Below are 227,491 nucleotides of genomic sequence, written 5' to 3' on the forward strand. Positions count from 1 at the left end.
AGACAGGGTAGGAATGGAGTGACTTTAGAATGGGTGTTTAAACATGGCCTTTCTAAGGAGGTGATATGTGAGCCAAGACCTTAATGACAAGAACAAACTTAGCCTAGAAAGATGGGCTGAGAAGATGAACTATAGCTCTCAGCATTCTGTGCTGGCAAATTGCTATCAGTTACCCAACCTTATTTTTCGCTCTTCCCCACATGTACCTGTTGCTCTAGCCAAGAGCATGCCAAGAGTGACAACCTTAACCTCCCACTCCAGGAAGTGACATAGACCTCATAAACCCCAAATCAATTTTCACAAACCCCAAATATGTATATTTCATCACAAATCCTATTGTTCTTTAAATAATTACATAAAAGGGGAGAGGTCTTTTCTGAGGGTCGCATTGAGCTGTGAGCTGCTTCAGGGGCATCTTCAGGAGGCAGCAACATGGCAGAAGACATCAAGGCCAAAGGCAAGAACTTCCAGACTGCCCCACTGACAGCCGCTTTCCCAACCAGGACCAGACCAGGAACTGCTGGCAGAACCCCTAGCACTTCCACCATGTTGAGAAGGCAATGCCTGCTATAGGGAGTGATGTCTCCATGTGCTAATGGCGTGTGTATAAGCTCCTCTGCGCCATACCCTGGGTGTTGGCCTCAGACGACCACCAGGCAGAAGGCACGTTTCCTGGGAAGATCTGAACTGGCTGCCCCCCACCTGTCCTCTGTCCTCATCCTTCTCCCTGGGAAGTGAAGGGGTATCTAGGTATATCCCACCCTGTGACCCTGAATCATGGCTTAACTAATAATAAATACATTTTGGAAAAGTGAAAACATAAATAAATAAATACAGGGGGAGAGGCAAATTTCATGGCATTGCTTGGCACCTAGGATAACCATTCACCCATTCCATGCACCTTCATCCTGCGGGGAAGAGAGCAGAGGGTGGTAGAGGAGCACTTTGCCAATGGTATAAAACATGAATGTGAGCTTTTGGACATCAGTGTCCAGCCAACTAGGACACTAATCTAGAAACTCCTGACAGATTATCATTTAGTACATTAACCTAATACATTTGAGATTTGATTAAACCCCGTAGGACAATTCTTATGCTTATTTCCAGAAGGACATCTGGCAGCAGAAACTTGAAACTGTGTTAGAGCTGGGAAAGAGTGTGCCTGAACATGCCACCCAGATCCAGAAACAGCAGTCACTGAGTTTCAGGAGCCTTCTAACAGTAAGTGTCCTCTCGTGGCGTGCTTCTGTTGCTTCTAAGCCTGTAGATTCTCTTATTCAAGAACACTCAAACATTTCCAATCTGCTCAAGCAAACATGGCCCATCATTCAAAGTCATCTCTTCCCTAATGCCTTTGCCATGACTGTGGCATCTCTGAGGCCCTGCCATGCTCAGCATATTACTCTCCGAGTCTGTGGTTTACTAGATCTGTGTTTTTGTAATACTCCTGCCCAAGAGATTTTGATGATTAGCCTGGTCCAAAAACTTACTTTCCATTCAAAGGAGACTCAAGAGGAAAGGAAAAGGGAGTGAAGAAGTAGGAAAGAGACAGGGTTGGTCCCTTGTTTGCTGCAGTTCTTTGGTGACAACAGGGAGGCCTTCTCTATTTGGATGAAAGTGGTCTTTCTAGGTCAAGTTCCTAATGTAGAAGGGTCTCAAACTTCAGGGGGCAGAAGAATCACCCAGGTAGCTTGTTACAAATGCGGATTTTTAGGGATTGGCCCCAGAGGTCCTTTTTCAGTAAGTCTGGTAAGGCCCAGAAAAGCTCCTTCAGGTCATTGGGATGTTGCTTATCTGTGGACAATTTGAAAAACACTTGCATAAAGGAAAGTAGGGGACCATCACCCACCTTTGCCTTCTTTTGGGGGTAACAGGGTAGGTACTCTATTTTAAGGTAGGATAGTACCATTCTCTTTCCTCTAACAAACATTTACTTAGACTGGGCACCATACTAGGCATAGGGAGTAGAGCCATACCAATATTTGGGACATACTTACATTAAAAAGTTATCCATTATTTATCCAAAATTCACACTTACTGGGCCTTTTGTGTTTTATCTGGCAGTGCTAGGTGGCAGGGGGTGGGAGGAGTTATTGTAGGTTGGGTCCTCTGGCAAGCAGACTTGGAGATGGAGTTTAGTGTGTAGGATATTCCTTAGAAAGTGCCCTTGAGATCAACACAGGTGGAAGGGAAGAGAAGGAAGCTGGACTAGACTGAGAAAGAGGGTGAACTGAGATGTAAACCCAACAGCAGCAACAAACCCTGTAGTCTGCTGTAGACCCAAATGTGTCAGAGTCGTCCCATAGGGAGCTGAAATATTGCTGGGACTTTATACTCCTGCTTCCACCCATCATCTATAAGCTGCTCCTGGAAGGATGTGACCTTAGGCAAGGTAGCTCACTGTAGCCGAAGCTGACACAGTTCTGTGCTGACAACACTTCCCGCAGCCTGGAAAGTCCTTTCCTGAAGGGGGAGCTGGGGATTCACCATCCCTGTGTCCACAACAAGAGCCTGAGATCTAGCAATGAGCCAAAAGTTCCAGCCATTCAAATATGGACACGAAAAATTAATATGATCTTACTTGGCACTTGAGAGATTGCAATACCTGAATATAGTGGTTACATTTGTTTGACAGGAAGCCTCTGGCCTACACAACATTGCCATTGGCTTCTTTGAGCTGGTTTACATTGTGATATTTTTGTAGATACCAACTTTCAAACCCCTGTTGTCCAGCACACAGAATTCTGAGAAGTGAATGAGTAATTCATAGTGAAATCTCTCAAGGTTTAAGGAACAGAGCTGATGAAAAGCTGGGATCAGTGGCTAATCAGGATGATGAACCCCTTTCATTTCTATAACTCACATGAGTAGTAAAGCATGACCAGTTTACCCAACACTGTCTCAGGGTTACCCTGTCTCCCATTCTCTGCTCATTCATTCATTCATTCATTCATCCAAGTACTAAGACGTTGTCCATAGAAAGAAGGGCTCTTATTCCTCACATAGAATTTCTGAGAGCTTTCCATTAGTACAATTTGAGTGAAGATGGAAAGGCTATTCTTGTTACTTAATGTGTTTGAGGGTTGTTGGGTTTTTTGTTTTTGTTTTTTTTTCACTTTTTGTATCTTCCAATGCTTCATTTGCTTTTCCTTGAGACAGGCACCACAGCCTCACTTTCCTTTATATCAATAGTTTATTTTAAAAAAACAACACGGTTCCCATTGCAACTTCAAAGGTTAACAGCTCATCTAAGCCAGAGGAATCTTTAGAAAACTATTTATGATAGAACCACCAAGTCTTCCAAGAAAAAAAGAAAAGGTACTTAAAACATTTAAAAACTTAACACTGTGAGAGAATATAAACACACACACACCAATTTGCTGATGGTGTAATGTGGGATTTTATGCATTCTAGCGCCTTATTACAGTGTAGGAATGGGGCAGAATTCCCTTAGAGAGGTACATATCGTCACATCTTGCAAGGTGGGACTATACGTGGGACTAGAGAAGAGGAGGGGGCTCCAGAAACAGTGAGAATAATATTTTTCTGCTGTGAACTTTCAAGGGAGCCTCTTGGGTCACAGAACTTGAATTCCTTATCTTTGTCAGATGAAAGAATTCGTAGGTTTGATTACCATATCTCTGATTTTATAGAGGAGGAATACAGGTTTAGGGAAAAGTGATACTTGAGAGAACAAAGGCCAGAAGAATATATATGAAGCAGAGAAGGAGGCTGGGTGGCCATGAAAATGTACCATTCAGGTTTCCTACTGTGAAAGCAAAATTGCCTGGCTGGCCTCCAACTCCTGCCCTTCTAGATCCACTGTCGCCTTCGTGTTGATGTCCTCTTCCCAGGGCCGCTTTCTCCAGTGATAGAGCATGGCAGAGACATTAAGGCAAGCTCATTTCATCAAGAGGAGTGTGACTTTGGCCTAAGAACTTCACACCAACTTATCTCAGATTTTTCCTCCCCAATCCACTTTCCTCTCCAGTTTTTAAAATTAAGTAGTCTTGTCTTTTTATAATTGAACATAAAAGTTCTTTACATATTTTAGACACAAGTCCTTGGTCTTATATATGTATTGTGTTTATTTTATTCCATTACATGGCTTGAATATTCCTTTTCTAAAATTTGTTTGTTTTTTTGTTTGTTTTATTTAAGAGTGGGGGAAAGGAGGGAGAGAGGGAGAGAAACATTGATATGAGAGAGAAACATCAATTGGTTGCTTCTTGTATGCACTTGACCAGGAATGTGGCCAGCGACCCAAGCATGGGCCCTGATCAGGAATTGAACCCATGACCTTTCACTTTGCTGGATGACGTCCAACCAACTGAGCCACACCAGCCAGGGCTATTCATTTTTGTAATGATGTATTTGAAAGAGGAGAAGTTTATAATTTTGATAAAGTTCGATTTATGTTTTGTGCTTTTGGTGCCCAATCTAGGATTTCTTTGCCTACCTGAGGGTCACAAATATTTTCTACTATATTTTTTCTACAAATTTTGTATCCTTTTAAAAAAAATTCTCACCTGAGGACATGTTTATTGATTTTTAGAGAGAGAAGAAGGAAGGAAGAGAGAGAGAGACATCAATCGTATGTCTCCTGTACATGCCCCAACCAAGGATCCAACCCTCAGCCTTTTGGTGTGTGGGATTAACTTCTAACCAAGTAAGCCACCCGGCCAGGGCAAATTTTATATCTTTAAATACAACAGGTCCTCAAATAAAGTCATTTCATTTTACATTGTTTCATTCTAATGTTGATGAGATGCCATGGAAACTTAACTCTTGTTTATACCAATTAGCCTACGGTAAGATTGGTTTCTTTATATGTCATTTTGCTTAAAGGACCCAGTGTGTGCTCTCTCTTGGCCACACCCATGTCTTTCCTCCCACTTCTTTCCTCAGGTCTCTTTCCTTTCTTTCTTCTGAGGTTTAAGGGTCCCGATGAGACTTGCAACCAGGGGAACAGCAGGCAGCAGCAGCTCGTCCAGGGCTAACCCCCTGAACCTGTGTCCAAGGGGCCTCCTTTTGCCTCTGTAACTTGTTTCCTGAGTCCACACAGCCAAGATGGCTCACTTGTTCTGCCTCTGTGACTTTCTTTCTAAAGGGACAAGGCAGCCTCACCTAGGCTTAACTCATCCTTATGTTTCTTTCCAAAGGGCCAAGACAGCTCCGCCTGTGTTCACTCCTGTCGCTTTAATAAATGTACTCCCAAAATCACCTGATCTCATATCATGAAATCTTTCCTGCATGATGACAAGAACCCACAAATTTCAGGACATACTGGGGCAGACCTGTCTCAGTCTGGTGACAGTAGGAACATTGGTTTATAGTAGTTTGGTCAGAAGTACTGGGGCAACCTGGGACTTGCAAGTGGCATCTGAAGTAGGGACTGAGACCTTAACTTGTGGTATCTCATGCTGACTCCAGGTAGATAGTGTCAGAACTGAAATGAACTGTAGGACACCCAGCTGGTGTTGGGAATTGGTCGGCATGGGAATAAGCCCACACTTGGAATGTCAGAAGTATTGTGAGTGTGAGAGTAAAGGAGAAACAAGGAGCTTTTCCTAGACAAGCCTATAGGTCACTGTGGGGAGAACTGACATCTTAACAATATTGAATATTGTATATCTCTCCATTTTCAATTATAGGTTTGAATATAAGTTTATTTCGTTGTTTCATATGTGTTCTTCAGGAGTGCCAGTGATCTGTATCCTTAATTTTCTTTGTCTTCCACTGCAGCCACTTTTTCTCTGAATCTCTTTACTTCTTTATTCCAGTTTTATTTATTTTTTGTTTATTTTCCTGCCTTTCCTCAATTACTCTTTAAAAATTTCATTGAAGTCTGTTCTCTGTTGGGTGTTTATAATTTAGATGTAATTCCTAAGATAATTTTGCTTTTTCCTTCCTGAGTACTATCATTGGTTGATCAATTTATCAATTATAGCTAGCTAGCTAGCTACCTACCTACCTGTCTATTGCTTTGTCCACTTCTGTTCTTGAATTTTGAATTTCCAACTTAGGGTGTTTTTTCATATTTCCAAATGCTTGTTTTAAGATATAACCCCATTTGGAATTTTGTGTTTCATGGTTGCTTGTGGTTGTTTTTTGATAAGAATTTTCTCCAGTAAAGATGCTCTGATTCTCTTTTTTTTTCTCTTTTAAAGTAGCTTTGTGTGGCTTTATGATGTTTCTTTTCATTTTGTGGGGTGAGAATAATTTACCATTTCTGGTTCAAGATCACCCTCTTCTGTCAGTAGAGTGAAGTACAGTTCCTTTAAAGGATGGTTTCACTTGTGTTTTAAGAGGTGGATAACTTTTTAATGTTTTTATTATTTACCTATTCCAGTTTCATAATTGGTGTTATATTCTTTTATTTCCTTGAAGATTTTAAACAGAACTTTATTTTAAAGTTCTTTTTAGATTGTTTTTGTATTTCTGTCACCTCAGGATAAAAATCTCTCTTTTGTGACTAAGTATGGTTTTTAACTTCTGGAAAGTTCGTATTGTGTGGGAATTCTCCCCACACTTCTTTTACTTGTGTAGCAGTTTCTTTCTCTCTCTCTCTCTCTTTTTTAGGGAGAGTGGGAGGGAGCGAGAAAGAGAGGGAGAGAAACATCAATGTGCAAGAGATACATAAGTCAATTGTGTCTTGCACACCCCCAACTGTGGACCTGGCCCACAAGCATGTGCTCTGACTAGGAATCGAACTGGTAGCATTGCTGAATACAGCAATCTTGGACGTAGGTCCTTACCTTTCATGACTTGGAATACTTCTTTCCAGCCCCTTCTTGCCTGTAAGGTCTCTTTTAAGAAATCAGCTGACAGTCTTATGGAAACTCCTTTGCAGGTAACTCTCTCCTTTTCTCTTGCTGCTTTTAAGATTCTCTCCTTCTGTTCAATCTTGGGTAATGTAATTATGAAGTGCCTTGGCGAGTTCCTCCTTGGGTCCACCTTCTTTGGGACTCTCTGGGCTTCCTGGACTTCCTGGAAGTCTATTTCCTTTGCCAGATTGGGGAAGTTCTCCTTCATTATTATTTCAAATAAGTTTTCAATTTCTTGCTCTTCCTCTTCTCCTTCTGGTACCCCTATAATTCGGATGTTGGAACATTTAAAGATGTCCTGGAGGTTCCTAAGCCTCTCCTCATTTTTTTGAATTCTTGTTTCTTCATTCTTTTCTGGTTGGATGTTTTTTTCTTCCTTCTGGTCCACACCATTGATTTGACTCCCAGTTTCCTTCCCATCACTGTTGGTTCCCTGTACATTTTCCTTTGTTTCTCTTAGCATAGCCTTCATTTTTTCATCTAATTTGCGACCAAATTCAACCAATTGTGTGAGCTTCCTGATTACCAGTGTTTTGAACTATGCATCTGATAGGTTGGCTCTGTCTTTGTTGCTTAGTTGTATTTTTTCTGGAGCTTTGATCTGTTCTTTCATTTGGGCCTTTTTTTTTTTTTTTGGTCTCAGTGTGCCTGTTACATAGTAAGGGGCGGAGCCTTAGGTGTTCACTAGTGAGGGGCAACCCTTGGAGCTGCGCTGTGAGGCTGTATGTGGGGGAGGGGTCCGAGAGGGAACAATGGCGTTTGCTCTGTTCTCTGCCAGTTTTCAGTCACTTCCCCCCCAGTAACCACAAACAAATTGGGCCTTTCTGGTGCTGATTCTGGGGTGGGTGGGTTTGTATACATTCTAGGCTCTTGTGGGTCTCTCCAACGAACTCTACTGTGAGGCTGGGAGTTTCTCCCGCTGCCACATCAACCTGCACAGATGTTTTCAATCAGAGGTTTGAGGCTTCATGTCCCTGCACTGGAACTCTGGTTTGTGTGGACTGTCTGACTCCCCAGTTGTTTCTCCTGATTTATCTGCACACGAATGTGGGACCGCCCGTTCCACCAGCTGCCGCCTCACCAGGGTCGCCAACTACCGCCTCGCCATCCAGCTGCAGCCTTGCCCGCCCCGCTCCACAATCCGCTGCCTCAATGGGTCCATCAGCCACCGCCTTGCCACAAGTCCTCTCTGCCCTGCTGCGGGTCTTCCACCCCTCCTACCAGTCTGGATGAATGTTTCTTCTTTAACTTCTTGGTTGTTGGACTTCCATACAGTTCAATTTTCTGTCAGTTCTGGTTGTTTTTTGTTTTTAAATTGTTGTTGTCCTTCTTTTGGCTGTGCGAGGAGGCACAGTGTGTCTACCTACGCCTCCATCTTGGCCGGAAGCACCCAAAGGTAGGTTTTAAACGGAATGTTATGACTTGATCGAAGTTTTAAGGAGCTCTGTGAACCAATTTCTTGTCTTGTTTCCAGTCCTTTCTATCGTGGTGTTTGATTATGGCTGGAGACTGGAGCTAGGGGCTGGGAGGATTTACCTTTAGCTGGACCTGAGGGGGGATGTGCGAGAAAAAGCTGTCAAAGAACAAGTGCCGTTAACATCCACCAGGTGCTGAAACACAGACATTGATTCATTTTATAAAATGCTTCTTTGACATTTACTGTGACAGGATTTATTGACACCTGTCACGTAATTAGTGGGTGCTTTAAGAATTGTGCGTTAATCATAGATAAGAGCCTTAAAAGGTGCCAGCAGGGAGCTCAGAGGTGGGGTGAACTGGCAAGTATAGATCTGGCAGCAGCAAGAACAATAAGTAGTGGGGTCGGTGGGGAGGCTCACGGGTGAGGCTGGAGGGGGTGACATATGAAGGGGGACTGAATGAAAAAAACATAATTATCTTCTGGAGGGCAGGCCCCTTGTATGTAGTACAGACTTCCTCAGCTAGGTAAGTGTTCTAGGAACCCACCTATATCAGTGCAGCTGGTATTGTTGTGAGAGGCTGTGTTTGGCTTCAGGGAGGGGTTTGTTTGTTTGTTTGTTTGTTTTTGAAGACTCTTACAATGTGTTTGCCCATTTCATGATGGGTGATTTATGAGCACACCTGCCTACACTGTGCTGAGTGTTCGGCATTTTCTGACCAAAACCAGAATGGCCTCTATGCCCCACCCTCACTGTTCACCTGATCTTGCTGGGAGGAACTTTTTTTTGTTTCCCCAGATGAAAAAAGTCCTCAAAGGGAAATGTTTTGCCAGTGTGGAAGAGGTGAAACAAAAAACTGGCAGAAGCACTAAAAGGCATTAATCGACAAGTTCAAAAACTGTTTTGAGCAGAGAGTACTTTAGTTTAAACGTGTAAGAATAAATACACAATTTTTTATAAATTATGTGTTTTGGGGGGATCCCCCTTCATAATACACAATTAGTTCCTGGGAAAAGACTGCCTGAGGTTGAAGGAACCAGAGAGGTTTGGCTTGATTGTATGTGGTGTTTTGAAGACATAGTGTAGGGAATAGTTAGGGAATGGCCTGTGATGCTGAAGAGAGAGAGGAGTAAGAAGGATGGAGTGTGGACTCAGGTAATTAGAGAGAAACTAACCACTGGGGTCCAGATTTCCCTCCCTCCCTCCCTCCTGCCCTTTCTTCCTTCTTTATATCCTATCTTCCTTCTTTTTTTCCTTCCTGCTACCTTTTCTTTCTCTCCTTTCTATTTTAAATATATAGGGGATGAGAGAACAACAAGATATTTAAGTCGTGGATGTCTTATTAGGGTTGTCATGGAACAGACATACTAAAATATTATTCGCCGTTTATCTGACATTCAGAATTAACTGGGTGTCATGTATTTTTATTTGCTAAATCTGGCCATCCTGCTCCTGTGGCTCTGGTTTTCCCACTCCAGCCTCAGCCAGAAAATCTCCTGTAAGACAGCTGCCACCAGAAGGCGGCTGGGTGCTGTGCTCGCTCAAGTTGAAGGCAGTCTCTGGGCTTCTGGGTTGCTCTGAGTCTGTCCTCCTTCCTCTCCAGCCCTCCCCATACCCATCCCTAACTAAACCACAACTTTCCACTGCTCAGTTCTAATCTTGCTTTGTTAAAATAGCTGAACTTGAAAGAAGCATTTAAAACCCTTTCTAAATGTGAAAAGAATATGTAACATATGCTTCCTGCCTTTCTAATTACTTACAGTCATAAATTAATTTTCTTCCTTTCAAAACCTGAATTTGGCTTAAAAGACTCACAGCTCCTGTCACTCACCCCTTTGACCTAAGGATCCCCTCCTCAAGTTCCCTCTGGCCCTCTCTCTGCACTGGCTCTTTGCTCCCTCTCTCCTATCCCTTCCTTCCTCAGCTTGTCACCATGGTTACACCTTTTTCTATGGTATTTTCCTCTATAGCCTTCCTCTGAGGTAGTTTTTCCAGTCAATCCTAACTCTTCTCAGTTATCTCTGCCATTATCTTCCTTCAATGGAGGGAAAAGAGAGAGAAAAAAGAGTGCAACCCAGCAGCTCAGAAGTCAAAATGTTTTTTCTATCTGTAACCAGAGGACTTTCTCCAGCTACTACCACCTCTTTTTGCTCTTCTTTAGGAAAGCTATTCCTGACTCCATGCCTCCTACTCTGGTGTCAGCCTAAATCCACATTCAACAGTTAACAAGGCGCCCTTTGGCCTTGTGGCTATAATAACACGGAGCAATTGCTTTCTTCTTTAAATGCCTCAGACTCAGGGATTGAAAAGGGTACCTTTGGAATTGTAAAAAGAGCTGAACCAAGAACAGCAGCCCTGTCACATGGGGGGGACATCAACTTAGAAAACACAACCTAATGAGTTCGAGCCACAGTGAGAGGCTTAGAGGACAGTGTGGGGGTGCAAAAGATAATTTTGCTAGGAGTGAGGTCAAAGTTTCTTTCTGAGTATTTCTTTTCCTAAAAATAACCAGCTTAAAATAATCAATACCCCAAAGAGGCATATTTTGGGGTAGCAAACTCTTTTCCCTTCAACAGACTAGAGCCATGTAATGAGATGTTAAAGCCAAAGGTCCCCAGAAGAAGAAAGTTTCCAAGGGAGATGGAGTGGAAAGGACTCCATCAATTTTAAAGCAGCAAAAATAATTCCTCAGAAAATAATTCCAGAAAGCTTTAGGTACAATAACATGGAACCAAAGAGCAGAAACAGCAGAGTTTTGATAAATATTTGGTTTGTGGTTTGCTTGGTTTTTGGTAACTCAGGATATTGTGAGTTATGTAATTTTTCGTGCTCCTCATGAGCTACAGGATAACCTACTCAAATTATGCAAATACTCATTCGAAGGAAGGGGCAAAATTATGTCTCCTCTGTAATTCTATTGAAACTATAATTCATACAGTCCATTATCAAAGGAGACGTGCATCAAATGAATACAGTCAAGCAAGAATTTTTAAATGTCATGGATTGTAACCCACAGAAACACCTCTTAGAGCCCCATGTCCTCACCCCCCTGCTTCCCTTACGCAGCTGCTTCTGGGCCTCTCTTCAAAAACACGGATTCGGACAACTTTCATCAGCCTGATTCTCTGAGTGTCTTTGTATTACTTGCCTCCCAATTTTGCTTCATGAGAGTACCCCAAACAGGACTCTGCTGGGAGAACAGTGGAAAAGGAAGAAACTGAGCAGATAAAAGCAGAACCTTCTTTAGCTTATCGGGCCGGAAATACACTGGCAGCAACAATTTTGCCTGGTTACACTTACTTTATTTTATAACAAAGTGTGATGACTTTGAGCATCTGAGCATTTGCCCAGACCCACTGGGACAGTCATTTCAACTAGCAATAACTCTGAGTGGTACTCGTTACTCTAACCTACACACATTGCTCAATAAGTCTTGCTGTTTTCAAGGGCAGTAAAATTCAACTAAAGCCAGTTTAACCAAAGAAGAAAGGCAGGCACTTGTGTTGGTGTGAAGCAGACCCTCTCTTTGTGTATACCACCCTTGCCGTGCTAGCCATCCCCGAGTGAGAACGCTGATCTTCCAGAGGAGGGGATGGAGGGCATGAGATCTATTGGGAAGATGAGAGCGAAGTGTTCCTATTACCCCTCCTTTGCTGTGGGGGTGGCAGACATAGGTGACACAGGCAACCCAATGGTAAATCTGCTGGGGCATGCAGGGAAGGACGAACGATTGTTTCAGGCTCTATTTAATCAGTTGTTTGTATCTTGGTTGAGTCATTAGGAGTCTGTGTTCTAGTGTTCAGCTTGGCATGATTCAAGTTGCTATTCTGATTGCTCCTTTTAGGATGATCAGGCCTTGAAGGATTACTCCAGTCTCTCAGGAGTCAGGCCAGTGGTCCGATTTCAGGGAAGAACACAACCTCCAAGAGGGATCGTTTTGGGGTACTGCTTTCCCACTGAGAAAGTCTATTTAGAATGCCAAAGCAGGATGCTGCTACTGAATATTTTCCTAAGATTCACACGCTTCCTCTGGCCCTTGCTGCTTTCCTCATCTGGTGGAAGCAGGACTTTGGCAAAGCTTATTCAGCAAAACTTTAATCATCATTACAGTTCCTGAACTTCGGTAGCCTTTTGACTCTATTCTTGTAATGTCCAGAGTAGCCTCGCTGGCCACTCTCTGGGAAGGACATCTCTTTCCCCAAACCTCCTTTTCCACTTTAGCCGCACCTTTTCTAGGGACGACCATTTGGAATCCTGGTCTCCTGCAACAAGGCTGTCCACAGCTGCTATCACTGGGGCCCCCTGCAGTGGCAGCATGGTTCTGCTGCCCTCTGCTGGCCACAGTGGGCTTCTTCAGCCTGTTATCCATTGGGTTATGTAGCCTCCCCAAAAGGTTACAATTCTCATCCCCCAGCTATTATTCCTCAGCAGCCCATAGAGGTACAAAGCCCTCTTTTATTAAGGGCAGGGGTGGGTGAGGGGGTGAGGGGGAGTGAGGCCATGATGCAGCTTCCAGGTAGAGTTTATCTAACATGTTCCAGTGAATGATTCTGGCGCCCATCACAATAAATAATGGGTTATTTCTGGGAAGGGCCCTGAAATATGTCCAGAAAATGTCTGAGCTCATCAATTATGTCCTGAATCTCATTTGATTTGTTGTCAGATAATGATATCTCTTGACCTTGCCTCCACATATTGTGATAGTCCTATTTGGAGCCTCTAAACACAAAGCCACTAGCTATAGCATACTAATAATTATCCTTATGACTCGTCAGCTATAGCATCCTTGAGGTGGTAGCTGAGCATTGCAGAAATCTCAAATATCAGCATCTGGTTGATCCTTTAAACTGAAAGCGAAGGAGAGATTTGGAAAGATGCTGATGGAGGTGAAATCAGATATCTTACAGATAAAAGAGACTAGGTTTATACATCTCAACATGCTGGGTTATTAGGGACCACTAATATATGGCTAACTTTATTTTATAACCTAGGCATCCTCAGAGTCAAGCTGGCCTCTCTGGCCCTTCAAAGTGCAACAGTGCAAGCTGGCAGTGCAGTGTCTGAGATATACTTTTGGGAAGGTCCACCTACTACGTAACCTTTCTTCTTTGCTGTGGAAGAGCCATTTAGCAGATGCATGTGTTTAGAAGTTGTCTGCACTTTGCCTGCCAACAGTGTAAATACTGTAAACATGAACACCTGGCTCTTATCACTGATGACTACAGGGCATATTGGCCTCAGGTTGGGAGGACAAGTCAGTGAAATCCTCATCAAACCAACAGTGACATCTCCAAGATGACTGGGGTAGAGCAGGAGCTTAGTCCCTTTTCATCTCTGTTTTGGGTAAAATTTTCCTTTAAAAAGTTATCCAAGTTAAAAAATCAAGTAAAGGAATTCTAATAAAAATAGTAGTAGCCAGTGTATGCTTTGTCCTGACTCTTCTCCCTTCTGACATAGTTACTTACTAATGTCCCATATAGTGGCTTGTCCATCAATGCAGACGTCAGTGTCTGAAAATTATGATGATTTTGGAACAGTGCTTCCAGTAGCATGAATAAGAAATAAGTCTTTGTCCTTTTGAACCAGTACTACTTGAGCACTACCAAGGGGTTACCGAATAACCCAGCCTATCTTGACTGATGCAATCAATGTAAATATAGTGGTCAATTTCTAGGGCTCTGATTTCAGACAGACCTGGGTTTGAATCCTGGCTCTGCTATCGATTAGCAACATGCTGTGGGTAGACTCTGAATCTCTCAGAACTTCTGTTCCTTGTCTAGAATATAGTGGCAATAATAGTATCATTGCAAGGATTGAAGAACTAAATACGCGTAAAATATTCAGCACATATCCCGCACATAGTAAGTGCTCAATAAATAGTAGCTGTTATTATTGCTTTTGATTATTAACAGTGTTTTTGGCTTATTAAACATAAGTATGCAGGCCGTGTAAAGACAGGCCATGTGTGTGAGCTAGCAGAGTTATTACAGTAGATGGAATACTATCTTGTAGAAGGTACAGAAAGGGTTTAAGTTCTTTAAGCTTTGTGGTGAAAATAAGTGCACATATGACTATTTTGTGATAGTGGAGGTGAAGGGGTTTTTATATTTGGTCTTTAAAATAGTATCTCCGCTGTTCACACTCCATTCAGAGAATAAGCCCTCTTTACTGAACTGTGGTGGATTCTGTGCTAAAAATATTTTATTCCCATTTGGTGTATGAAATGTCATATCCACTAACCACCAACATACCAAATGCTGCTGGCATATCCTCAACCCAGCAAACCCAAGTCAACAGAAAATTGTGATCATCCTCAGCTTGTTCAGACTTCACATCTCAACAGATTCTTCTGAAGGATTAGCTTAGGCTTAATTGTTATCTTAGAACTATTTTAGGATTATAAAAATAAAGAACTCATATACTCCAACCTACCCATTTTTTAAAGTATATTTTATTGATTATGCTACTACAGCTGTCCCATATTTTTTCTCCCCTTTATGTCCCTCCACCCTAAACAGCCCCTCCCACCAGCCTTCCCTCCCTGCTTAGTTCATGTGCATGGGTCGTGCATATAACTTCTTTGGCTTGTACATTTCCTATACTTTTCTTAAACTCCACCTGTCTATTTTGTACCTACCATTTATGCTCCTTATTCCCTGTACCTTTCCCCCCATTCTCCACCCCCACTCCGCTAATAACCCTCCATGTGATCTCCATTTCTGTTTGTGTTGTAGTTATTTACTTAGTTTGTTATTGGTTTTGTTTTAGGTTCAGTTGTTGACAGTTGTGAGTTTGTTGTCATCTACTGTTCATATTTTTGATCTTCTATTTCTTAGATAAGTCCCTTTAACATTTCATATAATAAGGGCTTGGTGATGATGAACTCCTTTAACTTGACCTTATCTGGGAAGCACTTTATCTCCCCTTCCATTCTAAAGGAAAGCTTTGCTGGATAGAGCAATCTTGGATGTAGGTCCTTGCCTTTCATGACTTGGAATACTTCTTTCCAGCCCCTTCTTGCCTGCAAGGTTTCTTTTGAGAAATCAGCTGACAAGTCTTATAGGAACTCCTTTGTAGGTAACTGTCTCCTTTTCTCTTGCTGCTTCTAAGATTCTCTCTTTCTGCTTAATCTTGGGTAATGTAATTATGATGTGCCTTGGTGTGTGCTTCCTTGGGTTCAACTTCTTTGGGAATCTCTAAGCTTCCTGGACTTCCAGGAAGTCTATTTCCTTTGCCAGATTAGGGAAATTCTCCTTCATTATTTGTTCAAATAAGTTTTCAATTTCTTGCTCTTCCTCTTCTCCTTCTGGCACTCCTATGATTTGGATGTTGGAGTGTTTAAAGTTATCCTAAAGGTTCCTAAGCCTCTCCTCATTTTTTTTTTTTTTTTTTGAATTCTTGTTTCTTCATTCTGTTCTGGTTGAGTGTTTATTTCTTCCTTCTGGTCCAAATCTTTGATCTGAGTCACAGTTTCCTTCCCATCACCGTTGGTTCCCTGTATATTTTCCTTTATTTCACTTGGCATAGCCTTTACTTTTTCCTCTATTTTGCGCCCACATTCAACCATTTTTGTGACCATCCTGATTACCAGTATTTTGAACTATGCGTCTGATAGGTTGGCTATCTCTTCATTGCTTAGTTCTGTTTTTGGAGTTTTAATCTGTTCTTTCATTTGGGCCATATTTCTTTGTTTTGGTGCACCTGTTGTGTTGTAAGAAGTGGAGAATTAGGTATTCTCCAAGGTGGGACAACCCACTTGGCTGAGTTGTGGTGCTGTATGTGGGGGAGGAGTTAGAAGGGGAACAATGCCACTTGCTAGACTCTCAGCCAGCTTTCAGTCACTTCCTCCACTACCCAAAAGCAAATGGAGCCCTTTTGGTGCTGATCCCCAGGTGGGTGGGTTTGTGTACCTTCTAGGACCCCATGGGTCTCTCTAAGGAACTCTCCTTTGAGGCTGGGAGTTTCTCTCACCACCTCAACCCCAACACGTTTTTACAGCAGAGATTTTGAAGCTTTCTTTTCCCACACTGGAACCCTAGGTTGTGCTGTCTGTCTTGCTCCCCAGCTGTTCTTCCCAGTTTATCCGCATGCAAACTGTTTCTCCAGCTGCTGCCTTGCTTCCAGTCCTCTCCCCGCCAGCTGCCCATCTCCACCCCTCCTACCAGTCTGAACAAATGTTTCTTCTTTAACTCCTTGGTTGTCGGACTTACATACAGTTTGATTTTCTGGCAGTTCTGGTTATTTTTTGTTTTTAAATGTGTTGTCCTTCTTTTGGTTGTGCAAGGAGGCAAAATATATCTACCTATACCTCCATCTTGGCTGGAAGTGCCAACCTACCCATTTTTAAAGAAAGGAAATTGTGGCCCAGGGGGTGAAAGTGCCTTTTCCAGGTCACAAAACTATAAAGGTGGTTGTACTGGGCCACGATCTAAAAACTTCCAAGGTAATTTTTTTCCTATTATAAAAGAGTTACACAATTTTCATAACTGAGAGGGCCTTTAAGGTGGCTAGTTCCAATATCTCACAGAGAAAACTAAGGCCAAAAAACCTCAACTATCTTGGCCAGGATAATACTTAATGCTTGCATATTTCAGAGCTTTGGGCCAACTTTTGTTACCATAGGTTTGGTGCTCTTGACATTCTGCTAGTCACCCCAGTGTGGTTATTTAGAGTAGGAGCCCCCGAATCCCTGTCAGTGGACTGGTGATCGGTTATCAACACTAGAATCACATAAGGGATGTTTAAAAATAAAACTATCCCGCCCGCCCTCCCAGCTGGTGTGGCTCAGTGAATTGAGTGCCAGCCTGCAAACCAAAGGGTCACTGGTTTGATTCCCAGTTGGGGCACATGCCTGGGTTGCCGGCCAGGTCCCCAGTAGGGGGCACAAGAGATGCTGTTTCCACCCAGTGATGTTTCCCTTTCTTTCTCCTTCCCTTCCTCTCTCTCTAAAAATGAATAAATAAAATCTTTAAAAAAATAAAAAATAAAACTTCCCATGTCCCATTCTTTGAAGATTCAGTTTCAGTAGGTCTGAGGTGGGGGTCTCAGGAATCTGTGTAGTTTGCTCTCTAGCTGATTCTGGGGGACACCGAATTGGGGAACCATTATTAACAGAAGGCAGTGTTTCACATTCCATTCTTTTCTGCTGAGATTTGCCTATAATAATTTTCAGCTAATGACACTTTCCAGCTAGACACTTGCTGGAAAGCTAAGTAAGGAAAAGTCCTGGGTCACTAAGGAGCTTCTAAGATTTTTATCTGCAAAGCCAACCTGAAGGTGATTAGAGCAAGGAGAGAGCTGCCCTTGCCAGATGGAGATTGATCCATAAGGGAAGCACATCCCGGAGAAGAGAAAGTGATCTAGGTACCCCTGGTCTCACCTCCCACACATGGGTTACCACTAACTCAGAATTTGCAGCTTAACTTCACTTGGGAGAACATCATTTTGAAAAAAGTCTATCAATTTAAATATTTTAAAACAGGATATTAGAGAGAACATCATTAAAAAATGTATATAGAAATTGTGACAGTGAATCATCATAAATAATAGACAAAGATGGAAATTATATTTTGTCAAGTTTTACAAAATAAGAGCTGGAAGGGCTTTTTAAAACCTTTTAGTGAAGGGATTCTAGACATATCTGAGGGTGTGGCCTCTCCCTTGGTAACTCTGACTCTCTTAGTAGAGGTTCTCAATAGAGACCACAGCGCTTGCTGATGACTGGTATTGTTTTTCTGTCCAGCAGCCTTTTCCTTTTTTAAAATAGCACTCCAATTTTACTTTAGGGAATCACCCTTACTTACTGTCATTCCAAGTGGTCTCATCTGTGGGTTTCAGGGGTAGGCACATGACCCACACTTGGTGGATCAGAGCCTTCTATCCTTTACCAAAACAATTGCCTCAGGGTCAGGCACTGGGCCATGAGCACCAGCCCTGAACTTTTGCTAGAACTACTGGGAAGGAGGCACTCTGTTTCTAAACTGGCAAAATGTAATGTTGGAGCTGCTGGTGGGTATCTCTGCACTGCGAAAGGAGAGGTTGACTTACAAAGAAGTCAATGTAGAGGAAAATAGAGCTAAGAATCAGAGAAAGATTAAGAAAATATCACCTGAGTATCTGGCCCAGGTATTTCTGAAGTTTGGTGCATTCTTGTGTCTACACTAATGTAGTTGAATTTCAGCAACTTACACCAAAAATGTCTTCTCACTTAATGTGACTGCTGACAGTATGGGTGAAATAGCTTCATTTTATCATTCAGGGGTAATTGGCTTTTAGTGATACAAAAGCCAGACAGAACTTGGAACACTCTTCACACAATGTTCCCTCCCTGATATAAACATTGACCACATTTTAATAAGAACAAGTTTTAGGAAAGCATAGGTAATTCCTAGGGGCCAAAGTCCCTTAATGTTCCTCAGTAAGAATGTATGACTCCTTCTATCTTCCATGCTGGAGCTGGGGAGGCTGCTGGGATGATTTACTCACTTTACTCTGGCCATCTATCTGCCCCTCTCTTAGTGGGCTCAGCTGCTTCTGATGGCAGGGTCACCAGGGTTTTTGTCGCACCTCTTCTAGAAGTCTACAGACAATCTCAGCTCTCACAGAGAAGGATGTGATGGTGCATAGGAGTCCTCTGCCTAACCTGATTAATGATTATATTTCCTATATAACAATACACCACTTTTGCAATATTCCCCAACTTAGCAGAATGGAATGGTGAGATACAGGCTCCCAGGTCAGACTTGCTGGTTGTGTATATGTTGGCAAGTTACTAACCTCATCAGTAAAATGTGGGTGTTAAGAGTAACCTCCTCCTAGGGGAGTTAGAAGGCTTAAATCAAATCTATGAGCCTACTCTATGAGGATCATTATTCACATCTTACAGATGAAATTGATTAACTTGCCCAAGGTCATGGATCTAGTAGGTAGCCACATTGAGATGCACATCCAGGTCTTCCTGAGTCTAAAACACATGCTGTTAAGTACTATGTCCACAGCCCCAAAGAGAGAAATATTGTAGGCGCCAACACAATAGACCTAAAAAGCAGGAAAACATGGATCATGTTTCACTTCTTCAGTTCCCTATAGAGCTTACTTTGCTGTATGTATGTATGTATGTATGTATTTATTTATTTATTTATCGCATGCTGCAAATAAGAAACTTAGAAATAAGCCCTACTGTGTGTGAATCCTTTAAGGGTAGGGACTACTTCTTGCTCATTTTTGTTTTCATCTTTGTATCATCTACCATACTGCTTTGAACATAGCTGGTGTTCAATAAGCACCTTCAATGAAATTGAGCTTGTGGTGTCCATAGGTGTAAATACCAATTAATAGCCTTAGGCTACTGGGGACACTCCAGGCCCCTAAGTGGGGTGTTTACAGAGTTCTGAATTATTAATACATACTTGGTTTTTAAGCACTTCATAACATGGTGCCACTGCTGGACACTATCTGAATCTTGACTTTGCTTCCTAACTAACTATATAACTGTACACAAGTTACTTAGATTTTCTAAGATTCAGCTTTCTCATTTGTAAAACAATACTGTTATAAAATTACAGAGGATAGAATGATAATATAGATCAAGTACTTAGTATAGTGCCTAGCTCACAGTAAGTGCTTAATAAATGCCCATTATTATAATGAGATTGAAATATTAAAGGATATTTCCATATAAAGTTTTGAGGGGGTTTTTTAGAGTTTTAAAATATGTGTGGGTGTACAGGACCAATAGACGGAAGTATAAAGAACAGCTAGCTGTCCTGGGATCTGGCGCTGTTAAGAGGACTGGTTGCTGGGACACAGTTTTGCTGGGAATTATTGTTAAAAGCTTTAGCTAAGGAAGATGCTCCTCTGGGGCTTCTCTGAGTGGTGTTGACCATGGATATAAATCCCTCTCTAGGAATAAAAATTTCAAAGGGCATAGACTTTCAGAAAGTGTTAGTATCAAGTTTCTTGCCCTTTAGGTCTCCATGGATTAATTAAGTTAGTTCCCATTCTTTAGTTCTGTGGACCAGGTTTTAGGTAGATTTACAGTCTGTTTTATTTTATTTTATTTTTTATTGATCTTTCGAGAGAGAAAGGGTGGGAGAGGGAGGGAAAGGGGGGGAGAGAGAGAGAGAGATTGATTTGTTGCTCCACTTATTGATGTTTTCATTGGTTGATTCTTGTATGTACCTGACCTGGGATGGAACCTGCAACTTTGGTGTATTGGTATGATGCTCTAATCAACTGAGCTACCTGGCTATAGCCTACAGTTTTAATGAGGATTTACTCAGGAAATAGATTTTGTCTCTTTTGTCTTCCAGCACATCCCAATTACCCTTGGGAAGCAGGTGGGCATGGGCAAGGTTATTTTTAGGGGGTAACCAGTGGCCAGGATTCTTTGTGGGGCAGGGAATTCACAGTAGGGGATGTGGCTGCTTCTCAGATATGCAAACAGGAAGACTAAAGGTGCTTAAAGCTATTTCATTTCCTCCAACTTTATGGATTTTCTACAAAGTAGGACTGTTCTAGAGGAAGGAGTGGTGTGGAGTGGGGTAGAAGAAAGAATGCCAGGTGCCCAAGACACAATCCTGCCCTGGTGGGAAAGATGTATATAAAAACAGTGAACCATAATGCAAGGCAGAATGAATGATGAGCCTTGCTCATGGTAAAAGCAATGGGCTAAGAAAGCCAGAGAAAGGAGAAATCCATCTAACTGATTAGAGGAGAAGGACTAACATTTTTAATAGTAGAAGACTGTGGAAAGAGCATTGTAGTTGGCTAGAGCAGCCTGGGCCCAGAAGCATGTACTTTGATAAATAGGGCTCATCAAGTTGTATGGGTAACTGCAGTGGGAGGAGAAGCTGGGCTAGACTTTGAATTTCACTTTCAGGATTTTCTAGGGCTGTTGTAGGTCTTCCTGGTCTTGCGCTATCCCTGGATGCCCCATGCCCTTCATATCAATCATATTAAAATACGCATACATCCCACTTTAAGATGGATGTATGACTGTAAGAACTGAGATGAATGAGTTGAGCTCTTATTGAGCAGTTCAGTGTACCCGTAGATGTGGTCCTAGGACCAGTGTCAGTCTAGGGAAAGTTTAGAATCAGTTTGGGATGAGAATTATACAGAAGTTGAGAGAAAACATTTAGAAACTTTTATAGTAGTTTGACATAGCCACAGTAACCAAGCATTCAATCGTTTTTCTAGGAATGCATTTTTATTCTAACTTCTGAAAATATTGGCCCACAACACACACAGAAATACATTAGAGATTGTTAAATCTCTATGGTCCGAACCTTTTTAAACATTGGAAAATTTTTTAAAGTTGAGAAGCACTGATCTAGTTGAAATAATATTATTTTTTCAAGAAATTTGAAGTTGGAGATGACAGAGGAAAGAATTGATGAACTTGAGGATAGATTAATAAAAGTTATGCAGTCTGAATAGCAGAGGGGAAAGAGATTGAAATATCTGATACTTACCATCATATCTACATTATAGTATAGCGTGCCTAAACATTCTGACTTAGTTAAAGATAATTTTGTGGCAAACACACAAATCCACTCAAATTAACATAAAATAAAATAAAATGTATGTGTGAGGGTGCGGAGGGTTTTTATTAGAAGACTACAGAAGCACCTCAAGGAATTCAACGGCAGGCAGTGCCACTGGATCTAATGAGGGGTGGAGCAGGAAATGGAATCAAGGCTGCTTCTCCTCCTTTTTCTCTCTCCCACCTTTCTTTCTCTCTCTCCCTCCACAATGGATGCTGTGTTGTGCTACCCAGATCCTCATTCAGGAATAAAGGGCTTATTGTCCAGCTGTGGCCAGAAGATGGGCCTCTGCTGTCTGCTCTCTTTGGGGATTGCCTTGGCTAAAACACCAGCCTCATCTAAGGCCATACTTTCTCCTGAGGACAGCCTACATCCAATGACTCATCAACATGGAAGTATAAAGGCCTGGTCCCTTGCTCCAACTCGGGACAACTGGGAAGAGACATCTCAGCTCTAGAACTTCCTACAGGGTTTCTTTGATGGGAACTGCATCACAGTTCAGCTTCTTTTGGCCAAATTCTTCTTTCTCCTCCCTTCCAGATGTTGTCGTCAAGGGCACTACCTAATAAAGGTTTGTATATTAACTTCTCAGAGTCTGGTTCTCAGGTGACCCACCCTGGGACACTGTACCTCCCAATCTTCCTCCACTCTCCCCCACTTCCTCTCCCCTTTTCCCTTCTTCCCCCTCCTTTTTCTTACTCCTTTTATCCCCTTCCCTCTCTCACTTTTCTTCCCTCCCTCAGACTTCTGAGCTTCTACTTCATTCTCTTCTCACTTTTGAGACCAACTTTCTCTGCTTTTCTAGTACATGGACCATCACGGCTGCTTCAGAATGGTATCTTCAGCTCCTCAGTCACCGTCACTGTGGCTTATGCTGTTGGTATCCCACCCACATGTCCTCTGCTAGCTGATGTACCCATCATGCAGCTAGCATGGATGCTAGTAAATAATAGTTCACATGTGCACCCTTCTGCAGAGCATTGCCCTTAGCCAACTGGAACCTTCTCTGCTAGAGATGCCTGAGAGGTTATGTCTCACACTTTCTGGATGTTGAATATCAGATGGAGGGGGATGCTATAAGAGTCCATCCTCCTTGCTTCAAGACAGGATACACTCTGTGGTACAATTCATGCTCTAGAGTTCCCCATGGGGTCAGACTGAAGCGGGACTTCTAACCAGCATCTTTGTGTAGCATCTTCCCCTGCCCTTTGCTCCTCTCACTACCTTTCAGGTGTAGAGACAACATTCCCTCAGTAAATCTTGTTTCCAGAGAACCTAATTTAAGATCATCACCTTACAATTCTGGTGCCTGTGGCTAATGATACAGCCTCTGCTATTCTAATGCTAAACATCCAGGAGGGAGAACTGAATTGGTGTGGGCTGAGCCCAGCCCAGCTTCTGAGTTGAACACCTGCATCAGGGTTCACTCCAGATCCAGTCATCTGTGGCTGGAGAGGAGGAAGAGTGATACAGTACACAAGTAGATGCGGGATGCAGGGAGAGAGGGCAACTCGCAGAAAAGACTGGTCAATTTCTCCAAAAAGTGGACCCTACCATCTGTCCTTCTCTTTAGTCTTTTTAAAATTACTTTCTCAACCAGTCTCCTCACTCCTCACCTCTCTCCCATCCACAGTCCCAGGTCTGAAGTGAAGAGGGAGGTTTTGAAGGGTAGCACCATGTTAGGACCAAGGACTGGACCAAGTGTTAGCCTACCCCACTTGCTTCACATCTCTGAGTCTCAGATTTAAGGTAAATTAGAGAGTAGGCTTGCTAACTTGAAGAGTCAGTGCTCCTATGAAAACAAACAGGGCAGAGTCTAAGTCTTTAATCTCTGCATCCCTGAGCTCAGCATAGTGCCTGGCACAGAGTAAGAATGCTGATAACATATTGAAACCAGGAAAGAGCCTTTAAAAATAAAATGACAGTGAATTTCATTAAGATAATAAAGGTAGAGTGCAACCCTAAAGCATGCAGTATTAAGGGTGTGGAGCCCATTAGCACCTGTTAAGTGCTAATTTGTGCCAATTCTGTGCTTAGCATTTCAAGTGCTATTCCCATTACTCTGTAGTGTGACAAAGCACCCCGAAACTTAGCTGTTTAAAACAACCATTTTATTACATGTGTAAGATTCTATGGGTCAGGAATTTAGGCAGAGGATTATGGGGTTGGCTTGTCTCTGCTCCATAATGTCCAGGGCCTTGGGAAGATTTGATGGCTGGTGGTGACTTGACAGCTGGGAGCTGGAATACGTGGAGACATTACTCACATGACTGGTGGTTCGCGCTGGCTCTTGGCTGGGATCTCAGCTGAGTTGTTGACCAAAGGCTGGGCTTCCTCACAGAATGATTGCTTCAGGCTGCTAGGACTTCTTAAGTGGCAGTTCAGGTTCACAAGGCAAAAGCTTTATTGTTTTATAACCTAGACTCCCAAGTCCAATCGCATCATTTTGTTCCTCCACATTCTGTTGGTTGCAAGCCCGTCCAGATTTAAGAACAGGGGAATTAGGCACCACCTCTTGATGGGATGGAAGCAAGATTCTCATAACACATGTGGGATGGGAGGTATTGTTGCACCATATTTGGTAAGTTCAATTGGCCATGTGTACGTTATCTCACTTAATTCTTCCACTGTCTTTGGTGTAGGCATTATTGCCCCTTTACATATGAAGAAACTGAGGCTCAGAAAAGTTAAGTAACTTGTCTGTAGACAAAGCCAGTACATGGCAGGGCTGGATTTAAACCCTGTCTCTACAAAGCAGTTGTTCTCCAACAGCATACATGTTGCTTCTAGGAAATGGGAACTGAAAATAACACATTCAAAGGCCAGTTTTCCCTATGTGCAGGACCGAGACTGGGTAAGCCTTCTTCTCCACCAAAATCCCGGTGTCAGCGTCAGTATCTGCACCATTCTGTAAAGGCATCTGGTTCTTGTGCATAACTCCCCGAGGTGTTGCTTCCAGGAGACTGTATAACTGTTTTGTGTACAGTCGATGCCTCAAGTTTGCCAGATATGTGCTGGCAGAGTTGCTGTCCTCCATCCCCTCACCTTCCCACAGGCATTTGGTCAAAGCCTCTGGGGAATAATGGGCTGGAGGAAGCTCTGATCCCTTCCGTAAAGGCAGCACACAGGACCAAGTACCAGGAATAGCGTCTCTATCATGATCCCCTTTTGAAATCGTATCTTCCCTTAAGTTCAAACAAGGACCACTTCTTCCAGGAAGACATCTCTGATGCTGTCATGATACCTATAATTGGAATGTTCAGATGATACCTGGCACCTAACTGCTTACTGTGTTATGTCCTAACCCCCCAAAGAATCTTCTAAGGCCTCAGAGAGCAAGGACCATGCCTTACTCTTCCTCAATTCTACCCCCACCACAGGAACGACATCTTGTTCTTATTAAGCATTCAATAAATACTGACCGATTAGATCAAAGAGCCTCATAAAGTTTATTATTATAACAGGAGGACACACGTGTACCCTTGGAAGCATTTTTGAGAGCCTCTAGAGTACACAGGCATTGTGCTAGGGTCTAGTGACCTTTGTGATCCAGGAGCGGGGATTTGGAAAATCAAGTACGAGCCTCCTGGGCACTCTGCAGCATGTCAGTAACGTATCAAAGTGGGTCTCTGGAAGCGAAGCATCCTCGGTCAGATTAAGAGGCCTTCATTTCAGGTGTATTTGAGGTAAATGCTATATATAAGGTTACAATCTCTATCATCTGTCAGATGATTCTATAGTCAGACATTTAGAAAGTCCCTGAATAGGGTTTTTTAAAATTCAAAATCTTGACTTCAGCCTCTCCTATAAGCTGTTTGAATGATTGCTGTATCTGGAGCTATTGGACAGGAAAGGGTGGGTCTTACTGGTCTTTATTTCAGATTGGTCTTCTTGTGATAAGTAAATTTCTCTGCCTTCCTTTCGTCACCGCTTTACCTCAAAGTGTTCCTTAAAGCCACAAACTTTGGAAACACCTTCGAATGTTCAAAATCAGCTAATAAACCTGTTTATAAATCACAGATAATCAATATCAGTGTTTCACCATCACTCATTATTCACAGCATACACCCTTGATTCAGATATAACCCTATTGTATAAAACTATTTCCTCAACACACTATGGCCAAGAAAAAACTCCTATAAATAATTACCTTTGGGATATGAAAGAAAATGTAAACATTTTATTTGGCAGTTGTTTCTGGACACATGAATAAATAAATGGAAAAGTACATATTAATATTTCTTTTTTAGAGTAACAGATACCATTAACTGCTTATTTACACATCTTCACTGCAAAGAACAGTTACACAATTCAATGTTCTCTTATAAAAGGTAACTTCCCACACCACTGGACTGGACAGTTAAGGATGGAGATACTGGTAGTGCTGGGTTCTAGCAGTCTCAATGTTTGGAAGGCATTCATTTGCGGGTGTGATAAGAAGTCATCATGCATTGAGTTCATCCGGACCATGTACTATAGAAAGTTTCTGGTGGCAGCCACAGAATTTGTGTGTCATGCGCTTAAGTCAACTATGACATGTTTGTAAATCTGTGTATTTCCCTTAAAACTGGAAGCAAAAAGAAAATTACGTTTATTAATGGACACGTGTGTGAATGATCTTGGTGCCTGAACATTTAATTCCTGAAATTTCACAAATTTGGCTTTCTCTGCATCCCAGTTATATACTTGAGTAAAAGAATAATCACTTCCAAGAATTGCATATTGATAGTTATTTATCTGAAGAGGCTGGAACACCATAGATCCTCGTGACGGCATCCTCTGAATGTCCTGAAATGAGGAGCCTCCCCATTTCATTACTTTGGAATCACCAATGAATCTTGTCAAGCAAATGTACACTTCACCTTTCACCGAGAAGTGCTTTACAGCATATACATCCTCCATGTTAGGGATGTCAGTTTGGTTAATGAATAATTGTGTTGCTTTGTTCCATTGATAAATTACAGGACGCTGGGAACTACTAGACAGGATTAAATGAGGCATTCTGAGTGCCTGAGGTGGTCTGGCTATTTCTAGATATTCCACATCAGTGTCCCTGTACCACGCATGTAAGGATTGATGAGAGTAGAATCCATTTCCATTCCACTTGTAAATGGTAGTGAAACCAGCTTTTGAACTGTCAGCAACAACAAAGTACCAGTTGTTTTCAATCTTGAATGTTTCAATGTCATTGGGTTTTCGGATTTTGAGAATTTCGATATCCTGGATTTTTATGAATTTATTTGCAAAACTGTCTCGCTTATAGATGTGAGAGCCGCCAAACAGCTGGGCCACAATAACATAGAGCTGAGTTTCAATGACTATGGGCTTGCACACTACAGTGGACGTGCCTGGAAAAAGACAAATGAGAGATTAGTTGGATGGTCATCCTCTTTTGGAGCATACAAACATTGTCCTGTCACATCCAACCCGCACTAGATTTTCGGGACACATGGCTATAGCCTGAGTTTTCTTCTCTCGTTTCACGCAGAAAGAAAGCATTGCTTTCCCTAACACATCATAAGTTAATCTTTGTAATTGTAGTGGAAACGGCCATTTATTGACACCTGTTATGTGCTTTGCCAAATCATCTCATTAAAATTTCCCAACAAGCAAAAATTCCTTCTGTACATGAGCAGACTGAAGTTTGGAGAGAGATTCAGTGCTGCTAGGAGAAGGCAGAGTGGGATTCAAACCCAGCCCTACCAGCACTGCTATGGGATGGGCAGTTAGGCTTTCCAGGGCTTCCATCTTGGGCTGGGACCCCACAAGGTTCTAGAAGTTTTGAGTGGTGGTCTGGGAAGCCCACAGCTCTGCCTGTAATTGGTTTGCTCTAAGTGTGAACTGTTTCTTGCTTTAGAATAACCTGACTTTCCCCTGAGAAAAGAAAGTGATGCCACTTGTCATTTTTCTGAATCTTCAGGTCACTGGTGACAGGACAGAAGAAAGGGGTACAGAGATGATGCATGTGAATGTTACTTTGGGAGATCTCAGAGTACAGCATGAGGTCTGTCAGTGGCCTACCTCAGGATCCTTCTGGTAAGAATTTAATATTTGTTAATAGATTCTGATCTCCTAGAAGGGAGCTTGCCTCTAGAAAATCCAAAGAGAGACAGGGCAAATCTAGGCCCTAGGCCTTAGGGGGCTTAGGGACCTCTGAGGCAGTAAGTTCTGCATCAACTCTCTCTCCGAATTGGCTCCATTCATATGCAAATATTATTCTATTTGTGAACCTTTTCAGGACTCAACTGATTGTGTGACCTTTGGAAAATTACTTAAGTTTTCCAGGATTCAGTGTTCTGTACAAAGAACATTGAAACTCAATCAGGGATGGCCGCTAGATTTCAACTAGGTAAGCCATACTGATTGCCTCATTGATAGGCAATCAATATGGCTACCTCTGCGTGTCTGCACTCTGTAAGAAAGAGCACCATGGTAGATTAGCAGTGTCTAGGGGTGAGGAAAGGGATGGTGACACTATATGTGACATCTGTTTGTCATTTTATACTAGATGATGCATTCTGAAGTCTGCAAATATATGATTCATTTCTCTTTCAAGTGTTCATCTAAAGCTTCATAGTGCTCATCTAATTGATGGACTGTAACAGGTAAGAAGAACCTGGTTTAGACTACACAAAGCACTGCTCTAATCCATTGGAAAACCAAGAGGACTTAGGGAGAAAGGGAAGCAGAGTCTCCTTCCTTGAGAAAGAAGGAGGGTTCTAGAAGGGTCTCAGTTTGGAGGGGAGTCCTTCATCTGGCCACCTCAGTCTCAAGCAAGCCCCAGACCTGTATTGATCCTTTGAGCAATGGGGCTGGATGACCATCAACAAAATCTGATTATGACCCTCTCAGTCTTGTCTATGAACTTTTCGGAGCAAATTTAAAGGTATTAGAAGCTAAAGCCAATGTAAACATTTCAGAGAGTGCCCCATCTTCTAATTTATGACTAAAAATTTCAAGTTGTTGAAATGAGGAAAACCCCAAGAAATCACCTGAGTAAACAAGAAATCACCTGAGTAAAAGTTTTCATAGAAAAAAATTGATTTCCATGGTCAAATTAAATACAAAAAATACTAGAAAGAGGTTTGTTTTTTTCACTGCAGGACTTCTCAGAGCCTCTAATGTGTATTTTTATGAATCTCCAAGAGGGAGATATGGTTCACAGATTTACCGGACTACAAAACCTTTTTATCATAAGTATATATTAACATTTTGCAGAAGTAATGTTTGTGCAACAAAGTTTGAGACTCACTGATCTAAAATAACCTCCTTATTTTAAAGTTAGGAAAAAGACGGATCCAGTGAGAGTGAGTAGCTTACCAAATCAGTTTGTGGCAGAACCTGGATTTGAACTCATGAGTCCTAATCTAACACTTTTTCTTTGAGGAAAAATCATCCACTTTTTATTGCATATTTACTAAACTAGGTCCTATGCTAAATTTCTTGAACATGTGATTGCATTATCTTTAACAACCCTGTGACTTAGGTATTATCATTCCAATTTTATAAGTAAGGAAATTAAGGTTTAGGAAACAATTCTGAGTCACTTCGTAAATAATAGAGTTGGGATTCAAATGTCTCTAAGCTGCCCAATATCACTCATCTTTTTCTTTTCCCCTTGGCCCACACAGCGTAACTTTTCACTCAAAATACGATTAGGTTTGTCATACCTGTAATGTTGTCATAATTCCGGAAGGTCTTTTCTACGTGGTCCCATTCAAGGAAAATGCATTTTCCAGTAAAAGGCTGAGCGATGACTACATACTCATCGTTCATATAAGAAAAAGTATCTATGGACAGTGATTGATAAGGCAGGTCTTGAGACTTTGCAAATTCTGCAAAAATAAGAAGTAATTATGAGTAACTGTGAGCTAATGCCTAGTGCCTTGGCGAGATCTTAAACACCCATAACAAATGCATTTATTTTAGAAAAGTAGTAAAATGGCAATTTTACTTTGCTTTTAAACACATGAAGTTTTAATGGTTCATAATATTTTAAAAATTAAATTGCTTAGTTGGTTTTTCAAGATATAAAAATATCAGTTCCTGCACATGCAAAAAATGAAGGCCTTCTTTTAATTTTATAAAGTGGAATGAATTGGAATATTTTACCTGTAATGATACAATCAAAGTCTTTGGAGGAGAGACTATTGATTTTGCGCTTCTTGTACTCGGGGGGACCTTCGCAGTAGATGTCTTCGACCGTTGCATTGGTATGGCCTAGCCACTCCACCAGCCACTTCAGTTTACAGTCACAATTAAATGAGTTCCCTCTCAGGTCCCTGAAAGACAAACTTCAGCTGCTTTTGCACTGTGAGGGTCTTACCTTCACAAGTATGATTTCTGTTTCAACAATTAACATGTGCAGAATGACCCATAATCATTATGTGCAAAGTGCCCCATAATCTATCTACCTTGAACCTGAGTGATTCATTCTGGGCTCAGAGAGTTACCACAGTGCACCCTTACAGGCCTCCCCAGTCAAAGGAACCTCATAACTTACTCCCTCTTGGGTTCAAAGGTAGCTGGGTCTAGAGCTGTGCTGTCCATAGAAATATAATGTGAACCACATATGTAATTTAAAATTTTCTACAAGCACATTAAAAAAGTAAAAAGAGACTGGTAAAATTAATTTTAATTGTATATTTTATTTAGCCCAAGACATACAAAATATTATCATTTTAATGTGTAGTCATTATAAAAATTATTAATAAAACATTTTACATTTTTTATATGAAGTCTTTAAAGTCAAATGTAGATATTATAATTATAGCATATCTCATTTTGGATGCTAAGTTTTTATCAGAAATACCTGATGTGTTCTTAGATTTAATAATATTTCCAAATAAAAGAAATAGATTCATATACCCAAGTTGTTGCAAACAGACTTAAACGTTTTCCAATAACTGAACTGAGAATCAGTTTTTAAATTTAAACTTAGTTTTTTACTTAATTTCTTAAAAATTAGATAAAATTTACAAGTCAGTTTACACTAGGAACACATTTCCAGTGCTCAGTGACCACATATGTGGTATGGCCACCATATTGGACAGCACAGGTCTAGAGGAGAGCATGTAGTGATTATTGTGTTATATTTAATTAAATCAAGTGAGCTATTTGCTTTTCTTCTTCCTCACAGACATAATTAATCCTGACCTTGTTTCATGGCCTATAAATTCAGTTTCAAGGAAATGACTTTGACACAGCAGAGTTAACGCAGACGTGCAATAGCTCACGTTCATAATAGACTCTACAGCTAGATAGTTTAAATTTCCACATATAATCCCAACTCACCAGGTTCTGTTTATTTGCATTGCTTTTGTTCATAAATTCCATCTCCTTCCTAAAACCCTTCTTCATCACACAGAATTCCTAAGACAGCTATTGCCTACTTTTCCCACGGCACATATATAATTTTTATATGTTAAAGCTTTAAAATTTTTTTAGGAGACACGGTCAAGAAAACCAAGAAATCCACTAAAAGGCAAGTTGGCATAGATCCTTGTACTTCTTAGATAGTTCTCGATTTGAGCATATCAAAGTAGGCCCAAGAGGCCAAACCCATTATGGGATTCCATGGAGAGACAAAATTTCAAGTGGGTTTATTTTATTTTTTGTTAGTGTGAGGTGCAGGCTGACACAGGGTAAGTCAAAGGATCCCCAAGTAAACTGTATCTATGAGCCAGCCAGGGAGTGTCATCTAACTTCTAAGACAGTCCCAGTACTGACCTCATCTCCCAAGAATATTCTGACCCAGAATAATAAATCAACTTTTCCGGGCTATTGTAAACTAGAGCAGATAACTGTGGTCTGTTGGAGACTTTCTTGGAAGTGTCCTGATCCTGGCATTCAGGAATTGGGGTAAGAGGCGTGGAGGAGGGGCTGGGGCAATACTACAAGGAACAAAGAAAGTTTTTCATTAGCTTACTGATTTGAAGTTAAATACTGGGTTTAGGAGAAAATACTTGACTTAGTTTTTTTGTTATTGGAGAAAAGTTGTTTTGAATAGTCTACAGCAAAGTACCTGTAAATAAGAAATCTTTTGTTTTCATATATCCTTTCATTTGTTCCTTAAATACCTTATGGCATTTAAATACCTTTCTGATGTTCTCAAAAGCACTTAATGAAGCTAAATTGCTTTTGAGAGGGTTAGGCATATATTACTTGCTTTGCTTACAGCAGAATATACAAATTCCTTACAAAGATCTTTCACTCTGAGGCTTAAAGTCAAAGTTTGAAAGCTCTTTTGTTTGAAAAGGGGTCAAAAATAATTAAGTTCATTCCTTTCCTGGGGCTTAAGCCAAATTCCTGGGGATTAAGCCTAGAGTTGTTGTTCAGTGGAACAGAGAGAAAAGACAAACTTTCCTCCCTTCCCCCACTTCCTGCTCCATTTCTCTGTTGACTGACCAACCCATGGGTGTAACCTTTCATCTTTACTCTGTCAGTTTCCCAGAGGCCTTTATGTTGTTTCTTTGTAGTCCCATTTCCTCCACCTCATGGGAGAAAAAGGCATCCCCAGATTTCTATCTGGGCCTCCTCTTCCCACCCCCTCAAAGTCCCTTATCATCACCCCCTCCCATACAGACACACACTTTGTCAAAGGACTGCCTGGGCAATATATTTTCAGAATTTCCAGTGGTAAATACCATAGAAGATAAACATCAGCCCCACTAAATGTAAAATTCAAGACAACTTAAATTCTAAAATTCTAATTTAATTTTAAAGCCAATTAAAAAATTTAATTATCAATAACAAGCTTTTTGCTAACTATAGCAAATTAATTAAATAATCAACCAGTGGTTGTGTAGATCTTCTTACACATTTGTTAAAGAATCCAGGCCTTTGAAAATATCTTTTGGGAGCGTCTGGAGATTGTTGTTTGCAAGGCTCCTGGGGGAGAAAAAGACAGTGATGTGAACTGTAGTCATAATCTAAATAAACAATTTATAATAAAGCTTAGTTATGAGTCCCTTTCGTTTTTCCCAAACTACACTAAATTACTTGCAGTACTCTTCTTCTGCTAAGATACTAATCAGATTCCAGCAATTGTATTTTCAGTTCCTGGCCTCCTTGCTTCAACACAACACTCAGGAGTACTTCACGTACATGGTTAAAACAACCTACCCACCCCCCAAAAAATACCAGCAACAAAGTGATGCGTGGAAATTGATCTTTCTGTTTAGAACAGATGAGTTGTTCACACTTGCAGATGTTCAGCCTAAGAGATGTCTCCCGGAGGGTGACCAAATGGGTGACAGTGTCCGTCTCCAAATGCCCTCTCCCCTCACACCCACACTGACCTTCTCTTCCCTCCTCCCTCACTTGCGCCAAAGAACAGCTAAACCTCCAACTGATGGTGCAATAGCTCCAGAGTTTGGGGTGTAGGGGGGCCTCTCCAATCTATCCCTTCACCAGCACATCCTTTCTTTTTTCCAAAGTACACACCCCCTTTTTCTACATCCCCCCCTTTTAGTTCCATTCATTCCATCTCAGAAAACAGCTTTCTCACAAAATCTATCCATCCTCTTTAATCATCTTCTGTCCCTTTCTTCCAGTTCTTGCCCTATTACCACAGGAATTGTTTCCTTTTTCCCCTATTTGTTCTTCCATGAATCACTAGAATGATTCTAATTAAGGTCAAAGAGTAGGAAATAGTCCTGACAGTATCAAGGAAAGGGAAGTATGTCCATACTGCAGAAATGTGGACGTAACAAAGAGTGGGTGCTGTCTGATGAGGAAGGGTTCTAGGTGCTGGTAATTTTCTATTTTTTAGCCAGTATTGTACATATTCATATTTTATATTCCTTTAGGAATGTTTTTTTCACAATAAAAAATTTAAAATCTAGAACAAAAAAAGCCTGTGTGTTGGCCTCCAAAACCCTTGAAAATTTAAATTCCTTTTAAAACAGTCTCAAAAATCTTCTATTTCTTCTACCTCCTCTAATTAATATGAGCTTTCTCAAGTACAAACATTCAAGACTTTTAAAACCTATTTTTTAGTTAATTATGTTGTTTTTCTGAGTTTGGGAAATTACTAGATTGGAAAACTTTTCTCAATGAACCCTGGCACATAAGAATGGAAAGTGAATCAGAATGATCCCGTCTCAGTGACAATCTATTTTGTGAAGGAGGACACGGATTTGGGGTCATTTTGAGCTTTGAATTCTGAGGCCACTATTTACTGGTTGTGGGATTTTAGTCATGCATCTTCTCTGAGACTTATTTTTTTTCTTTTTTAAGTGGAGGAATACTACTTCATGTCATAAGGTTGTCAGAAAAAGTAAATGAGATGACTCAGGATAGTCTTTGGTTGTTGGACTACTCTCAAAGGCAGCTGGGTGGAAGAAGAGGGGAAAAGTAGAAAAAGGGCTTCTGCTTGTCCATTGCTGAAGAAATAGTATTGAGAAAATGAGCTGCTCTGACTGTCTATCTACGTGATAATAATAAAACGCTGCTAAGGAAGACTATTCAAGAGGATGTCGCCATAGTTCATCTTACTACCTGGTGGTTGAATGAAGAGATTTCCTGGTGTCTTGGACCAGTCCAGAGTCACTCCCCAGTTATGTGTCTCAATTTCTTATCTGGCATAATGTGTCTTAAAGTTCTCTCATGCTAACTTCCTCTCAGTGGACATCCCTCCCCAGATATGAGGGCACAAACTTGGGGGAGGCTGGGGCATAGGCCAGGGGGCATGGATTGATGAAACAGCAAATCCTGAATTACTGCTGCCACTAGGGTTGAATAGGAGGAGGCATCATGTTTGCAATGCTGCCCCAGGTGGTTCTTTTAAACAATGGGAGAACCTGGGAGTTCTACTTCCTGCCCAAAGGACTAGGGCTCTAGGCCTCACGTAACCCACGTGAAGGCTAACCACAGAAGCAGCTGGTGAGATGATCAGAGAGAGAGACTTGGAACTCCGGGGTTTCTGGAATAGAGAGATGGTAATTTTTCATGACAAGATGAAGGACTTATAATCAGTAGATTTGGGAGATGGGGCTAATGAAGGCAGGCTGGCCTGATGGGCTGTAAAATGAGGCATTATGCTTCTTGAGGACGTCTTGTGACATGGAGGCAGTGCCAGAGGGAAGAACGGTGGATAGATTTATTGCACTCAATCATACTTCTTCCCTGTTACATCACCAAAATTCAATTGAACACTGGCTCACAATGGACTATTCCTCAAGAAGATAGACTATATAGGTTTGGTGAGAGGTAGGCATGAGAAGGCTCCTGAACTCATAAAAGCAGCAGAAACCAGAGGAAGTAAGGCTCAGAAATGAGAGGGAGACTTCCAGATGCCCTGCGCATTGGAGTTTAGATAGTTCCCCTATGCCTCCTGGAGGCCTCAGTGACATTGGGTTACATTTGGAAAAGAAGAAAGTAGGCAGCAGGGAATTAGGCAGAGAATGTCTCAGAAAAGGAATACTGACAGAGCCTGGGAATTATTCTGAGAAAAAAAAAAGTAACAGGACCATGATATGAAGCAACCTTCTGGTTCAGGTTGATAAGTATGGGGTGAAGGGTACATAGAACACATAGAAGGGGATCATCAGAGCCTGCAAAGGTAAGAAAAGAAATATGAAATGACCCCACACATATGTTTGCTATTGCCAGTTAGGAGTTTTCACCAATTCCCAAGGGAAGAGAAATTGCAAATATTAGAGGCCCACTATACAACTGGGGAAAGATACGTAATCTAACATTGCCTATAGTAGCAAAAATTGGAAACAACCTACATGTCCATCAATAAGGGATTGTATAAATAAATGATAGTTCATACTTAACATAAAATATTGTAGGAGATTTTTAAAAATGGGGTGGACCTCTATGATGTGGCATGAAATGATGCCTAAGCAAAAAAAGAAGTTGGAGAATAATATATAGACTGTAATCCCACTGGGAGGGAGGATATGTCTATAGATGCATAAAGAAAGGTCTGGAAAGAAATTTTAAAAAGTACTGATGGAGCTTACATCTTGGGGTAGCTGGAATCTTTCACTTCTGCTATGTAGATGCCTGGATTGTGAGAGTTTTTATCGTCGTGCATGTATTATTATTTTAAATTCAGAAGAAACAAAATAAAAATGAATTTTTAAAAGGGCCCTTCTGTATATGCAATCATTCTGTCCGATGAGAATTCAGTCTAAATCAATCATTTGGCTGCATTCATAAAGTTCTAAAGTTCCAGGCTGGAATGCAAATGACTATCACGGTCAGCACTTGGGTGCCTGGTGGTCAGCTTCTTTCAGAGGATAGGCTTCAGGACGGAGCTGCCTTCTTTCCCACAAAATTCCCACATGGCTTCAGACCTTCACCCTCTGGGGAAGTTTAGGACTACAGTCAGGGCAGGCATGAAGCCATCCCTGTGGCTTCCTTGAGCCAACCCAATGTCAGCTTTCAGAAGAATCTGGATCCTCCAAAAACCATCATAGGCATCTGGGGGCTTAAGAGAGATTCTCTGCAGGGGAAAGCTGCTAGGGGTTCTGGGCCAGGGCTCCCAAGAAGAAAAAGAGGAAGATCCTGTGATGCCCCTGAAGCTTGCTAAATTTGGTACTTGGGGCGGGGTGGGGTGGGGGAGGTGAATAAAACGAGATCTGGTGCCTATTAGGTTATCAACAGGTAGAGATAGAGATAGCATTTCTGGGGTTAAGATGAATGTTATTTTTGGGGTCGATGTTAGGGTTATTTGATTATTCAGATTTCATTTCTACATTGAGTTTTGCCCCTGGAAAGCAAAATGGAAAATCAAAATTGTTAAAAATCAAATTTGTTACTTTTCCCCTCCCCCAGTCCCCCTTCTTCACAAAGTAACAACTTAATATTATTATTCCTTTTTCATCAATGGAAGCTCTAGTTGAAATATGTCCTGTATCTTTTGTAAAACTGGTAGTAGCTGCTATTTTTTGCATCATTTAGTACAGTGAAATAGTTGATTCTCAAGTAGACAAGGGGTTATATTTGAGCTTTGTTGCTCTAAGAAGCCTGTCTTTAGCCAACTTAATTTCACCTCTCTAGGTTTCTGCCTTGACATCTGTAAAGCTGAGTAAAGAATACCAGTTTCATTTATTGTGAAAATTAACACAGGGTGTAGCTACTAATATTTTTATACACATACCTTTGAAATGAATTCCAGGAAAATTTTGTATCTGCAGGTGAATTTTTAAGACTATGTCAAATAATCAAGACCACAAAATTAATATTTTTCTTTGTTGTCAAAACTAGTGATATTTAATACCTAAGCATTTTTAAATGCTCAGTTCAGGAGGCTGAAGTCACCTATCCTTTCAGTCTTTTTGAGTAGAAAGAACCCTATACCTTGTATTCTTTTAAAAAAGATTTTATTTATTTATTTTAAGGATTTTATTTTTTAGAGAGGGGAAGGGAGGGAGAAAAAGGGAGATAAAGATTGATGTAGGAGAGAAACATCAATCGGTTGCTTCTCTCATCGCCCACAACCCAGGCATGTGCCCTGACCGGTAATAGAACTGGTGATCACTCTGTTTGCAGGACGACGCCACACCAGTCAGGGCTATGCCTTATATTCCTAAATGTCCCACCTTTTACTGATATCTATCTGTATCTATTGATACATATGTGTGTATACATCAGTAATAATAGCTATCTCATATATTACTGATGCATTCAATATATAGACACATGTACAACAAACATACCATACATACATATATATGCATACATATATACACAAACATATGTAATAACTACTACTATTATTGCCTCAATAAAATTTGGTAAATATAAGAAACAAATTTTTTACATTGTTTTTATTGTATTTTTTCCATTACCGTTTATCCCCCATATACCATAAGAAAAAAATTTAAAGGAGAAAAACAATAGTTATCCTGGCAGAAGCAACCACCGTTAAGATTTCATCATATTTTCTTTTAATCATTAATACAAATCCCATCTCATGGGGACATTATGTGGAAAACAGGTTTCCAGAGAGCCCATCTACTGGTCTCAAAGTCTTTAGACCTTCTCTCTCCCTAGGCGTAGTCTGAATTGGGGTGGGAGAGCTCCTTCCTCTGCAAAAGATTTTTTTCTGGGCAAGGGCCAAATCGGTACTAGATATTAAAACTGAATATGAGTACTATCAGGAATAAGAGGAAGAGAAGTTAGAATAATGAGGGAGAGAGAGGCAAAGACGTAGAGGTAGCTACTAGAGTTGGTATCTGGGTTTGGGCTCTGGCTCTTTTCCTTTCTACAAAGTAAGTGATCACTTAGCTTGATCTCCAAGTTCTATTTTAGCTCTTAAATCACATGTTGGTACTTTTTGTTGTGAGAGGCATATGGCTTCATCTTGAATAATAATAAGTGATACTAGGAGAGGTAATACTTTAAGCCACATAGATAAGTGTCAGAGAGTTTGACCACAGGTTTTTATAGTGGGTGGAATGCACTGGAATATCTGAAGGGTGTGGGAGGGTAGGACTGATTGGGATAGGAATGAAGACAAGGCAGTAAAAGGTTTGAGAAACATTACATCAATATTAATTTTTTAAGGGTGATTCTGTACTGATACTGAAAGGATGTTTTTCTCACCACTGTCTCCCTAGTGTCTGGCACAAAGTAAGCTCTCAATAGATACTTTAAAATGAATGAATGAATGGAGCAGGCTGGAGTGGAGGGGAGGAAGGTCACCAATCTAGACAAAGAAAAGAGCAAAGGACACTTCTGTTAGGTCCCTTGTACAAAGGCACTGAGCTAGGGAGAAAGTAAAGAGCCCTATGAATTACCATGGCCACTGACCCTCATGGTACTTGAATCCACTGCTTACAAAGTGCCTTACCTCCTCTTAGCCTCCCTGTGGTAAACAATTCCAAAGCAATGGGGAAGCTGTTTAAACTGTGCCTTCAAGTAAGCACCTTGTTTTAGATTCTAATTCAGAGTCTACCTACAAAATGATTTTTAAAACACTGAGAAAACTTCCTAACTAAACATTTAGTGCATTCAGCCAGCTGAGAAGATTCAAGCATTCTCACTGGCAGTCTTTCTTTCCACAACCAACTTTGGTTGGTGTTTTCACGGTTTACCTGAGAAAACCTATGATTATGACTATGGAAACTACTGGAAAGTCTTCTCTCTAAGGCAGACCAGACTGGCTCAGACAACACGTTTGTTTCAGTTCCACTGGGCTCTGCTGCTAAGAAAGCATTGCCCACGGCCATCTGGAGTGTTCCCAGACTCCCCGCAGTGCAGATCCTCAGTTTGAGTTGGTGTCTCACTGAATTTGTGGTACTGCAAGTGCAGTTATTTTAATTCCATACAAAATGTTTAAAGGGCATAAATACACCGCGGCATTTGGAATACTGATTGAGGACCAATAGAGTTTAGGCAGTGATTTACTGCATACCAGGCTCTGCTCTAAGCACTTTGCAAGGATTAACTCATGTGCTCTAGTGACCATCTTAGGATATAGCTACTCCTAGGTACATTATTATCCCAGCCCCCATCTGTACAGATGATTATTATCACCCTAATATTACACAAAAGAAATCTGAGGCACAATGAGGCTAAGTGACATCTGATGTCCTACAACTGTTCAGGGGTAAAGCCAGGCCTGGACCCAGGCAATCTGTGGTAGAGTTCACCCTCTCAGTCACTACAGTGCACTGCCTCTTTATATGCACATTCACTGTGGAGGCTGAAATGAAAACATGCTGCCTGACTGGGAACACACAGGCGCCGTAGTCTGGGGCTTCTGTTTGTGGGTTTTGTACTCCCACAATGCTGAGCAACCAGTAGGTGCTTCACAGCATGTATAGACTGATGACAATTTTCCCCCAATATTTTTATACATGCATGCAAAAATCCTGCCTCCGTTGAGCCTTGGCCATGGTGACACTTACAGGATGCACAAGGGAATCCTTACTAAAAAGCTAATAGGTATTAACAGAAACCAATTAATATTGAGAGATTTGTCATCATTGGCCACCATTTTTTAATTTATTTTTTCCCTGACTTCAAAAGTAATACATGGTCATCAGAAAAAGTCAAACCATGCTGAAATACATAAACAAATCAAATATTTAAATTGATCATGTATAACATTAGGACAGTATTCAAAGTAAAGTAATTGAGGGAAGGTCTCAGGATTTGACCTGATTTGTAAAGATTTAAATATAAGGAACACAGACTTCTGGTCAAGATGGTGTCATAGACAGACATGGCTCACCTCTTTGCACGAACACATCAAAATTACAACTAAAATATAGAACCATCACTCAGAAATATCAGAAATTGAGTTGAATGGAAGTCTGACAACTACAGAATTAAAGAAACCACATACATCTAGAATGGCAGGAGGGGTGCAGATGGGGGATGGGCTTGTCGAACACACATGTGTGGTGGATAAAAATTTCAGAGGGATATCTCAGGAGCAAGGAGTCCCAGCCTCAGTGCAGGGTTCCAGTGCCAGGAAGATAAGTCCCCCCCAACTTCTGGCTGCAAAAATCAGCGAGCATTGAGTCAGTGGAAGAAACTGCTGAAGCCCCAAGCAGTTCCTCTTAAAGAACCCACGCATGAACTCACCTACTCAGACTCACTCCCTCTGAGCTCCAGGACCGGGGTAGTAGCTTGAAAGGCACCACTGTTATCCAGGAAGAAACTGAACTGTCTGGCATCAAGGTGAGCAGGGGTCATTGTCCTTTCACTAAACTCTACCCCCACAGAGCTGGCAAGCTGGTAACATATCTGAGACTTCATCAATCTGGCTAACACTGTTGGATCCACCTTAGAGATCCCCAGACTCTGCCCCACCCAACTTACGGACCCACCCAAGCTGCTTTTCTATATGAATGGCTGGTCTTGGCTCATGCTCCACAACTTCCTATATCCTCTCAAACAAGCAACAGCTGGCCTCAGTGAGCCCCAGGCCTGGCACTAGCAGCAGCCAGCCTAGATTCACAGCTTGGCTTTGCCTGGGAATCTCCCCAGCCCAGCACAAGTAACAGCCATCTCAGATTGCTCTATAGCGCATGCAGGGTGGCCCCAGGCAGCACACAGGTGGGGGCTGACCTTGGCCTGCACCACCTGAGAAATCACAGAGCCTACACACCCAGCGGACAAGTACAGACCACGTCAGAGCACCACCACCCTGCCCCTGCACAGATGATCCTTCACGGAGGGTGGAGGTTGGTGTTAAGTGGTAACAGCCAATCCTTGCAGCTGACTGTCAACAGCAACCAAAGCCCAACTATAAGAGGAGAGTGTACTCAGCCCACATAAAGGCACACCATAAGTACCCAGCTTGGGTGATAGGGAAGGCTGTGCCACTGGCCCTACAGAATACCTAATACATCAGGCCACACTACCAAGATGCAGAGTCAAAGCAGCTCTACCTAATACATAGAAACAAACACGAGGAAGCAGCCAAAATGAGCAGACAAAGAAGCATGGCCCAAATGAGAGAACAGGTCAAAACTCCAGAAAAAGAGCTAAATGAAGTGAAGATAAGCAACGTATCAGATGCAAAGTTTAAAACACTGGCTATAAGGATGCTCAGGGAACTTAGTGAGGACCTGAACAGCATAAAAAAGATCCAGTCAGAAATGAAGGATACACTAATTGAAATAAAGAACAATTTACAGGGAAACAATAATAGAATGGATGAATCTGAGAATGAAATCAATCACATGGAACATAAGGAAGCAAAAAAACAACCAATCAAAACAAGAAGAAAAAGAATTTAAAAAAATGAGGATAGTATAACATGTTCCTCTGGGACAACTTCAAGAGGTCCAACATTTGCATCATAGCAGTTCCAGAAGGAGAAGAGAAAGAGCAAGAAATTGGAAATCTATTTTTAAAAACAGTGAAAGAAAACTTTCCTAATTTGGTGAAGGAAATAGACATGCAAGTCCAGGAAACACAGCGAGCCCCAAACAAGATGGACCCAAAGAGGCCCACCCCAAGACACATCATAATTAAAATGCCAAAGGTTAAAGATAAAGAGAGAATCTTAAAAGCACCAAGAGAAAAGAAGCTAGTTACCTACAAGGGAGTTCCCATAAGACAGTCAGCTGATTTCTCAGAATAAACTTCGAAGGCTAGAAGGAATTGGCAAGAAATATTCGAAGTCATAAAAAGCAGGGACCTATTGCCAAGATCACTCTACCCAGCAAAGATATCATTTAGAATTGTAGGGTAGATAAAGAGCTTCACAGACAAGAAAAAACTAAAGGAGTTTGTCATCACCAAACTATTATTATGTGAAATGTTAAAGGGTCTTATTTAAGAAAAAGAAGATGGTGAAAAATATGAATAATAAGGAGAACCAAGATGGCGGCGTAGGTAGACACACTGCGCCTCCTCACACAACCAGAACTGGCAGAAAATCGAATGGCCAAGAAGTCCGACACCAAGGAAATAAAAAATAAACATTCATCTAGACCAGTAGGAGGGGCGGAGATGGGCAGCCGGGGCAGAGAGGACTCGTGTTGCCGTGGCGGTTCCGAGACTGGCGGAGTGTGGGACCAACAGGGCAGGCAGTCTGACCACTAGCAGACCCTGCGGCCCCACATTCGCGCTGATAAACCAAGAGGGCCGGAATCAGAGTGGCGGAGAATGGGACAGGCGGAGTGACGGGTAGCACCCCGTGGCCCCACATTTGCACACAGATAAACCGAACAAGCGGCGGGGAGCAAAGCAGACTGCGCAACCCAGACCTCCAGCTTGGGGAAATAAAGCCTCAAACCTCTGATTGAAAACGCCGTGCGGGTTGGGGCAGCAGCAGGAGAGACTCCCAGCCTCACAGGAGAGGTCGTTGGAGAGACCCACAGGGGCCTAGGGCATGCACAAGCCCACCCACTGGGGAACCAGCACCAGAGGGGCCCAGTTTGATTGTGGGTAGCGGAAAGACCGAAATCCGGTGGAGAGGGGAGCGGGCGCCATTGCTCCCTCTCAGCCCCTCCCCCTGTACAGCATCACAGTGCAGCAACCAGCGTTACCCCGCCCCGGGGAACACCTAAGGCTCCGCCCCTTAAAGTAACAGACGCGCCAAGACAAAAAAAAAAAAAAGGCCCAAATGACAGAACACTTCAAAGCTCCAGAAAAAATACAACTAAGCGAGGAAGAGATAGCCAACCTATCGGATGCACAGTTCAAAACACTGGTTATCAAGATGCTCACAGAATTGGTTGAATTTGTTCGAAAACCAGATGAAAAAATGAAGCCTATGCCAAGAGAAACAAAGGGGAATGTACAGGGAACCAATAGTGATGCGAAGGAAACTGTGACTCAAATCAATGGTGTGGACCAGAAGGAAGAAAGGAACATCCAACCAGAAAAGAATGAAGAAACAAGAATTTGGAAAAATGAGGAGAGGCTTAGGAACCTCCAGGACATCTTGAAACGTTCCAACATCCGAATCATAGGGGTGCCAGAAGGAGAAGAGGAAGAACAAAAAATTGAAAACTTATTTGAACAAATAATGAAGGAGAACTCCCCTCATCTGGTAAAGGAAATAGACTTCCAGGAAGTCCAGGAAGCTCAGAGAGTCCCAAAGAAGCTGGACCCAAGGAGGAACACACCAAGGCACATCATAATTACATTAGCCAAGATGAAACAGGAGAGAATCTTAGACGCAGCAAGAGAAAAGGAGACAGTTACCTAAAAAGGACTTCCCATAAGACTGTCAGCTGACTTCTCCAAAGAGACCTTACAGGCAAGAAGGGGCTGGAAAGAAGTATTCCAAGTCGTGAAAGGCAAGGGCCTACATCCAAGATTACTGTATCCAGCAAAGCTATCATTTAGAATGGAAGGGAAGATAAAGTGCTTCTCAGATAAGGTCAAGTTAAAGAAGTTCATCATCACCAAGCCCTTATTCTATGAAATGTTAAAGGGAGTTACCTAAGAAAAAGAAGATAAAAAATATGAACAGTAAAAATGACAGCAAACTCACAGTTATTAACGACCACACCTAAAACAAAAACAAGAGCAAACTAGGCAAATAACTAGAACAGGAACAGAACCATAGAGATGGAGATCACATGGAGGGTTGTCAATAGGGGCGTGGGAGAGGGAGAGGGGGGAAAGGTACAGAGAATAAGTAGGATAGATGATAGGTGGAAAATAGACAGGGGGAGGGTAAGAATAGTGTAGGAAATGTAGAAGCCAAAGAACTTATAAGTATGACCCATGGACATGAACTATAGGGGGGGAATGTGGGAGGGAGGGGGTGGGCAGGATGGAGTGGAGTGAGGGAGGGGAATGGGACAACTGTAATAGCATAATCAATAAATATATTAAAAAAAGAAAAAGAAAAAAGAGAAAAATATGAATAATAAAATGGCAAAAAACACATATCTATCAACAATTGAATCTAAAAAACTATCCAAACAAGAAGAATACAAACAGATCATAGATACAGGGAGCATTTTGATGGTACCCAGATGGGAGGGAAGTGTGGGAGAATGGGTGAAGTGGTGAGGGGATTAAGAAGTACAAATGGGTAGTTACCAAATAGCCATAGGGATATAAAATACACTATAGGAAATGGAGTAGCCGGAGAACTAATAGTCATGACCCACAGAAATAAGCAATGGTGGGGGCATTGCCTGAGGGAGTAGGGCATGCTGGGTGGAGGGGCAGCAAAGGGGGATAAATCAGGAAAACTGTAATAGTACAATCAATAAAATATAATTACAAAATAAAAAAATTTAAAAAATTAAATGCAAAAAATATATATAAGGAACTCTATTGATGGCTAGCTTGAGGGGCAGGGAGTCTTATAGTAAGTTTTTTTAAAAAGATTTTATCTATTTATTTTTAGAGAGGGGAAGGGAAGGAGAAAGAAAAGGAGAGGAATACTGATGTTAGAGAATAACACTGATCAGTTGTCTCTCACACGTCCCCCGACTGGGGATGGAACCTGCAACCCAGGAATGTGCCCTGACTGGGAATTGAACCGGCAATTATGCTCAACTGAGCCGTACTAGTCAGGGCCATATAGTAACTTTTAGGTCCTCTGTAAATGTCTCTTTAGAAGATAAGTCTACTGAGTTAGATGTATAAGAAGGTGAGATAAGTTCTTTTTTTTTTTTTTTTTTTAGTTCATTGATTTTTTGGGGACTAACAATTTATATAAATGCTCAGGTAGGTCCCTTGGAGCAGCTTTAATGGTATGACAGAGTGGGAACTAGTTGGATCAAAAAGTATATGTGTAACCCCAATTATTTGCATTTTGAAAACTAAGAGGGTAGGACTCCTGTCTTTGGGATCTTCCCTGTCTTATGTAGCCATGTTTGCTCTCCTCAAATCATGTCCCCTGAAAGGATCCCGCCAGCTCAATAAAAGCTTTTCTGGTCCTGCTACTACTGACAGAGTGAAGAGGGCTGGCTCAATAACGACCTTGGGAAACTTCCAGCTTTACTGCTTACTCAGGTGGGAGCACCTTAAATTCATGGTGCATCTTCATTTTCTTACTTGTCAACAGGGGTTAGTGCTAGTGCCCTGTCTCTTTCTTAAGGTCATCAGGAGACTATAATGAGGCCAAGAATATGAAAAAGCTTTGTAAATTCTTCCCGCAGCAGATGCAGATTAGAGGGCGAGGTGATCGTTCCTCACTGCTTGAATATTTGCCTTTGGGAAGAATTAGTCTGAAGTGGAGAAAAGTGCACTTTGAAAACTGGAACCTTAAAAAGGAAGCTAATGGCTCATATATCAGATTTATTTATTAAGTGGTAATTAATGGAAAATGACCTTGATGTACTGAGCAGTCAGAGGAACATTTGGGTTTCAAATCCTCCCTACCTATCTCTCCTTGAAAGGAAAAAAAAAAGAAGAAAAGAAAAAAGGAAGGAAGGAAGGAAAAGAGGAAGGAAGGAAAGAAGGAAAGGAAGAAATTTCTGAGCATGAACAATAAAGGAGAACATAATTCGGGGACAAAGTCACTTAGTGAGAAAGTATTTGTATAGTTCCTTTTGTTAGACTGAGCTCCTCCAGGTTGGAATTGGATATTATTCATCTTTGTGTGGCACATCCTAGAGACTATTTAGGATGAATCATATGGCATTGCCATTTTTATAGACAAAAACAGTCTAATATTGGCAATGCCATATGAGTCAACCCCTAAGTGTTAGATAAAGATGCAAGAGATCTAAGGGTCATATTCATTCAGTGAATTTTAACCTGTTCCCATAATACCCTTTCCCACTTCCCACACCTGGTCAGAGAGGTGGGACTTTCCTTTCACTGTCTGCTCGACTCTTAAGCTTCATGTCTCTCTCTTTTAAGGCTGCCTTTGGTGTTCTCTTGAACTTAAAAATTTCTAAATATTATGTACATGCTGTACTACTGTCCCTTTCTTCGAGTCTTCATACCTCTAAAGAAGGGGCCTCGTTATGACCCAAATTTAAATTTCCATTTCATTTGGTAGTATATAAGAGGCTCTAGTCAAACAAATGTAATTTCTTCATGAGGGTGGGTATAGATTTTTCTTTCTTTCCTCCCTTTCATTTCCTTCCTCTCTTATCCTCCCCCTCCTCTCCCCTTTGCCCTTCCTTTTTCTCTTCCGCCCTCTCTCCCTCCAACCCTCACTTCCTTCCGTCCTTCCTGCCAGATGAAGTAGATAGACTTGAGTGAACTAAGGGGCATGGCAAGGCTTATACCATGGGTTCCCAGAGAGGACACCTGGATCTTACATACTTCCTTTAACCCCCCAGGATGGTGAGCACTGGACAGAGGTTATGTTGAATGGGATTTATGCAAATCAAGCAGATCTCTAAGTGAGGGTCATGAACTTCCCTTTCTCCTTCCATCTATGTGTTTCTTTTATTTACTTTTGTCTGAAAGATTTGGTTTGGCAGTGTTTGGCTCTGTGACAAAATGGCATAACATTCACACTATCACAATCATTTTTGCATCACATTATGTCATTAACATGCAGAGCAACACTGCAAACTTTATTTTTATCGTAATGACAATACACAAAGGCCTTGAAAATTATAACGATTTTATAAAATAGATAAAGCCATCAGTCCCCTCTTGCTGACAGTCCAAACAGCAGCAGAGATAGGGCCTGGTAGAGGTAGCATGATAAGCACGTGGACACACGAGAATGCAGGCTCAAAGGGCGGGCATTGGCGTTTGCCTTGCTCCCTGCTGCACCTGGGGTCTAGAGCAGAGCCGGCAATGAGATATTGTGAGGGAACAGGTTAAAGTCGGAAGAATGACATTTAGATCTTGCATCTTTAACACTAATAAGACATGTCGTAGGCACTGAGAAATAGTTGTTGAATGGATGAACAGGCATTGCAGTTCAACTATGGAGTTGATGTTATCATAATTCCATAACTACTCAGTTCACTAGTCATATATCCCCTCCAAGCTTGTTTTCTCATTTCTAAAATAGATCATTGTGCCTGTCTGGCAGGGCTTTTGGAAAGATTAAATGAAAATTCATGGAAAGCATAATAGTAGTCATTTAATAAATGCTGGTGCCTTTTCTTCCTTTCTAGTTTTCTTAAAAATACATCTGTTTATGAGTTCATGTGTGTGTGTAGTGTGTGTGTGTGTGTGTGTTTAGGGGAACAGGGGAGGCTAGGAGAAACAAGCTATTTGGTTCATGTTGGTCAGGGTTTCTCAAACTCAGCTCAGCACTATGACATTTTGGGCTGGATAACTGTTTGTTGTGGGGGCTGTTCTGTGCGCTGCAGGATGTTTAGAAGTGTCACTGCCCTCCACCTACTAGATGCAGTTACACCCCCAGTCTTGACAACCAAACACATCTCTAGATACTGCTGATGTTCCCTAGGAAGCAACATTGCCTCCTGTTAAGAGCAACTGATTCTAATCACCACTGAATAATTAAATATTTCAATTTATAAATAAGTTGTCAGGTACTGTGTACACATTGGCTGTTGTTATAATATGTGTTTAAATGTACATAAAATCAGGGCCTATACAAAAAAAGAAAAACAGCAAACATCAAATTAAGCTATATAGTCAACCCATAATTATCCATGAAGTGAGTAATGATTTATTGCCCTGCATTAGATTGTTTTCCTAAGTATGGTTGGTTTAGATTCATCATATTAATAGCAATCAATTTCCTGGACACACACTGGCTAATAACAGGGGGAGATGGCAAGCGCGCATGGGGAGAAATCATTTGGGTTTCTTAAATTATCATGGATACCACAAAGTGCACACTTTAACCACAGGTCATTAGCAAACTTAAAAAGTAATAGCAACATTCATACTTACAGGTGAATTAAAGACTTTAGTCCCCGGAAAGTATGTCTTGAAATGGACTTGATGTTGTTGTTTTCTATGAACCTGCAATAGGTTATAATGATTTTGTTAGACAGCTATAGGAATCTGAGAGCACTTGGCCTGAATCATTACATTAAAAAAGTTGGGTTTTTTTTACTTACAAATACTCTAAATGTGGAAGACCAATAAAAGCATCATCACTGATCACATCAAAGGAGTTCGATGTGAATAACCTGCCCAGAAAAAGTACACAGTGAAAATGGTTAAACTGACAGATTGTCAATTTATGCTGCTTTTTCTCTCAGAGAAATGAGTGGGAGTTGTGTATGGAAAAATGTCTGGATGTCTGCCTTCTAAAGTGTTATTTATTCAGGTAATTTTTGTAGCTTTTTAAAATCCCCAATTATCTCCTCACCAAATGTTCGCCCAGGAAGGGGGGCTTTGTGCCCCACTCCCCACAATGATGGATGTCACATGCACTGGGCAACATTTGGAGATACAATTTGGGCAATATGAGAGCTGAATCAACATTTTGCACATTTTCATGAAAAAGACACTAACACAATCTTTCTCTTTGTGCAAAAAGCTTCTGGAACATTCCGACCAGCCCAAACAATGGTGCGTCTGGACTTTAAGCCTGGGAAACCTAAAAAAGTAGCTCCATGCCCCATTGTGCTGTAACATCTCATAGAATATAAGCCACTGACACAGGCTCAACGCACGTCAACTACCCTTCTTTAATAACACAACAGGCTGAAGCTGTGTAATAATGAGGCTTAGGAAGAGTCTTAGCTTCTTTATTATTAAATAATTGAGAACACTAACTTGGACAAATTTACTTGCACTTTCAAAATCTACAGGGATTTGGTTTTGAAATTACTGATGAAAGGGGACATTAACCAGCAGTCCCCACACCCTGTTGAACTCTTTGGAGAACTTGCCAGTGTTCTGAATGGGAGGTTTAAAAGAGGTGATCATAGGCTAAATAATATAAAGCAGGGTTTTTTGTTTTAGAGTAAGCATTAATTTATAGAACTTGTTAGATTAAGTGTTGATACAAGCTGAAAATAAAGTTTTAAATGTAGTGATGACTAATTTTTAATGGGTTCAAATGACATTCAGTCTACTCGTTAAGGTTCTTGTGCAGGGGAATCTCATACTCCATCTGTAACTGTTGTCCAAAATGTGACCATGATCATGGACTACATAATTTAACAATTGTTAGACATAATTTAACAATTCTCATCACAAGTGTACTGTTTAATTGCACTATGAAAAGTCCAATATTCTCTGTTATAACCTTTTTGATTTTTTCTTTTGAAGTTAGGGATTAAAAATAACTGCCACTAACTAGCTTAGTGACTTCATCTCTCTGAGCCTGTTAACTAAGGAGATTAAAGCTAGGAGATCTCACTTTCTGAACATTTGTGAGTAATTTATTTGATTTAATAACTGGGATTGCTTCAAAATAACCAGGGGAGGAGACAGCAGTGGATTAGAGATGAATTGAGCATGAGGTGATAATTTTTGAAGCTGAAAGATGGGTACATGGGAGTGAATTTTATTATCTCTACTTTTTTATATGCTTGAAATTTTCCATAAAAATGAGGGGGAAACACAGAGTAAACAAACAAAACTAGATGATATCTTACATTTCTTCTTAAGCTGTCAATCCCGGAGCAATGTGTTCTCTTTGATCCCTTCTCCCTCCAATGTCCTAGCCTTATACTCTAGTAATTCACTAGGCTCTGAAAAGTCAACACTGATGACTGACTAGTCATACATATTAGATGCCCACAGTTATTAAAAACAGATTCAGAGGTTTGTGATTTTAGTCACAACCTTGGCAGTTGCCTCTTCTTACTTCATGGTTCTGGAAAACAAGAAGATTGTGCACCCTTCCTCCAAGATAAGCTAACACCCAAAGACCCAAAGACTTCCTGAGGCTCCAGATTTTCATTTCATTCTGTATAGACAGCATCAGGGATGGAGAGAATGGAATAAGGCAGAAATAGATACAGAAAAATACTTCCCATGCTCACTGGTTTGCCAACTGTCCCGTGGGTGGACCAGCGACTTCATAATCATGCACTTCAAGTCACCAGAAGAAATAGCTTCTCTCACTAGTTCCCCTTATGTTGAATCAGATGCAAAACAGAGTGGGAAATGGATATTAGTGGGCAGAACTTGCCCACACATGTCAGGGAAATAAAACAGGATTTCCACTAGAGTTTTTATCTGTGTGATCATTGCTTATCCCTAACACCTGTAATACTGCCTGTCCTATAGTGGACACTGAATAAATATTTGTTAAACTAAGAGGAATTTACTTTACACTAAATTCTGGGCATTACTACATTACTAGACTGGAATGTTCCTTAGAGCAAGAACTTATCCTTATTTGCTTTTGTGTCCCTAGCCCCGAGCACAGTTCTTGGCTGAATAGTGTTTGTTGAACTAGATTTTAAGGATTAAAACTTCTGGTTAAAACTTCAATTACATACAAAAATATGGATGACATTCAGAATTGAAGTCAAAGGAAAAAAGCCAGAACACAATAAAGTATCTCCTATATAATTGCACTTATATAAGAAACAAAACCCAGCAAAACTGATTTATGCTGGCATAAGTCAAAACAGTGTTTACCCTAGGAGGCAAGTAATGACTAGAAGGAAACACAAGGGGAGTCTTTGGGAGTAGCGATAATGTTTGGTTTCTGGGTGCTAGTTACAAGGATGTTCACTTTATTTTAAAAAACCATGGTGGAGTGAATGAATAAGCAGAGGACTTGTTAGGGCAGAGAAAATACTCTGTATGATACCATAATGATGGATACATGTCATTCTACATTTGTCCAAGCCTATAGAACGTACAACACCAAGAATGAACCCCTATGTAGACTGTGGACTCGGGGTGATAATGTAGGTTCATCAACTCTAACAAATGTACCACTCTGCTGGGGGATGTCTGTGATGAGTGAGGCTATGCATGGGTCGGGGTAGGGGGCATATAGAAAATCTCTATGACTTCTCACTTTTTCCGTGAACCCAAAGCTACTCTAAAAATACGAAGTCTTAATTTTGAAAAGTTGAGATGTGCACTTAGGATATGTGCACTTTTCTTTATGTATATTACATTTCAACAAAAAGGTTTATGATGAAAGTGAAAAATTTCCCTTTGACTGGGATAGTAATGAATATCAGTCCTTCAATTCCAAATTCAGTTGTAGCTTTCTGTAGACAAGGATTCCATGGACAAGGATGTGTAAAATTATACATATATTCTAAATCATTGAGTGGGCTATCCATTTTATTATCCTACATAAAACTAAAAAGACTTTAAAACATCATGTTCTATAAAGTGGATGAAACTCTGATCCTTAATATTTTATGGATTCCTCTGAATATGTTTGATTTCAATATTAGGACTTCGTTTTGTGCCAGATATGTTAAAGAATTCCACAGGCCCTGTTCAGGGAAACTGTGCTCACCCGCCACCCCCCCCACCCCCATCTCCATACACAGCAGACTTGGGGCAGACCAGGTTGGCCATATTTTATACCACACAAACTCTGCCTCTTTCCTCAGATTAGGGCAAGAAGGACTCAGCTTCTTATACAGGATAGCTGATTCTGAGGTCAGTCAGCATGGCATAGCTCCAGTAGCCTGGCTGAACAAGGTGAGTTGGGCTGAAGACGAGTTCCTTCTTGGGGCTTTGGAATCAGCAGAGATGGAGCCAGGTGGCAGAGGACCTGAAGGGAGAAGGATGCCTTAGGGCTAACTTAAATCCATGTCAGGCAGAAGTATGTGCAAGACATACTTAAGAGAGAGCACTGTGTGGAGATGTGTGTGCAAAAGGAAAGCGTGTATGAAGGCTGGAGCAGGGAGTCCTCTAGATCTGTGTTAGATCCTAAGCCAGTACTTCTCAGTCTTGGTCACACTTGGAATGACCTGGGGTGGCTTTACAAATACTGATACCTGGTTCTCAACCTCAGGGATCTGGTTACATTGTATACCTGGGTATGGCCTGGGCATAGGGATATTTAAAAGCTCCTCAGGTGCCCTTAGATGCAACCACGGCTACATATGGTACAATAAGTGCCCCCCCCTTTACCTGTGGTGACCACAGGGCCTGTGCCCCTTGCAGCAAGTCTGGCTGGAGCAGTTGCTGTGGCGTGGACCTGCTGTGGGCTGTCCTGTCCTCGTAACTACACATAGCCAGAATCTGTGATACTACGACTCGGACTTCACGACTCTCCTCGTGATGACAGTACCATGAGGGACTAGTGGGGACCAATGTACCTGCTGCATGCACTTGTTACCCTGAGCTACACATCAGAGATCTGGACCCCAAAGACTTGCTAAGCAGCGATCCTGTGGATTTGTTCAGAGATGGCATAGAATTTGTCCTCTGCCCCTGATCCTGTGGGAAAATTTGAGGTATCTGCCATTTCCTATGTTCTTAGGGAATGAGAAGCTAAGCTTTTTTCCTAGAATTTTGCTGGAGGAGGACACAGGATATGCACTTATATCTCTCAGCCAACAGTCCCATGAATTCAGTAAGAAAAGGGACCGTGGGAGGAATGAGGAGGATTTTTTTTTCTGCAATAAAAAAAGTATATATGTTATCTTACCAAGAAGGAGATTTAGGAAAACTGTACGTATCAACTATCAATTCCAGGCAGGCAGTAGCTCATTCTTTAAATGATGATTGTTGACTTCCTTAAAGCCTACACTTCAAGGCTCCTGCTGGATTATCTGATTTGGCCTTTGGAACAACTCAGAGTGGTTAGAGAAGGTGTCACTATCTTTTTGACAGAAGGAAAGTGAGGCTCAGAAGGCTATGAAAGGCTTTCTTCAAGGTCATATAGCCCAAGACTTCTGGTCTGCTGCCCTTTTCACACACCAGGTGGCCTCTCAGTTTAGAACCCACATAACGTAACGACATAATGTCCACATTCTGGCAGACAACCGTAACACTGCTCAGCTCATAAGGACTTCAGAAATCTAATTGAATAATAATCCCTTTCTCTGATGAATTGGTTAGTTGATATAAGTAGTCTCAAAGTCACATTAAGATCATGTCAACTTGTATTTTTTTTTCAAGTAAAGAATTAGAAAAATTTGAATGCAGTTTGTGTATTCCACTTATAAATATTAGAAACTCATTGTAGAAATTCTGGAAAACACAGGAAAAGCTTAAAGAAGAAAATAAAGATCACCATAATCATACTACACAAAGATATTGACATGGGTATACATAATACATACATATTTATAAAATTGGGATAATTTTATATTTTTCTGTGTCCTTTTCATGCACCATTTTACCATGAACAATTTCTCATGATAATAAATTTTCAATAATATAATTTTAATAGATGAGTTTTGTTATATCATTTATTTTTGTTGATTCCAACTTTTATTATTATAAACAGTACCATAACCATCCTCTTATACAAATATTTTTCCATATCTCTAATTATTTCCTTAGGAAAGGCCTAGGCTATATTTCTAAAAATAGCATTTTTAGATTAGAGATGATTTTTTAAGTCTCTACTTAAAAAATTTGTACCAAATTACACATTCAAGTCTGAGGGTAAGAATGCCTATTTTACCACATCTTCACCAACATTATTAGTTTTGTTTCTTTGACCAGTTTTGTTTTCTAAGCACTTCTTTATTTTTAAGGGCATAACCTATTATTTTTTTATTTTATTTGATGCTAAGAGTTTTTAACTACTAATTACAATTTGTGTTTTCATTCATAATTTTTTAACACATATAAGTTTTACATCTTTAACAAAGTATATCAACTTCCACTGTGTATTTTTTCTTTGCTTTTATTCTTAAAATGTTCTTTCCTACCTAGAGATCAATGAAATATGACCCACACCTTCCCCCTTTTTAATTTTCTTTTAAAACTTTGACTCTTTAATTCATTTGGGACTTTTATGTATGATGGGAGGTGAGATGTTGCCTTGATTCTTTCTAAAATATTTACCCAAATTTATCTGAAGCCTTTTGTTGAATAATTAATGCCTTCCTCATTTGTTAATGTTGCTTCCTTTAAATGCTTGCCATTTTATTGAGTTTTTCCACAAATCAAATCTTAGATTTATTTATCATTCACAAATTGCTCCCTAATTTATTATTTTGTTTTTATTTTATTTTTATTTACGTAGGATATTAATTTAGTTTTGTGCTTGATTCATATAATTTTATTCTTTCTGATTTAAAATGAAAGTATTTAGAAATATGACTTCACCTCTGTGTAAAGCATCCCGTAAGTTTGGTTAGGTAATAATCTGAGAAGGGAATCCAGAAGCCTGGGTTTCAATTCTCATGTAGGTACGAATCCTCTGTGTGGCCTTGAGCATGTCATTTCCCCTCCCTAAATTGTCAAATGAAAGTTCTAGACTAGACAATTGTTTCGGTCACTTCTAACTTGAAAGATGTATGATTCTATGCTTCGTTCGTGGAACAGCAGTTATGGGCTCTCCATGGGGAGTGGGAGTGCGGAGACAGTTCTACAGATGGCTGCGTGGCAGCAGTTGCCCTGCTGAGAACATCTGTCTGTCTCAAACTAGACTGCTCATCTGGTCACATCACGGGCCTGTGGCTCTAATGACATTCACCTCTTCGGACTCTGCCTAGTCACTTGTGACACCTGTGACATCAGAATTGTCATTGGCTCATGGGTGGCCCGCCTTCCAACCCAAAGCAGATTCTCCTGGCTAAGAAGCAGAGAGAGTTTAGGGGGCTGTCCCATACGATACCCTTCCCCCAGCTCGGTGAGGACCATTCTGGATAAAGAAGAGAAGAGTGGGCATCAGGTTGTCACTTGAAGACTGCATTGATTAGATATAGAATAAAAAATCTAGTTTCTAAGCTTGTTGCTGCCACTTGTGCACATGATGCATTAAGTGGATGAATATACTTCATTAGCTGTTAAAATAAGTATTATAATGACAAAAAGACTTCCTGTAAGATTCTAAGAATTACATGAGATAATGTGCATGAGCCTGTCTCCAATGCTTCTGCTGAAGAATATCTAAGCCAAGACTGACATAAAGTGTCAGGGCTGGAAGAGCCCCTAGATACAGTGAAGGACTTTGGTTTTACTGCTGTGGAAACAGGTTCAGTGAGACTGTCACCTGTCCAAGAGAACTGTTATAGGCATCGCCAAGGAATTAGGCAGCCACAGCGGTGTGTATAAACATGAGCGTGTACACTTCCAGTACACACCTGTGTCTGTATGTTTATACGTGCATATATACGTAGATCAGAGCAAGACACACAGGTTGCAGCTGTTGGAATATTTGGGGGCACAGCTAGAGGGCTTGCCAATTTGTTCAGAGCTGCCTCTGCTTAAATGATTCAGACTCTGGCTGTTACTAATATTCTCCTTTTTTCCAAAAGAATGGGTCTGGTTGAATGATGATTAATAATAGGCTGATGACTCACTTTAGTTAAATGTGCACATTCTAAGCTCAGGTATTGTGTGAATAACTTGAATAATTTACATTTGAATATTTAAAAATATGCTCTCAAGATAGGAAAGCATTAAAATAGGAAGCATCACACAGAAGCCTATTATTTCACAGTTCTTTTTTACTCTAATTCTTGAAAAACATTTTCAGTGTAATTCAGCTGATCCTTAAGTCGACCACCACCTCTTCAACCTGGGTGACAGGGAATAAATAACCTTACTTTAGCTCCGCATAAATCTGCGGTGGGGGGAGCCACAGAGAGATATGCAGTTCAACTCCTCTTTTTAATAGTTGAAGGTAAGGCCTGCAGAAGTTAAGTGACTTACTCGAGGTCTCATCTTTTGTCAGCAGCAGGGCCAGGATGAGAATGTAGGTGTTAGATTTGCAAAGATTCCCTTAGGAATATTCTTGGCACGCACACCAGCAAAGATTTGAGCATGGCCCTACCCCTTTGGGTTTATAGTCTAGTCCCTCTCATCCCAGGACAAACCTTTCCTTTCTGGGAGTTGGCATAACTAGTAAACAGCCCATCTCCTAGTGTCGTTTACGAATTCAATCTGTATTGTCCTGGTCCTGGAACACTAAGAAGAAGGGACTTAACTTTTATGTAACATCTATTCTGTACTAAGCCTCATCTTTAGCAGCTTGCCATCTATGAACTATTTTTAATCCTCAAATGAACACTATAATGTAGGTTTTATATTCTCCACTTAAAAATATAAAGAACACTGAGGTGAGAGGGGTAAAAGTAATTTGAAGCTTGTAACTGGCAGAGCTACAGATCTGTGCTCAGGCATGCTCTTGCCACGGATGGCTGAAAACTGTCATGGGCGAGGCTGGGCTTACTTTTCCAGTCTCATCAGATCTGCCCAGTATCTGCTATAAATCTAGAGGAGCTTTGCCCAGTAGTTCCAGACTGTATTCCCTGGAATACAAGCCCTTTATGGGGTTGAAAGTTGTTTTTTTTTGCATAAACAAACAAGTAAATAGTAAATAAATAAATTTGGGGAAGTGGGTAAGTGAAGTTAATTGGGGTTTTTAATTACACAAATCTTTGTATTCTTAAGTATTAATAAAATGAAACTCTTCAAAAGGAAACTAAATACGTAGTTTCCCAAACTTACTGATAATGGGGTCTTTTTATCTTTGAGCTTTATACAGAATGAATATTCCATGGGACTCAGGGAATTGTTTGTTTAGCCATATGAAAAATAGCTGTGATGCAATCTGCTCCAAACAAAAGCAGTGAGATTGTAAATTTAAGCTCAGGGGTCTTTTATGTTGAATGGTCTGCCAGTGATAGTCTACTTCCTCCGAAAGATGGAGTGTCTGCTGGGAGGTCCCCAAAGATACAGTATGTGCCAAGCTGCTTGACCAGATGGTTACCAGCCTGGTGGTGCCTGGGTTCCAGATATCACACTTAATGAACCTACACTAACAGAATTGTCAGAGTTACTCCTTATAGGGAGATAGATGGTTTAAAATAGTCTTTAAGATGGGTTTCTTTCTACCTGCCTAAGCTCTGCTAGCAAGACTTTCTAGAACAGGTGATATATGAATAATTAAGCTAATAAATAAAATGATTACCAAAGGCATAGGTTCCCCAAGTATGGTCCACAGAACCAATATTGCATGGGATTTTAAGAAAAGTGAAACAACATAAAATAAGTCCAAAGTCTTTTCCATGCCAAGGTGCGTTGTGAATAGCCACGCAGGAATAGAATGTACAGTTTTCCGAATTTTTGTGAGCACAGAGTCCTTTTCTTTCAGGACGACTGTTTAATAGGACACAGGTTTAGAAAACATTGGCCTAAGGTGTAACTTTAAAGTAAATAAGTCCTTTCCTTTTGCTCTTTTCCTCTCTCTGACCAGAGCTTACACATGCAAATGAGAGTTTAATCCTGGTGCAACTACAAGGTCTTGCCAGCAACGTTCCCACTCTTTCAAAGGGCTTTTGAAACTCCCTTTCAGGAGTTGTCTCCAGGAATCGGGACAGTCTCCTGAATACCCTCGGTAATGGCAGAGGCTGACCCTTTAAAAAAAAAGTTGATTTGGGGGACAAAACTATACAGAGTCAAACCCAATGATTCATGTTCAAAAGGAAGTAAAAACGAAAGTGGTTAAATTGAGGCTGTGCCACTTACTAGGGGTGTGACATTGTCTAACTCTTCTATGACCCAGTACTTTACCTGCAAAATGGAGGTGATCATACCCCCTCATAGTGTTATTGCAATGGAGAAATAAAAAGTGAGTTATATAAAGTGCTTAGCATCAGGCAATATAAAAATGGCAAATGACCTCTTAACAAAACTTCACTTGGTTTTATTGCACAGCTTGTAAACTGACTGTGGACAATTCTCAAGGAAGGATCTAGAAAAATTTAGCATGGAAGCACAAGTGGGAAGAATCTGTGACGTCCTACAAGGAGTTCTCTGCAAGTCAGGAGTTCTTTGTACATATAAATTCTAGCTTGTTTTATTTTTTTAAAGTCTTGTTGCTTTTTAATAACATTTTACACAGGCAAACACCTGCCATCTTGCCAGGTAAATGGGCCCCAAAATTCCTTTTTAACCCTTGCCCTGTGGGAGGAACCCTGAGGCATTGTTTTGTCCTCACCCACCGTGGGAGGTCCTGGTAAAGTCCCAATGGACCTGCTTGGGAAACTGAATAGGAACTTCAAACAGCCAATTTCATACTATGAAGCTTTGTCAATTAACAATCTAATTTACTGGTTTGTTAGGATTAATACAATCAGTTGTGTCCATTTCCTTAACAAGGCCATTTTCTATATTATACTAAAATAACTCTGTTTGTAAAGAGAATATAATATAATAGAATTTTAAGCTAGGAAAAGACCTTAGTTAATTAAATGTGAAGCCCTCAGATGCCAACTTATGTTTTGTTTGGTCTTTATCTTATTTCAAAATCTGCTTCCAGACTGCTGCCTTCCCCTGAAAATTAGAAAATATGGCCCCCCGCCCAGTACCACGTTCTCGCCAGCAATGCACTGCTGGGGCCGAGGATGTCATTTTTAGACTCGATGTGTCTTCTCTGGCTTACTGCAGTCACTGCCATTCTCTATTGTATTACACCCAGCAGGAAACCCAGCTGTTTCCTGCATCTACCTGACCACCTCCACCCTCACTGGCATTTGATTTGGGACCCATAATTTAATCTAGCTCTGGTATTTTACACATGTAACATCTGAGGCCCAGGGATATTTTGTGACCAACCCAAGGTCACACAGCCCATTATTAGCTGAACTGGATTTCGAACCCATGTCTACTGACTTCTAGTTCAGGCCTTTTACCATCCTACTACAGAACCACTCACCTGAAGACTGGTCAGTGCTAATTATTTTAAACAAAATCTATATGTTTTACACAATGTGGTGCCAGATGTTTTTTTCATGAGGAAGAAGTGAGAGGGTTCTGTTTTCCCCTTTTGCACTACCCCCCAAAGGGTAAATAGTTCACATTTCCTGTGAGAGGTGTTTGAAGGAGAGACTTCGTAGCAGGTTCTATGGAGACATATGTGTGGTACAGCAAAATTTTAAAGTTGGGACTGTAGGCAAACCCAGCTTGTATGATCAGATGCTAATCTGATGTTATAGTTGTTTAAATTAAGGCGATTTTCAGATATTATAATAAAAGCTAATGTTTATCAAGTTATAGGAACTGTGCCAAGCACTTTACAGGGATTGTTCCATTTAATACTTACTGTAATCTTGTCAATAGGTACCATGGTTATATCCTGTATTGTAGACGCACATAATGAGGCTTGATCAAGCTTGCCCCAAATCACAGAACTAGAGCGGGGACGTGAACCCATGTTTATCTGACCACAAAAACTTTGTGTTCTTTGCTACTTGCCACATTGCCAGCCACTTGGGTTGGCCATTTTGATGTCACAGCTCTCATTATAAAGCCTCTGCAATCATTTTGTAGCCTGTATCAGCCCCCAAATCAACAATTGGCAAGCACTGCCATCATCACCAATCAACTGAGTACCATTCTGAACAAAAGAAGAAAGCTTATCAAGACTACCTTACAATACTTTCCAATACAGGGAAAACATAATTTACCTTTTCAGGGATCACTGCCAGCTTGGGGCTATCATATCAAGGTGGGAAGGGGAAGATGCCACTTATCTTTGTGTCCCTCACAAAACCCAGTGCTGTGCCAGCTACACAGTAGGACCCCACAATGTGTTTGCTAAAATGAGAGGCTTCTGATTTCATTTTGTTACTGCTTGCAGCTAGCAGCAGTAACAATGAATACAATGAATAAATGCTGATTTTAGCTAAGCAAATATAATTCAGTCAAAAAGGAAACTATCTTTGTGTTAATGGAATTTTTTTCATCTTCATGATGCTTACTTAACCACCATGCCCTTTGGCTGTCCTGTCAGACTGGAGAAGTGGGGAATTCTACCCTTCACAGGAGCAACTAGTCAGCCTCCACAATCAAACGAAGAACCTAAGAGGCTAAACACACAATACAATCATACAGATGAGGTACAAGTATTACAGACTTGTACACTGGAAACCTGTATGATTTTATTAAGCAATGTCACCCCAATAAATTTAATTAAAAAAGAATCTAAGAGCCTCAATATTATTTTTTACATGCCAAAGGCATATAGGAACTCAGAGCAGGACAAAAGACATTCAGGCAGTGGGTCTACAAACAGGCTTTGGGTGTTTTGCCTTTCGAGTTCTGCTACCCTGGAAATCTCTGTTGAAGAAGGTTATAACACCATAACGTTATAAGTAGATATCCCTTCGCATTTTCTTTTTTGTTCAGCTCACTTTCTAGACCTCCAAAGTATTAGTTCCTGTGAAATATAACAGCAAGACCAAACATAAGAGTGTGAACATAACCAAGACTATCTACTAATAGGAAAACAGTAGTTTTAGTATAAAATCTATGAAAACACAGCTTGAATTCAACAAATGTATGATAAGCAAGGTCTAGGCTTGCAACATCCAGGCTCCTGCCTAGGAGCTTAACTATTGATAATCCTTCATGAGAGACGTAGGCAGATATAGCACAAATAGTTCTAATAAATGACAGAAAGTACTAGATACATCAACAAAGTCCATAGAGCTTGAGAAAGCAGAGATAAGGGAAGGAGGTACCTCAGTCTGTTTGGAGCTTGGTGTGTGTGTGGTGTCAATATTATGAGAGATGACCTTGACCCTGGACAAATTGCCAAATTCTATTAATGTCCACTCAGGTATTCAGACTTTCTGTTTCTAGGGACCTATTCATTAAAGGCTTCCAAGCATGAGGGTGACATGGTGAGATCTGTATTTCAGGAAGGTAACACAAAGTGGGGTGAGTTAGATGGGAACCAGAAGTAGGGAGACCAGCGCAGAAGCTCCCCCCACAGTCTGTGACACAGTGAATGCAGCCATGGCCCTAAAGTAAAGAGGGTGGCAGATTCTCCTGCTATTTGAGGTGAGACTTGTCCAGTTGGAAGTGGACAGTGAGGGAGAAGGGGTAGGTGACTCCTAAGTTTTTTGCCTGAATAATTATAATGAAATACTTTCAGAGAAAGAATGAAATACTTTCAGAGAGAACATGTGTCATACAGGGCTGGTTTATACAGTCACAACAATTAATTAAAAGGTTAAAAATCAGAGTTATGGATCACTGGGCAAATGGTAGGCAAAACAGCCTAGATGACTAAAATTTTTACCACTTGGTGCATTGTGGGGGCATCAGCTGGGCACAAACTAAAACATGTTCATCCATAACCAGCTAATAATTCCTCTAGAATCCTCTTAGGTGATAGGTCTGGCTTGAGTAGTCATTGAAGATTGCTACATTTTTCTTACATTTGTAATATAAGGAGGAATAGAAAAAGAGGCCAATCACTGTAAAGGTGAGATAGGCCATGGATATTTTTTCCTGGACAAATCATATTTTGAAGGACTTAAGTATAAAGCCTTAGTAAGAATGGACTTACTCTTATCTGTTCATGTTATTAGAACTTTCATTTTTAGTTTTTGATGTCTTGTGGACTATGTACTTAAGTGCTGGCTGTGGATTAATAAAAGAAATAATAATCCCCGCCCCCCAAGGATCAGTTCTATTGCTTCAAACAAGATAAAATTCTCACTGGAATAAATAGAAATTTTTCTGGCCACACTGAATTTTTATACAGAGATTTTTTAAAGCATCATACCAACACCAACCCTGTAATTTACTTCTTGCAAATAGAACTCCCTTAAGGGTTGGAGGCATTGAGGTTATTAAAAATTTTATAAACAAATGACAATGTAGCCATGTTTTATACTGTTAAATTTGAATTTTACTTTTGTAATGAGTCAATATCATTGGGAACTTCAGTCTGTAGTTGAGAAGAACAGGGCTGTAATGTGTGAAAACACATTTATTTCTGTAAATTACATTCACTACAAGCATCACTCCCTGTCACGAAAAGCAGACTAGAGTGAGTAATTGTTCTCATTGGTTATGCTTCACAACTGGCCCTGTGGGACACATCAATGAAACTGCATTTTCTTGGGAAAGGTTTTGTTGCTGTTGTTTAAAACAATAAATTAGATATTAAAAAATATGTTTTATAAAACTAATCTGATGAATTTTTACTGGATAATTTTATTCTTTGTCTCCTATCTCTACCATGCGGGAGCTTTTGTTTTTCCTTGTTCTCCAACACACACTGCCAGCCATGCCTTCCCCAGTGTGTAACTTAGGGAGGAACCGTGTCTATTTCCCTCAGTACCCCAGGCTGACATTTCAAAAAGTACTTCTCATCAAGTCTCTACAGAAGTTCTGAAAAAGCATTTGGGGCCATAATGAAATTATCAGGTTATTAGGGTGGGTGATAGGAATAGAACATTTCTGTTCCCTGTTCAACAACAGGCAAGAAACCAACTGCCTTTGTATGCCAACCAAGCAGACTTGCTTCTGAAGTTTATCACTTCACAGGACATGACAGGTCAGTTTGGTAACCTGTGGTCACAAATGCCATTAGAATTCAAACCCAAAGCAACGGCTGGTGTGACCCAGGCCTGAGCCGATAGCAAAAATCATGCAAAGCAGATTAAGGCCCCTTGGTCATTGCTCTAATGGGGGTTGGTGGCTTATGTGGGGTTTTCGGAGCCCTGGATTGCTCTGTGCCACAGAAAAACACTTCTTGTCTGTGAACTATCCATTTCTACCATTGTTATGATTACAGCACAGTTCATATTTGGAAGCTTAGCATTTATTTCCCCTGTGAAAATGAGCTATTTAGACCCTTTCCTGAGGATGGGAGGAAGCAGAGAACATTGGGCAGAAAGAATGGGGAGCCAAATCTTTAGGAAACAGGGTCCTAGAAATTAGAGATGATATTTGACCCCTGACAATTTTGCATAAGATCAGCCCTGGCATAAATCTTCCATGTGGAAGTTAGCCAATGAGTTAAGTCAGGACATACAGAGCAAGAATTACTCTCCCTTTTGTTATTTCTGAAACCCGAACTGCTTTTAGAAATAAGGCTGGAATGTTCCATAGGAACTCGGAGTATGGGACACAGGGGCATGGCACACACTCTGTGTGGGCTATTTAAAAACCAGTTCCTTGGCTTCCCTCTGTGATTCTAAATACGTGTAATCACATTACCCTGCAGCAGCCGGGAACTATTTCTATAACATTGTCCAGCATTTGTGCTCGCTGGGGCCCGGTCCACCCAGCAGAAGAAAAGTGGAGATGTGCTCACCGATTAGGCCCATCGATTCAGGCTTTTGGTGTCACAGTTAAGGCCATCTAGTGTCAGAATGTGAGTAGTATGTGTCCACTGAGACCTCTTGAATTTTAAGAACTGATCTATTTATCCTGGGGGAAAGAGGTGACTTAGCTTAAGAAAAGGATGCTTCTTAAATGAGCCATTTATGTACCTAACAAATAAACAATATAAGCATCATTTATCATTTTATCAGGTACAACCAAATCTTATTGTAGGGAAGAATACCAGCATTGGAGACTGACACTTCACGTGCTAACGACTATGTATTTTGGATTTGTTTGATGTGCTAATACTTCCCCTAATCATGCTATTAGCCATCAGTCAAACACATAAGTCCCTTAGGAATATTCTTCTCAATTGTTAATCACTCAAAGACATTAGCTAGTAGAAAGACATTAGCCAACACTGTTACATAATGTCAAAACACCTGATCAGGTTTGTGATTTAATAAAAGTCAAACCAGTTTTGGGATTTCACATAGATAAAACAATAGGTTAAGTGATTTCTTTTTTAGCTAGCTTTATGTTAAAATTTTTAAACCTACCATTTATAAATGTGTAACCATTTGACCCTATGCCAAACATTTTATCTACTAAAATCTTATTTATCTCTGATAAAAATCCTTCAATGTGTCATCACCTCCATTTAACAGATGAGGAGACTGAGGTTCAGGGAAGTTTAATCATTTGCACAAGATTTCTAGTTTCTAGTGGGTGGTGCGGTGAAATTGACACACAGGTCTGTTCAATTTCAAATCCATATTGTTTGGCTCTGTGTATATATATATATATATATAACCTCAGACTGCCAAAATGGCCAATTAAGGCAAGAAAACAAAAACAAACAATTGCCCACCCCCCCAAAGAAAACCCAAAAAAACCTTGGATCCTGAATCATGCAGGTAAGATAACCAAAACTCAGTTGATCAACTTGGCTAATTCCCTTCTGGGAGGATGTTAGCTACAACCCCAGTCCTGCCTGCCACCCGAGCACAGGACACCCAAGCACAGGGAACCTCTTGACTTCCACATGGTCCTACTCTGAGAACTAGCACTCCAATAGCCAAAGATTACACGTCGGAAAAAAATTATACGTGTGACATTATGCCTGTAGGGAGCTCTGAGTCAAATATTATTTTTTGACTATTTTGAGACATAGACTGAGTATGTAGTTCCCTCATGGCTAACTCAAAACACACGGCAAAGACTAATCCTTTGCACTGTCCTATATTAATATTTTCCTTCCCTCCTTGTAAAGGGACTAGTTATAAATTAGGTAAGATTAGAAAACAATCTCTTTGGAATCAATCTTTTAAGGAATTACCTAGAAAGAACCAAGATTTTCCCCCCCACATGGTAAATCATACAGAGTAGCAGCCTGCCCCGGATCCCCGGGAGACAACATCTTGAGCACACATGTTATGCTGGGTTCTGTATTGACTAATTCAGAAACTCCAGGGCAAAATAACCAAAGTTCCCAAGTCAAAAATGAAAGTAAAATAGTGGAATGGAATTGGAGTCACTGTTGCAACGTTTCCACAACTTCATAAATACCCATGAATGTAGACAGCATTACAGGTTAGCAAATTTACCACGGCAAGAATCAACCTGCACCTTTGGGGTCAAGTTGCCAAAAAAACCATGGACCTCTCACTTTACTGATATTCTTTTTCTTCCAAGAAATACAATCACATTCGACAAAATTAATGTTAAGATTGTTTTACTAGAGGGCTTATCCAAATATATGCTATATTAAAAATAGTCATGATATAAATATTTCTCACAAGAGCTGCAGCGATGGTGTGAATAAAAAACTCCCTTCTGAGATTTCAGTAAAACCAGATCTCACAAAGGATCTGAAAGAAAACAAACAAACACACAGACACACAGAGAGACACACACACAAAACAAACCTTATGTTAATCCGGTTTAGCAAAACAGTCAGTATTTTGACACTATTTTATGAAGTACGATACTGTTCCTTCCCAGATGAAGTAGGAGAAATGAATCTGCTACAGGTTTCTCATAATAATGTTCAGGGGTGGGGGGCATCTAAACATGTTCCATAGCAGCTAATAAAAATCAAAATTACTAATGCAGCAAAATGTTAGCACTGTCAAATGGCCAAGGGTGCAAGAGGAATCTCTCTCCAAGCCCTTCTACCAGAAAATACAAAGCCCCAAATACACCGGCTGGAATTTTTAAATCGTAAATTAGATAGCAAATGCTTACGGGCCTTACAATGAGATAACATCAGGAGGAACGGTGCGTGGAATGGCTCTGGCATTCTCACATAAAGCATTATCTTTGGTACAAGTACACACGGCAGGACATTTTGGCTTCGCTGGTTTCTTCCCCTCAGTCAGCAAAAGCGCAGATAAGAGACATAGGAAATAAGCAATTCTTTTCAGGGGGATGCAGGCATTTCCCATCCTTTGGCTTCTCTCTGATTCCATGCAGTCGAAAAAATCTCCCCAAACATGAACAGGGCTTCTGGAATTCAGCTGGTGATTGTCTTGCTCTGAGACCAGGTCACATAGGAGTCCACCCTTTTCTTTTGCCTCTGTATCTCTGCTTTTCAAAACAGGGACCTGCAGCTGATTCGCGAGAGGCTCCTCGCTCCAGCAATGCACTGCTCGGGGAAGAGACCTGTGAGGTGCTGCGAGATGGGAGGGATCCAACTGCTGGAGGAGAGAGCCGACTTGCATCACCAGGAAAACACTGAGCACAGACCAGCCTTCGAAGGCAAAGTGAAGTGATGTAACAAAATAAACAGCTTTCTGCTTGCACCGGGAGGCCCTTTAATTGTTACCAAAAATAGGACTGCATTATGTCTTATTAGTGGGTGGGTGGGCGGGTGGGTGTCAGCCGTCATCTTGCATCCAATCTCGGCAATCTCAGAAACCTCTGGGAATTTGCTTTTCATGTGGCAAACAACCTAGTCAGAAAAACTGGTTTGGGAGCCAGCTCTGGCTGGGAAAATGAAGTTAAATGAAACTCTCTCCCTCTGCAGCATTTGGCATAAACCTTGGTCTTTCTTGCTGAGTTCACCTGACTGATGGCATCGTTGAAAGACAAAAAAGAACTCATAGAGAAGGTGACTTTCGGGGAATGAATGTGAGTAAATACTTTTCTGACACTTATCAACAATCATGAATTATTGGTTTTCATAGTCCCCCCCTCCCCCCCACCCCCACCCCAATGTACAAGCCATTCCCATGAGGGAGGAAAATAGAAACATAGATTGGCTCTCTGCATAATCCACCCTCCGTGCTTCTGGAACTCTCTCTTCTTTAACAGTAGCACCTAAAACCGGAAGGAACTCCCTGCCAGCAGGAGGCAGCCAACTTTGGCTTCTCAGGGCTTTGAAAAAGGCCAGGCTTAGCCCAGGAGGCTGAGATAGGGTGGGGAAAATGCTGGACCAAGAGTGGGAGACCTTGCTTTGAGGTCCCAGTTCTGCCATAAACTAGGTGATGTCTCTGTCTATTCCCCTGTGTGTCAAATGGGGAGGATACTATAGATGTTCTAGAAATATTACAAACAAAAAGTCAAAATGGTAGGGTAGCCCTGGCCAATGTGGCTCAGTTGGTTGGAGCGTTCGTTGTCTGGTGGACTGAAAGGTTGTGAGTTCAATTCTCAGTCAGGGCACATACCCTGGTTGCCAGGCTCATCCCTGGTTGGGGCACATGAGAGAGGCAACTGATGGTGTTCTCTCTCTCTCTCTCCCTCTATCTCTTTCCCTCTCTCTCTCTCTCCCTTCTTCTCTGTCAAAAAGCAATGAAAAAATTTCCTCAGGTGAGGATTAAAAAATAATTTTTAAAAATGGTAGGCTAGACTACTGCCGTATTTGATGGAAAAGAGTATGCACCTTTGGAAGTGGAAACTCTTTTAAAGAAGAATAAATAATAAATAAAGTGCTAGCATTGGGGCATAGCAGTATAGTCCAAGAGCTTGGGGAGACTCTTAGGGTGGAGAAAGAAGAGGAAAATAGACTCTTACTCCTGTTACCATGCTGGAGGTGGCCATCCTTCAAGCTGGCCCAGGAGATATTAATCCATGATCTTTTCTCTCTCAGCTTCTCAGACTGAAAATAGTTAAAGGATTTTTTGAGCAAATGTGTAATAAGGACATAAATTCGTCCTACTTGGGAGCTTGATGCATTGACAGTCTACCCGTTCCCTCCCGTAGCATGCCCCACACTTACTCATTTAAGTCTGTGAGGGGAGGGCAGTGGTAGTCTGTTCATTCTTGTGGTTGACTGTTATCCGTTTACCCAGAGAACTGGAGGCTCCATGAAGGTAGAGACCCTGCTGTGAAGCCAATGCCTGGACAGTGTCGAGCGTGCGGTGAGCAGCCCACATGCCCTCGCGGGCGGCAATAGAGTATAAAGGCTCTTCTGGTCTGGACGCGCTCATCCAGAGAAATTTCAGATCGCACCTCAGAGTTATATAGTAAATGGATCTGACAGCTCCCTGAAGAAGTAATAAGTGAGCTGCATTCCCAGGTAAGTGGGAATAAAAGAGAGGGTTGGGGAGAACATTCCAGGGTTGGAGCGAATAGCATATGCAAAGGCCTGGCCACAACCTGGCCGTGACCCTGGAGAACAATGGGAAACCTCTGGAGTGTTTGAGGAGAAGAGTGATATAATCTGGTTTGTGCTTCAAAAGGACCAGTAGATTATTATAATTAAGTCAGTTTTTGAGGGTTTGTAAATATAATTTTTACAGAAAAGAATAAAAAACTCAGTCTGAGAGAAGTAATAATTCTAGAATGGATTCTACTAATGCTTCACTGTCAAGGACTCTCTGAAGGGAGGGAATTATCACAGGGTTCTTAGAAACCGTGACCTACGGGAAAGCCCCACTTGAAACAGTAAAAGTGTCACTTAACAGTTGGCTGCAAGTCAGTATTTTCTGCTTCAAGTACACAGTGGAAACTTGCTCCATAAAATAATTCTGTGGTGAAAATTTTATAGAGGATCATTTTTATTCAGATGATCACCCACCCCCTGAGTTATCTGATTTGTAAATGATGTGTTTTGTGACTATAAAATGAAGACCCCGAGAACTTTCAGGACCTCAGGATTCTCAGATCCAGTCCCCACATGCTACAAATGGGGAGCGGCAGAGCCACCACTCTGCATGGGGTGACACTGGCAGACACTTGGTTAAAGTGATGGGTGTAGTCAAACAGGATAATTCCCTCCCTGTGTTGCACTGCTTGATCAGCCCTTGGCTTTGTGCTCTGTGGACACTCTCAAAGCAAGGGTGAGTGAGTGGTCTTTCAAACTATGCACTTCACAGCTGTATTTATCTGGTGGTTCAGTTGGTCAGTTTAAGTGGAAAAAAGACCATGGTGGGGGAAGGGGGTGGAGGGGACAGCAGGGAGGACTCAAAGGACAAATTACAATGGGCATTCTGAAAAAACAGTGACTTTTTCTTTTTCTATGGCATTTAAGCCCAGACTTGAATTCTCTATTCAATGAAAACACCCACTGAGATCAGGCAGAATGTTAACTGTGTAATGCAGAATGATGGTGGTCTGTTAAGGAGGAGAAACCACTTCCAAGCTCTAGAATTGGGCCTGAGGAGGGGACTACAGAGGGGAGGGTAAATTGTTATACTGAAGTCCTGAGGGGCCTGGGGATGGGGTTCTATTGCTGATGAAGCTTCCCTTCCTGACAAATCCTCCTCTGGAAGCCCTGGTAAGGCACAGAGAGGATATGGGAAGTGGGAGAGTGGAAGCTTAGGGGTTTCCACCCACTTGAAGGCCTTTAGATAAGGTTTGGCACCCCACCTGGGGTTTTCGGGAGAGGGGCATAGAAAGGATAAAAGCAGAGCTGGAAGGAGGCCCAGAAAGGCTGGAAGGCCTTGCCCAAGGCAGCTCACCACCCAGTCCCAGTTGTAGAGGAGTGGCTGAGCCTGTCCAGGGCTGGCTCTTCCCTTTGCCAGCCATGTGACCATGAGCTGGCTACTTAACCTTTCTAAGGCACTGTTTTCTCCTTTGTAAAATGAGGATAATCATAGTATGTGTCACATAAATTATTGATAAAATGAAATACAGTAATGTATCTAAAGTGCATAGTGAGCGTTCTGATACATGAGAACAATTTGTCGTGGTCCTCGTCATCATCATCATCATCACAACAGGACCGGAATTCTAAGCATGTGACTCCTGACACCTGGGAAGCAAAGCTCTCGAATAGAAACGGGTTTAGCCTAAGTCTATGCTTGCTCTAGGCAGCAGGCACTTCTGGGCAGGATGACAGACTGCGGCCTTGCCAAGAATCTATTCACATGTGAGTAGGGGAACAAGGGGAAAGAAAGAACTCACCACTTTGGGTGAGAGTAGCAACATCCAAACTCAGTCCAAGGACAGGTCCAGAGTTGGAGAAAAAGAAGGTGGTTGTGAATACCAGATGGAGATTTTGTTCAGCCCCTTGCCCTTGAACATGAATAAGTTAGAGAGGGTAAGAGAAATCCACTTCGGTTCATTTTGGGATCTGTGCAACAAAGGGAGTTTTCTCTAGTTTGATGGGCACCATGGCACTACATTTGGGTACCAGGAGGAATACACGGAGCTGTGGCATGGGAAATGCATCCCTATCCAGGCCCTGGGCTTGCACGTCACCAAAGTCACTGGATTTTCCACTGGAAGCAGATCCACCTTAGTGGCCCAGCAGCAGTGACAGCTCCACAGACGTCAGAGGAACAGGCAAATGATCCCAGCAGGCAGCTGGAACAGAAGAGAGGGAAAGTGAGGGGTGAAGGGTGCTGTGTGGGAGCACTCGTGCGAAGGTCCCCAGGCATCCTCAGAGACTGGAGGGGTCTTTGTGGAGGGGTTGGCGATTCTGGTAGAGCCAGTGAGACAGGGAGAGGGAGAGAGGAACAGTCTGTGCTGTGATTCTGATCCCAGTTTTCCCCTCAGGCTGATGTGGCCTAGGAAACACATACCCTGCAAGTAAACAAGTCATTATTATGTGACTTAAAAGATCCAGTGTGGCCCTGCCTCCTTTACAAACACTTTGACATGCAAGCTCAGTGTCAGTTTAAGCAGTTTTCTCAACAGAGCAGGGTTTTTGAAGCTGCGAGTCAGATGCATTAGTGAAATGCAAAATCAATCTAGTATGAGCAGATTGTATAAGCAGACTTTTAAAGAATGAAATAGTTTCGGATTTAAAATAGGACTGTGTTGCACCTATAAGAGTAATTATTGCCTTATGAAACCTTTGTTTCTGTTGTGTGTGTGTTTGTGCCAGGTTGTGATGTAAAATGTTTCTTACAGTCAATCAGTTTGTGACAAGAAGGAAGGAAGGAAGGAATAAGGAAGGAAGGAAGAGACGTTGGGAGGAAGGAAGGGAGTGAGGGAGGAGGGGAGGAAGGGAAAGGAAACACTGCATTAGAGGATGCTAAAGGTCTTCACCCATCCCAGGAGTCTGAAATGGCAGAGAAATGTTGATCTCAATTCCAGTAAATTTCACTTACTGGTTGAGGGCAGCAATTAGACATGTTGGACTATCCTTTCTGTTATTTACTGGCTGCGTGACCTCGGGGAGGTTGCTTTGCTTCTCTGTGCCTCATTTTATACACTGATAAAGCAGAAGTAATGCCATCTTTGCATTGTTGACATTAAGATTAGTGATAGTGCACATAAAAGCCATGTCACAAAGAAGGCATCCAACTACTACTGATAACTCTACCAAAATTAGATGGGAAGGGGGTAGTAGAAGGCAGTGAGCAGAGGGCCAGATCTTAAAGATTACGTGGAAGTAGTGTGTCGCTTAGCATGCTTTGGTAGAAAGTGACAGACATGGACTCTGTCATTTTAAACACAAAAGGGTCTTATTGCCTTGGTAGAATTCAAGGTAGAATTCAAGGAAGGACTGTCCAACCAGGCTTCAGAAATGGTGAGACATGTGGGAGCTTGGGGACCTAGGTGGCAGGAACTAGTGGGCATTTTCCTCAGGTGAATCCACTCCAGTCGGTTCTTATCCCCACGTCCCTCCCCAGAGGAGAGAGTGATGGGCTGAGCTGCGTCCAAGGCCTGCCTCTTTGCCATGGGAAGGCAGGTCAGCTTGGTGGCAAGTCCACTAAGAGTGCACAAAGTGAGAGACGGGTGGCTCCCAAAGGAGACTTTGTTGTACTAACAGAAGCAGAGAGGATGGATGCTGGACAGGCAAAGCCAAGGGACACTCATTATGGGATGTGTGCCAGGATCTGTTAGCTAATGCCATTTCCCTCTGCCCCAGCCTATCACCCCAAACCAACCTCATGATTTTTAAAGAGAAATGACCAGAGGACCATTTAGACCAATAGCAATGGATAAAGTCTCATAGGACAGCTAAACTCTTAGTCAGGGGGGTTTCAATTCTTATGGTTCAAGAGAATGGAACTTTGGCCAAGAGGAATATTGAGAAGGCAATAAATAATAAAGCTGACAGTTACTGAATGCATATTATATACCAGCTGCTGTTCTAAGCACTTTAAATGTATTAATGCATTTAATCCTCATAATAATCTCATGGGCTAGATATTATTATTATTATTATTATTATTATTATTATTATTTCTCTATTTATAGAAAAGGAAGCTTAGGCCTAAGAGATTAAGTAGCTGGCCCAGGGTCCTGTAGCCTGTGAGGAGTGGCACTGGGGTCTGGCCCAGGCTTCTTGACTCTGATGTCCATGGTATTAGCCAAAGGGCTGTGTGGGGGGCACTGGGCTCCTTTTGGAGGCCCACAGTGCTTTTTTACTGGCTAGCCACTGCTTCTGGACTATGATTCCCAGCATGCAAATGGGCTATTATCTTAACCCCTTCCTCACCAAAAGTTCCTCACTTTCTTGTATAAAAATGTATTTAGTGGCAAATGTGGCAAAACCTGGTCTCCCTAAAGAATACTTATGCAATTGAGGCAAGCTGTCTAGTCTCTGTGCCTCAGTTTCCTCATTTATAAAATGGAAGTCAGTAATAATGGGAGCCAAACTACATATGTTGCAATTAAATAGGGTGATGGTTCTAAAGCACCAACGACAGTGCCTGGCACATTATAAACTCATGTTCAGTGTTAGTTGTCACTGTCACCCTCATCTTCATCACTTGCATTGTTTTCCCTCCCCTGGAAATTTAGTGAGGGAGAAAAGCAAGGCTGAATCCAGTAGGATCCTTAGTTTACCAAGATTCCAAGCCCGTCACAGAGTAAAACCCATGTGAATGGGATAAAAGGCTGCAAATTGTACTCTTTTAAAAAGCCTCTTTGAGGGCACCAGGAATTTATTTATATTTCTGTTTATTTCTAATAGTAGTTTTTATTAAATCTGGGGTGACATTGGTTAATAAGATGATATAAATTTCAAGTGTACAATATTATAATATATTATCTGTATATTGCATGCTGTGCTTATCACCCAAAGTTTAGTGCTTTCCATCACCGTATTATCTATCTTTCTGTTTCCTTGATTGAATGATCATTAACTAGGAGAAATAACTCAAATCTCCTTGTGAAAGAGAAAAGATAGTTTAGAGATGTGGGCTGGTACTTTTTGTTACTCCTTAAAAAACAACTTTTGCTTAATTTCTGTTACCAAAGTTAAGTATGCTGAATTTACATTTTCATGACTGTCTTCAACGTTGAGTAGAAACTGAATTGGCCATGGATTGGAGACGATTGTTTACCACCCCAAAGGAAGAGACCCTTCCAGCTCATGTTATTGGCTCTGGTGTTCAAAGAAGGCTCTTGGGCTAGATGATTGATAAGGATCCTACACATAGAAACTGTCCCTGCCACGAATCCTATTAGATAGAAACTACTGGAAAGCAAGGAGAATGTTGAGCGGGTTCTTGCACGCCCATAAGTAAGTAGCTATTTGGGTGTCCTGATTTCTGAAAACGCTGGACTTAGTTGCCTCCTGCCTTATGTTGCACTATATGCCTGAAGCTGGGGAATGGATAAACATCAACTAGTGGCTATTCCTGGATGATCAAGAAACTTGCAAAGACAGAATGAATGATTATTAGTGAGGAGAGTTATTTCAGAAGTCCCTGGGGGCAGGGTAGGGAGGAGGGCAAGGACTCTTCATCATTTTGGTCTCAGAATCCCCATCAGGTGCCGTGGGTATCAGCTCAGAGAAGCACTGCCATCCTAGGCCGTGTTTGTGTGAGGGCATAACTGCTGTTACCCTGGCTACAACTGCTGGACCGAAGATGCTGACACCCTGAAACTCTTGGGACCTCCATACACAACGAAGAATTGTCCTGCCCCAAATGCTCTTAGCATTCCCACTGAGAAGGAATAAAAGAAGTTTTCATAGTGGGGAACATAAAAAACTCCTTTGTGCATTTTTTCTGAATAGTAATCAATAATCCATTAACTCAGGAAAGCTGAATGCTCTTCATACAGAATCCAAAACAAACTGACTTTGGCAAGAACTGTGGAGTGGCTGTGTGGCCCTGGAGAAGGTACTTCATTCCTTAGGCCTCAGTTTCTCCATCTTTGTACCACTGACATCCTATAACTTTTTAATTTCTCTTCTCGGAAAGGAGAAACAGCTTGTGAAAATCAAAGTGCAGAGAGACAGTTTTTCTCCTTTTGTGTGTGGTAGACACATATACTACGGTTAAGCAAAACGCATATGGCAAAGTTTAAATCAAAAGTATACAGAAGCAAATGACACCAAAATATTTTTGATAAAGTATGAGTATATTAAATGCTAAAAGTATTTTAGCATATTCTCTGGAAATATACTTGAATTTTTTACAGCCAACACCAAAAAAAGCAGGCAAGGCTATGATAGACCACTCTTCCTACTGGCTAGACTTGAATAGCAAAAAACAGAAGGCTGTTAGGGAATAAAACAAACATAATTCTAAGTCATGGGCACGGTAAACATAACTGAGCCAGAAGTGTAATTTGGGGTGGTTCTGATAGGTGTTGCCCTAGCATGGGACTTGCTAATTGGACTATAAAGTTGATAAAATGATTACTCTCCTTTTTTTCCTTCTACTTTATGCCAGAATCACTCCCAAGATAGTTATTAGCAGTCATTTTTTCTTAAAACAGACACTCCTTCTTCTGTTCAAGGAGACCTTTAACTGCTTTTTGTTTGTTTTGGTTTAAGATTCTGAAATTAAAAGGAAAAACATGCAACTAGGCTGTTCATGCTTTGGAAACTTGAACTTCATGATGTTGGAGATTTCAGGCTTTTGCTTTGGTCTTACCCCTGCAGAAAGGCTCTATTTTGTTTTGTCTGGCTTTATACCCTCATTCTGGTAGAACTGAGAGCTTTCCATTGCTGCCTGTGACTTGTGGCCTGTATTACACCCATTAGTTTCAGTTGGAATGATGACCCAAGAAGCTTGGAATTTGACCCCAGAAAATGGCAAAGGGATGACGGGACTGGTGATGACCACAGGATTAGTGACCACAGGATGGGCATCAATAGCAGGGAAGCATCAGGCTTCTGCACCCACCCCCCTCCTGGCCCCACATTTGGCACTGTCCCTACTGCTCCCAGCAGTGGAGTGAGAAAGATGGAGGAACCAATACTTGCTGGGCTTCCTATAGGTCAGGTGCACCACTGATCATTTTACCTGCCTTGCAGGTGAGATATTGTCATCCTCATGCTGTGTATAAGGAAACAGAAGCTCACAGAGATTAAATGACTTGTCCAAGACCGTTTAGTTTGGCTTCAAACTGACTTCTGTTTCCAAAATGTTTAAAATGTAATTCCTTACTTTTGATATATATGAAATTATGGACAGTTCTTGAGGCCTTATCGGTGTGAGGCAAGTACTGTGTAAAAAGTCTGTACAGTATCATTTGTTAATAAGAGGCACAGAAACGACTGAGGCCAACCTGGCCCTGGCTCCGGAGGCTCTCCAGGGATACCTGGGAGACTGCTTGGGCCATCCCAACCCAGTACAATGCAATCTAGTGATGGGGTTACAACTCAAGAACTGACTGCCATTTACCAGCTCAGTGACCTTGGGCAAGATTCTATACTCTCATCCTCAGTTTTCCTCATCTGTAGAATGGAGATAACTATTAGTACTCACCTCACATATGGCTATAAAGAAGAAATGAGATAAACTAAGAAAATGGTTAGCACATAGTAAGCTGCTATTCTGCTGTTTCCCACCATCCAAAGTCCCCTTATAGGAGAACCCCTCCAGAGGTTGTCGGAATGACTAAGGAAGGAAGGACAAGAGGAGACACCAGGCCTGAGGACGGGGGAGAACAGACTGGAAAGCCACCTTCATGACCCAGACTATGCTCCTCAACCCCAGGTGGGAAAGTTATAGGAAGGTGACTAGAAAATGTAAGGTAAATAAGAGTTATAAGTTAGTAAGGTTTATTTTGCAGAGAGGAGTCCTCTCAGGTGATACAAGTTGTATTGGAGAGGGACAAACATTTACAAATGGAGCTTTGTGTTAGCTTTACAAAGGAAGATTCATGTCCTGCTTCTAGACAGGAAGGAAAAGGACAGGGAGCTTTGCTTTCAGCTCAAAACAATCCTAAAAATAGTGTCATCTTTTCAGGTGACTTAACTGATCCCCTTCACTGGGCCTTGCTTAGGAATTGAGTGTTGTGCTAAGAACCTTTATATGTCTATTACATTATATCATTTACTTCTTTTGACTTTATCAGTTAGGTATTAGCCCATTTTTCAATAAGGAAACTGAGGCTAGATAAACAGATCCTAAACTAGACAATGGCAGAGGTAAAACTTGAGCCCAGGAAAATGAAAAATTAATTGATCATTCCTTAATAAGAACTTTTTTTTTTTCCAGGAGTAGAGGTGGGAGACACTATTGTTCCTTAAAAAGGGCCTTTAGGGAGAATCGAAAAAAGGAGCCTTGGTAGTTGTAAGTCCTCCAGCAGCTGGTAGTGCTGGCCACAGGAAGAGCTCAATAAATATGAATTGAATAAGCAAGGGAGGACATGAAGAAGGGAGTGAGGGACCATGTTTAGCTTCCCAGATGGTCTCTCCCAACTCATCAGGACCCTTCCAGGTTTTTTCCTACCAATCCCAGTCACAGGTCAGCTGCCTGTACCCTCTTTTCTTGCATCTTGCAGGTGCCAGCAATTTGGGATAGCTTGGCGGTTAGTTTCCCCCACTTTTTCTGGTCTCTGAAATTATAATTCTCATAGCACTGGCTACACCTGTGATTTAGTCTCCTTGACTCTTTAGATGCTGTTGCCCAGAAGACAAACCCACAGCACCTTTCATCTCAAGGGGCAGAAGATCACAAGTAGCAAATATAAGGTCGTTATAGAGGTTGTGGAACCTTCCTAAGCTCCTCCACAAAGGCGGGCCACAACCTGACCCCCTAAGACATGGTTTCCCCAGAGTCAGATGACAGCCTTGCCACTTGGTACATGGGTGATCTTGGGCAGCTATTGAACTTCCTGGACTACCTCTGTAAAATGCACCCATCTCTTCAGGCTGGGGTGAGCATTCACGAAGGTTGCGTATTTGAAAGTCCTAGCTCAGAGAAAGTGCTAAATAAATGCTGTGATGGGCTAAATTGTGCCCCCCACCCCCAATTCATATTGAAGTCCTGATTTCCAATATGACCTTATTTGGAGATAGGGTCTTTCAGGAGGCAATTAAGGTTAAAGGAGGTAATGAGGGTGGGGCCCTAATCCAATAGGACTAGTGTCCTTATAAGAAAAAGGAAGAGGTATTAGGGGTATACCCACGTAAAAAAGGCAATGTGAGGACACAGTGAGCAGGCAGCTATCCACAAGCCAAGGAGAGAAGTCTCACAGGAGAAACCAAACCTGCTGATACTTTGATCTCAGACTTCCAGCTTCCAGAATTTTAAGAGAGTCAATTTCTGTTGTTTAAGCCACCCAGACTGGGGTATTTTGCTATGGCAGCCCTAGCAGACTAATACAAATGTTAATTCCACTTCTTTTCTTATTGTTTGAACAAACTCACACATTCAAAGGAAACTCAGAATTTGAACTAGAAAAATTTTGCCCTACCTGAGCCCTACTAGAGACAGTGGGACTCAAAACTTGTAAAGAAGGCAGAGGGAGGTCAGCATGTCTCCTCAGCAGCACGGTGGAGCCCTCTTTATGGGCGTGCCCAAGGATTAAAAACGAGCTGGGCTGGGGGGGGGGGTGGTGAACCTTTGCTTGAATTTCTGCTTACTGTTGATCAAAGAAAGGCCCATTTTAAAGTTACCCCTGCACTTGTAGACTCATACCCAGTAGAAAAGTATATGAATTCTGATAGGTAGAATACAAAATTCTCAGGTGATGGTTCCATTGCCTATAGGACATTAGCCAATTTTATATCTACTCCAACCATCTTATTCCAACATTTTTCCTCCAATGCCCATATGATTCCAGTTCCTCTAATTCTCTTTGGAACCAGCTTCTCCATCCTTCACTAATGAGTTGATTAAATCTCTGACATGTGTTCGTACAAATATAGAATGAACACATGTCAGATATTTATGTTTTTGACTTTGTGAAGTGTATGCTTAGACAAGTATAAGGAATTCTAATAATTTTAGGATATAAAGATCACACCTTAAGATGATGTAATACCTTCTTGGATTGGGATTTGCTTTTTAAATTTCTAGATCTTCTCTGTATTAGTAGCTTTAAAGCACCATTGTTCAAGAGTCACAATATTTACTAGCCTTCAGAAGAATTTGATTCCTTCCATAGGCAGAGCAAACCTTAAGTAGATTGTAAAGTTTTTTTTATCCTTTATTTTCCCGTTCTTTCCTTCTCACCTTGCCATATACTAACAGGGTCCTTTAAGTTGGGTCCGTTATTCTATCTCCTAGTCTCAGGTGGTAAGAAATGATCCGGTAGGACACAGGGTGAGAATAACAGCAAGAGGTCCCACCAAGGCCATTTGCACTGAAACGGTGGATAGGTACTTTAACCCAGTGGCTTTTAGACTGTATTTCTAGGGCTTTGTGTCTACTTCCTCAAATTTTCCCTTTCCCCGCCTCACTTGCTGATAAGTACAGTTCAGCCAGAACAAGTCCACTTATACACTAAGATTCAGTTAAGATTTTATGTGAATGACCAATTAATTAGGAGATGCACTTAACCCAAAGAAATAAAGCTTTCATAATGGCAGAAGCAATTGTGGTGTAGTGGAAAGAACCCTTAGGCCAGGATACATGAGGAGTCCTTGCTCTGCCCTTCAGCAGCTGTGTGATCTTGTGCAGAGCACTTGGTTTTGTGGAGCCTTGAGATCCATACTTATAATTCTACCTTGCAGGTGAATTGGGGAACATTGAGAGAGACTATATAAAGTGACATATAACTGTGAAAGTTGTTGCTATGAACAACCTATCAGGTGTTGCCAACATGCAGTGAAGGAAATGCTGGGGCCTAGAGCTCTTTTATACTGAAGTGGCCAGCCAGTCACATGGCTCTTGATTTTATTTATTTTTTTAAGATTTTATTTATTTGAGGGGAAGGGAAGAAGAAAGAGAGGGATAGAAACATGTGCGAGAGAAACATTGACCAGTTGCCTCTCACACACCCCCAACTGGCCCGCAACCCAGGCATGTGCCCTCACAAGGGTTTGAACCTGTGACCTTCCAGTTCACAGACCGGAGCTCAATCCACTGAGCCACACAAGCCAGGGCACATGGCTCTTGATTTTGACCTTACTGTATTAGCACTTGCTTCCTCGTTACCTTAAATTCCTTTTGCTACCCATCTGGTTCTCTAGTTTCTAATTAAAATTTGGAAGTATCATGAAATTTCAGCAGAAACAGTTTTTACGAAATGTTATCTCCAGTGGAGCAGATTGTCATGCTCATCCGAGTCAGTTCTCAAACTAATTGAACTCTTAGCCCTGTAGTCTTCATATGGAAAAGCAGGGAAAGCAAAAATGGAGCTGTGATGAGTGGTGCCAATTGGACTGACTGCCCCACACTTCTGACTCATTTCACAACCATTGTCATGTCAGTAGAAGCATCCCCTCCACCCCTATATATTTTTGAAAGGAAGTGCTATTAATAAAGATAGGCCCAGAGAGGAGCATTGCATTAACATCGTGATCAGGCTTAAAGATAAAGCAGAGCTAGACATCCAGAGATGCCATGGTCACTGGATCAAGGGGAAGAACTAGCATTGGGAAAACGGAAAGGGATAGGTCTGCATACCTAAAGTGGGGCAGATATCACATAACAATAAATAGCTGTTACTCATTAAACACTTACTACATTTCTGACATGGTGGTTATAAATCAATCATCTTGTTTGGTCCTCACCATTGCTGTATTAGTCAGGGTAGGCTAACCGCCATCATAAGCAACCCCCAAATCTCAGTGACTTGATATGGTAAAGGCTGATTGCTTACTCATGCCCCCACGTTCCCCAGGACCTTGGAGTCCTCCAATGGACTCTGCATCCTGCCAACGGAGGAGGGGAGAGGGAGAGAGAGTGCACTTAGGTAGGATCCCATTGGGGGTTTCCTAAAGCCTAAGCCTGGATGTAGAATGCATCACTTCTGCCAATATTCCACTGGCCAGAACTCAGTCACATGGTCCTTCCTAACAGCAAGGGAGTCTGGGAAATGTCCATGAGGTATATGACCATGTGGAAAAGGAAACAGGGTTTGGTGAACACATTGTTTCTGTCCTAACAACTCATCATCACCTTTATTTTACAGATGAAACTGAGTTCTGGACAGGGGAAGTAACTCGCCTAGTAGCACATAGCAAGTGAGTGGTAGAACCGGGGTAATTTCTCAGGAACAAGACAGAGGAGTCACTGCCGTCACGGAACTTCTTGTCTGTACTGGAAAGTTCTTGCTGCATTCTTAGAATCTCTCCTGCTGGTGTCGGCTGGCTGTGTTAGAGGGATTTTGGAAGCAGCTTAAACATTTCCCCAAGAGAGCAGAGTGGTGGTAATCAGTGTGGGAAGAGAGCAATTGCTCCTTTGACACTGGCGGTTTGAAGGACGGATGTCTTTGTTTCATGTCTGTTTTCTCCATGTGAGATGCAGTCAGCTTCACTGATTATGTCCGATTGAGGGTGACCTTTCCATTTTTCTCTCTTGAAAATGTGTAATTTAATGTGAATCATCTATTGATGGGCTACCAGCAGGAAGAATTCTCAGGATAATGTGTGCGATTTTCCCCTTGAAATAAATTCACATTTATTGTGTGTCTATTATGTACAAGCCATGGAGCAAGGTGCTTCACATACATTATCTCATTTAGCCTCGTTTAAGCCGCCCAAGTGCCTTTGATGTAAGAGGCGTCATTAGCCAGCTTTTACAGACAGATAAAAGGGGAGAGAGGAAATGATAGCTCGGGGCGCAGGAAAATGCTAATTAACTTCCAAGGGACAAATACGCTTACTCTCTGGTTTCTATTGGATGGATTTCAATGAACATCTTTTACATTAATGCCTGCTTCACATTTGCCTAATTCTTTCAAGTTTTCAACTCACCGTCACCTCTTTCATATCTCATTTGATGCTCAGGTTAGTCTTGTGCTGATAACAGTCTAGAACTATTTGATGGCATCTTTTTTCGAACTTAAATCTCTTCAGAGGAACTTACTTTTATTACATAATTGAAGTTCAGGATGAAACCAATTGAAATCTTGCTTTTTAAAATGTAATCCACATCATCTGCAGGGTCTCCCTGGGACGGTGAAATCTCTTGCTTAGTACAAGCAGCATGCACCCGAGGAGGGACCCAAGAAAAACCAGAATTAACTATAAAAAACTGTGTATTTAGTCTTTCGTGTTTAAATGTCAGTCACCTTCAAAGTACTCTCCATATGATGCAATACACTCACTGGAACATTTTTCCTACTTCTCAAAACGATTTTTGCACTCGTCAATTTTGATGCATTTTAGTGTTTCTGCTGTTTTTTGTTTCACCTCTTCCACATCAGCAAAATGTTCCCCTTTGAGGACTTCTTTCATTTGGGGAAACTAAAAAAAATGCTGCTTGGGGTGAGATTGGGTGAATAGGAAGGGTGGGGCACAGAGGTCATACTGTTTTTGGTAAAAAACTATTGAACACTTAGCCATTTGGGCAGGTGCCCTCATAAATCACCCATCATGAAATTGGCAAATACATTGAAAGAGTCTTAAAAAAAATTCACTGAAGCCCAATGCAGCCTGGCACAACAACAGTAGCTGGTACACTGATACAGATGGGTTCCTAGAATGCTCACCTAGCGGGGAAAGCCTTTACTACATGGGACCCACCCTCCAGAAGATAATTTCGGGGTTTTTTGGCTCCTGCCAACACCCATACATCAGTACACTTATACCAGAGCTGATTGCTATGGTTACATTTGTCCCTCATATTCTCTAAAACTAGATTCTAGACATACCTTTACTACCCTGTCCTTGTCAGGAACTTCATGCCACTCAGTTTGCCCCAGTTAATGGGGCAAGAAGAAAAAAGAAAGAAAGAAAAGAGCAGGTTTGTGAGTTTGTGCAATTAGGTGCATTTATTCTCAAAAAACCCCCAGGAACCAGCCTAAGTGAAGCAGGGAGGGCTGACGGCAGATGAAGCATAAAGCAGGTGCTTACTTAATTGCTGCAGCTGGTGCCAAGGGTTTGGCGTTATTCTTCTCCTCATTTTCAATTATTGGCACCGGTGCTCATTTAGCTTTTTAGTCGAAGCCTCTGCGAAGAGTCTAGGAAACTGCTCTGCCCCTCTCACTTTCACAGAAAAGCAAACTGGCAGTATCCTACAAATATTGTCAGTAAACCCATAACTGAGGTGGGGTTTTTTTACTCAAAACAATTAATTGATTATAGAAAGAGAAATTGTCTTACGTGCAATCTGATCTTTTATTTGAATCTTCCAAAATTGCCGTGGGTTGAATTTTGAACTTGTTTCAAAAGACTTGGTTCAGCTGTTCAGACTCCCCTTGTGGTTTGGATTTCAGAGTTGTATGTCTGAGCCCACTGCTTCCTGAGGTGTTTTCTTTCAAAATGCAGGTTGTTAAAGTCTCCAGTTGACGTGGCACACTCATTTTGCTATTTGGCTTTCCTCCTTTAAGTGGACAAGGGAAAAGTTGCAAAAATGTAGAATGCAAGCCGTGGCCGTGTGGTTCAATTGGTTAGAGTGTTGTCCCAATAGGCCAAGGTTGCAGTTTTGATCTCCAGTCAGGGCACATGCTAGAATCAACTAATGAATGTATAAATTAAGTGGAACAACAAATCGATCTCTCTCTCTCTCTCTCTCTCTCTCTCTTTCTCCTTCTCTCCTTCTGTCCCTTCCTTCCTCCCTCCCTCTAAAATCAATACATAAACATTTTTTTTAAAAATGTAAGGCGCAAGTTATTTTCTGCACTGTCATTCTGCAAATGTTTATGAAGAGTAAACACCATGCCAAAACATCATGACAATGTGCCAAGAACAATACAAAGAACCATGAGGCATGCAAAGATAAGATATGCCTTTTTCTTTCAGCCAGTTTGGTCTGAAAGGAAAGTGAGAGAAGTGCAAGGAGTAATATATGCAGTTTTGAGACAAGAAACAGTAATACACTAAAGAAAAGCACGTGTGGACCACTCCCGTCTGACAGCAGATCTGACATAAAGGAAAAAGTTCCTCATTCCCCCCCTTCTTAAAGTAATGTGACTTAGAGGATGCTATTCAATTACTGTATTTAAGGTGAAATTTGAATTTCTAGGCATTTACCAAACCTTTATCTCCTTTGGACTCTAATCTGTGTGTGTGTGTGTATTTAGCACAGTTTTAAACTAAAAAAAATTGTTTTTTAAATTTCGGAACTTGATTTCAGGTTGCATTTAAGGAGAGAGGAAAGAGAGAGAAAGGTTGTAGTTCAGAGAGGTTGTGAGGAAACCTGGGTTCTTGTTTTCACCTTCGGCCACATGTGTTCCCGGGTCCCAGAGGGCTTAGTCTGGGTGACTCCCAAGGCTCCTTTCAGCCCTAATGGTCTGAATGGGCCATCTCCCATCTTGTGCTGAATGAATCCAACGGTTGTCACCTAGGAGCAAAGGGAACAGGAGGCTTAAGGGGATATCAGAGGTGCCAGAGGGGGAAAAAAAGAGCAGAATTTCAGTGATATATTCTCGGGCCCCTCTGTTTCTGAGCTTCCTGTTTAAAGAACACATCACCTGTAGAAAAAGCATTAAGTTCAGAGCCACTCACAGTTTATAGTGGGTCCGATTCCTTTTAATTCCCAGTGGGCATAGCACCGGCTCTGACAAATATAAAGCATGGCTTAGTGAAGAAAATATCTGATAGAGCTGCGAGCTGGCTAAAGTTTGTGCAGAGCTATATCCACAAATAAGCCTTGAAGGTAAATGAAGTGAATTTTAAGGAACAGACAGGAGGAAATAGAGGAAAGTGTGGAGTGAGAATGAAGAATGCCATGTCTCTCCATGGTTCTTTCCTGTCTAATTTCACAGCCGGCAACCTGGCCCAGGCCCTAATTAACCACATGTCCATAGATTGCTGCTGGTCCCCAATGAGCCCCTCCCTTCACACTCTGCTTTTCTGGTTCACACATCATTGTCCTTCCACAAACACTCCACCTACCACCTTACTTCCCTAGGCAGTGATTTATCACGAGTTCCTGTTACCTGTCACATCTCATCTCAGCTCTTTAGCCTAGGGTTTTGGGTCTTGCATCCAAGAAGCATGGTATTAGAAACAGGAGGTCTAGCTTTAACCTTGGACTTTGCAGCTTTAAAGCTGTTTGGCTTTGGGCAAGTTGTTAAACTTCCCTTGTCTTCATATTCCTTGTCTATAAACTGCGTAGGAACTGAGGTCTCCAGCTGTGAAGGATCTCCTGGAACTGCTAAGGAAACCCGACTGCCCTGGTCTCACATTTCTCAGGAGTGCTCAGATTCCAATATGCTGGCCCGTGCTTCCAATAGCATCTATACACTTGGCAGGCCTTGAGTCCCAAGTTCTAATTTTTAAAATGTCACCCCCCTAGCTTTCCAAGGCCACCGCTGATTCTCTGTAGCATTCCTCTGCTCTAGACAAGTCAGTGGCCTCAATGGCTCTGAACAAACCTAACTGCTTCCATTTTATCTGCTCTGGCTCTGAGCCATTGCCCCTGATGGAAAGCAGCTCCTGGTCCCCTATACCAGCCCAGGGCTGTCAACTGCCCGATTAAAGTCCTTCTTATCCAGAAGTCCTCACTGACTAACAATACCTAACAACAAGCATTCCTTCCATGGTGACAAGCTCAATAGTCGTGTCTTTGACCCCTGTGGCCTTTGGCAATCCATCTATTTTAAAATTCCAATCATTCCTCCAAGAGTACTTTTTTGGGTAAACAACTGTCAGTATACATATGTAACTACTGTAGGCTTTTTTTCATTCAGCAATGTATTGTAGATGTTTTCTTTCCTTGTCTCGTAGTCTTCACAAAGTCTTATTGAATGCCTTGGGACTGTACTGACTCTTCCCCTAATGTTGGACAATTTAACTATTTAGTATTTCAATATTATGAATCTCAGTGAATATAACTTTTTGAATCTTTTGCATCATTTCCCTAGGTGCCTCAGATGTGTTGTTATTGTAAGACAAACTTTCTCACAGCATCTCGTAGTCTGTCAATCCTTGCATGTATCTTTAGCTGACGTTCTTAGCACTTACCTACAACTGTTGCCCCAGCCTCCTTCTCCGCTGCTTTGGCCTCCACTTACTTTCCCTGTCCTCTCACACTGGGCGAATGGCCTTCCCTAGGGCATACACAGCTTTGTCCCAAAGATCCCTGCCTCTTTAACTCTTCCCTAATTCAGTGGTTCTCAAACTGCAGGTGCATTGGAATTGCTTGGAGGACTTGACAAAAACATAGATTGCTGGGCTCACCTCCAGAGTTTCTGATGCAATAGGTCCAGGATGGAGCTGGGAAATTGGCATTTCTAACAAGTTCCTGGTGGTGCTGATGCTGTTGGACCAGGGTTCACGCTTGGTGAACTCCTGCTCTCATTCTTTCCTCTGATCTCAGAGAAAACAGTTTAGCCTCTCTGATTTATACCCACCTCAATATCTATCCTCTGAACCCCTTTCCCATGTTCTCTGGGACTAAGCTCCTATTCCTCCTGCCTGTTTTCTTCTAACACTTCAGTACTATGCCATTGAAACTCCTTCCTCTGTCCTTTAAGCGTCCTCCCATAACAGCTAAATTAATAATAACCTTTCTTTTACCAGCATTACCCAGTTCTAACTACCAACCCAAATGTCTTTCCTCCTGCAAATTTTACTGAACTTGAACTTGTGATTTTCACTTGCTGCTTCTACTTCCTATGCATGTATTTCCTTTTTAATTCCCAGAAATTTTCAAAGCTGCTCTATTGAAACTATCTAGAAAGTTTAAAATTACTACTTTCTTCCCAAATTCCATAGCCTTTTTTCCTATGTAATAATAGCAGTCAATATTCATTGACTTTAACTATGTTCCAAGTATTGTGCTAAGCACTGCATATATAGTTTATGTATATATGAATATAATCTCACGTGAAGATCATCCTTATGTCACCCGTTTGTAGTATGTGTTATTTTACAGATTAAAAAAAAAAGAACAACTAGGCTCAGAGAAGTTAACTAATTTGCCCAATAGCTCAAATGAAGGAACCAAAATTGAACCTGGCTCTGATTCCACATCTCACGTGTTTAAACACAATTCCAGAACATACATGAAAATCCCTGAGCACCTATTGAAATACCAATTCCTGGTTCGAATGCCAGAAGTTCCAAACCAGGTGTGGCCAAGGCCTAGGAATCTGAATACTTAACAACCCCCCTGAGTGATTCTTATGTGGTTGTTCCCAGAGCCACACACATTTTGAGAAACAGTCCCTCTGTGTTGACATAATTGGCCACTTCCTTTCTTTAAACACTTCCCTCGGTTGCTATGATACATTTTTTCCCCTGGTTCTGTGGGCTTTCTCAGTCTGCTGTTCTCCCTTTTCTCCCTCTCCTGCTCGAGTCAATGCCCCAGACTCTGTCCTTGACCTTCTCCCTCTGCGGTCTGTCCCCATGAGCCCATCCACTTGCAGCACTCCAACTCGGGCAGATGGTTCCCAACCTTGCCCTTCTGGTGCCAGCTTCCTGGGGAGAGTCACAGAGCAGCATGAAGTGCTCTCAGAACAGTGATGAACTACAGCCCAGGCCCTGGACAAAACTGTGAAGCAGGTGACATTGATCCTGGTGCCCATCGCCCCACACCACCCTTGGTCTTTCCTCTTGCCCATAAGGTCCTTGTGCTTTGCGGCTTTCTAATCAAACTAGTTCAGGAAAAGAGCTGATCATTTTACACAGTTACACTAATGTGTTAATTCTCCCACTCATTTGCATTTTCAAAGCCTTTTATTTCTTTTTGTGGGTTCAACGGATGTTCCTATGTTGAAGACATTTCAGGCTTCACTTAGCAGATGGGGGAATTTAGAGGGAAACTGATGTCGAAAAGTAAAGAAGATGAGCTGGTTTGAAAGAGACCCTTGTCTTCCCCTTGAAATTTGTTGAAGCTTAGACTCAAAAGCAGCTATCACCAATAGGAGGGCAGGACTTGGCCGTACTTGTCTCCTGCACACCCTGGGCAGGGATAAGCAATAACTGCAGCTGCTGTGGATCCGTCCGCAGAAGCAAGAGGGTGAGGACAGACTGTGAGGTTGGCTGCTCACTGGCTTCCTGCCACCCCACACATGCAGAATGGCTAGCTTGTCTTCATCTTTTAAGTCTCAACTTAAATGTTCTTTCCCGAGCAGCCAGTCCTGACCACCCTGCTTACCTAGGCTTCTCTTGGTGTTGGCAGCTGTTTTCCTTCATTGCATTTTTTCAGAGGTTGTGATTCTTTATTTGTTTATTTACTTATCCTTTTTGTCCCCACTTGGGCAAGAAGGCTTAAAAGGATGAGACCACTCTGCATTGATCCCCATTATTCTTGTAGCATAATGCCTGCTTCTAGTAGATATTAAGCATTTGTAGCAGGAATAGCTATAGCTGCCCCTCTACCACCTGGCACTTAATAAATAGTCTTTGAGCTGAATTAACTGTCCCTAGTAGCAATCTCAGTGCTGAAAGACTTGAGGCAATTGCAGAGCAGCTGGTTCACCCGCTGAGATGGGGGTGAGTGGAAAGCATCAAAAAAAATTATGAAAGACTTTAAACTAGGCAAAAAGGATTATTAGGAGTCCTGTTTAGCACCCTATTGAGTTATTGAAAATTTCATTATCTTTGAGCTATTTTACAACTTTTTAAGTTATATAAAACTGATAACAATACAAATGATTGTTGTCAACAGAGATGAAAATGAATTTTGTCTGGTGCAGATACAGTTGATTATTGCCCTGTGGCTATTGGCCAGTTTTGAATCTATTTGTAAATTCATTTTAGAATTCCTGGTTGCCTATATGTGGGTATTCTTTGAATTCTCCTTTGAACTGGTGGTAACATCTTGCTGGTTTCCTCATGAATTAGTTAAATAAAATCTCTGATGTGTGTTAATTTTATATTTGTACAAGAATCATGATTTTAGCCCTTTAAAAATTATCTTTTTCAATTGGACTTTTAATCAGAATTAAGAACTTCTGTGCGTCAAAGGATACTATCAAGAAAGTGAAAAAACAACCTACAGAGTGGGAGAAAATATTTGCAAATTATACATCTAGAATCTACAAAGAACCAAAATACAACAACAGAAAAACAAAGAGCCCAATTCTAACGTAGGAGAAGCACTTGTACACAGTCCTCCAAAGAAGATATAAAAACGGTCAATAAGCACATGAAAAGATGCTCAATACATTAGTCATGAGAGAAATCCAGCCAAAACTACAATGAGATTCTGCTTTATATCTACTAGAATGGCTATAATAAATTTTTAAGAAAAACCAAAGAACAGAAAATAACAAATGTTGGTGAGGAGGTGGAGAAGATAGGAATGAAAAATGGTAGCTGCTGTGGAAAACAATTTAATTGTTTCTCAAAAGATTAAGCATAACAGTTTCATGTGACCTTCAATAGTACTAGGTAAATATCAAAAGAATTGAAAGCAAGGACTCCAACAGATACTGAACACCCATGTTCACAGCAGCATTATTCACAATAGCCAAAAGGTAGAAACAACCTAAGTATGTACCCACAGATGACGGGATAAACAAAATGTGGTCTATATGTACACTGAGTGTTGTTCAGCCATTGAAAGAATACAAATGGGGACACATCAGCATGTGGACTGTCCTCTGAGTCCTGGGGATGACTGAGAGTGTGGGTAGAGAAGCCCCACCCCTGCATAGCACCAGGAGCCTGAGAAGGCACAGACTCTGCGGAAGAGAGAAACCTGAATGTGGTGTCGCAGGAGCCATGGTAGACTAGTGACCTTACTCCTGATGTCTAGCGATTCATTGTCCAGTGATGGGGTCACTTCAGCTGCTCCTTAACTTTTGTGAGATGGCACTGTCCAGTAAGAGTAATACTTCTGGTCACAAACAGAACATTTTCAACAACATACTTTATTGTCAGAAAAATTCTCCCAGATAGTATACGATGCAGAAGGACATTGTCAAATAAAAAGCAAATACAGACCTAGGAGAGACTTTTATTCAAAAAGGTTATTGCAAGGGAGAAAGGGACTATTCCAACAGGGGAGACTGACTGTTGCAGGCAGGATAACCTGCGAGTGTCTCAAAGGTCAAGCAAATAAAGCTTTTATTTTATAGAGAGGTGTTGACAAGGCTAGAGAGACCCGAATGTGGGGTGTGATCATATAGTAGATCACAGAATAGTTTATGCTGAGGCCAGTGTATTCACAGGAGGGGCTGTAGGCTGGCTCTGGCTGAGGGTGGGCCAAGTTCAGGGGCTGGGAGGAAGGAAAGAAGCTGAGCCAAAGTTTGGTTAACAAGCATTTTATTCCAATTCAACAGTGGGGATGAGCAGTGCAGCTCATCATTTATGAGGCAAAGAATGGGAATTTGGAAGGTCTGTGTCTAGCTTTCTCAAAGGTTAAATAGGGGACAGCTGAGTCTGATCTAAGTCATGTGGGAAAGAGTGGCTGTTTGCAGTTAGCTGTTCTCCAGGACACAAAACAGGGGGATTACAAAAAAGTATGTTACTGGAAAAGTTCTATTTATGGATCCAAGTGTTACTTTGGATGCTGTTACTTTGATATAGGGAGAGTAAGGAAGGCGTGAACTCCCCATCTCCTGTTCCTCTAAACCTACTCAGTCATTTATGTTATCCATGTCTATTTATGTAACCCATTTCCTACCACCAGTTATCACCTTCAGTTCCAGGACAACTAATCCAAGAGTTTTCACTTTCAGAAAATATGTTAATTAAGGTATCATTTAGGAAAATTGCTTATTATTTACATCAAGCTGCCTGACCACATAATAATGATGACATGTATCCTGAGACATATGGCAGGCCCTCTTCACTGGACATTTCACTTACTACCCTGGCACGCTCTCCACATGGTCGACTGTGTTCATGAATTTTAAAATCATGTGATATGGCCAAACTTACTTGGTGCTTCCTTACATCTTATAAGAGAGAGAGGCTCTTGGAATCGTTGGTGAATATGGAAGGTCCGGGAGGCTATATCTCCCTTTCCTTTGGATGCAAAGTCAGTGCAGTATGTAGCACAGAGTCAAAACTATGGTTGAGGCATTTTGAACAAAGACCTGAAGTCCTCTGTCTCCCAAGTTTCCTGTTTTCCTTTTCTCAGAGCTAAGGGCCCCGCCCTGGTGCTTCCACAACCTTCTAGGACTATTCCTATTGCTGCCCACAGCACTGTACTGTAATGACCTATTTCTGTGACTGTGTCCCACCTAGGAATTGAGCCTTGATGTGGGGGGAGAGATTATATCTTTTCCATGATTGTAGGCCAAGGCCTAGCCAGCCCTTGAGGAAGGATCTAGAGGTACAACACCTATTAACATTCATTAATACAGTGTCTCCACTTGCACATTTCTGAGTGAAGAGTGAAATCCTCAAACCCAAGGATATTATATGACAAAAATAAGTGCATCAGTTTTCCAGTGATATTTAATGTTCCTGGTCTCTGCTTCTCATCTCATGTACCCGGTAAGTGTCGCCCTTTTGCTTAATCACAAAGCTCTTTATCCACGAATGACTCAGAGAGGGGTATTATAGACGTCCTGTCTTTGTTCTTGCCTCCTGGGAGTAGGCCTAACAATGACAATTAATTCATTTGGCTAATTGGTATATTGCTATCTTTCCACTCAGCTTCACAGTGTTCATCCAACCTCAGTATTCACACTCTGGCAGCCTCTTCCTGGCATTTACACAGGCAAGTAACTGACCTTAGATCAGCTTGCAAAAGGTAGTTATTAGACGGTGTCTTTATTCATGGACTGAACTCTACTACAGAGGTGGTGGAGCTGCCTTCTGCCAGATTCTGGCTTATAAATGTACAGGAGGTATAGGCCAGGGTGCTTTCAGTCCTTTGGGTGCTGACTAGAGTCTTTCTCAACACTTACAAAGACCCTGGTCTGCCTCCATCTCAGTGCCAACAGGAAATTTGTTTTTGACTGTGTAAGCATTTATATGGCATAATTTCCGAAGCCCCAGGAAATCCCACCTAAGCATTCCCCATCCTATTCTGTCACACCTGAAGTTACTCTAGTCACTAACATGTCCATTTACCAACTGGAGTTGAAATTTTAAAAATCTCTAGGAAAAGTTAAATTTTTTACTGTAAACTTTTTATTGAAATAAACATATACATAACATGCACATATCATAGGTATAAGTGGACCACTCGTGTAATGAATGCCAGGATCAAGAAATAGAATGTTACCATGTCCCTAAAAGCATCCCCCTCCCCCACAGGCACCACTGCCTCCAGTCTCCTCCCTATACCCACCAGGAGCACTATTCTGACTTGTAAAAAATAACTTTTCCTTTTGTTGTTTATATGAACGGGATCATGCTGTGTGTATTATTTTACATATATAATGCTTCTTTGGCTCACCACTGTATTGCTGATATTCATCCATGTTGCTCCATATAATTGTACTTCATTCATTTTTATTTCTGTATAGTATTCCATTGTGTGAATAAAGTACAATTCATTTAACAGTCCTAATACTGATGGACATTTGTGTTGCTTCCAGTTTTTGACTTATAAATATTGCTGTAATTTATAACTAGTGCTTTGTAGTACATGTCTTTTGATGAACATATGTACACTTTTCTGTTGAAAATACACTGAGGACTGGAATATATGAGACATAGACTATATACATTCAGCATCAGTAGGTACTACCAAACACCTTTTCCAAGGTGGTTGTACCAATTTACAGTTGTACCTGCAGCAGGTAAGAGTTATAGTCATGCTACATCTTCATCAGCACTAGATCTGTCTTTTCCATTTTGCTATTCTGGTGGGTGTGTAATAATGTGTATTGTGTTCTTAATTTGCATTTCTCTGATAACTAGTATACATGTACATTGGCCATTTTTATATCTTTTTTTCTTGAATTGCCTGTTTAAGTCTTTTGGTAATTTTTATTGAGTTTCTACCTTTTACTTAGTAATTTTTAAAGTTCTTTTTATATTCTGATAATGTGCTGAATGTACATAATACAATATTCTCTCCCATCCTATGACTTAAATTTCACTTTCTTAATAAAGCCTTTTAAATGAACAAGTCCTGAATATATTTTTTCCTTTATGCTTAGCTATTTGTGTTTCCTATCTAAAAAATTTTCCCACCCTAAAGAAAATGTCATGAAATATCATAAAAATGTTTTCTTTGAAATTAACTTTTGTGTATGGTATGAGGTAGGAATCAAGATTATTTTTTATCATATTATTCTATTGACCCAGAACTATGTATTGAAAAGTTTATACTTAAACCTGTGCCATTAACCATGGGATTATATATCTATGGATCCCATTAATCATGGGATTATATATGTATGGATCCATTTCTGGACCATATTCAAGAAGTAGTTAATTGATAAACTTGTTCTCAAGAAAGAATGCCTGTAATCAGATTCTTTCCTCAAGTAGCATTTATTATATATTTATTATGAACTAGGCATCATGCTAAACATTTTAGCTGCATCATTTCATTTTAAACCTCTTCAGCCCCCTGGTTAGGTAGATACTACTACTACTATCTCCATTTCATAGATAAGGAAATTAAGACTCAGATAATTAAATAACTTCCCCAATATCTCCTAGATAGTATCAAACCTGACTTAAATGCAGGTCTTGCTGATTTTGAAGTGTGTCTCTTTACATACTGTTTCCTAGAGCAGCTTTTTTTGGTGGGGGAAGCAATAAAAATGTGAAGAGGGGGGAGTGATGAAGAGGAATGGGGACCAACTTCTGTTACCTTCACCACACACACAGCCTTTGTGTACATTTAAATTTTCATATTAATTGAAATAACACATTTCACAGATTGGGAACCACAGGTTCATGCCATTTACTAGGCACTTGGCATATGATAGGCTAAATTGTTGTTATTATTCTATATATTCTTTTCTTTCTTACTAGTCGACTTTCAAGAGTAAGGGTGGCTTTTACATATTTGTAACCGTGATGACGAAGGACACTACATTGCCCAAAGTAGGCTTAATAAATATCAATATTTATGTTTTTCATAGTTATTGAGCTGTACTTGCTAACTTGAAGTTTCCTGATTCGGTAGGTTTTCTATCCTGTATTAATTGTTTTTAGTTCAGACCATGCGATATATACCTACCAATTATTTTCTATTTTCTCTCTTTCAATAACTGCTGCCTCAAAGGGAAAAATGCAAATCTGTAGCTGAATGGTCTGGTAGCAACAGATCTGAAACTCTTAAAATGTTAGAACCAGAAGCTACTTCCCACACAATCTATGAGTTAAAAAGAAAGAGAGACTGAAATTTACACAAAGAGAGAGCATGAGAGCCTGCAAGCAAACTGGGTCTTGTAGATAGAGAAGTACTTCTGGTTTTAGACCCTCACCAGGTCTGTGGCTTTAAGTTCTGTGCTTCTATTTCTCAAAAGCAAAATAGGGCTCATAACACAGCAGCACAGGCTTGTTGTACAAGTGTAATGATGCAACAGACAAAAATACACTAGGGCTGGGAGAAAAATGCTATTACACGTCAAATATTGTTAGGAAATAAATTGAATATATACAAGGTACAGGTAATAAGGTTGATTTTATTGGTGACAAGTAAAAGAAGTAAATATACATTTTTAGATATTTACTAAAAAGGAAACTGCTTGACAAAATAATTCATGTAGTATATTGTTAAATTGTGAGGCTTCCTAATGCTTTAAAGTTTGTGAATAAACGCTTTTCATTGGTGTATAATCAGATTGCATTTTGAAGTCATTGAATTTGCAGTAATTTAACTTACAGATTTTTAAGACCATAGTCACTGCATTGGGTAACGCAGGAGATAGCTATAATTTACTGTCAGGCAGAAAGGGGACTTGAACCAATGAGGTTATTGTTATCTACTGTGCAGTGTAAAAGATGTAAAATGATGAGTTCGCATTAGGTGCCAAGATTTTCTCTAAAGTCAGTGGTGTGCCAGTTCAACAAATATTTAATTAGTGCTTGTGGTTTCCAAGGAACCGTGTTGGGTACTGAGGAGAAAGCAAAGATGAATAGCAAGCATCAGCCTGAGGGAGACAAGAGATTATTAACCCAGAAGCATCGTAATGTAGAAAAAGTAAAATACAGTGATAACCTGGTGGAACGTAAAGTAACTTCTTTCCTGCGGTTCTTCCTTCTTTCCTGCGCACTCTCTCTCTCTCGCTCTTTATTTTTAAAGCTGTTTTGGCTCTCTTTTAACACGTGCCAGGTCGCTTGTCTGCAGAGAATCCGCAACCCTGTGAAATCTCCCCTATTTCCTAGTCTTCCTTTCCTTACATTTTTGATGAGCTCCTCTGCCAGCAGCACTGCATTTGGAATGGTATCTATTGTGTGGGTGGTAAAACGAAGGAAAGTTATTTTTGTTCTAATTATGAGAACGGTTTTATTGGGCGCGGGGGGTGGTTTTGGGGCGGGGGGCGGGGAAGAAAGAAAAGCAGATTAGAGAGTGAGCCGTTCAGCGGAGAGGCTCCGAGGAGACGTTACTAAGGTTACTAGAAAGAGGGCGGCAGGTGATACTCAGGGTTTTTTTCAAATGAGGGGTATGGACTTAGACCAGTGCCACACAATATCAGATAAGGGGCTCCCGCGAAGGGAAGGGAAAGAGGCCTAAAGAAAAAACTGAGGGCAGCGACTTCGAAGAAAGCAGGCAGCCGCTGCCTCCCCTTCCGGCCTTGTTCCTCCACCGCCTTTGTTTCCCGGGAATGTTCTGGCTGTAGCACAAAATCGGGGCTCTCGGGGACGGTGCCTTTTAAGTGTGACGCGCGGCCGAGCCCGACCGGAAGCAGCGCCCCGTCAGGACCCGTAGGGAGAGGTGGGGAGCGGGCGTTGGCGGCGCGGGCTGTGGCGGAGCTGCGCGGGCTCTGCGGACTGGGGCGGACTGCGGCGGCCTTGCAGCCTCTCGTTCAGGCCGTGGGTTGTCGCTGCAGCCGCCAAAAAAGCAGAAAAAGACGACTCTGCGGGCGAACTGGCCAAGCAGGGAGGCGGGGAAGGGGTGTTTGAGAAGGGCCGTGAGTGTATTTGGCATCGGGTAGAAGAACCTGGAACTTGTTATGGTTTTTTTTTTTTTTTTTTGATAGATTCTGGAGACAGTCAGCGTCTCCTTTCTCTAATTTCTCTCGGCCCTTGTCAGTTTATTCGTAACCTGATGTGAGTGAGAGAATGTTAGTGCAACCACTGAGTGGAGATGGGTGTGGGTATGGGATGGGTGAAGCCGCCAGAGGAAACGGGGAAGAGGTGGTGTGTGTGGTAACAAGATGATGATGGTACTAAGAGTTAACATTTACGGGGTTTTACTGTGCCAGACGCTGTTCTAAAACCCTTTATATGTGGTAATTCAACTTCCGGTCCTATGAGTCTGGTACTCTTCACTAGCCTCCTTTTGTAGAGGGGGAGACTGAGGCTCTCAGGTTGTAGAACCTGCCCAAAGAAAGATAAATGAAATGTGCAGGGTCAGGATTTGCATTCTGGAGGACTGATCCCAGAACATACCTTTAAGCAGCACCCAGCAGTTGTCTCCCATCAAGATGTGCAAGTGAGGTCGTAAGACAAGGAGTGAGAGGCTGGTATGGCTTGAACAAAAGTGATAGACAGGTGGAGCAGGGAATTGACAGTAATGGAGGGTGTGAGATCCAGGTGCATCTGTAAGGTGAAGACAGATGTAAACGAGGGTAGAGTTGGAGCTGTAGCCTTAGACCTTCACTTCCAACCTTGGCTGGTGGCTTCCTCTAGAATTCTGTGGGACAGGGAAGAGAGGTATACACCCACACACCCATCCTTGAAAGTAGAATATAATAGACTCATAGGATTTAGCAATTATTTACCACTTTATTTAGCAGATGAAATAATTTATTCAAGGTACCCAGAACTAGAAACATCTTTTGTCTTAGGCCTAGGGCAGTGAATTTTAGGGAGTTCTTTCCTCTTCTTTCCACTCTACTTATCACTGTGAATATTAAAGTTTCAAAAATTGGATATGTCATTTGGCCTGCACTGGTTTCTTATAGCCATGTGAATTGGGTATTTATGACATCAAATAGACAAATAACCTATCCATCCCCTATTAATGTGGGTCCCAAATTCAACATAATGCTGAAACCAGAAGCTACTTCCAACACAACTCAGTGACAGCTGAGATCTTTCAGTATTTCTGAGAATTTCAGTTAAAAAAAAGAAACAAAATAAGGTTGACTAGGCCAAAGGATAAGGTGATCTACCTAGAGAAAACCTTTAAAAGAAAATCTCCACATATGTTGAAAAAAGAGGTACATTCTCATCAATTAGTAATGTACTGTTCACAAATGCAGTAAGTCTAATGGAATATAATAATCAAAATGTTAGTGTATTCCAGAGAGGCAGTTTGGAGTAGTTAAAATCATGGGCTTAAGAATCAAGTAAATCAGCTTAGCCACCTATTTGCTCTACATACCATATTTTTTGGACTATAAGACGCACCCCCGCCCCCGCCGCCAAATTTGGGAGGAAATGAGGGTGCATTTTATAGTCTGAATGTAGCTTGCTTGGCTGGCTAGGGGGTGGGCGGCAGTGGAGTGGGGTTTTTGTTTTTGTTTTTGTTTTTTTTTCCCCCAGTATTTTCCTCTAAAACCTAGATGGTCCAGTGCATCTTGTAGTCTGAAAAATGTGGTAATTGATTTACTTAACTTCATTTGCCCTTGATTTCTTCATCTCTAAAATGGAGATAATAGTTTCAAAATTGCAGAATTAGAAGCAATGTTTGTAAGGGACCTAGCATAATGTCTGGAACAAAGTTGATGATAAATATACAGCAAGTGTTACTCAAAGTGAAGCATCGCCGAATTTTGTATGCAGTCACATGGCAGCCTCTAGACCTAGTTTTCAGTGGAAGAAGGTCAAAGACTAGCCCTGCATTGGCCTAATGGTAAAAAATGTTTACTCATTTTTTAATGAATGGTTAACTCTGAAGGTTAACTCTGTTATTTCAAAGTGAATGAAAGTTTTAGATGTGTGGATAGTCCAGGGACAGTGACATATCCACCACTATCCTTTAAAACTATTGTGACCTTTAAATACAACTTAACTTTTGAACTATTCTGTTTCCTGAACAATGGGCAACTTAAATGCTAAATAACTGACTTTATACTTTACAGATGCATGGTCATGGAGGCTATGACTCTGATTTTAGTGACGATGAACACTGTGGAGAATCTAGCAAAAGGAAAAAAAGGTAATTTTTTATTGACCTGTCCTTCAAATCCTTTCTAGATTGAGATGAGGTATAAATAATTAATATTGAAAGTTTTTGGATTGTGTTTGTGAAGACAATGATGTGAAGGGATTTGACTTCATTAAACTATAGGGAATTGACTTAAAAATTTGAGAACCATTATCTGAAAAATAAGAAACATTTATGCTATGGAGGGATTTACGGAAGCGGAAAGGGGAGAAGGACTTTTTACATGCAGATGTAGCTAAGATAGGGCATGGATGGTGGTCCCTTTGCTAGGATTTGACTTCAAAATGAGGTTAGTGTGGAGTATGAGATTGTGATACGGTACAATTCTTACGGTTTTGTGAATGAACAGGCTAAGTGATCAAGGGAAGGAGATCATGAAGTTTCTATTGGAAGGGACAAGATCTGTCAACAGATACAGTCTTATAGCTGGACCTTATAAAGAGGCTACTACATTTTGGTGGAGTTGCTGTCTTTAAGGGTGAGGTTGTCAGCTTTTAGTGCTTAGAGCCTCGCTTTTATCCATTAACTTAGGAGTGGTTGATTGATTGATTAATTAAACTTATAAGAATTGGTTTATTATTTTGCAATGAGAGCAATATATTAGGCATACTAATTGAGACTGAACATTTTTATTGGGTATTCAGTCTTCATGGATAACCAGTAGAATAGAAATAATTACAACAAATTACATTTTATGGTACTTTACATTTTCAGGATTTTTAATTCAAAAATACCGCTTTGTAAAATTTGAGCAAATCTATTTGGACAGTCTTCTCTGCCCTAGGGTTATATATATCTACATAACTAGGGCTAATCATCTATAGTCCGTGTTATCTAGAATCAGCCCTTCTTGTTCTACAAAAAGATAAGACAGTGAATGACCTCCAGAATTTGAACCCGGGAACCTAGGTGCTCAGACACCAGGGCTTGTACATTTGTCAGTTTCACCCTCTCCATTTCATAAGTATAAAAATAATATTAAGATATTAAGCAATTTAAGGAGATATAAACTGTCTCACTAAAGATCATTGATTCCTTTTTAAGACTTAAATGTTTAAAACATGTTCCAGTTGTGAAAATATAAAGAAATAGGAAACTGAGAAAAATAAACTCTTTTAATAGTTTTTCTTCTTAATAAACCAGGACAGTTGAAGATGATTTACTGCTCCAAAAGCCATTTCAGAAAGAAAAACACGGAAAGGTGGTCCATAAACAGGTTGCAGCAGAATTGCTGGATAGGTACGGTATTTCAATGTACTTTACTTTTTTTGGTTTAAGATGTTTTTGTAAACTTAGAGACTTCAGAGTTTGATTATATTAATTAGAATGTAGATATTTGAATTTGCTTAAAATAAAATTTGTCTTAACAGGGAAGAAGCAAGAAATAGAAGGTTTCATCTCATAGCTATGGATGCTGTATCCTTTTTATACTTCTAGGTTTTTAAGAACTAACAGACTTTTAGATTTTACTTTTTTACTTTATGAAATCTTGTAAAGTCAGATAGGTTGATATATTATTTTTAAAGATAAGTCTTTATTGAGATGGAATTTTGCCACTTATACTTTTGAGTACAGTTCTCTTTTACTAATATATAAAAATAGATTTAGAGACAAAAAATAGTAAAACAAATGTTCTATAAGTAGGATTACAAAGTCCATGAACTTGCCATATATTTTCCAACCTGTTTTTACCAAGCTCTCAACATTTCTCATTTTTATACTACTCTTATCTTCTGTCTCATTTTAACTCTTACTCTCTTCCCACCTGGTTCTTTGCTAGTTAAAATCTTTGTAAGACTTGTATTAAAGGTAGGTCTGTCTGTGGACTGTTCTGTCTGCTCTGGCTTCAACTCTCAGGCATGAGTTGGGCTCTCTATAAGCTATATACCTTGCTTCCCTGCTATGGCCGTGTCGCAGCTCAACTTTTTGGTAAGACTGTGGCTCATTACAGAGACTACTACCACTGGCCTTCCATGTTACTGAATATTGGAGAGTGAGAGAGAGGCCAAGCAAGACCTGAAGGATTTCTAGATATGTATTACCTACCGGTCAGGATTGGGAGAAGGAGACAATGTCAATTAGATACACTCCCTCCCACCTGTAGTAATCTGTTTCACTCTGTTATTGTTTCTAATACTTTAAGTTATAGATGTTTTCTTGTCAACAATTTATGTATTCCTCTTACCTCTTAACCCAGTTGCTTACATCTGCCCTTTGTTCCTTCAGCATTTCAACATCTACTCTGCCTTCTCTGATCATTTGAGGGTGTTGGGGCATCTAAAAGCCTGGTGAGGGTGAGAGTCTAGGACTGCTTCTCTGGTATGAGCAGAGGTGTGACGCAGTTTTTCCTGCAGTATTTGGCTGGAATAGAGTGGTTATTGTCTAAAAGTTATCTATCTTGTTAGACTACCTCTCTTGGACATTCAGTTAGAGAAGGCTTTTAGGACTTCTTTTTTTTTTTGCCTGTGCTTTTTGGTATTTCCAGGTTGCCAGCTTTCTTCACCTCCAAACCTGGGATTTAAAAGGCAAAAAGGAAACTGTACTTGAACAACAATACAAAAAAATATTTTGTAAAAATGTAGAATTATTATCTTTTACTAAAGAACTTAAACATTTGTCATTTTGAAGTATACTATATCTTTCTAGTCATGGTTTTTGCTTTAACGTCTCCTTTAATACACATATAATTTATACGCTATTGTTCATGAATTTTCATTTTAGATATACTTAAAATCCCCTAATAAATTTTATAACAATTGCCAAAAAAAAAAAAAAGAAGAAGAAGAAAGAAAGAAAAAGGCAAAGGGGCCCTGGCTGGTGCAGCTCAGTGGATTGATTGCCAGTCTGCAAGCCAAAGGGTCACTGGTTCCATTCCCAGTCAGGGCACATGCCTGGGTTTCGGCCCAGGTCCCCAGTAGGGGATAGGCGAGAGGCAACCACACATTGATGGTTCTCTCCCTCTCTTTCTCACTCTCATTTCCCCTCTCTCTAAAAAAAAAAAAAGACAAAAAGGGTAACTCACCACCACATTATACCATGGGTCCTGAGGTTAGTAGCTGATATGCCCTCTCTCTACCTTTCAGTTGTCTTATATTTTTTTAAATAAACTCATAATTTCCAAGGGATTTAGCTGTTCTTAGTGGGAGGAATAGGGAGCAATACATCTTTGTCTACTCCATCTTCCTGGAAGTAGTCTCATCTAACACCTTGTTTTAGAAATAAGTATTTTTGAAACCACAGCTATGCTCATTCATTTAGGTGTTATCTGTACCTACTTTCATACTAAAATGGCAGAACTGAGCAGATGTAACAGAGAACATATGGCCTGCATGTTTACTATTTACAGAAAAAGTTTGCTGACCCCAGCTCTAAAATATTTAAGTGACTTGCTGTGGTCAAATGACCAGTTAGTGTTAGGCCAAGAGGTAGAACCCATATGTTCAGATATTTGGCTCTCCTCTTTTGTCTTAAATGTTAACTGTTTTGTTTCCACTTTGGGAAGTATATTCTGATTTGATACTCTGTTAGAATATATTGTGATCAATTAAGTCACTCTCTTTACTATAATAGGATGTAGTCACAGTCACAGACAGTGTTACAGAGGAGGTCAGTTCTAGTATGTGCGTGTTCACTTGTAGAGAGTACCGTTAAGCTTTTCAAAAGAAAAAGTTTTACCCCCATGTATCTTGTTATACTTAACTGTAAATAAACATGAGTGTGGATCTTTGAATATTAAAAGAAGATTTACAAAAATAACATCTGATTTCTTATATTTACTTTTTTCAAAAGCCTATTGTTAGGATTTAATATTATAAAAGTTGCATCTTACAATTTTAGAGGCTTTATTATTACTGGCATAGTCAAATAATATTTTATAATAATGAAAGGTAAACTCTACTCCTTACCTTTAACTTTAGAAATTATAATTTTTCGTATTATGATGATTAAAATGAGTGGTGGTATGAGGCCATACGTAGCTCAGCAATAGAAGAGGAAACTTTCTCCCGAGATAGAGAGATGTTTTATCATGAGTAGTATATGCTTGGAAAATGTTAAAAACAATATGAACAGTATTCAGCAGAAAGTAAAAATCCCTGTACTCTATAATGTTCATTCTTAATAGTTTAATATTTACCTTTTTCTATCTTTGAATTTATAAGCATGTATAGTATATATTTACATATTAAAAAACTAAGTAGACTCGTAATACGCTTTTTATTCCTATTCACTAATGTATCTTGGGCATAGCATAACTATCGGACAAGTAAAATCCTTAATTTTTTGCATTTCAGTACCAAAGGCATACAAAGTTTGTAAATGACTATATTTTATATTATGGTGGCAAAAAAGAAGATTTCAGGCGATCGGGGTAAGTGCCATGAAGTTTATACAGAACCGGAGGCGGCTGTGGAGATCTTTTAAAGACCTACCTCTACAGTGTCTTCTGATTCTGTAATCTTCCTCTGCTTTCTGTTCTGATTTCCTTGTTATATCCTAAGGTGGAGAGACCATCCATGGCTTCCAGATAAGTAGCTTCTCATCAACCCCATTCCTCTGGCAGTAGGTAGCCCCTGTCAATAACAGTTATGTGAGGAACACACACGTCCCCAATTATTCAGCTTTGGGTGTTTTGTTTTGTTTTGTGAGGATCTTTGAACTTTTTAAACCTCAGTGTTTGGGATTGCCTTTTAAAAGGTAGGGCAGCCATGGCTGGTGTGGATCAGTTGGTTGCAGCATCATCCCATAAACTGAAAGGTCCCATGTTCGATTCCTGGTTAGGGCACATACCTGGGTTACAGATTCAGCCCCCAGTCAGGGTGCTTGAGAAAGGCAACTGATCAGTGCTTCTGTCCCACATCAGTGTTTCTCTCCCTCTCTCTCTTTCTCCCTTTTCCTCCCTCTAAAATCAATGAGCATGTCATCAGGTGGGGATAAAAAACATAAAAGTGTAGGGCAAATGAGAAACCTCACTCTAATATTTCCTACACATGAAATTGCTTCCTATATTTGAGGGTTTTCTCATCAGCGCCTCTTGGTTTTATGTGGGTTTTTCCCTCTGACTTAAGAGTTTTCTGAGTTGGGAGAGCCCTAAAAAGCTTTATACCATGTCATCTATCCCAGACTTCTCTCCCTCTCAGTTTGGCCTGTGTGTCCCAACAATCCCTTATTCTATGCCCAATCTGTTAAAGTATCTAGAAAAATCATATCCTTTAACTCTCTTCCTTACTCAGTCTTCCTTGGAAGCTATAGAAAAATGAGGTATAGAAAACACTCTATATTTTTTTAAATTAGATCTCAATAGGGTAGTGTTACTTTTTTTAGATTTTGAAACTTGCTGTCATACGTTTTTTCTTCCATTTAATATTTGCTCAGATTTCTCATCCTAATTTTGATTTTTTAGCACCAGGTGTATAACTGAAACCAGTTCCAGAAATGGATGGATTTCTTATCCATTTAAGTTGCTTCAGTGCCTTTTGAAAAAGTACTGAAATAGTTTTTACAAATGTATGTACATATATACATAGAAATAAAACTGTCTTTATCTTTGTGTATTATTTTTTACTCAGGTGTTCAAAAATATCACAGAACTGTTTGACCTCCTAAATTTGACTAATTCTGTATTTACATTAAATTAAAATCATTTTATTTTCCAGGGAAAATGACAAAACAGACATGGATGTTATACGAGAAAATCATAGATTCCTATGGAATGAGGAGGATGAAGTGGACATGAACTGGTAATTTTAGCCATCTGACGCGTAATGCATCAAATGCTTTCATCCTGTCTCTCCTACCCTGCACAGAACGGTTCTGAATTGAGAACATAAAACCATTCCTCAGATTACTGAATCTAGTTTGGTTCTTTTGGTAATATTTAGCAGTTTTAACCAACTTCTTATTGCTTGACTTTGTCTTTAAAAAACACTTTAAAAATATTATTTGTTGTCCTGTAATGTGCTTCTTTTTAAATTTTTTTAATATTTTGGGAAAAAGTAGTACCTGAAAATGGTTCTAAAAATCCAAACATTACAAATGGTAAAAAGCGAAGAGTAAGACTCTTTCCCATGTCTGACTGTAAGTCTTCCAGATCTTCTCCCTGAGAGAACAACTGTAATAGTTAATATTCAGATATTCTATGCACATATATGATGCGGATCCGGAATTCACACGGACTACAGGAATCCTGTGGAGAAAAGGGAGGGCATAGCTGCTCTCTTAAGAGAGAGAGAGGGCCCCGACCCCCCACCTGGACAGGTTTTTACTGTTTTTCTAGGTACATTACATCAAGGATGGTCTTCATTTACTATGCACAGGTTCACTTTAGGTGGTTACCTTTTACAGAAAACCAAGGAGAGGATGTTGCTAATTACATCAAAAAAAGAAGGATATTTGCAAATGTAAAGGGAAAAGTGGTTGAACTGGTTACACTCCATACTGGGGAGATTTTAGGTCAGATTTTAGGAAGTTACTTTAAATATATGCATTAAGCACTTGCTGCCTCAATTCAGGGTGGGGGAGTTTTAGCAAAAGCAAGCCTCATAGTGGCCTAGGTACAATGCAGGCCTGATTCCCCATGGGAGAACCTATCCTTGGGTGTGGGTCCTGTGTGCCCGACCTCACTCCCCACTGGCTTTTCTGAGTGGGGGCTGGGCTACATTTCCCACGCGGGAAACAGTTCCCCATACATATAAGTAATAGACCTCTTTTAAAACAGTAATAGTTATATCATGTGTTATTTATTTGACGTTGCTTCCAAGTAGCAAACTATGATTGAATTTCTAAATGAAGATTTGTATATTTTATGAATCTAGGGAGAAGAGACTTGCAAAGAAATACTATGATAAATTATTCAAAGAATACTGCATAGCAGATCTCAGTAGATACAAAGAAAATAAGGTATGCTTTCCAAATGTTTATTAAAGAAGGTTCTTTACGAGTGTAGTGTTTCTTTTTATTGTATTGTCATGCCCCACATTATTCTTTTAAGGATGCTATTCTAGTCTAAATTGCCCTGTTTCTATGAAGTATCATTTGGACCATTTTAACCTCTGCAGCTGTGGAATTTATAAAGGGCCCCTCAGTCAAGGGTGCTTCTTTGTGAGCTGAGTCAAAAAAGTCTAAAATTAAACACAAGCAGCTACTGGATCCTGATCATCTTGAGTCTAATCTAGAGCCTCTAGTGATTATAATGAATGATTTGACATGGCAGAATGATGTCTTTTTTCACAGATAAAATTGATGGGCTGTATTTTCCAAATTGATTACCATTTATAAAGAGGCAGATGCACATCTTTTGTTATGTAAATGTCTATTCTAGTAAAATTAACTCTAATCAGTGCTAATTAGTAACAGCGGATTTTCATTCCCACTTACATCTTACTTTAGTTAATATTAAAGGGATTTTTATTTGTATCTCAAATTCCACATTTGTAGCCAGAGAAGGTGACCCAAGAAAGAACATATGATCTCAGTTTGAAATGAGAGAGGAGGGAATGTTGCATAAATCTATGTTTGGATGATGTACATTTATATTATATTAAGAAAGACAACTTGTTTATTTATCATAAGGATTTTGTTTTTATTTAAATTGTTAAATCTCAAAACCATGGTTGGTTTAATTTTTCATTAGTGCCTTTAATAGGTGGGTTGCTTTACAGTACTCTATTAGATAGTATGAGTGTCCATTTTTATAACCCTGTTTACAAACCCACGTTCTTGGGGTATCCCAAAGACTTCCTCAGTTTCTTGTGAACTAGCTCTCATATCTGTACAAGTTATCACCATTTTGAATGCAAAAAGCACCACAGCAGTTGGAGTTAATTGAAGTTACTACACTGCAAGTTGAATGTGAAAAATAGGTCTTTCTAAGAGCACATGACAAAGTGAGCTTTTCAAACGTGCCTCATTTGTCGATTGCTTTTCAGTATTTATTGAGGACTAGGCTGAGTGTCATGGATCATGGATTAACATGGTGTCTGCTCTTAAAAAAAAAAAAAACAGTTAAGGGGAGAATGTGTACATAGTAAATAATTAAATATTTGTATTCTCCATTTGAAAGTACACAAGCTATTACTAGAAATCATACTTTAAAGAGGATTATCTTGAAACAAATTATATTTTCCTACTAGAACTTGAATAGTCAGATGCGAGGGTTAATGTAAGTAAGAAGTCAGATATGATTCTCAGGTTTTGAGTGTGAATACTAGAGAAATATAAAATAATGGAGGGAGGGGTATCTGTTTTAAAAAATGAAGACTTTATTATTTTTTTTTAGAGCAGTTTTAAGTTCACAGCAAAATTGAGGGGATATAAGAGATTTCTCATGTATCCCTTACCCCACACAAGGGGAAAGGTGATGACCCCACACAAGGGGAAAGGTTTTTTGGTATACAGTGTTTGAAGTGTTGGAGACAGGGTAGTGCCTTTGATATCCTTGCAAGAATGCATTTTCTCACAGTTTTATTTACCCAAAGGCAGTGTTTTATCGTTTTTTAATTAACCAGCTCCTACCTCAGTGCCTACAATATATAGTAGATACTTAGGGCATTTTTAGTGAATTCCAACCTTTGCCCCACACCTCTATTTCCTTGTTTTCTTTCATCATTGAGAATTTGTTTGGCTCTTGTTAAGATTAGATTCAGCAGTGGGGAACAGCAGCACTCCCAAAGAACATTGGCTTAAGTGAGCTAGAAGTTTATTTTTCTTTTACATAAAAGTCCAAGTAGATGACATGGAACCTTGTGTTGTCAGGAATTTAGAATCCTTCTCTCTTATTGCTTGCATATGTGAGCTCTTTGTGCTAGAAGGTAGAGTAAGAAGAAGAGGCTCAGCACCAAGCCCTGAGTAACTCCAATTTTTAATCCACCCTAGCAGCAGGAAAATTTATATCTTCAGGAAAGAATATAAAAACATACTGAGGCAAACTTCTATAATATGTCCTACCAGTAGTACCTATTGCAGTTGCTTGTGACATTTCTTATCTCCCTATAAGGTTAAAACCTTCATGGTGACAGACACTATTTTAATAATCACTCTTTGTCCTCAGCAGAGTGCCTAGCCCAATAAGGAGTTGCTTAACATTTATTTGTTGAACAGATTAATGAATGAAAGAAAAGTTTGGAAACTACTCTGTTACACATTTGTGTTTTAATGGATATCCCAACATAGGTTGGATGGAAAGCAATCCTCACATACATGTATAGGTTTAAAAATAAACAGTTATTTTGAATTTTTTATTTCTTTTTTTCTAGACTAGGAAGATACTATTTTCTTTTTTTTTCATTTATTGAATTTTTAGAGAAACATCGATTTGTTGTTCTACTTATTATGCATTCATTGGTTGATTCTTTTTTTTCTTCACCAGCAGATATGTTTTTCATTGAGTTTAGAGAGAGAGGAAGGGAGAGAGAAAGAGAGAAACATCGATGTGAGAGAGAAACGTTTATGGTTGCCTCCCACATGCACCCCAACCCAGGAATGAACCTGTAACTTAGGTATGTGCCCTGGCCGGAGATTGAACCCACAACCTTTTGGTGTTCGGGACAATGCTCCAACCAATTGAGCCATCTGGCCAAGGTTGATTCTTATATGTGCTCTGACCAGGGATCGAACCCGCAATCTTGGTGTTTTGGGATGATGCTCTAATCAAATCAGCTACCCAGACAGGGCTATCTTCTTTGGCTTTTAATCAGAATATTTTGAAATATTTTGTGCCCTCATTTACATTTAAAATGCAAGATTGTGTAATTCAAGTAACAGATTTAAAAAAATAAAAATGACAAAGTTAACTAGGCATCGAACACTTCATTTGAATTATCTATCTTAATACAGCAACCTATGAGATTAGGATTCTTATAATAAGGCAATAGATTGAGAGGTTAATTAAGTACCTTTCCCAAGGCCATAGAACCAGTTAACAAATGGTAGAGCTTGCTTTGGATCTATATAATTGTGGAGCTTAGCCATTTTTTTAAATTGAATTTATTGGGGTAACATTGGTTAATAAAATTTTATAGGTTTAGGAGTACAGTTCTATAGTACATCATCTGTATATTGTATTTTGTGTTCACCACCCCAAGTCAAGTCTCCTTCCATCACCATTTATTGGAGCTGAGCTTTTAACTATTATAAAAGTAAACTGAATAGAAAACCACACTACTAACTGGAATTGTGGTAAATTAGCATATGAATGTGAAAGATCTTAAAAGGCAGTGGAGAAAATCATTTTTAGCCAAAAAAAAAAGTTGTTTTTAGGAATCTGGAGGGAAGTTTTACAACTGTCTGCCTTAGGGCTCCAGACGCACCATTTCGCTTTCCCGTTTATGACTATGCTGTTGTCATGGGAAAAGAGCCACCCCTGCGTGAGTGAGTGAGGTTGTGTTTCAGTAAAACTTTATAAAAACAGGCAGCCGGCCTGTGGGCGGTAGCTTGCTAACTAGTGGTATACTATGTACCAGGTACTATTCTAAATACTTGGTATGTATTACCCCATTTAAACTTTTAACCCAAAGAGGTAGGAACTCGTATTATTGTAATTTACATGTGAGGAAACAGGAACAAGTAGATTAAATAATGTCTTCAGTATTACATAGCTGTTAAGTGGTAGAGCTAAGAAGTAAACCCAGTCTGCCTCCAAAGGCTGCGCCTTCCTGCACTGTAGAATACGGCCTCTTTAAACAAATGTTGGAGAGGATGCGGAGAAAAGGGAACCCTAGTGCACTGTTGGTGGGAATGCAGACTGGTGAGGCCACTGTGGAAAACAGTATGGAATTTCCTCAGAAAACTAAGAATGGAACTCCCCTTTGACCCAGCAATTCCGCTGCTGGGATTATACCCTAAGAACCCTGAAACACCAATCCAAAAGAACCTGTGCACCCCAATGTTCATAGCAGCACAATTTACAATAGCCAAGTACTGGAAGCAACCTAAGTGCCCATCAGCAAACGAGTGGATCCAAAAACTATGGTACATTTACACAATGGAATTCTACGCAGCAGAGAGAAAGAAGGAGCTTATACCCTTTGCAACAGCATGGATGGAACTGGAGAACATTATGTTAAGTGAAATAAGCCAGACAGTGAGGGACAAATACCATATGATCTCACCTTTAACTGGAACATAATAAATAGAAGAAAAAAGGAAACAAAATATAACCAGAGACATTGAAGTTAAGAACAATCTAACAATGGGCAGGGGGGAGTGGGGAGGGGAAAGTGAGGAGAGGGGATTACAGGAACTACTATAAAGGACACATGGACCAAATCAAGGGGGAGGGGGGAGGGAGGTGGGTTCAGCTGGGGTGGGGTGGAGGGATGGGGAGAAAAGGCATACAACTGTAATTGAATCACAATAAAAAATTAAAAAAAAAAAAAAAAAAGAATACGGCCTCTTCACTGTACCAGGACCTCTTTTTCTGTTTTTTGTCAGTGTTATAAAACAGGTTATACTTTTTTTTTTATTAATTGAGATGTCATGTGGCTTGGCACCTTAACTTTTAAAAGTATAGAAGATTGTTTCTTAACAGATAAGTTGGTAATTGTTCAAATATATTGTGTTTTTTTTTCTTCATTTTTTTTTAAATATATTTATTGATTATGCTATTACAGTTGTCCCATTTCCCCCCCCACTCCACTCCATCCTGCCCACCCCCCTCCCTCCCACATTCCCCCCTATAGTTCATGTCCATAGGTCATACTTATAAGTTCTTTGGCTTCTACATTTCCTACACTATTTTTACCCTCCCCCTGTCTATTTTCCACCTATCATCTATGCTACTTATTCTCTGTACCTTTACCCCCCTCTCCCCCTCCTACTCCCTTAATGACAACCCTCATGTTCTAGTTGTTTGCCTAGTTTGCTCTCGTTTTTGTTTTATGTGTGGCTGTTAATAACTGTGAGTTTGCTGTCATTTTTACTGTTCCTTTTTTTGATCTTCTTTTTCTTAGGTAACTCCCTTTAACATTTCATATAATAAGGGCTTGGTGATGATGAACTTCTTTAACTTGACCTTATCTGAGAAGCACTTTATCTTCCCTTCCATTCTAAGTGATAGCTTTGCTGGATACAGTAATCTTGGATGTAGGTCCTTGCGTTTAATCTTGGGTAATGTAAGGATGATGTGCCTTGGCGTGTTCCTCCTTGGGTCCAGCTTCTTTGGGACTCTCTGAGCTTCCTGGACTTCCCGGAAGACTATTTCCTTTGCCAGATTAGGGAAGTTCTCCTTCATTATTTGTTCAAATAAGTTTTCAGTTTTTTGTTCTTCCTCTTCTCCTTCTGGCACCCCTATAATTCGGATGTTGGAATGTTTCAAGGCGTCCGGGAGGTTCCTGAGCCTCTCCTCATTTTTCCAAGTTCTTGTTTCTTCATTCTTTTCTGGTTGGATGTTTGTTTCTTCCTTCTGGTCCACACCATTGATTTGAGTCCCAGTTTCCTTCTCATCACTATTGGTTCCCTGTACATTTTCCTTTGTTTCTCTTAGCATAGGCTTCATTTTTTCATCTGTTTTTCGAATAGATTCAACCAAGTCTGTGAGCATCTTGATAACCAGTGTTTTGAACTGTGCATCCGATAGGTTGGCTATCTCTTCGTCGCTTAGTTGTATTTTTTCAGGAGCTTTGAAGTGTTCTGTCATTTGGGCCATTTTTTTTGTTGTTTGTCTTGGCGCGTCTGTTACTTTAAGGGGCGGAGCCTTAGGTGTTCACCGGGGCAGGGTAATACTGGTGGCTGCGCTGTGATGCTGTACGTGGGGGAGGGGCCGAGTGGGAGCAATGGCGCCCGCCTCACTCTCCTCCCACTTTCAATCTTTCACTCCGATACCCACAATCAAACTGGGCCCCTCTGGTGCTGGTTCCAGAGTAAGTGGGCCTGTGCACACTCTAGGCCCCTGTGGGTCTCTCCAACAACCTCTCCTGTGAGGCTGGGAGTCTCTCCTGCTGCCACCCCAACCCCCAGGGGCGCTTTCAATCAGAGGTTTGAGGCTTTATTTCCCGGAGCTGGAGCCCTGGGTTGCGCAGGCTGCTGTTTGTCCGGTTTATCTGTGGGCGAATATGGTGCCGCAGGGTGCTACCCGCCACTCTGCCTGCCCCACTCTCCGCCACTGAGTCCAGCCCTCTGGGTTTATCTGTACAAATGTGGGGCCGCAGGGTCTGCTATTGCTCGGACTGCCTGCGCCATTTGTCCCACACTCCGCCAGTCTCGGTCCCGCCACAGCCACGCGAGTCCTCTCCACCCCGGTGCCCGTCTCCGCCCCTCCTACCAGTCTGGATGAATGTTTATTTTCTATTTCCTTGGTGTCGGTCCCCCTTGCTGTTCGATTCTCTGTCAGTTCTGGTTGTGCGAGGAGGCGCAGTGTGTCTACCTACGCCGCCATCTTGGTTCTCCCAAATATATTGTTAAGTCCCTGAAATCCTATAAGGAGAGAAAAAGCTATCATAATGGGAATTAGGTTTAATTTTAGGTTGATAAATTCTCATTATGTCAATTGTGGGTTCCATGTTTAGAGTTATATACAATTTAATGTTTAAATTTAGTCTGGCATAAATGTAATTTTTTTCTTGTCAGTTTGGATTTAGGTGGAGAGTAGAAAAAGAAGTAATTTCAGGAAAAGGTAATTTTTTAATTTTACTTTTTAATAGGAAAAGATTATTTTGTTGCATTATTGAATTGAAGTCATTGGGTAAGTTTATTCATAAGGTATACAATGAGTGATTACCTACAAAAATAAAATTAGAGAAGGTGTATTCAGGATATATTACTAGCTGAGGTCAAAATAATGTAATACTTTAGATTTTTACCTTTACAATTTTTGCTTTTAGAACCTTCAGTTGAGGATAAGTAGAAAATGTTTAAGGATTTTATAGCAAGTTAACTATCAGTGCGTGAATGCTTGAGTTTTTCTCTTTATCAGTTTTCTGGAATAACGATAAAGTATTACTGTCTTCCAGTCAAATCCACATTTTGAAAGTAGAAGTTAAATATCACTTAACCTAAAAGAATTTTGGGGGAGTCACTGAGATTGAGCCCAAATATTTAGTCTTACAGCAGAAGCCAGACACTTGTTGGGCAGTCAGTAAATGCTTTTTCTATGCATTGTTGTAATCTATTCATAAATTTTTTTCTGAATATTTAATATCTCTATACTGTATCATTCCATAAAATTCTCTATCGATAATTACATTTTTAATTATAATAACAAGTAATGTTAATGTTCTGAAAACTACAGAGGAGCATTTCAGAAATAATTTTTTTAATGATTTTATTTACTTTTTTAGAGAGAGTAAAAGGGAGAGAGAGAGAGACAGAAACATTAATGTGTGAGAGATACATAGTTGCCTCTCGCACACCCCCAACAGGGGACCTGGCCCACAACCCAGGCATGTGCCCTGACTGGGAATTGAACTGGTGACCTTTTGGTTCACAGGCCAGCACTGAATCCACTGAGCCACACCAGCCAGGGCAGGAAATAATTTTAAACTAATAACTTAAAAAAACTTTTAACTGAAAATAAAGGTTACATTTTAAAAGTCATTGAACATTTATAACATCACTGTGGTTCATATATACATCTTCCACAACTTGGATATCTATGTCAGTGTGAAATTGTTTATGCAACTAAACAGTAGGGATTTTTTTCTTTATATAATAAATATCAGCCCTGAAGCTACTCTAGAGGACAAGGAAAATAATAAATTTAAAGCTTATTAAACTTAAGATTACATTTTAGTTTGTTTTTGCCTAAACCAGTGAGATATATTGAAATGCCTATCACAATTTTAAAATTTTGTACTTGCATTGAATGGAATTTTCAGATGATAGTAAATAATGCTGCCTTTTAAAAAAATTGATGGACATTCTCTAAATTCGTGTAACTGAAGAAAGGATTAGTTGGGAAGGAGAGAATATGCTATTGCTGTGATTTATAAAGTTACAGTTTTGTTGCTGATTTAGCAATAGAGCCATTACTAAACATGTACAGATTTAATAAAGTATTCATTTGGAATAAGTAAAAAATGCCAGTTTAGAAAAGTTATCAGCCTTTTGGACTGATAATTTTCAAAATTTATTTTGATAATTTTTTGGTGAAAAGTTCAGGTTCCTGTTGAGGCAAATTATTGAGATACAAATTTTTTATTTGTACAAGTAAAAATTTGATTTTCTCCTATCAAAGTTAATAATTGTTGTGCTTCTTTTTTCCCCCTCTTGGATCATCAGTATTAATTTCTTTTTTGCGAAAGTATTTAATGTACAGTTGACATGATAATGTGGTATTGATTTTAATGTCAGTTGGTTCTAAAATTTAGAGCATCGGGTTTGATTACTTATTCTACTTATCTCAAAGTGCTAGCACTTAAAAATGTGCTTTAAATACCATGTTATGTTGATACTTAAATACCATTATGCTATACTTAAAAATATCAATTTTGATATTACTATTAAATACTGAAAAGGATTCACCTAGGTGTATGTGCATGTACTTTGGAAAATACATTTATTCTTTTAGGGGATTAGTGAATACACTCTTAGTGTTACCATTTTCCAAAGTGTAAGATTCCCTAACAGGGAGTCCTAAAACTCTGCATGTAAATATGAACAGTCGACTTATCTATTGAGCAAAAATTCTGTGACTGATTTTTTTTTAAACAGTTCATTCAGCTCTTTAATTTGATACTTGTATACATACTTGTTGAGCATTCATAATTATTGTGGTCAGTTGTTTACTACTGCTGACTTTATAGAACTAAAAATTTATGTGTGTTAAGAGTAAATTTCAGAAATACCAGATTATATAGATAAATGTTATCACCACCTATCATAGCTAATAATTCCTTCCTTATTTGCAGGCCAGTTTTTCTGTGGAAATAAATATTGTGATGAAAAAGACAACTTAAAGAGTTGGGAAGTTAATTTTGGTTATATTGAGCATGGAGAAAAGAGAAATGCACTTGTTAAATTAAGTAAGTTGACTCAAGGTTGGATATGGTATGATTAGTTTCTTCAAAGTTTATCTAATAATTTAGATTTAAAAAATATAGACTAATTTAAGATTCAATTAAAAAATTTTAATGTATCTTCCTGTAAGTGCTCTTTTTCTCAGAGCTTCCCAAAGTCATAAACAGTGCTTGAGACTGAATTTTTGTATTCTCAGCATTATGATGACAATTTGGTGAAGCAGTTCTAATGCCAAATGTAATTCCATTTGTAAAGTGCAGATCTCTTCTCGTTAACTTGAGCATGTCACCAGTGTAAAGTGAGAAGCATAGTATCAGGAAAGGCGTTGTCAAGTCTCACACTAGCTGATACCCATACTGTTGTGGTGTAGGGGTAATAAGTAAATACGTTCTCTTTGACTGTGTCAATAAAGAAAAAAATTTTAGGAGGCCATAATTGTTCTTGATATCAGTCTTAAAAGCTTAGGGTTATACACCAGAATATAGTAGTTTCTCTTAATAGGCATGTTTTACACTCTGTCATTCATTCATTTTTCCCCCTAAGCTGGTATGTCAGCATCTTCTGTCCATTATGTTAACAACCTTGTCTGGGTCTTAAATAAATGTGCCCTCAGAGTGTTCTGCCTGCTCCAGAAAGAAGTCAGGAATTTCCCCATATGCTGTTTAACACACACCAATACAGACTGGTTTCTGAGTTCCTCCTGGAAGCGCTCCTAAGGAAAAGCCAACTAGTGTGACCTGAGATTAAGGCAAAAGAAGAGGCCACAATTGTGGGAGTTTTTGAAAAGCTCTTCTGTTTGGAAACTCATAGAGCACTTCAGGGGAAAGGCCTATACCCATACTGTTGTTACTAGATGTCTTTGATGGGAGGCTCCCTATTGCTTTTAGAATAAATTGACAGCACATTTTTCTTAAGTAATGTTAGGATGTCCTCAAGCATTCTAATATTTATTATATGCATGCATTTTTTGAGGTGGCGAGAACTGGATTGTTTTCTTTAGGTTGTTTCTTATCATAAAAGATACGAGGAGAAATGGTAATTTATGATACTAAAGGTACATTAGCAGTGCAGTTATTCATATTCAGCCATGTAACTTTTTTTTTTTTAGGATTATGCCAAGAATGTTCCTTTAAATTAAATTTTCATCACAGGTAATATTATCTTTTAAAATGCTGCTGTTAATGTTTCATAGTCTTGGATGTAGTCACTTACCTGCACTGGATGTCTAAATGTAGATGTGAGTGGTTGATGGTTTAATTAGTTGATTATATAGAATATCTGGCATCACTTTATGACCATATAGATGAGGGAAGTGGAAATTTGCCAGGCCTTACTCTAGCCAAGCAGTTTTAAATGTGAAAGCCTGTGCAGGGTGGTAGATAGATCATAGAATTTTTAGTTTGGAGTCAATATTCAGATACTGTAATATTCTTAGAACCTGTATTATAAAGCAGATCTTCATGATGTAATTCTCATGTCTCATTTACACTGTTTTAATTGGAGTTTGTCAGTATGTGTCTGCATACTGAGTGGGGGAGGGGTATCAGTGTTCTGTCTTCTGCAGTATACGTAAGAGCAAGGGCTTTGAAATTAGACCCCTGTGTATTCCTCTCAGCCACTCCACTTACTAGTCATCTTTGTGGGCAAGCTGCTTAACCTTTGTGAGACTCAGTTCTATCATCTCTAAAATGAGGGTACTAGGGCTATTGTGGGGATTAAATGAAAGTGTATATAAAGTGCTTGACACAGAGCCTGGCATATAGCAAGTCAAACAAAGTGGAGTCCTTAGCACTGAAGATGTTCACACAAAGTCTGTGTGGCCTGTCAGATTGCGGAGGTCAGGTTTCATGTTCTGAATGACAGTTGGAAGTCTAAGAGTAAGATTCTGCAACTTTATAACATATATAAATTAGTCTACCAATTTAAAAATCAGCTATGTTATAAATGTACCCTAATATTTTAGCTATTAAAAATAGATATTAAATAATTAATAATATTTTAGTTTTAAAAATTAATAGAAATCTTTAGGTTACTTGAGTAGCCTAAACCATAATTTTCCCTCTGTATCAATGATACTGAATGATATCAAAGATGTTTATTTGATCTTGACTTTCAAGCTTCATTTCAAACTTGAAATGATTCTTAAGAGGTAAAAAATGGTTACTGTCTTAAATAGTAATATAATATTTGGCACAAGTACCTTAATTTTTGGAAAATCTGTAAGTTTTTTTAAAGTAACCCTCTCTGTTCTCTCATTGTCTTCCTTTCCTTGTCGGAGTTTCAGCATTATCATATTTTTCTATAAAGTATTTCTTTTCTTAACCAATTAAAATAAATTGCTTGCCATCCGTGGCACTGACAGCCTTGTCAACCTGGCCCAGAAGAAACAAAGCTGTCGCGGTAAAAGGATAGATAGTCTAAAGTAGACATAGGAGTTAACGACGACTCTTTCCACCCTCATTCTATACTACTTTCACTAAAGGCTGCGGCAAAAGTAGGTTCACAGTTGTGAGTTTGTGAAACACAGAGTCTGTTCTTGTATTGTTATTAATTAATCAGTGTATTATTTTCCATACAAACAACTGTAAACCTCCTTTGCCCCATCTAGTATATTCTTTTATTCTTAAGAGAAGAATTTTCTATTTACTGGTGGTGTAGAACCATCACAGTGGTTTCTTTTTGTGTTGTGTGTTTTTTTCAAAGTGTGGGCAGCTATGAATTATGTAGAGGGAAATGAGATTGTTTTGTGATTTTCTTTAAATGGCTAAGCAATAGAATATAAAAAGGAAATAAGTAAAAATATGATTTATGTTTTTTCAGGTTTGTATACAGAACTTATAAAAGATAATTTTTTGTCTTAGAGTTTTCAGACTTTACTATATCTTACAGAATTGTCTTAAGTAATATACTAACCTAAAATATTTACAGACTCATTTAAGTGTTTCTTATTATGTAAATTACATTATAAAAATGAGTACTTTGATTTTTTTTTTGCTCATTGGTTTTAATTTTTGGTCAGTTGAAAAAGTTAACCTTAATTTTATGTTGTTCAACTTAAAGGAGAAAAGAAGTCAAGTCCAAAAAAAGGAAGGATAAAATCAAAAAAGATTGTAAAGAGTCATCACATAAAAAGTTCAGATTATCTTCTGCAGAAGAGACCTCTAAGAAAAAGGATAAAGGTAAAGGGGAATTAGGATATAATATCTACTCACATTTTTGAACATGAGATGTAATCGTCCGTATGTTTCAAATGTAGAATTTAATTGGTGAATGCGTTTAGAATTCTGTTTTATAGTAGTTAAAGGAATCTGGTTGGAGAATTCAGATACGAATTTGTAGTAACTTACAGAAGTTTCACGAACAAGGTTGGTTTTGATTCATTTCTGGCAGAAGGCATAATATTCCAAACAGCTTTCTGATTGTTGGATTTGTCACTTAAAGACTTGTTACTTTGAGTGAGTTACTGAACTTCCTGAGTTTTACTTTCCTTGTGTAAGTAGGGGTGATGTGAACACTGGGCTTCTGTACTGCTTGAGCTTATTGTGGAGAATCAAATATGAATGTGAAAGGCACTTTGAACACTAAAACAGTATATAATCTATAAGTCAGTATAAAATTATAACACTATGATTTCAATTGTTCTGGTCTGTGATTTTCTCACTAGCTTATGAGCTTCTTGAAATGATAGAAATTGATATATTTGAAAATTGATATGTCATCAGAACCTAGCATGGTGCTGTGCACATATACGAGTAAATAATTATTAAATTCAAATTTGTTAGTCAGACACTTATTTCTTTCCTAGCAATCCTTAAGCTTTGTAAGCCTTCATTTCTTTGTGTGTAAAATGGTCGTGATAATAGTACAAAAACAAGCTTATACAATTGTTTAGAAGTTGAGATAATACATGCAAGCAGTTTGCTTTGTACTTGCCACAATTAACTATTATAAAGATTACTGCTAGTTGCTTTTTCAGTCCCTTATAGAGTCAGATTGGCTGTGACTTAGAGTGAATCAGACTTAAATTAGGTAGGTAATGATAGGTTGAATTAGATTCAGTCCAATGTTAACATAATAACCTTGACAGGAGAGGGCTCCCTTGCTCCACCTTTGAAGATCTTTAGCTAAATTACATTCTTACATCCATATTTTTTTCTTCTTGCATATCATAATATATTTAAACATATAGTATTGCCAAGTTTTAGACTTGGTAAAATTGATAGATGGTGAGAGGAAAATACTATTGTTTATTGAGAAATGGTATTTGAAGGAGAATGCCTTCTTGTCTCTTTCTTAATCATCAACTAATTCCAAAATAAATTTTAATTTCATTTGAGTTTTTAAAATTGTTTTTATTTACCCTCATGTACTAGTAAAATATTTTAAAATTTTGTTGCATTTATTATTGTATTACACAATATTGTTGCATTTATATCGTAGTATGATACCATGTTAATCACTGCACAGTCCAAATTAAAGATGAACTAATCCCTTTCTTGTTAAAATTTATTCAGTACCTTCAAAACAGATAATTAGGTAGCTGACTACTTGGGGTCAGGAATGGTTGGGCCTCTCAGATTATACATACATGTGATCTTCCTTATAAATATTTTTCCTTTAGTTTCCATATTTTAGTAGATGACATCTCTGTCAACCTAAAGAGTAGTATCAGGAATATGGACATTATCCTTGATGCTTTCTTTTTTCTCATTATGTATGTTAAACTTGTTGCCAAATTCGGTCAGTTTTACCCCAGGGTACATATTTCTCAAGTTCTCTCCACCCTGGTTCAGACCCCTGTGTTTTTTCATCTGGACTACTGCTATGTTCTCCCTGCTGGTTCCTTTACTGTCTTGACTTCCCACCTTCCCTCCTCCTAATCTGTTTGCCATAGAGCCAATGATATCCTGTTGTTCTTAGGATAATAACCAAAATCCTGGACAAAGCCCAAAGGCTTTATATGATCTGGCATATGAGGCCTTTTTCTGATCACTTTCTACTTCACTTTCACACTTTACCCAAATAGCCTTTCAGTTTCTGGACATTTCAAACTTCTTTTAATTTAGGGACTATACAGATTCTATTTCTTCTCTTCCTAAAACCCCCAGTCCCATCCTAACTCATCCTTCATGTTTAAGCTTAAGTGTCACTTCCTCAGGGATCCTTTCCTGACTCCACCCCTGACCATGGATCTATTAATAAATTAGGGCTCCCATTATAATTATATTATGGCCCTGGAACTTTTCCTTCATGACATATGTGACAATTACATGACAGCCCAAGGAGGGCAGGGGTACTGTCTGCTACGCTCACTGATATGTCCCCAGCACCCATTAGCACATGTTAGGCATAAATAATAAACAGTGAGAAAATGAAATACTTTAAAGATTGTTTCAGGCAACTTCAGAGATAGAAAACCAAAGTACAGTGGCATTGAAACATCTTATTTATTTATTCAGAGCAAATTTGATAGCAGAGTGTACAGGATATGGTGTTTTTTTTTCAACTAACATGGTATAAAGTAGAAAATAACAACCTTTTAGCAAACTTACAGGAAAACCATGTGAAACTCTTCAGTATCTTCTTACCTGGAACTAGATTGATCTTGATGAGCTACTTTCTTGCCAGACGACCTTGATTTAGCCCATACTTAAATTGTAATTAATAAATGCTTAATAGCTGTATTTGAACTGTCGACAAACCTTCTCAAAACAATGTACTTGCTTGGTTTTCTTCTATCTTTCTGCCCTTTCCTCAGGTTTTTTGACTAGAATTCCTCCTCAGTCTTACTTACCCTTAGATGTTGGAAAAAGCTAAACATCCTTGCTCAGACTGTTATGTAATTTCCCTTCTTTCCCACCCCCCCCACTTCCTGTGTGATCCCATCTATTCTCATAGCTCTGAGTTATCAGTGGATGGATGGATGGATAATTGAACAGCTAGATGGCTGAATGAATGAATGAATGAATGAATAGAAGAAGTTTAAGAAAGACAGATCAGTAGCTTGACCTTGAGGACCAGTCTGCTTCGGTAGATATGAACAAGGTACTTAGGTAAAATGTCTTGACAGAAACTCCAGGGTCTCAACCCTCCCACCACCACCCCATCCCCAAGCTGTTCCTTGGAAAGGCCTTTCCTGACACCCTTCAATCCACTCTACCAGGCAACATTAGGTTCCTGTTAGACATTTTAGAAGCACCCTGCACTTTTCCTTTGGAAGAAATCATTGGATAACCATTGTAGAATTGAATGTTTTAGTTTTATGACATAATTATATATGTGATTTTCAGTTACTGAGAACTAATTCTCACCTGTATATGATTCTTGAAAAAGTATTGTGGAAAATGAGTATGTATTTGTAAATGCCTCCAGATGTTGAACATCTATATAGATAAAGTACTGGTTCTATTGTAGTTAATCTATGGGTTGTTTTTTTTAAGTAACATTTTAATTTTTTTTACAAGTATTCACTATTTTTTAAGCTTTGTGCTAGGTATTCCATTTCATATGGCGGTATAAAACATTCCTCCAAAGAATCCAACAATTTAATTCGGGAGATAAGTCTAAGGAACATGAGAGACTGGAAGACTGTGAAGTGCTTTTCTGTAAGACTAAAGTAAACTAGACTGTTGGGAAGAATTCTGGTTACAGCTACAACTGTTGCACCACTGCAAGATGGTTCTTAACAAAACAATGCTGTTTCCTTTTCAGGACATTCATCCTCAAAGGAATCAGAAGATTCACTAAACAGTAAGTATCAAGTATCTCTTCTAGATTGAAGTTATTTGCAATTTGGGTTTCCCATGAATTGTGACCTGCTCTGATGTAAATTATTTTTTATTTTTGTACTATGTGAGAAAATCACAGAAAAAGACCAGTTATATATGATTTCTTCCCCAATTTAAAACATTTAAAAGTTTCTTATTTTTAGTATAGAAGAGCATAAGATTTTTCTCCAGGAATACAATGTATACACATTTAAATTTTACATTATGGAGTTTGAAGGAAGAGAAATTGAGGGATGGGGTTGTATTGGAAAAAGATTTGGGGAGGAGGGTTAAGATGTAAGAAATGTTGCTTATATCATACAGGACTGAGTTATCTCTGTCATTTGGTGATTTTGATTGATCAGATGAAGTGTGTGACTTGTGCATGGAAAGCAAATGTTTGCAACTGGTTGCTACTGGTTAGTTTTTTAATGATAAGGTTTTCACAAGATTGGGTCAAACCAGGTTAGATTTGATCAAATATTTGCTACAAATTTTATTATTTTTTCCCCACAGCTTTCCACAAAGTATTCACAATGACTTACAAAAATATATACAATAAGATTTTTAAAGACATCAAAAAATGGAAAATAATATAGAATAGCAAAATAAAGCTAGAGGTAAAATTAATACAAAAAAATGTTTACCAAGAAGTCCTGCATCACTGCAAAGGTAGATCAAAGGTTCGTTACTGTTTTCCCTAACAACCAGACCACAGTAGAAAACCACCAGTAGAATGATTAATCATACCCATATGATGATAAAGAGAACTTGAAGGATGTTTAGCTTTTTCCAGGCAGAGTTTTGAGAACAGAACCTCCTGTGGGCTTATAAAGGGGGGCATCCATTTGTGGTATAACAAACAGTACCCTTGCACCTCAACAGTAATACAGGGTTCAATTTCTTAAATACTTTGCAGTAGCCTTAGGGCCTAAAAATAAAGTATTAACCAATAGCATACCTAATTCATTTTATAATATCTGGACTTATTTAATAGAAATTCAGATATTTAAGACTTTTAGGCTTACTTGGAAATTTATAAACTTAAGAATTAATGTTTTTCTGATTTTAAAGTAATGTGTTTACTGTGGCAGACTCAGGAAAAAAATTAGTACTTCAAATCCCACCATTCAAATATGAACATTACTAGCATTTTATTATAATTCTTAAGGAGAATTTTTAAGTGTTTAGTAATCAAAATTTTGCACTGAGAAAAATAGTAAAATAGAAATTTAGTTTAAGAGATTTAGTGTTTACTACCCTGCCTGGTGTGGCTCAGTGGGTCCAGTGCCAACATGCGAACCAAAGGATTCCCAGTCAGGGCACATGCCTGGGTTGCGGGCCAGGTCCCCAGTTGGGGGCGCACGAGATACAACCACACATCGATGTTTCTCTCCCCCTCTTTCTCCCTCCCTTCCCCTCTCTCTAAAAATAAATAAATAAAATCTTTTAAAAAGAAGATTTAGTGTTTAAAAATGTAATGAAGTAGGGCATTATCATTGGAGGCATTTCTCTTGTTTAGGAATACACATATTCCTTACAAATTATTTTGTTCATACCATTTCTGTTTTCAGTGTATTTGAAGGGTTTAAAGAAGTGGTTCTTTCTCCCCACGTGAATCCTAATCTATCAGCAGTTCCTTCATCTAAACTGGGTGAAGTGTAGTGATAGTTTCTAGGACATAGCCAGGCATGAAACTGATAGACTTATGCTGTGTGAGGATGAAGTAGTAAATATGTGTACATTTTTAAAAACATACACAGGATGAAATGAAAAATTTTATTTTAGTTTATCCATTTCCAGCAGTACATTTCAATGAGAGGTGTGAAGACCTATTTAATGTAGAAAACAAATTGCCTGTTTGCAGTTTGTTTTTCATTATTAAACGTTCTTGACTTACTCATTTATTTTCATTCTTTTATTTAGTCTTTCTTCCCCCACAGTCCTCGCTTTAGTCCTTGTGATCCTCCCCATCTCCAAGAAATAGCCTTAAGGCTCTTCACCTTTCAGCTAGGTCAGACTTCTGTTAGTGGAGAGAATATTGTATCCAGTGTGAAGAACCTCCAGTGTAGTTTGGTTCTTGAAGAAACACATCATCCACTTCAAAGTGACCTGCTATCCACTTAGCAGTCAGAAAGCCACTTACCGAACTGAGTAGGAGACATGTACCTTGTTAGTGCAGTATGCCAAACCAAGATGTCCTCTCAGGTGCCCGGCAGTCCGTCTTAGACAGCCTTGGCAGTGATTTCAGAACTCAGATTTTGCTAATCCTGTTTTTCATTTACCTGTGGGTACTGTTCAGTTACCCTTTTACCCCCATTGGACATGGGGATTATTAAAACCAAAGCTATGAAGAAAAACCTAATTTCTGTGGGGGAAAGGAATTGTAACTTGCATTTGCTGAGTGTCTGCTTTGACAGCCACAACGGCAAGTGGTTTAGTTGTGTTATCTCATTTAATATTAATAATGGGCATTTAGTATCCCATTTTGCAGACTAGAGAATTGAGACCCAGAGTATTTACAGGCATACCTCAGAGATATTGCAGGTTCGGTTTCCAACCATCACAATAAAGCCAGTGTTGCTACAAAGTGATCATAATCTTTTTGTTTGTGGAGGGTCTTGCCTTCACTTTGTAAAAAAAAAAAAAAACCCCAACATCCGTGAAGCACAATAAAATGAGGTATGCATGTATATAAATTGCCTACGATCAAGTTGATTAATGGCAGAACTGGGATTAAACACAGGTTTGTAAGTCTACGACCTCTTACCTCTATTATTAATAACTGTTCATCAGTGAGTCAAATGTAAATCTATTCAGTACATTTTGGCATATACATTATACAAATCCACATTAAACGATATGCTCTATCTGTGTCTCAGTTCTGCCTGTAAAATGGGTGTAAAGAGACTTCACTTTGTTGGATTATTATCAGTCTAATGAGATAACATTTGAGTAAAGCGTGTGTCTGATACAAAGTAGGTCTTTGATAACCTGTAGCTATAATTGTTATAATAGAAAGGAAAATTACCAAACATTAAACAGATTCTGTATTTGTTCTCTAAAATTGGTCAGATCAAAAATTAAGTCTGTAAACGTCTGATCTGTTGATTTATTGTCACAGTTGGAGATTTGCCACTTCTTCAGTAGGCCAAGATATTCAGGTACCATATAATAACCAGGAAAATCAAAATGATAGACCTGCTTTTATTATTTAAAGCATGAGGAAAATTGTGTGCAGTTTGCATCACTTTCTAAAGGGAACATTGAAAACTTAAAGCACTAAAAACCAGAACCCACAGTATTGACACAACTTGAAGCTGTGTCATGAGAAGCAGGTTGAAGGAACTGTGGATGTTTAACTTGGAGAAAGATGCAGGAATGGGAGGAAAGAGAGAAGGAGGGAGACATGGAAATTAGATACTTGCAAAACCACTGCTATGTGGGAGACTTATTTTCAGTGTGTGGGGGGAAAGGGGGAACCTACCCCCACCCCCTGCACTCTTCTTAAATTCTGAATGGCTGGAGTAATGATAAAATTGACATAAGATTAGATTAACAAGAGAAAAATACATGCACATGAGAGGTCATTATATGATGTTCAAATCATAAAGTGAGGCTCAAAGAAAGGATCGAACCAGGTATCTTTTATCGTTCTTAGACAAAGAAACAATAAATCCATGAAGAAATTGACAGAACAAAAGGGGAAAAAGTTCTCATTAGAAAGGAATGTAAGCAAGGTTTGGATACTCATTAATGAGGCATCAAAACAAAATGTGGGCTTGGGTAGTGAATTAGAAAAGAGGCAACAAGGTTTGTTTACACAGATTCTTTGGCTCTGGGCCCTTTGATTCTAATAAAGGAATTCTTGGCCCCCAGGTGCAAGGAGGGAGGGTACCTTTCACCTGGGAGATTTAGTCCCTGCTTTTAGGAACAGGTCAGAGTGTTTTTTCACTGGCAGTTTCTTAAGTAATTTTAACTGAAAATAATCAATATGCCATTGTGAGATGTCTTGGGACCACCTGCCTTGTGTCCCCATAGGTGACTGGTTGGCAGAACTAGAGTCTATGGATAAAAATTGCTGAGGACAGAGTTTTGCCTTAATTTAAGGAAAAACTTGTCAGAACTAGCTGAAGAAAAGAATGGGGGAATGTGCTGGTTCAGGAAGTAGTTAGGTGTTCAAGCGTAGATTGGACAGCCACTTGTTATCAGAGATGTTACAATAAAAGATTCGTTCATTGGGTAAGGGTTGGATTAAAGACCTCCACAATCCCCTTCCAACACAGAGTCACAGACTTAAATTTTGATCCCTACTTGCCAACAGATTTGCATAGGTTTTACGCTGATACAAGAGGACCATTTCGTATTGTCCACCATGCTCACTGTTGTTTCTTTAGCAACACCCCTCCCACCTCTGGCAGGTTATAGCAGTTATCGTAGGAATGATTTGTAGTTATTGTCACTCTCAGGGGAATAGGAGACTCTAGCTTCATGGAGTCACTTGTAAGGGACCTTAAAGGTCATGTAGTCTGATATTGTAGATTTACTTCTTAAAGGATATTTCACCAGTTTTTCAGCAGGTGCTCTTTCAGGGACAGTTACTTAAACTGATGTTGATTTTTTTTAAGGAAAACTTGATTGTCTGGCATCAAAGAACTGGTGTAGGAAAGCTGGCATCTGGGAAGTACTCTTGAGCGGGACTATGAGAGCAGGTGGCTGTAAGGCCTTTTGAAATTTGCTGTCCACTTTCAAAGGCATTGTGAGATTTGTTCTCTTATATCATTAATAGGGTTACACCATAGTGATACCTTTATTAGGCCTACTTAGTTTTTCTGTGCTTTTTTTCCATAAAAAAGAAAGTGGAAGGCTTTTAATTCTTACTGCATAATTCAGTTTGGGATACTGGCGTCATTGAGTGGGAGTCTTGTTCCAAAGGCTTTATAATTCTATCATCCTTGTATGTAGATCATTAGAAATACAGCCCTCTCTTTCTGATCCATTTTTGTTAGAATTTGTGCCAGAATAGATTCAGTTAGGACCAAAGTTCAGATACGCATATTGATTCAAGGAGCAAAGTCCAACAGGTGAAAGGCTAGAACCACCGTGACAAATCAGTGCTGTTCTGTTTTTGTGTTGTGTTTAACTAAGGGACGTACTGTTCAGCATTCGGTACTGATTGGCCAAATTTGTGTCAGTTCTTTTTTAGACTAATGGTCATTATTGGAGAGGAATTATTTACTACTGTAATTACCTTGTGGCATATAATTTTACTGCCTCATAATAATATTTTAGTGCTTGATAATTTTTAGTTGACTAATATAAGGTGATTGATTTGAAACATATATTTTGTCATAATTCAAAAATGGGTTTATCTTAACTATTTTTAGTTACTTTAAAGGTAATGCATGTTTGTTTAAAATATAAAAAAAATTGAAAATGCTTAAAGTAGAAAGTGAAAGTATCCCAGGCCCACAGGTAATGTAGTCACTGTTATAGTTTGTGTGGTCCTTATAAACTTATAATACATATATACATAACACAAATATAATTCAGTGTATATCCATATGTAGATATTTGCATAATGTTTTAACCATAAATTAGATTACATTGTGCATGCCTTCTGTAACTTAAAAAATGTAACATTACAGACCTTTTTCCATGGTGATACATACAGATATGCTAAGGTCTCTTTAATGGATGTATTTATTCCACCAATCTTTAATCCCTAATTAGTGGGGATTTAGATTGTTTACTTCTGTTGTTATCATCATACAATGAGCATCTTTGTACGTGTATCTGTGGTACTTATCTTAAGGAAATAATTAAATTCCAAAACTGAACATTGCTGGTCAAAAAGTATGTACATTCTAAACTAATCTGTATTACTAGATTTTCCTTAAGAAAAAGTTTACAGAAATTTTACTCCTAACAGTGTATGAGAATATCTGTTTCTTCACTGTAACAGGCCTCTTCTAATTAATATAATCAACATTAATTTTAAAAAGTATCTGACTTTTCATAATTTAACTAGCTTAGTCCTACATAACTAGTTAACTTTTTGAGGTCTTGATCCTAAAGTTAAATATATACTCTCTACAAAACCTTAACTTGCGTGTCTTTTGTATGACCAATAAAAATAAGAAACTAAATCAAAGACAACCATGTATATTACAAGAGATAATTCCTTTATTAGAGTTAATATTGGAATCTCTACTTTGTGTAACTTAAGTTTTCCATGAGCTTTTAACTCCTTGGTCTTTTTACTGACACTCTTTGGTATACCTCAGCTTATTTATTTATTTTTAGAAAGAATTTATTGGTCTGGAAGAGTGAATTAAATTTCCAGAGAGCCATAAAACTTAAAGATAAACTGCAATTAAATCTGAAATTAATTTAATGCATTGGTAGGTAGTTCAAAATGTGTTTTAATTATAATACTCCCATCTTTAAAAAAGTCTCTTTTAAATGAACAGGAAACTCTGATGAGGAAGAAAGTACCTCAGAATCTGAACTTTGGAAGGGCCCCCTACCAGAAACCGATGAAAAATCACAGTAAGTTCTTACCTAAATAGGTAATACATACCCTTTTCATCAGTTAAGGAAGCTATGGCCACAGCCATTCTTGACAACAGTTAATGAAAAAACTTATCATCACGAAATTCTGTTTAATGCCAAGGACCACCTAGCCTGGTAAGATCAGAGATTATTCCCAGCCATTGTTTGTGGCTATAAAGAACCAACATCTTCAGCTTCGTCTTGGTGAGTAACTCTCCTCGTGTCTAATAGATGACCTGTGTTTTGCTTAGATTCCTTCAGAGAATGGTGGTTCACTAGCTTCCAGAGCAGTCCATGCACGATGTTCTGATAATCATAAATCTGTACAGGGGAGGGAGCTACTCGAAGACATACACAGGTGTAAAAGTTTACTTGCCAACACCCCTTTGCCCACACAGACAGATAACTCATTTCCTGTGTTTGTCTCTGCTCTGGATGGAGGAGCTGTCTGGATATGGGCTGGGATGTTACCAGTTTTTGTCATATGGTGGGGTGTTCACCACTTGAACTATATATGTTAAAAGAGGACAAAATAATACCTATTGTATAGAGTTTATTATTAAAGTTTAATGAAATAAAAAATGTAAGGCACATGGTACAATACCTACAAGTATGGTAACTGCTCACCAAAGTTTAGTCTCATTTTGTTAGTCCTTAGGCATATTTGGCTCATAATAGAAAGAGACCTGTTGAATTAGTCATAATTAAGTGATTTAAGCTGGTTATAAAATATCTTGCTAATTATGCTAATTGTGTGTTCTCAGGTGTGCTGTAAAGAGGTTTTTTTAACAAGATTATTTTTTTCCGTAGCCTTTGACCTTTTTGTTTTATTATTTTTAGCCAAAGAATTCTCATATGTGTGATCATTATATATCACATTATTAAAAAGTTACTGGTATAAATAAAATACTGCTATTTTAGTTAAATTATTGACTAAAATTTCAACCATATAACTTCCCCTTGAATAGCTTTACAGCTGAAAATGATGGAATAGGTCTTAGAGTCAATTTACCTTTTTAGTAATAAAGATACTAAATAAATTCTAAGAAGGCTTTTGTAATCCCAAACTGTGACTCTGTAAAAACTTGACATTGATCAAGTACTAAACATCTGAGTTCACACAGAGATTCAGCTAATTTTACTTAAGTTCTTACTATTTTTAAAATTCTACTGCATTTTTCCATCATGCTAGGGGAAAGGGACAATAGCATGGGGAATACCAAGTTACAGATAATTTTTAAATCAACTTTATCTGATTTTGTAAATTTTTTTTTCAATTTTGACATACTTGTGATGGCTTGATGCAGTTACAGTTGTTTAAAACCAAAATGTGAGAGTCCCACTATGAATCTCCAATCTAAAAGAGCATTTTCTAAAGACTGGTACACTGAATTTGACTATTCAGCTTCATTTCTCCATTCCCAGAAGGAGGAAAAGCAACTCTGCATACATTTAATCCTTATAGCAACTCTGTGAGGAAATGCAATGTTCTCCATTTTACAGAAAAGGAAACAGCCCAGAGAATTTAAGTAACTTGCCTACCTTCTAAGAGGTGACAGAGCTGGGACTTAAACACTGTTGGACTTGAAAACCTGTGCCATTTCCACAGTACTGCTCTGGCTCCTAGCGTTAATACTTTAGTACTTTATAATTTTCATGGTATTTTTAACACAGTAATATATTATTTAATATCTCCTTTCAGAGTTATAGTCTTTGTTTTAGACATAATCTACTGGTACATTTACTTTTTTACTCTTCTTCTAGCAAGAAAAACTTGAAGCCTAAGCATACTTTCTCTATTGGCTGGGAGTAACACTTGTATATTTCCTTTTAAAAGTTCCTTTTTTACTCATTTCTTGATCAGACTATAATTTAACATGAGAATGAACAGAGAAGTTATAAAGTGAACCAAAAAAGTAAAGAAATAACATTTTACGAAGTACTTCAAAGTAAAATCTTAGGTAATAAATGCATTTAGGGAGAGGTACCAACATACAAAACATTTTCATTTCAATCAATCTGGGTATAGTTTGGTTATCTAGAAGCTAAGAATTGTGTAATAGATGAGTCATGAAATATATTGATAGGTAGAAAAATCAGCAAATATTGAATTAAAATATTTCTATTGATCTCATGTGTCACCTAGTAATGTTTTTTCCTCTAATTGCTTATTTTAATCAATGTGCATACTTTTTTTTAAAATAGGGAAGAAGAATTTGATGAGTATTTTCAAGATTTGTTTCTGTGAGATGGAAGAGAGAAGCCTACATTCCTTAATGTAAAAATACACTTTGAAATGCTTCCAAAAAGTTTTATGTGCAAGTTGCAGTTTGAGTGATTTGTCTCTAGAAATAAAAATTCAGCTACTCTCAAGACGTCAAATGCTTTGGAAGTTCATCACTTGTGTTGGAGACACTTCTCCCCATCTTTTGTGTATCTCTTGAGTTGCTTATCTACACCTCTGTTTCATCTGTAGCTCCCAGAGGATGGAACTAGTACCCCGCACAGAGATTCCATTGTTCCTTGCATTTGTAGGGAACAAAAAGTTTCTTTTTCACTTATTCATATTTATATTCTCTTGCCTCAATTAGCTAAAATTATTAGGATTATTGGAGCCTCACAAAAATCATGAAGTATATTAAGTATATCTTTAGCTCTGAACACCTGCTTCCTATGACCACCTATTTCTAGCTGCCTTTTTTTTTTTTTTTTTTGGCTTACCTTTCTCTTGCCTCCTCCTTACCTTCTACCACTGAAGTGAGTTAGTCATAATCAAATTTAACTTTGTAGTGTGGGGGTAATTGATTAGAAAGTAAATTAATACCACGGGAAGCCAAATGAGGTACCAGTAGTCTAAAACAAATGTGTTCACCAAAGTTCACTCTCCAACAAGCTTATGCAGTAAGCTACCTTAACTGAATAATACAGTGTGCACAGAGCTTGTCTCAGATACAGTCATCAAACAATGGATATACTTGTATGAACAGATAGAGTATAAAATGTCACTTCTTAACTGGGGGTCGATGCCCACAAGAGTCATGAATGCACTTCAGGAAAACTAAGCGCCCCTAGAATCTGTGTAAACTTCTGTGTTGATGTGCGTTTTGTGGAGGGAAATCGTCCAGTTTTCATCAATTTTTAAAAGGATTTATTGATGTTTTAAAAAGTTAAGTCCCATTTTTTATAAGGAGCAAATTGGTGGGTAGAGGAGAAGATGAATGATGAGTAAGTGTGAGGACATACAGCAAATGATTGTAGCATTCCAGTTATTTTGTTGAATTCAGATACACTATTTTCAGTGGCATTTAAATGTGGAATGATTGGCATTAAACTGCAAAATAATTTATTGTCTTATTTTTAAATGGTTAGTAGCAGAGATTTTCTTTTTATTAAATAGTTGTCGTTCATAAATTCAGTAAATAGTTTTCAGGCTTCTTTTATATGTGAGGCACTGTGCTGGACATTGCTACAAAGGAACTATCTAGGAAACATTTCCCAACCCATTAGAAACAGTAAATCAGTGTTGATTTATTAATGTTAAACATTTTTTAAAAGTCCTCTCATTTCTTAAATTTGTCTTTTTTCATCTAACTACTTAATAATGAATAAAAAGGAATCTTGATTTCTGAGGAAAAAGTGTTTGAATGTTCAGCAGCAAAATTGATAATAAATAATGGAACATATGTAGCTAAATATGATAAAATACATTCGTAGTTTAATAGTCATCAGGGAATAAAATAACTGCAAAATTAAATGAGGAATAGGAAGAATATCTAAAGACACTTTTAGAATAGATATACACATATTTAGTATTGCAAGTTTTGTTAATGGACATCAAGTTCATGTATAAATTTAGATTATATAAGTACAATGTTTAATCCATTCATACAGAATGGCAGATAATAGGAGTCATTTTTAAGGAGTCTTTGAACAGGCCTCAAGAGGATGAGTTTAAAGATTGATTCTCTATGTGTTCAGAGGATATGAGGTTTTAACATGGCTTTAGACCTGGGACAAGGATCATGTTGCTGGCTTATTAGTGGAGAATCTGAAGTCCAGACAAAGCATGAGTAATTTGCTCTGAATACACAGCTAGGAAGTGACAGGGTTGGGAATTCTCAACTTTTCGCAGCAACACGCAACTTCCACACGAGCTGTCACAATTTCTCTTACCTGTCTGGTTTTCGTAACTCTACATGGCCAACTAACTTTCATGTGAAAGGAGATGGGACTGTCTCAAAAATTCTGAGAGCTTCCAGGAATCCCTTCTATTTCCAATTGTCAAGTTCACTATATTTTCATAAATGTTCTGCTTGGCTTTCTTTGTTCACAGAACTGGACACGTTGCAGAGAAGATACATTTCCTCATAAAATTACTTGCTCTCCTTCAAGAAAGGAGCAGAGCAAAACCCAGAGGTCCAACGAGTCTGGTTGATCAGAAATTTTTAGAAACCAGAATCCCATCAATAGATTTTTAAGAAAATTTTTGTTGTTATTCTATTACAGCTGTCCCAAGTTTGCCCCCTTTGCCTTCCTCCACCGATCCCACCCCCTGCTCCCACAGTCAATCCCCATACTGTTGTCCATGTCCGTGGGTCATTCATACATGTTCTTTGACTAATCCCTTTCCCTTCTTTCCACCTTTACCCGCTTCCCCACTCCTCTCTGGGTGCTGTCAGTCTGTTCCATGTTTCCATGCCTCTTGTTCTCTTTTGCTTGTTAGTTTATTATGTTCATTAGGTTTCTTTTTAAAGAATTTTTAATGAAAAAGTAATAGGACAAGGTGTAGTGGATGCTGTGATGTGTATTGCAATTTCCCCACTTCGGGACCAAGGCACTCATTTCCCAGCTGCTGGCCTGGTGCTGACAGACCACTCTCAGCCAAGTCCCTCTCAGGGAATCACCCATAATGGCTGAGAACCATCCTGCCTAAGAGAGAGGGGAAGGGTGGGAGAAAGAGGGAGAGAAACATCAGTCTGCCTCTCACACACGACCGAACCCGCAAGCCAAGCATGTGCCCTGACTGGGAATCAAACTGGCCACCCTTGGCTTTGTGGGATGTCACCCAACCAACTGAGCTGCACCAGTCAGAGCAGTATCCCATATTTTATAAAAACATCACATTGTATAGACAAAAGTGGGGAGAATTATATACTAAAATGTTAATGTCTTTATAGGTAATGAAAATACAAGTAACATCTATTTGTTTATCAGGAATTTTATTATTTTGTGTCTTTTTCAATACCATCTACTTGGTATCTTAGAAAACTGTATACTATAACTTTCTAATGAATAATTACTATTGACTTGTTCCCAAAATTAATGAGAACCCTCTAATTCTATGTTATGAACTCCATTACTGGATTTCTCTCTCATTTCTGGTTCTCTGATAAGACTATTCCTGAAACTTTATATTTACCCAATGAATTGATGCTAGAACCAGACAGGCCAACATTGTTTGTTCCAATTATAGAAACTAACATATAATAAATCAGTGTATTAGAAAGGAAAGACGAAAGAGAAAAAGAAAGAAAAAGATTTTTAGAGGAATGGAGAAAGTGAAATAGCATTCTACTCATTTACGCATTTGGTTGATTCTTGTTGGTGCCCTAACTGGAGATTGAGCCTGCAACCTTGGCACATAGGGATGACCCTCTAACCAATGAGCAACCCCACAATTCACTTTCCACTGAATGAGAAGGGTAAGTTGTGTTGAGCTGACTGATATTTTCGGGTCCAAAATTACATAAAGTAAAGGAAGATTTTTTTATGTAGTTCCTAAAATAATCCTGGAAGTGTAGTTTCAAAATTAGTTTAAGCAGAGAAATAAGGTGTACCAGATCCCCTTACCCAAGGCAATGACCTAAGTACATAACACTCATTTGGTTGTATATATTGAGTTTTTTTCTCCCCCCAAATAACCTCATATACAGGTACTCCTCATTTGTAAACCTGTGTGGTGAGATTAGAAATAACCATATTTACTAAGCACCTACCTTAATACCAGGCACTTCTCTAGGTGCCTGGATAGAGGTATGAACAAAACAGACTAAAATAGACAAAAACTTTCATTTCATGGACCATGCCCTAATTTTTTATGTCTTAATTTTTTAATTTTAATTATATTTTATTGAGTATGCTATTACAATTGTCCTGTTTTTTTTTCTCCCTTTGCCAATCCTCCACCCAGCACTCCCCTGCTCCCTCAGGCACTTTCCCCACCATTGTTCATGTCCATGGGTCACATGTATAAGTTCTTTGGCTCCTCCATTTCCTATACTGTACTTTACATCCCCATGGCTATTCTGTAACTGCCTATTTGTACTTCTTAATCCCCTCACCACTTGACCCTTTCCTCCACACCTGCCTCCTATCTGGCAGCCATCAAAATGCTCTCTGTATTCATGATTCTGTCTTTGTCCTTGTTTTTTCAGTTTGTTTTTTAGATTCAGTTGTTGATAGGTTAATATTTTTTGCTATTTTATTGTTCATGGTTTTGATCTTTTTCTTAAGTCCCTTTAACATTTCATATAATAAGGGTTTGGTGATGATAAACTCCTTTAGGGTTTTTTTTTTTTCTTTTTTTTCTTGGTCTGGGAAGCTCTTTACCTGCCCTCCAATTCTAAATGATATCTTTGCTGGGTAGAGCAATCTTGGTTGTAGGTTCCTGCTTTTCATGACTTTGAATATTTCTTTCCAGTCCCTTCTTGCCTGCAAAGTTTGTTTTGAAAAATCAGCTGACAGTCTTATGGGAACTCCCCTGTAGGTAACTAACTTATTTTCTCTTGCTGCTTTTAAGATTCTTTATCTTTAACCTTTGGCATTTTAACTATGCTGTGTCTTGGAGTGGGCCACTTTGCGTCCATCTTGTTTGGGACTCTCTGTGCTTCCTGGACTTGCATGTCTATTTCCTTCACCAAATTAGGAAAGTTTTCTTTCACTGTTTTTAAAAATAGATTTCCAATTTCTTGCTCTTTCTCTTCTCCTTCTGGAACTGCTGTGATGCAAATGTTGGACCTCTTGAAGTTGTCCCAGAGGAACATGTTATACTATCCTCATTTTTTTAAATTCTTTTTCTTCTTGTTTTGATTGGTTGTTTTTTGCTTCCTTATGTTCCACGTCATTGATTTCATTCTCAGATTCATCCACTCCACTGTTGTTTCCCTGTAAATTGTTCTTTATTTCCATTAGTGTATCCTTCGTTTCTGACTGGATCTTTCTTATGCTGTTGAGGTCCTTACTAAATTCTTTGAGCATCCTTATAACCAGAGTTCTGAACTCTGCATCTGATAGATTGCTTATCTCCATTTCATTTAGCTCTTTTTCTGGGGTTTTGATCTATTCTTTCATTTGGGTCATGTTTCTTTGCCTCCTCATTTTGTCAGCCTCCCTGTGTTTCTGTGTATTAAGTCGAGCTGCTTTGACTCTGTATCTTGATGACCTAATGTAGTAGGTGACCTGTAGGGTCCAGTGGCATAGCCTCCTGTATCACCCAAGCTGGGTACTCAAGGTGCACCTTTGTATGAGCTGAGTACACCCACCTCTTGTAGTTGAACCTTGGTTGCTGGTTCAACTATGGGAGGGATTGACCCAGGTCAGTCAGCTGCAAGGATTGGCTGTGACCACTTACCACCAATCTCCACTGTCCAGCTGGAGGATCAACTGTGCAAGAGCAGGGTGGTGGTGCTCTGGAGTGGTCTGTAGCTGTCCACTGGGTGCCCTGGCCCTGGGACTTCCCAAGTGGTGCAGGCCAAGGTCAGCCCCCACCTTATTTTGCCCAGGGACACCTTGCCTGAGCTATAAAGCAATCTGAGATGGTTGCTACTTGTGCTGGGCTTGGAGACTCCCAGGCAAAGCCAAGCTGTGAATCAAGGCTGGCTGCTACTAGTGCTGGTCCTGGAGCTCACTGAGGCCAGCTGTTGCTTATTTGAGAGGACTAGGAAGTATGAAGCAAGAGCCAAGACCAGCCATTTATATGAAAACAACAGCTTGGGTAGGCGTGTAAGATGGGTGGGCAGAGTCTCTGGGCATTTCCAACGGGGGTCAAACAGTGTTAGACAGGTTGATGGAGTCCTAGGTATGGCACCAGCTTGCCAGCTCTGTGGGGGGAGTGTTTAGAAAAGGGACGATGGCCTCTGCTCGCCTAGACACTTCAGTTTCTCCCTGTATGCTGCTGGTGCCTTTCATGCTGCTACCCTGGTGCTGGAGCTCAGAGGGAGTAAGTCTGAATAGGTGAGTCCATGTGAGGTTTCTTTAAGAGAAACTGGGGCTCCAGAAGTTTCTTCAACCGATTGAATCCTCCCTGGTTTTTGCAGCCAGAAGTTGTGGGTACTTACATTCTTGTCACTGGAACCCTGAGCTGGAGGGCCTAGTGTGGGGCTGGGACTCCTCAACCTGAGATATCCCTCCCGCATTTTTATCTACCATACATAAATATGGGACCTGCCTGTTCTGCATTTCTGCCCCTCCTATCAGTCTGGATGGATGTGGTTTCTTTAATTCAGTAGTTGTCAGACTTCCATTCTACTTGATTTCTGATGGTTCTGAGTGATGTGGTTCTGTATTTTAGCTGTAATTCTGATGTGGTTGTGGGAAGAGGTGAGCCATGTCTGCCTGTGCTGCCATCTTGAATGGAAGTCCTCAACCTTACATTCTTATGTTGAGAGTAGCAATCTTAAAATTCTAAGCACCTAACTTGTAAAAATATGGTGACTTATTTCTTGGCTGCTTAAAATTATTAGGTTGCCTCCAGAAGCGTTTAGTTGTCTTGAATTTCATTCGAAACAGTTTTGTTAGATTGCATTGTGACAGCCGTCCTGTCAATGTGCATTTAAAAAAATCAAAGTTGGTGAATTGTTGTGTAGCCATTTTAATATTGAAGACAGAAGAAAATGAGCAACAATTTTGGCACATTATGCTTTGTTATTTCAAGAAAGGTAAAAACAACTGAAAAACAAAAAAAGATTTGTGCAGTCTATGCAGAAGGTGCTGTGACTAATTGAACATGTCAAAAGTGGTTTGTGAAGTTTCAAGCTGAAGGTTTCTTGCAGGACAATGCTCAATGGTTGGGTAGACCAGTTGAAGTTGATAGCGATCAAATTGAGACATTAATTGAGAACAATCAACATTATATCACACACGAGATAGCCAATGTACTCAAAATATCCAAATCAATAAAGTTATTGGTGAAAATATATCTTTTATTTTATGGAAAAAAACTAAACAGACTTTTTGGCCAACCCAATGATATCTCCTGTATAACAAATGTTAGAGGTTCATAGATCAACAGTTTGATTCATTATAATTTAGCTATCTCTTGATTTAAAAAAATCTATGGTGTAATTATTATTATTTGGTCTGTTTTCTAATTCGGTCTGTGGTTATAAGTAAGAAAAGGAAGAAACCTTAGATTTTTCTGATGTCCACACATGTACCATGTAGTAGAAGTATTTGATTATCTTTAGTGCCTCTTGACAAATCAGTACAGAGAATCAATACATAGTTTGACTAGTCAACGTAACCTCCCTTGAAGTCCTTCCCAATGGCTTTTGATAGTATAGTTCTCATATAATCAAACCACATACTTCTTAATAATGTATAATATTTATTAGCTGGTTTAACTTGTGTTAGGATTTCCTAGGTAATGTCTTATAAATTGATAATTTTTTCAATAATAATAGTTCTGATCATGAAATATTTTTAATTACACATGAAATAAATGATTTCAGACTTGCATATAAGGATGGGCACAGGACAAGTCATAGTTTATAAGCTGCCTTGGTGTGGTCTTTACCATTCCATTAGCAAGGGTAAAAAGTAGAGGAAAGAGAGGATAAGCATTCAGATGTAATAACATTTGACATCCTTCTTCTTTGCAATATTTACATAAATTGTATATTCTATACTATATTTACTCTTAAAATAAGACATATTGGTGAGGTATTTTTCATTTAGGGAGGGGTTTGAATATATAAATCACAATTATTAACCTTATGGGCTGAATTGTGTTCCTGTTAAAGTGATGTTGAAATAGAAACACCCAGAACTTCAGTGTGACTGTATTTGGAGATAGTGTAAAGAGATAATTAAAGTAATATGAGGTCTGTGAGTGGGCCCTAATCCTATATGACTGTCCTTAGAAAAGATTAGGACACAGACACACAAGAGGGAAGATCATGTAAAGACACAGGGGGAGGCTGGCCATCTACGAACCAAGGAGAGAGAAGCCTCACAAGAAACCAAATCCTGCCAACATATTTGATCTTGGTCCTCTGATCCCCAGAATGGTGAGAAAATAAATCTCTGTTGTTTAAGCCACCCAGTCTGCGGTATTCTGTCACGGTAGCCCTCGCCAATGAATACAATTAATAAGTTTTTTAAAAACAAACAATTGGCGACTAGTTTCAGGATTATATATTTTTAATTGGAAACAAATTGGCACCCCAAAATGCACTTATTTTCATCTTATTTGACAGTACTGTTGAGCTTTATTTTACCCTCAGGGTTTTCAGGCTAGCAGTGTATTTTCTCTTAATAGTCACAACGTAAGTTTTCTGAAGCACCTCTTACTGTGTTACTTCATGGTTTGCTGAATGAAATTCACTGAAGTTCCTTTGAATGTTTTCTGTTTTTCTTCTAAAGTAGAAACAATATTTGAAATTTAGACCAGTTGGGGCATATTACAACATTAGACAAGTTTTGGACTTTTTGTTATCAGCACCACCTCCTGTATCTTCTGCAGCAAGTAAAAAGGAGAAAAGCAGTGTTATTGGGAGTCTATGGATATACAGTGTCTTTATTCTAACACTGTATTAATATTAGTATCAGCTTTATAGCCTAGTTAGTAGTTTTAACTTAGAGCATATACTAAGGGCTTGACCATTTCAAAACTTGAAGTCATATTCAGAATTGATCCATTTAAAAATAGAATCTAATAAATGATTAGCCAATTATGACATCTGTTTCTCAAGAGAACCACTGAACTACACAATCTGGGAATCTGAGTTGTTGCTTTGTACCAGCACACAGCTTGTTGCCTGGAGATACAAAATAATGTTCCTAGTTCACAGAGACTTCTCAATGTAATTGGAAAAAATTCAGAAGTAACCTTTTATGCACATAAAGTATAGAAGATCCATGTCCAATATACTGAATACTAAAAGGAAATGTCAGGAGCCACTTAAAGGACCTGATATCCTGTTCATCAAAGATTTGAGGTAAGGATTAAATTTAGTTACACTAAGAAATATCTTTGCTCTCACTTGCTCAATAAAATTACCACTTTTGTTTTATCTTTTTGAAGTGAAAATTAGATCTTACTGCTTTCCTGTTTAAATCCTTTAATGATTTCCCATTGGTCTGGGAGAACAGATCCTTAAAGGCCTTCAAGGCAACATACAATCTGGCAGAGCTGCCTGCACTACTGGACAAGTACCAGCTTCGCCTGGTACTTTGCCTGCGCTGCTTTCTAGCCTCCAGCTACACCACTCCTTAAGGCCACTTCAAGGCCTTTGTACATACTCTCTTCTTTCCCTCCCTCCCAACCCCTTCTCCTTTTTTTGCTTAGCCAAAGCCTACTGTGTTGAGAGTTTAGTGTTAGCATCCTTCTTCTGGAAAGTCTTCCCTGATGCCCCAGGTTCACACTTCATGCTGCTTCTGATAGATAATCAATTGTTCATTTACTGTTCTAATATCTAGCTCCCTCACCAGATGGTAAACTCTGAGATAAGGGCCCTATCTTTCCCCCAGGGCCTGTGTAACAAAGGGCCTTGTACAGAACAGATGCCCAGTAAGTACATAAGTGAATGGATATCAAGGAGTGAGAAACTCCTATTCTTACTCTCTTGAAGGACATCCTTAACCTCTTAAGCAAAATACTTTCTCCCTCTGTGAAGGCTTTCAAATACCACTAAACACAATAGAACCCTCTAAAAGGAATGTTATATCTTGTTTTGCAAGGTCTTTCCAGATAGAGTTGATTTCTCTGTTCAACAATAAGAATTTCTTTTTTTTTTTTTAAGGTTTTATTTATTTATTTTTAGAGAGAGGGGAAAGGAGAGAGAGAGGGAGAGAAACATCAATGTGTGTTTGCCTCTCACACATACCCAACTGGGGACCTGGCCTGCAACCCAGACGTGTGCCCTGACTGGGAATCAAATCAGCGACCCTTTGGTTCACAGGCCGACGCTCAATCCTCTGTGCCACACCAGCCAGGAACAATAAGAATTTCTTAACAAAACTTAATTGAGTGCTGAGCTCTCAACACAAAATGTCATCACATTAGCATTCTACTTTAAAGGTGACATTTTGAGACATCTGATGAAATAATAGCTGACCCTGAGCATCTTAACAGGCTTCCTGACGATGTTAAACCTAACAAAGTGACCTTAGGAGAACTCACCAGGAAAAACAGCACTCCATGGAGACATTTGAGGCACAGGCAAAGTCTTGGGAGTACCCATCAAGTCACCTCATTTAACTGGCCAGCTTTACTTGACAGGTAAGGCTTCAAGATCTGTGAAACCTCATTATATAGCGAAGAATATTAAACTCGGAGAGGTTCAGATTACTCAGTCTCACAGCGAATGCATAATGGAACAAAAATTGTTTTATCACGGGACCCTGATCCCACTGATTCTATGGTTTTCATGTTACTTCTACAAACTCAGTATTGTGCTGAGGTACCTTCTAAAGTGGATGAAGAAGCCTAGCCCCAACCCCTCCTACTAGACCAGGCAATTCCATCTGGAATTATGCAGAAGGTCTTGTTTTTAAGGGTTAGTGAAAAACAGTAACCAGCTTCTTAAAATTATCAGACTGTATGCAGTAAAGCAAGTTTAATGTTTGTATTTACTTTTTATGCTTTTGGCATGTGAGATTAAGCTCAGCTTGACTTCTGGCTGCTTACAAGAAGGAAAAACAGATTCCATCTAGCCTTTTTCAATTGTGTTTCCCTCTTCCTGCTTTTCTGCCTCCTCTTCAGTTACCTTCACCTTTGCATCCTATTCTTTGGCTAGGGATTTCCATTCCATCCTGTTATTTTGAAGGCCACTCAGCCTAGGTGTGACTTCTTTGTGCAACCATGAAAACTCCTACAGAGACTGGGGTCAAAAACTACTTAAATTATATGGTTGATATTCAGCACTTTTCATATGCAGAGGAGCTGTAAGAACATGGTGCCTGTGCTCAGAGCTGCTGGGTTGCACTTAATTCAGGGCGTTGGAAACTAAAGTGTACAGGAGCTGTCTTTCCTGCCTGCCTAAAGCAGTCTGTTCAATTTGCTGTCCCCCGAGTTCTTTCTCCTTTTATTCCACTCCTGAATAAGAGATTAGGATAATACCTCAAACTACTTTGGAGAAATAAGTTTGAAAGGAAAATTGTCATCTAGATGATTATGTATTTCACTAAAAAAATCAATTTGTTTACTTGTATACAAAAGTACATACAAAATCAGTAAGTCCTACTTGGAGTTTAGGTAGTTCATCTTTTTTGTTTCTGTTCATCATAGGCTAGGGGAAAAAATAAATCCTTTAAAGATAGTTTTCTAAGGTTCAGTTAACAAAATAGACTGATTTTATCGATAACTTTTAATAAGCAGAGTGTGTTTATGTCAGGGTTTTTACAACAGGCTGTTGCTACAGCACCGTTCTCTCCAGATTTCCTTGTTCCCAAAATTCACTTGCTACAAGAAGTGCTCCCTGCAAATGAGAAAGACTCAGTTCGTGAAAGCAACTTACTGATGGAGAATTTGCATTGTATTAGTGTACATGACATTTAAGGATAGGGTTTATAGTTAAGGTTTGTGGTATTGTCATACGATATGCTCTTTGATTTTAAAAAGATGTCATTCACAGATTACATTGAAATGGGAAAGGGAATTTCTCTTCCTACCAGTTCCAGACTCATTCTGGGAGGGCCAACCTCCTGTTTGCTTTTGCCACCACCTCTCAACAATAAAAAGGGGAGATGGGAAGATGTTTAACTCCTTTATATTATGCTTTAACCTCTAAAGCCTCCCAGGTCCTCCTTTTGTCCTGCCTATCAGCATCCAGCATGTATCTGTATGTGCAGTGTACACAAGCACTCACACGTATGCACACAGAGACTAGAACACAGCCTTGCTTGATTACAGTGTATCGCTATTTGAGGGTTAATTTATATAGTTTTTAAAAACCCAATATCAAGTTTATTGAACACCCACTAGCTGTGTCACATTGGCATGAGCCAGGCTTACTGAGAGGAATAAGATGTCATTTTTCTTTAAGATGCTCACAGTGTAGGGAAGACAGTCATGTTAACAGTGGGTTATTGCTATAATAGCAATAATATGAGGTACTATGGATCAGGGAGACGAGAGTACAGAAAAGTTTAACAAAGGAGGGAGGTTGCACATTGAAGAAGAGATTGTAGGAGCAAAACCACCCTGGAAAGCACTAGTGATTCATCCTTGTCCTGATTTATTGTCTCTTAAAAAGGAAATCACACAATCCCTGAATAATTATACATAAACTCTTTACAGCCTGTTCTGTGGTAAGGAATTCTTTCAAGAAAGCATTTTCTTTCCAATATCCCTTCTATTTGTTTTGTTCTGGGGCCTGATCAAAAAGACCTACTGTTTTTCTGACATTTGTGAGCTCTTGACAGCTATTTGCCTTTCTTCATTAACAGAAACCTTAACAGGGAACATTTTATTTTAGTCTTAACTTCTCAAGTTCCTCTTTCCTTCTTTCTAAACTAAAACTGATTGTTTGAAAGAAAAAGTCCAGGGTAATAAAAGATTATTGCTTATAAAACATATAGTCATGTAAGTGATAGCTATAATAAAACTCTGAGGCTGCCAGATGTCCTCATGCTCACTTTTACATGGGACTTGGGCAGTACCTGAGACTGTGACAGAAAAGGAAACATAAGTTTATTCACCTGACTTTGTACCTCCCAGGGTTTGGTTACAGCTGACAGGTCACATGCAGTCATCATCATTGCCCTTTGGAAGAAAACAAAAATGGTTAATATAGAAAGAAAAACAAAATAGGTTATTTTTGCCAAAAGAGGAATAGATGACTACTCACATGATAATCTCTTTTTTGGTTGGATCACTGGTTACATATTTGATGGCTTCTTCAGTTTCCATTTTTTCACAAGCATCAACAATTTTTTAAAACATGGTTCTCTTCCTACAAAATGATACAGCTGTGCTTTTTTTATATATAGCATATAAAACCAGAGATAAAAAGGTGTCTTTAACATGTGCTTCTCAGATCTCCTGAACACATCCAATGACTCTTGTGGGCATGGACCCCAAGTTAAGAAGTTACATTTTATACTATATCTGTGCATATCATATTTGCATGACTGTATCTGAGACAAGCTCTTTATCCACACTGTATTATTCAGTTAAATTAATCTATTGTATAAGCTCTGTTGGGCCAACTTTTGTGAACACAACGTGATGTAAAATTGAAGATATGCAAACAACCCTATAGCAATTGCATTTCTAGGGAGAGTTTAGAGGAAACTTTCATATATATATATATACAAGGACATACAATGTAGTATTGTGGGAAATTTAGAAAAATTCAAAATAAACTAAATGTCTGTGAATAGAATGACTAAATTAATTATAGTATGTACATACAGCTGAGTGTACAGTGAAAACAAATGAACCAGATCTCCATTTACCACCAAGGTAAATCTTTGTTTTTATTTTTTAGTTTTTAATCCTCACCCAAAGATATGTTTATTGATTTGAGGGAGAGAGAGAGAAATATCAATCAGTTGCCTCCTGAACAACCCCCCGCCCCCACCCGGACCAAGGATCAATTTCATACCTACATCTGCAATCTAGGTATGTGCCCTGACTGGGGATCAAACCCACAACTTTTTGGTGTATGGGACGACGCTCCAATCAACTGAGCCACCCAGCTAGGGCACCAAGGTAAATCTTTAAAGGAAAATGTTGCACGAGAAAAGCAGGTTAGGACTTCCAGTCAAGATGGAGGCTTAGGTAAACATGCCTCACCTCCCTGCACAAGTACAGCAAAAATTACAATTATATTACAAAACAAATATAACCCAGAATTGTCAGAAAATCAAAATGTATGGAAGTCTATGGAATACCCAAGGATTTAAAGAAGCCATGTTCATCCAGATGGGTAGGAGGGGCAGAGATGCAGAGATGTGGAGCCATGTAGAGAGGTGTGAGAAGGTGGAGAGGTGCAGAGAAGTGTGGAGATGAGTGACGTGGAGAGGCGCGGAGACACAGGACGGGCTCTCCCACATCCACATGTGGTATGTAAAAATCAGGAAGATTCCTTGGGAGTGAGGGATACAGCCCCAGACTAGGTCACTCAGCCCAGGGTTCCAGCACCAGGAAGATAAGTTCCCATAACTTCTGGTTGTAAAAACCAATGAGGGTTGTGGTGGCAGAAGAAACTGCAGGATTCTCAAGAGATTCCCCTTAAAGGGCTCACAACCAAATTAGGACTCACACAGACCCACCCACTCTGGGATTCAGCACTAGGGCAACAGGTGGTAGGGTACCAGTGGCAGACTGAAGTGACTGGCAACACAGCAAGTGCCAGGAGATAGTTTCCTCCCCCAGGCAAAACTCCACAGGTCAAGCAGTGGCAATGTCCCCTTTCTGAGCCCTCCCCCACACAGAGCCACAGAACGGTGACACAGGTTGCCCCACCCTGGTGATTATTACCTAAGGCTCTGCCCCATACAACTTACAGGTGCCTTTTCTACATAGGACATGCTACTAAGACAGGGAGTCAAAGCAGCTCTACCTAATACACAGAAACAAACACAGGGAGGCTGCCAAAATGAGGAGATAAAGAAATATGGCCCAAATGAAAGAACAGAGCAAAATTCCAGAAAAAGAACTGAACAAAACAGAGATAAGCAACCTACCAGAAGAAGAGTTCAAAACGCTGGTTATCAGGATGCTCAAGGAACATATTGGTTACTTCAATAGCATTAAAAACACCCTGGCAGAAATGAAGGTTATATTAAGTGAAATAAAGAAAAATCTACAGGGAACCAACAGTGGAGGGGATGAAGCCAAAAATCAAATCAACAATATGGAACATAAGGAAGAAAGAAGCATTCAATCAGAACAGCAAGAAGAAAAAAAAATTAAAAAAAATGAGGATAGGCTAGGAGCCTCTGGGGCATCTTCAAATGTACTAACATTCAAATCATAGGGGTACCAGAAGGAGAAGAGATAGAGCAAGAAATTGAAAACTTATTTGAAAAAATAATAAAAGAAATCTTCCCTAATTTGCTGAAGGAAATAGAAATACGATAGTCCAGGAGGCACAGAGAGTCCCAAACAAGTTGGACCCAGAGAAGACAGCACCAAGACACATCGTAATTAAAATGCCAAAGGTTAAAGATAAAAAGAGAAACTTTCTTTGTAAAGATTTCATTTATTTATGTTTAGACAGAGGGGAAGGGAGGGAGAAAGAGCAGGAGAGAAACATCAATGTGTGATTTCCTCTTGTGCACTCCTCACTGGGGACCTGACCCACAACCCAGGCCTGTGCCCTGACTGTGAATTGAGCTGGCAACCCTTTGGTTTGCAGCCTGGCACTCAATCCACTGAGCCACACCAGGCAGGGCAAGAGAGAATAAAAGCAGTAAGAAAAAAGCAGAAAGTTACCTACAAAGGAGTTCCCATAAGACTCTGAGCCATTTTCTCAAAAGAAACTTCACAGGCAAGAAGAGATTAGTGAGAAGTATTCAAAGTGATGAAAAGCAAGGACCTACAACCTAGATTACTTTATCCACAAAAGCTATCATTTAGAATTGAAGGGCAAATAAAAAGTAAAACTAAAGGAGTTCATCATCACCAAGCCATTATTATATGGAATGCTAAAGGGAATTATATTAAAAAAAGAAGATCAAAACTATGAACATTAAAATGTCAATAAATTCACAACTATCAACAACTGAATCTAAAAAACAAACTAAGCGAACAAGCAGAACAGGAACAGAATCATATATGGAGCTCATTTGAAGGGTTATTAGTTGGGAGGGAGAAAGGGGAGAATGGGGGGAAATGTGCAGGGATTAAGAATACAAATCGGTAGGTATAAAATAGGGCATGTTAAGAACAGTATAGGAAATGGAGTAACCAAAGAACTTGTATGTGTGACCCATAGACTGAACTAAGGGAGGATTACTGGAGGGAATGGGGGGTACTGGGCGTAGGGGGGACATTGGGGGGAAAATTGGGACAACTAAAAGCATAATCAATAAAATATTTAAAAAATAAAGAGAAGAAGCAAGTTGCAGAAAGGTATACAGTATGGTACCATTTATGGAACATTTTAAAGCACTTCACAATCACATATAAAAACAGATGAAAAGGATGGATGGTGATGTCTGCGAGGGTGAAGGGAATGGTCTTTCCTGGTGGGTTGGGGTGGGGTGGGATGCCTCACTTCCATCACTTATTTTCTCCTTGAAAAAGAAGAGACCTAAGACAGGTGTGGTAAATCTTAGCATTTGTTGAATCTGAGTTATGGATACTTGGATATCAATTATATCATTCTAAGTATCTGTCTTCATGGTTGAACTATTTAATAATTACATTTTTAAGAAGAATCAGAGAGGCACAATTTGATACTGCCCATCCACATCATAAATGTTTGGATCCTATAACTTTTCACATTGTTCTAATCCATTTTCAACAAGCAACTTTATTCACTGACAAGAAGTATCTGGTCCTTGGTAATTATTATTATAAATAAGCTAGCGCTCTGCTGTATATAACTCAGCATTCTGAGAGTTTGGTTAGTGTGCATTAGTGTGCACCATGATTGCTCATCTCCCTGACGCTGACAGGATCAAATGTCAGACTCCGGACCACGGTGGATTCACCAGGGCAAAAAGTCCCCTCATAAGGTTCGGTGGTATCGCTCTTTTGCCATGGTATTCAGCACCAGCCTTGCTGAATATTCTTCAACTCAAACTTCTCCAGATAATAAACTACTTCCTGATGTCTAGTAAGTTTACTATCTGGCATCTTGAAGGTATTCTATTGATAATCCAAAAAGAAAATGAATAAATGTGTGTGTGAATAAATGCCTTTCAAGTTCAATGTCATGGATCATTTATGGAAGGCAGAACCACACAGATATAAGGAGGTTATGTACTTACTTGAAGTATAAAGCCAGGTCAGTTGCTATTATTGCAACTTCAAACAAATGAACAACTGTTTCAAACTGGCATTCGTTTAGGTTCTGGAAGATGTTTAAACTCTGTAAGATGAAAATTCATAATAAACTGCAATCATTAATTTGCCTTGTATTCAACAAACAAACCAAAGTATACCTAACAAAAATAAAGATTATTCTATTACAGAGAGAAGAAAACTAGGTCTTCCACTGTTTAGCTTACAATTTTTGTATCTTGTATTAAGTAAACCTTTCTACTTTGAATAAGATAATTTATCTATAAAAGTTGATATTATTAGCACATGTTCATGTAGTTTATGAATTTATTCAAAAGTGTTTTCTTCCAGTACCACTTAAAAATAATAATAGATTAAAATTTGCTTGTGTTAATTAAAGAGATTTAATAAAGAATTATCTGGTAGATGTTCAATTTTCCGACACGTTGAATTATCCACTGGGTAGCTTCAGAGGGATCACAGAAACTGTTGCACAACTTTCAGAAACTGCAAATTACACTGGGAATCGTGTATTTAGGAAAAATAATGAAATCCTTCCAAGCTGTTCTTAAAAATGTTTTTTGCAATTATATTGTACACAGATTTAACCAGGCCTTTCTTCAAAGAGTTTCCCACTACTAATCTCTTCACACAATGGGCTTCATTTCTTTGTGTTCTAGAAAACCAGAGTATAAAGTTGGGAGTCGTTTTTAAAAGTTCTGATATTCCCAATAGACTGTGGGCATATAGGCCAAAGGACAGATGTACAGTGGTTTTACTAAAGGGAGTTGCCTCCATTTAGTAAAGTTCCACTGGAAATAAAGGAGTAAATAGTCTATCAACCTATGTAGGGCCACGGGCAGCCTAACACAGACAAGTACAGTGGACTAAACACCAGATAATGGTAACAGCTCAACATAGTGCTTACTACTTACCAGGCCCAGTTCGAAATGCTTTAGGAATACTCTTACTCTCACAACAAACCACAGCACAGAGAGGTTAAGTAACTCGCTCAGGTTAAACAGCAAGTATGCGGCAGAGCTGGAGTCTAAACCAGAGCAGTGTGGCACTCCCTCTCAGCAAGAAGCCCAGGTTCAGTTCCCAGATTGACCACTTGGTAGTTGTATAATCCTGGCCGCGTCATTTAACATCTGTGAGTATTTGCTTTCTCAAACGGGGTAATAACAGCTGCCCTACCTAACTGCCTAACTGCCTAGCACTTGGTCTATGATCAATGAGCATTTGTGGAATGTTGACTCAAGTGAGATAACTGAGAATGCATTTTAAAACCATAAATTGCTACAAAGGCTGTATCATTATTTTTGTTATATAAGGTTTTGAAGCTAGCTTCAGGTTAAAATAGAATTGCAAACCCAAGACCAGCTCTGGCTCTCTGTCCTTCCAGGAGATTGAAATATTCGAAAGCAAGAAATGGACAAAATTCAAGTTTTCTTATTATATGTTTTATAAACCTTCACTTAAGTCATCTTTTTTAATAACAACTTCCAGGACAAAAAATAAAAGGTATTTTACACAGCAGAGATAAGTAGAAGAAAGGGAAGCTGTGATATTTTTTGTTACAATGAGTTTGTAATAGCAATGACAGTCTTTTCGAATTGATACAATGAAAAAATATCTGTTGAATACTCCAAGAAGTAAAATAAAAGAAAGCTTGTCTAGACCAAAATCAATTTCTTACTTGAGACAGTTCACAGCAGCCCCTCAGGCACATCAACCCATTCTCTCTGAACCAGACCTTCCGGATACAGGGTATTTTCAACCTGTCTGGACTGGCCAGGAAGGAGGAAGAAGAAAGGAGGCATTTGTAACTTTAATCCCACTTTACCTGCACCATGGTGGCCTTTGTACTGGTGGTGACCCAATGGTTTGTTTATGTCAGTGAGTCACAGTCTTTATTTGTTCACTTTTTTTTGTTCTGATACGTGTTTTTATGTTCCAAAAAGTAATGTGCCATATACTTCGCAGGTCCAGGAACACTTAAAGTCATCCTTGATTGCTCTACTGGGTGAAAAGTGGGGGCGAGTGTGGAAATGCCTTAAACTTTTAGACAAATTAACATTAAAAGCACAGGAGTCATTTAATACTTATTGTACGCTGAATATTTGCTAAGAGAGTAGATCTCAGGAGTTCTCAGCACACACACACACACACACAAAGGCACATATGTGAGGAGATGGATATGTTAATTACCTGGACTGCAGTAATCATTTCACTGTTTATGATCCAAACATCATGTTGTACACTTTAAATATAAGCAGTTTTAAAAATAACATGAAAATAAACAAATACAAAGCTAGAAGAGCCAAATGAAGATAGAATAGGGAAGGGAGAAAAGCAAAACAGGCTGTTGAATTTAAACAAATAATCCTTTAAGCTAGAACTTCCGGTCTCTACCAAGTGTCAGATTGCACAGAACATCATCTAACTGTTGACCAAATCAGTATTTGTTTTTATGCACCAATTATTTTAGTGTATGTTGCTTTTATTTGTAAACTTAGACACCTGTTGCTATATGTTAAACACATGTGTGTGAGAGAAAGAAAGCAACATATAAAGAGAAATACAAAAATAAATATGACTAACCCTGCTGTACTCCATTTGTCATACCTTTTTCCCAATCCAAATGGATAATAAAGAGGCTGCATTAAAGCTTACAGATTATCAAAAGGTCTTTCACTTAACAGAGCAAGTCAATATTGGAGTTAAAAAAGATGAATAATGGCATTCTTTTAAAATTGGTATAATTAAGGAAAAGGGGTATACATTCAATGTTTCAGCACTGCCTTTTAAATAGCACAATATACCTAAATTTCACTCTTTTTTCTCATTTATTTTTACTTTTATCTAAAAACATGTACATGTATACTAATTGAAAAACCCTTTTTTTGGATTTTTTAATTAATTAATTTACTTATTTTATTGTTGTTCAATTACAGCTTTTGATTCTATTCACAGCTAAGTTTCTTTTCTTTTTTTAAATTTTTATTGTTATTCAATTACAGTTGTATGCCTTTTCAGTTTCTTAAAAGAAAAGCTTCTCAGTGGTTTCTTTTTAAGCAACGGATACAGATTCAAATAAAATAGCATTCTTCTGTTTTGTATTAGTTGCTGGAAATCTCAACCAAATTTGTGGCCCATCTCTAATAAATGTTTATACCTCACAGTACACATATTGGGAACAGTTTGGGCATTTACCATACTTCATCTTATTTTTCCATTAACCCTCTTTTCCTTCATTTTAATGTTAAATATATTGGGTTGGCTAAAAATTCCATCACATTTTTTCTGTATGATAGCTCTAGTAGTACTTAGCTGTCTTTAACTTCATTTGAAACAATTTTGTTAGATTGCATTGTGACAGCTGTCATATCAGTGTGCATTTAAAAAAACTTATCAAAATTGGTGAATTTTTGTGCAGCCATTTTAATATTGGAAATAAAGAAAAATATGCAACATTTTCAGTGTATTACACTTTATTATTTCAAGAAAGGTAAAAATGCAACTGAAATGCAAAAGATTTGTGCAGTGTATGGAGAAGGTGCTGTGACTGATCAAACGTGTCAAAAGTGGTTTGCGAAGTTTCTTGGTACTATTGACATTTTGGCCAAATAATTCTTTGCTGTGGGGCTGTCTTATGCATTGGAAGATGTTCAGCAGCACCCCTGGCCTCTACCCACTAGAAGCCAAGTGGCAGATAGCTGATATACTCAAAACATCCAAATCAATAAAGTTATTGGTGAAAATGAAAAACGTGTCTTTTATTTTATAGAAAAAAACATAATGGACTTTTTGGCCAACACAATATTTTCAGAAGCTCCACTAAATCATTTTGGAAAAAATGGAAGATTAAACACATGCACACATGCAAATTTTCTTTTAAAGTAAGCAAAGGCAGAGCCTGTGACCCTTTGATTAGAGCAAGGGCCCACTAACTCAAACAGTCTATTTTTATTCTCCCCCTACTATTAAAGTGGCAATAAAAATATAAATTCTGCATAGTATACCAAAATAGGTAGAAGCAGCTCTAATTCATTCTGATTAGGGTTCCCAGGCGAGGAGCCACAGCAAGTGAAAGCAGATCTGGTCCGCGTGTTGGAGAAGATGGCCACCATGTTCACGCCTGCTGGTGACCCAAGCACAATATCTTTCTTCTTTGTGCCTCCTTTGTATAAGGTGGGGGTGGTATAAAAAAGCATGAATAGAATTATCATACACTTTGTAAAGAAGTGTTTTTGAATAACAAAAAGGTTCTGTCATTTGTGCCGAGCAATGTGGCTTGTCCTTTCTACAGTGCGTTGAAGTATTAAAATGTTTACTCTTACAAATTTGACTAACAAAGTTTTTCCAGCTATTCACTCAAGTTACAGGGTGGGTTTCTGTCGGGTTAGACGATGGGTGGTTCTAGTTCTCAAAGCAGTGAACCCCACTCTGCTGGGATGTCAGGCTATTTTAGGTCGAAGCCTCATAATCTGCAAAACAAGTCTCATGAGTCATGTCCACGAAATGCTGAAATGCTAGATAAATCCTAAGAATGTTCCTTATTAGAAAATTAAAGGCTTTTAATGTAAATATTTTTATATAAAAGTAAGTAAATAAAAGAGTTGTATTGTCTACATATGATGGCTAAAGATTTCAATTTTTTCAGCATTTGGTTTCCCTGCTTATACAAAGCTCTGTGATTGCATTGCCTAGCGACTCTGTTTACAGGCCTTAAATGTCTGCAATTAGTAGGTTGAATAGCATTGTAGACAGGTCCTCGCCAAGGTGGTAAAGGTTACTGAGATGCAGTGTGCCTTTTTAGAAAGAATAATAAACCTTTATATAGCCATCAAAACTAGTTCAGAATACAGAGTAAATAACATTAAAAAAAATAAGATGGAAAACCACACTCTTATTATAAACACCTCAGTCCCAGAAGAGAAATACATATGAGATACAAGGAGGCTTCCAATGTTAACCATTTAAATATTTGGCTGTAGTTTTTAAACATATTTTCCTTTAGTAAATAAATGTAAAATTTAAAAATAAAAATAAAAATATATTTGACATAATCTGCCTGTGTTAGCACATAGTCACTGGGAATTATAGAAAATTCTTACTCAAAAATATAAGATTGTCTTAACCAGTAAAACAAACACTCATAACAAATTAGTTAACAATTTATTCTTCCCTCTCTGAGTCACTTTTAATTGTCCTTTTAATTCTCATAGAACAGATATTATCACTTTTATGGTGGAAGTCCTACTGCAAGGTGAGGTTCTGGCTATGCATCAGAATTATTAAAGTTTTGTTGAAGATTCAGACTTGTGGGCCCCCACCTCAGAGCGCCCAGTTAGTGAGTTTGACAAGAAGTCCAGGATCTGTTTTAACAGCCTGCCCACCCCTCCCTGTTAAATCAATGATTCTGACGCAGCTTGTCTAGGTCCCCATGTCTAGGTGCTACATCAATCATAGCCTATTAAAAACACACAAGTCACTTTTTCTTTTTTCCATTTTTCTGACTGGTCACTCTGCCTCACAAATTTTTCCACTTGGCTTTTCATTACCTAGAAAACTGTAGTGTTATCTCAAAACTTGGGACATATTTCTGTGTATTCTTTCCCCTGAGCCTTTAATAAAAGATTATTATAGAAACTGAGAAAAGCGACTAATGAGCATCTGCAATTCTGAATAAGTTCTCTGCCATGACAAAACACTGTTCCCCTCTGTCTAGTAAATGACTCATTTTAATTGTTTTTGGTTTGGAACTTTCTCAAGTGATTTTTTCAAAAGTACAACTACATTATATCCATAACTTTCCCAGAAGCCTATGTATCCCTTAAATAAAATTTTCTAAAGTATGTTTTATTGATTATGCTATTACAGTTGTCCCATTTTTTCTCCCCTTTATTCCCTTCCACCCTGTACCCCCCTCCCACCAGTATTCCCCACCCTTAGTTCATGTCCATGGGTTGTACATATAAGTTCTTTGCTTCTACATTTCCTATACTATTCTTAACCTCCCCCTGTCTATTTTGTACCTACAATTTATGCTTCTTATTCCCTGTACCTTTTCCCCCATTTTCCCCCTCCCCCCACCTCTGATTACCCTCCAAGTGATCTCCATTTCTGTGATTCTGTTCCTGTTCTAGTTGTTTGCTTAGTTTGTTTTTGTTTTTTTAGGTTTGGTTGTTGATGGTTGTGAGTTTGTTGTCATTTTACTGTTCGTATTTTTGATCATCTTCTTTTCCTTAGATAAGTCCCTTTAACATTTCATAGAATAAGGTCTTGGTGATGATGAACTCCTTTCTTGACCTTGTCTGGGAAGCACTTTACCTGACCTTCCATTCTAAATGATAACTTTGCTGGATAGAGTAATCTTGGATGTAGCTCCTTGCCTTTCACGACTTCGAACACTTCTTTCCAGCCCCTTCTGGACTGTAAGATTTTTTTGGAGAAATCAGCTGATAGTCTTATGGGAACTCCTTTGTAGGTAACTGTCTCCTTTTCTCTTGCTGCTTCTAAGATTCTCTCCTCTTTAATTTTGGGTGATGTAATTATGATGTATCTTGTAGTGTGCTTCCTTGAGTCCAACTTCTTTGGGACTCTCTGGGCTTCCTGGAAGTCTATTTCCTTTACCAGATTGGGGAAGCTCTCCATTATTTTTTCAAAGTTTGAAAGTTTTCAATTTGTTGCTCTTTCTCTTCTCCTTCTGGCACCCCTATGATTTAGGTTGGAATGTTTCAAGTTGTCCAAGAGGTTCCTAACCCTCTCCTCATTTTTTTTTTTTTTTTGAATTCTTGTTTCTTCATTCTGTTCTGGTTGAATGTTTATTTCTTCCTTTTGCTCCAAATCATTGATTTGAGTTCCAGTTTCCTTCTCATCACTGTTGGTGCCCTGTATATTTTCCTTTATTTCACTTTGCACAGCCTTCACTTTTTCCTTTGTTTTGCAACGATACTCAACCATTTCTGTGAGCATCCTGATTTCCATTGTTTTGAACTGTGCATCTGATAGATTGGCTATCTCTTCATTGCTTAGTTCTGTTTTTGGAGATTTGATCTGTTCTTTCATTTGGGCCCTATTTCTTTGTCTCAGTGCAGCTGTTACATTGTAAAGGGCGGAGCCTTGGGTATTTGCCAGGGCAGGGCAAACCATGTCACTTGGTTGTGGCACTGTATGTGGGGAAGGGGTCAGAGAGGGAACAATGCTGCTTGCTCAGCTCTAATCCCACTTTCAGTCATTTCCCCTGCTACCCACAAGCAAATTGATCCCTTCTGGTGCTGATTCCCAGGGGGGTGGGTTTGTGTACATGCTAGGACCCTGTGGCTCTCTCCAATGAACTCTACTGTGAGCCTGGCAGTTTCTCCTGCTACTGCAATCCCCACAGGTTTTTACAGCCAGAGTTTTTGTGGCTTCCCCCCACCCCCCCCCCCCCATGCTGGAACCCTGGATTTTGTGGTCTGTCTCACTCCCAAGGTGTTCCTCCCGGTTTATCCACACACAAATGTGGGACAGCCAGCTGCTGCCTCACCCACCTGGTCCTCCAGCTCTTGCTTTGCCGTGAGTCCTCTCTGCCCTGGCTGCCGCTCTCTGTCCCTCCTCCCAGTCTGGATGAATGTTTCTTCTATAACTCTTTGGTTGTTAGACTTCCATACAGTTCGATTTTCTGGCAGTTCTGTTATTATTTTTTAAAATTTGTTGTCTTTCTTTTCGTTGTGTGAGGAGGCAAAGTATATCTACCTATGCCTCCATCTTGGTCGGAAGTTGGGAACGTATTTCTTCCCCTTTTAATAAAATTGATAAAGGGAAGATCGACTGCCTCCCTTAGCAGTACATGATATGTGCAAATCAAAGTGAATTCAAGACTAAGTTCAAAGCCACTTCCTGCATAAAGCTGTCCCTGATCCAAACCCTCTTCTCCCTTATGCCCTGCCCACTTCTGAATATGATGCCTTCCTCTGGAACCGTCAGTGACTTACTAATGGTAGTTGTCTGGCTCTCTCTTATATCCTAATTTCGTGCCTCCCTCCACTACCAAAGCTTGACTTTCTGCAAGGTACAGACCATACCCTACAGGGAGTGCCCATGACTGAAAAAGAAACTCAGTGGCTGTGTAGCCATTTTTCCTTTTACTTTTTAAATTTTATTTTTCAATTGAAATTTACATTCAATATAATTTTGTATTGGTTTCAGGTGTGCCATTTTTCTTCTTTATATTTATACCTCCCCTTTTACATCCCCTGTAAGCTTTCTCTGCTTTTTCCACAGACCCACAGAGATTCTGTGACTTTCCATGGCCCTTTTGTCCCCTATCACAGCTACTTTCAACTTGGTTGTTCAAAAACTGTTGCAATATAGCAATTTCTATCAATTGACTTTTATGAGGTATACACTGTCAGCCTTCATAACTCAAGGCCATCCTCTTTCCAAGTATTTTCTGTGGGTTAGCATTTTGGCCCAGAGCTTGTGAGCTGCCCTAGGGAGAGGCTCATATACCTCATCCTTCAGTAGAGCCTTACTGTACTCCAGGTGGTGCTGCTCCGAAATGGAAGATCCGTGAAGCTTTGCTAATGGAGATGTGGATCTAGAAGGAAAAGAATAGGCCATGATTTTAGCTGTGTAAAGATTAAGCATGCAACCTCCCAGGATCGCGTCTGGAGAATGGCTAATATTCTACCAGCTTTGGAGATGGGAGGGAAAACAAGCCTGACAGAGGTACCCATTCCATTCCCCGCTTGCTCTGTAGCTGGTGATTGGAAGACACTCTGCAACAACGTTAAAAAAAAAATTATGCATGCATCCATACAATATAGAATCTTTACTATCAGGATTTTTTTCATTTCTTCTCTCTCCTTCTCCCCTAAAATATCCGTGAAATGGTCAGAAGTTACATATCAAAAAAGATTTTTCAGATTTAAAAGATGAGAATATGCTCTTTAAAGCAAATTCTTTTTAAACCCCCCCCCAATTTGTTGAATGCATAAAATGGTTGAATTGTTTAAAGTTGGAAGTTTAGTTTATCCCCTGCGTCAAAAATCTTTGTTCCCCAGAGTTCATGGTGGTAGAATATGACTTACAGAACATGTAGCAAACCTATTGAGGCCAACAGATCATTTATAAAAAAAGTGTTCATAAAGAAAAAGTATTCTTATAAATAAAGCATAGGAAATATGGTCAGTAATACTGTAATAGCTATATATGGTGTTAGATGGGCACTAGACTTATCAGGGTGATCACTTTGTAAGTTATATAAGTGTCTAATCCATATATTGTCCACCTGAAACTAATACAATATTGTATGTCAACTAAAAATGAAAATTTTTTTAAAAATTTAAAGAGAGAAAAAAAGAATTTCCAGGAACCAAAATGAAAATCACTATAAAGTAGCATTTCCTTCCTCCTTGAAGACAGTGAGATAAATTCAAACTTAAATTTCCTGTTTGACCCTGACTGGCGTGGCTCAGTTGGTTGAGCTTCATCCTGCAAAACAAAAAATTGCCTGTTTGATTCTGGTCAAGGCACATGCCTGGGTTGCAGGCCCAGTTCCCAGCTGGGGCACCTGTGAGACTCAACCGATTGATGTTTCCCTCTCATTCTCCCTCCCTTCCTCTCTCTAAAAATAAATAAAAATATAATAAATGTTCTGTTTGTTAATTTTGGGCCACAGCTTTATGGAAGTGGGGACCTCAGTCTTTGGTACCCTGTCTTTCTTTAGTTCTTTCTGTTTGAGGAAGGGGAGTGACATCAAAAAAAAAAAAAGGTGAAGAGAAGATGAAGAGAGGCTAAAGCCAAAGGTTTACCTTAATAATGTGGAGATGTTGGCATAGAAAAATGGAATAAATATTTTTAAGAATAGAAGGCATCATAGAGAAGTTTCATTTTATTTCAGAAAGAATAGAACTTTACAGAGGGGAGGAGTCATTAACAGGTCAGGTAAACAAAATACTCTACTTAGGGATCAGAATTCTGACTCATAGTCAAATGCCTACTCTGTGTCAGCACTGGAGATTTTTTTAAAAAATGAATAAAGCTGAATTTCAGTCAAAAAGTGTATCTTTAATTTCTTTGGGTCTAAAAACATCAGTCAAAAAAGCTATCAGGGGAGCTCGACATCCACCCAGTCTCAAAGGAACACCTCACAGATTATTCATTCATACAAAGGAGAAAATGTACTTTTGCATAAAGAGATCAACTAGACATTCATAAATAGTTTAACTTAACCTCATACATAACGGGACAAATTAACATCATAGGTCTACTGATGCAAGGCACTGAGAAGTACACAACACCTAAACAGAATTCCTACTCAGAACTTTCCCCCTGAATCTAGTAGCCTGGAAACAATCAGACTAAGCTCAATTGAGGCATAGTCTGCAAACCAATGGGCCCAAGCATCAACATCCTGAAAGACACAACGAGGTTAAGAAATGATTCCAGATTAAAGGACATTAAAGATATTGAGAACTAATACTAAACCTGGTCACAAGGTGATTTTCATTTATTCTCCCCTTAGACACCTTCAAACGTCACAAGTACGTGTTGACATTGCACATGTGTTCACTTACTTCACCTGCTACAGGTTACTGGTGCCTCTGTGGTCAATGTCACGGCAGAAGGCAGCAGCGACCATGGCAAAGGCTTCAGGATCTGTACAGTATTTCTTCAGCCTTCCTGTCTAAAATATGTATAATATGTAGATATGTATTTAATATAACAATATAATAATATAAAAATATAGATATTTACTTGGATTAATATACCTCTAAAGCATGTGCAGTGAGGCCTGCCTGCAATGAAGAAGGGGACCTGCTATATTTTTAGAGCAAGTTGCTTTTATTTCTTGTTGAATATTATAGCTCATTCTGGGCAGTTACAAACCCCATCAGGATGAGAAGGGGTTGAGGGGATGGATGAACAAAACAAAGGAATTAAGATGTACAAATTGCCAGGTATAGAAACAGCCATGGGAATGTAAATTACAGCATAGGGAATATATAGTCAATGATATTGTAATAACTATGTAGGGTGTCAGGTGGGTACTAAATTTATCAGGGTGATCACTTTGTAAGTTATATAAATGTCTAATCATGATGCTATACACCTGAAACTAATATAATATTGTATATCGACTCTAATTGAAAAAAATTTTTAAAAACAAGCCAGCAAGTAACTGAAATTTCCTTTAAGGAGGTAAGTGATTGTCCTCACTTAGTAAATTTAAGATTTTTCCTTAAAAGTGATAATCCAGCCAAGTGCCCAGGGACCCCCACATTGTCTGGTGTCATCTACAGGGGAGTGTGGGGCATATGGGACTGTGCCCGTGCACTCCAGAATGACTGATCCAAGCTGACGGGCTGTCTCCAGTTCTCCCTGGGCAGGTTTATAATGGGTGACAGCACTCTCTGCGCCTACTCTCAGCAAAGTGAACGAGGTCTGCCCCACATTGAACCCGTGCACCAGTTGTGGTAAGTGACGGAACAGTACCCTTTTCTCATGGTGTACATCTGTCTGGTAAGAACCTGTCACCAAAAGAAGATAACACCATTCAGACTTTGGAACAGAATGCTAAAGTTTAGAAGGTCTGTGACAATCTTATCGGTTGGTCTTGTTTACAGAGGTGAAGCTGATATATTTACAAAGTTAATAATAATTTAAAATCCAAACTGAAGTTAATCTTTTAAACCACGGGAAACATCAGTGGAGAACAGCTGCAGAATCACCTGGTATTTTACATTAGAGTCCATCTAACCTCTATGGGTACTTTAAATTTCTCCACCACATTTATTTCAAAAAACAGTCGTAGTCCTCACTTAATCAGTTCATGCTCTGTAACTGGGAAGTCACTGAAGCAGGATTCATACAGGTCTAACGCCTTTGGGTCTGGCAAGTCCTCTTTCTGTTCAAATAAAGACAAACTGTGTCAGACTGCATTCCTCCAGTTTCCCTGTAGTCTCACACATCCACCATTGGGTGTGAAAAAAATTACAATAAAAAGACCCTGTTGCAATTCACTGAGCCTTTATGTGCCCAGCACTGGGTTCTGCAGTTTGCACGAATTATCCTCACAACAAACCTGCACAGTTACCCCAGTTTTCAGATGGTGAAACTGAGATTCAGTTATACCAAGAAAATGTCTAAGTAGTGCGATTCAATTCCAATCTTACTCTAGTAGTTCTTTTCTTTCTATGATGCAAAATTAAATGTTTGGTTGCAGCTGCTTTACTCATTTTCAGTACTCAACTTCTCTTTTTTTCTTTTCAGGAAATATTCAGTAAACAGTAAATGATCGTTTAATTCCATTCTATCATATTCTCTTTGCATGCTCAGCGATGCTTTCCCATGAGCCTGTGGGACCATGTCTCTCGCTTGCTGTGGTGCCCCAGGACGCAGGTCTGTCCTAAGCTGTGAGGCATTCAGTACAGTCTTAGGGTAGAAAGCAGAACATTTACATCACAGATTGTGAAGAGGCAGAGGACTGAAGGAAATAAATGTGAGACTATTTCAATTTCAGTCAAATTGTTTTCCAGTTTTTAAAATTCAAGGCTTAGGGGTCTCGGCTTTCAGTTGGTGTCCTAGAAGGGCTCTGCCTCCATAGTAAGGGCTCTGCCTCCATGGTTTACTTAGTGAAGTAAACCATCTCTGACTAAATCTAAAACCAACTTTATTCACTTGTCAGAAGGAAATCTAGCCCTCTTTGCAGAAAGATAATACTACCCAGAACCCCTAGAAGTTTTTATGCACAATATCCAGTTAAAAAAAAATGAAGCATGCTTTAAAGTGATCAAATGACAGAAACCCAACCACAAAACTAGACAGTAGAGCCAAACCTAAAGGTGATTCAGGTATTGAGGTGGAAAATTTAAAATAACTGTGACCAATAAATTCAAGAAAATAGAGGGAAAAATAGGCAAAGCAGATAAAATAATGAAAAGTTTTCTTTTTTAAAATATTTAATTACTTATTTTAAGAGAGGGGGAAGGGACAGAGAAAGAGAGGGAGAGAAACATTAATCAGTCACCTCTGGCACACACCCCAACAGGGGACCAGCCCACCACCCAGGCATGTGCCCTGACTAGGAATCGAACCAGCAACCTTTTGTTTTGCAGGACAACGCTCAACCAACTGAGCCAGGGCACAATGATGAAAACTTTTAACACAGAATTGGAATATTTAAAAAAAAATTAAATGTACATTCTAGAACTGAAAACAATCGTCTCTGGGGTGAAACAGTGATTGGGTGAGTCTAACTGTCAACTGTGGAAATGAGTGTTGGGTGGGTTTAACAGTAGACACAACAAAATACAGAATTAATGAACTGGAAAAGGAGTTAATTTCAACCAGAAATAATAGAGATGGCCCAATGACAATCAAAAAGGAACTGAGTTCCTCCAGGCTCTAGAAGGGAAGCTAGTGATGGCCATGATAATTGTGCCTAGAAGGGTCCTGTGTTCTGGATTCCTGTAGTGTCTTCTGGGGTGGCCATGATAATCCATTTATTAAAATAAACCAGGCCATGACATCTCTAGAATCTGTGCATAATGCCATAGTCTAGTTTAGCTGTGATTCTAAATAATCCACCTTGATAGGACTGTAGGGGACAAAGAGGAAGATAAGCAAGGAGCCAGAACTTGACTCGTTGAAGAAACATGCTTTCTTTTTAGCTTTGAAAGTTGCCAAGGAAGAAGAAATTCAATATTTATTTGAAAAATGGGAAAGCATGTCCTATTATATTTTATTTAAAAAGTGTTAAGAGTAGAAGTAAAACACGTACCAAAATTGTGATGAGTTGTTTCTCTTCACAGTCTTCAATTACATCTATATTTAATTTCTCTTGAAATTTCTAAAATGTAAAAGCAATTGAGGTGTGAAATTCCTATAAAGGAGAAGATTTGTATCTGATTCCTCTGCTCTTAAAATCAGTTAAAATATGTTTTAAATATGCTGTGATGAGTTTCATGACAAAGATGCATTCTAGGCACAAAGAAGATCTAATACACCTGACTATAAAGAGTTTTCTGTGAGAAATAATCTAATCTAATTGATTTCTCTATTCCCCTGAAAGGTAACACTGGGGGGGGGGGAGGTAGTGGTTTGTATGTTGTTTTTGTTAGTTTATATCAATTTCTCTTTATTCTCCCCAGGACTTGTCTTCAATATCTCAAATTCTCAAGTCAAATTTTCTTAACTCTCAAATCACCCGACAAAACCAAAACCAACCCCCCCAAAATCCCACCCAGCAAAACTATACCTATGCACATGCTCTAAAAGCTGGGCAGTTAGAACACTGTTAGCAAATATCTCCTTGCTCTCCCACCACCCATGATGTTGGTCTTGGTCATGTTTGGCCAGTGGTAAAGACTTGAAATGTGCTTGCACAGTGGGCTTGCTCTGTTGCACTCTGTTGTGTTTATGAGAAGAACACCTATCAGGGAGCAGCTGATCAAGCAAAGAGAGAGAGATACAGAGCAAATCAAACTCACAGCTTGGAGCCAAGCCCAACCAAGATCAATCAAAGGCTGGTCAACCCCCAAATGCATGAATGAGAATTAGATGTTCATTGTTGGATACCACTGAGATGTTATGGTTGTTATGCAGCATTACATGGCAATAGCTGACTGATCTAGTTCCTTTCCTGGAAATATATTTTTTTCTTGCTAACACACTTGAATCTAGATATTACTACTCAAGCACCTACAGACCCAGAAGATATTTTTAACAAAGTGTTATTCCAACCAAGCAACCTGAAAGTCCAGCCAGGGTCTACATACACTGGGCCACCCAGGTCTTCCCCTAACCTCTCCTTCTTTGCCTCCCCTCCTTAGCTCAGGACTAGACTTATTCTCAGTAGTCAGACCTCTGGGTAATTCGGTGATTCCAGAAGCCCTGGTTAAATGCCACCTAATGTCCACAGGACCCAATTCCGCACTTACCAGAATAGACGATTTCATCAGGAGTGGCTTTGGTCTGGTGCACGAGCATTTCCTGAGCAATGTCCTTTCTGTTTTCCAGCTTATTCATTTTCTCGCAGGCATCAGTATTTAAAAGAGACCAGCCAAGAAATTCTGTGAGAGTCTGAAATGTATAAAATGCGATTCGATTCTCTAAAATTAAAGGAAAATTGACTTGAAAGCAGCAGCAATAATAATTGTCCCAGACAATAAAATTGACTAAGCCCTTGATTTCCAAAGTGCACCATGCACCCTGAATACTTTATTAGAGGAGAAAAATTATAAAAATCTAGTAGAATAAGCACGACCTAAAAATCAGATAGAGCTGGGCATGAGAGCAAGAATGAGAGGAAATAGAAGGGGGGGAAGGAAATAGAAACCTGCTTTCTCAGTTTCCTAGTACTGCAGAGAATTTCAATTAAGCCCAAAGTTCAAGCGTTAGCAAAAAGTGTTGCAGTTCACAGAAGTCAGGAAAGAGGGAAACGACACAGTAACACATTGGCTGTAACCACGTGTGACTCGTGTCGTAATTGCTTTTCCAAACTATCATTCCAGAATAACAATAATTATGCATCCTCTGTTATTTCACGAATTTCACTTCCCTCCATTATTTGACCATTGCACTTACCTCAGTAATGTGTTCCTCATACTCATCAAAAGGTTTCCCATCCTTTCTGTTGTAAACTGTAGCTACTCCCACAATGTCGTCTTTCTTGTTGACAATAGGCAGGGACAAGACATTTTTAATGACCCAGCCAGTTTCATCTACAGGTCCTTTCTATAAACCACCAAGGTATGCGGGCTATTTTTTAATTTTTAATTTTGAAAAAATTATAGATTCACAGGATGTTGCAAAAGAAATGTACAGAACGGTCCCATGTACCCTTCCCCCAGTTTTCTCAATGGAACATCTTGCGTCACTAGTACAGTATCAAAACCAGGAACTAGTCCTTGGTGCAGTCCATGAAGCTCACTCAGATTTCACCACATTTATATGTGCATGTGTGTGGTGCTATGCAAATTTATCACATGTTTAGATAATGTGCAACCTCCACTAGAATCCAGACACAGTACTCACCCAGCACCACAAGGCTCCTTCGCCTCAGCCCTTTATAGCCACCACCCCACCAATCCCCACTTAGGTTATTTTTAATTTAAAGAAAGAATAATCTTTGGGTGTTAGATACACAATTTCTGTGTTGTGTCAGAACATGTCTATGGATTATGCAGCCATAGAAAAATATTCTAGTATATTTGATTAAGTGTACTAGAACCAAGTGCCTATTGGCAACAGCCCTAACCTCTTCTCTTTGTTTCCCCAGCCCTGCGGATGAAGAGAAGCACTTACCTCTGTGTTATCTCCGTGTTTCCTGTTCACTTTTTCTCCTCCAACACCTGTTTAACTAATTCCCTACATTAAATTCTTTCTGTTGAAATACCTAGTGTGGTCTGTTTTCCTGACTGATCCATCAAGGTAGTCTTATGTTCTGTGATGTAATCTACCTAGTAAACAACTGTCAAGCCCCTGTGATGTATCAGGATCTGGGCTAGTTGCTGGGTACAGAAATGAATAAATCCCAGACCCCAACCTCAAAATGGCAACAGTGTTGTGGGGGATGCAGACACAGATATTTAGGAGTGTTTCTCAAAGTGTGACCCAAGGACCACAAGCAAAAATTTTTTAAGCTTGTTTCATAATCTCTGTGCATGCATCTTGAATAAGCTGCTGGATGATTCGGATGCCCTCTGGCATCTGAGTACCATGGGGTGCCGCCTGCACAGTATGCAGCTGAGCAAAGGTAGCTGGGCACTCGACACACCACGTTATTCATTCTTCAGCCTCCCATCGGTTTATTTGGTCATGCTCCGAGGCCCAGGGTAAGCCTTGCCTCTCCCATGAAGTATTCTCTAACTTTTTTCACCCTCGTGGAACTCATCTCTTGCAGAATTCCAACAGCATTTATAGCCTGGACCATACAATTTAGCATTTTGGATATTTTCCAAATGCTTCAGAATTGTTTTTTGTCTTTCACGCAGACTATGGGGATGGGGGGATGGGGGGATGAGGACAGTGCTGCTCCCCTTCGCCCCAGCACTGAGAGATGAGGCCTGGCAGAGGGCAAGGTCACCTGAAATGTGAAGTATTCATCTGCAGGGGCATTCAGCATGTTGCATATCTGTAAAGCAAGAGGAGACAAGGGTTCTGAAACATCATGTGGTAAAGCCATTGAACCCACAATCCAGAACAAGAAAGAATGCAAAAGGTGTGAGTATTTCTTCCATAGGTCTTAATGGCTCACAAGCTAATTACCATATTTTGCCATGTATAATGCACACATTTTTGCACAGATTTTTGAGGGAAAAATAAGGGTGCACATTATACATGGATATAATAATCCCTTGTATAGTGCTCACAAAAAACATGGGTGTGCATTATACATGGTAAAATGTGGCATTCACACTGGACCTTGCATAGGCCAAATTTGCTAACAACGCACTGAACTCAGCTTATCTTTTGCTAATTAATTAAGTCATTGGATGACATTTAGCACCATCTCCACTCCTTCCTACTTTCCCAGCTCCTAAAGATTCTTCTTCCAAATTCAAAGCAACTAGATGAATGAACACTGCCAAAAATACAAGGGCAACACTAAAGAAAAAAAATGCAAATAAATACTGTAAATATATTTCAGAAACTTGGATCTGAAGGAGGAAGAAATAAAAATGCCAACATAAAGAAATGTTGAAAGCATCAAACACTTTTGCAGAGAGGAATTTTGATGCCAAAAAAATGACACAGATCGAGAAGCCCAACTTGGGAGAAAAGTCAGCCATGAGAAGGGAAGAAAGTGGGAAAGCTATTGTGACCCAGTCCTCTGGCCTTGAGACCTATGCGACCTACCAGAGATCTCTTGTTTGTTGTCTTCCTATACCTGACCTCTCAGCCAGACTTGGCCTACTGTCCACCCGACCCCACCCGACAGGCCAGGGCAAAAATCGTCACTTCCTTTATCAACTCACTACATTCTGCATTGCAATCAGTGGCAAAGTTCTCTCTCTCTACTTTTCTCTTTTCCAGTAATCTTCCATGCTTCAAAAGTCTTGACCAAGGGGGCTATACTTGAGGTCAAATTAAACCCAGCATGAACCGTGCTCATGGGCTCCCAAAGGACTCTGAAAGCTGTGTGGCTGCAGAATTAAAAGCTGGGGGCCACTGTGTGTTACACAGGTGATGCCGTTATTTACTGCATTACATGGTACTCACTTCATGGAGACAGTAAGGCAAACGTGTCTTTCTAGTCTTTGTATCACAATATATTGTGTTTCATCCTAAACAATTTGATTCTGTCTTAGGAACACTGTGAACTGATCAGTTTTCCCTTTTGTAACTGGACGCTGGAAAACTAAGAGCAAATGTGAGGCCTAGTTTTATTAGTGTGGAGGGCACTGGGTAACAGGGTGTTATTATCTTCAGTCCTGGCTCTAGTTTACATCCCTACCCTTATTTTTTCCCCTTTCTCTTTTACGCCTATTTCTATTTTGTGTTCTATTGCTTTATTTGGTTGTTGAAACTTAAATCCTTTTTGTTTGCATCTCTTAGCTAAGGAGTTTCATCCAATATTATTCAAGACTTGTTCAATAACTTACAAATCCATTTTCAGCAACATATGTTGGCAACCCACTGACGAGAGTCCAGTGGCCTGCGGGAGGTGTCCTTGAGTCAGGTCAGAAGAAAGGAAATCGTCCCTACGCAGAGAAAGGCACTGTGTACAAAAACAAGATGGCAGCTCCTGAGCTGCTGTATGACCACACTCACAGAATCACTTTGATCTCTTCTTTTCCATGTAAAATGTAATCAATGACTTTATAAAAGATGATTTCCTAAGAGGAAAGAGAGAGATTATGAGAAAAATATTATTTCCCCCAAAACACTTTTCATGAACTTATACTAATAGAACCTTATTTCCCAACCACATTTCTTCTCTAAAGAACATAAATTGCAAACTGCTCATGTTCTGAGTATAAGCCTGTCATAAAACTGGAAATATTAACGGTCATTTATCTACATGAACAAGCCTGTTGAATTAAATTTAAAAAGTTGAATTCACCCAAACAACTTTTAGGGGGAACTTGCTTTTCCTTTAACTAATTCCTCTACTGTTCAAAGGTATCTGACTGATAACTTCAGGGGAACAAATCATGTAATTTCTCAACCTCAGTCAATGTTTTCCCTTCCCACCTGGACAATGAGCACCTACCCCCTTCCAGCACTGGCTCAGCTGAATGGAGGTCCAAGGAACAGGATTAAGTGGATATGTTGAGAGCTATTCTCTCTCTTCTTTGGACAGATGAAGAGCCTGAGACCTGGACATGTTCCAGCCTGTTTCCTTCCCTTTCCTGTGTGCTGGGGATAGAGTGGTGAACACAGTCCTGCCCTGTGAAGCTCACAGTCAAGGGCGAACTCAACCCAACCCAACCCTTCCCTAGAAGCTCCAGTCCAGCATGTCAGAAGAAGGACCTGGGCACAGAACATTTCAAAAGCTGTGCAAGTAGCTCTGATGTGTCCCTCCCTGTTGACAACAACTGGTTCCAATTGGTGGCTTTACAGAAAAAGAAACTGAAAGGTTAAACAATGAGTTAAGGCAAGGGCCATCCAGCTGGCTTGGGGCAGAGCTGGGACTGGAACTTCAAACTCGCTGTGCAGTACTCTTTCTACTACTCCTGGGTCCCACAGAAAGTTACAGACTAGAACCCAGGTGTTTTCGGGCTCATGCTCTTTCCTCTGTGTATGGCTGCCTCTGGTTTAGCACCTGGCACCAGGCACCTATATCACCGAGGAAGAGGTTTGCGCTCACTCTGCCCTCCGGTGTCTTTGGACCTTTATAAGGCTCGACTTCTCCAAGTTGATTGGCCATTCACTGTAGAATTCCTGGAGGCAATTACATTTAAACATTATTTTTAAAAAACAGTTCTATGACCGGCCATATCTTATATGAATTTCATGGGTTTGCATATTTTATGTTAATTTTTGATTCTGGAATTTTAGAGCTGAAAACAATCTGTAATTCCTAGAAGTACTGCTTACAGGAAGTTGTGACTGTGAACAAGTCACTCAACCTTTCTCATCTGTAAGATGGGGATAGTAATAGAATTTATACCACAGGGTCATTGTGAGGACTAAATGAATAATGCACAAGGAGCACCTCCTCTGATGCATAGTTACAATTACTCAATACAATAGAGAACAGCTCTTTTACTTATAATTAAATTGAGTCTACATTGCCGGGGTCCAGCCTCGGTGGGTCTCAGGGTCCCTGAAGGATGGAAGGCGCAGGTGACGAACGAGGGATCAGACACCAAATTTGATGCCGGAGAACAGCCAGCCCTTGTGGATCTGACCAAACTCCAAGAGTTTAATCAAGCTTTATTTTTATAGGGGTTTGTTATATGACATCAAAGGAACACGTGTATGGCATGATTTCTCAAGTAGAAAAAGTCTATACAGAAATACCAAGGAAATGTACAGGAAGTTCTACAGATTTGTTCATACTAAACAAAAGTTATTTTGACCAGGAGGGCTATTAATCAGACAACTACAAGTAACTACATGTACAAAGTTTCAAATGGGTATTGATCATTTGATGTCTAACAAAGTTCTCAGAATTTGGTATAGGTCAAAAAGATAGGCTAGACTAGACAGCGGTTATATGTAAACTATTAAAGGGCCTATGTGGTTAGGGTTTCTAACTCAGCCATCTATCTTCCTGTCTAGGTTCTTTCTTTATGCACTTTGCAGGGGATGATCTTTGTATTTGTTCCCTTGTGCTTACCTATTTCCTTGCTCTTTTACCCATCTAGTTCCATTAATTATTATTCCTGTCCAAGGTATTGGGGGGGTTGTACTAAGGGGAATATCTAGTAAAACTTTTCTCCATGTTTCAGGCAGCTAGCCTGCCCATTGTCTAATATTAATCTTCCAATAAGTAGGAGAAGTAGGCTGTGGAGGGGTTATAAGGGGCTTTTGTCCTATGGCCAAGAAATCATTTTGTACAATTGCATTGGAATTCTGCAGATCAGTGGACCTGAAATACAAGTGCTCAAAAATCCCACCACCTAGTAATAGCAAAGACATGCATGCAGGAAGAGATATACAGGAAGTCCAGCCACAGCTGCCTCTGCTGTGCAGACGCATCTCATCTATCCTGACTGTGTCCAGGGTCGGCTGTTGGTCGGCTCCAACACTAGATAGGTTAACAGGCTTGGCCAAACTCACAAGAATAGCCAGTGGTGTTGGTTGCCTTCCTTAATTTTCTGTTCTCCCCTCCTCCTTGCTAAAGGAACCTGATTTTATTTGGGCATCAGGTGGTAATCTGCTCAGGGGTCATGGGCCCTGCACAGCCCACACGTGGTCGGTGTGAGGTGCCTCAGACTGGTGTGAGGGCAGGCATGTGGCCCAGATGTAGGGAGTGAACACGGGGAATTCGGCCAGGGGGCTTCTGCGGAAAGGTGTCCTCAGATGGAAGGTGATGGAAGTGACACTTGCAGGGTGTTGTGATGCAATACTGTCCATGACTTGTATTCGGAATATACAAGGAGCTCTTAAAATCGAACAATAAGAATAACAAGCTAGTTAAAAAGGGGGCAAAAAATCTGGACAGATGTCTCACCAGGAAAGGCATACAGTTGGCAAGTGAGCATACAAAAAGAAGCTTCACATCACTTGTCATCAGGGAAATGCAAATTAAAACAATGAGATACCACTACACAGCTATTGGAATGGCTAAAATCCAAAATACTGACATTACCAACTGCCGGCAAAGATGTGGAGCAACAGAAACTCTCATTTATTGCCGGTGGAAATGCGAAATGGCACAGCCACCTTAGAAGACAGTCTGGTAGTTTCTTTAAAGCTAAATATAGTCTTAGCATACGATCCGGCAGTAGCCCTCCCTGGTACTTACCCAAAGGCGTTGACAACTCATGTTCACATAAAAACTACACTTTATTTATAATAGCCAACATTTGGAAGCAACCAAGATGTCCTTCAGTAGATGAATGAATAAACTGTGCTGTATCCAGACAATGGAATACTATTCAGCATTAAAAAAAAATAGTGAGCTATCAAGCCGTGAAAAGAAATGGGGGAAACTTAAATGCATGTTGCTAAGTTAAGTAATCCGATCTGGAGAAGCTATGTGGTGCTAACTATGGCATTATGGAAGAGGAGACTATAAAGGCAGTGAAAAAAGGTCAGTGGTTGCCGGAGACTTGGGGCAGGGAGCGGGAGGGATGAGTAGATGGAGCACAGGACTTTCGGTAAACTATTCCGGATGGCACTGTAATGCAGATACAAAACACTGTGCATCTGTCAAAACCAAAGACTGCACAACAAAGAGTGGACCTGAATCCAAACTGTGGACTTCCGTTAATAGTAATGTATCAATATTGATTCATCAATTGTAACAATGCACCACATTAATGCAAGATGTTATAACAGGAGAAAGAGATAATAAGGGAAACTGGGAGGCGTGGGGAAGGGAAGAAAACATACATGGGAACTTGCCGAACTTCTGTAAACCTAAAATTTCTCTTAAAAAATAAAGTCTATTAATTAATATTTAAAAAGGAAAAAGAACTCATTGAAGACACAACCAAAAAATAGAAAGCCAAGATGCTAGCCTAGGTCTTTTTTGCTCCAAAATGCGTACTTTTTACCTCTCTGCCATATTTTCTTGGCACTGTTTCTTGCAATCTATTACAACTGACTATTTATACAGCATATCCACTTCCTAATGGGCCACATTTCATGTGAGATGTGTTTTACGGGAGATTTTAAGCAAGACAAAACGTCTGGAAGCACAAGGACCTTCTCCTTGGTCATGCCCAGCAGTCCAATGGAGTAGCGCTCCCAGTTCAGAAACGTTCGAACTGTGCAGCGCACTTTGTGAAACTGTCGCTCAACCTCTGTGAGCTCTTCAAATACTTTATTGGCTGACCACGTAAGGATCTGAAAGTAGATTTTAAAAAGAAAACTGTTAGAACAAAATACGCTATGAAAAGATAGAGCTTTCACCAGGAGGCGCATCAGATAAAATGAAGCCATATCACTAGGCAATACAATTCCATTTTGAACATGTCCACGTCCAACAAACTACTGATTCCTTGCATGGAATGATGAGGAGACCTTTGCAAGGCTGTGGGCCTATGAAAGAGGAAAAGCTACAATTGGTTCCTTTGTCCAAATGTTTTGGCTTCAAAGGGCAAGTGATCTGAAATTGGTGGCAGAGACAGTCCCTGGGCACCCTAGATCCTGCTGCCCCTCACTGGGAGAAAGCCACATGCCTCCTCCCATGCACTCTGAGCTAGTCAGAGGTAACCCTCCCTGAACAGTTAGAATGGGAAGGGACCTTGGAAGCCTTCCATCTCAACCCCCCTCCCACCATTGTACTAATGAGGAAACTGAGGCCCAGGGAGTGGTCCAGACTCAGGTATCCTGGCTACCAATGTTGTTCTTTATAGCTCTGGCTCAGGGCGGAAACAGACTTCAGAGGAATGATTTGCTCCTCAGATTAATACCTTTATGTACCAGGAGCTGCTAAGAGCTTTATGCAAATTAATTGATCTAATGACTATTTAATCATCACAAAAACCATGTGCAGCGGGTACTATAATTATCACTGTCATCTCATAGATGAAGAAACCATGGCTGCCTGGGACAGAGACTGGAGAAAGGCATGCCAGATGCACATACACCTGGGAAGGCAGGCGGGTGGGGATGGAAAGCCGGGGCAGACCATGAAAAGACGTCTGGGACTGAAGTCTGGGGATCTGCTCCATGTGTCTGAAACCCCCTCGAAGGAAAGGAGTGGTTTGGTCTTGTTGCTTCTGGGTCCCTTTGTCAGAACAGGTCAGTGCAGAGTGATTAATGTCACCTTCCCTTTACCTGGCTTCTTTGGGATTCAACCCTCTACAGGTAGCTGGTATGATGAAGCTTTAGGATGATAGAAACAAAGGCGAGGTACTGGGAAAACACCTACGGATGACAGATAAAAACAAATAGATGTGACATCTTTCTTTCTTTCGGATACATTATATAACAAATAAATTTCCTGAGCCTCCGACTGGACGCCCAGGGTTAGCATTACCTCTTCGTCCTGTTTGGAAAATTCAGACGCATTTACTGTGTTAACTGCCATAACCACAGCCAGAACCTCCTTGCCCATCGTGATTGGGGTTGCCAGCAGGTTCCTAGTGACATACCCGGTGCATTTGTCCATGAAGTCAGAAAAATGGCTGTTCTGAAAAACACATTCACACATTGGCCAAAGCAGCAAAGAACCATGGCATGTAGATCTAGAAATGGCAGCAGGTCCTTCTGTCTAGTCTGAATTCCACTGACAGATAACCAGGCCCTCGTGCCATGGTCCTGAGCAAACATACCCCCTGTCCCACCACCGCCCCATCCCATGATGGCATAAAATGAAAACTGCCCGTTTCAGAGGGAGCGTTTCCCAGCTGAGCTGTGGCCTGTCTAGGTTAGGCTGAGGTTGGGCCAGGTGGAAAGAGGTGATGTCGCAGCTGAGTGGAAAGAAGGTGCTAAGAGGAAGGGAGGGAAAAACTGAGGATTACAACGAACAGAAAGTGTGTGCTGGGCAGGAGAGCACAGCTGGGGTTACCGGCATGTTTCCAAGAGTTCTCCTTTTTTAAAAAAATTCTCATCTAACAATACATTTATTGATTTTATAGAGAAAAGAAGTCGGGAGAGAGAGATGGGGAGGGAAGGGGGGAGAAAGAGTGAGTGAGAGTGAGAGAGAGAGAGAGAGAGAGAGAGAGAGAGAGAGAAACATCAACTGGTTGCCTCTGGACACGCCCTGACGGTATCAAGCCTGCAACCAGGCATGTGCCCTGGCAGGGGATGGAACCCGTAAACTTTTGGTGTACAGGACAATGCTCCAACCAGCTGAGCCACCCAGCCAAGGCAAAGAGCTCTTATTTTTAATTACAAACGTAAAATCTGCAGTTGACACTAAGGAACCAGTATATCATAACATAAAGAAAAAATGAGTAATCCCCCAAACTTCCAATCTTGCCCGAGGAAATCAGTGTTAACTGCTTGGCATGTCTACTTCTATGCCTTGCTCTGTGCTTGGACAAAGGTTTTTCTTTTCTGTTTTTAATAAACTTGTCCTTTCTGATTGTATACAATACTTTCATCATGTAACAATATTTCATGGACATCCCTCCAGACCAATGCATGTGGATGTGATTTACCTCCCGGATTCTTGCACATCACTCCCCAGTGTGGGAGCTCCCTGGTCCACTCACCATCCTCTACCGGTCAGTCTGTCTCTAGTGTTCTCCACTGCAAACAATGCAGCGCTGATCATTCTTGTTCTTACGCTATGTGACGGGTTTCCCAAAGTAGAAATTCCTTTTGCTGGGTCCCCAGGTCTGTGCAATTTTTATTTACACAGATTACTTTTACAAAAGGTTGGAATTCTTACTTCCACTGGTCACATGTGAGAGGACCACCCCCTTACCAGCACCAGATCCTAACCAGTTATTATTGTTCTACCAAGCTAATGTCTTTCATTCATATAGTTTTTCCTCACTTTAGGAGAGAGGAAGTGGATCCTTCCAGATACAAAGTTCATGTGGTAGATGCGAGAGATGATTCGAATACACTAACCATAGGAAGAGCAGAGGGATGAGTTTGGAGGGGTGGGCAAACAAAAGGGCTTCAGAAGAAGGTCAAGGATGCTGTCACCTTATTAGCTGTAATTTAGAGGAATATTTCCTCATGGGTATAGGCTCAGCCTTCTGGGGTCCTTATGTCTCCTCTTTGAACCTGAGGCTTCTTCAGTTAGAGCTGAACTTTCAGCCTAATTCAGAGACTGACTGGCCAAAATTAATGTGGTATTGCTTTCCCAAATTGTATTATTTTCATTTCCTCATGTTGATGGTGCTTCCAAGAGCAGCACAGACCTTGGAGGCTGGACTCTGTTCAGTTTCCCAAAGTAAAAAGGTGAGAGTCCACTGGTGTATAACTTATGGGCCAGAATTCCCACCAGGGAACACAGGCTGCTTGGTCGATAGAACCCACAGCTCAGCTCAGAGCAGACATCCCTGGCTGTGCCTCTGAATCACCTGCAGATAAACACAGATTTGCAGAGCTCGCAGCAGACCCATAATCCTAATCCCCTAAAGTGGAGTCTGTTTTCCCCAGGAATCTGCACTTTCAGTGGGTGAATCACTCCTGTGGAGAATCCCTAGAAATGGGACCCTTCACAAAGATAATGGGAGATGCTAAGGGCGGCAAACACAGGCCTTCACCCCCTGTCTTTTCCTTACCTTTCCCAACACGGAACTGCACAAACCACTCTATATTTAGGAGGCAGCACAGCATAATGGAAAAGAAGGCTTTGCAAATGGTGTAACGACATGATCTACTGTCCGGAATCCCCTCTGTGAAGGCAGGACAACGTGGTGTCAGTTGAGCACTTAGAGAAGTGTCTTGACGCAAAGTGGGGGTTCAAAGAATACAAGGAAGAGAAACCTGCAACTTTCAGGGGGCCTCCCTCGATGAAAAATAGTTCTCTTTCACAATTACTATTTTGTTTCTAGTTCTAGTTTTTCTAACCACTTCTAATCACTGATGACATTAGATGCTCTTCGCTGATGGCCTCCTGTGCCCGGGAGCACGCTTCCTTCTGGGAGCCAACACTCTGCCCCATGCCCCAGCAGCCACATTTCTTTCCCGACTACTTTATCTGTTACTTCTCTCTGCTTCCCGTAGCATCTGCGCTCTCAGGCCAGGACATCCTCAGAATTAGGTTCTTTCGCTTAATCCACTGCTTGCCCAGGCCTGCTCACATCCTGTTTTCCTCCAAACCCGTCACCCGCTACAGATCACGATCACCTCCACTTACGCAGCCACCCTGGGCACTAAAGGGATAAGCAAAATGCCAGAAACATGCTCGATGGGATGGAGTCAGCATCTCCTGGCTAACACTTCACTCCGCTGCTTCAACACTGGGTGCTATTTCATTCTAGATTCTACACACAAGAAAACGTTCTCAAATTCATTTGGCTGGTTTGAGAAAATGGTTGATGAGTTTGAAAATAGAATGCTTGCTTATTATCGTATCTGAAAGCCCTGGATAAAATCATCCGTCAAATCACAGGGTGGGCGAAACGAGGCTTTCTGCTTTTTTATTTTCACTAGCTCAAACGATCCTTACTGAAGTTTGTTTGAGTAAACTCTGTATTTCTCAAACTCCCTTTGATGGTCCTTCTTCAAAGGAGCCGCTAAGAGCAACTGGAGAGAACACTGTTTAGGATAGCAGGCGGCCTGGGTCCCTCGCCCAACCACAGCATTGTTAAATTCTGATTAAATCCCATCATCCTTTGTGATCAGGAGTCAGAAAGGGAGGGTAGCAGGATGAGAGAGGAGGGAGGACAGGGAGCTGTAAGTGTCCTGTTAATCATTGAAAGTTTAGGACTTCTCCATGGCTTTTTTAAAAATCATAGTCAGAAGGAGAACCGCCCATCTATAGTTAATCAACAGCTTCCCCAGTAGAAAAAGAAATGATTAACTTGAAAAGACTATCTCTCAGTTTCCTGTTATTCAAAGCTTTCCTGCCTTTAACTTGTTTTAAAAACAGGCAATAACCATTGACCCAGTTTTGTCCACCCACACCCAGCCCCCCAGACCCTTTTGGCATGAAGATGGTGTTATCATCTTTCTGAATCAGGCACTTCATGCCCATCTCATCTGTACATTTGAGTACCTGTATTCCTCAGGTGCAGACACTCAATCCATCACGCAGTTACCTTGTCTCAGACCTGGATGTCCACCCAGGTGTGTCTGATGCCAAAGCTGTCACCCTGCACATGTGGCTTCCTTGTTACAACCTTTGAGGACCCCCAAGGTCCAGAGTATCCAGTTCTGCCTTTGTCTGGGTGTGAGAAGTCCTCCTCTCACCTGTGCCCACACGGCCACCCAGAGAGAAGTCGTGTGTGGTCAGCAGTGCGGTGAAAGAGGAAGGCCTCCGAAGGCCTGAGCTGTGGTCCCAGACCCCCCACATCTTGCCTGATTGACCGTGAGAAGATTCTTACATAGACAAGATGGAAAAGCGTATATGCCTTCCACACAGGGTCTTTGCCAGCATCAGTGAGATTAAGAATGAAAACGATCTTTAAAAATCGCCAAGTGCAACAAAAAGGTGAAGAACTAATAGAAACTTCACTTAAAACATAGGTTTTCATCCGCTTTCTCTCTGCAGATTTTGCCACAGTGACTGAAATGTGAACCTGCAGAGAACAGACTGATGGTTGCCAGAGGGGTGAGCGTGGGGAACTGGATGAAAAAAATAAAGGGATTGAGAAGTACGGATCGGCAGTTACAAAACAGTCACAGGGAGTAAAGTACAGCAGAGCGAGTGTCGTCAGTAGCACTGCAGTAACCCTGTGTGGTGCCAGGTGGGGACTGGAAATATCGGGGGGACCACTTTGTAAAGTATATGGTTGTCTCACCACTATGCCGTACACCTGACACTAATTCAAAACAATACTGAATGTCAACTGTAATTGAAAAATAAAATTTGAAAAAAGCTGTAAAGAGAACATAAAAAAAGAGAAAAACAGCAGAGACTTGGGGTTTAATGAGGGTGGAAGGAGCACTGGGCAGAGTGAGGCCTCAATTCTCTCCAGCCCTTTTTGTTCGCCAACCAGGCCACGGACTCGGGGAGAGATGCAGCTCCCGTGACCCCAACGTCCCGTCTGCCCAAGCACAGAGTTGGACTAACAGCTCCAGGAGCCGTTTCCACCCAGTGTCCCACAGTTGATTTGAAGTTCACTTCCTCTTCTGACATCTGCTCCCTGAGAGATGAGTGGTTTTCAACATTGGCTGCACATTAAAGTCACCTGGGGAGCTTTTCAAACACACTAGTGCCTGCGTCCTAGCCCCCGGGGCTCTGTAATTGGTGTTGGAAAGTCTCAGATATCAGTATTTTTTAAAGTGTTTCCAATTTGATTTTAATGTGCATCCAAAGTTGAAAGGCACCCCTCCTGGGGGAAGAAAAGTACTTAGAAGCAGTAGAAACGGAGAATAAACGAAGCCTTTGTCTCTCCTGAGCTCAGGAGTGTCCTCTTCAGCACATCCGTTTGTGTCCCACCCTAACAGCCGGGAGTCCTCAGAAAAAGGGAGAACGGAGAGAAAAGACGCCCCCACAATTTACTGCCCTGTCCATGCAGCATGGACAGCAGCAGACCAAGGCCACCTGACCTTTAAAGTAGCTCCATTCTATCATTTTCTCCTCAACACAGAGAACTGGTTGATCAATGAAGTACTACAGTAGAAATCATTTTATCCACCTCTTCTTTAAAAAAAAACTTTCAGAAAAAAAAATCTTGCATGTCACTTTCTTAAGTTTGATGCCTTAGTAATTTTGGAGATGGCCTCAGTTGGAGATTGGCCAAAAGCACATTTCCATGAGAAAACTGCAGGGGGTGCGGGGACAGCCTCCGAACTGGTGTCCAGAGAACTTTGCCATAGGGCACACCTGGGTTGTGTCACCCAAAGCAGCGCCACTGGTGGGCCTCACACCTCCTGAAGCCAGCTTGATGCCCTGCACGGGGGATGAAAACAGACCAAGGACTCCACGCGCCCAGCGGCAACCCTTGCACCTGAGAGCTGCCCAGTGGCTGTTTGCCGAGTGTCGCTAATGTTTGATGACTCTGGCTCCCCGAGGCCCCTCCTCCTCTGAGCAGCTTCAGGAGGCCCAAGGGGGGATTATCCTCCTCCTCCAGCTGCCCCCCTCCCAAGCCAGCAATAAATCTCCACACAGAAAGCATGTCAGGGGTGGCTTCCCATGGACTCTGTGACAGCATAATCCACCTCCCCCTTTTCTTAATAGCAAATCAAAATAATGGGACCTGTGTAGAAAGAGGCCTGGCAAGACAAACCCCAGGCTGTTGCCTATAGTTATTGCTGAGTGGAGGGACTGGGGGTGATTTGTATTTCCTCCTTTTTACTTGCATTTTTATCATTTTCCTAAGATGAACACACATTGTGGCGGTAAGGAGGAGTCAAATGTTCTGTTTTCAAAAGAAGATAACCATCTGTGCGCTATCGGCCTGCAGGAGGGTCCAGAAGTCCCAGGCACCAGATTGGAATTCATTCCTGGTAGATCTGCGTTATGGGGGGCTGGGACGGCCCATTGCACTTCATCGTCACCTAAATTCACATTTTTAATAATCTAAATCTGAACTTTCAATGGTATTGTTTTTCTTTTTGCACATTTAGCCTATAGGTGAAAGAATTCACTTATGAGCCAATCCATCTCAAAGGAGGGAGTGTTATGGGTGAGAGGTCTGGAGAGCAAGCGGTTGAGGATCTCACCAGCGGCAGCCTGCTTTGTGGTGTTATTCAGAGCATGGGGGAGGGGGGTGTGAGGGAGCTGGTGTGGGCTGCGCCTGGCCCATGGAAGTTGAATGCAAACTGAACTAGGCATCTTGCATTTTTTTCTTTTCTAAATCTGGCAGCCCTGGACCTAGGTGCTCCTCTTCCCCGCTGCCCCCACTCCTCAGGTTAGAGCCAAAGCAAAGCCTCAGGATGGCCCCTGGACCCCAGCACTCCCTCCCACTGTCTCTCCAGGACGCTGCCAGGTCCTCATCTCCGTCCCACTGTCGTAATTCCACCTACCTTCTTCACATCTGGGACATTAAGGGCTCTCTTTGTGTGAGCAACTCAACCTACTATCCCGATGTCCAAGGGAAACACAACTTCTCTGTCAGGGACCAACAGGTTTTCTTCAAACTTGGAGGTCGGAGTGACGTCGAGCAGCCTGGAGGCCACCTCGGGCATGTAGTTACACGAGCGGCCGAGGAACAGGCTGCAGCGGGGGGGGGGGGGGGGGGGGGGGGGGGGGGGGGGGGGGCCCGCAGCAGCTGTGCCAGCCTCTGCAGGGCCCTGTGCACTGCCCGCCTCCTCCCGCGTGGCCTGGAGCAGCTCGGGCACAGGGCCGCCTCCTCCTCTGGCTACAGCCTCGGGAAGGACCCGTTGGCCTGGCCCCGCACCCTGCTGCGCTCGGAGGCTTCACCCAGTCCGCAGCTTCCTGTCGAAGTACTCCTCGGCAAATCGAGGGTGGTCCTCCAGGTATCTCTCCACTGCCTCTTGGCTAATCTCACCCATGGCGTGGCTTGCTTTGCTTCTGTAGTCCCGACAGGAAGACCCTTCGCGGGCACCACCTGGGGCAGAGGGCCAAGAACAAACTACATCCTGGCCAAGGTTACTGAGGAGATCCTAAGTGGCACCTCGTTGGAACCCCAAAGGTCAAGCAGAATGATTGCTTACCAGAGCTTTCAAGCTGCCGGTACTGTTGGGGTGTGACAGAAGGTCCAGGCTTAGAGTGGGACTCAGGAAACCTAGGATTACAGAGTTCTTCAGGACACAAAACCGGTAAGCATTATTAGCTTATAAATCCTCAGAGAATCTTCAGAGCATCTTAGATCAGCCCGGCCCGTGGCAAGTCGCAGTGACCATTCCAGAAATGTAACTGCGCCTGATGATTCTGCAGCTAGAAAGAATCACCAACATATCTTTGAATTGTATTACATTAACATCAGTTGACAACGTGAATCATTCTTTCAAGGCAGTGATGTGAAATGTGGATGTGTCTGTTTACACAGCAACTTCAGCGAGCACCAGGGGAGATGGAAGGGTTTAACACCAACACAACACAAAATGGAACATTAATTTTCCTTTTCTTAAAAGTCCTTTGATCATTCAGGTGGCATGGTCTGCTTTTTCTCTAAACCCCTCACTTCTCAATCCTCCTCACTTTAGAAAGCTGGACCTCAGAAGTATTTTAAAGAACAGACCTTGGACTTATTACCAGAGAGGCAAAGATGGCAAAACATTTGCCTGTGTGTGACCCAGGCCTAATCAAGCCACAACGTAAATAATAATCCTTATCAAGAGACATGATTACCAAAAGCAACTCATGCAGCCACTAACTGGGTTTTCCTGCTCAGCATATTAGCTTGGATTCTGTTTTCAATAGTAAGAGCCAGATCTCATGCATTTTTGCTCCAAAGTACAGCTGTTAAATCTACCGGATAAAACCTGTCTTGTCTTGTCTGTTGCTAGGATCTGTAATGTCTCAGGGACTTCTGGCCTGGAAAGTACACTTACCACTACTTAGTTTTGTTTAATGTTCAATTTATTAAGCTTTTACATTGATTAAGCACATTTTCCCAAATATTTAAACACTATTATGCAACTCATAAGTCAAACTACATGTCTCATGAACCAATTTCCTTAAATATTTAGATGCTGATTTCAACCTTGGTCAAGATCTTTTAAACATTTCTATAAAGCTACGAACTATATAACAAACTCTTTTGAATGGAAACAGACATAACATGTTATAGTGACTCTAAAAGTTATTGTTATACCCACATTTAAGTTTGCTTCAAAATAGCAGCCCTATGGGTTTCACTTACTTCTCTAAACTTAAAGCTTTACCTCTTTAAAGTGATAATAGTCTTATTAGAAAGAAAATAAGAGATCCACTGTAGTAAAGAAATCCATTCATACACCAAGTTTTTAAGGCCATTTGCATAGATTCCGGGTAAGGCTGCTTGGGAATGAAAAAGAAAGGGACAAATGTGCGGCAAAATTCCAGGCAACAGTTGACAGGGCAGGCAATCGATTGGCTAGAAAGAGCACGCAAGGAAGCGGGCTTACTGGTGACTACTCTGAGCACCGAAGAACATTTTATGAAGACAAAGATTGTTTTAAAGAAAAATACTGGAAAGCTGCCTTTTAGCGCACACACAGACACCCTTCCCTTCCCCCTGTCCTTGCCTGAATCCCATCCATCGTGGCCCCTGCTCCTATTCCTCAGGGTAGTCCTTGCCGACTCTAGCCTGTGCTGACAAGACCTCTGTGTCTCTTATTGGCTGGTCAGTCCCAGGCACTGTAAAAACAAAATTTTATACATATATAAAATTACCAGAGCACTTAGAATGAATTTTTGATACTGCAAAATAATTGTTGATTTTGTTAAACATCACTAACTTTTATGTAAGCATTTCTAGTTGATTTAAACATAGATTTTTTTGTAAACTAGAGCATTAACTTGTAGGAGAAATGGGGGCAAAGGTCAATATCCTAGATGTTATAGACATTAACAATCATTCCTTTTGATAAAGCATATCTGAGATAATAACTAAGTCGATATGAAAACTCCATTTCATTTACTGTGTATTTTTATTTTTAGAAATATACCATATTTTTCAGACTATAAGATGCACTTCCCCCCCAAATTTGGGAGGAAATGGGGGTGCATCTTATAGTCCGAATGCAGCTTACCTGGCTCACTACAGGGTTTCTGCTTTAAAGGATGTTATTAAATATTTTACCACATTTTTTGCTTCAACATTTTTTTTTCTATTTTCCTCCTCTAAAACCTAGGTGTGTCTTATGGTCCGAAAAATACGGTAAGCCACGTGGTAATGACCATGAAAAAGCGCTCCTAAGAATAGCTAACATTATAATCTGTAATCTGTGCCAGGCACTCTTCCAGGACCCTTACATGTATTAGGTCGTTTAATTCTTACAATAGCCTCATGAGGTAGGTGCTATTATTACCTGTATTACTGGTACGAAATTGAAGCACAGAGAAATCAAATAGCTGACTCAAGGTCACACAGCTAGTAAGTGATAGTGACCTACCCCAAAACTATCAGTTTAAATGGGATTAAATTAAAGCGTGCACGCCTGAGGGGCACAACACATCACACTAACTGCTTACAGGGGAATATGCAAAGACCTTTCCTTTAAGGAGTTTAAAATCTAGACAGATATCGTATAAAATGTCAAACACTAATACAAGAGTTAAATAAGAATTCTAGGAACTCTTTTTAAAAACCTACAGATGTAGTAAACAATGGCTTAATTTCCTTAAACTTTCTGTTTAATAAGTTTACATTCTTCGGTAGTATGCTATATTAATGAACACACATGATATTTAGTTCCAATACTACTAAACATTTTCCACTGCAGTTAACTATTTCTATTGGAAGTAATGATCATAGAACAGCCAAAACTATGCACGAAGTTGAAACACCCAAACAAAGCCAACAATATCCTGAATTGGGTACATTCCAGATCATCATATCAAACCCATTCTTCAGCTTCGCCTTAGCAGAATTCTTTGTTCTTCCTGCTATTTATCACCAAAAGGCATCCCCTGAAGGCAGGGATGTCAGACACATCCTGGCAGCTAAGTGCAAAGGGCCCTTTGACCTTGCCCATTTGCTCTTGAGAGAGAGTACCTGCCTGTGTCTAATTGATGGGTATGACCAGGTATCTCAGAGATGATTCATGGTGGGATCCATGTTATTTTCAACTAAATCAATTAAATTCAGCGATGGCTTTCTAACTGCTGGAAACAAACAAACAAACCTTATTGAAAAATTTAGTTTGACTTTTTGCACCTGAACATGATGGCTGAGTAATCTTTTCATTTTCCCACCATTTATTTTAAATGCAGTGAGAAGACAAAGGCTACCCATTTTTAAATTCTTGTTCCATTTTTCTTGACCTCTCTGTCAAGATGTGGATGTGAATGTCAGTTTATACAAAAGGGAGCTGATCGGAAAATGCTTAATTTTTATAATGGTAAGGACATACATTTCTTGCATCAGATCTTCTTTCAATTATGGCACAACATTTTTCAGTATTTCCTAGGAGTTAGTGGCTTGTTTGTTGAAGCTTTAGTTAAGGTAACACAAATTTCTGTCACTGCAGGCATCCCCCAAATCTCAGCAGCTTAATCCAATGAAAGTTTATTTCTCATTCTCACCAGGTTAATCACTGGTGGAGGTCCCAGGCTGATGGAGGACCCACCAGCGGGCAGAGGAGGAGACAGAGAGAGCCAGGACAAAGGGACAGGCACGAGTTTTCACGAGTCCTCTCTGCAAGTGACACACGGCACGTTAGTCCACCTTCCATTAACCAAAACTTAGGCCTGTGGATTTAGAGGGATGCAGGAAGCGGGGAGGTGCCCTTTGGCAGACCAGCCTCTTCCCCAAAATTCTACATCGTGGAAGAAGAGGACAAATTATTTCAGTAGAAGGATGGTTAGCCAGCTCTGCTACAATGGCTAGATCCTGAGAAATCATATTCTATAAAGAATGACCTCTGACCAGGCTTTTAAAAATAAATATTTTATGAAGCTTACCTAAAATGACTAATTTCAATACAACAAATTAAATCAACATCTATTGATTGAGCACCTACTATGTGCAGGTCTCTTGATAAATCCCATGGAGAAGCAGTGGGGGTGGACATCGAGATGAAAGAAACATGCAAGAAAGTGACATTTTGTGTATAATGTATGCAATTTATAGGATATAATTGAAGACATAATTTTACATCTAGAAAAAAAACTGTTTGCAAAGGGAATATTTGTTTTATATTCTGATTAAACACTTTTATTGTAGGAAAAATTGGAAACTACAGAAAGGTCCCAATCAAAAAAATAAAAACATAACAAAAACCCCCACACCTTTACGTGACCCTAATCCCATCACACAGGGGTAATCGCTGTGAACATTTTCCCTATCGATATTTTATCTATATGTGCATATTTGAAATTTAATTTTATGTAGATAAATTTCAAAGCACTAAAGTTAAACACATCAGCTGACCTGTATTCACACATGCGTAATCATGACGAATTTTGAAAGAGAATGCCAAAGCAAACTGTTTTTCTTTGCTGGTATTTGGGATACCAAGGTTCACGATTTATCATTGAAAGACAGAGAGAGTGGGAGGAGGAACAAGCATCTAACAAATGAATGAAAACATGTTTCTGTAAAAACAATCTCTATAAAAATGCACTGAAATCCCTTACATTTATTCAATAGATGGTGTGTGCAAGGACCACCAGAATATGATCTAGGAGAAATGGTTGAAAGGGCTGGGGTATTAGGTGAACTTTTCTAGCATAATAGCTGTCCAAAGGCAGCTGGGCTCAGTTGGGAGCCCTCCTGTGATGGAGAGCAGGAGTATCTCTCCCCCAACAATTCCCAGGTGTTGGAGGAGAACCTGGAAGATCTCTACTCCAGAAAGTCAGAGGGGATCCAAGCATTGGACAGGAGATTGAGAGATGCCCTAAAGCCCCTTCTTACCTACCATGCACAGATACTACCAGAGGTATGACCACACACGTGGTCCCTGCAGGGGACTGGCTCTGGAGCAGACCTTATCTGCGCTGGTGGGATTTTACATCCTGTGATAAAGCTGGCCTAGCCAGAAGACTTTCTAGTTAAAGCTGGGCCACAAACAGGGCTTTCCTAGCTGTGGGGCAGTAGGGAGTTAAATGCATCATCATTGGCCCTCCTGAGACACCGCAGACTCAGATGAGAGCCAGAGTGGAGGGGAAGGTGGAAAGGAAGCAGAACAGGTAGGTAGGTGTCCAAAGAGTTACAGTGTGGGGGCTAAAAAAATACTAATACTTTCCCTCCTACCTTCTTAGTTCTCCTTGAGCTAATACTCAAATTAACAGAGACAGATTAACAAGAGAAAATCATAACTTTAATACATGGATGCAAGAATCCAAATAAGCATGAAAACGCCAAGGACAGAGAGGCAACATTGGGTACACACGACATTTTGGACAAAGGAAAGAAAGGAGGTGGGGTGGGTAGGGGTCTGAGATTTCAAAAGCCAAAAAGGGTAGTTGAGAACGAGGGAACACACAAGGCCGGAGATTCCTCCAGGTGACTCAGAGACAACAGGATACAGGGGTATCTAAATAGCAGGCCCCCCCCCCTGCCTGAAGCCCTCCTATTTACCATACTTAATTTCAATTAAACTAAGGTGAAATCCTAAGATTCCCTTCCTGAAGCAGGTTTTTCTACCTCAGTCTCTTCAGCTTAAAAGGGGGAGAGTCAAGGGTCTTTTCTGAGACTTTCGTTTCTTAATAACCAGCTGAAAATCGGTATTCCAGGCAGCTTCAGGGTGGCAAAACTTTGGTTTTCTTCAACAGGAAGGTGAGGGAGAGCTCAGGTATCTTTTCAGGGGGATCAAAAGTAACCCCAATGGCCCTGACCAGTGTGGCTCAGTTGGTTGGGTGTTGTCCTGCAAAGTGAAAGGTCACTGGTTCGATTCCCAGTCAGGGCACATGCTTGGGTTGCAGGTTTGGATGTGGGTTCGGTCTTGGTTTGGGACCATAAGAGAAGCAATCAATCAATAATTCTCTCTCACACGGATGTTTCTCTCTCTCTTTCTCCCTCCCTTCCCCTCTCTCTACAAATAAATAAATCAAAATCTTAAAAAAAAATAGTAACCCCAATGCTTTACCCTGGTTTGGCAGCCAACCTCCTCTTCCCTCGCCCGCTCTTGGTTTGTATCAACAAAATGATCCAAAATCATCTCAGTTCTTTCCAATTTGGGCCGTGGTGACACAACTGAAATTCATCTCAGATACACAACTGACATTGTATGGAAGGAACCTCACAAAAAGTTATTTGTCATATCACAAATTCTCACTCAGTCACAAGTTGCACCTTTGGCTGCTTTGACCACATCAGGAGAACTCTTTGCCTCTGAATGCAAAGAGAAAAATAGGGTCGACAAGTGTGCCATCACACGAGTACGCTCGTCACAGCACGTGACGTAATTGACCATTGCCGTTTGTCTAGAGCTCTGTTTACCTCTGTCTTGTCCACTCCTCAGCCAACTCGCCTTAGCCGTTTTGAAAACAAAACAAAATTCTACTATGGTTTTGAAATAAAACTGTATCATAAACAAATGGTAGGTGCGTTTCAAAATGGTCTGAGTGAAGCACCATAAAGTAGGCGACCACCGAGGTCGCTAAAATATTTCCTGTCCTGACCAGTGTTGCATTTCTGGGGAATATTTAACAGGGAGGGTTTTAATGCTTCTAAAGATGTTGAAACTAAAGAACAAATATTGACCCAGAGGGCACCACAACTCTCCCGAAAGGGAGTAAAATACATCCTTTATAAAATGAAAAACTACTTGGCCGAAATATTCCCAAACCCCTTCGCAATTGGCCCTCAGAGGGCAGAGGGGCCAATTTGGCACGGCCAGGGCCTGGGCACCGACGCACCAGGCAGCATCACCGTAGGTCCTCTCGCTCTGGGAGGCCACAGTTCTCCCGCCAGGCCGACCTGGGCCCCTTGCCAGAGCGAGGGGGCCCCAGGCCACCCCAGGCCGCAGCTACGGCCGCTGGCACAAGTGCTGGGTAACTAGGCCAGGGCTTGTTCCCGCAGCTCATCGCCGCTGGAGAGTTTGGGCCCCGTCGAGGCCACCCTGCGCGGCGGCTCCACCAAACTCCGGGTGGCACTGGAGGTGAGTCTCTGTCCAAAGGGACCCTCCCTGAGTGCGGGCGTCAGTGAGTCAGGGCGAGTTATGCAAGTGCTGGCCCGCCGGCCCCCGCGCCTCCCCCCCGCCCCGTGCCTTTCACTCCGCACGGTTGCAACAGCGCGACCCCCTCCCCCCAGAGCTATAAAGCGGCCGGGTGGCACCCGCGGCGTGCTCGCCTCCCTGGCTCCCTGCGCGCCCAGTCGCTCCGGCGAGGTCTGCGTGCGTCTCCGGGTGGTGAGCAGCACCGGGGCGGGGGACGAGCGGGGGGCTCTCGCCATCAGGGTGGCGCGGCCGGGCCGTGGCGCGGCCGGGCCGTAGCGGGCCCGGTGGCTCCGCTGCCCCGCACTCACGGCGCGCGTTTCCCACAGGGCGGATTCCTGGGCGAGATGGAGTGGATGTGGGCGCTCGTGCTGCTGGCTGCGCTGGGCAGCGCTCGGGCGGAGCGCGACTGCCGGGTGAGCAGCTTCCGAGTAAAGGAGAACTTCGACAAGGCTCGAGTAGGTACCGTGCTGCAGCCCCCGGTCACCCCACCCCTACCCTCCCCGCGTTCCCCCAGCCCCGCTGCCCGCCGTGCACTGCAGACACCAAACCTGCTCTCATGTCTTTCGCAGTTCTCCGGGATCTGGTACGCCATGGCCAAGAAGGACCCTGAGGGCCTCTTTCTGCAGGACAACATCATCACCGAGTTCTCAGTAGACGAGAACGGCCAGATGAGCGCCACAGCCAGGGGCCGAGTCCGTCTTTTGAAGTCAGTGGCCTCTGGGCGGCAGAGCTCTCTGTGCCCCGGGCTGAGCGCCAAACCCTGACCAGGGAGGGAAGGGAGCACCGGGGAGGGGTGGAGGGAAGAAGCCTTTTGCCTGGCCTGGCTCAGGATCCCCTTGGCTTTTGCAGCAACTGGGAAGTGTGCGCCGACATGGTGGGCACCTTCACAGACACTGAGGACCCTGCCAAGTTCAAGATGAAGTACTGGGGTGTAGCGTCCTTTCTCCAGAAAGGAAGTGAGTAATCAGCCCAGTGGGACTGTCTTGGGGGTTGGGGGTATAAAAGGGCCATAAACTGGCCATATGGGTTTCTTCTCCAGTGGGGCCCTTGGAAGAAAATGGTCTTAAGTGGCAGGAACTCTCTGCACTGCCCGAAGTTAAGGGCATGAGATTGGGTGTAGTTAAACCCCCTTCCCACCTCCCCCACCCCCCAGCTCAAAAAACCTGGCCCAAGCTCAAAGGACCTTTGGGCTCATCAGGTGACCTCTTCCTGCCATTTTCCTGTCCTGCCACTGCACTGTGGCAGGGTGTGCCACCTTCTCCAAGCTTACACCTCCCACCTCCCCAAGACCCAGCCCACATCACCACTCCACCAGGCTTTGCATTTCCTCTATCTCCCTGGGCTGAATCCCTGACACAGCTTGACTACTGGGAACCCCACCAGAGGCTGGGAGGCCCTCCTCCAAGGATGCAGGGAGATAGCATGATGCATAGGGCTGACTCACTGCCCCCCTGGTGCCCAGCCCGCTGATGCTGAGATTCTGAGCCAGGCAGAGTGCCCTTGGTGGCAGTGACCTCTTCCCCTCCTTCCAAGCACTGAAACTCAGATGGGGGGGAGGGAGAGTGTTGAGGACTCTCAGAAGAGCATCTTAAAACAGCCCAACCATGAGAACACATCTGTATGCTTTTCTATTTTCCCTCCATTTCTCTTCAATTTCAAAATCTGGAGCCTACTTGGTATCTAGAGAATTATGCAAGCTGTGGGCCGGGGGTGGGGGGTGGGAGTGGGGTGGGGAGGCAGGATCAAGGGATCTTAGAGATAGTTAACCCTACAAAGAGGGTTCAACAAACAGATGAATAAACTGAGGCCAAAAGAATGTAGTGCTTTGCCCACAGTCATACCATAAGTCTGTGAGAATCAGTGTCAGAGCCAGGGGTTCCAACTCCTAGGCCAGGGTTAGGTGGCCCTGAATAGCAGGGATTCCTAATACAGACAACTTTTACAAAGTATTGTCTGAGCTCTCCTGTGGAGTAGGCCACAGGGGGCAGTTTGGGGGGACTCTCGTAGCTGGTGGCCCAGGGCAGAAGCGTTCTTTATGTAGCTCATTGTTATGCACACGCACCTTGACTTTCTCTAAAGCTGTATGTTAGACGAAATTGCGTTTTTTAAAATCCACTTGCATCATCAGCACTGATTGACACGGTGCAGATGCAGATGTTATTATACAAGGGGTAAAAAGCTTTTAAGCTTAGAAGTAATAAAATTATTACAAACAATGCAGCAAAACTTCCTCAAGTGACTCAATTAGCATAAAATGTATACTTTTCTGATAATGGATTACAGAAATCAGTACTGGGGGTACAAGATTACTAATTTTTAGAAAGCGTAAACACGTAATGCTCTGTGGCATTTTAAGATGCACTCCTGCAGGACTAGGAATCTGTTGGTACTGTACTGGGGAGGGTAGAGAAGGCCCCGCAGCCGGTAGGGCTTTGCCTCTTGTCTTTTCGCCTTTTGCCTCCTCCTCCCCCAAACAAACCAGGTCAGTTTTGCTTTTACCTCTTGTAGATTGAATTTCCATCTAGGCTTTCATCGGAGAATGAGAGAGTACTGAAGTTTTGAAAGTGATTGCTGTGATATTGGAATAAGTTTGATATGGCAGGCGTGAGGATAAATTCCGGCGTGGGTTTCGTTTCAGAGGAGAAGCTGTGCAGGGTAGTGGTTAAGCATGCGGCGCTACAGTTAGACTGCCTGAGTTCAAACCCTAACCGGACCCACTACCTGTGGGACCTTAGCTATGCTCCTCAGTTTCCTCACCTGTAAAAGGGGCGACCGTAGCACCTACTCATGGAATTGCGTTAGGAGGAGGCAATGAGTTAACGTGCCGCAAGCACTTGGTGCCTGAGACATGAGTTCTCGCCGACGTATGATATTATTACTGCTTAGTTCTCTCCCCAGCCATGAAATAATAGCTTCATAGTCTGGGTCTGGGATGATAGGAACTGCGAAGAGCATCAGGTTCAAGTCTATGATTTTACAAATGAAGAAATTAGAGAAGGCCCACATTAGAGAAGGGACTAGCTTAGGGGCACACAGCTAATCACCCCTTAGCTCCACTTTGAAGGGCCTGCTGGGTTTTTCAGGTAATTAGCAGAACTAGCATCCCACCACCATCTGGCTGGCTCACCTGGGCAGTTATACCTGAGAACTGCAGGGAGCTTCTCATCACTATAGGTGACTGGAGGACACGGGTGCTGAAGGGGCACGTTCCAGGCCCACACAGTGAGCCAGAGCTGGCTCCCTCTAACTGAGTGGGGTTTTGGTGGGGGGTGTTTTTTGTTTTGTTTTGTTTTGGTTTTTGGACTGGTAATCAAAACCTCTAAACCAGCCTGTGTGGGTACAGTGTAGGCACAGTGGCCGTGTAACCCCACTTCCAGAGATGGTAGCAGCCATATGGCCGCTGTCTCTACTCTCCCTAGCTCTGCTGTGTGCAGATAGCTGCCACCCAGAAGTGTTTGCCACCCAGAGGGACACACCCCAGCCACTGGCCCTGAGGAGGTTGGAGGCCTGAGCTCGTTCTTTCTAGCAGGGCTCAGACAGCTCATCTCTTGTCTTAGGAGGGAGAGTAGGGTAAAGATTGTTACAATTTAAAAGGTTGTTACAATTTAAAAGGTTGTTACAATTTAAATTCTTCATCTCTGCATTATTTAGCCAAAAAGAGCCTGGAGATAACACCAAAACAACTTCGACCTTTTTTTGTAAAGACTTTATTTGAGAGAGGGCAAGGGAGGGAGAGAAAAATCAATTGGTTGTCTCTCACACACCCCCAACCCAGGCATGTGCCTGCACTGGGAATTGAATCAAGGACCCTTTGGTTTTCAGACTGGCGCCCAATCCACTGAGCCACACCAGCCAGGGCCCAATGTAGGCATTTTTTTAAAAAGTCAAGAACAGTAGTCATTTTGCCTGAAACCGAGCTTTGAAAGTTACTTAGTTCCTATGTTAGAATCCATATTCTGGCAACAACCTTGGGGGAAAAAATTAAGCTGTAGATTTGCTGAGCTAACAGCTGCCTGGATCATGAATTGGGGTCACATTCCAAAGGAGAGTGCTTTCGTGTCTGAGGGGTAAGCTGCTGGGGCACCTGTGACTGAAAGACACAGTGAGCCCCATAACCAGTGAAGAAATGACTTCATTCGGAGAGAAGGAGGACTGCCCAGGAGCCTGTGAGGGGAACTGGCGGTTGGGGTGGGGCCCAGCAGGGGGCCCCTTGGCTTCTGTGCCTGGCCCTCCTGCTGAATAACTGCATGGCCACCACTGCGCAGTCCTATGTCTGGGCACCCTCACCTGACCCTGACACTCTCCGTGGGTCCTGAGAGGTGCCAGGGTGACTCATTCTTCCTGGGGGGCTGAGAGTGAACTGAAGAGGGGCCTCCACCACTCCCTCCTGTGCAGCCCTCCTGCAGGGTCTGGGTTTGGGCTGAGCCCCTATTAGGCGGACACTCCAGGGATTCTCAGAGCCAACAGGCACAGCCCAAGCTGACTGAGGGTGAGCATTAGTGATCTCCCTCATGCTCTCTGATGCTGGGGAATCCAGTACCTCTGCGTTCCTCCAGTGTGGAGCATGACATAGGGCAGAACGATCTCTTGCTTAAGGACTTGGGCGTGAGATGGAGATGCAAAGCCTTTTTGTGTCTTGTTCCCCGGGCCTCCAATTTACTTATTGCCTGGAGACAACATGGTGTAGAGTTTATGCAAGTGGGCTCCTGAGCCAGATTGCATCCCAGTTCTGCCCTGCTCTTTGGCATCCTGGGTGAGTTACTTGGTTTCTCTGTGCTTCACTTCCCGCATCTGTAAAACAATAGTGTGCGCTTTAGGGTCCAAGTGAGAAGTAACTGGGAAGGCATGGGAGGTGTCTACACAATGGCTGGTGTGATTAAGTGCTCAGAAAGCCCTATTCATGCTCATGTGTCAACGAGAATGTTAAATTAGGTAGAGACCTGGCACTTTTTACCAAATACAAGATGTTTAGATAAACCTGAACACTTGTTTCTCCATAGCAGAGCCGTCACCTACGTTCTTATTTCTTGTCCTGCCTGAGTTGGCACTTCCCCACCTTCGTTTATGCTTATTCTTCGTGGCTTACAGCCCAGTTTTAGGAATAAATATAGTGTAAATTTTTCATAGGCTCAGCTCTGCCTCTGTCAGGGAGGCCTGATGAGTACAAGCCCTAGAAAGGAATATCTGATAACAGATGGTAGGCATCTCGTGCCCCCAAAGCACAAACTACTTTTTTTGCTAGCTGGAAGAAGTGAGCGGGGTTGCTAAGCAGGAATTAAGCAGGAATTAGGGTGGAGCTGGAAACTGGGTGAACCAGACCCTCAGAGTGGTGTCCTCTAGTGGACTGAGGCAGGAGGGCAGCGCGGCCACTGAGATGACTGGGAACTAGCTGATGTAGAGCATCTCAGGAGACACATCCTGACCGTTGGGGACAACATAAGTTGGTGGCCGTCAGACATCAGCCACAAAGGCGTAGATCTTCTTGGAGGATAGATGGAGAAGACACAATAGAAAGACCTATTCTGGCTCACATGCTCAATTGTTCTTTAAAAAGATGCTATCACATTTATCATCAGGGTGAGAGATAGTCATTGAAGTGAGTGAGGTTCCCCCAACTCTGGAACAGTTTTCTGTAGAGGAAAACAAAATCCTTTCTCATTTTCCTAGTTTTATCAAAGCTGTCCAAATTGTCTGTGGTTCCCCACTCCTAACAAAGTGAAACCAGGTTCAGGAAGTCGCTGGCTTCTCAGGGGTGGTGAGTGTCCCTGCTGGCTGAGCTGGCTGAGCTGGCTGAGGGAGGGGCCTGGGCTCTGGCTTTCTGGTTTGCAGACGATGACCACTGGATCATTGACACGGACTATGACACCTACGCGGTGCAGTACTCCTGCCGCCTCCTGAACCTTGACGGCACCTGTGCTGATAGCTACTCCTTCGTGTTTGCCCGAAACCCCAACGGCCTGCCTCCAGAAGTGCAGAGAATCGTGAGGCGCAGGCAGGAGGAGCTGTGCCTGGCCCGGCAGTACAGGCTGATTGTGCACAATGGTAAGCAGATGAGCAGGTGGGTGGGAGCCGGGGTGGCAGCCTTGTCTTCCTGAGGGGTTGGGGGGCAGTGAGTTTGGGTCCACCAGTCAGAAAGATGCGTTCCATCTGCGTGCATGAGAAAACAGCAAGCCTTGGGAGCCCCTCCGAGCCCAAGCCTGGATTCTTCTTGACCAGATTTTTCAGTGGCCTTATTATGGGGCCGATGCAGAAGGAGTGGGCAAAGGTCTTTTTCCAAAACCCTGGCACTTTCAATTAAATAAAACTGCAGGGGACACTCTTCCCTTTTTCCTGCTAATTTGGCCTGGTCTGTAGTCACGTGATTTTGTCCCTGGCTACATTGCCTCCCAAACCATGTTGACTGAATTAACGTTGTTTGGGATTCAGTGGCCCCAGTGACGAGTGAAAACTTAGAGACGTGATTTTTAACAAAGTCTTGTTCGTAAGAGCAATGACTTCAGCAAATGCTCCCTCTCTAAACATCAAACCAAATCGACTTGCTGATTTGCCTCGCGTGTTTTGAGAGTCCCTGGAATGATCATTGGGTCTTTATACAGATATTACCCCCATGTGATCTGGATTGAAAAACCAGGAACGTTCTGGAGAAAAAGTGTGCTGCCTACTTGAATTGACACTCACTCTCACTCCCTTGGGGTTCGAAGTCCGAACATGGCAACGCTAAAATGTAGGCAAAGAGAACAAAACTGAACTTTTCTGTTGGTCCTCTAACTAGCTGAGCATAGCTACACCAAGCAGATATGAGCCCAGACCAAAAACATCAATCAATACAATTTCAATGTTTCACCCTGAAGTGGCCTAAATGAAGGGCGAGGGAAGGACTTCACCGCAGCCAGACTCCAAGTCAAACCCTTTGCCTGCATCTCGTTTAATCCTCAGAGACACCTTATGAAATAGATACTATTCACATTCTCATCTACCCAATGAGAAAACAGAGGCTAAGAAACGTTACAAAAGTTGCCCCAGATCCGTAGTAAGTAGCTGCGTTGGATGCAGACCGAGGTGGTGGTTGTTGCTGCTGTGTTTGTGGGCGGTGCTGAAGCCCCGTGTGGCACCGTCTGGTGATACGTGGCCCAGGACACGGTGAACGTTCTATAAAACAACTTAAGGAGCGGCTGAGATCAGGCCCACTTTCTGAATTAGGCAGATGCACCCCCCAACCGTTTGAAATGCAGTGAGGCAAACTGAAGACAAATAGAAAGAACACTATTTCATACAGCAGACCGCACTGCCCCCAGAGAAAGTCAGAGGGTCGCAGAAACAGCCTTGAGGATGTTTATGAATTACAGCCCCATCCGGCTGTAAACGCACAAGAAGCTTAAATAAAGCTGGGCCCTGAGGCCGCCGTGGCATTCATAACGTACGTCAAACACGGGCCCTCGTTCTGTCAGTAACGCCTTTGTCTTCTGTTTCAGGTTACTGCGATGGCAAATCAGAAGCAAACCTTTTGTAGCAACATCGAGGACGTCAAGTTTCATTTGGAAACTTCCCATTCTCATTCAGCCTTCAACTCTATTTATCTTAGTTTAGTTTGGCTGTCTCTCCTCCCCTTTCCCTCAGGGAACATAAAACCTTCAGTACACGTGAAAACATATGTGGGAATAAGTGAATCAGTTTGCACTCAGCTGGATGTATGTTTTTACTGGTGTTTTCTGAGGAATCATTTGAGGCTTAGGATTCCAGAGTTGGATTCGTTAAAATATAGTCTCCTGTTTCCTATGATTTGGGTTTTCATTTGTGTTCACATGCGTGAGTGTGTGTGTGTGTGTGTCAGAGTAAGAAGTCCTGTAGACGGGTGGGTAGGATGCACTTTTATATCCTGGGAGGTGCTCCTCCCTCCATGGTTCTTTATGACCTTTGGCCTAATCTTCATTAATGACTCTGGCTTCTGCCAACTTCCTGAAAAAGGGTGTTCCCATTAACCCCGAAAGGCTTAACTGCCAGCCTGGATGAGGCACCTCGGCTAACCCAGCAGATGAGTGAGTGTAGGCTGGGCCAGGCCAGTGAGCCCTGGGCCAGTGAAGGAGGCAGGATGGCTGCTGGCTCTCCGACCTGCGACAGAGGCATGGGTCTGGGTCCCCTCTGATAAACATCCCCCCAGCCCTTCACTTTCCAGCACTTAATTCACTTCTTATTTCAGATGTGGCCAAAATGTTGAAGGAGAGCAGGCCTTCGGCTTCTCTGAGGGAATTGGAATGTGGGGCCCTTGGAAGCCAGATCTGGAGGGAGACCACAGTGCCCCTGCCCCCTACCTTGACCTGGAGAGTGCAGGAAAGGGCACGGTGGATGGGGAGTGAACACCGGTGCCCCACACCACCAGCAGAACTTGTGAACATTAGTGTCTAATTGCATGCAAAGCCATTTGCCTCAGTTTCCCAGGAGCCTCAACTTCTCAATTGAAAAGGAATCAGGCTTTGGTACCAGAGCCTTTAAGTTAAAATCCAGTTCAGATGTATACTGGCTGGTGATTTGGGCTGGTTTCATGGCTTCTTTGAGCCTCACTCTTGTGAAATGTGGGAAAAGAGGAGCTGCCTAGTGGGATACAGTGAGGGTGCAGTTAGAGCACTTAGGAGCCGTGCAAACACGCGGTGCCCAGCCGACAGCTATGAAATGGGTCCGGAGGTGGGGAAGGACACCTCTGTCTCCTGTGTGAGAAGATCTCTGCCTGGGTGCTGGCATATGGGGGGGGAGCGTGGGAGGCGCCTGGGTCCCCACCCCAACACGCTTGTTCTCCCACCAAGGAAGGAGGATGCAGGTGACCATGAATGGAAAAGCCCTACCTGTCATCACACGGAACAGCCGACTGTCAGAGCCAGGCTCTGCCACTTCATTGGACAACCCCAGAGACCTAAAATAGCCACACATCACTTCAAAAGCGTTTTAATTTGTCAAATCTATTAATTAAAGATGAACAAAGAATCCCTCTCCTCTTGTTCTCGAGCTTGTGAACAGCATAAATCTTACTTCACAAGGAGCTATTCAAGAAGCTCCACAAGCAAGGGCAACTACTGGTGCTGACTTACTCGACAACAAACACATGTTGAGCACCTACTATGTGCTAGGCCCTGAGCTACTGCGCTTTCCAGCCATTGGCTCAACTTCCATGTGATGCTGTGTCCCTCGGCTCTGTTTGACCCTGGTTTCTTTGCTCTATTCTCTCCCAGGGATATTTCATAAAGAGCATCTGATGAGCCTCAGCATTGCACCTTCACGCTTCACATGCCTGCATCCAGCTCCCTACTCTCCATTTGGACCTCACCGAAAGTTCAAGCTTACACAAGCCTCCAATAAAACTCTTGGCTCTCCCACCCACAGTCTTCCCCCATCTCTGTTGCCTGCTGCACCATCCAGCCAGTGTCAGGCTACAAATCTAGAGTCACCCTTGAATCCTCTGTTTTCCTCCCATTCTACAGCCTGTTCATCAATAAACTGTGTTTGCCCCATTCTCCCAAAGTACATCCCAAGGTCATTTCTCACAGCCTCCCAAATATTGGGGTCCTCCTACGTTCTCTGATTTCATGACACTGCTTCTCCTAAAAGGGTCCACAGCATTTCTTATAAATGGGGAAAAAAAGTCACCTCTAATTGTTCCTGGAAATTCCTCAAGTGTTGTTGACAGTAATGAGTGATCCAGACGCCTTGCAAGTACAGGGTAGGGACCTCCAGTGGCTGTGACCCTGGAGGAGCCTGAGTCCTGGGCCAGTTCCAAGACTCACTGCAGAAACCAGAAACACGTGGCTTTATATGTAGGTAGGAGATGTAATGGCTGAACAGTTATAAATAAAAATTTATTATATTCAATCATATTACAAACACACAGAAAAAGTTCATACTTAAAGGAACCCATAACAAATCCTTTGATAAAGGATAAAATTCTTATACTGCATGATCACCCCTTAATTTACCGGTGCCGTAAATGTGTTTGCATAGGTTACATTTTCTGAAAGCAAGGTGCGCTGGTGTGATGGTCCCAGAAATTAACTCCCTTTGAAAACACACCGTGGCTTGCCAGAGAGTGACCAGCTCTGCCTCTAGAGAAAAACTAATCAGCTATAAATAATGGACAGGTCATTTCTTCTGAGAGAGGTGTCTGTAAACATGGCTCCCTTCTCTGGGAAGAAGTAGCGGCGGAACATTTTCCTCCATTCGTTCCTAAACAGTGACATGTTGTAGAGAATGGGGTTCAGGGCTGAGTTGGCGAACGTGAAGGCCACCACCCAGAAGAAGAGGGATGGCCAGATGACCAGGTCTTGCTTGAAGTTCTGGATCAGGATGAGGAGGATGGTGATGATGATGGGGCTCCACATGATGAAGAAGGAGATCATGAGCAGGAAGAGGGTGCGGAAGAGCCGGAAGTCCTGCTGGGACACGCGGATCTGGTGGCTCTCCGAGTAAGCCAGGCTCACCGTCAGCCTTCTCCTCGAAGCCTTGGTGATCTGTAGGAACACAAAACAACCGGGGCGCCATTTACTGCAGGGGGTCAGGGAGTCTGGGTCCGGGAGGAGCGGAGGGCTCCCCAGTTGGAATCTGCTGCCCCTCCTGGACTGGGGCCATTCTGTACACAGAGAGCTCCCTTCCTGGAGGTTTGTCCCCTGCTTGGGTGCACTGAAGAAATGGGGCAGCTGATGGCCCCCTGAGAAATAAGGCCGAAAATCATCCACCTCATAAATACAGTTGAGGGGAAGTGAATGGATGGTGTAGAAGAGGGGTGGGAGAACAGAAGCACATTGCTTTGGCCTGAATGTGTCCTCTCCCCAAATTCATATGTTAAAACCCAAACCCCACGGTGCTGGTTTGAGGACGTGGGACCTTTGGGAGGTGATGAGGTTATAGGGAGGAAGCCTTCCTGAGTGGGATTAGTATCCCTAAGAAAGAGGTGATGGGATTACAAGATACAAATTGGCAGTTACAGGACAGTCATGGGGATGTAGTCAATAATATTGTAATAATCATGCACGGTGCCAGGTGGCTTCTAGACTCATCAGGAGGAACACTTCGTAAGTTATGTGAATGCCTAACGACCATGCTGTACATCTGAAAAACTAATATAATATTGGATAGCAATTGTAATTAAAACACATTTTTTTTAATTAAAAAAGAGGCCTGAAAGAGCTCTGTGAGCACTTCTGCCATGTGAAGACGCAGCGAGAGGGCAGCAGTCTGCGACCTGGAGGAGGGCTCTCACCAGAACCCCACGGCGCTGGCGCCCTGGCCTGGGACTCCAGCCTCCACCGCTGTGAGAAATGCATTTCTATTGTTCATAAGTCACGCAGTCTGTGGCATTTGCTACGGCAGTCCAAAGAGACTGAGACACACATCTTCCCTGTTGTCTTTTTTTTTAAAAAAAGTTAAGTATTGATTGTATAAAGGGAAACCGTGTTGAAGACACAAACTTAAACAATATACTACCCTGGCTGGTGTGGCTCAGTGGATTGAGTGCCGACCTACAAACTGAAAGGTTGCGGGTTCGATTCTTAGTCAGGGCACATGCCTGGGTTGCGGGCCAGGTCCCCAGTGGGGGCATGTGGGAGGTAGCTGATGGACATGTCTCTCGAACATTGATATCTCTCTCCCTCCCTTCCCCTCTCTCTAAACATAAGTAAATAAAATCTTTAAAAAACAAAAATGGGTTTGGGGTGGGACCTTGTACAGGTGAGGAAATAGGCCCCTGAGAGAGAGCTTAGCCAAACTTTCAAAGCTACTTTGAAAATAGGAGCTTTGGAAGTGTTCACTTCAGAGAGCAAACCCTGCCCCACCTCCCAACCCCGTCCCCAGAAGTTAAGTCAGTGGGAGAGAAGGGGGGGATGTCATTTAAGTCTGATTCTTGGGTGCAGAGTGGTGGCCCAGCTGGGTGGGCCCTACCTCCCTGGTGGCTGGAAAGCATCCAGTGATCGGAGGAGCTGCCCTGGGGATACACACAGCATCCTGCTTTTATGCCTATTTCTAATTGTCCTTTAAGGACGGCTTCAGCGGTACCCAGAGTTTTGAGGGATGGGAGGGGCAGGCGTTTGGGATGGTGAATAGGGGACAAACTGCTGCACAGCTAGCCCAGGATGTGATGGGGCACTGTATGTGTTAGCTTGACATGCTTTGTTCCAGTCTGTGACCTCTGTCCCCAGGGAAGAGATTGAATTCAGAATGCCTTGGCCTCATTCATGGTCTTCCCTAACTCCCATTTGCTTAGTCTGGCCCTGTGTCCTTCTGCTCTAGCCACAGGGGGAGTGCTTATCTGTCTGGAGACTTTAATAGCCACAGATCTCATTAGCTGGCTTTGCTAGGTCCATTCCCCTAAGAGTCTTGAATCTTAAGAGGGGAAGTAATTTGAAATCAATTAACATAATTCACAGTTTGGGCAAGTTTAACTCCAAAATCACAATGGCTTAAAATAGTCCCACTAGAATACTTCTAACTAGCTAATTAAAGGATAGCTGTTTAATTGTTTTATGATTAAATGCATTTGCTTGCTTGCTTCTGTGCAATAGTTTAGGTCCACCCCCTGGTGATGGAGACCAGGGCAACTGATGCTGAGTGACCAGAGCCCTTTCTTCCTCCCTCCCCCCAACACCAAGAACAGTAGGATCTTGGAGCCTTAGGGATCGCCAGTCACTGTGCTATGCATTTGTTTTTGTAAATTGTCACATTTCATCTTTATAGCTACTCTTTAGATTGGTGCTATTATTAAACTCACTTCAGAGACGAGGATATTAAATCTCAGGCAATCTGAGTCACTTGTTGAAGGTCACTCCACTGATGACACTTGGTCAAAGCCAACTTAGTTGAGCTAAAGATGAGCCACATCATAAAAGTCTCCGAAGGGACTGCCATCTTCTCAGCCCTCCCCACCACTGCCTGTGCTGCAGCATGGGGCTGCCGAGGGACATAACCCACCATCTCAGGCGCACGTGCCGGAGATAACGTTGGCACTTCCAAGTCTGGAAGCTGCTGTGTAGGATCAGTTAGAATGTGTGTTCTGGTGAACACTGGGCAGGCTGCAGGGGAGATGCCACCTCCTCTGGGGAGGGGTGTGACTCTAGTCCTAAGTGCAGCCCCGTGGGCACATAAGGAATGATTCCAAAAGCAGCCTCACCACTTGTGCTGCCCACATTGCCCTGCCAAGAGGGATGGGGTCCCTTCCTTCTTGAATGAATGTTGATGAAAGTTCATATTTATGGAACACTTAAGTGCCAGGCCCTGTATCTATCACTTGGTTTATCTCTTTAAATTCTCCCAACAATTCTGTGGCATACTTACTTTGAGGATCCCTGTTTTACAGATAAAGCAACTCAGGCTCAAAGAGATTGAACAACTTGCCCTACAGTACCCAGCCATTGCAGAGCTGGGCTTCAAACCTTGGTAGTCTGACTCCAGGCCATACTCTTAATCTTAGTCTAGTTCCTTCCCACCCTCTACTATCTCTACCAATAGAAAGTCTCTGCCCGACCTGTAACTCCCAACCCCAATGCCAGGAACTCGGAGAAGGCTTCCTGGTTCACCTCCTGCTTGGCCTCCGCAGTGCTGTGTTTCAGGTAGTCACATGGCTCTCACCACTTACACTATGTGATAGATGTTGAAGCGTCATTCTCACCTCCGAAGCCCCAGCTCCCTGGATGCTGGGCAGCCCTGTGTCTTCCATGCCTGACAATGACTATGAGCAAACAGACAGACAAAATGGGCTGACTCATGAGCCAAGTGGATAAATGGTTGGGTCTTTTTTTAAAACACTGACTGTGCTACCCCTTCCTTCTGTCCACAGTTCCCACAACTTTCAGGGAGTAAGAAGGAAAATGGGCCTATTATAATGAAATTGGACTCTTCCCCATCTCTCCAGCCCATGTTAGATGACAAGACTAGTCAGCTGTTATCCAGAGCTTTAAATGTCCCTGGCATGGTGCGGAATGCTCAATGTGCTTTTATATTAAACTAAATGCTCAATTAATTTCTGAGGATTAACTTTATTTTTTCCTTTTTTAAAATATATTTTATTGATTATGCTATTACAGTTGTCCCATTTTTCTCTCCCCTTTATTCCCCTCTACCCTGTACCCCACCTCCCACCATCATTCCCCTACCTTATTTCATGTCCATGGGTCACACATATACATTTTTTGGCTTCTCCATTTCCCATATTATTCTTAACCTCCCCTGTCTATTTTGTACCTTCCAGTTATGCTTCTTATTCCCTGTACCTTTCCCTCCATTTTCTTCCCTCCTCCTCCCCACTGATAACCCTCCCTGTGCTCTATAGAGAGCACATCTGTGAATCTGTTCCTGTTCTAGTTGTTTGCTTAGTTCGTTTTTGTTTTTTTAGGTTTAGTTGTTGATAGTTGTGAGTTTGTTGTCACTTTACTGTTCGTATTTTTGATCATCTTTTTTTCCTTAGGTAAGTCCCTTTAACATTTCATAGAATAAGGGCTTGGTGATGATGAACTCCTTTAACTTGACCTTATCTGGGAAGCACTTTATCTGCCCTTCCATTCTAAATAATAGTAGCTTTGCTGGATAGAGTAATCTTGGATGTAGCTCCTTGCCTTTCATGACTTCGAACACTTCTTTCCAGCCCCTTCTTGCTTGTAAGGTTTCTTTTGAGAAATCGGCTGGTAGTTTTATGGGAACTCCTTTGTAGGTAACTGTCTCCTTTTCTCTTGCTGCTTTTAAGATTCTCTTCTTGTCTTTAATTTTGGGTAATGTAATTATGATGTGCCTTGGTGTGTGCTTTCTTGGGTCCAACTTCTTTGGGACTCTCTGAGCTTCCCGGACTTCCTGGAAGTCTATTCCCTTTGCCAGATTAGGGAAGTTCTTTATTATTTTTTTCAAATGAGTTCAATTTGTTGCTCTTCCTCTTCTCCTTCTGACACTACTATGATTTAGATGTTGGAATGTTTCAAGTTGTCCTGGGGGTTCCTAAGACTCTCTTCACCTTTTTGAATTCTTGTTTCCTTGTTCTGCTCTGGTTGAATGTTTATTTCTTTCTTCTGCTCCAAACCATTGATTTGAGTCCCAGTTTCCTTCCCTTCACTGTTGGTTCCCGGTACATTTTCCTTTATTTCACTTTTCATAGCCTTTACTTTTTCCTCTATTTTGTGACCATACTCAATCATTTTTGTGAGCATCCTGATTACCAGTGTTTTGATTTCTGCATCTGATAGGTTGGCTATCTCTTGGTCACTTAGTTGTATTTTTTCTGGAGCTTCGATCTGTTCTTTCATTTGGGCCTTTTTTTTTTGTCTAGGCACACCTGTGAGTAGTAAGGGGTGGAGCCTTAGGTATTCGCCAGGGCGGGGCAACTCATGTCACTGTGTTGTGACGCAATATGTGGGGGAGGGGTCTGAGAAGGAACAGTGCCACTTGTTCAGCTCTCAGCCAGTTTTCAGTCACTTTCCCCTGCTACCCACAAGCAAATTGGGCCCTTCTGGTGCTGTTTCCCAGGTGGGTGGTTTTGTGTAAGTTCTAGGACCCTGTGGCTCTTTCCAACGAACTCTACTGTGAGCCTGGGAGTTTATCCTGCTGCCTCAATCCTCACAGGTGTTTTCAATCAGAGGTTTGAGGCTTTATTTCCCCAGGCTGGAACCCTGGGTTGCAGAGTCTGTCTCACTTCCCAGTTTTTCCTTCCAGTTTATCAGCATGAAAATGTGGGACCACCCAGTCCTCCAGCCACTACCTTGCTGCGAGTCCTCTCTGCCCGCCTGCCCATCTCCGCCTCTCCTACCAGTCTGGATGAATGTTTGTTCTTTAACTCCTTGGTTGTCTGACTTTCATACAGTTCGATTTTCTGGCAGTTTTGGTTACTTTTTTATTTTAAATGTGTTATTGTACTTCTTTTGGTTATGTGAGGAGGCACAGTATATCTACCTACACCTCCATCTTGGCCGGAAGTCTGAGGATTAACTTTAATCCTTAACATGCCTATAGGGTAGGTTCTGTCATTATCCCATTTGGGGGCAATAGACTGAGGCTCTGAGAAGTGAAGTGACTTGTGCAAAGCCTCTCAGCCAAGTGGGGGGATGTGTACCTCAGAGGAAGGCCCCTGAGTTCTTTACTGGGTACACTGCTGCAGGGACGGAGGACAGTGCTCCAAGAATGCGGTCCACAGCCATCTGCATCCGTCACTGAGCACTTGATAAAATGTACCTGCTTGTGTTGTAAGCATGAGGTCTGAGTGGGGACACGAACAGAGCAAGGACAATGGGCCAGGTATGGAAGGTCACCAGAGCAGAAAGCCCTGGGTGCCCAGCAATGGGAAAAACTGGGAAAACCAGGACCTCGCCCCCAGGGTAAAATTTCCTCCCCCAGCTTATCACTGGTCATGTGGTTTGGACCCCCTGACTTTTCCTCCTTAAAGATAACGTCTGGGCCTCAGTTGCATTTCAGCTCCAGGCCCAGAAAAGTAGCAAAACCAGACAAATGATGCTATGGCCACCTGAGGACCAGCTGCATTGACTAAGGACCCCCTGCCCTGGTGCTGATTAATTAGTAAAGACATGACCCTGAAAGAGCACAGCTGGAAAGCAGCTGATGAATAGTCTATTGAGCTCCTCCCCTGGGACCTGGCCTCAGAGTCCCACATGCAAGAGAGAAATAAAAACCCTCAGGGCAAAGGACCCAGCATGTGCTCTCCCTCCTGGGAGCACGCCCATGCCTTTCCCTTCTCCTTCTTCCCCCACAGGTGTGTCTCCTAAACTCTAAGGGACCCCACAAGACTTGCAAGCAGCAGATCAGTGGGCAGCGACAGCTCATCCTGGGCAAACCCCCTGAACCTGTCTCCAAGGCCCCCTTTCTCTGACTTACCAGTGAGCCAAGCAGCCCAGCCTGGGTTCTCCTGTTGCTTCTTCTATGCTAAGCCCTTCCTTGTTTCACTGTCCCGAGTGCACTTTTGCTGTGGCCAATAAATTCTTGCTTTGCTGCACTTTGTCTCTTGACTGAAATCTTTCCCTCAGGAAGACAAAAACCGAGTTCTCATCATCTCGTGGGTAACACTTAGGCCTATCTCCAGACACTCTGACACTGTGGGCCTGAGTGGGGCCCAGAAAGCCATACTTTTCATAAACTCCCCAGGTGATTCTTGCTCACTGAAGTATGAGAACTACTGGTCTAGGACAAGACTCGAAGTTTCCCCCAGACCTTTGAGGAGAGTCCCCTTTTAAACTGAGACGTGCTGCCTTCATCTGAAGGCTGTGGGGGAACCTTCTCTTCATCTCACACCCTTTGCCACTCCATGCCACCAGACCATGGCTGCTGGCGGTGGGTGCAGGCAGTGCTCGCTCCCCTCTGACACAGCTCAGGTCCCTGGGCTTTAGGTCTCCTTGAGGGCTGCTGAGTCAATCAGCAACCTCCTGTTAGAATCATCAGACAATAGCTTCCGTCTTTCCAGAGGGCCCACCTCCCTTTCCATCATCATCAAGTGGGCCTCCAAGCTGGGAAATGAGGGGCAGGCATGGAGAAAGGGCTACGTGTTCACTGCCTAGACCCTCACGTTTTGCTGAAACAGAGTTTGTTTCTCAATTGAGCTCTGAGATAGAAAAGTGTTTTCCAACTTCAAGCCATAACTCATTCCCATTCAATAAATATGTATGGAGCCCCTACTATGTGCCAAGAACTTTTCTAGTTACTGGATCCTTGCCCTGCCCACCCTGCACTTCCGTTCTAGTGTGTAGTGGGGAATGCGGAGAAGGAACAAGAATCATACAAACTGTCACAAAGGATGGCAGCATCTCATCTCGCCATGGCAATGGTTGCTGGGTGACAGTGTAAACCAAGCCCCAACAGCCAGCTTTGCAGCCTGATCGAAGGTACTTGGGAGCGGCTGGGGGACTATTGCCCTGGGAAACTGTTGATTGGAAAAAGCCACTAAAGCTGTGTATCATGGTTGGGTCAGGAGGGAAGAGAGAGCAGGTAAGGCAGAGGGGTGGGTAAAGCCACTCCCCTGGGCACCTGAAGCCACCCTGGAAAGGGAGGGCCCAGGTGACATCTGCTCTCAATATCTGACCAGGGCAGAAGCAGCAACTAGTTGGGGACTTTAGAGCAGTTCCCCACAGGAGTTCATGGAGCAGCAGTCCAGAGAGATGGTCTGTGGGGAGTGGAGAGTCCTGTTGTTAGATCTGGCACTGCTGCCTACTCTTCTTTCTTTCTACTCTTCTACTCTGCCTTTCAAGGAAGACTCCTGAAGTACGTTAACATAATAAAGGCTCTGAGATGTCCTGCCCAAGGTTAACTTTGATTGACCTAGCATTTCCCAAACTCGTTTGATCATGGAACCCTTTCTAATATCTAACATCCCCTGGAGCTCTAAAGAGGGCTTCAGAAGGTACTGCTGACCTTTTCGGTGTGTTACTCATTCAATGAGTGTTTATTGGGCACTTATAATAGACAGGCCAGGCCCCTGTTCTGGGCACGGGGCTATAACAGTAAACAAAGTCTCTGCCTCCCTGGAGCTTGCTTTCTAATGGGAAAATAGATGATATACAAATAGATACACATAAATGGAATATGACAGGGGTTGGAAGTGCTTTGAAAAGAAGTAAGTAAGGAGAACTAGAGAATGATGGGGAGTCTCTCTGCGAACAGCCTTTTGAATAGATACCTAAATAAAGGGGAGGACTGGCCCACGCAGGAATGTGGGGAAGGGATCCAGGAGACGAAAGGAAGGTGCAAAGGCCCTGAGGCTGCAGTGCGTTGGCCTGTGTGAGGAACGGCCCCAAATCCAACATGGACACAGGAGAGGGGAGAAGATGAGATGAGAGGGGCAGGCAGGGGCCAGATCACAGCAACACTTAAGGAGGTTATCCAGTTCATCACTTTCCAGATACTCTGCACATAAACCCATGGCCAGCCTTCAGTTCTTCCTATCACAGACCCCGGGACAGCTCCTGGTTGAAACAGTATCTGTCATAACTCACAGTTGGGAAATGGTGCCCTGAGTGATGTGTCAAAGATATCATTTAAATCCTATCACTTTCTTTACACCTCCCCCAACCTATCAGGGCTCTTAAGGTCTCCCAGAATGTTTCCAGGTGGGGCCTGGCCTGAGAAAAAGATGAAGGATGAAGGGGTAGGTGGGAAACCTTTCCATGGAGTAAATCAATCCTTCTTCAGCAGGCAGCTGAGAAGTAGGAGACATGAGTGAAAGGAGAAGACCGGAGCCCTCTTGGCTTATAAGGAACTCTGGGACCAGACGGTCTTATACTGGGTTTAAGTGTTGATACTGCCGCTTATGAGCTGTGTGACATTGCACAAGTTACTTAACCTCTCTGTGCCTTGGTTTCCTCATTTGTCATTCTTAGAAGGATTAAGTGAGTTAGTCCCTAACATACTGTAAACATGACACAAATATTTGTTAAATAATTTTTTAATACTTTTAAATTATTTCAACATTTCTATATTTCTCTTCCTTTCCTCCTCACATCTGCTCTTTTAACATAACGATAACAGCTAACGTTTACATAGCACTTACACATGCCAGGCCCTATTGCAGGCTCTTTACATACCTTAACTCTAGGCCTGAACTGGCCTCAGACCCTTGAAAAGCCCCAGATGGGGGGGGGGGGGTCACTTAAAGGAGTGTCAGATGTCAACTGGTGGGGGAGAGAGTCTAGGGAATAATGGCATGGGGAGGCCATCTCCCACAGGTCCCAGGGATCAGTGACCCAGGTGGAGGTTGGCCTGGCTTTGGGTTTTGTGCATCTAAGAGAGTGACAGAGCCTCAGCTACAAAGGAAAGGCCATAAAAGTGGCCAGACAGTAAGCAGGACTTACAAGTCCCCACTGCAATGTCCTCCTTCCTCAGATGACCCACAGTGTGCTATAAAACCAAGATCCAACAACTGTAAACCTCTGAGGAGACTCAAAGGCTTTGCATTACCCCTTCTCAAACAGGCACGAACACACCTACACACTATTTGCCTGGGCCAGCACATACAGGCAAATGTGCTGCCTTCCGAGATAGGAAATAGACGGGGAGGTCTTTTTTATGTCCCTGTACATGCTTGAGACCACGTCCTGTTTCAGCTTGCTTTGGAAAGTCTCCTTTCTGGGGGCGGGGTCCGGGGGGAGGGCAGCAACTGGAAGGTGACTGGTGGGAGCTTCAGGTACGGTTCTGTCTCTCATTCTGTTTCTGGGAACTGCTTTAGGAGTGTGGTCAGTTTGCAAGCTGTGCATGGATGCTGGGTGTGCTTTTCTGTATGTATATTACGCTTCAATAAAAAGTTTTAAAAGTGTGTATTCTCTGTCACTACATTGCTGTGTATGCTAGGGAAACTATGGACGCAATTCAAAAGCCCATAAAATCAATTATGTCACAGCTGCACGGCAGAGACCATCAAGCCATTAAAAATAATGAGGTGCAGATAAAGGAGCTGATATAGGAAGATCTTATGATACAGTGTCAAGTGAAAAAAGGAAGTTAGGAAACAGTATCATCTCAGATCTGAGAAAAATCGTGTTGAACAATGACAAATAGATGGGTTTTGATCATTTGATATGGTTTTCATACATATAGCATAAAAGTATGTGCATATGTAAATTTATTAGAAAAATAACCTGAGAAAACATACAATGAATTGTTAACAATGGAGGTAGACTTGCTCTGTAGTTTCTGTGTTACACATTTCTATATTTCTTTAATTTTTTGTAATAAGCTTATATTTAGTGATTAGTGTAAGATACTAACAATCATAAAGTTATAATGTTTTTTTGCAGGGGGTAGATCTGGCCAGTGAACCAGAATCCGACTGGTGTAGGTGCTAAGGTAACTTCTGACCCAGACATGCTAAGATTGCACCTGAAATAGCCCGAGCTGGAGTGAACTTTGGCTGCAGACTGGAAGCAAACGTACCTGTAAAATTTTGGAGTAACTGATCACAATGAGCAGTCCTGGCACCAAGAAGTTCAAAGTAACAAATGATACATCCCAGGAGATTTCTCTGGCAATGCTGGGCCAAATCAGTGTGCAAATCGGAATTTCCTAGTCACAAAAAGGAAGAGAAGGTCATTTAAATGCTGGCTTCTTATTTGGTCTTTAGCTCAGTCCCAGTTGGGGGTCACCTGGCACTGTGACACTGTTGTGTTAGGTACACTACCACACACTGGCATGACAAGAAATCCCAGAACCCTTTCCACTGCCCACACAACCCCCGCTTACAAATCATTTGCCTCTGACCTCAGAATGACCGTAATTATTATTCCCATTCTCTGGGGAGTCAGTTCCCCGGCATGACCCCAGGCCCAGTGCTCTTTCCACTTCTCTGGACTGAGCTACAAAGGGCCTTTGAGCTTTCTCTTCCAAGTTCTTCGTTTTACAGGTGAAACACTGACCCCTGAAAGGTTCTGTACATTGGAAGTGAGGAAGCATAACACACAGCACATAAAAACAGGAACACCTTCAGTGCGGTCGCCCTGTGTGTGCTCAAGGCAACAGGGTCCATGTTAAGGCATTAACGTGTTTATCTGGGGGAAGTTCAAACATCTACAAACTGTCAGGCTGCGTCAGAGAAGGACAGGGTTTACTCCGAGACAATACCGGTGCCCAGACTCAGGAGCTCTGCCCTCGTGTGCCTCTCGTCCGGAGGAGCACACTGAGCTCCAGAGCAAGACGCGGCCACACTTCATCAGTCCAAGAAGTCAAACCACCGGAATGTGGCAGGAGAGTCTGAAAGCCTGTGGCCTTGCTGCTACCACTATGCTGTCTGTGCTGAATTCAAACGCTGGCACTAACACAAACCCCCAAACAGTGGAGACCTTCCTGACTAGTTATTAAGAGACGCTGCAACAATTTCTATTGATGAATAAGTAGGTCAATGAAGAGTCCTATCTATGTATTTATCCCTCCTCCCAAACACAAATGTCCCGTGCCTGCTCGACTAGAGGAACAAAACTGTTTGGAAAACAAGTTGCCCTTCCAGACATGTAGAATAGACCTTTAAGGGCCCATTTGTGTAAAAAGACCACATTATTGATTTTTGGTGAACAAGGCACTTTATCCAATGTCAGAAGAAATATTAGCATCCATAGACTCATTCATTCATTCATTCAATATTTATTGAATGCTATACTAGGCAAAGGCAAATCATTTTTATCATCTCCCAATATGTATCATCATTAGGAGATGCAACTCAAAATGCAAAAGTCCCTCCTTCTCCTGTTTAGCGTTAACAAAGCACTTAGTCTGTGCAGGCAGCACTTTATATACATCGTCTCATTGAATGTTCACAACAATCTTATGGAAATGCATTATTACTATTTTGCCCATTGCACAGAGAAGGAAACCAAGGCTTAGAAACATCCTCCTACAATAATAGTCTATAAGACTAATGATGTCGTCCTTTTTAACCATACAATATTGTCCCTAAAGAGCTAAGGTCTACCAAGAAAACACTAAGGCAAGCAGAAAAGAACAATTTAATTATACCTGTACCTTGAAGCAGGGGGGGGTGGGGGGCTGAGATTGTTGCTTCCTTTACCTGTTTTGTTTGAATGGCTCACAAATGCACTGGGTATGCCAAAAACTTGTTCCTCCACCCTATCCCCACTGTCCACCTGATGGGAGAGAGTTTATTAGGTCTTTCTGCCTTTTGATGGCTGGAAAGAAACTTGTGCCTCTCAGTCTTCTGGATATCGGCAGCAGGTGGCCACAGCTATTTAGATAATCCACGCAGCCTTTGCCTGGACTCAGCCCCCTGCCCACCACAGGCCCCTCATTCCACTACACTGGAGAGCAACCTGGCCCGACAGACGTGCTGAAGCAGTAATCGTAAGAAACAGACTGGAGCCCTGAATGTGACTTGACCTCCAATTCCTGTACTTGTACAGGGAGGGTGGAAAAGCAGATGACCCCAGAACCATTTCCTGAAACTCCCAAGGGGCCCCAAGTCTTTCCAAAAGCCTTCTCCAGAATGTCTGCCAAAATCTCTCCAAGCTTGACAAGATTTTGTAGAAGAATGTGTAAAAGAGCAAGGTGTTTTCCCTACATTAGAGCAAAAAGAAAAAAAAAGATCCCTAAACAATATGCCTGCAGTAGTCCAATGCTGTTGAAGGAATTGCGTAGGTGTGAGTGAACACCTACGTACACAGGTGTCTACCTGTGCACACACCTGCACACATGCAGAGAAAAAAGACTGGAAGGATACGCTCTAGAAAATGAACAGTGTCTGCCTCTAGGTGAGGCTCTTAAATTTTTTAAAAATCCTTTTGGCTTATCTGAGATATCCAAATTTTCTATAATCTGTATTACCTTTATAAGCGAAATGTGGCAGTAAAAGTTCATTCTTAAGAGAAATGGTGATCAAGCATGAAACACAGAAGACCATGAGCGTGTGGCAAAACTAACCAGCTATTTTTTTTTTTCAGTAAAGACAATGAACCTGTCCCAGGAAGCCGCCTAAATGCCGTGTGTCTGATGAAGATGCTCTTTCCCCTTTGATTTGTGGCACCCATTCCAGGCACAGAGTGTGATAAGGAAGTAAGCTGGAACTCCACACAGCACCGCCACACGTGAACTAAGAGCCAGTGTGGCTGGCCCGTGTGAACTACATGACTAATTTATATGCTCGTTAGAAAAATTTATACAGCATCTTTGGTTAAACACAGTATTTATTCTCATTTAAATAAAAAATAAAAAATAAAAACAAAACACCAGGCCCACAGTCAGAGATCTAACTTGGTGTTACAATTTTGTTTCTGTGGGAAAATCTATTTGACTCAAGTTGTTTTGATGCTAGGTTTCTCTCCCAGGCTCTGACTTATAGGAGTTTGGCAGTGAGTCAAATCGGCAAGGTGGAGGCCTGGGTGTTAAAATATTCTCTGCACACTTGAAACGTTTCCTGATTTTAAAAAGGAAATTTGAAAACCCAAGGTGCTAGGCCTGCTTTGCTACTGAGCCACAGACGTAAAGCGGGCTGAGTCAACAACAGTGTCCTTTAATTTGTTTGTTCAGCCACTTGTTGCCCCAAGCCACGGTGAGGCCACAGTGAGCCTGGGCTTGGTCTCTGCCCTCAAGGAGGCCCAGTGAGAGGCTCTAGGAAACTTCAGTGCAGGGCAGCGAGCTGGAAGCACACAGGGATCGACAGGTGGCGGAGAGAGTGGAGCCACCAGCAAGGCTGCGTCCTGGAGGGCTGGTGTTAGCTGTGCCTGAGAGGATGGGGCTTCAGCCATGAGGACCGAGAAGCGGGAGCTCGGTGTCAGGATCAGAAGGGATGTGGCAGGAGGCCATGTACAACATGGTTGAGTGTAGCTAAGGGTGACTTGTATCCTCTCCAGCCCAACCTCCACTTCTCTCTGGCACTCTCCTGCATTTCCGTGGCTGCTTTTTCAGTTGATGCTGAAATCCACTCTTTCAGCCCAGTCTCTCCTGAACCCCAGACTCATCCCATTGCCCTTAGGACAGACATCTTTGCAGGATGCCTCACAGGCTTGTTGAGACTCCAATGTCCCACTGCCACAGGGTCCCACCTCCAGCAGTCACGGACTCAGGGCTTGGAGCTGCCATTACCCAAGCTGCCGGAAACCTGAGTACTAGCCTTCTGTCTTCTTTCTTCTCCCTCCCCACTCAGAGGGGCCCCTAAGTTCTTCCCAACAGTTGTCCGACACACCCGTGTATCTCATTCTCACCAGGTGCACCTGGTCCTTCTCCAGCTGGCCCCTGCCGACACTTCTAGCACACCCTCTTGCTGACTGTGGGCTACTTCCTCTGCCTGCAGTGTTCCTTCAGTCCCCCACATCCTTGTCTGGCTCGTTGCCCCTCCTCTTCACACTCCGCTCGTTACCATTCTTTGCTAAGAAGACTCCCCTGTGGATAGGGACATATATGTACCAGTGCCGCTCAAATGCTGCCCTCTCCCCACACTGGCCGACTTACATGCAAGCGCCACCTGATTCCAGCTGTTCCCTGTCCTGGGGATCCCTTTGTAAACCACTCTTCCTGCCCCACCTCTTCAAACAAAAAAATGGAAGACATTCAAGTTCATTTTAAGCAACTTGGAATCCTACTTGGATATCTCCTTTCTTATCAGCTTCCCAACAGAAAACAAAGAAAATATCAATGCAAGAGAAATATCATTGTGTTTGTCTCCTTGGCCAACCCACACTCAGCAGAGATATGAAAGCACTGTTGGCCTGGTAGTAAATCAGGGCAGGGTGAGGCGATGGGACCAAGGGCTCCTAAGGAAATATGAACTCAAGAAAATGACATCAGGAGGAACAGGCTGACCTGGGCTAAATTCCAGTTCCAACTTTTGCCTGCTCTGTGACGTTAGGCATTTCTATATCCAGGAAATAAACATAAGAACACCTACTCGTGGGACTGAATTGCACCAGGGGCTGGGGCCATCTGTGTGCTCTATAAATACACCTCCTTGAAGAAAAGGACAGTGTCTTGGTCATGTGACCCATGGAGAGGACAGGGTGAGGTGCTTAGTAAATGTTTGTAGAATAAGTGGGCAGCACATTCTGGCCAGGTGGACAGTCCTCCCCACCTGCCAGTGAGGGTCACCGCCCCACCAGGGCCACAGCACACACAGGCAGGAATCTCGTTGGAACAGGCTGAGCTGAGCGGGCGGAGATGGCTAAGTTACCAGGATGTGTCCCCCTCTTAAAATGGCAGTCTATTATTTCACCGCAATAAGAATTACACTGTTTGAAGAATGTTTAAAATATTTAGAACCAAAGATAAGGAAACTAATAATAGCTGGCAATTCTTGGGCGCTTAACTGTGTCTGTGCCAGATGTTGGGCCATTTACTGAACATTAGTTCCCTGACAATCCTATAAAGTTCGTATCTGTCATCGCGCCCATTCTGCAAATGAGGAGAAGGTTTGACTCCAAAGCCCACACGTGTAATACCAAATTATGTAGCATTTTCTGGAATGTCTATTATTTCATCTTCCCTTCAGGGAAGTTTTAGAGAGTCTGGTCATTCTAGACTGCTGGACCTCCGCTGCCCAGATGGACAAAGGTAATAATGTTCCTGATGTGGTGGGGTTGAGGGGTGGGGAGTCCAGGAAAGCAAAAAACTCCCAGGCCAGCGCTCCTTGAAAGGAGAGAGCCAGCTTGCACTCAAGGTGAGTTAGCTCATTCTCTCTACCCATGGTTTGGGTAGGAAAATGTCCGCCGTCCAAAACCTCCACATTTTGTGTCCAAGTAGGAGGAGGCAGCCAAGCCTACAGCCAGGAAGTGGGGAGAGAGGACTGAGAAAACAAACCTTTGCTAATTTTAATATGAGACTCAGTTCGGTCTAGACCAGATCCTTTTCTGTCTCTTTTTTTAAATGGTCACACTTCCCACTTTCTCCCTATTTCTCATTTTATTTAACTTCCTTTTTTTTAAATCCCCGCCTGAGAATTTTTGTAAAATACTGATTTTAGAGAAAGAGGAAGGGAAATAAAGAGAAAGGTCAATGTGAGAGAGAAACATCTATCAGTTGCCTCCTGTAAGCACCTGGACCAGGGGGATCAAGCTCGTCATCTAGTTACGTACCCTGACGGGGAATCAAACCTGCAGCCTTTTGGTGTATAGGGTGATGCTCCAACTAGCTGAGCCACCTGGCCAGGGCTCAACTTATTTCTTAAACCACGGAGCCTGTTTGCTCACCTATAAAATGAGATGTTTCATGCATGCTTAGGTCACAGCCTTTCAGGACCTAGGGTTTTCCTTGTTTGCTGTCTGGCAGGTATATGTGTGTGGGGGTGGCGGGGGCGGGGGGGGGGAGGCATAACACCAAGGGGGAAAGACAAAGAGGATGGAGAGCTGGAAAGGACTGTCAAGTTTTCATTACAAGCTCTGTCTCCCCACCTCTACTAGTTTTCGGGAGCTGGGCTCTGGTAGTCAGCTCACGTGGTCCCCAGTGTTCTGAGGTGCTGTGTGGGCCCATTCTCTCCCTGTGGCTTTGTCCAAATCTCTCTCCTAAGGCTCTGAAGACCTAGGAGGTATTTCTGCATTAAAACAGGAGGGGTCTGTGTGCCATGCCCCAGGGGGACAGAGGAAAGGCCACCACAACATAGATCTCTATGGAAGCAGCTGCAATCCTACTCTGGTCATTCGGGGAGTGAGGTGCAAAGGGCTTTGACCATGTACAGTTGTCCCACCGGGGGTAGAACACAGAGTGGAAAGACACGGAAGGTCCCCCATCTGTGTGAAGACCTTCTTGCTCAAGCAATCACCAGTGTCCCTATGGGCAAGCAGTTTCAGTCTGGGCTTTGGCTCTGGGAGTGACAAGACCCTCATTTCTTTTTTCTTAGCATTATTTGACAGTTAAGTAGGAGTATACCTAAAATAACTGCAAAGGGGAGAGGCACAAGATACACATCTGAAAACATAAGATACCCTTAAGATATATCCTATTTGATCCTTAATTCCCTGAGTGTCAGGGAGAAAAATCCCTCGAGTTCTGTGAGAAATACAGAAACAATGTAACTCAGTGAAAGAATAACTTTAAAAAAAAATCAAAAGACTGATAGCAGAACCCCAGGTCCAAACAGATCCATTGGTAAAATACTGATTTTAGAGAAAGAGGAAGGGAGAGAGAGTGAGCCTTGCTCTACCACCTATTTGAGAAGCATCTATGTGACCAACCTTGATTCTTTGGTGTATCTGTGCAGAGGAGGACAAGCCTGCCCACCAAGCTAGGATCCTTGATCTCCCCGTGCCAATGAGTGGCACCTACCAACTCAGCTTCTCCCAACTTTTCTGGACCCCACTTAAAGACACATGCCACAGGCTTATGAGGGGGACCTAAAAAACCAGAATTATCTTCTGGAGGCCAGGACCCTTGTAGTTTAGGCTTCCCCCAATAGATGAGAGTTCTAGGAATCCATCTGTAGCAGTGTACCAGCTGGCGGTGTTGTGAGAGGCTGAGTTCAGCTTCAGTGAGTTTTTTTAAGCCTTTTTCAAAGCATGTTTGCCCATTTTATTATCGATGATTTACAAGCACACCTGCCCACACTGCACTGAGTGTTCAGCAGTTTTTGACGAAAAAGGACATGATCCCCATGTCCCACCCTCCCTACTCACCAATCTGGACCCTAGAAACTTTTTTTTGTTGTTTCCCCAGATAAAAAAAAGTCCTTAAAGGAAGTGTTTTGCCAATGTGGAAGCGGTGAAACAAAAAAAGGCAGAAGCATTAAAAAGCATCAAAATCAACAAGTTCAAAAACTGTTTTGAGCAGTATCTGTGGCTGGTGTGGCTCAGTGTGGATAGAGTGCGGGCCTGTAAACCAGTTTACAGTTTACAGCCAGGTCACCAGTTCGATTCCCAGTCAGGGCACATGGCTGGGTTTCGAGCCAGGTTCCTGGCTGGGGGCCTGTGAGAGGCAACCCATCGACGTTTTTCTACCTCTCTTTCTTTCTCCCTTCCACTCTCTCTAAAAATAAATAAATGAAATAGAAAAATACCAACAAAATCTGTTTTGAGCGATGGAAAAAATGCCTCGATAGATGTATTCCATCAAATGGAGAGTACTTTAAAGGTGACTAAAGTTTTAACATATAAGAATAAATACACAATTTTTATAAATAAAATCCAGGACTTTTGGGTCCCCCATTGTACATTTTCTTTGATCAAGTACTACAGTAGGCCCGAGACAGTTTCCGCCTGTTTGTCACAAAAAACAAGCAAGCAAAACCCCATAATGTATTCCACACAAGAAACAAACTATTAGGAAAAGAGATTTTTAGGATTGCTTTGTGTTGAAAGAAGAAAGAAAGAAAGAGAGAGAGAGAGAGAGAGAGAGAGAGAGAGAGAGAGAGAGAGAGAAAGAGAGAAAGAGAGAAAGAGAGAAAGAGAGAAAGAAAGAAATACTGCTTACACAGGATATTCCTCCACCCCCAGCAAAAGGCCTGTGTGACAGAGTGGTCTCCGGTAACACCCAGAGAAGCCCACCCCTGTGCCCAGGCTCTGGAGACACACCCAGGGAGGTACCCCCTGGTCAGATTGCATTCATCTCCAAAGCTGAGTCTGGAATGAGGACTCACGCCTTCCCTAGGGTGCTCAGACCTAAGTCCTTTCCCTTCCTCTCCCCGAAAGGCGCAGAAAGACTAACACACCGGGGATGACAGCCAGAACCGCCGGCCACTGTCCTCCACTCAGGACCGGGGGCGCCCAGGTCCCGCATGCCGGAGTGAATCTGCGCTCACAAACGCCTTGGCGTAGGAGGCTGGCAACACAAAGAGACCCCCGCCGGTATCCTGCAGAGCGGAACTGGAGTGGACCCAAAACAATGTCATGAGCGGTCCGCGGACCCTTTTATATTTTTTAATTTTTATTTATTGACCAGAGAGAGTGAGATTTGTTGTTCCTCTTGTTCATGCATTCATTGATTGGTTGATTCTTGTATGGGCCCCGACTGGAGGACGCTCCAACCAACTGGCCTGTCTGGCCAGGGCCGCAGAAACTTGTTTAGATTGCGGAGCGCTCCCCCTACGCCCCTTCCAACTCTCCCAATGACGACTGAATACATAAAGCTCATCTGTTCATCCTCTGGAAGCTGCGGAACATTTCGGGTGCCCAAGCTATTCTGAAACCACTCACCATCCAAGGTTCCTAGGGCAAAATCCCCGTGATGTAACCTAACCCTTCCATCTTGCAGTTGGAAAAGCTGCGGCTCCGGGAGGGGAAATCACAAGCCCCCGGTGCTGATCACAAAGTCCCCAGAGGCAGCCCTGAGTCTGCGGTCCCTAGGTCTCTAATGTCCTTTCTCCGCGGCCCGTTCACATGCACCTGCCCACGGTTCTCAAAGCAGAACATTTGCTCTCCCAGCTCGCACTGAATCTGCTGACCGCGATCTCAGCTCCTCCTCGCACTAAGGGTGAGCTACCCCGAGCAAGTTATCCCTCTTCTCGGCTTCCTCCTCTGTGGAGCAGGTGCGGTGAGACTACTGTTGCCCCCGGCAGCGAGAAAGCAGAATTTAATATAATGAGACTGGCCACTCCGAATCCTCTGAGATCCGTCCGGCTGGCTGTTCAGCCGCCCCCCGCCCTCGTTATTTCATTAGTTTTGCAATAAAGAGCCAGTGCAAGTTACAGACATTTTGGGGACTCCACTTGCAGCGTTTCAGTGGGTGTTTAGGGGGCCCACATCGCAGGGTTGTAGTGAAATTTAAGAGAGAAAACTTCACAGCGCCGAGCACAGTGTCTGACACAACGGTTGAGCGCAACAGATGACCTATTATTGTTGCTGTTAATCTTCATCCCCCGCTAGTGTTCCCACGGATCCCCACCTGCCGGCCCGCCCCGGACAGCTGCCTGGCGCTCACCTGGTCGGAGCCCGGAAGCCGCTGCGGGACCACTTGGAAAAGGATGCAGAGGGGCAGCGCGGCGAGGGCCGAGTAGCCCCAGATGAGAGCGAGCAACGCGGCCCGCGCCCTACGCCCCGGGCCCCGCACGCCGCGCTGCAGGCGCACGATGCACACCAGGCGCTCCAAGCTAACGGCCGCCAGCGTGAGGATGGTGACGCTGCCGCTCAGGCTCATCACGTAGAAGAGCAGATGGCAGGCGACCGGGCCCAGCACCCAGGCCTCTGTCCAGCGCACTGCCAGCACGAGCGGGATGGAGCTGGTGAACAGCAGGTCCGCGCAGAAAAGGTTGAGCACCAAGCAGGCGGTGGTGCCACGGCGCCGTCGGCGCGCCACCAGCACCAAGGCGCCCACGTTGCCCACCACTGACACTGCAAAGACCAGCGCCAGCACCACGGTCTCCACGGTGCTCAGCGCCAGCCAGTGGTCGCCCTTGACTTCGGAGAAGAAGGGGAAGCGGGTGCGGTTGGCCCGCTCCAGACTGCGCAGGGGCCCAATGCCCGCCGCCAATGCGCAATCAAGGGACATGCCCGGCGGCCGGCAGCCCGCAACCGTCGGCGGCCGCGCTCATCTGGGAGGTGACTGAACGCTAAGGCAGAGAAAGAGGGAGGGAGCCGGTTGCGACATCTCCCCTCTGACACCCTCCCTCCTGAGGAGCACCGGCGCTGGGCGTAGCGTTCTGAGCCCGAGGCGCGGGGGAACGAGGAAGTGCCTGGCGACAGCAGCTGGAAACACACCGGCTGGGCCGGAGGCGGTGGCCTAGGCAGAGGTTGCACGCCCGCGGGCAGGTTTGGAACCGCCCGAGGCGCCAAGAAACCCCACCCAGTGAACCCTCAGAATCCTTCTAAGGGGCCTCTCCAGCCTCTTTTATCCTCCCGGGGCACCTGGTGTGCTGAAGCCTTTAATCCATTGATTTAGCTAAAGTTGACCTAAGAGTGCCGGAGCTGGACTTTGAAGGTCATTTTGGCCTGTGCTGTTCAGACTTCAATAAAGAAGCCCCACGGGGTTGGGGGTAAATCGCAAAGCACCTTTTTTGGGGGGAGGTTGATGGGGGGGAGAATCTTTTTGTTTTATCATTGCTTGATACCATGTGCCTTTGGGGGAATTGTTTCATCTCTCTGTGCCCCAGGTTTTTCTTTTAAATATATAAAATGGAAATAATAAGACATTTCATTGGGTAACTCTGAGGATCATATAAAGAAATTAACACAACACGTGACATACAGTAATTGCCCATGAAGTGTAATGAATGATTAGTTACTGTAATTAAAATGCATGTACATTTTGCATTCTGAACAATTGTATAAAATGCCTTAATGTAAAAAGAGTAATCTTGAATAAACTTTACACCCCAGAAAGACATTCCAAGGCTTTCAGGTGCACACACAGCCTGTGAATGTGCCTCCGGCACACCAATTTGACAAGCAATGGGCAATCAAACCCCCTCAGAGATGAGGAAACTGAGGCACAGCAAGAAGTGACTTGTCCAAAGAGGCCTCTGGTTAATAATGAAAAGCCACATCCCCGGCCACTGCCCCATGCATTTCCACCACATCCATGCTGTCTAGGTTTCTGTTGTAGTAAATGAGGCAGTTAGAGAGTGCCGAGCGTGCTTGGGGCCTGAGCAGTGACGACTTCCTCGCTGCCCAAGCTCTCCGCCCCTCTCCCTTTTGCCAGGCCGCGGGGCCACTCCCAGGTGCCCATTCTGTCTTGCGATGGTCTCTGTATACTTATGAAGGGTCCAGTGTAGTGGCCTCGGTGCTTTCTAGGGGTAGGGGGTACATTTATGTGCTTGCTCATCACTGTGTCATGTGGGTCTGAGTTGACAATGTGACCTCTGACCTGAGGGGCAGATTGCATGTCATTAGGATATGCTCAACGTGAACCTTGACAAAGTTCAAGTTGTAAAACAACCACTTTGCTTCCTGCCACAGTTGAAAAGGGGCAAGAGACTGAAATAAAGGGGGCTCAGATGGAAAGATGGAATGTGGCATTGTCTGATTGGGGTCAAGGACAATAGTTTTGTGTCAGGGAAAGGAAAACCGTGTGTATGTGTGAGAGAAAGAGGGAGGGATAGTTCCATTACCCCCAGGCTGATGTGCCATCGGGACAGAAAGGTTTCCCCAGAGTGGACAGCCAGGGTGAGGTCTCTGGGCTAGCAGGGCTTCTCCATCACTACCCTCCAGCATTCTCTTAGTGGCAAAATGGTGAGGGCAGAGGTTCCCAAGCTTTCTACTTTCCATCACCTTCGTGGCACCTCTAGGCGCCCCCCAAACACCCTCTAATAGTTCCATTTGTTAAGTAGCTGGGTCCAAATGACCTAAAGAGTATGTTCTAACAACTTAGTAGCCTTCAGAGACAACCATGAATATGAATTGAAAAATAAAATTGCTGTTTTATTCTTCAGGAACCACAGTGAGCTCCTAATGGGATGGTGTCCCTGTCGAGCTCCATGAAACCGGGAATCAGATTGGGCACTGCCACCTGCAGTTCCTGCTCCGTGTTGATTTTCATGTGTCTGCTTTTTATCACAATAAACCCTGAAAGCCCAGCTTTCGTAAGTGGGTTGAATGTTGAAACCGTGAGTGACCTCAAGCAAGTTAGTTCATGTGGAGCCCCATGGATATTGAGTAGTGTTGTGTTTCCCTGGGCACCGGGGCACGTGGGCACAGAACACAAGCTCACCTGCTGGGGTACAAATCTTACCTGTACAACTCACTGTGTGACCTTGGGCAAATTACTCTGGCCTCTAGTTCTTCAGTATTCCCAGATATAAAAAGGGTATAATAATAATACCAACCTCATGAGGGTTTTTTTGGCAGGGGGGGTGGGGTGACCAAGTGAAGTTCCTGCACGTAGAAGCACTCAGCGCAGCAGTCATCCAGTGCGCACGGGGTCAGGCTCGGGGCTCGACGCTCTACACACTTATGGGCCGACCACACAGACTCATTTGCAGAGACAGGCTCAGGTTATAAGATTCTTATTAGAACCCTCTTTCACTTGCAAGCTGCCCTGGTTTGGAAGATAAATTCTATGGTCAGACTATGTTTCGGCTTACTTATTCAGTGCTCCCACGTGTGCAGGCACTGGGATGCGTGTCTAGGCAGCCACACGCCAGTGCCCTGCTCTTAACCACCAGAGCAGTGCACGTGCACAAACACACACACACACACACCACAAAGATACTTTGTAATATCTGGAGACATTTTTGGCTATCACAACTGGGGAGCTGCTACTGGCATCCAGTGGGTAGGGGAGAGGCCAGGGCTGCGGCTGAACATCCCAGATGCATAGGACAACCCCCCAACAGAGAACTGTTCAGCCCAAAATGCCTACAAGGCTGAGCTTGAGAAATCCTGTACTGGAGGCTATGACCTCCTGGGACCTCACCAGACTTCACCTCTTATTGTTCTCTGTTGTGAAGACCCACCAAGTGGCAAAAGCCAGAAATGTTATTTTCCTGATAGGGGTTGCACCAAAAACTCTCTGACCCCTTTAACCAACCCACGGTGAGTCTCAGAGCATGCTATGGCTCCAGGTGTGCACAGCTGCCAAAGCCCCTTGGTCCATGAGGCCAGGTGCCGTGTCATCAGGGTGACGGACCTCATGTGTTCTTCAGAGACAAGATGGCGGGAAACCACAGGCTGAGCCCTGGTGACAGTTGTATTTACTGCTCATGGTCATTAATTACTATTATTGTCATGCTCTTCACTCTTAGATAAAATCGTAGAAATGGAGACAAGGACCCACCAAATATAAATATAGAGTCTGGCTTCTGAGCTAAAGGAGTCTGCATGGAGGTGTAACTTCTGTGACTGTTTATATTGTATTTTTTAACCAAACAGAAGGAGGGGACTTTTTCTGTGTTTGGTTGTTTTACTTTTCCTCTGGAAAAAGTGTATAAAGTTTGTGTGCAAATGCTTATTGGCCTATTGCTTTCTCTTCAAATCTCTCTGTGAGTTGTCTATTCTTATCATCTATCTGCTTATCTATCTATCTATCCTCTATCATCTATCTAGCTATTATTTATTTATCTCTCTATCTTGGATTTGAGACATAAGTTCTTCAGAGATAATAGTATCTTCTTGCGAAATCAGGATCTATTCTAGAGCAGAATGCAAAGGGCGCTCAGCCCTGTGCAAAGATCTGAAGTCTCCCTCCTTCCTCTGCAACTCTGCTCTTCCGTCTTGTCCAGGACGGTCCCCACACACCTCTAGCCCAGTTGCCCTGAGCATTCACAGCCAAGTAACCCCCTCAGCCAGGCCAGTGGGCTAAAGAGGGGCCAGCTTGTGCTCTTAGAAGTTCCTTGTGCTGCTTCTTCAAGCAGGCCCAACAGCTCCCAGGTAGACAAGGCACTGAGTGGGGTTCCAGCGCTTGCAAAAGTGGAGAGACCTGACAGAGCCTGGAGAAAGGCAACTGCTTCCGTGTGCTTCTGGCTTGTCATCATCTCTGCTGTCCACGGCATAGCTATCAGGCAAAAGAAAGAAATCCAAAGAGACACTGGGAATTGGAAAAGCTAAGCCCAAGTGGAATGAATGATCAGCCACCTGGTTGTGAAGTATTCACATACTAGGGCCCAGGGCAGGGATCTTCAGATGAGATCTGATGGTCCTGCCACAGCCAGCATAAGCAGTGCTTTATGTACATTAGAAAAAGTGCCTGCCCTGAGCAGACAGTTAGGAAAGGACAGTCCTTCCTCAGGGTGGATGCAGCCTAGGCTCCGGGCTTGGAAGCAGGGCCTGGATGGGTTTCAGCCTTGTGTGTGCCTCTCAGGTGGGCGTCCTTTGCAGGGAGCTACCTGCACGTTGATTTGCTGTGACTCTGCCTCATGGGTTGTGGGCTTTTGGCGGCGAGGGCTGCCCTTCTCCTTGTCTCTTTTGCCCTATCTGGTGGTTTCTGCCCTCAAAGTCCACCCCCATGCCCTATCACAGGGGCGCTGACTGGGCCAGAGTGTGTCACCAAGCCAGCCACTTGTCTGGGGAATTTCCTCAGCTCACTGTTGTGGGCATGTTGTCTGAGGAGTTGAGGAGAGGAGAGCAAGGGTCAGCCTTGTAGCAACTGTGAGGGCGGACGCCCTCGTGCTGGCGGCCAGGCCTGACCACTGTGGCTGGAGTCCAGTGTGACCAGACCTGGTTTCCTGAGGCAGACAAGGAAGGCGGGGCCAGTCCTAAAGAAGCCCCTGCTTCCCTGAAGGCATGGTAGGAACCCGTGATTTATGGAGGGATCACCCCCCACCTCTGAGGTAACTTGGGGGAGAAGAAGCAGTGAGGAGCAGGAGGGCTGGTAGGGTAGGGAAGAATAATAACAGTAATAGTGATGATGATGATGATGATGATGATGATCAATAATAATAATAATAATAATAATGGCAGCAGTCAAACACTTACATGGCAATGGCCACATTCCAGGCTCTGTTTTAAGCACTTACTTGTATTAACTTATTTAATCTTCATAACAACCCTGTGTGGTAGTGTGGTGGTTGTAAAACAGAGCTGCAGACTTTTTGACACTCCTCCCTTCAGGGGGTGGAGACTAAGCCTCGTCTTCTTGCTTAAGGGCTGGACTGACTTTCCTCTAATGAGTGAATGTAGCAGAAATGATGTGCTGTGACTTCACAAGCCAGGTCACGCACAGGATGTGGCTTTTGCCTTGCTCTCTCTCTGGTATCATGTGCTCCAGGGGGAGGCAAGCACCATGTTGTGAGGACCCCCAAAAGCCCATTTAGGGAAAAACTGGGGCTCCTGCCAACTGCTCACACCAACTTGCCGGCCACATGAGTGAGCCACCTTGGGCACAGACCTTCCAGCCCCAGATGAGCCTTCAGGTGAGTGCAGACCGAGGCCCCATCTGGCTGAACCTCTTGAGAAGCCTCATGACAGAATCACCCAGCGAGGCTGCACCTGACCCACAGAAATGGAGAGAGAATACATGTTTTTTGTTTTAATCCACTAAGGTTTGGGGTAATTTGTTTCACGGCAAAAGATAACAAATGTACGTTGGTATTTATATTATCCTTATTTTTACAGGTGCGGAGACAGCGTAGAAATGCCATGCACTTGGCCTAAGGTCTCAGCGAGTGAGACCTGAACCCATGCCATCTGGCTCCCGGGCCCAGGTCCTTACCCCGCCAGTGAACTTGCCAATCAGAATCACAGGAAAACCGAAGTCCCTACAGGAGCTAGGGCTCAGGGTCCCCGGCGGCGGTCCCTTCAGTTTGACTGCTCTTGGGTCTTGCCCGTTTTATCAGTGTGCTCTAGTTCCTACCCAGACTGGGAGTTACCCGGGGTCTTTCCATGCATTTCTTTCCGGCTTAAATTGGCCTGTATTGACCCCTTTTGCCTGTCACCGAGGTGCCTGATCAATGGGAGACCCGCTCTCCCCAAGCCCTGTTGTTGTAAAGATGGTCTGATTTTAATGGCTGCCAGATTTCCTATTTAATGGCTCCTAAGACAGGAGCTTAAACTCATAAAAGGGATCTTGGTGATCACTCTGTGCCATTCTTCCAAGGAGAGATGCAATCAAAGCCTTCAAATACACTTTCTTTTTAATTTTTATTTTTCAGTTATATTTACATTAACTATTATAGTGTATTAGTTTCAGGTGTATAGCACAGTGGTTGGACAATCATATCCTTTATAAAACGGTTCCCTGATATTTCAAGTGCACACCTGACACCATGTATCGTTACTACAATCAAATACAAATTTTTAAACTTAGGAAGGAAATCAGTATAGGGTGGTCCATTTCTACGTAAGTGGCAGCTTTTCTCTGTGATCCCGTCTTGGCTGGGAGTCACTGGTCAGCCTAGGACGGAAAGCTGTCCACTCAGTACACATCGACAGAGTGTGTCCCGCTCGCCAGACACCAGGCCCAGGACCAGAAACGTAAAGACGGGAGGTGAGTGACACCAGCACAAGCCCAGCGGAGCCTTCTTCTGTCCGAGACGTGGCTTCACTGACATTCTGCCTGTCCCACGGAGACCACTGGCGAAGGCCTTACACAGCGGGTTGCGTGATTCCTCTTGCATCACTTTTTTTTCTGCTTTATTTGTTCTGTGTTTCTGATTACAAAACAGGAAGATTTGGAAAATACAAGAAATAAGTCAGAAAAAACCCCATAATCATTATTATTCCATCAGAAATAGCCCTGTGGCATTTTGCTGTATAGCCTTTCAGTGTTTTTTCTGTGCACCTGAGGCTGTCTGTAGGCACCTGGGTATTTTATAAATTAGGGGTCACGGTTCACACACTAGTCGGTAATATGATTTACATTTTTATTTCTGGGATATTACACATCTATTCCGTTCTTCAGTTCCTCAGAGCACATGACTGCCCCACAATGTAGTTCAGCCCGGCTCCTACTGCCCAGGGCTTGGCTGTAAGGGAAGGACACACCTACAAACCACACACAGTCTCCAGCCACGGTTCCCACAGTCCAGTCCTTGCTTTAGTTTCTGCTGATCAAAAATGAAACAGGAAAATATAGACCACATATTTTATTATGGGGCTAAATACATTCACTTTTAATTGCAAGATTATGTCCTGCCTGCTTTTTTATTAAACTTTTTTTTCTTTTAAGACAGAGTGTTTGTGGCAGTCATTAAAAAAAAATCCCATGTAAAAAAGTTGACACCCTATGTGACTTACTCGGATTTATAGTAGAAAAAAGTGATCCTGACTTGTGCAGTCCAGAAGGCCCGAGACTTCTGCTCTGGGCCTCCAGGAAAATTCAATTAAGGCACGCCAGCTCAGCTCCTGGCAATAACAGGGACAAGCGGATTTGTACAAGCACAGACCTCTGAATTTAAAAGCACAGTCATGTTCAGGCTCTTATCTCACCCCGGGGACAGCTCTCCAGAACAGGCGGTATAGTCAAGGGTTCAGCATGGCAAAGAGAGATAGTCCAGCTCTCATGGCTTGTTAGGCCCTAATCCAGCAGTCGCTCAACCCAGTGAAATTGGAAGGGCTCTTCTCTGAGCTGCAGCTTTGTTGGAGGTGATGCTGAGTCCCACAAGGAGTCTAGATGTACAGTGGCAGAATTGAACTTGATGGAATATTCTGGAATTCCACTCAGCTTATGTGCAAAGCTACAAAGCACATAAGTGGTGAGAAACCCAGGCCTGGGGTTCTCTGCCGCTCCTGCCCATCCCGTTGCCCTCGGGGCCGTGTGCTTAACCACTCCGGGCTGTCTGCCGAGGTGCCAAGTCCTGGGCGTAAGCAGCCACAAGCCCAACAATGCACATTTGCAGAAATTGTCCTATCGTTTGGCTGGCAGCCTCCAAGGTCTGATTCCGGTTCTTTAGCTTACTGGCTCTGCTCCCACGGGCCAGTGACACCGTTTCTCTAGACCTCTGTTTCCTCTTTCATAAAATGGAACTAATAATACCTCTCTCACAGGCTCGGGTAAGACAGCGAATGTCAGGGCTTAGCACAGTGCCAGCACACAGAAAGGACTGAATAAATGCAAGATTGTGTTATTGTTTCATTCCTGACACTTAACATTTTTAAAATAATTGAGTAATTAAATATAGATGAATGAATGAAAAGAGAACTTTGAGGTTTTGTGTGTCTTCCAGACACATCTCTCCGCGCTCTAAGGCACGGTGCTTTGGGCACCTGCTGTGGAAATGTGTGAACAGCCAGGAGGGGAGGAGAGAGCTGCCACTACCTGCCCCCCACCCCCACAAGTAAAGAGATAGAGGATACTCAATAGCAGGCTGGAGGAAATTGCACACAAGAGACATAAATTCTGAGAGTCGTCGGTGTAGGACATGTTCTGAGAATGTGGTCCTTCCTCTTCTGGGAATTATGAGCAGGGTGAGGTAGGTCCCAAAAACAGAGAAGTGACTTGTCAGAGAAAGGGGGAGTCCAGTGAGAACCCAAGTCACCAAAGCTGGGACCATGTTGAAGGGCTGGGAAGACACACTAGGCCCTGAATGATGTGCTCAGTGGTCCGGTTCCTTTGGGCTACGTGTGTTCACCAGCCAGCAGCCAATGGGCAGCCTCCCAAGAAGGGCTTCAGGCGATAATGAAAGAGGCTTGGCAGCACCAGGGCCCTCAGAGCCCAGGGAGTCCTGGGCTTCTTAGGTGTACTGTAATGGAAGCCCAGCTCAGGAGCTGTGTGCCCCTGGGCTGTGGCCTTCACTTTCTTTGGCCTCAAGTCCTTCTCTCACAAATGAAAATGTTGAACAAAGTAGAGTCTAGAAAACCTGCCAGCCAGGGTTTGGTAGAAGAGTCTGGGGAGGCCTCTACAAGCTCTTCCACACTGCCCCCTGGTGGCATTTGGCTACAGTGACCATTGTCCCTCAAAGCTCAGGTATCTATCTGTCTGTCTATCCATCCATTCATCTTTCCTTCTTTTCATTCAAAAATACTGATAAGCACTCTGCAAGTTGCTGAGGACTCCAGAGTAAATGATACATTGTTGTTGTCCTAAAGTGAAACTCACAAAACATAGAGACAAATGGGTCCATTAAGGTCTTGGACGAAATGTCATAGGAGATGGGAGAGGATAGTAGCTGGCTGTCCTGGGGACCCAAGCAGAATGCTGGTCAGTTGTTCAACAGATAAGCCCTGGAAGACACACAGAAATGAATTGGGGTGGGGGGAAATACAAACAGCGGCAGTGCATGGAAATCTCTAGAAAGGGAAGGGCAGACATGGGAAAGCCGAGGAAGAGGAGAATCAGTCATTCTCCAACCATTGGCTCACCTCCCCTGGTGCTGGCTTGTAGGGCTCCTCACAGGCACTGGGGGCAGAGATTACTGTGGGGCACTGCCTTTAACGTGCTTTCTGGGCTTTTCTAGAGAAGAAACCCATTAGAGCAGTTTATTACTCTCCCCCACCCCCCAAATAAGGTTTGATCTGGGGAAAAACTAAAATTCAATGCTTTGAAAACGTTACTTCTGTCCCTGCATCCTAAGTTTGATGGCTGCATTCACCATTCCCTTACTCCCCTTTCTAAGTCTTTAGGGCCACTCTAATAGGCCTTTGTTTCTGCCGAGAAAAAAACCAGAGTTGAGTCTTCAGAGGAAAGAATGTGACAAATCAGAGTCAACTGCTCTGTTGCATTAGGGGACAGTGTCTTCCCCGTGGTCCTGCTATGTCTCTAGGAGTGTGTCAGCTCTTCATTTCCAGAGGCAGGGGGAGGAAGAGACCTGGGTCCATGTCTGGGGAGCAATGGCAACCTGAAGGAGCAGAGCTTCACAAAGCAGGCATAACCAGATTGGACTTGCAGCTGTGGTCTGAACTCAGAGGGGCCGAGTGACCCCCAAATGAAGAGGCTGGATTCCTGCTGCTGGTGGGGGCTTGTGTGATGGTTCTTTGGATTTTTAAGGATGAAAACACCCTAGAAATGGGACCTTGAGACATGGATCAAATGTCTAGTCATAAGCCTATACACCTGACAGAAATGCTGCTGGGAGATATATATCCACTTGATAGCTGTCCTTCTGAACCCCATCGTGTGACTGGAAAATTTCCGGCATTATGGGTCTTGCCTCCACAAGGTCAAAGTCTTGTTGATCCTGGCTTTCCCAGCCCCTTTGCAACAGTGGCGGCACCCCAAGCTTAGCCTATCAGACACTCATGGCAGACTTGGCCTCCAGGAGAGGAAAGGAGAAAGCTGGGGCTGCACAGAATCCATTTTGGGATAAAGGTTTAGGGCACAGTTGTGGGCTTCTGGCATCCAGTGGCCAACAACAACAGTGTGAGTTGAACACAGCGCCTGTGTCCTGGGTGGTGACCGTGGGTACTCCCTGGAGCAGCCCCCACAGTGACAACACTGTTCTGGACTGGGAAGCCTCCAAGACCGATTCATGGAGCCTCCCCTCAGTGACCCTGTGGGTTACATGATGTCCTTTGCTGTTTAATCCAGCAGAGTGGGTTTGTTTGTGAATTTTGCTCCTCCTGTGCTAAGGTTTACCTTAACCTCAGAGCCCTTTGGCCTGGCTTCATCAGAGTCCCAATCCCCTGGAAAAACAAGCAGTCTTAACCAAGCACTTTCTGAGTGCGGGCACTGCGTCCTTTCTTCCTACAACCAATGCGGGAACGAGGTTAGAAGGCCTGGCCACCTTTCTCCTAGTTTACTTTCCCTCTCTCCAAATTGCATTGCAAAACCACCCATTTCGGTCCTGCCAACCACATCACCTCCCCTTTCTCCCTCTTTTTCTCCCTCCCTTCCTCTCTCTCTAAAAATAATAAATAAAATCTTTTACAAAATAAAAAAACTCATTATGAAAGTAATGCATGCTATAAGCAATTTTAAAATATAAAGAAAAAATAAAATAAAATATTATAATCTTTAGATGGCCTATAACCCCAACCATCCTTAAATAACTGCTATTAATATTTGATATCATTTCTTTTTTTCTTTTTTCCTGTGTGCATACACACAAGGTTTGAAAAATAAAAATGGGATATTATAATACTCTTTAAAACCTGCTTTTCCCTATAAATAATGTTGCAAATGTTTTACTTGCTATTAAATATTTTTCCACAACATCTGTTTAATGGCAGAATGGTCTTCCATTGTTAAGGTTTTCTGGATGTAAAATTTCTGGGTAAAAGATTTTGCAAGACTCTAAGGCTTTTGGCATTTATTGTATGTCCAGAAGGCCTGCACCAAGTTATGTTCCCATGAGCAGCTGATACGCATCCGCTGCTGCATTAGCTTCATAGTAGGTACTACCTTACCTTAAAATTCTTACAACTTTGATATCCTTTTTCTTTTTAAGTTTAGATCCACAATTGTTCTCCCTTGACTACTTTGTGCTGATGGACTCTCTGTCTCTTCCTTCCTGCTTCGAAGTGCCAAAGAGTTGTAAGCCATGACTACTTGGGAGAATCCATAAAGCTTGCAGGCTGGGGAGCAAGGCGGCCAACTTTCACACCTCACTCCCATATTTAGAAGCTGTATGACTTTTGTTAAGTCACTTAATTTCACTGAGTACCAGTGTCCACGTCAATAAAACAGAGATGTAGTCCTGACCCTGGGCTGCCCGCCTGACAGGTTACAAAGAACCAAACGAGAGGTGGAAGTGAAGGTCCTTTCTAAGAGGGAAGCCCTCACACGATAAGGATGCTTCTCATTTACTTATTTAGGCAGTCTCCTGGATGGCCCCAATAAAAGGTGCTTCCCAGTATTCATTTCTTTGTGTGTAGTCTTCTTGCCTTGAATCTAGGCTGGTCCTTTTCTCTATTGTTGAGTAGTGGAATGCAGTGGAAGTGACACTGTGTGACTTCTGAAGCTAGGCCACAGAAACTGAAACTACACAAGAGACACCAAGGGAGAACCACCCAGCCAGCCCTGTCAATCGGGAGACTGTGAGAGGTAGAAATAAATGTTTCATTTTAGGGCACTGGGTTTGGGGCTGTGTTGTTGCACAGTAATGGATGAGCAAAAACACCTGCTAAATTTTCTCCCAGTACCCTGAATCTAGAGCGAGTTCAAATCTTAATAGTTGAAAGTTGTCTTTGAAACAAGATGACTTGGTTCTCTTAACAACCATATGATCTTGGGTAAATATTAAATTCTGAGCTTTCCTATGCCTATCAGTAAAATGGGCATAATAGTACCTGCCTCGTGAGACTATGGAGAGGATCAAATTAGATAATGCAAGCAAAGTCCTTAGCATGGCATCTGTCGTGGGGTCCTCAATCCATTCCATCTATAATGGTGATAATCCCCGCTGATAAAGTGCCTCGCATGTTTGGCTTCCTTAATTAAATTTCTTAAAGAGTGTGTATCAAACCAGCCTGTATTTTTTACCCCCCGTCTCAGCCACCATCACTGTGACACCTTCTCTGGGCATGCAAGGGTCTCTCAACACTTCTAATCTTGGAGATGTAGTTTTGGTTCCAGCCCTAAAGCCAGACTGAAGGTATTCTAAGTGGGTTTCCAGAAGGCAGTTTCCTTAAAGAAATGTTTTGCATGTTGATGTCACTGATCAAATGTTTACTTGATTTATGGCCACATTCTTGTAGTCTGCTGTGTAGTCTTTTTTGCACCCATGCTTGTTTAAAGATTGAATCACACTATTTGTTCCTCCATGATTCTACTGGTGATTCTAAAGATAAGAGCCAGGTATTTTTTTAAGACAGTCAAGTGGTTGAAACCATTGTTTCTAAAAGGCCTGCACTTGCTCTAAAAACGTACTGAGCACCTTCTACATGCCAGGCCCCAGTCCAGGCATCAGAGGTGGGAAGGAGAGACCTTTGACCTTAAGAAGCTTACAGTCTGCTAGGGGTGGGGAGGATGGGGAGTGATAG

At 41.7% G+C, this 227,491-nt stretch overlaps 5 protein-coding genes, 1 long non-coding RNA gene, 1 other non-coding gene and 1 pseudogene across 15 annotated transcripts; 5 read left to right on the forward strand and 3 right to left on the reverse strand.

The window, feature by feature from the left end:
* Positions 1 to 432: 432 nt before the first annotated feature.
* Positions 433 to 686, forward strand: LOC112307407 (cytochrome c oxidase subunit 6B1 pseudogene; annotated as a pseudogene).
* A 25,264-nt stretch (positions 687 to 25,950) lies between these two features.
* LGI1 (leucine rich glioma inactivated 1) lies at positions 25,951 to 66,013 on the reverse strand. Of its 2 annotated transcripts, XM_024563473.3 has the most exons (8): positions 65,518 to 66,013; positions 65,061 to 65,132; positions 48,189 to 48,260; positions 48,019 to 48,090; positions 32,611 to 32,682; positions 29,905 to 30,074; positions 29,463 to 29,627; positions 25,951 to 27,140 (listed from the first exon to the last, which is right to left on the reverse strand). In XM_024563473.3, exons 1-8 carry the CDS (start codon positions 65,982 to 65,984, stop codon positions 26,305 to 26,307), a joined length of 1,926 nt encoding a protein of 641 aa, XP_024419241.3. In that variant the 5' UTR covers positions 65,985 to 66,013; the 3' UTR covers positions 25,951 to 26,304. The 2 variants fall into 2 exon arrangements, with proteins under 2 accessions (XP_024419241.3, XP_053778455.1); XM_053922480.1 differs by lacking the exon at positions 48,189 to 48,260.
* Positions 66,014 to 66,311: 298 nt separating this feature from the next.
* On the forward strand, positions 66,312 to 128,717 carry LOC112307382 (protein FRA10AC1). Of its 6 annotated transcripts, XM_053923036.2 has the most exons (15): positions 66,312 to 66,393; positions 67,554 to 67,780; positions 96,964 to 97,040; positions 98,193 to 98,288; positions 98,420 to 98,465; positions 101,342 to 101,418; positions 102,704 to 102,787; positions 103,862 to 103,946; positions 110,610 to 110,655; positions 112,889 to 113,002; positions 114,106 to 114,148; positions 116,058 to 116,176; positions 119,709 to 119,747; positions 126,238 to 126,316; positions 128,525 to 128,717. In XM_053923036.2, exons 3-15 carry the CDS (start codon positions 96,964 to 96,966, stop codon positions 128,565 to 128,567), a joined length of 948 nt encoding a protein of 315 aa, XP_053779011.1. In that variant the 5' UTR covers positions 66,312 to 66,393; positions 67,554 to 67,780; the 3' UTR covers positions 128,568 to 128,717. The 6 variants fall into 6 exon arrangements, with proteins under 6 accessions (XP_053779011.1, XP_045053707.2, XP_053779008.1 ...); XM_045197772.3 differs by lacking the exons at positions 66,312 to 66,393; positions 67,554 to 67,780 and adding an exon at positions 94,085 to 94,157; XM_053923033.2 differs by lacking the exons at positions 66,312 to 66,393; positions 67,554 to 67,780 and adding an exon at positions 94,497 to 94,649.
* Positions 128,718 to 136,700: 7,983 nt separating this feature from the next.
* Positions 136,701 to 177,021, reverse strand: PDE6C (phosphodiesterase 6C). Its single transcript, XM_053922843.2, is given in 29 exon segments — positions 136,701 to 137,061; positions 139,255 to 139,412; positions 139,746 to 139,827; positions 139,942 to 140,016; positions 141,239 to 141,302; positions 141,388 to 141,492; positions 145,484 to 145,584; positions 153,996 to 154,083; positions 156,065 to 156,174; positions 156,912 to 156,955; positions 156,958 to 157,018; positions 157,249 to 157,395; positions 159,271 to 159,339; positions 160,440 to 160,571; positions 161,076 to 161,225; positions 162,577 to 162,624; positions 164,096 to 164,162; positions 164,265 to 164,329; positions 165,304 to 165,353; positions 165,356 to 165,377; positions 168,315 to 168,455; positions 169,392 to 169,481; positions 169,594 to 169,746; positions 176,154 to 176,356; positions 176,389 to 176,426; positions 176,428 to 176,464; positions 176,467 to 176,555; positions 176,557 to 176,698; positions 176,805 to 177,021. Coding segments are annotated over 28 exon segments (2,538 nt in total). The 5' UTR covers positions 176,643 to 176,698; positions 176,805 to 177,021; the 3' UTR covers positions 136,701 to 136,998.
* Positions 137,319 to 161,986, forward strand: LOC128780696 (uncharacterized). Its single transcript, XR_008426693.1, has 4 exons — positions 137,319 to 137,535; positions 138,672 to 138,818; positions 149,560 to 149,690; positions 161,770 to 161,986. It is a non-coding gene; the product is annotated as an uncharacterized lncRNA (long non-coding RNA).
* On the forward strand, positions 154,136 to 154,275 carry LOC112307423 (small nucleolar RNA SNORA7). The gene has a single exon (XR_002975051.2). It is a non-coding gene; the product is annotated as a small nucleolar RNA SNORA7 (small nucleolar RNA).
* A 6,907-nt stretch (positions 177,022 to 183,928) lies between the features above and the next one.
* RBP4 (retinol binding protein 4) lies at positions 183,929 to 191,675 on the forward strand. Of its 2 annotated transcripts, none has more exons than XM_053922847.2 (6): positions 183,929 to 184,067; positions 184,223 to 184,351; positions 184,466 to 184,602; positions 184,746 to 184,852; positions 189,726 to 189,938; positions 191,369 to 191,675. In XM_053922847.2, exons 2-6 carry the CDS (start codon positions 184,241 to 184,243, stop codon positions 191,404 to 191,406), a joined length of 606 nt encoding a protein of 201 aa, XP_053778822.1. In that variant the 5' UTR covers positions 183,929 to 184,067; positions 184,223 to 184,240; the 3' UTR covers positions 191,407 to 191,675. The 2 variants fall into 2 exon arrangements, with proteins under 2 accessions (XP_053778822.1, XP_053778821.1); XM_053922846.1 differs by having other exon boundaries at positions 183,931 to 184,088.
* An 885-nt stretch (positions 191,676 to 192,560) lies between these two features.
* Positions 192,561 to 215,338, reverse strand: FFAR4 (free fatty acid receptor 4). 2 transcript variants are annotated; one of them, XM_053922845.2, is made up of 4 exons: positions 214,185 to 215,338; positions 206,404 to 206,479; positions 204,780 to 204,908; positions 192,561 to 194,389 (listed from the first exon to the last, which is right to left on the reverse strand). In XM_053922845.2, exons 1-4 carry the CDS (start codon positions 214,749 to 214,751, stop codon positions 194,106 to 194,108), a joined length of 1,056 nt encoding a protein of 351 aa, XP_053778820.1. In that variant the 5' UTR covers positions 214,752 to 215,338; the 3' UTR covers positions 192,561 to 194,105. The 2 variants fall into 2 exon arrangements, with proteins under 2 accessions (XP_053778820.1, XP_053778819.1); XM_053922844.2 differs by lacking the exon at positions 206,404 to 206,479 and having other exon boundaries at positions 214,185 to 214,981.
* Positions 215,339 to 227,491: the final 12,153 nt, after the last annotated feature.

Source organism: Desmodus rotundus, chromosome 4, assembly GCF_022682495.2.
Source record: "Desmodus rotundus isolate HL8 chromosome 4, HLdesRot8A.1, whole genome shotgun sequence".
Classification (NCBI taxonomy): domain Eukaryota; kingdom Metazoa; phylum Chordata; class Mammalia; order Chiroptera; family Phyllostomidae; genus Desmodus; species Desmodus rotundus.

Bases quoted from the DNA above. Each gene is read 5' to 3' on its own strand.
- RBP4 (XM_053922847.2), top strand. From the start codon at position 184,241: ATGGAGTGGATGTGGGCGCTCGTGCTGCTGGCTGCGCTGGGCAGCGCT. The intron at 184,603-184,745 runs GTCAGTGGCCTC...TGGCTTTTGCAG, and splicing joins GGCCGAGTCCGTCTTTTGAA to CAACTGGGAAGTGTGCGCCG. The intron at 184,853-189,725 runs GTGAGTAATCAG...TCTGGTTTGCAG, and splicing joins GTCCTTTCTCCAGAAAGGAA to ACGATGACCACTGGATCATT.
- LGI1 (XM_024563473.3), bottom strand. From the start codon at position 65,984: ATGCAAGTCGGCTCTCTCCTCCAGCAGTTGGATCCCTCCCATCTCGCA. The intron at 65,133-65,517 runs GTAAGGCCCGTA...GTTTTCTTTCAG, and splicing joins CCTCCTGATGTTATCTCATT to ATCCTTTGTGAGATCTGGTT. The intron at 48,261-65,060 runs GTGAGAAATATT...TTTTCTGGGCAG, and splicing joins ACACCATCGCTGCAGCTCTT to GTTATTCACATCGAACTCCT.
- LOC112307382 (XM_045197772.3), top strand. From the start codon at position 94,122: ATGAGCTCCTCTGCCAGCAGCACTGCATTTGGAATG. The intron at 97,041-98,192 runs GTAATTTTTTAT...TTAATAAACCAG, and splicing joins TCTAGCAAAAGGAAAAAAAG to GACAGTTGAAGATGATTTAC. The intron at 119,748-126,237 runs GTAAGTATCAAG...TTAAATGAACAG, and splicing joins ATCAGAAGATTCACTAAACA to GAAACTCTGATGAGGAAGAA.
- FFAR4 (XM_053922844.2), bottom strand. From the start codon at position 214,751: ATGTCCCTTGATTGCGCATTGGCGGCGGGCATTGGGCCCCTGCGCAGT. The intron at 204,909-214,184 runs GTGAGCGCCAGG...TTTTGTGACTAG, and splicing joins GGCTTCCGGGCTCCGACCAG to GAAATTCCGATTTGCACACT. The intron at 194,390-204,779 runs GTACGTTTGCTT...GTGTTCCTACAG, and splicing joins GTTACTCCAAAATTTTACAG to ATCACCAAGGCTTCGAGGAG.